This window comes from Arachis hypogaea, chromosome 13 (assembly GCF_003086295.3).
Source record: "Arachis hypogaea cultivar Tifrunner chromosome 13, arahy.Tifrunner.gnm2.J5K5, whole genome shotgun sequence".
In the NCBI taxonomy this organism is placed as follows: domain Eukaryota; kingdom Viridiplantae; phylum Streptophyta; class Magnoliopsida; order Fabales; family Fabaceae; genus Arachis; species Arachis hypogaea.
Genome location: NC_092048.1, coordinates 3,166,220 through 3,454,577, shown reverse-complemented (window position 1 = coordinate 3,454,577; position 288,358 = coordinate 3,166,220). Strand labels below are relative to the sequence as shown.

At 30.7% G+C, this 288,358-nt stretch overlaps 23 protein-coding genes, 1 long non-coding RNA gene and 5 pseudogenes across 59 annotated transcripts; 8 read left to right on the top strand and 21 right to left on the bottom strand.

The window, feature by feature from the left end:
* The first annotated feature begins 17,671 nt into the window (after positions 1 to 17,671).
* On the top strand, positions 17,672 to 24,282 carry LOC112736504 (homeobox-leucine zipper protein REVOLUTA-like; annotated as a pseudogene).
* Positions 24,283 to 24,914: 632 nt separating this feature from the next.
* On the bottom strand, positions 24,915 to 28,147 carry LOC112736503 (CASP-like protein 5A2). Of its 3 annotated transcripts, none has more exons than XM_025786001.3 (4): positions 27,893 to 28,147; positions 27,199 to 27,544; positions 26,187 to 26,319; positions 24,915 to 25,500 (listed from the first exon to the last, which is right to left on the bottom strand). In XM_025786001.3, the coding sequence occupies exons 2-4, from the start codon at positions 27,459 to 27,461 to the stop codon at positions 25,309 to 25,311; spliced, it is 588 nt and encodes a 195-aa protein (XP_025641786.1). In that variant the 5' UTR covers positions 27,462 to 27,544; positions 27,893 to 28,147; the 3' UTR covers positions 24,915 to 25,308. The 3 variants fall into 3 exon arrangements, with proteins under 3 accessions (XP_025641786.1, XP_025641788.1, XP_025641787.1); XM_025786003.3 differs by having other exon boundaries at positions 27,199 to 27,587; positions 27,893 to 28,094; XM_025786002.3 differs by having other exon boundaries at positions 27,199 to 27,607; positions 27,893 to 28,073.
* Positions 28,148 to 29,366: 1,219 nt separating this feature from the next.
* On the bottom strand, positions 29,367 to 35,747 carry LOC112736501 (uncharacterized). Of its 5 annotated transcripts, none has more exons than XM_025785993.3 (10): positions 35,252 to 35,747; positions 34,552 to 34,611; positions 33,626 to 33,718; positions 31,372 to 31,475; positions 31,148 to 31,252; positions 30,986 to 31,056; positions 30,764 to 30,881; positions 30,590 to 30,662; positions 30,014 to 30,205; positions 29,367 to 29,843 (listed from the first exon to the last, which is right to left on the bottom strand). In XM_025785993.3, exons 4-10 carry the CDS (start codon positions 31,406 to 31,408, stop codon positions 29,600 to 29,602), a joined length of 840 nt encoding a protein of 279 aa, XP_025641778.1. In that variant the 5' UTR covers positions 31,409 to 31,475; positions 33,626 to 33,718; positions 34,552 to 34,611; positions 35,252 to 35,747; the 3' UTR covers positions 29,367 to 29,599. The 5 variants fall into 5 exon arrangements, with proteins under 5 accessions (XP_025641778.1, XP_025641780.1, XP_025641781.1 ...); XM_025785995.3 differs by having other exon boundaries at positions 31,381 to 31,475; XM_025785996.3 differs by lacking the exons at positions 33,626 to 33,718; positions 34,552 to 34,611; positions 35,252 to 35,747 and adding an exon at positions 31,716 to 32,783 and having other exon boundaries at positions 31,381 to 31,475.
* A 7,542-nt stretch (positions 35,748 to 43,289) lies between these two features.
* Positions 43,290 to 52,247, top strand: LOC112736500 (uncharacterized). Of its 2 annotated transcripts, XR_011870160.1 has the most exons (20): positions 43,290 to 43,742; positions 44,682 to 44,785; positions 45,022 to 45,108; positions 45,211 to 45,286; positions 45,386 to 45,460; positions 45,569 to 45,622; positions 45,854 to 45,913; positions 45,996 to 46,112; positions 46,654 to 46,748; positions 46,824 to 47,032; positions 47,431 to 47,528; positions 47,996 to 48,099; positions 48,207 to 48,372; positions 48,633 to 48,755; positions 49,389 to 49,471; positions 49,743 to 49,884; positions 50,009 to 50,038; positions 50,371 to 50,441; positions 50,829 to 50,917; positions 51,211 to 52,247. XR_011870160.1 is itself a non-coding variant. In XM_025785991.3 (19 exons), the coding sequence occupies exons 1-19, from the start codon at positions 43,704 to 43,706 to the stop codon at positions 51,998 to 52,000; spliced, it is 2,523 nt and encodes an 840-aa protein (XP_025641776.1). In that variant the 5' UTR covers positions 43,290 to 43,703; the 3' UTR covers positions 52,001 to 52,247. The 2 variants fall into 2 exon arrangements, 1 of the variants encoding a protein (XP_025641776.1); XM_025785991.3 differs by lacking the exon at positions 50,829 to 50,917.
* A 7,208-nt stretch (positions 52,248 to 59,455) lies between these two features.
* On the bottom strand, positions 59,456 to 63,386 carry LOC112736499 (auxin response factor 10). Its single transcript, XM_025785990.3, has 5 exons — positions 62,592 to 63,386; positions 61,263 to 62,393; positions 60,131 to 60,981; positions 59,984 to 60,049; positions 59,456 to 59,769 (listed from the first exon to the last, which is right to left on the bottom strand). The coding sequence occupies exons 2-5, from the start codon at positions 62,370 to 62,372 to the stop codon at positions 59,688 to 59,690; spliced, it is 2,109 nt and encodes a 702-aa protein (XP_025641775.1). The 5' UTR covers positions 62,373 to 62,393; positions 62,592 to 63,386; the 3' UTR covers positions 59,456 to 59,687.
* A 10,535-nt stretch (positions 63,387 to 73,921) lies between these two features.
* LOC112736498 (GATA transcription factor 11) lies at positions 73,922 to 77,606 on the bottom strand. Of its 4 annotated transcripts, none has more exons than XM_072211031.1 (5): positions 77,401 to 77,606; positions 76,644 to 76,913; positions 74,991 to 75,243; positions 74,600 to 74,882; positions 73,922 to 74,359 (listed from the first exon to the last, which is right to left on the bottom strand). In XM_072211031.1, the coding sequence occupies exons 2-5, from the start codon at positions 76,884 to 76,886 to the stop codon at positions 74,344 to 74,346; spliced, it is 795 nt and encodes a 264-aa protein (XP_072067132.1). In that variant the 5' UTR covers positions 76,887 to 76,913; positions 77,401 to 77,606; the 3' UTR covers positions 73,922 to 74,343. The 4 variants fall into 4 exon arrangements, with proteins under 4 accessions (XP_072067132.1, XP_025641774.1, XP_025641773.1 ...); XM_025785989.2 differs by having other exon boundaries at positions 77,324 to 77,603; XM_025785988.3 differs by having other exon boundaries at positions 74,600 to 75,243.
* Positions 77,607 to 81,162: 3,556 nt separating this feature from the next.
* LOC112736496 (uncharacterized) lies at positions 81,163 to 86,490 on the bottom strand. Of its 7 annotated transcripts, XM_072211029.1 has the most exons (7): positions 86,076 to 86,446; positions 85,819 to 85,925; positions 85,469 to 85,621; positions 84,499 to 84,696; positions 82,650 to 82,794; positions 82,129 to 82,288; positions 81,163 to 81,702 (listed from the first exon to the last, which is right to left on the bottom strand). In XM_072211029.1, the coding sequence occupies exons 5-7, from the start codon at positions 82,785 to 82,787 to the stop codon at positions 81,509 to 81,511; spliced, it is 492 nt and encodes a 163-aa protein (XP_072067130.1). In that variant the 5' UTR covers positions 82,788 to 82,794; positions 84,499 to 84,696; positions 85,469 to 85,621; positions 85,819 to 85,925; positions 86,076 to 86,446; the 3' UTR covers positions 81,163 to 81,508. The 7 variants fall into 7 exon arrangements, with proteins under 7 accessions (XP_072067130.1, XP_025641765.1, XP_025641771.1 ...); XM_025785980.3 differs by lacking the exon at positions 85,469 to 85,621; XM_025785986.3 differs by lacking the exons at positions 85,469 to 85,621; positions 85,819 to 85,925 and having other exon boundaries at positions 86,076 to 86,469.
* A 1,454-nt stretch (positions 86,491 to 87,944) lies between these two features.
* On the bottom strand, positions 87,945 to 95,139 carry LOC112736495 (protein ENHANCED DISEASE RESISTANCE 2). 2 transcript variants are annotated; one of them, XM_072211027.1, is made up of 21 exons: positions 94,564 to 95,113; positions 94,411 to 94,464; positions 93,782 to 93,847; positions 93,624 to 93,685; positions 93,386 to 93,492; positions 93,240 to 93,286; positions 92,865 to 92,965; positions 92,497 to 92,592; positions 92,315 to 92,379; positions 92,157 to 92,228; positions 91,732 to 91,878; positions 91,263 to 91,570; positions 90,963 to 91,026; positions 90,700 to 90,875; positions 90,378 to 90,479; positions 90,217 to 90,267; positions 89,990 to 90,133; positions 89,747 to 89,842; positions 89,413 to 89,514; positions 89,113 to 89,216; positions 87,945 to 88,209 (listed from the first exon to the last, which is right to left on the bottom strand). In XM_072211027.1, exons 1-20 carry the CDS (start codon positions 94,843 to 94,845, stop codon positions 89,124 to 89,126), a joined length of 2,235 nt encoding a protein of 744 aa, XP_072067128.1. In that variant the 5' UTR covers positions 94,846 to 95,113; the 3' UTR covers positions 87,945 to 88,209; positions 89,113 to 89,123. The 2 variants fall into 2 exon arrangements, with proteins under 2 accessions (XP_072067128.1, XP_025641762.1); XM_025785977.3 differs by lacking the exon at positions 87,945 to 88,209 and having other exon boundaries at positions 88,868 to 89,216; positions 94,564 to 95,139.
* Positions 95,140 to 104,013: 8,874 nt separating this feature from the next.
* Positions 104,014 to 108,816, bottom strand: LOC112736494 (UDP-xylose transporter 1). The gene is made up of 8 exons (XM_025785976.3): positions 108,565 to 108,816; positions 107,827 to 107,955; positions 107,311 to 107,495; positions 106,799 to 106,866; positions 106,546 to 106,678; positions 105,911 to 106,072; positions 104,914 to 105,190; positions 104,014 to 104,602 (listed from the first exon to the last, which is right to left on the bottom strand). The coding sequence occupies exons 2-8, from the start codon at positions 107,948 to 107,950 to the stop codon at positions 104,511 to 104,513; spliced, it is 1,041 nt and encodes a 346-aa protein (XP_025641761.1). The 5' UTR covers positions 107,951 to 107,955; positions 108,565 to 108,816; the 3' UTR covers positions 104,014 to 104,510.
* Positions 108,817 to 109,953: 1,137 nt separating this feature from the next.
* On the bottom strand, positions 109,954 to 114,154 carry LOC112736493 (uncharacterized). Of its 2 annotated transcripts, none has more exons than XM_029291879.2 (15): positions 113,891 to 114,149; positions 113,430 to 113,547; positions 113,162 to 113,273; positions 112,894 to 113,043; positions 112,673 to 112,777; positions 112,318 to 112,401; positions 112,112 to 112,227; positions 111,731 to 111,832; positions 111,535 to 111,648; positions 111,393 to 111,449; positions 111,237 to 111,303; positions 111,090 to 111,143; positions 110,916 to 110,990; positions 110,735 to 110,770; positions 109,954 to 110,590 (listed from the first exon to the last, which is right to left on the bottom strand). In XM_029291879.2, exons 2-15 carry the CDS (start codon positions 113,438 to 113,440, stop codon positions 110,489 to 110,491), a joined length of 1,185 nt encoding a protein of 394 aa, XP_029147712.2. In that variant the 5' UTR covers positions 113,441 to 113,547; positions 113,891 to 114,149; the 3' UTR covers positions 109,954 to 110,488. The 2 variants fall into 2 exon arrangements, 1 of the variants encoding a protein (XP_029147712.2); XR_011870159.1 differs by having other exon boundaries at positions 110,491 to 110,590; positions 111,082 to 111,143; positions 113,891 to 114,154.
* Positions 114,155 to 117,084: 2,930 nt separating this feature from the next.
* Positions 117,085 to 122,286, bottom strand: LOC112736492 (uncharacterized; annotated as a pseudogene).
* An 11,109-nt stretch (positions 122,287 to 133,395) lies between these two features.
* LOC112736487 (uncharacterized) lies at positions 133,396 to 134,425 on the top strand. The gene is made up of 3 exons (XM_025785970.2): positions 133,396 to 133,736; positions 133,801 to 133,956; positions 134,046 to 134,425. The coding sequence occupies exons 1-3, from the start codon at positions 133,662 to 133,664 to the stop codon at positions 134,217 to 134,219; spliced, it is 405 nt and encodes a 134-aa protein (XP_025641755.1). The 5' UTR covers positions 133,396 to 133,661; the 3' UTR covers positions 134,220 to 134,425.
* Positions 134,426 to 135,037: 612 nt separating this feature from the next.
* Positions 135,038 to 137,634, top strand: LOC112736491 (uncharacterized). The gene is made up of 7 exons (XM_072213030.1): positions 135,038 to 135,945; positions 136,042 to 136,128; positions 136,211 to 136,415; positions 136,520 to 136,643; positions 136,991 to 137,082; positions 137,190 to 137,271; positions 137,354 to 137,634. Exons 1-2 carry the CDS (start codon positions 135,526 to 135,528, stop codon positions 136,057 to 136,059), a joined length of 438 nt encoding a protein of 145 aa, XP_072069131.1. The 5' UTR covers positions 135,038 to 135,525; the 3' UTR covers positions 136,060 to 136,128; positions 136,211 to 136,415; positions 136,520 to 136,643; positions 136,991 to 137,082; positions 137,190 to 137,271; positions 137,354 to 137,634.
* A 3,174-nt stretch (positions 137,635 to 140,808) lies between these two features.
* LOC112736488 (cytokinin riboside 5'-monophosphate phosphoribohydrolase LOG1-like) lies at positions 140,809 to 142,566 on the bottom strand. Its single transcript, XM_025785972.2, has 4 exons — positions 142,411 to 142,566; positions 141,935 to 142,005; positions 141,648 to 141,791; positions 140,809 to 141,168 (listed from the first exon to the last, which is right to left on the bottom strand). Exons 1-4 carry the CDS (start codon positions 142,466 to 142,468, stop codon positions 141,073 to 141,075), a joined length of 369 nt encoding a protein of 122 aa, XP_025641757.1. The 5' UTR covers positions 142,469 to 142,566; the 3' UTR covers positions 140,809 to 141,072.
* An 8,477-nt stretch (positions 142,567 to 151,043) lies between these two features.
* Positions 151,044 to 154,530, top strand: LOC112736490 (uncharacterized). Of its 5 annotated transcripts, XM_072213028.1 has the most exons (9): positions 151,227 to 151,449; positions 151,523 to 151,654; positions 151,739 to 151,878; positions 152,943 to 153,029; positions 153,113 to 153,319; positions 153,424 to 153,547; positions 153,895 to 153,986; positions 154,094 to 154,175; positions 154,258 to 154,530. In XM_072213028.1, coding segments are annotated over exons 1-4 (348 nt in total). In that variant the 5' UTR covers positions 151,227 to 151,374; the 3' UTR covers positions 152,944 to 153,029; positions 153,113 to 153,319; positions 153,424 to 153,547; positions 153,895 to 153,986; positions 154,094 to 154,175; positions 154,258 to 154,530. The 5 variants fall into 5 exon arrangements, with proteins under 5 accessions (XP_072069126.1, XP_072069128.1, XP_072069129.1 ...); XM_072213027.1 differs by having other exon boundaries at positions 151,061 to 151,449; positions 151,739 to 153,029; XM_072213029.1 differs by lacking the exon at positions 151,739 to 151,878.
* A 1,520-nt stretch (positions 154,531 to 156,050) lies between these two features.
* Positions 156,051 to 162,693, bottom strand: LOC112736485 (cytokinin riboside 5'-monophosphate phosphoribohydrolase LOG1). Its single transcript, XM_025785968.2, has 7 exons — positions 161,985 to 162,693; positions 161,067 to 161,164; positions 160,900 to 160,930; positions 157,656 to 157,755; positions 157,158 to 157,228; positions 156,871 to 157,014; positions 156,051 to 156,401 (listed from the first exon to the last, which is right to left on the bottom strand). Exons 1-7 carry the CDS (start codon positions 162,144 to 162,146, stop codon positions 156,306 to 156,308), a joined length of 702 nt encoding a protein of 233 aa, XP_025641753.1. The 5' UTR covers positions 162,147 to 162,693; the 3' UTR covers positions 156,051 to 156,305.
* Positions 162,694 to 174,472: 11,779 nt separating this feature from the next.
* Positions 174,473 to 178,759, bottom strand: LOC112736484 (protein CNGC15b-like; annotated as a pseudogene).
* A 2,916-nt stretch (positions 178,760 to 181,675) lies between these two features.
* On the bottom strand, positions 181,676 to 184,978 carry LOC112736483 (exosome complex component RRP41-like). Of its 2 annotated transcripts, XM_025785967.3 has the most exons (8): positions 184,702 to 184,978; positions 184,124 to 184,202; positions 183,894 to 183,996; positions 183,673 to 183,793; positions 182,875 to 182,963; positions 182,532 to 182,681; positions 182,260 to 182,352; positions 181,676 to 181,954 (listed from the first exon to the last, which is right to left on the bottom strand). In XM_025785967.3, the coding sequence occupies exons 1-7, from the start codon at positions 184,832 to 184,834 to the stop codon at positions 182,263 to 182,265; spliced, it is 765 nt and encodes a 254-aa protein (XP_025641752.1). In that variant the 5' UTR covers positions 184,835 to 184,978; the 3' UTR covers positions 181,676 to 181,954; positions 182,260 to 182,262. The 2 variants fall into 2 exon arrangements, with proteins under 2 accessions (XP_025641752.1, XP_025641751.1); XM_025785966.3 differs by lacking the exon at positions 181,676 to 181,954 and having other exon boundaries at positions 182,011 to 182,352.
* Positions 184,979 to 186,445: 1,467 nt separating this feature from the next.
* LOC112736482 (senescence-specific cysteine protease SAG39-like) lies at positions 186,446 to 188,687 on the bottom strand (annotated as a pseudogene).
* A 2,014-nt stretch (positions 188,688 to 190,701) lies between these two features.
* Positions 190,702 to 197,893, bottom strand: LOC112736481 (receptor-like serine/threonine-protein kinase NCRK). 12 transcript variants are annotated; one of them, XM_072211021.1, is made up of 12 exons: positions 195,960 to 196,145; positions 195,490 to 195,551; positions 194,899 to 194,951; positions 194,429 to 194,515; positions 194,187 to 194,297; positions 193,664 to 193,786; positions 192,964 to 193,242; positions 192,609 to 192,850; positions 192,224 to 192,520; positions 191,728 to 191,961; positions 191,323 to 191,553; positions 190,702 to 191,211 (listed from the first exon to the last, which is right to left on the bottom strand). In XM_072211021.1, exons 4-12 carry the CDS (start codon positions 194,496 to 194,498, stop codon positions 190,975 to 190,977), a joined length of 1,824 nt encoding a protein of 607 aa, XP_072067122.1. In that variant the 5' UTR covers positions 194,499 to 194,515; positions 194,899 to 194,951; positions 195,490 to 195,551; positions 195,960 to 196,145; the 3' UTR covers positions 190,702 to 190,974. The 12 variants fall into 12 exon arrangements, with proteins under 12 accessions (XP_072067122.1, XP_072067127.1, XP_025641745.1 ...); XM_072211026.1 differs by lacking the exons at positions 195,490 to 195,551; positions 195,960 to 196,145 and adding an exon at positions 197,585 to 197,893 and having other exon boundaries at positions 190,702 to 191,204; XM_025785960.3 differs by lacking the exons at positions 195,490 to 195,551; positions 195,960 to 196,145 and adding an exon at positions 197,585 to 197,760.
* Positions 197,894 to 198,709: 816 nt separating this feature from the next.
* On the bottom strand, positions 198,710 to 203,725 carry LOC112736480 (E3 ubiquitin-protein ligase WAV3). Its single transcript, XM_025785958.3, has 2 exons — positions 203,044 to 203,725; positions 198,710 to 201,029 (listed from the first exon to the last, which is right to left on the bottom strand). Exons 1-2 carry the CDS (start codon positions 203,260 to 203,262, stop codon positions 199,107 to 199,109), a joined length of 2,142 nt encoding a protein of 713 aa, XP_025641743.1. The 5' UTR covers positions 203,263 to 203,725; the 3' UTR covers positions 198,710 to 199,106.
* Positions 203,726 to 206,887: 3,162 nt separating this feature from the next.
* Positions 206,888 to 210,097, top strand: LOC112736479 (uncharacterized). The gene is made up of 2 exons (XR_003168762.3): positions 206,888 to 207,563; positions 209,566 to 210,097. It is a non-coding gene; the product is annotated as an uncharacterized lncRNA (long non-coding RNA).
* A 12,359-nt stretch (positions 210,098 to 222,456) lies between these two features.
* LOC112736478 (uncharacterized) lies at positions 222,457 to 231,985 on the bottom strand. The gene is made up of 8 exons (XM_025785956.3): positions 231,108 to 231,985; positions 229,777 to 230,398; positions 228,503 to 228,612; positions 227,828 to 227,934; positions 226,908 to 227,012; positions 224,185 to 226,572; positions 223,821 to 224,028; positions 222,457 to 223,325 (listed from the first exon to the last, which is right to left on the bottom strand). Exons 1-8 carry the CDS (start codon positions 231,505 to 231,507, stop codon positions 222,682 to 222,684), a joined length of 4,584 nt encoding a protein of 1,527 aa, XP_025641741.1. The 5' UTR covers positions 231,508 to 231,985; the 3' UTR covers positions 222,457 to 222,681.
* A 494-nt stretch (positions 231,986 to 232,479) lies between these two features.
* On the bottom strand, positions 232,480 to 233,677 carry LOC112735704 (ultraviolet-B receptor UVR8-like; annotated as a pseudogene).
* A 1,662-nt stretch (positions 233,678 to 235,339) lies between these two features.
* Positions 235,340 to 240,176, top strand: LOC112736156 (lysM domain receptor-like kinase 4; the record flags this gene model as incomplete). Its single annotated transcript, XM_072213409.1, has 2 exons — positions 235,340 to 235,850; positions 238,561 to 240,176. Coding segments are annotated over 2 exons (2,016 nt in total), but the record flags the coding sequence as incomplete, so codon positions are not given.
* Positions 240,177 to 241,141: 965 nt separating this feature from the next.
* On the top strand, positions 241,142 to 248,320 carry LOC112736477 (carbamoyl phosphate synthase arginine-specific large chain, chloroplastic). 2 transcript variants are annotated; one of them, XM_025785955.2, is made up of 5 exons: positions 241,142 to 242,661; positions 243,064 to 243,756; positions 244,102 to 245,668; positions 247,255 to 247,457; positions 247,633 to 248,320. In XM_025785955.2, exons 1-3 carry the CDS (start codon positions 241,327 to 241,329, stop codon positions 245,605 to 245,607), a joined length of 3,534 nt encoding a protein of 1,177 aa, XP_025641740.1. In that variant the 5' UTR covers positions 241,142 to 241,326; the 3' UTR covers positions 245,608 to 245,668; positions 247,255 to 247,457; positions 247,633 to 248,320. The 2 variants fall into 2 exon arrangements, with proteins under 2 accessions (XP_025641740.1, XP_025641739.1); XM_025785954.2 differs by having other exon boundaries at positions 247,252 to 247,457.
* Positions 248,321 to 248,782: 462 nt separating this feature from the next.
* LOC112735703 (alpha carbonic anhydrase 7) lies at positions 248,783 to 253,093 on the bottom strand. Its single transcript, XM_025785222.2, has 7 exons — positions 252,964 to 253,093; positions 252,018 to 252,232; positions 251,069 to 251,175; positions 250,694 to 250,802; positions 249,748 to 249,918; positions 249,199 to 249,252; positions 248,783 to 249,033 (listed from the first exon to the last, which is right to left on the bottom strand). The coding sequence occupies exons 1-7, from the start codon at positions 253,052 to 253,054 to the stop codon at positions 248,959 to 248,961; spliced, it is 822 nt and encodes a 273-aa protein (XP_025641007.1). The 5' UTR covers positions 253,055 to 253,093; the 3' UTR covers positions 248,783 to 248,958.
* Positions 253,094 to 260,965: 7,872 nt separating this feature from the next.
* LOC112735702 (alpha carbonic anhydrase 7) lies at positions 260,966 to 265,158 on the bottom strand. The gene is made up of 7 exons (XM_025785220.2): positions 265,022 to 265,158; positions 264,441 to 264,658; positions 263,361 to 263,467; positions 262,549 to 262,657; positions 261,943 to 262,113; positions 261,524 to 261,577; positions 260,966 to 261,257 (listed from the first exon to the last, which is right to left on the bottom strand). Exons 1-7 carry the CDS (start codon positions 265,107 to 265,109, stop codon positions 261,183 to 261,185), a joined length of 822 nt encoding a protein of 273 aa, XP_025641005.1. The 5' UTR covers positions 265,110 to 265,158; the 3' UTR covers positions 260,966 to 261,182.
* A 3,015-nt stretch (positions 265,159 to 268,173) lies between these two features.
* On the bottom strand, positions 268,174 to 272,270 carry LOC112735701 (alpha carbonic anhydrase 7). The gene is made up of 7 exons (XM_025785219.3): positions 272,143 to 272,270; positions 271,530 to 271,747; positions 270,176 to 270,282; positions 269,692 to 269,797; positions 269,422 to 269,601; positions 268,605 to 268,658; positions 268,174 to 268,406 (listed from the first exon to the last, which is right to left on the bottom strand). The coding sequence occupies exons 1-7, from the start codon at positions 272,228 to 272,230 to the stop codon at positions 268,329 to 268,331; spliced, it is 831 nt and encodes a 276-aa protein (XP_025641004.1). The 5' UTR covers positions 272,231 to 272,270; the 3' UTR covers positions 268,174 to 268,328.
* Positions 272,271 to 288,358: the final 16,088 nt, after the last annotated feature.

Genomic DNA, 288,358 nt, shown 5'->3' with positions numbered 1-288,358 from the left:
TCAATAAAAAATAAAAAATTCTTCTCCTGACACACTTGGACACACCTAAATACCATTACGTGTCAGCATGTCCGGTCTTATTCTTAATATATATTTTTAAAATAAATTTAGATATAGTATATATTATTATTTATTAAAATAAAAAATATTTTAAATACCTGATATAATTAAAATAAGACATTAAAAATAATTTAAAAAATTAATTTATATTTTAATATCACATTACGGTTTATCTAAAAAATATTTTATATTTTATATGTATGCGTGTCCCTGTGTCATATAAGATTTTAAAATTCACGTGTCAACGTGTCCCGTATCGTGTCATGTCCCGTGTCTGTGTCAGTATCCGTGCATCATAGTTTATACATATATAATTTTTTTAACAATACTTAAAATCAGTTTCTAAAAAATTTTAATCGAATGATTTAATTTTCAATAAATTTTAATGATATTATCACATCAAATTTTAATAAAAAAATTAAACAAGTCAGATTCTATTATTATTTAATAAAAATATAACAATTATTTTTTTAAGAATATTGATTCTTTTATATAAATGAATAATTTATATAAAAATAAATATTTAGAATAAATTTAATAATTAAAATTTGTTAAAAACTAAATTATTCTGCCAAAATTTTTTAGCGGTTGATTTTGAATTTTTTATTTTTCAAACATTCTGGTCATATATTATATATATCTTCTGTACCTATATACAATGTATGGCATTGGTGATGGATGATAATTATTATGAGTCAGTAGTCCTGAGTTTTCCATAAATATAACTATCAGAAACTGCAACAATATGCCACAATTGAATGCAGAGTTAACCAAAACCGTATAACTTGTTATTCTTATTCATTTATTATTATTATTGATTCACAACAGTTTTATTTATTATTTTATCTGTCTGTACTGTGTTACACTATACACCACCTATCTTATATTTTTCCTTTCACCATTATAGTACTAATTACCCAGTCAAATTGCCTAAGCTTATATTAACCAAATTAGAATTTATAATAATAATTCCTCTCCTTCTTAATTATATTTGGACACCCTACTAAGTGGGCCATATTAGAATCTAAGCAAACCAATGAAATTGGTTGAATAAGGGACATATATAATTAACCAACCTCATTCACAAGTTACATTTACTTTTTTTTTTTTCCTCCTTTTTATTATTGGTTACTATAAAATACTAAGTTAGCCATCATGATTCACATGAAAATTTTAACTTGTTGTATAAAAAGTTTCAAAGAAGTTAAAGTTTAGTAATTATTAATTAACATAAGTGGCTTGTACGAAGCTGTTATCCCACTTTGCATATTTAACAAGTTTATAGAAAATGATGGGAAGAAGCCATTGCTACCAAGTACCAAGAGATGATATCATTTTGCATTGCTTATGGAATGAACCAACATTTATGTTTTGTTCTATCATTTTTTTTCAAAAAAAAATGTTGATTTTTAATATGATGTTGGTGCAGCACTAATAATATGTGATTAGTATTTTGATCTTCAAAATTTTTTGAATAGATTTAATGTTATTTTACTATTAAATTTGATTCGATTAATTAACGAAAAAATTTACTTGATAGGTCAATTTTATATATGTACTGAAATTGAACGTCATGTTGATTCTTAAATATACTAATTGTTCATTTTAAATTTAACTGTGGGTCAACATTGAATTCGTTTAAAATTTTTTCGAACTAAAATAAGACATTGGAAATATTAGAGACCAAATTAGGATTTGACTCAAATGTTTGGGATGAAAATAATACTTTACCCTTCCTGAAATAATAACTACAAAAGTTAAATATTTTTCATGATAAAATAATATATATAATTAAAGCACAAGGTAATATATTTAAAAACTTAATTATAACAAATTTAAATTAAAGTTATAAAATTCACTTAGACACAACATGGCCTGGTAAGAAAATTAAGATAGGGTTTGGTGGAGAGATAGAGACAGAAAGACTAAGATTGAGAGACAGAGATTGAAATAAATTTTAGTATTCTGTTTGGTGTAAAGTGAGAGACAGAAATTAAAACAATAATGAAACTCTAATTTAATTTATACAAAGGGTAAAATTAGAATTAATTAATTAAAATGAGGATATTTTAGGTATAAAATGTTATTAAAATTTTAATCTCCATCTTTAAAAATTTTAGTCTCCTATGTCTTTACTTTTTGGAGGTACTGAAATACTGAAATTTTAGAAACAGAGACAAAAATTTTAGTACCAATTTCTAAACCAACAAACATGATACTGAGTCTCAATCTTTCAATCTCTGTATCTGTACCTCAAAACAAACGCTACGCGAAGGGTGTTAATTTAGTAATAAAATTTCTGAATGACAACGTCCACCATGGCAGGTATGAGGACAAAGTATAGACAAAACTGTCCATGTATCCCTCCAATTTAAATCATGCCATTTTATTTGGACATTTATTGTATATAATATAACGTTATTCCATATATAATTTTCCCAATAATAATAATAATAAATACAAACACATAAAAATAGGCATTTTATATTATAGAAAAATTATTTGCATTTTTATAAAATTTTTAAAATAATACATTATTTTACAAAATATTTTTTACTAATACTAAAAATTGTAGTTAATATGTGAAAATTAAATTAAATCCATATACGGCAATAAAGAAAACGGTGGTGGGGAAAGACAAGAAGTTTTCAGATACTATTAAAAAAATGCAGAAAGAGATAAGAGGAAAAAACAAAGGCATACAGTGCCATCTTATGGTGCTGCATTCTTGAGGTTTAAATTTCTTACCAAAGCATGCATAGTGAAAATTTGTGATGAGTAATGGGGTCCCTTTTCACCTCTTTATCATAGGAGAAAATGATTAGATTCTTAATTAGATCAAGTAGTTAATACAATATCAATTAGTTTGCTTGTTTTAGAGTGTGATCTTCGAATGGAGGTAGCCATAAAAAATGGAGTATTTTATTATTGATTATTAATTAATATAAGAGTTTCATTTTGTAAAAAATTGTACACAATTATTTAGAAAAATTCATGTGTTTAGATAGTATTTTAGATAATAAATTTAAAAATTAGTCATTTTTATTAATTAATAATACACATATAAATATTTATGTAAAATTCTTTATATTATTATTATATGAAAATTAAATTATTCTTATAAAAATAAGCTACTTATTAGATGTTACAAATAAATTGCACCTAATCATAATAGTTAGAATTTTGATTTTATTTTGTTATAAATCTGTTGATATTATAATTTTAAATAAGTCAACTAATTTTAAAAAAATTATACTAATTAAATAATTTAACGATTTAAATCTTATATTTTATATTAAAAAGAGAGAGAAAAATATTGGGCTAATTTTTTTTACATGAAAGAAGATTGTGTGTAATTCATCATTATAGATAATTAGTGTGTTTTTTTAAGATAGATTAATTTTATTTTTTTTAATTTTAAGTAACAAATCTGACTCTCAGATTTAGAGAAGTATAAAAATCTGAGAGTCAGATTTCATAGCATTACAAATCTAAAGGTGTATATTAAAAAAATTAAAAATAAAAAAATTTAAATCTAACCCTCAGATTTATATTTAAAAAAAAAATAAAACTACAAATCTGACTCTCAAATCTGTGACATCAAAAAAAAATTAAAACCTATAAAATTGTTCCTCAAATTTGTAACCATCTACAAAAAAAAAACATACCCACTCTCCACATTATTTAAAAACATCGCGACAATTTCAATAATAAAAATAAAAAGTGAAAATGTTGTGGTGGTGCCCTCCATTAAAAAACCAAGTGCCATATTTTTGCTTAGGTAACACCCTTAACCACCAAGACTCTTGCAGTGCCATCTTTATCCATTTATGGCTTAATCTTTATGGGTGAAAAGAATAGAGAAGCATGGCAATGTGAAATGATGTCAAAAATAAAAATAAACCAAAAAAAAAAAAAGGGGGTCCGATAATGACAATAAACAAGTGTGGCAAACAAGCAAAGGTTATTGAGAGTAAAAAAGTAGAGACATAAAACATGAGATTTATCAACTTGGTAAGTATTTTCATTTTTTGGTATGTAGTCTTAAATTTTAATTTTAATTTCTCATAATAGAAGCAAAAGTTAGCTAAGACTTTTATCATTTTTGTATGACCTCATCTAGATAAATTAAACTAAATGAGTTTAGTTTAATACATAATTACCTAATTATATTCAATTTTTTTAGTAGTTTTTTTATAAAAAAATGTAAATTTTTACTAATACAATGATATGTAATTAAATATATACGTTAACTTGTATTAATAATTAGATTTATGTATTTAGATCATTTTTATAAAGTAAATTTAGAAACTAATTATTTTGTTGATATTATAATATACAATTAAATATTTGTGTAAAATCTTTTTATACTTGAAAATTAAATTATTTCTTTAGATTTTTAGTATATCCAAATTAAATTAGTCATTTTTTACAACAAAATTTAGATACTAGTTTTACTTTTTTTTTTTTTTTTAAGGATAGAAAGATTTCACTGTTTGTCAAAGTTGCTGACTTATGTGGGCCTAAGTCTCCACTTCAACGACACCAACCCCTCAAAGCAAGGTCCACCTCAGCATACTATTGATTTACGCAACAAACCATTTTTTTTTATTTTTCTTTTTCTTAATTTGAGGGATATTTATGGAGCCGGCCCAGACATGAAGGGCCCACATGATTGGACCTTAGATGGGCCCCAAAGGGTATGTTTGAAGGGGAGGCACAGGCACACCCACTAGGGTTAAATATTCCCTTCCTATGAGAAAAGCAATCGTAATTAAATTAGGTTGGTCTAATAGTTAATTAATTAGTTTATTTAAGTTATTAAGTATTGGGAGTTTGAATGAATAAATTACTATTTGTATTTATGAAAGATATAAACGCTAACAAATGTATCTATATAAGAATAAAACGACAATTGTATCTACGGAAGATAGCTTTCGTGTGCCAAGAATATTCTAACGGACCAATTGTGTAACCAACGTCCGGGTACTCTTGGCACACGAAAGCCATCTTCCGTAGTTATAATTGTCGTTTTATTCTTATATGAATACATTTATCAGCATCTGTATCTTTTATGGGTACAAATGGTAATTTATTCGAATTTGAATTCTGTCTTATTTATGTAATAATATATTAGGCAATAACAAATCCTTAAATAAAGTTTAGATGTGCAACAGATTAGTCTTTGATCTATCAGACTGGAGGATATAGTTTAGATCTGCGACAGATTAGTCTTTGACACGTGAAATTGGAGGATACAGTAAAAAAAAAAAAGCAATGGTGCTTAAAGGGCAAAATTGTAAAAACGTAGATGGGAACCATCCACCCATTTGGAAAAAGAAGAAAGAAGAAACAATATCAACTAAAATCATAAAGAAAAAAAAAATAGAAAAATAAAGATGGAACAATTAGAGAAGGGAGAGGGGGACAAAGTGGAAGGATGTTAATCCCATCATTGTAAAGTTTAGAAAAGAAAAAAATATTCCCATTTGACTTTTTTATATCTCATCATACACCATTGATTGTACTAGTACTATATATGTTTGGGGAAAATAATAATAATTTCTAATTTACATATTAATATTTGTGTGTTACTATGCTTTTATTTGATATGTTTCTTCTATAAGTTGACTAAAAAAATCATTAAACTTGTCTTCAAACATGACTTTGTCAATAAGTCATACTTAAAAAAAAAAAAAACTTGATTTGCAATGGAGTTTCTCTTATTTGCTGTGTAAAAAAATAAGATATTATATTATGAGTTTTCTTTTCTTCAGCTGTTTAATTGTTAATATATATTTTGAAAAAGAATTCTTTTTATTTAATATTATTACATTATTTTGTTGATCTAATTTTATCTCCACTCACAATTGATATCATAGTTTTTTATCTCTAAAATTTGTGATTTTTAAAAATATTTTTAATATTTATTTTGATTTAATTTTATTCTGAATATTTTTTATTTATGTTAAAATTACTACTAAAAATTAACTCAATTTAGACAGAATTAAAAATATCCATTTTTTATTTTGAAATTTGTTATTCATTAAGGTATCCTAACATTTTTTTTCTTTCCATTTTTAATAATTAAACCTAAAGCACTTAATTGAAAGATGTAAGCATCTATCACTTTGACCAGCCTATGTTATTTTCTCACCTAAGATATGTTCTAATCTAACCTATATATAGTTTCCTAAATCTCTAAATTTGGGTCAAATTTTATAGTCTATTAGAATTTAAAAAAAAAATCAACTTAAGTTTATCGAATAATAAATTTATTCGTCTACTTAAAAAAATATTTAAAATTTAAATTTTATCATATATACAATAATTTATTAATTAATAATAAATTATTAAATAAAATTTAGATCTGCCATGTATTAATTATTTATCTATTGAGTATATTTGTGAGCTGAAAGTGGTTCCTATAATGATGAAAATATAGTAATGCTTCCTTTTTCACTTTCACACAGAAAAAAGATCAAAGAGAAAGAATTTGAGGAAGAGAAGGATTGTTTGTTGTCTCTGAAATGAAACTGATTGCACCCAAATAATGCCGACAACACAATGGAAGCATGAAATCCCTTTTTTACAATGTTGTTGTTGTTGCATTTTTCTTTTTTTCTTTTTCACCTTTTTCTTCCCTATTTTTTCCACATGGGGATTTGCCATTGGCATGCTTGTAGTGGAATGAAACGTAAAGTCATATTGAGAAGATTTTTGGGAGGCTGATTTTTTTTTTCTCTCTCTCTTATTTCAAACATGGTGTATCTTGAATTGATCCTAAAGTTGTTTTTATCTTCCATGATCAAATAATGCAAACAAAGATCTTGACCATTTAACTAAGTTGGGTGATAGGCGCTTCAAATGTTCGTGATATTGATATGAAGAGTTTCAGTATTATTTAGAATATATTAGTTTATATTTTTAGAATGTTTTAATTTAATTTGATATATTTTGATTTTGTTTATTTAATTATGAACTTTAAGATTTTATTTGTTTTAACCTAATAAGAGGTTATAAATACCTCTTTAGTTATTGTAGTCGTAGTATAAAATGATTTAGAAGTTTAAAATTTTTCTTTTTGGTTTTGTGATGAAACCATGATGTGGACAATTGAGGTTGAGGAGTCCCTCTCTTGTTGCATTGAAAATTGGATAGAAGGTTGAGGAGTCTCTTTGATTCAATTTCCAAACTATGACGTTGACAATTTAGGTTGAGGAGTCCTTTTTGTTGCGTCAAGAAATTAGGTAGAGAGTATAGTAATTCTTTCTGTATTCAATTTCAATCTATCCTTTTTGTTTCTATTTCAATTTTAATGTATTTTTTTTATTCAGTTTAAATCCTTATCTTTTTGTTTATCTTTTATTTCTTTATTATTGGGTTGGTCTAGTAGTTAGCTCACTAATCCGCTTAAGCAAGTATCGGGGTTTGAATTTCATCTTGTAACTTGTACATGCAATAACCTGTTGTCCAATAACAAACCCTTAAATGGAGGCGAATTAGTACATGTCTTTTTGGAGTGAGAAATATCATGGAAAACAAAAAAAAAAGATCTTGACTATTTTAGATGTACTTTTATTCCTGTTATATTATTTGTAGGTTAAAATTTAAATGTAATTAATTTTATATGAAGTTAAAAACTAAAAGTCGTCAGATGACAATTTAATCAAACCTGTCAAATTGTTTGACCGCTGCACCGGAATTTCTACTTTATTTTTTATACTCTTCCTTTAATTTGTATAAGTAAATAATGTACTCTTGTTTTCTTTTTTCTTTTTGTCAAATTTTGTGAGTCTTTTACATATCTAAGCATTTTCTTCTTTTATGAAATAAAAAAGCACTAACTATTTTAGTTTCAACAATGATATGTAGACTTACAATTTTAGGGTTATGAGATATAAACATTATAATCATTAATAGCTCAAATTATAGTAGTGTTAATATCATTTTCTTGTTTTTTCTTATAAAAAAAAAACGTATTATTATTGTTTTATTTGTTAAATTTTTTGGACGGATATTTTATCTTGTTTTTATTTGTGTTTTACATGCTTAGCTTTTTTTTTTCCCTCCCAAAAAAAAAAGTGATACATGTTTAGCTACATAGATATATCATTTGTGTTTCTAGAATTTTGTCAAATTCAAATCCCTTTTGGCTTTCATATTTGTTATTTTGTGTTAGCATATAAAGCTTTTATAATATATGGTCTAAATTCTTCATCCACTGCCATTTTGTCTTGTACATATGTTCACAAGATTGTAAGTTGATTTTACACTTCACCTATAATGGTAGGGCCTTTAATTTATATAGTTTATAAAAAAATAGTGCCCTTTGACCTTTTTTTACATTGTAAAACAAGAATTTGGATTTTAATGTATATGGGATATTAATTATCAAGGGAAAATTACGGAAAGAATCATTATCAAAGACTAATTAATAAAAGATCCAATTACATCGTCATTATTAAAACAGACTGATTTAAAACATTATTCTACACTTACACATATAATAATACTATTAATCATTCTCTTATTAATTTTTTTATGATTGTTTTTAATTAAAAAAAGTCATTTATTTTGCTCTTTTCAGCATGAGTTTATTCAACTTTTTTTGTCTCTAATACAAGTTTAATTTTTTTATTTTTTACATAAAATACATTACTTATGAGAACCAATTACCATAAATGATACTAGTAATAACCATAACCTTAATGCAACTAATGGCAATACCACCAAACACTAAGACAATATTACGGAGAAAATTCATATGCAATTAATTTTACGTGAAATTGATAACTGAAAGTTATTAGATGAAAATTTATTTAAATCAATTAAATTATTTAAACGTTTTTAACTATTAACTTTATTTAAAATTAACTGTACCTGAATTTTTATTCAAAATAATTTGTTATAAGAAAAATTGTTATTAGACTCTCCAAATTAGGTCATCATAGTATAAGTTTAATTTAACGATTAGTAATATCTTTTTTTGTCTCTCAATTAAATTCTTTGGATCCTCTATTTTTAAATATTGATGGCTAAATTACAATAAAAATTGTTGGAATGTCTCATTAAAAAAATTAATATATTTGTATGGCTAGTATTATTAACGTTAAAGGGATAATACTCAATATATTATTACATTAATAAAAAAGATTAAAAAAATTCAGGGTTATTGAATTTAGGAAATTAGGATTTTAAAACTTTTGAATTATAATTTTTATTTATTTTTTCTAACATTTTTAGTGCCAAAGATTGATTAAGGATATTATGTCTATTTAGAAACTCTTTGGTCTTTTTTTAAAATTTTATTTAAATATGTTATTTATAATAATTTTAATATAATTAATCTTTTTTAATAATTAGTTTTTGTTAATAGTCCTTAAAATTAATTTTTCCTATTATCAATTTCTGCATGAACAACAAATATACATCATTAGTATATTAAAGTTTATTTGAAATTTTTTATAAATAATTTAACATACTACAGGACAAGCAGAGATTAGTGACGGTTTAATTGTCGAATTGCGGCGGTTTTAAACCGCCGCTAAATAGGTTGCCGGCGGGTTTGGTGGGTTCGACACAAAAACAGATCGATTGAGCGTCGGAAGACTAATTTGGAGATGAATCGCAACAATCCACCCTTAGTTGCTGCGTTTTGTGAAACCGCAGGAAGTTCGACGCTGGCATCCGCCGCATCTGTTGTAGTGTACATATGTGTAGGTTTATCTAACAACTCAGTTTTAACTTGGAAAAAGAACTTGTTTAGCTATATAATACCTAGACTAATTAAGGATATGTTTAGTAGGGGTGCTCATGTATCGGATTCGATCTACATATATGCGATATTTATTCGAATCCGATTCGAAAATTACGGATATGGATATGATCTGCAAGACTATCGGATCGAATCCGCACATTAATAGGATTGGATTGCGGATTTTATGTAAGTATCCGTCATCCGCAAAAATAAATAAATATTTTTTTATGTTTTATTTCAACTAATAATTATTATATATGTTGTATTATTTTATTTTTATTATTTAAGAAAAATATATTTAATATTATTTTAAAAGTAAACATGTTTAAAAGATTTAAAAGAGTAGAAAAAGAGATTTTATTGATTTTTTAAATAAAAATAAGCTTTTAAAAAGTATTTTTATGTTTTGCGTATATATCCGATATTCGATCCGATCCGATAATTTTAGTGCAGATCGGATCGAGATTTTGGCCATATCCGATCCGATCCATGTTCAACCCTAATGTTTGGTTTGTGTTTTATTTTTTATTTTTAAAATGTTTAAAAAAAAAGAAAGCAAAAAAAGCTTTTTATTTTCTTTTTTCCTTTATAAAATTCTAAAAAATCAAATAAAAAATAAAAACCAAATGCATTCTTATATATTAAAGAAAATGAAGATCAATTGAGGATCACATTTTGAAATGGATGCATATTTAATTAAATGAGGCTGCCCAAAATATAAAATCATTCTGTCAAAAAGATTCATTTCGACCACAAGTGTTAAAGTGGAAAATTCTTTTTGTTATCTTTGGTCATTGCTTGTGATGCAATAATAGAAAAAGTTGGATTAATTATTTTGTATAATGGGGAACCAACAAGTTATAAATATTGTTAAATTAATTACAACCATATATTATATGATGTGAGTATGAGTAATGGGACTTATGGGAAGCACGTGACACTACTTTTTGCGCATGCCAAAAGCACTCCAAACATGGAAAAATGGCACCTCATAAATATTTATATATATCCTTTGGGTTTTTATTTATTTGATATTATTTTATTATATGCATTTTTTTTTCGGGGATATTCACCTATTCTATTTGGTTCTAGATTTTTTTTTAAGATTTAACCGACGAATCTAATGTGCACCGAAAATGTGGTCCTTGCCCGAGTAATAATAGAAAAAATTAAATACTCCATCGAGGATAATATTAAATGATTTAGATTAAAATTAGATACAATTGAAAAATAATTTAAAATCCAATTACCGAAAATTATATTTTTTTATTCCCAAACCAAATGATATTAAAAAGGTAATGTTAGGTAGAAAAAAAAAAACAGTCGAAATTTTTTTTATTTAGTATTTATTAATTGTCGTAACAATTGATGAATCATAAAGAAAGTTATGACTGTTTTTTGCTAATATTTTTTTGTTACCAAACATTTTTTTATTGAAAATTGATTAAATATTGGTTAATTTAATTCGTGGAAATTAATTAATTATGAAGTTTAAGGAGAAGAATAAGTTTCGAATTAATTAAACTCCATATGAGTATATTAAAGCCATTTAAACTTTGTAACATTAATGTTGGGGATCAATAATTATTCAACCGAATTACCATTTTTTTAACTTAGAAATTTTCAAATATTTTTTGTTACACGAAGATAATGTTTCTCTTAAAATATTTATGATTAGATATTCTTATTTATTAGCCTACTTAGTTCATAATATTATCATACATAGTTTATCCATTACTCCATCTATTTCAAAATAATAATAATAATAATAATAATAATAATAATAATAATAATAATAATAATAATAATAGAACATTTCTAGTTATACTCTTCACATAATTTTAAGTAAAATAAATTATTTCAAAAGAAAAATGATCCTAATATACATTAATTGACATAATAAATTGTCCTTTAAATATAAATATTTAAAAAATTACATCTTCAATTTTTTATTTTATTTTAAAACCTAATAAAGTGACATGTTATTTTTATATATATTAACTTTGATATAATTCGTATACAACTAATTGTTCTCTAATCTTTTTAAAGAGAAAAACTCAAAACACCCCCTAACAATTATCTCAAAAGATAACGAGATCTTTGACAAAAAAAAAAAATTCCACCCAACCCCTGACAATTACCTCGAAAGGACAACGAGGTCTTTGTGCTAAAAAAAGTCAATGTTATTTTTTTTAGCACAGGAGCTAATCAGTCCAAAAAAAAGATCAGGGGCCGGATTGAGTTTTTTTTTTTTTTCTTAGGAGTCTCGTTGTCCTTTCGAGATAATTGTCAGGAGTCGAATGAGATATTCACTCATCTTTAAATGGGATGAGTTTATACTTTGATTTTAAGTTTTTAACAGAATAAGAAGAATAAATACTCATAAAAGTAATCCAACGCTTAAGTTAATACATGAATAATGAATTCTTTTTAAGAAATAATCTTAAATAAGTTTTTTTCTTTTTATTTTAAGTTTATTTTTCTATAAGTCTCGTATATGTTACTAATTGTTATTAGTTATAATCTTACTAATAATAAAAAAAATGTTTAAAAATGATTATTTGATATCAATATTAATTTTTTATCTGTAATATTTATAGGAGTAAACTATCATTTCTATCCATAAAAGTTGAAAACGCTGACATATCTATCCATAAAAAATTGATTTCGCAAGCAAAATTATCCAAACTCTAAATAATTACATAAAATCCACAAACTATCCTTGGTGAGTCTCATCCTCTTCATCTTCATCTAAACCGTGAACCCCATTGTTGCAGCACCCTCCCCTTTCCGCACTCTCTCTCTCTTCCTTCTACTCTATCTTCTTTAATCGTCCATCTCTTTCTCTCCTCCCTCTTCGCACTTTTCTCCTTCCTCTTCTTTTTCTATTGATGTTTCTCTCATCTCTGTCGTTCTTCTCTCTCTTTTGTGTATTAATGGTGGTTCTTCCTTTTGCTGTTGCGAGCTCCATCTCCTCCTCCCCTCCTCTTTTTCTTCTTCTTCTTCGGGAGGTTTTTGGCTTCAGGAAGTAGCAATTTTGAGTCCTCTATTTTCTGCAACCACAACTTCTTCAACGTTGAGTTCTTTCCTTTTTCAAATGTCGTATCTTCGTCTTCTTTTCTCGGCGTCGCTGCTCTCTTCTCCTCCTAGCGATGCGGTTTCGTCATCTCCTCCCAGCGTCGCCAATATCGAATTAATGTTCTGTGTTATTTGTAACGAAAATAGTGATATTTAATATGAGAAATTGACAATTTTTGGCGAAGGTTCTAAGAAATTATGATTTTATTTTGAATCTATGCATGTTCTATTATTCAATTTGATATGAGTTTGTTCTTTTTTTGTAATTTTGAAGAGGATAATAGTTGGGCTACGTTGATATTCAAGAGATGAGTGAGGAAAAGCGAGTGAGAGAGAGAGGGAGAAAGAGAGAGTAGGAAGGAAGATGATGCTACGACAGTAGTGGTTTAGGTGCTGTAAATAGTGAGTGAGGATGGATGCGTGCGTGAGAGAAGAGAAAGGGGTAGTTTGGGGATTTTATGTAATTATTTAGGGTTTGAGTAATTTTACTTGCAAAATCAATTTTTTATGAGTACAAATGGTAATTTTTATCTTCTATGAATAGATATATCAGCGTTTTTAATTTTTATGAGTAAAAATAATAGTTTACTCTATTTATAGTAGAATTATAATGTATAACCAAACTATATCGAATATATTACTTATTATGAATTAGAGCACAGTATAATTTTTTTTCCTTTTCCAATTTGGAAGTGGAGACATGGTCCCTCATATTTTGGATTTTGAAGTTGTCACAACCTTATCAGAAGAATCTCGACACTGCCATATCTATTCTCTGAAGAACTTTCTATTCTTTTGTTTTATTTCCTCAACTAAGAAACTAATATATGCCATTGATCATAACTACGTTGATTTGACTCTACAGTTTACAGATTTGACATCAATTTTAAATGCAAATTAAATTAAAAAACAATAATATATTGTACAATAATCCCCATTCACTCCAAAGTAATATAGTAATAGTTTGAAATATAATTATAAAATAATAATACTGTAAAATAATCAATTAATTATTATTGATTTTTGTAATTTTTATATATGTGAGTTCTGTTAATTATTTTAATTTAAATATGATTAAATTTTTATTTTTTATTTTACCAACTTCTTTACAAAAGAGCTTAATCGATAATAATAAAATAACATCTAATCACATTTCCAATCTTCTACGACCATTTGATGTCTAAATTCTACAAAGATTAATAAATATCAACATATCTTGTGATGAAAAAGTATTTTGTTCATGTTTTCACCTACTATTCAAACGTTAGTTTGAGGCTTATAATTTTAAAAATATTGTTAGGTTTCGTGCGGTCATATTAGCTTTTTTTTTTACGACGATTTACGTAATTAATAAAAAATATAATTATTTTTGTTAATATAACATTATGTGATTGATATATGTGTAAAATAAATTTACACTAATAATATATCAAAATTAAATTCTTATATATATATTTTTAAACACAATTATATTTCTCACTTTCTATACAATAAAATATCTAGATATGCATATTTTTTTAATCTAGTTGTTACTATTGGTTTTATGACCAAATTATCTATTGCTACTTTTGATTAATTATACTAACTGTCATGCTTATTATTTTAATTTGTCTTAATTAAGTTATCTTTAACATTCTTTTTATTTTTGGTGACTGTTATCTTTAACATTCTGAATTCCATAAAAAGTTAATTCTAAATAATTTATGATTTATTTTATTAATTTAGGATTATTATGTCTTATTTTAGTTTATTACAAATAAATGAATTTGATTTATTAAAAATTAAGTTTAATTATTGTAACATTTAATATTCTACGATTAATTTTAATTGCGACGTGCACATAAAAAGAAATATAAAATTCATTTAATATCGTCTTATGACTTATGCATGAGAATTCATTAAAAGAAAATGTTACATAATCTAATTCTATCATAAGATTTTTACTAAATGGAGCTGAAAACTCAAAGCTGAAATCATTAATTAAAGAACTAAAATATTTATTAATTTGATTGGTTACATGATTATATATAAAAGAAAAATGAAGATTATGTTCCACAAAACTACAGCTCCATGTATTTAGCTAACTCCAATCCATTGGGTTTAATTTTAGAATAAAGTTTTACATTTAAACAAAATCTTTATCTAAGTCTATCTAAATTGTTGTAATAATTTTTTAAATTATGGGCTAATTTTTTTTCTCATTCTTCTCCTTCTCGTATTTCTTCTTCTTCTTCTTCCGAATTTGCACATATTTTTCTTCTTTCATTCTTCTTCTCCTCTCTCTCTTCTCCTCTTTTTTTTTTCTTATTCGTCTTCCAACAAATTTGCACACGCAGGTTTTTCTTCTTTCTTTCTTTTTCTCCTTCTCTTAGAGATTATCAATTCAATTCAATTCAATTCAAAACAATTCAATTCAATTCATAATGAACCGAACATATTATTAAGGTGAAACAATTGTATAGTACTAAATAAACAGAATATTATCTATTATATAAAATCAAATTCAAAAACAGTTTTCTGCATAATGAACCGAACATGTTATTAAAGTGAAACAATTGTATAGTACTAAATAAACGGAACATTATCCATTATATAAAATCAAATTCAAAATACCTGCGTCTACAATTTAGAGATTATCAATTCAATTTAATTCAATTCAACTCAATTTAGAACATGTGCGTCAATTCAATTCAATTCAATTCAATTCAATTCATAATAAACCGAACATGATATTAAGGTGAAACAATTGTATAGTACTAAATGAACAGAACATTATCCATTATATAAAATCAAATTCAAAATAGCTTTCTGCATAATGAACCGAACACGTTATTAAGGTAAAATAATTGTATAGTACTAAATGAACGGAACATTATCCATTATATAAAATCAAATTCAAAACAGGTTTCTGCATAATGAACCGATCACGTTATTGAGGTGAAACAATTGTATAGTACAAAATGAACGGAACATTATCTATTATACAAAATCAACTTCAAAACACATGTGTCTACAATTTAGAGATTATCAATTCAATTCATAACACCTACGTCCGTTGAATTCAATTCAATTCAATTTAACAATTGTATTCAATTCAATTCGATTGAAAAAATAATATATTAGCAAAATATTGGTGATGGCGATAACGAAAGAGGAGAAGAATAAGAAGAAGAGGAGGGGGAGGAGAAGCAGAAAAAGAAACTGCGTGCGCGAAGAAAAAGGAAGAGGAGGAAAAGGAAGAGGCATGCTTGAATTTGAAAGAAGAGGACGTATACGTATATTTGAAAGAAGAAATGCGTGTAATAATGCTATTTTAATGAGAGTAATTTTTATAAGTGTTAGACCTACTTGGATAAACTTAAGTGAAAAAATACTTAGATGTGCAGCAATCTTGTTGATTTTATTATTTGTATTTGATTTAAACATGTTAAACATAACTTTTCCATTTTTTTCATTTAAATAGGAAAAGTAAAATAATTTTGAAAAAGTCAATTAGTTATAACTCAAATGATATAGTCTTTCCATACTCATCTAAGAGATTGCGGGTTCGAGTCTTTTTATCTTTGGTAAAAAAAAATCTTGAATAAGTGAGTGCTAAGAAAATATATTCATTGATGGGTTTTTTGGGCAAATATATTTGCTTTGTATTCAAACAATCAATTTTTAAGAATATTTTTAGATCAACTATATAAAACAAATGGAATTGATTCTAAAAGAAAAAAAAAAGGTTTTAACCTTTTTAAAATAAATTTAAATGAAATAAATTTTGATCAAAATCAATTTTCATTTTTTTTAAAAATTGAAATAGGGCGTAAGGCCCAACCAAATAAAACTAAACAATTAAATGAAAGAGGGAAATTTAGGTGAGTCATAAAAAAGGAATAAAAGTTTGAGGAATATAAAAATGAGTCAATTATTGCATAAATTTGGAAAAAGGTTTACTAAACATACGATGTGTTAAATCCAAAACCTATATAATTATTTGTTTACTATATTAACAACTAAAAATACTATTATACATAAAAAAAAATCATCAAGCCAATTATATATTTATATATAGTTATACATATTACAAAATATTTAAAATATAATTAAAGTTTTAAAAATCAAATCAATAGAATTAGATATTCAAAGTTTTAGAAATTCAATGAAAATTAAACTAGATATAATAAAATAAAATAATATATTTACATATAAAATATATAATTTTTTAAAAAATAACATTTTTTATATTTTATTATTTTAAATTAATTAATTATTATAAGATCGTATTGGTTTGTTAAATAATTTATTAATTATTTTTTAATTATTTAACTGATTTATTGTCAAACTGATTTTTTATTTGAACCGTACGGGTTTAATAACCAATTTTTAATTTTAATATTCTCAAAACCACAAGTAAAATAAACAAACCTATAATAAATTAATAATCAAATTTATTTATAATAATATAATAAATCTTAAAAAAAAAATCACATATATATTTTTATATTCAATAATTAATTAATAACTTATTATATATATATAAAATATAATTGATTAAACATAAATTGTAAAATTACTTTTTATGATCAGTTTATTTTAAAATTACTTATTATTTCACAATAAGTAAAAAAAAAAAGGAAAAAATTTGTGTAGAGAGTTTGGTGGATTGTAAAGACTAAAAAGAGTGTAGAGTGTAGAGAGGGGACAAGAGAGTGGGGCGTGAAAACAGTGGGACCCATAAACGTCATTTCAAAGGATGGACAGGGACAAGGACGTAAATGCGCCGAAAATATTTATAATAAAAAAAAACACAACACACTCGATTTTCGTGTCTTTCTCTCTCTCTATTTTCTTCTTCTTCTTCTTCCATTTTCCTTCCATCTCAATTTTCCCGGAAAATCCTCCCACCATGACTAGGGTTTCTCCACTCCCTCCTCCTCCTTCTTAACTGTAACAAACAAACAAACAAAAAACTCGCTTTCTCTCTCTCCCTCTCTCTCTGAGACGAGAAACAAACAGGGACAAGAACAAGAATACACAGACACACACAAACGACAACATTGGTTTCCCCGAACTCACACCTCTCTATTCCTTCCTTCTCCATCAAGCTCCATTTCTTATTCTCTCACTCTCTCACTCACTCACTTTCTCTCTTCTTCCTTCCTTTTCCCCCTTTTTTATTCTTTCACACTTCATCCTCTTCTAAAGTGTGTTCAACGTTCAAACTCAATCTTGAAATTTTCCTAAAGTTCCCATTTTGTTCCTTCTATGGATTCCTCATTCACACTCACCTTTGAACAAAACAATAAAAATCCTTAGAGCTTATCAGGACCGGTGTCTTGCCTCTCACACCTCACTAAAAATCATTTTTTTTTTCTTTATGTATGGTTTTTGGTAGTTAGTAGTGTGAAAACCAAAAGGGAACAAGGTTTTGTTTCCTCTTTCAGCTGGTATACATAGTCTGATTTACCTCTTAGGAAATTTGGAACCATTCCCTGAAGAAATAAACTAATTTTTTTTCCTTTTTTTGTTTTTGTTTTCTTTTCTGAAGTTTCTTTTTCTTCTTCTTTGTGCTTAACCAAACAAGTTTTTCTATGCCAGAGCCCATACTTCACTGTCACCAAGGGTCCTGTTCTTGTTTTGGCTAGAACTTTGGGTTTTCCTTTTCAACTTCTTTGATTGTGATTTGGACTTGTGTCCTTTGGGATAATAGTAAGGAGGAATCATGGCTATGGCTGTGGCTCATCACAGAGAGAGTAGCAGCAGTGGTAGCATTGATAAGCACCTTGATTCTGGGAAATATGTGAGGTACACTGCTGAACAGGTTGAAGCTCTTGAAAGGGTCTATGCTGAGTGTCCAAAACCAAGTTCCCTCAGGAGGCAACAACTGATCCGAGAGTGCCCCATTCTTTCTAACATTGAACCAAAGCAAATCAAGGTTTGGTTCCAGAATAGAAGGTTTGCCTCAAACTTTTAGTTTAAACATCTCAATTATTATTATTATTATTTTTTTTTTTTGGGTTGATCGGGGTGTTGTCATCTAACAATCTTAATTTTGTTGTATTTTTGGCTTCAAAGATTGCAACTTTTTGGTTATGTGAATTGTGGGGTGTTATTGAAATGGAATCATAATGGTGCAGGTGTAGGGAGAAGCAGAGAAAAGAAGCTTCACGGCTTCAAACTGTGAACCGGAAGCTTACAGCAATGAACAAGTTGTTAATGGAAGAAAATGATCGGTTGCAGAAACAAGTGTCACAGCTTGTGTGTGAGAATGGTTACATGAGGCAGCAATTGCAAACTGTAAGTATATATGAACACACGTGCCTGTGTGATTAGCAATTTGTCACCTAATTTTCAAAAGAAATTATAACACTCAAAATGTATTTTTTAATGCACTACTATATATGTGCCATGGTTTAGATTGAATTAAGTTTTGTTTTTTATATCAACATGTGATGAGAATATAATCAATATATATAGAGTAATTTTATGTTTTGGTCTTTTGAAGGGTTATTTAAGTAATTTTTGTCCTTAAACACTGCAGACATCAGCTGCAACTACTGATGCTAGTTGTGATTCGGTGGTTACTACTCCTCAGCATTCCATGAGAGATGCTAACAACCCTGCTGGGTAAATTTGGAGCTATTCGCTGAACTTTCTGCTTTTTATATGTACATATACGATGAAGCTTTATCTGATTCTTTCTTTAATTGTTGAGATGTTTGCAGACTCCTATCAATTGCAGAGGAGACTTTGACAGAGTTCCTATCCAAGGCTACGGGGACTGCTGTCGATTGGGTCCAGATGCCTGGGATGAAGGTTGCTGTTCTTTATTTTTTGTTAACTTTTTTTGGTGATCCTAGAAGTGAAATTAATAAATGAGTTAATAATTATTGTATTTGGGGAGATCAGTATTGAGATTTTCTTACGATCATGTTAAAAGTTTAATCTGCTAAACTTACGGATTTCGCTTCTTTTTTTTTTCTTTGTCGAAAAATATTGCCAGCCTGGTCCGGATTCGGTTGGGATCTTTGCCATTTCACAAAGTTGCAGTGGAGTGGCAGCTCGAGCCTGCGGTCTTGTTAGTTTAGAACCTACAAAGGTAGTGTATCGTCTTGTAAATAAGTGAGTATGATTTGTGATTATTCTTCCATTTCTTTGTATGCAAGTTAAACTCTGCATTCTATTCGAGTTTTGAATTTCTAAGTCCCTAAATTTTTAATAGATTGCGGAGATCCTGAAAGATCGTCCATCTTGGTTTCGGGAGTGTCGGAGCCTAGAGGTTTTCACGATGTTCCCTGCGGGTAATGGAGGGACCATTGAACTTGTGTACACACAGGTGAGAATTCACATACAACATTTGACAATTCTTTTTGTTTATTACTCTCGAGTAAAATTTGAAATTTTTTTTTCAGACATATGCTCCAACGACACTGGCTCCTGCCCGGGATTTCTGGACTCTGAGATACACTACAAGCCTGGAAAATGGCAGTCTTGTGGTGAGTTTGCGTTGGACTTACGATAAAACTGTGACTCTCACTTTTAAAGTTCTGCTTTGAAGTGAGACGATGCTTTCATTATTTTGCACTTAATCCATCTGATTCCACTTTTGAAGGTTTGTGAGAGGTCTCTATCTGGTTCTGGGAGTGGCCCTAATGCAGCTGCTGCTGCTCAGTTTGTAAGGGCTGAAATGCTTCCTAGCGGCTATTTGATTCGACCATGTGAAGGTGGAGGGTCAATTATTCACATTGTAGACCACCTAAATCTTGAGGTTTGACCGACTGCTTTACAATTTGGCATCTGTTTTTCATTTCTTCTTTCATACATTAACCTGTTTGTTGTTTTCTTCCAGGCCTGGAGTGTGCCAGAAGTGTTGCGACCACTTTACGAATCATCAAAAGTGGTGGCCCAAAAAAGACAATTGCAGTAAGTTTATCATAGTTAATCTGTTAAATAATGTGTGTAAATTATCATTGACTAGTGTCATAATTGTGAATAATGTCCAAATCTGAACTGCAAATCTTTTTGATGATTTCGTCTGGTATGAGTAAATAATATGGGGAAAATAGATGTTAGACTGTGCGAAGACATAATCTGGAAGTTGTAAGGTTCTGTCTTTATGACATACAGATTGAATATCTCCGTATATTTCCCTCGTTTCCTCTTGTTCATCTATTCATGTCTTTAAGCTGTTGTTAGGGAACATACTTTCATGTCATTCCGTATTTTAGAAGATAGTTATTAATTGATGGTTCTTGTGATAGGCACTTAGATATATAAGGCAAATAGCCCAGGAAACAAGTGGTGAAGTGGTATATGGATTGGGTCGGCAGCCTGCTGTTCTTCGAACATTCAGCCAAAGATTGAGCAGGTAGGCAAATAGCATGAATCACTGTTTCTTTGAAACTTATTTCAATCTCCAATTCCATTGTGTTTATTTTGCATCATTCTCTCCTATACGATGTACTCATCCTTGGCTGAAATTGAAATCTCACACCTACAGAGGCTTCAATGATGCTGTGAATGGATTCAATGATGACGGATGGACTGTACTAAACTGTGATGGTGCTGAGGATGTAATTATTGCAGTTAATTCAACCAAGAATTTGAGCGGCACTTCTAATCCTGCTAGTTCCCTTACATTTCTTGGAGGAATTCTCTGTGCAAAAGCTTCTATGTTGCTCCAAGTGAGTCTGAAAATCCAATTGCCTGAAATTCTCTGCAAAAGCTTCTCCTTGCCGGGATATTACTATTAGTCTTTTGTGCATGACATGGAAAAGTGAAACTGGCTTTTGAAAAGTTTGATATCGAATATGATCATCGAGGGGAAAGACATTCTTTGATAAAATGTGAACATGGTGATTTGAAATGGATGAAGAGTTCCTTAATATACATTGAATTGTTTTCTGACAAGTCTTTTATATTACTTTGTTTTCAGAACGTTCCTCCTGCTGTTTTGGTTCGCTTTCTCAGGGAGCACCGCTCAGAGTGGGCTGATTTCAATGTTGATGCTTATGCTGCTGCATCACTGAAAGCTGGCTCCTATGCTTATCCAGGAATGAGGCCTACAAGATTCACTGGCAGTCAAATAATCATGCCACTTGGCCATACAATTGAACATGAAGAGGTAATTTGCTTTTTTCATTCCCGGCTACTTGCCACACAATGTCTTTCCTTTTCGGGCCGATAATGATTTGTACTTTCAAGCAAAATCGCCAACAAGGTTTCATTTTTATTCCAGATGCTGGAAGTTATTCGGCTTGAAGGCCACTCTCTTGCCCAAGAAGATGCTTTTGCTTCTAGGGACATTCATCTCTTACAGGTAATGCGTTCGACTCTTGTTGAAGTTGGAAGTTATTCTAATGCAATTCTTTTTAGCTATGCAATGTCAGGTTAAATGCAAGTATAATTTTTTCAGTACGGCATTGCTATTATTTTTTTCAATGATGTGATTGTCTGATCAAATGTCTCTGAAGTGTTAAGATTTTCAATTTATTCTTACGAAGATATACTTCATGCTGATGTTTCTTTTGGCCTTATTTTTTCAGATATGCAGTGGAATTGATGAGAATGCTGTGGGGGCTTGTTCTGAGCTTATATTTGCTCCAATCGATGAAATGTTCCCTGATGATGCTCCATTGGTACCATCTGGCTTCCGCATCATCCCATTGGATTCAAAACCAGTTGAGTATTGATTCTTTTGCATCATCCCTTCTATTTTTTTTTTTCACTGTTGCTGATATCGGTCTATGAACCCTGTATGTTACCATGTTTCAGGGCGATAAAAAGGATGCAACGACTTCTAACAGGACCCTTGACTTGACATCTGGTCTTGAAGTTGGCCCGCCGACTACTCAGGGTGCAGGAGATGCATCATCAAGTCAAAACACCCGATCAGTGTTGACCATCGCGTTCCAGTTTCCTTTTGACAGCAATTTGCAAGATAATGTTGCTGTCATGGCACGACAATATGTCCGTAGTGTGATTTCTTCTGTCCAAAGGGTTGCTATGGCTATATCTCCTGGAATGAACCCTAACGTTGGGTCCAAACTATCTCCTGGTTCTCCAGAAGCCCTTACACTAGCTCACTGGATCTGCCAGAGTTATAGGTAAGTTCATATTTTTGTTAAATGATTATAGGATTAGACCCATTGAAGCATTATAGTTGGTATTTCTTTTTGGGAAAAAGGCCTAATAGTAATGTCTCTTCCCAATAACAGTTACTATTTAGGGTCTGACTTGCTGAGATCAGATTCTCTTGTTGGCGACTCGATGTTGAAGAGTTTGTGGCATCATCAGGATGCCATTTTGTGCTGCTCACTGAAGGTATGTATGGTTTTGGTTTCGGTTTTTGTAAGTTTTTCTGATGGCCCTTAAAATGCATACCATGCGACAATTATGTGATATTCTTTTGTGCGACAATTATGTGATATTCTTTTGTGCATTGCAGTCGCTGCCAGTGTTCATCTTTGCGAATCAAGCTGGCCTTGACATGTTGGAAACAACCCTAGTGGCTTTACAAGACATCACATTGGATAAAATTTTTGACGAATCCGGTCGCAAGGCATTGTGTGCAGACTTTGCCAAGTTAATGCAGCAGGTAATTTCCAAATTGAACCAAGTCTAGAATGAATGCATTTGGTTTGCGTTTTCATTTTCCATATGTTTTGTAGGGTTTTAAGAAAATAGAGAAAACAGTGAAAATAATAAAAAACCGATTTTTGTTTTCACAGCCTGTTTTCTCTTTTAATTTCCGAAATTTTGAAAACAGAAAACACTTGAAATGAAAAGCAAACTAAATGCACCCTAAGATTTTATTTTTGTCGTTTAGTTTTTTCTTCGCAAATCTTGAGAATATAATATTTGGAAAATAGAAAACAAAAGATGGAAACTATGTTGTTTCACATTGTTATTGCATTTTCTTGTTGCAAACTACACTTCCCTATTCAAAAAATGGTGAATTTGTGTGTTCTTGTATCAGGGTTATGCTTATCTACCAGCTGGAATATGCATGTCAACAATGGGGAGGCATGTTTCATATGAACAAGCCATAGCATGGAAAGTGCTTGCTGCAGAAGACAACACTGTTCATTGCTTAGCTTTCTCTTTTATAAATTGGTCATTTGTATGATAATGGATCCAATTTGGTGTTTCCCACTTTGAACATTAAAAAAGAATTGAAAGGGGCAAATATGGAAGTTCCAAATTTTTGTTCATATACTGTAACTCACAGGATCAAGTTTGCATTTAATTCGATTTCATTTATTTCTTATTGTAGTGCAGAGACCAAATTATGTTGTAAATTTTCTTTAGTGCTTTTCTGATAGTTTAAGGAGTTTCATGTTTTTCTGACAACTTAGTATTATAATTCATGCTGATGACTACTAATGTTAGTATCATATGTTTTTGTGACCAACCACTTACCCCCCCCCCCCCTCTTTTTTTTTTAATTTTCAAATAGATTATTTTTTTGGGTAGGGGAATAAACTTTTTCAAGGTAAAAAAGGTTACAGAATATAAAATTTAGAGACAGAATATTATTGACAAATATTATTTTGAAAGTAACTTATATTTATAGGTAACTTTTTGTTTGGAGGTTTAGGGAGTTAGAAAAATTTGGATTATCTTTGCAATAAGTTTACCATATAAAAAGTATTTTTCTCAAATATATTATATATGATAAGCTAGATACAATATTTGATAATCCCCTTTAATTCAAACATAAACATAAACTATCAGAACTTATTTTTCATAAAAAATTAAATAGTTATTGAGAATAATTTTAATTCTATAGTTCTCCTAAAGCACAAGCACTATGCTAAAATAAGAACAGAGTTGGTTACAAGAAACGCCACTAATACTACTAGATGATTAATGTTATTAAGAGTGCTTAATCATTCGTTATTCACAGCACTAATCATGTTAGTGTTAGATTCCATATAATCCCATCAAACATAAAATTATCTCAAGAAATTTCTTGATATTATTTTCTTTGCCCCATTATTTTGCAAGATTTGAACTTGAAACCATCTTTAGAGGATAAATTTTTAATCATTTAAACCAACCAAGCATTGATACAAATTTCAATACAAAAGAAACCACCCTATGAACAAGTTAACATTGAACCTCTGGTTTGGTCAATGAGATTTACATGCAACCATTGCATACTAACAAAATACCAATCTTAAAAACATTTGGGGTAAGGTTAACACATGATGGCAACACTCATTTTTACGAGTTGCAAAAGTTTCTGTATTTTTCTGTGTGTATCATTGTTAAGACCGTGTTTGGTAGCTCGGAGAATACGAAATACAGATATAGAGACACAGCTTTGTATATCTGTCTCTAACTCGAAACAATATCGTGCATCTCTCTATCGCTGTATTTATTTCTTACTCAGTTACCAAACGCGGCCTTATGTAATTTTACCGGGATGCCAAGGACCAGAAGTTGAGTAGGAAAGAAGGAACTGTTGTAAACCAAGAAATGAAGGCCATGCCGGTAGCAGTTTCGAACTGAACACAGTGGTTTTGTCCACAGCTTCCAAGGTCATTATCTATGAGCACGGTTATCCCCGCTGATGCGCAAGCCGCAGCAAATGTAAGTGTTGATGTGACCTGCATGCATGTAAAGACACAACAACAAACAAGTCCTGTGAAATTAACAGCACTGCAGCATTTTCATTTTTCAGCAGGGGGTAAAAAAAAACATTGCATAAGCCAAAACTAAATGCTCCATGTGTCTAACATCATGTTTAGTAAAGACTAAAGACAATAGTAGTTGACTGAGCTTTTCAGTTACAATTCCTCAGTGATTGCAGTTAAAATAAATGAAAGTTGACCAGCGTTATTTGAACACGACATGTGATATTTGTACTTCTACCTTTTGCACCAAGCCAACACGCACGCCCCTCTCTATCGTTGAGATAAGTCCAATATCTCATCTAACGATGGAGGAGTTTGTGTTGTTGACTAATTGTATGCGATAAAATGAGTACACAAAATATTTCTCTTTGAACATATTGATAAGAAGTGTGGTGTACATCAATAGAAAGTTCAAGTGAATGGTATTGGTTTGCTTTCTCATTTTCACTGTTTTCTGTTTCTAGGATTAAATAGGAGATGAAAACAGAAAACAAAATTTTATTATTTTCTCTTATTCCTTCATAAAATTTTTAAAACAGAAAATAAAAATGCAAACCAAATGCACCCAAAAATTGCTTGGAAGGTGTGACAATTATTTTGCACTACAGAATTTTAACATTATTATTATTGAGGCTAGCGATTTACTATAGAGATCTTACCCCATCACCAATGGTAAATAAACTGACAACTCGGTTGTTCTGCAAAGACCTCCTTACTAAAAGGGCGTATAGGTCGATAATAGCCAATGAAAGGCTCCACAAGCACTGCAAGCCCGCAGCTGCAACAAGGTAACTGATGCAAAGAGAAGAAAAGGGATATTACTAAATTGGATAGCATTTCATGAACAACAAAAGAGAATGGACAACAATGGAATTTTATTAAGCATGGACAACAATTCTGTTATTTGTTGAGTGCACTAACTTAATACACAACAGAAGTAGAATCTGTAACAAATTAACCAAGCCATCTTAGCAAAATAACCGGTTTTCAAACCCACGACATGCTAAAGGTTAATACTTAATAAATCTTAGTAGAGTCAAACGGATTACATTCTATGAAATGCAAAACTCTGAATCTAATTTGTCTGTAATGGAATAAAATTTTCAACATGAACAGAATCCATCATGCATAGGGGAACCCTAAACTGCAATTGTATGATAATTTCGCAAGCATAATTCATTGGAAGCTTGTGTTTATTGCAAGCAGGATTTCATATGAACCATGCATCCTCCATCATTATCACACTTGTTGATATAGCTATATATACAAATGAACAAGAAGAATGACTCACTAATTGATTAGGCTTAAGCTGCAAAATTCTCCCTCAGAATCAAATAATGCAATCTAGATCCACTAATGGCATTATTTATCATACACATGTAGCAGATGCTTTGACAAAAAAAAAAAAAAAAAAAAAAAACTACCCAACCAATGTTTTTGCAAAAGAAAATGACAAAAAAAAGCTGACATTTCAAGTATCCAATAGACACAATCACACAAGTCACTGAATTGTACATACTCTAAGATCCAAAACTTCATAATTTGACCAAACCTTTCACTCCAACATAGGCTTTTTAACCGTCACAGATTCACAATCACAAACAACATTTACTAAAAAGAATAAAGGGGAAAAATCACATTCATAATAGTAGTCCAAATTTGATTGATTACCAGAAGGCAGTTACAGAAGGGAAATCACTAGTAGACGCCATGATGGCAAGCGCAGCCGCAGCGAAAATAAACTGAGAGACACGCAGACATAGGCCACCGGATGTGCCTGGCATGCCTTGAATATCCTTCATCCTCACCCTTGGAGGAGGGTTAATGTTGTTATTGTTGTTGTTGTTGTTGTTGTTGTTGTTTTGATCACCGCCGCCGCCTTCAGTAGTTGGAACTTCATCAATTGGGTGAACCGAAGCATGGCTCACACTCATTTCTTCTCCAAAACACACTTCAATTCATAATCATGCCTCTATCATCAATACCATCCAAATTCACTTCCTTTTCCTCACCAAATCTGATGATGACATTCATAGAAACATCATCAATTCCCCATTTACCTTCACATGAATGATATGATCTAATCACACAATCAGAGACTCACATGAACAAATAAATCAAAAGAAAAAGCAACCAAAAAAAAAGGTGATTTTATTAGAAAATTTCCATTTTTTAACCTTGTTTGATTAATTCATTGAATGCCCTTTAATTCATTTCCATGAAAGACTACAACTTTAACCTCAAAATCAGCCAAGAACACCACATGAATCAGATCAGTTTCATTGATTCCTTCATTAAATAAAAAAAAAAAACAAAAAACAAAAAAAAAAACAAAAAAGAGGGGAAATTAGAGAAAAAGACATACCCAGAATCAGAATTGCAGAAACATGGAAACTGAAGAGTGGATTTTTCAGGTTTGGTGAGCTGATGAAAGAGCAGTTGTTGAATAAATTTTACTTCTTTGGGAGGGTGTGTTTGGTGCACGCGTCAACACTGAAGACTTGTCATTGTTCCTCTGATTTGGCGTACCAGCTGCTCCAAAATAATAAATAATTACAAGCTTAATCAGGTTTTTCCTTTCTTAATTTTTATCATTTTATTTATTTAATATTTTTTCAGAAATGGTGAAATTGATCTCTCTATCGCCATTTTACCAACAAATTAACTTTAAAAAATACTTATATTTTGAATTATAAATGTAAAATTAATTTATGTTAAAAAAGGATAATAATATCTAAATTAATATTACTAATCCTTAATTCATGTATCATTGATGAAAAAAATAAATGGAAAACAATATATTTCAAATCGTTAATTACAATATTATAAATGACTAAATGTTTGATTAACCATTTATTATTTTTAAACTCTTAAAAGTACAAAAAATTATTAATTACATGATAATTTATTTTTATAATATGGTCAACATATAACTATTCAATAAAGGAAATACAAATATAATCAATTTGGATTGATCCAATGTTATTTTTTTTCATTTGCTTAAGTATTAGTATTATACAAATAATAATTAGAGCAATTAAATAATATTACTGTATTTTTAATATATTTGTATTACTCATGATATATGTAATTACTAAAATTTATCTACTAATCTGTTTGAATATATATAAATTACATAGTTTGTAATATAAGGGTTTTAAATTTGATATTTACTTTCGTTAATAATTTTGTTGAAAAATTTGAATTAATTACATATGTTTTTGGTACCAATAAAACAAAGCAAAGCAAACAAAATTAATACCAATTTTCTTTTATTTTTATCAATATAAAAAATAAAAGGATAACTGATTTTGATATATATATTGTTTTTTAATAAATTAATTTTACTAAATACATATTTATCACAAAAATCCACATTTTTCTTTCACTAAATCTACGTCTTAAAATTACTAGTATAATTGGGGCATTTTTTAATTTATTCATTATAATTTAACTAACTTAAAAATCATCCATGCAATATAAAAAAATATAGTAAAAAATCATTGCAGCTACAAAAATGGCAGATTTTCCCTGGTTTTTAAAGAACCACTTTATACTTTCTCCACGTAGACAAATCCTCCTTTTATTCTGGTAGTAAAGTTATTTGTAGAAAAACAAGACTATGAAATAGAGTAATTAATGAAGTATTATTTGAACGATATTTTATGGCAACAACTAATAAATACTGAATTTGAATGATGATCCCTCACATCATCCCACCTATGCATAATCAAACCTATGATGTTATGTTTTTAAAGATAGAATTTTTAAGAGACTAAAAATAGTAAAAGGAATTCTCCCAACACCACAACATATCATGAAAATAGGAGTTTTCTACCTTAACAAAAAAGTAAGCATTCTATATTGAAGAAGAATCATTATAACCATCTTGTATAACCAAACAACTCTTGTATTCATCTTGTACCATACGATGATGTTATGTATACAAGATGAAATAATTGCTTTATATGACCCCACCTATACAAGACTACATGGAATCATGGCCTAGCTAGTAGCATCAAAGATGAAAATTTGTTTCTCTATTGTCCTAAATGGATCTCATTACTAACATTTACATAGGACCCCAACAAGATAAGTACATGACTTCTCTTAATGATTCCTCTGACTGCTTAGCTTTTTGGGACCTCTTGAGTACTGTAATGGAGCCCATAGCAGAGGAAGAAGAAGGAAACTGTGAAAACAATCTAACATGGCTCTTCACATGTTGTTGAACATTTATGAGAACATAGTTCCACCTACACACTCCTTGGTCCTTCAAAGCCTCCACAACTCCAAGGCTTTCTAGCTGAGCTACTCTGTATTAATTCCTCTCTCAAATATTGAACAAGTGATGAATAACTATGTATTTTGATTCATGAAGTAGCACAAGGTTGATGTTATCTATCTATATAAGGAAGTTTTGTGGTGCCAAAGAAGTTTGTAGCATCACTGAATTACTATTACTGACACCAAAAGTAATAACAACCTGGAAGCAACGAATTTTGCTATGTTCTCACAACTTGAATGCCATTCCTGGTCTGTGAAGTAATTGACAATGGCTTGCATGCAATCATTCAAAAGCACTAATAAACCTTGAAACTGGCGATCTAGGAATAGACGTATAATGCTTTCAATGAGTTCTTCAGCTTCTACAACAGAAAATGCTGGTTGTTTACTCCTGCAGGGAGAATAAAAAGGCGTAAGTTAACATTGTCACACCACTAAACAAGGATGTCAAATCATAAATCATGTCCTAAAATCATTTGTCTAACTTTTGAATCATGAATCATAACACACACTGCCATTCAAAAACACATCAATGAAAAAGCCTAAAATAACAAGGATTTACGCCTTAAATATGTAATATACTCAAGTTACAAATAAACACTTAATCACGAATCACTATGGTACAATAGACATTAGTGATGGTCAATAAACTATGATGACCCAAAAATCATTAGTAAACACTTAATTCGGGAATTCTTTAAGTGTGCCAGAGGTAATAAAGTAACAGAAAACCAATTCACATAATTGTCTAAGTAGATTCACTGTTGTGGCTTACCGCATTAGACAACAAGCAGTGACAAATTTGAGCCAGGCTCGAATATTTTGGGGTGGTTCTCCAGTGTCAGAATCTAGGAGACAAGTAGATTTTCTTAAAAGGACGGCAATAAATTTATGTAGCAATGTCTTTGCTGTTCCACTTGAAATTCTGAAAATATCTCAACATGGTTACCTAAATTTTTGGGTTCACCACTGGATGAAAATTCAAAAAGAAACCCAGAAGTGTCAAGAGCTCTTCTCAAATCTGAGTACTCAGGAAACCAACCAATTTTGACAGGCAATTGATCAACCTAAAAATATGATGCTATATTAAATACTAAAGTATCAATTGAAAATATATTTAATCAAAACATGCTCGGTCATAATTGTTACCACTACCAACATCTATCATTACCAAAAGGAAACATAACAAACATGTATTTACAGAGGATGAGTTTCGGAGCTCTTCATTTGATGAATATAACACTGAACGAACAAACAAAAATAGATGAGTGACAATCTTACTGCTATGCTTAAAGCTGGTAACAACATAACATGAGACTAAACTTTCACCCACTTGTGTTGAAGGACCAAATGGCTACTGGTTTTTCTATATGGCCACAGAGGAATGCTAATTTTGTAAGCCAACCATTGATGAGCAATCCTTGAAGAAAGTTATCACCTGAAACAATGCAGCATCTTGACATAATCTTGTAGAAGTTGGTATTTTGCAATTCAAAAAGGAAATGGTCTATGTTTTGACCAAAAGAGCCAAAAATACTGAATGAACAAATAAAATACCATAGCAACCTTTCTCTGCTGCTAATTCCAAGCTCATTGTTCAAAAATGACTGCAGAAGGTTGCAACTTCCAAGCTCAGGAAATTCCAGTGGCGGAAAGGCTTTCTGCATCTCATGAAATGAAAATTAAAAGAATTCAAATTCACTAATACTAATTAGTTCAAGTGAAAATGAAAAGAAAATGGTAATTAACGAAAAAGCAAAAATTTATGCATTGGTAACTCATTATGATGGAAGAAAAATTGCATCACAGCTTCGATAAAAACTAAAGATGCGGTATGGCAGGAAATTTTTGCATGTACAGCCAATTCAAGCCCTAAAAAAGACGGGGAGAAAGAAAATTACCTTTGGCATTTTAAGTATGTCATTGATTCCCCACTTTAGCTGAAAGCCTATTCCCAAAAATCTGATGCCAACAACGAACTAATACAAAACAGACGGAGAAGGAGAAGAGAGTAGACGTAACACAACAATCGTATAGGAGAGGAGAAGAGCACGTTACTTTGGTGAGAGCAAGAGAAGAAGGGTAATCCAGAGTCGCAGAGAGTGACAGATAACCTCACCTCACCTCTAATCACTCATTCCCTCCCACCTTCTTCCATTAATGGATTCTTCTCCATCCAAGAAGCATTTCCATTCATTTTACAATCACCATCACCACCAAAGATGGCTTCTCAATGCCTATCACAAGAACATGTGATACGTGCTCGAATAATCGTTCGGCATTAGTATCACAATTCATGAACCAGCCAAGACCAATAAATCGGTCAGCAGCTGCTACAACTGAAGCGTCAAATGATGTTGATGTCATTGCAAGATTCATCATAGGAGATGGTGATGAACATGCAGAGGTGGAACTTGTGGTGGACACTGGAAATGAGATTCTGTGGAATCTCAATAAATCCCCTCAAGGGCGCTTAACGTGCAAGAACTCAAGCAGTCTTTTCTGCTATGACCCACGGTGTAACAGCCTAGGAACTCATTGCAGATTATGCACTCTGGCAAGCGTCTATTGCAGGTTTCGAGAAGAGTATGGAGGAAGCTTACATACGGAAGGCTTTCTTGTCCGCGACAAGATTCTGCTCAGAACACTACGAAGTCCTTTCCTGGATCTAGGAGAAATCACCTTTGGTTGCAACTATCTCGCTAGGCGACGATCAGACCAAAGGAATCATTGGGTTGAGTCGAGGTTCCCTCTCCTTAATCCAACAACTAGGCATACTGAAATTCTCACATTGCATTCCTCAGCCAGGGAAGACGGGTGCCTTGAGATACCAAAGAGAAAGGTGTGATGAAACCCTCCTCTGTGATCGTGTGAACCAAATTTTAAGGTACTCTTTCCCTACATGAGAAATGCAGTGTGAGAATTTCACTGTACCAATTGTTGGATTAAGGAGAGAGGACCTCAACTCAACCCAATTATTCCTTTGGTGTGATCTCGCTTGCAACCAAAGATGATTTCTCCTAGATCTAGGAGAGTACTCCTAGTATTCTAACCAGAATCTTGTTGCCGACAAGAAAATCTTCCGTGACTAAGCCTCCTTCATATCCTTGTCCTGCAATAGGCGCTTGCAAGAGTGCAAAATTTGCGGCGAATTCCTAGACTGTTACACCGAGGCTCATGGCAGTAAAAAGTTTCTTGAGTTTTGCACATTAAAGCGCCCTTGAGGGGATTTATTGAGACTCACAGAATCTCACTTCCAGTGTCCACCACAACTTCCACTTCTGCAAGTTCAACACCATCTCCTATGGTGAATCTTGCAATGACATCAAGATGTTCTTTATTTGTCACTTCAATTGTAATGGCTACTGGCTCCTTGGTGGGTGGTTCATGAATTGTGATACCAATACCGAATGATTGTTCAAGCATGTATCACAGATTCTAGTGATAGGTATTGAGAAGCCAACTTTAGTGGTGGTGGTGGTGATTGTAAAATGAATGGAAATGATAACGGAGACAATCAGAAAAGACGCTATGAACAATATAAACGTCAGAAAAGACGCTGTGAACAATATAAAGTTCCAAAAAAGACAATTCTTCTTTTTTCTTTGTCGAGCACTTTTTTTGGTTATATACGAGAGGGAGAACCTAACTACTATCTCTCGATTACCCTTCTCACTCTCGCTTTCACGGATTCTACTCTCTTCTCCTTCTCCGCCTGTTGTGCACTTAAATCTGCTTTGTATTAGTTCGTACACAAATAATATTTAATTCATAACAAAAATTGCACTTCGAACAGAACACAAATGCTTACTTATTAGTTACTTTTCCGTCACTCTTATCTCAAGATGTAATGTGCTTCATTCCATTGTTTATTGACTTTTGAACCACAACGGGTTCTGGGGATCTGAAAGAGAAAAAGTTCATGTTATATAATCATATGACTAAATTGAGGCAAAGAAATCCCAAGCAGTTTTGTAATACATCTGTAGGAGTGACATGCAAATACATCTATACAAATGATGCTCAAATAAATCACCAATGCATGAATGCCTGAAACCAAACTTGTAATGCTGCTAGTAAGGGTGTTCGCGGTGCGGTTTGGTTCGGTTTTTTAGAGAAAAGTCATCCGATCCAATAGTTTAATTAAACTGCGGTTCGGTTTTTTTTCTCAAGACCATCCGAACCAAACCAAACCAATTAAAATCGGTTTGGTTTGGTTCGGTTTGTTCGGTTTTTTCAATCAACTCAAAGAAAAGCATGCCATACTATTTCACAAAATTTTAACATTAAAATCATCTAACACAAATACGCAATAACTAACAAAAATCTTGATTCAATGAAATTCAACGACAAAAGAAATTAAAATAAATGAAACTCAGAATCACAATTTCACAAACATGTCAAGGAATTCCTAAATGTAGTAAAACAAATGAACTAACTCTATTAAATGACACAAAATAACACAAGACTAACAGAAGTGTCATTGCATTATGCAAGAAAATAACACATCTAAAGGTATATTACAAACAATAAAATTCTTCCTTTCTATTTTTAATACCATTATATCAATATATTTAAAATGTTTAAGACATCTTTCATAGTACAAAGAACTTCATAACTTGCAATTGAAATGCACTTTCTCACAAAAAATGCAGGCAATACATAAATACATTGTGCCCACCTAGTTCTCTTGAAACTAAAAGCAGCAACCAAGACATGTGTAGAAAGACCAATTACCTTAGACAATTGCACCTTCTGTTCATCAATTATATTGATTCCAAGTTCTCTTCTTGTATCCTGCCAAAGACCAATACCAGATAATGAACAACAAATACTAGGAATCAACAACAATGAACAAATAATTAAAAAACAGAAGCAGAAACACAACAAAATAAAAAATTACTAGCATTCAGCAACAATGAACAAATAATGAACAACAATGAACAAATAGATTGAACAGAAATTGAATACAAATAAATCACAAAATCAACTCAAAAAAAGCAAAAATAAATTAAACCCAACAGCTCAGAATCACATAATCAGAATTATTAATAAATTAAATCACAAAACAACTCAAAACAAACAACTCAAATTAACAAAATCATTAAACAAGCACAGTAATCATTAGTATTATTAACAAAATTTCAAAACAAGCAAAATAAGTGCAGAAAACTAAAAATCAATTCAGAATCACATAATCACATAATCAGAATCACAGAATCACAGAACTTGAACTAAAGCAAATTTGAACCCAGCAAGTCAGAAGCACAGAATCAGAGTTATTAACAAGAAATTAACAAAACCCTAAACAAATCCAGCAACTCAGAATCATAGAAATTATAATTAACAAAATCAAACCCTAACTATTTCATAATTATAAACCCAATATGTCTAATTGCTTCAGAATTCAGATACATAGAAGGAGAGAAAATCAAACCTGAAGTCAAGTGGATGGGACAGAGGAAGAGCACTGGAAGAAGGCCAACCGGTGGCTGCTGTGTTGTGGGTGGCCAGGCCAGAAACGCAGCAGTACTGCTATGGGTGGCCACAAACGGTGCTGCGGCGGGCCAGATCGGTCCTGTTGGTGGCGCTGGGGTGCCGCTGGATGGTGCTGGACTGCTGGGTGGTGTAGTGTCTACGACCGCGAGGGTGGTGCTGGCTGGGGCTGGATGGTGCTGTCCGCGAGGAGGGGCTGGGAAGAAAGGTCCGGTGGCGCTGGGAGAAAGGCTTCGACGGCGCTATGAGGTGGTGGGAGGAAGGGGTTCGCCGGCTGGGGAGGTGCTGCAAGAAGATGGGTTCGCCGCCGGCCTTGGGTTTCTTCGAGTGAGACTTAGAGTGAGTGCAGAGAGTGAAATTGAGAGAGTGAGAGTAGAGAGCGGCTAGGTTTACGTTTGGGGGTGGGGGGTTAGGTTAGGTCACGTTAATTGGGGGTTGGGGGGTTTGGTTCTTAGGGTTTTGTATAATATCGGTTCGATTCGGTTTGATTTTTATTGTTAGAACCGAAAATCGAATCGAACTGCAATAAAAATAGTAAATGCTTTTTTTTATTTTTTCGATTTTTAATTTGTTCGGTTTTTAATTTTTCGGTTCGATTGATCAATTTAGTTCGGTCTGGATCAATTTTAAACACCCCTACTTACTAGTATAAAAACAATCAGAATAAGGACACATTATAAGCTCGCTGCTAATTATTATACAGAAAAAAAATGTTCGGTGAATTCCCACGATGGCCTTACAGAATATTATTGACAAATATTATTTTAAAAACAACTTATATTTATAGGTAACTTTTTGTTTGGAGGTTTAATAATTTTACCATATAAGTATTTTTCGAAAATATATGATCAGCTAGATACATTATTTGATAATCCCTTTTAATCCAAACATAAACATAAACTATCAGAACTTATTTTTCTTTAAAAAAATAGTTATTGAGAATAATTTTAATTCTACAGTTTTCCTAAAGCACAAGCACTATTGCTAAAATGAGAAGAATAGAGTTGGTAGTGATGGTGGAATCAGTGGGCATGAAAGTAAAATCATTTTTAACCTTCTATAAGGACAAATGTCAGTGACCAAGAGACAAGAAATACACGATAAAAGTTCTCAATTCTTTCAACTTAATCATTTCCCATCACATGTAAAGTTAATCTTGATTGGAAATGAATTTGTCTGAATGAAAAAGCCATAATAAAGAATAAAGATAAAAATGAAACAAAAAAGCTTATAAGTTACTTACAAAAAACGCCACTAATACTACTATCAGATCGAATTGGATCAGATCTGCACACTAATCGGATCGAATTGTGGATTTTGTGTAAATATTCGCATATCTATTCCGCATATCACAAAAATAAAGAAATAAATAAATAAATATTCTTTTTATATTTTATTTCAACTAATAATTATCATATATCTTGTATTATTTTAATTTATTATTTAAGAAATGTATGTTTAATATTATTTTAAAAGTAAACATATTTAAAAAAAGCCAATGAATAATAGTTCAAATGGCATAGTCTCCCCATACTCAATTAAGAGGTTGCGGGTTCGAGTCTCCTATCTTTGGTTTAAAAAAAAAAAAACATATTTAAAAAAATAGAAAAAATAAATTTTATTGATATTTTTTAATAAAAAATAAAATTTTAAAAATATTTTTGTATTTTGCAGATATATCCGACATCCGATCCGGATTAGATCCTAGCTTAAAAATTGTGGATATTGGATCCGATCCGCGTTCACCCTACATGTAATTATTAATTTATAAAAAAACCAATCATAATCTAAACAAATAGAAGAAAGACCACTGAGAGGAAAAAAAATTGAGACGTACGGAAGTGTTCCATCGGCGACGAGCACGGTTCCAGCGGCGAGCACGACCCCAGCGGCAACAAGCGGGACCCCAGCCGCGACAAGCACGACCCAGCGGCGACGAGCACAGTTCCAGCAGAAATGAGCTCGGGAGTAGCGCGACAAACACGAGACCAATGGTGAACGAGATTAAGATTGACGCCAGGGAGCAAACGAGGGACAAGCATTCTACATCGGCGACAAACGGATGTAACGACAGTGAGAGTAGAGGTTGAGAGTGAGTGGGTGAACATGACACAGGCTGGGTTTCGAGGGAAGGGAAAAAAATTAGAGTTAAATTTGGGTCTGTAGCTTTGTAAAATCAGGAAAATTTACATTTTTAACCAAGTGGGCCATGTCCACCCGTGTTTGGCAATTTTTTATTTTTTTTGGACAAGATATTTTGGATACGAGAGATATGTGTGTCCCACGAGTGTATATGTGTGTCGTGTGTCAAACGAGTGTATACGTGTGTCGTGTCGAAAATATAAATTATTTATTATTTTTAAATTTTTTTTAACCAAAGATAGAGAGATTCGAATCCACAATTTCTTAAATGTGTATGGAAAGACTATATCATTTGAGCTATAATTTATTGGCTATTGTTTTTAAACTCTTAAAAGTAAAAAAAAAAGTATTAATTACATGATATTTATAGCTAATTTAGATGAATCGAATGCTTTTTTTTTATCTATTTAAGTATTAGTGGTTTTAATTCTATTTTGTGTATGTTATAATTTATTGACCAACAACAAATTTTTAAATGAAATTTAAATTTGTAATAAATTAATCTTTAACTTATAAAATTAAAAATATACTATAAAAAATTTAAAAATAAAAAATACAAATATTTAATTAGATAATATCATATATTAAAATTTATTAAGATTATATATGAGAATTTTGTAATAATAAAAATATTTAGTTAGATGTTAACCGAAAAAGTTACACACTAATACTTACTAAACAAAATTCGAATAAAAAGGACAACCTTTTGTACGAATGAAAATTTTGAAAATTAGTATATTATAATAAAAATGTTATGCATAAATAAAATATTAATTACTATATATATGTATATAAATGTGCTTTTATTTATATATATTTTTATCTAATTTTTATAAATAATAATAATAATAAATTTAGTTAATATATATTTTAAAAATATATGATAATATTATTATCAATAAAATTTTTTTAATATTTTTTTATAAAAATAAAATAAATATATTAAAATTTTAATTTTTTATTTTTAATAAATTTTTTAATTTGTAATATTAATATATGTCTTTACACAATTATACAAGTTAGCTAAACCCTATTAATAATGTGAATTAAGCAACTCTAGAATGATACGCGCTGCTCCATTGGCGTGCTGTCACTTTCTTTCTTGTCCTTCATCCCCATAATGTTCCCTTACATTTCGTGTCGGTAGTTTTGTCTGTCACTAAATTTGATTTTTTTACTAATAATGACAATGAAAATGATTTATTCATTAAATATAAAATTAAATATGAGCTTATAAAATGCTCACATGGATGATGGATCTACTAAATAAAAAAACACTTTTATTCTTTTAATTTAACTAGCTAGTGTTTTATAACAATTAAACAAACATCAACAAAAGTAATTACAACTAATGAATTTAACTACCATAACTATTTTACTACTCCCCCGTGAAGCTTGGAAAAATAAATGAGGAGTAGGTATGCGATGGCTTTCCTATGGTGGCTGATGACGAAATTTCTAATTAATTTTAAAAAGTATCTTTATAAATATTTTAAAAAAGTTTATATTTTTTTAAATAAAAATAATATTTTTAATTTACCATGAGATAATTATTTTTTAAAAGATACAAGTAATTTTTTCAACAAAGTTTATCAAACTTATGCTAAGGCAATAATCTCAGCATGGATTCTTTTGACTTTCAAAGTGTTATCACATATTAATGTTCTTTTTATTCTCGTAGTATAGTAAATAAAGTTATTTGTAGAAAAACAAGACTGTGAAATAAGGTAATTAATGAAGTATTATTTTATGGCAACAACTAATAAATAACGAATTTGAATAAACAATTATCCAAAACTAATAAGAGACTAAAAATAGTAAAAGAATTCTCAAGAGAAAAAAATTGAACTTTATTTAAGAGTCTGCCTCTAGTCAATAGGTCGCTGTATGCACAAGGTGATTTAACAGTCTGCCGCTAATTATTGGGTTGCTGCATGTACAAGGTGAGATTCGAATCCCCATGCCAGCACTTACTTAAGTGGACAAGTGAGCTGACCACTCGACCAACTCAAATTTACAATAACTTAAAGTTGATAAACCATGACGAGAGGTGAGAACACCGCAGCTGGTAATTCTATTTATTTCCCTTGTAATCATTTGCAATAACTTGAAGTTGATAAATCATGATGGGAAGTGAAAGCACTACAATTGATAGTTTAATTTATTACCCTTCTAATGGATACTGGATAAGGACATAAAATCGCAGCAGAAGTTTGCAGGTACTAGAATAGTATGATTGTGCATGTCGTTCTGTTCTGCAATCGTTTGGAACGGGTTTAAATCTAAACAAACAGTTCTTTAGATGTTTTAATTATAATGTTAGTTATGAAATTATTTTAATTAATGTTACATGTACACTAAAATCAGTCACTAAAGTCAGCTACTAATATAAAATACATATTAAAATATAAATACACGTTGAAAATAAATTAAACTACATATGTATTGATACACAAATATATTAGTGACTGATTTTAATATACAAATAGCATTTTTGAATTATTTTTATGTTCGCTTTCTTTGTTCTTCTCTGTTTTGCTATATTAATTTGCTGCCGAAGTCCTAATACATACAAGCTGTGCCATTTTTTCAAATATCTAAAGTTGCTATGGTAACTCATAAACCTAAGATATATATATAGTTTCAGGAGTGGAATTAGGTTGAATTTTAAAAAGAGGCCAAAAATTATTTTGCAATAGAAAAAAAATATAATAAAATTTTAAAGGAGTTAAACTAAAATTTGTATACAATTTATAAAAAAAATTAAAATTTAAAAGGCCATTATTCTTCTTTAATTACATGAGGTTTCGACTTGTGTAATTTTGTTCTATCTTTTTAGGAGTTAAAATTAAAATTTACTCTAATATTTGTAAAGCATATGTTGTTACCTAAGTAGTTTGTTTGCTGATTTCAATTTTAATTTGGCGTACTTAGATGAAATCTTATCTTATACATGACTTAAATCTGGGGATGGTTTTATTCAAACAAGTAGAGCAAAATGTAATGTAGCCATGTTTTGTTCCATGTTTTACCTTTCTTTTGTGCCACCCGTAGGTAAATATAATAACTTCAATATATACTATCTTGTCTTTTCTTTAAATAATTTCTCATAAGAATATATATGATTTGGCAGAGTAAATAAGAATAAAAAGAATAATAGTAGATGGAAAGGTCATGCAAAAGATCTTTCTTTAAAAAATATTAATGAAAACAAAAGGGTTAGACTATTTTTAGAAGAAAAATACAATAGAGATCACTAATAATATGAGTGAATTATTAGGATTATAAAGGATAAAATGTTAAATTGAATTATAAAATCAATTTTGTCACGTCATTTAATTGTTGTAGTATTTAATGTGGTAGGTTAGATTGTGTTTGGTTGAAGGATAAATGAGACATTGACGTAGATATATAAACACAAATTATTAGTATATATGTATTATATTTGGTAAAATATTGAATAATACAAAATTTTAAAAAAAATTGTATTGTTCTTCATAATAATTTTTTTTTTTAAACAACAAAAGAAGATGAATTTAGATTTGAAAAGAAAAAGGAGAATGAAAAAAGAAAACACAGGATGAGAAAGAAAAGAGGAGAGAAGAGCATGAAGGAAAAACCGGAGGGAAGGAGCAAGAAAGCACAGCGCCAATGGTGAGAGGGAAGAAGGGAGGGAGCAAGAAAAGGCAATGCTGATGGTGAGAGGGAAGGAGATAGAGAATGAAAAAAAAAAAAGGATAAAAAAAAAAGATAAAATTGTAAAAATGATATATATCTCAATTTTATAGTTTGTGTCTAAATTTATTAGGTTCCGTTTGTTTGATATCCGTATCTTATCAAGACATAGACATGGTGAGATATATCTATTGTTTGATTTGTGAGACACAAAATTAAGAAGAACACGTTTACACACAAATATACACAAAATACATGTATTTCATGTCTCAGTAAAATGGTGAGACACAAGATGCAATAGCATACAAGATGCAATAGCATTTTAAGTTTTCAACCCTTATCAAGATAATTTTATATCCATTATTACACTTTGAGAAGCAATGAGAAATTATTAACTTTGTAACTAATTCACTTTCATGGTACCAAGAACTCATCATATGCTCTGTGGAAAGTAACAAAAAAATATTGATATGAATTTAGAGAAAGAGAGTGGCACCTCCGAAATATTTCGACGGTAATGAATAAAACCAAATATCAACATACGACACTTTCTATCAATGAGCAATGCTCTGTGAATATCGCTGACTAAATGGGCCTGCAAACACACACCCAACAATTAAGAGGATGAAGAGGAAGAAGAAGAAGAAAAAGAAGGAGAACGAGAATGAGGAGGAGAACCACACAGAGATGCGTCCAGAGAAGATCCACCCAACGACGAAGAAGGAGGAGACCAAAAAAGAGATTTTTGGGGAAAGGGGTGAGGGGGAGAAACCCTCCCAATTTGGGTTCCTGAAGTAGGCTTTTTTTGTAATTATTTAATTTTTAATTTAAATTATAAGAAGAAAGTAGTCTTTTATTAATTATGTAGTGTCTTGTTCTTTAATAACAAACACAATATTAGACACTATCTTAATGTCATGTCTATTATATCCAAACATTATACACAAATACAAATATTTTGGATTTGGATCCTCTAAAGTTTGAATTTTACTTTAGAGAGTAAAGTGTGATCTCTCACCATTAATTTCATAGATGGGACCAATAATAAATATGAAAGATCCTCTAAAGTTTGAATTTCACTTTAGAGAGTAAAGTGTGATCTCTCACCATTGATTTCATAGATGGGACCAATAATAAATATGAAAGAGAAACTATTCAAGGGTATAAGATCACACTTTACTCTCTAAAGTGAAATTCAAACTTTAGAGGATCCAAATCCAAATATTTTATGTTTATGTCTCAAGTGTCTATGTCTTAATGTCTATATCTTAATATATACACAAACCAAACACAACCTTAGAGATACACTAAATACATGTTATCTATGTCAATACGTGTACTATCGTGTCTTTTTTTTTTTTTTTACCAAAGATATGAGACTCGAACCCGCAACCTCTTAATTGAGTACGGGGAGATTATGCCATTTGAGCTATTACTCATTGGCTACTATCGTGTCTTTTAAAAAACAAGAGAAATGCTATTTGTACACTAAAATTAGTCATTAAAATCAGTCACTAATGTATTTGTGTATAAATATATGTATAATTTAATTTATTTTTAATATGTATTTATATTCCAATATGCATTTTACTAATTTTAGTGTACATGTAGCATAACCCAAAAAATAATTATCAAACAATGAACGTGTGTCACCGTATTTATGTTCTTAGTGGGCACCATGTCTCAATTGCATATAAATTTTTGTTTTCTATTTGTTGATTTTTTTAAATTTTTTTTGGGTGACTTTCTATTTGTTGATTTAGTGTGTAAAGAGATCCAGGGATTAATATAATTGTATATACAAAATAAAATTTGAACTCTTAATATTTATTTAAACAAATTAATGAATTAATCAATAAATTAATTCAAATTATTAATTTTTTTATTTTTTAGATATTTAATTTAATACTATATATATATTATGTATAATTATATTATTTATACAAAAAAATCAATCTAAAAAAAATATACTAAAATATAAAATATATTTTTAAAATAAATTAAATAATATATATTTACATAAAATATATAATATATAATAACTAATTTAACAACTGAGTGTGTTGTCAGAAAAATTTAAATTTTTTAAATTTTAAATTTTATTTTAAAGGATAAAATATGATTTATTATTATTTATTTTATAGATTGGACAAAAAAAATATAAGAAAAAAATATTTAATAAAAAAGTTTTAGTTTATGTAAAAATCTAAAATTCAGAGGAAAAGTTCTTGTCAAAATCTTTGATTATGTATTGCATGTATGGAACCATGGATGGAATCCGTGATGAAGATTGAGTTTGTGGTGGAAGAAGTAGGGAGTAAAGTAGACGGTGGTGCACCAGAGTGCCCCCCCTCTCTTCATCTCTTGTCCCTTCCATTACCGTAGCTTACCCAAACCCATTACTACCACCTACTTTACTACCATTATTTCTCTCTCTCTCTCTCTCTCTACATCACACCCTCGCATCTCTTCGATCTCACTTTCAAATTAGGGTTTACGCCTTCTTCCCTTCCCATTCTATGCTCTCTACCTAGATTCACGGATCCCTCTTCTTCTGCGCTTTCTCTCTCCCCTCAATGTTCTGGAAGCTCGCTACTATCTCTGCCTCCTCTCCTGTTAGTTTTCCTTTCTTCTCTCTCTTTTTCACTATTTTTTTTTAATATTTTACTTCAATAGCTGAATTGTGCTGCATTTGAGCTTGTTTTCTCGTGCTTAAACTCTGCTTAGTTTGTTAATTTGATAGCTTGTTTCTTCGTGTTGATATTAGTGTAATGATTTTTCATTGAGGTTTGTCAATTGTAATTGTAATTGTAGTGTAATTGCTAATTATACCATAGCTCATGTAGAACAGTAGAACTGTAGAAGTGCCCTGCTCTGTTAGGAAAGAGGGCCTTGCTTACAAGCAATTCACGCTCCCTCGCTAATTTTTCAGTTAGTATTTTATGTAATTATTGATTGCTGCTTTTTTTTTTTTTTAAAGTTTTTAGATTAATTTTGATGTTATGTCAGTGTAAAAATGTTTTTATACTGCTGGGTGATTAGTCCAACACTTCTTTGCTGATAAAATAAAATATGGTTGGATGTCTCTATAAAATTCTTACATGTATAACGCATCAAATTTAAATCACTTTCTTTTTACTATACTTCTTAGTGGGCCCTGCCCTTTTTCCGGGCGTAAAATGGAAGTGATTTCGGCGTTACATACCGGGAAATGGGAAGCCTTGTAGCTTTACTTTAAGTAAAGACATTCAAATTGTTGCAAATTTCTGTAAAAGGAAAGACAAAAGTAATCACAGAAATAAATATTTGGATTTTTCCGGTTTATATGTTCTATGGACTGTTGTTCGATGGAAGTTTGCAGCAACCGGCTTTAGTTTTCTCGATTATCTCCTTTCTTTACATTCTCCATAATGACACAACTTTACAGTCAAGTCTTTGTAACTTAATGCCTTGCAATTAATATAGAACACTTTGACACCGTTTTGATTTACGATCAAATTCTCGAAAGTTTTGCTTACTCAATTCTCTTGTTTTCTATCACTGGTGCCTGACAGGTGGAGGCAATACTAGACAAGGAGAATTTTACTTTGGAAGAGCTTCTGGATGAAGAAGAAATAATCCAAGAATGCAAGGCCTTAAACAGTCGTCTTATAAACTTGTACATTCCTGACTCCGAAGTCTGGTCAACTCGAATTAGTGGAGTTTTTACTGCCATAAGATTTATTTTTGGCTCATGTTTATCTTGGCTTTCAATAGAGTCCAAAAGTTTATATCAGTGTTAATAGGAAGCTTGTATAGTTAATTACATGAAGTGCAGGCTGAATATGCAATTGATCTAACAAACGTAATAAATAACTATTTTCTTATGTGTGCGTGTTTATTTATCTATTTCAGTCTGAGAGATAGAGCTCAGGTTGAGCAATTGCTTCGCTACATTACTGAAGAACCACCAGAGGATGCTGAAAACAAACGGGTTTTCAAGTATGCAGCTATATGAGTAAATTTGTTTCAAAATAACTCTTTTAGCAATTTAACTTTCTTGTTTCCCCCATGTTAGCATCTGACAATTGGTTTCTAATTTAGGTTTCCATTCATTGCCTGTGAGATCTTTACATGTGAAATTGATGTCATTTTGAAGACCTTGGTGGATGAAGAAGAGGTTATATTGCAGTTCATAATGCAATTTGATTCTTTCTTAGAAATTGCATTGTAATGCTTTGCTTGTATATATTTCCACTTATCATTCCCGATATTGCAGCTCATGGACTTATTATTCTCCTTTTTGGAACCTGATCGTCCTCATAGTACTTTACTGGCTGGGTACTTTAGTAAGGTATATGTTTGACAATGTTGAAACTGTTGTTTGTACGACATTTTAACATTAACTGTATGGTTGTATACAAACAACTTGCTCAATGCTAATTCCCACGCCATTCTACAGGTTGTTGTTTGCCTAATGACTAGGAAGACAGTGCCTCTTATGAATTATGTTCAAGTAAGTAAACTGATTGACTTTTGTAGTAGACCTTGCTAGTTTAATTTTTTGATAATATTCAACTTTTTTAGGAGACCACAAATCATTAGTGGGAATAAAAGTCCTTTTTCTTGTTATTTTGTATTAGCACCTTTTCTGAAGCAACTTTTGGACTGTACACACCGCATAAGCTGTGTGGTATGTGGTCTCCTTATGAAATAATCTTCTCATGCATCAACATAATCTTTGCAGGCTCATCAGCATGTTTTTCGCCAACTGGTTGATTTGATAGGAATTACATCCATTATGGAGGTGAACTTCTACCTAGTAGTTATAATGAAGTGAGATCATGCAAATTTGTTAGAATGAATTCTGAGATAAGTTCTTTGCACAGGTTTTGGTTCGATTAGTAGGTTCTGATGACCATGCATATCCCAATTTCATAAATGTGGTGCAATGGTTGGCTGAAAGCAACCTGCTGGAGATGATTGTTGATAAATTAAGTCCATCTGTAAGAGAAGCATCTATATTATGTTTATAGTCCTTAAAAGCGGGATTTTTGACCAGCGATATGTTCTGTATTCACCTATCTCTGCCAAACATTGTAATTTCCCCCTTGTTCCATAGGAGGGTATTTAATTCATATTTTGGTCTTAAACTTACCCAAGCCCTTCTGCTCTGCCCATTTTAATTGATTCCAGGCTTTCTCCTTGATCTTGAAGCCACACTCATGAATTGAATTTAGGCTTCTTAGGTTGAGCCTTGAGTGCTGGGCACTGGCTAGGTGAAGGAATTTGTCTACTCAGCAACACAATTTTGTTAGTGATGCTTTTACTACTAATGCTTGGTCGTAGTGTTTTGTATTTTCCACATAGACTTACATAAATAGATCTTCGGGCTAGAAGCAGAACAAAGACTGGAAGAAAATGAACCCTTCTTGGAAACTGATATATCCCGTTTAATTTTAATTAGGTGTTCAAATTATATAGGCTCTTACTTTGTTGTCTTTGGTTTTACATTATCTTACAACTTTTTTCTTTTCTTGGAACCAGAGTCCTCCTGAAGTTCATGCCAATGTAGCTGAAACATTATGTACAATAACTAGAATTGCATCTTCTACTTTAGCAGTCAAACTTTCAAGTCCAAGGTTTGAATTGCAAGTTTTTACCTTTTCTTTAAATATATAACAAAAAATTCATTTAACTTTTTTAATACTGTGCAGTTTTGTCACAAAAATTTTGGATTATGCATTGGAAGATTCACAATCAAAGTCCAGCCTTATCTACTCACTCTCAGTGTGTATTTCTTTGTTGGATCCCAAAAGATCAGTTGTGTCATTTCCACTATTTCATTCGTTCAGAAGTCAAAACATGTATGAGCCGCCAATTCCTATAAACCCGGATACTATTGGCGCTATGCTCCCTAAACTTGGTAAGCATTGTCAATTTGACATGGGGACAAGCATTTTATATGTTTGATATTAGAGTTTTCCATTTAAAGAATATATATTTAAATTTGCAGGATATTACATCATCATTGCTATAATTAGGGTTTGATAGGTGCTAACTTGAGGCCTCTAATTTTAAATCACTGGAGAGCTGTATTCTTTTACCACTTAGAAGTAACTGGATTAATTGTTTTTTGCCTGTTGAAATTGAATCAATAATTATACTAGAAGAAAGGTTTTGGAAAATTGCCAATGAAATGGACTTCATCAATAATTTAACTTCTATTTTTATTCATAAATGAGTTTTACCCTTCTTTCCCCTGTTTGATAAACATTTGTTTGAGCAGCCTCGTGACATCATTAATATGTATCTTTTTGACAGGTGACTTGCTTGTGATTTTGAATGTGTCATCTGATCAGAAGGTATTGCCTACAACATATGGTGTATTGAGACCTCCACTTGGGAAGCATCGATTAAAGGTTAGTTGTTGATGTATGGGTGTCACCATCTCCTTCAAATAGTTTTAGTGTGTTTATCAATTGAGGCCGAATTTTTGTATACTGTGCACTTGGAAATGGGTGGAAATGTGTTAGGCTAGTCCAAGTTTTAGCTTAAACAAGATTGACCAGCATTTCAGATATGCAGCCCAAGCTTGGGCCTATTACCTGACATAGACTATTTTGTAAAGTGTTGTTTTCCAACTAAAGAAGTCTAGCTTTGCTCAAAAGCTTAATTTTAGTGCTTAGTTGATAATAATGCTTCTAAATGATTTAAATAATTATGACAACAACAACAAGGCTGGGTTAGGCTAGGCCAAAAGCCGAATGGGCTTACGTGGCATATGTCAACCTCTACATGAAAAATGCTTATATTAATGGTTTTCCAAATGTTGCCTTCAAATATGTTTTATTGTCTGACCAAGCTTTATTATTTTTTTTTGGGCCAGATTGTGGAGTTTATTGCTGTACTTCTGAAAACTGGAAATGATGTGGCAGAAAAAGAGCTGGTCAAATCAGGAACCATTCAACGAGTTATTAATCTTTTCTTTGAGTAAGAAACTCCTTTTCAATTTGGAAGAATTAGTTGTCTTAAGAAACCTTGATCTATTCTGTTTAAATATTCTTATATCTTTTGTGATGCATTTTCTATGAATACAGGTACCCATACAATAATGCATTACACCATCAAGTAGAAAGTACCATATTATCATGTTTGGAGAGCAAAACTGATGCTATTACTGATCATCTTCTTCGAGAGTGTGATTTAATTGGAAGGTTTCTACAAGCAGACAAACAACGTATTCTGTCTGCTGAAAGCAATCTGGTACATGGATGCTTCAACTCATAGATAAGATAACATGTAACTTTTCAGATGTTTTAATTATTGAGTCACATTACTTTAGAACCTTTTTCTAAGTAAGAATTCAGTTATCTTGATTTTCTTTGTGTACTATCGAATTAAAAGGAATAGAAAGATGCACATGGGCTCAAGTGATATCTCCTATATACGGAAAATTATACATCTTAATAATTTTGATTAGTCTATACGAATGCCTTTCAACTAAACCATGTGTGATCTTTCAGCCAACAGTACCTGCCGCAGGAAAACGAGCACCACGGGCAGGAAATATTGGACATATTACTAGAATTGTCAATAAGCTTGTTCACTTGGCACATAACCGAGGCCAACTGCTGACATTTCTTCAGGTTAGTTGCTAGTAACTTGCTTCCATATACAAGGTTCTTGGTTTTTCTACTTGTATACATGTTTCAACGATCTGTGATACTGCCCTGAATGCATGCCCTTGAAAAAATTTCTTAAAAACTCAACATTGAAGTTTTGGTGTCTCATTAACAGTCTTTCATGGAAATAGAAAATTTAATTTGGCATGGAGGATACAAGTCTTTGATGTGCCTTACTTTACAATTGTTATTGATTTTGCATAGAAAATGTGTTTTGACTAATTGGTATACTCTGTTTCTTTATATTACATATGATATTAAATATAATAATAGTAGGTTCCTAAATCCAACCTATGTGAAACAAGAACCAATAGCCGAGGTATCTGTAACGTACACTTGATTTAAATGTGCTTAATTCTAACAAAAGTTACTTGAGCTACAATTACATCAACTTAAGTAGACTTAAGACTCCAGTGCAAGGTCCTTTCTTTAAATACTGCTGATGTTTTGTTTGTGCTCCTCTTTGTGACGTGAAATTTCTTCTCCTAGGACTTCCTTATCTGATTTTCCCGTGTTCAAAACCATGGGGTTGAACTTAATAAAATTAATGTTGGATGGACTTTATTAATACCAGTTTCATTTGTTTAACATCTGCAGCAAAACAGTGAGTGGAATGAGTGGCAAACTACAGCTCTTCAGGAGCGTAACATGGTTGAGAATGTTCACCGTTGGGCTTGTGGGTAAGCTCTGATCTCAAGAATCAGCCCTAAATGTGTAGTGAAAGTGTTGTTGGGAGGATGAAGATGCTCTTGTTTATAAGATGCTCATAGTTTGGGTGCTAATTCTGGTTGTAGTAACATAAGGCGCTGGCCATGTATTTTAATGGGCAGTCCTTTAACACAGCCAGAGATTACCTCCAGCTGTAGGGATTATGTGTATGATAGTAAAATATTGGAGTGGAATCTGAGTCCCTTGACATTTTGATTGAGCTTCTTTTTTTTTTACGTGCAGACGACCAACTGCATTGCAAGATAAGATGAGGGATAGTGATGATGATGACCTTCATGACAGAGACTATGACGTTGCAGCTCTAGCAAATAATTTGAGCGAGACTTTAAGATACAAAATATATGGAAATGATGATAATGAAGAGGTTTGTACATACTGGCCACCACTTGTTCTCTCCCTGCTTATAGTTTTTTGTTTTTGCCAGGTTTGTCTTTTGTGTAGTTACTGCAGCCTAAATGCTGGACTCACTTTGATGATCTTGGTTGCAGGAACGAGGAAATCTTGATCGGGATGATGAGGTAATAGTTCTATTTATAATAGTAACTGAAGTTATTTTATTTGGTTTTCAGGGGATTTGAGAACCACTTTTTGCTATTTATTCTGATCTCATTTGGAATCTGGGCAACACACCTGTGCTCAATCTGGCCCTTCCATTTATAGAGTTGTGAAACAAAAGTTGATGTGTGGTGCCTCTAATTTTTAGTTTTACTTTTTGAGCATTAGTCACCTGACGTCTCTGGTGCCTGTTATCACTGACTGTTACTTTGTGGTATACATCAAGCAAAACATATAGCAATCTTTTAGTCCTTGTTAACAATTAGATAATAAAGTTCTCTTGTATCAAATGCAGGATGTTTACTTTGATGATGATTCTGCTGAAGTAGTCATATCATCCCTTAGACTAGGTGATGATCAAGGGAGGTGAGAATTTTCTGTCAACTAGCTACCTCGAGGAACCTGATTCTGTGGATTTTTCAAGCAGTGTGTTTTTATTTCCATTCAAATTAATGTTCATACAGTCATACATATGCTGATCTCAACCTTCGCAATGAATAACAGACCTGTTATGCTCCCCATACATATATACATTCATATATGTGTGTGTTGTTTTGCATAATTATGTATTGTCCTGTTACTATGGCCGGCATACATATTTATAGGTTGTCCAGTATGCTTCATCTTTCATTTTCCAAGTGGTATGCATTCTTCATGTCTATCTATCTTCTGTGCATTGTACTGGATTTACATGGTTGGATTAACTTCTTTATGCTTTTATATCGGTATTGTGCCTTGATTTGTGGTTACCAGCTCTTGAAACAAAGAAAAAGTTGGTTAGGATACCTTTCCTCATGATTGATGCATTACTACTAAAATTGCCAGCCGACCTAGGATGTCAGGTGTTTTTCTTTCATTATTCTTCTAAATGTTAGAATCATGATAGAGTCATATCATGTCAAAGAGTATCAAATATGATCTCTTAAGAGTAGCATTTATATTTATCCTTATTACTATTAGGGTTTTACTATTGTTATAAATAGATGATAGTATTCCTCTCATGACATCACATAAGAGTAATATATTCTCTCTCATTTGCCAGGTTACTATTTGATCTATTATTTTCCTGGTTAATCATGGATTTTAACAAGGTATTTGAGTAAACATTCTTTTTTTTTTTTTTCTTTTAATGCAGTAATCTGTTTACAAACTCAAACTGGTTTGCTTTCCAAGATGATCAAATTGGCAATGCACCTGGGGCCACATCATCCTCGGAGATGATGGATAAGGTAAAACTGAATGAAGCTGCTAATGGTGGTAGCAACAGTAGTGACGATGAGGTAGTTGTTGGAGTAGATGAATTGACAGACAGCAAAAATACTAGTATTGCAGCCAACTCAAGGACAAACTTCTTTAGTGGTTTAGCTGGTAGCAATGCCATGAATGGGGATGTTTTAGACTTCGAAAGTGTGAAAGCAAGCGGTTCAAACGATATGGAATTCTTCAGGTTTGATGCACCTGAGAATGAAGACTTATTTGGAGACAGGCCTTTACCTGATTGGGTGGGATGGGGAGAACCTGCCTCAAGCACAAACCCCTTTGTGGATCATGACGAGTCGGATGGTTCTACTAAGCCTCAAGTAGGCAGCCCTAATGCAAGTTCTCCTACAAAAGGCGAATCAAGCCCATCAAATGGATCACCATCAAGTAGAGATTCTGGGGAGGGGGGTAGTCCAAAACCAGTCGTGGTACCCTCTCTATTTGAAGAGGATGTTGAATTTGTAGGTGTAGAATTAGAAGGTACTGAAAAGGCAATGGAACAGGCTCTTAAAGAAGGGATAGTTGGGGAAGCAGGACCTTTGAAAAGGAAGATAGTCCCAAAAGTGCCAGAGAAGGAAAGTTCTGAAGAAGGCAATCCTGGTATGAAGGAATTCAATGATGCAAATTACTGGAGGGTTGACCAAGAAGTTGCTGTTCTTGAGTGATGCACATTGCACTTTGTGTATCTTGCTTTCCATTGTTTGTATGAAAAAGAATTGGACCAACAGAATCGGATGCAGCCCCATTCTCAGTTCTCAAAGGCCCAAGTCACAAATTGATGTACAGTATATTTTTGTTTCACTTGTTGTCTATGTTGTTTTTGCTTATCGGATATTTTAAGCTTGTTTATTATTTACAGTTTTGCTTCTAAAGGAATTCGTGCATTAATTGAATATTTATTCTTGCCATAAACTTTGCTTCTCTTCGAAGTTGAAGTTAATTTGCCTTAGTTACTTGTGTTGCTGTAACCAAGCGTGATGGATAGGGTGCTTACTCCTAGTACCATAAGTATATATATATATATATATATATATATAAACAAGGATTGGGAGAAGTTTGATGTAAAACTATTGCACAGTTTTTTTCTAAAATGTTGTCTCATGTATTTGGTCTATTATTTATGCAAGTTGAACCAACTTTGTTTTTTGTCAGTACTAATTGTCAACATACTATAATACTATTGGAGATTTTAATACCGGTAGAAAATTTTTCTTTGAAGTTTTTATCAATTGTAATTTTCCAATTAATTCCACACCCCGACTGAAAGCTATTTCCAATAATTCAGCAATTCCAGGAGAAACAACACACTTCATTTTCTTTAAACTTGAAAATTAAGTTGCGTTACCATATGTCAATGGTGCTAATGGCAACACCTTTGACTAAGAAAACTTCAATAATTTTTTTTAACTGTTTGATTAAACAGGCAATGGGTGAGTGATAATTATGGTGTCTGGATTATGATATCATTCCGCACTCAGATTCTTCACGTCACTTCACTTGGAAGATAATAAATTAATAATTATGCCAAGATTGCCATAATGTTCCACTATAATTGCTCTATAGTATAGAGGTAAAAAAAAAACTAGAAATCACCTCATTTATCCCCATTTGGTAACTTCTTGAATAGTTTTTCACATTTAAGTAGTAGATCATAATTTCTTACTTTTTAATTTTGCTACACCTTAGAGTAGTGGTTATAGTAGAAATAAAAGGACGTATAGTTATTTATCAAAATTATCCTTATTTTTGCTCTCTAAGTAAATATACATGTGGTGTAAAACAGTGACAACCATTGTTAAACTTAAGTAAATGTTTATAAGTGTGAAAATAGACTATATACTCGAACCTAATAAATCTAAGCTAAAAACTAGTTTATAAGTGATAGTAATATTTTAAACCTTATTATTATAAGCAAAAGCTTATTATTTTTTAACTATAATAATTTTATTAATTTGACTTTAAATATCAAATATTAAATAATATGAACAGTTATTTCATATCTATTTTGTAATTATATTACTTAAAAATAACATGTTTTCACATATTTCAGACATAATTGATTACCTTAATATTACTTTTCAATATCCAAATATACATTAATTGTCACATAATTGATTATTTTAAAAAATAATTATATAAAAAAGTTATTTAAATAAATGTAATTTTTGAACATTCCAAATACACTTTGAATCTCATTATTATTTCATTAATTTAATAATATTAATATTGAATTTATACAGCATGTGCAATAGCACTTTCCACGTAACAGGAGTAGATGCATATGCACAGCTATATGTATCCCAGAATTTATTAAATTCTGAATTTTGTTTCACTAATTATATGTATGGAATATTAGTAATAACAGAGAAAGTAAAAAGGTTATTAGTCCTTAATTAGGCAAGCACATTGGGGTGAAAAGCACAGTGGTTGGTGAGGGTAATGAAGTGGAATCTTAGCATATCTATGTCTGATCTCTTGTGAAGAAGCAACATCTTCTTTCATTCAATTATTACATCAGTCCCCACTCCTATAACCCTATATCACCTCACCACCACACCCAAACCAAATTTGCCAACTAATTATTAACATTGCTTCACCGTCAAAATCACATGTATATATATATATAATTTAATTTTGATATACTTTTAAAGAGTTTTAAATAATTGTTTAATTAAATCAACTTGGGTTAGTCGAGTGGTCAGCTCACTCGTCCACTTAAGCAAGTGTCGGGGGTTCGAATTTCGCCTTGTGCATGCAGCAATCCATTGGCCAGCGACAGACCCTTAAATGGAGCTCAGATCCGCGACGGATTAATCCTTAACCTGTCGGGTTGGGGGATACCGTGGGAAACCAAAAAAAAATAATAATAATAATTGTTTGATTAGATTTATGTGTTTAGATAATTTTTGAAGTAATAAATTTAAAAATTAATTATTTTTATTAGAGTTTAGCTAACATGTGTTCTAAAAGCACATTATACATTTATCATGAATAGAAAAATCTAAATGTTTTTATTTAATAAAATATAAAATAAATATATTAAAAACTTAAATTTTATATTTTTAACAAAAAAATTTAATTTATAAAATTAACATGTGTTTTTAGAACATAAAATAGATATTTTGTCGATATAACAATACATAATTAATTATTTGTATAAAACTCTTATATAATAATAGTATGAAAAAGGATGGGAAAGTAAAATTTTAGTTAACTAATATTAATTAATTTTTTATTTTAAATTCTAAACATTTTTATCTTTTAAAAAGACTTTAAAATTTAAGATTTATAATTTAATCCGGGCATTTAATTTTTCTAGTGCTTGAAGCCAATATGATTAATTAATAGTATCATATCTTTTGGTTGAACTTGACCTGAATGTTGAAAAATTGATTAAAAATTATTCAGCAAATCTCAAAATGGCATAAAAATGGATAAAATAAAAAATAAAAAATAAAAATAAGGGCGTTACCATCAAAACGGCGACAGAGTTGGAGAGGTGTTGCTGCTGCACGTGCATTTAGAACAGTCAAATTTAGATTTGTACTTCAACTCCTCCTTAATCAACCTTAAATTTTATAATGTTTTATGTTTGGATCCACAATATATATGAATCCATATAATTTTTACTTTTTAATTTTATTCATCATCTCATCCAATAACAAATTATTTTACTTTATCTTTTGAAAACTGAAACATATATAGAATATCCAAATTCTTATTAGCAATCGATAATATATTAGTATATTACTACTAATAAATATTTTAACCAAAAACTTGTAACAATTTCTCCTGAATAAATTAATGTTAATGTCTTTGGAAAGATGTACATATTGGTCTGGTCCAGTCCCACGTGTGGTGAGGACTTTTGTAATTATAATAAGAAGAGTGATAATGAGGTGGTTTTGGTTTTGGATAATTGGATGGGTTTAATTAATTTAGGTGCATTGAAAAGGAACCTGTCTATGCTTAGTGTATAACGCCTCTCACATCACATTCATATATATATATTTTTTTCCTTTTTATCAATATCTCTCAATTCCACATATCAAAGATTGATTTATAGATCAAAACTCTTTTAAAAATTTATTATTAACCAATAAATGATTGCATACACAAAATTAGATTCAAAATTTTTAATAGAAATGTTTAAATTTAAACCGATTTAAATTAAACCGCTTATTTAATCCAATCTAAACCGAAAACCGATTAAAACTACACTAATTCATATTTGATTGGATTCTACTTTTTGTAAATCGCTAGATCGGATCGGATTTCGGATCTACTTTTCATAACCGATCCAATCCAATCCAAATCACACAATGTGTTATAATATTATTATTTTATTATTATATTTACAATTATACTTATAACATGTTCAATTGTTTATACATTTTTATATTATTCATGTATTATTATTATTTAATAAATATTTTATGTTCAAAATATTATTTATTTATTTATTTTAACTAACCTATAATTTTATTTCTATTGTTATGTTATCGTTGGCTTTTTTAATATATTGTTGAGACTTGTTATGTCATTGTTGATTATTTAAAATTTGATGTTGAGACTTGTTATATATATTTAATTTTTTTAATTTATAAAACCGCAAATCCAATCCAATCCAAACCGTTTGAAATTGGATTGGATCGGATCGGATCGGATTTTTTTAAAAGTATCCAATCCAAACCGCACTGCAATTAAAATTAGTGTTCAGATCGAATAAATTTTTGACTCAAAACCGATCCAAACCACACCGCGAACATCCCTAATTCTCAACACTTATTTAAGTAGATTAATAAACTAATTACTAAACCAATTAAAAACTAATAACACATATTAATTAAACATGTATTATTAAAATTAATAATTGATTTTTTTAATAAAAAATATACAATATTAAAGTTTTTAATATTTATATATATTTATTAAAAAATTAAAATCTTTCATTAATAATAATATTAATACGTGCCTTAAAATACATGTTAGATAAACCTTTTATTTTAAAGATATATTAATGTTGTTAATTAAAAAATTTGTATAAAAAATATAAAATATAATTTTTTTTAAATTTATTTATTGTTTATTTGTTTCGCAGAAGTTGAATTCCAATTAGAAACAAAATTGAGTGAAGCCACCCTACCAATGCAATGCAATAGAGTGAGACCAAACCCTCAAATTGCTGAGACATTTAATAGCCACAATTAGTATTCGTGTTTTCTGGACCTCAAATCTAACGCCCTCAAAGTTAGATATAAAATACTAATCCTCTCTCCATGTCATAATAGTAGTAGTAATATATTTCTTTTCAAAAAATTTATACTATTTTAGGTTCAAATAATTAAGTTTTTGGTTTTTATAAACTATTTTTCTTTAGTTTTCCATTTAATAATATTAAAAAATATCTAATCTCTATCATTAGTTTATTTCATTAAGTGATGTTGCCACGTGTTAAATTGTATATTTTTTTATTTGAATTTTTATAGGATCATTTAGTTAATTATTAGAAAGTAATGCAAAAAATTGAAACAAAAGTTGATCTTTAAACTTTTTGTTTCAAATTCTTTTGTCTATTAAATAAAAAAAGAAAAATATTTTCACTTAGTATAAAGTCACCAAATTCTAAAAATAATAGAGTCTAGCTTTTTGATCAAATTTACCGAAAAAATTACATTAAGATCTTACTTTAATTTGTTTAATATTCAATTTTTTGTCACATTTTATTATTTTAATATTCTAAAAATATTTATCTCAACATCTAAATCATTTGAAAGCATTTTCCATAGTTTAGTCCTCTCATTCCTATGAATTGATCATTTAGATAGGTAGCGTTTTTTCTGAGATATTGAGACAGAGACTGAATATTATATTTGTTGGTTACTAAAATTTTTGTCTCTCTCCCTAAAATTTTAGTATTTCAGTAGACGCAGTGGACTAAAATTTTTAGAGATAGAGACTAAAATTTTAATAATATTTTATATTTAAAATATCCTCATTTCAATTAATTAATTCCAATTTTACCCTTTGTACAAATTAAATTAGAATTTCATTCTTATTTCAATTTCTGTCTCCCACTTTACACCAAACAGAATATTAAGATTTATTTCAATTTCTGTCTCTTAGACTCTGTCTCTCCGTCTCTGTCTTTCCGTCTCTGTCTCTCCACCAAACGCTACCTTATATTATATGATCTATAATCTACAAACTCTCTCTCTCTTCCTGGTTCTGTGTTTCATGCATTTGGTAGGACCATAAATGGTAAAAAATGTCATTTACTAATAGTAAATTATTTCAGAAAGCCTCTGCAAATATTCAACTGTTTTTCTTCCATAGAGGATGCAGAAATTGTTTCCTATTCATTAAGCAATCTTATATATTTATAGAGGGAAAAAAAATTAAAACAGAAATTTGAAAATCAAAAGAAGTAATAAGAAATATTGAAAATCATAGTACACCTGCCATTAAATAAATGTGAATCTTTAATTATGAAAGAAGAAGTTGCTACCATTCCTTAAAGCCAACTAACACAAGGATGGAAACTTAACATCTACACTATTGTAAAATGAAAAAAAAAAAAAATTATAAAAGTTTTTAAGAATCAAATCATATGTTCACTCTTTAATTAGTATATATAATGGAGTATATAATAATTGCATGTTATAAGTGTATAATAACAACAATAAAGACAGGCTTTTAAAGACTATACCATATATCAAAATTAAATAAAAAGAACTAGGGTACTTCTAGTCTAGGGCATGTTCTTTTTAAATTTTTTCTCTCATAAGGGCCTACATATAATCTAGGATTATAACTGTTGAAATAGCTCTTTCTAGCACAAAGATGCTTCTACTAGTTGCTAGCATTTTGTTTTAAATTAAATATTTTAGAAAAAAGGACAAATCGATACATGATTTTTTAGTCTGCAGATATTTAAGTTATTGAGAATTTAAAAATACATTTAAGTTTCTGACCTTTTCAAAATTTGGACATATCGATCATTGAGTTTAATTTGTCCAATTTTAAAAACTCTCTCACATGTGCAACCATATCAACCAGGTCAGTATAACGGGAGTCACGTTTAATTTTTCCGTTGAATCTGACAGACCAAATGAACACAAAAAATCAATATGTCCAAATTTTAAAAAAGTCAACGACTTAAATATATTTTTATATTCTCAAAAATTTAAATATTTATAAATCAAAAGTCAAAAATCTATTTGTCCTTTTCTCAATATTTTATTAGGCCAATGTCAAAGAATTAACTGTTGATGTAGAGCGTAATATATACTCTCATCCATTTCTAAGAAGGTAGTACGGGATTATGTAAATATTGTTAAAATTAAAAAATATATATTTTTATATTTTAATAATATTTTTAAAAGATATTGTTAAATAATAAAAATATATTATTTTAATTATAATAATATTTTTTAAAAATGTTATTATTATAATTATTATAATATAAATATACTAAAATACTCTTTTGGAATACATGTGATTGTATTATTATTGTTCGTAAATAAATTTAGAAAGTCAACAAATTATCTTGAACATAATGTAATAGCATAAGTTAATTTTACAAGAGTTATCTTCCTACTAGAATTATAATTTGCATTTTACAAGAGTTATTAATGTCTAGTTCCATTCAGATAAAAAAAAAAAACATGGCAATGTATGTAGCATGTACAAGTATTAAGGAATGATATATATCATTTGATAAATAATAATAAGAAACCCAATTTTATTAAATATTAGTCAATTATTTTTATTGTAAAATTATCTTTTTAACTTTTTTTTGAAGATTTAAAATTTAAAATTAAAAATTTCAAAAAATTAATTGGTATTGACTAAAAAATTAATTTTCTAATAATAATAATAATAATAATAATAATAATAAATGAGCTAACATCATCATATGCTAATTTCTAAAGAAAGCTACACATGAAAGTGTTATTAAATGGCAGACATTACCACAAGCTCACATGACCCCTCTAATTCTATGCATGCCCCACACAACATTAAATAATCATTATGGTCATGTACTACACATACTACTCACTTCTGATCTGGATACACTTAAGCCATTATCATAATTTCACAAATAATAAAAAAACAAATAGGGTCCAAATATTTGGTTAATATATAACCATAACCATATAGTTACAATAGTAATAATCATTGACCATGATGCTAGCTTGCATAGTTGCATCATTATTATTTGTACACTTGATAGAACAACATACCAACTTTAAATTTATATATATAAGAAAAAGATATTTAGTTCTTTTTCAAATTCAAGTCACTTTAACTTCTCAAAAATACAAATATATCTTAAGTCTTATTAATTTTTTAAACAAATATGCTAAGAGGACCAGTTTTGTTTGATGCATCAATTCCATGTTCACCACTGCGACTCCCTGTAATCCATGCCCTGCCATAAAGATTTAGATTAAGAAAAAATTTACATCAAAATTTTGGGATATTTCCTTTAAAAATGTAACTTTTTCCACTTCATGATAGATTATATTATTAGTATTTAATTTTCTCAAATAATATACTAACAAGAACAAAGAAAATATTCAATTTCAGTCCTTATCACTTCGATTCGCATTAGTAATAAATTTGAGCAGAACTTTCTCTGTTACCTTCTAATATTTTTGCTGCTTGAATCCATAAGAATTGTCAATCTTTTTGCTGTCTTCATGAATTCACTACATTGAGATGAAAAATTGATTCAATGTATATATAAGAACATTTTTGGACTAAAACCATGAATGGTAATAGTGTTATACCTGAAGGGTTCTTCTCCAATTTTCTTAACAGCACTTGTTTCGTCGCGGTAAAGAACATGGTTGAAGATCTCAGATCGTTCCATATCAAACATGTTGGCCAGTTTTCTATAGAGTTCTTCATATGAACCAAGGCTTGATAGGTCTAAGGTTCTTCCTACATCTTCTGATTCCAAGAAAACCTTGCAATGGCTAGTTTCCAAGCCGATTTGCCACGAAAACTCGGCAGCATTAGAAGCTTTTCCTGGTGGAATGTGCTGTGAAACTGCAAATTTAGCTTCACCTAAGAAGCACTTCTCTTTGATCTTAGTCTCGTCCGGCGAGTCTTTTCCGGTTCGAGAGATTTGTTGCTCAGTGAGAATAGGCTGACCAAAAAGCAAAAACTGGTGTGTCTTAACATTGTTATCAGAATTCTCCAGACTCTTGTTGGATTTTCCCATGGTGAGCAAGCATGATAAGCTCTCTTTGCTCTTATCATGGTTGGTCATGTCGCGGTTATGAACATCGAGCCGATGGATACTAGTTGGAAGCAGCCCCAACTGCAGTTTATTGCTGAGGTGGAAATCTGAAAGAGATATTCCGATTTGAGCATGCCTGGTTCCCTGTATGCTTGCGGGAGCGTTTTCAGATAAACAATACATGGGGCTATTCGGCCCGATATAATTGCCCGGAAACGTTGGTAACGATGTGAACTGAATGTCCTGAGGGAAGTCTGGGTGCTGAGGAAACCTCAACTTCTTCCTTGGTGGAGAGAATGGCGAGATATTGATGATTGGCATGTTTGATACCAATTCAACCAACCATGGACTAACTCTCTTCACATTTTGTAGCAAATCAGGCTCATCCCAAGTAACCTGCAGGTGAAATAGGAAGACTAATCAAGAAATTCTCTATGGTGTGTGAATTCAATGTTCGAGATATAACCATTCATGTGCTTAAGTTTTTGGAAGGAATGATTTCATGACATGGTATCAGTGGTTTCAATGTGTTTTATGCAATATCTATCACTTGGGAACCTAAAAGGTTTGACTCTATCCAAGTACTCCATTTCAAACATATATATACATTCACATTTTAGAACCAACATTGAGAAAGAACAATAGATCTCCAAAGACACATGAGAGAGTTAAGTTACCTGAAGAATTCGCCAAGGCGAATTCGGCCAGCGGATAGGATCAGCAACCTGAACGGAAGCAACAGTCCCCATGAACCAGCTGATCCTAGAAGAATCCTCAGTCTCAAAGGGCATCTTGAACCTCATGCCAGAACACCATTGGATCCTCATTGCATCACTCACAGAAGAAGCCTTAATGCAGAACTCAGGAGTGCTTGCCCTTGGAGAATACACAACCTCAAATGCTTGGTTCCTTGCAGCCATTGACACAGCTTCCACAACATCTTCAGCTCTCACCCTTGAAGAAGAAGAAGAAGAAGAATAAGAACACCTTCCGTTACTATTCCTTAAAAGCTTGTTGTTCTCCTCTCTCAAGAACATTGACAATGCTCCATAAGGCCCTCCATTACTATTACCATTACCAGAAGAAGCTGAACTCCACAAAGATGAACCCTCACAACCACCACCAATTCCAATTCCAATTCCCCTTTTTGCCCTCCTAATCCCAACACAAAGATCACCATTTTCAGCCCTCAGAAACACCACAGAATCACCAGCTACAAGCTTCTTCTGATTAACAAAAGTGCTCCAACCAGTTGTAAGCAAGTGCCTCCTTGGTGTACCTCTATATATATGCCTAAACTTCCATAGCTCACCATGAACATCCTTTGCCACCACCGTCTGAACCGGCGGCTCCGCCGAGTAATCGAGCCGGGGGAAGATGGTTTCTGCACAGTAACGAGGGACTGAGAAACCCCCACCATTGTTAGCATCAGATTGGGTCAAAGTCTTTGCAAAAGATGCAGGCTTTTCTTGATTCTCCACAACAACTTCACCCTCCAAGGTGTTGTCGTTTTGATCAAGCTCTGAACTTTTCAGTGGAACAAGCTTTATCTTTGCGAAAACTTCATCTGTTTCAGGGTCAGCCATGAATCTCACTGTTGCAACCCTGCAAGGGATGAGTGGTGGAACCCTCAAAGAAGGAGTTGAGAGATCAATGGCGGTTTGAGCGTGTTCTGCATGCCCTTGTGGAAAGTAGAAAACTTTCGAGTTCACTTGAGGCATCTGAACCATGGAACCTGCACACGCATGCCATAGCTGCGGATCCAAGCTCTTCTCACCTTCCTTCATTTCTCTTCTTCGCTGCAAACTCTGTTAAAACCAAAAACAAAGTTTGATCAAACAGTGTTGGTGAATGGTGAGTGAATAATGTTTCTGATTTTGTGATCCAAAATGGAATTTTCACTTTTGAACAGAGAAACAAGTGAAGCGAAGAAAACACTCAAACAGAGCATGGTAAGTATCTGAAAACAGAGTCTTTATTATTATTTGTTGTGGGTGGGTTAATACCTTAAAATGTGGCGAAAAAACTGTGTCTGTTTGCTTCCACCGTTTGCACCCAACAAAAGAAAGATAACAACTTTGACGCAAGGTGTCTCTATAAATCACGTTGTTCCCATGCGCGCCATTGACACGTTGTTGATGATGAAATGAACAAGAACAAAAGAAGGAGAAGAAGCAGAAACAGAGAGCGGTTCAGAAGAGACAAGACACTCAACAGTTTTAAAAACACTGTTTTTTTTCCTTTCAATTCTAAGGGAAGATGGAAAATAAACTAAGCCCAATGGTTTTCTTCTGGTTCACTCAACCAAAAAGTTGAAAAAGTTTTGCACTTTGCAGAATCTCAGAACAGAAGAAAACAAAACAAAAAAAAAAGGAAGAGCTTTTGAGAGTTGAAAGCAGAGAAAATCTGAGTCAAAATAATGGAATCGTGTCTTCTTCTGAAGGGTATCACAAGACCTTCATATTCATTCATTCATTCATTCATTCATCTGAATTCTTGAGATCCCAAAGAAAGAGAGAGAGAGAGAAAGGAACAAGTTTTTGGTTGTTCTCTCTCACACACGCGACAGAAACTATTAACAAAATAAGTAACCAAGCCAAACAATGAGCTCAGACAGAACTTAATTGTTTTAAATAAATAAATAATTAATTAAATATATATAATTATGAGCATATGATATTGTAAAGATGCAAGTTATTAACATTACGTGATGATATCATGTCAGAAAATATCACGATTCTTTTGGTACAAGAGCAGTGCTAGTGTTGCTACCTACCTCATAGCTGAATCAACTATACTTCAAGGACCATTAATAATTTAATATATATATATATATATATTTAATAAATAAAATTGAGGGTAAAAAACCCAATTAAGCCAAGGGCTGAGCAAAATTACCCATATCCGCCAAATCAAATAATGATACAACATTTCACCAGAACACATTTTTATATAATTCGAAACAATAGGTTTCGAACTAGATATACACGTAATTCGAATTGAGTGAATTCGAAATACTCCCAAACACTAAAACCATGTAATTCGAATCAATTAGTAACGAATTAAGCGCGAAAAAAATCAACTAATTCGAGTGAACTTAATTCGAATTATGAGAGAGAAGTTCGAATCTTATTAACTCGAATTACCAGGAGAAGGACAAGTGAGAGGAGTTCGAATCTAATCGATTCGAATTATGTGCATTTGGCTACTCTAAGTAATTCGAATTGATTCGTTTCGAATTACAATGAACTCGCCTATATAAGGAGTTCGAACCAAGTTCATTCGAATCACTTTCTCATTCTCATACCCCACCAAATCCCAGAGAAAACGACCAACATTCGGGCCGAGATTCACCGGATCGGCATATTCAGGCGATGGGGGACGATCTGGGGAGGCTTTACCGTCTGGATGGAGTTGCTCATATCGCCGGGGTGATCAACGACGAGGTTAGTGGTATCTGATGTTGCGCTGTTCATAGTGTTTTATGTTATGATAGTGGTTTTATGATAGTGGTTTATGTTATGGTGGGTTTATGATAGTGGTTTTATGATAGTGGTTTTTGTTAACGGTTTAGGATGGTGGAGACTTGACTTCCCAGATGCCCTTACGTTGCCGGAGACTCAACCGAATCAACCATGTGCACCCATTCCCAAACTCTGAACACTTTCCCACGTACCTTCGATAGTCAGACTCAACTACCTTGTACTGTACCCCTCGGCGGATGCTGTACGTCTTCACACTCAACAGCGCCTCATCTTTGTCCTGAAATTGTTGACCAACCTGGAACTCTGTCATACCGGCGGACCCTTCTGTATCCCTGGCGCCAAATCCAGCAAGCTGCCCAGGATAATCATCCTGTCTCATGGCTTCCAGGTCCAAAGATGAAAAATGGGGTGGATACTGCTGTGTGCCAGAACTAGATCCACCAGTAGCCCTTATCGGATCGCCCGCTCCAACATCATTGCCGCTTTCATCGGCGATAAGATCCCGCTCGACATCATCGTCATCTGCATCATCAAACAATCCCTCTCCCACTCCAGCCGGTGTAGGACACCGTACGTCGGTCGGAAGATGTTCCCCATATCCAACCTCGTCTCCAACATTGCCGCTGAGATCAACAGCAAACGATGGGGAGGCGGCAAGTTGGACCGCTGGCTCATACACTGGAATGGAGGAGGAAGCAACCGCAGGTCTCGAGCTTGAACCGGCCACCGTGGCTATAGTGTTGGCATTGCGGTTCGACCCACCCGAGTTTGATACCACGTCAACCAACTTTGCCAACAGTTCTGGTGTCCTCACCTCGGGAAACTGCCTACGAGAAAGAAACATGACCTGCAAGTCCTCGTCACTCCCGATGGTGAAACAATCATACTTCACCGTATCATGGAGAACCGTGGTTGGAATGCGATAGAAAAACTTCTTAACCCTTTTCACTCCTTCCAGACCAAGCTTGACAAACACGGAGCTAACGAGAGCATCGTAGCTGGTCGAGGGACTCACGACAATACATAGAGGATCCTTATCAGTGAACTTCACGCCAGGGCGAGTTTTTCTCTTAATCGATCCTCTATGGTGTACTAGCACTAGAAAACTATCCTCACTAGCCATCACACCTCTTTGTTCACAGCTCCACGAGTTCGCTGCATATATATAGAGCTCCACTCCACACTAAATCGAATCAACTTGATGCGCACCATATATATATAATTCGAATCCAATCAATTCGAATTACCAAGGAGTTATAATTCGAATCAATAACTCGAAAAATGTACTTCCACACAATTTCTTACTAATTCGAATTAATATCATTCGATTTACCATTACCTAGTTCGAATCTTATTGATTCGAATTACGTGAGATTCTGCATGCATAATTCGTTACTAATTGATTCGAATTACATGGTTTTAGTGTTTGGGAGTATTTCGAATTCACTCAATTCGAATTACGTGTATATCTAGTTCGAAACTTATTGTTTCGAATTATATAAAAATGTGTTCTGGTGGAATGATGTATCAATATTTGATTTGGCGGATATGAGTAATTTTGCTCAGCCCTTGGCTCAATTGGGTTTTTTATAGTAAAAATTATAAAATGGGCAAATCACTTATTTAAACCAAAGGGATAAAAATTACATGAATCAGCCAAGTTAAAAATTAGTTCATAAATCTATCAGTCTACATTTCTATATAGTTCGAATCAGTTTAATTCGAACTTTATTTTCATATAATTTGAATTAACTACACAAGCACACACCTACTAATTCAAATCAACCTGATTTAAATTACACCACACTAATTCGAATAAGTGATTTGAATTACATACACATACGTACACATAGTAATTCGAATTGGACTAATTAAATTTAGTCAAATTTATTAAATTATTTAGTTCTCAAAATTCAACCGATAAATTAATTTAGTTCTCTAATTTTAAGAAGGGCTAATTAAATTTCTTAAATTGATAATTTGACTCAAAACTCCTAAGAAGTTATTGGAGTTCAACAATCTTGTAAAATTAATTAGGGCATTGATTAATAATAGATAAATTACTAAAAAAATGTTTAAAATTTTATATTACTTACAAAAATAACTTAAAAATATAACAAAAATAAAATAGTTTTAAAGCTTTTCATCATAATTTTATATGAACAAAGAAAACAAAATAGTAGTGCGTTACTATCACTGTAAATAGTTACTTAATAATGATTTGACACTTTTCATAATTTTATTCGTTAAAGAAAAACCATCTTTATAATTAACAGAACAAGACAACAAAAAGTATGAGTTGATTGTGAAATTCTTAACTATACAATGATTCTTTGTTTTTATTGAGAACAGATAGCAGTGTTTCATAATTTCATTTAATTTGCTACCAAGCAAAGTGGGTTGGGGAATATATTGTCAAGAAATAACAATTTTTGAAGCTAATTATTCATGAAATTGTAACATGAATGCCACCGCATGCTTTTTCCCACCTAATGTATTTTTTCTCTTTTTATGGAATTATTCCTTTTTCCTTATTATTAAATGGAAATATTCCTTTCTCAAAGGGAATAATTGATTAAAATATAGCACCTCACCAATATAGCACCATGTTGGTAGAATTTATTCATAATATATTTTACCTGATTAATTTTAAAATAACTATTTATATAGCTTCTATACAACAATGACTAAATTTGTTTTTAAGGTAGCGTTGTTTTAAGGAACTGGGACAGAGATTAAAAAACTGAGACTCAGTATTATATTTATTGGTTTAGAGACTAGTACTAAAATTTTTATTTCTGTTTTTAAAATTTTAGAATTTTAGTACTTCTAAAAAGTGGGGACACAAGAGATTGAAATTTTTAGAGATAGAGACTGAAACTTTAATAACATTTTATACCTAAAATACCCTCATTTCAATTAATTAATTCTAATTTTACCTTTTGTACAAATTAAATTAGAACTTCATTCTTGTTTCAATTTCTTTCTCCCACTTTACACCAAACAAAATATTGAAATTTATTTCGGTTTCTGTCTCTCAATATAAGTCTTTCAATCTTTGTCTCTCTATCAAATACTACCTAAGAGTTATGTAACTTATTGTATTCTCTTAACCAAAAAATAAAATGTAAAGGCTATTTAAAATTATTTTTTATATTTTATTTAGTAATAAATAAAATAATGTAAATTCTATTCTAAAGAAAAAGGAAATGGTAAGTTAGTACTGGTTAATTAATTGAGTTTGATGACATAACAAATGGAAATTAAAGCAAAGCATAATCTGACAAAAGATAATAGTAGGCAGTCACAAAAAGTTTGAAAGAATATTATTATTATTATTATTATTATTATTATTATTATTATTATTTTAAAATTTTCTGATGAGAATCTTCTGATGCCTCGCTAATGCATGCAAAAAAGTTCATCAATAATCAAATAGAGTCAGCATTGCTCTAAGTACGTACAACACATCAATGGTGATGAAGAATTAGGTGACGAGTCAGACACTGCCACCTTTTTTTATATATCTACTCGGAGTCATTGGTACTGTACTTAAAGTTTCGTGTTTAATTTTTTAAAAAGGTCAAAAACAAATATTTAATATTTAAAAAAATAAACTATTTAAAAGATATTTAAAAATTTATATTACTGATAAAAAAATTTAAAAATATGATAAAAATAATTAAATATAAAATATATATTTAAAAAATTTAAATTTTGATACAAATTTTTATAATTATTATTATAAAAATAAATCTTTTTATCCTTAAATTTGGTAATTTTATATAAAATAAATTAATAATAAAAATAAAAATATTAAAAAAGTTATTTTTAAAAATTATAATTTATATTTTTTTAAAAGATTTTTTATTTAAAAATAGATATTTTTAATATAATAAATAAATAAATATTTTTATATTTTTATACTCAAATATAATTATTATTAGATAAAAAAATTATATGAAATATTTCAAACATAAAACTACTTTTTTTTTTAAATTCATAAAAATTCATCTGAATAATAAGAAATAAGAAAGAAATTAATTTATACCATAGAATAAATAAGAAATTTTCTATGGTATAATATAACAGGGCAGGAAAATAGTTGAAATATATGTGAAATTAAAATATATATGCAATATCTCTTACAAAAAATTAAATGTACAAAACTAAATTATTGGTGTTCATCATGTTAACACTACTTCATTAACTTAAAAGAATTGAGAAACAATAAAATCTAAACCTTTTAATCATATAAAATTTGATATATTCTTATGTCATAAATTATATACTCTCTAAAAAGTAGAAATGCAGAAATGATTTATATAAGGAAAGGTATAGTAGAATTGTTGGATAATAATTAATAAACATTATTATATGGTTATTGACTTGGACATAGAACATGCATGGAGACAATTTAGAGACGAAAATTGAATGATGGAAACACATGGAGAGCAAAGAATGAATGTAGAGAAGAAAAATGTATAACACAAGGTAGATAGATATATAAATAGATAGAATTGAAATTTAATGAGATTGAAGAACCAAGCTTACTAATCTTATATATCTCCTCATCAAAGGTCATACTCATAAACTTAACAAATGCCCCATTTTGCCGTCCCACATTTGACTATACATTAGTACTATATACTTTGCTGTAATTCAAAAATAAAAACAAAATTAAAAGGAAAACACTAATGTATTATTCATTCATGACAATGCCTACATTAATAGTAATCGGTTGGGATTTTTATATATATTTTAGTCCATCAATTGAAGCTAATTAAAGCAAAAATTTAAGCTACAATTCTAGTATATTTTGATGGGTTATGAATTAGGTTTTGCTAACTCTATTTTTTTTATATAGAGTAAAGTATTGTTTTTGTTCCTAATATTTAAAGTTATTTTTAATGTTTCAATTGTCTTATTTAAGTCCCAAACATTTTAAAATTGACTCAATATTGTCCTGCTGTTAGGGATCCGTTAACAGAATTAACGGCGGGACAAAATTGAGACGATTTTGAAACGTTAGGGACTTAAATAGGACGAAAATGTTGGGGACAAAAATGATACATAGAAATAAATTTTAATTTTATCCTTCAATAATATCAATTTTTTACTATACATAGTATTCAATTTTTTTTAATCACATCTAAGTAAATTACACTTAATCATATTACTTTCATTTTAAATAAATTATTTTTTTTATAATTTTACTCTTAAAAATTTTAGTTATCATGAAATGTTTGTAGAATGACTAGTATATAAACTTGCAGAAAAAAAATATATATACAATAAAATATAAATTATACTTTTTGTCTCTAATGTATCAAAATTTTTTAAAATTATAAAAAAATAAATTTATTTAAAATGAAAGTAATGTGATTAAGTTAATTTATTTAGATATAATTGAAAAATAATTGAATACTATGTACAGTGAAAAATTAATATTATTGAAAGTTAAAATTAAATTAAAATTTATTTTTATGTATCGTTTTTGTTCCTAACGTTTTCATCCTATTTAAGTCCCTAACATTTCAAAATCGTCTCAATTTTGTCCCGCCATCAATTCTGTTAACGAATCCCTAACAGCAGGACAACATTGAGTCAATTTTAAAACGCTAAGGGCTTAAATGGAACGATTGAAACATTAGGGACAACTTTAAGATTTACCCCAAACGTCAAGGACAAAAACTATATTTTACTCTTCTATATATTATAGTAAATTTCACTATCTTACGAATATAATAAGGGGAAAAAAGAGGAGTCAATTAACTTACTTTTACTATTAAAAAACATTTTCAATAATTTAGTTTCAATAATTAATAATCAATACTAAATTATATTTTACTTACTTGAATATCATTATATTCAATAATAATAATAATAATAATTATATTCAAAATTTTTAGATTGTTGATGTATTAAAATTTAACTCTAAATAAAATTATCAATAAAAATAACATAAAACGGAGGCTTTTTTTTCTTCTATATATAAAACCAAATACAAGTTTAAATAAGTTTGAAGAAAACTACTCGTGATTGTGATATATTGAATTCTACGAGAAGATTTATTAATTAGGTGTATGCACTTTAATTTAATTAACGTGGACTATCGTATGCTATTTACATGAATTTTGGTTAGCATTGAATGAAGAATTATACTTACTTTGTATTATTGGCCATGATATTGGGGTAGCATCGGAAATTAAAATGAGCAACAAATAAATGTTTCTAATTAATGGCAAGTTTGGGTGATTAGGGTCCCCAAAAATTGACAAATCAACTCAACTTTCGCTCTTTGTTGGGATTTCGTTTTCTTTTGCTACATGTGTTTTGTTATTTTTTTTTTTTTAAATCTCGACAACTGAACTTATACTATAAATTTATATTTGTTGTCACGTTTTTAATTAAGTCATATATACGTATTAATAGATTATGTATGTCTAAGCATAACATTAATCAAGTAGGAAAACTTATATCAAAGGGAATAATGAGGAAGCTAATAATGATTATTTGATTACTCTCTTGTTGAATAGAAGCCACGACAAACAATAATAATGAGGAAGGTGATGATTACATGGATCAAGTGGTGGATCGAGTTGGCGAGGCATCTAATCAAATACATAAAGGACCACGTACTTAAAACACTAAATAGGACTTATTATTAGCAATTCTCAATTGGTCCATTGCACTATACTACTTAATTACCTACTTAATTTCATCTATTATGGTTCCATCTCTACCACACAGTTGCAATGTTGAGTCAGCAGCATATGCTATGTTGCTACCCAATTCATCTCTTATGTTTATCGATTCGGTTTATCTAGTGAATTACTAGTCCGAGTTAAGTAAGTGTTGGAGTTTAAATTTCGTATTGAGTATGCAATAAATCTATTAGGTAGTGTTTGGTGGAGAGACAGTAACAGAAAGACTGAGATTGAGAGATAGAGACTAAGATAGCTTTTGGTGGAGAGACAGAGACAGAAAGATTGAGACTGAGAGACAGAGATTGAAATAAATCTCAGTATTCTGTTTGGTGTAAAATGGGAGACAGAAATTGAAACAAGAATGAAATTCTAATTTAATTTGTACAAAAGGTAAAATTGGAATTAATTAATTGAAATGAAGGTATTTTAGGTATAAATTGTTATTAAAATTTCAGTCTCCATCTTTAAAAATTTTAGTCCCTTGTGTCTCCACTTTTTGGAGGTACTGAAATACTGAAATTTTAGAGACTGAGACAGAAATTTTAGTACCAGTCTCTGAATCAACAAACATCATACTGAATTCCAGTCTCTCAGTCTCTGTCTCAGTACTTCAAAACAAACGCTACCTAAGAGACAGATATTGAAATAAATCTCAGTATTCTGTTTGGTACAAAATGGGAGACAGAAATTGAAACAAGAATGAAACTCTAATTTAATTTACACAAAGGATAAAATTGGAATTAATTAATTGAATTGAGGGTATTTTAGATATAAAATGTTATTAAAGTTTCAGTCTCCATTTCTAAAAATCTTAGTATCTTGTGTCCCTATTTTTTGGAGGTACTGAAATACTGAAATTTTAGAGACAGAGATAGAAATTTTAGTATCAGTTTCTAAATCAACAAACATGATACTGAGTCTCAGTACCTCAAAACAAACGCTATCTTAATAACCAATAATAAACCTTTAAATAGAATTTTAATTCGCGATGAAATTAGTCGTTGACTTACTAGGTTTGGAGGATATTGAAGGAAAAAAAAACTAGGTACATATATAGCTTTATTTTTTTCTTTATTTGCATAATACAAGTTGGTTTAAGGCTTCAATAACATGTGTTCACATACTAGAAGCAATAGGTATCCACCCTGGTCCAATGTAATCAGATCAATTCAAACTTCAAAATACGAGGTCGATTTTGTTTGGGATTAACTTGCTCCCCACCTTATATGCCATATAATTATACATTTATTTATACGTATAATTTTTTTTTTCAACTTGTTTAATTTTTATTTGAAATCAATTATATTAAGTATATACAAAAAATTAATCATTAATTTAATTATTTATAAGAAAATATATAAAATAATATAAATAAATAATAATTAATTTAGTGATTGATTTTTTTATTGTAGATCTAACATTTTTATATTTCAAATTATGTAATAAAGTTCAAGACATATTCGAATATGTCCCAACTCTACCCAACCCACTGGCTAAGAAGTGTAATAAGTCAAACATTGACGAGGAAAATTGTGTTAGGATTAATGCACGTGCTTTCATTTTTCAATTCTATTCACATGTTATGTAATAATCAGCTAGAGACCTTAGACCTTAGGGGCTTAGAGCATATATGTTTATATGTACATAGTTGTAGGCATTAGGAGTAGTGTGGTACATGCATGGTCATCATTGAAACTAAAATTAGCATAACAATAAGTAGGGTGTTCATGGCCCGGATCGGATTTAAATAGATTCGGACTCGATCTTAAAAGGAAAGCTAAAAGTGATCCGAAATAAATCGGGTTAAATCGGATCGATCTGATATAAAATTAGTATATATAAATTTATAAATTTTATATATTAAAATAGTAAAATTTTATTTTTAAAAATTAAATTTAACAAATGTTATATTCTATTTATATCAAAATAAATTATTTTTAAACACATAATATCATATAATATAAAAAATATTAATTTAAATATAAAGATATAATATAATATTATTAATTTCACTCTAAAATATATATTTTTATTGTAAAAAATAACTTTTGAGTTAAACCTGGTGACCTAAAATATAATTCGACTCCGATCCAAAAATAACATAGATAAAAATAACAAACTCAAATCCGATAAAATATGTCTCGGATCCAGATCAAATTTTAGGTCCAGCCAAATCTTAAACACCCGAACAATAAGATTATTCAGTTTACAAGTTGAGAAAATAACATAAGAAGAACCCTAAATTAAGAGAAAGTAGTATTAGTAACATACACATTTTTTTTTTTAAATTAGAAGTGAAATTTAAATCTACGATCTCTAAATGAATATAAAAAAATTATGACATTTGAACTATAATTGATTAACTAGTAACTTGCACATGATGTACATAATAGTTAGGAGCATGTCATTAGAAAAAGGCAACAGAGTCAACAAATTAATTAAGCTTTGCTTTAATGGTAGCCTATGAGATATTATATGATGAGGGCATGTTTGTGGTCATACTAATAATTATACTATCTACCCCCACACTCAAATTTTCTATCAAACAGCTATTTATTGATGCTTAAAAAGCACTTATTAGCATAATAATAGTAATAAAAATAAAATTTATATCTTCAATATATTGCAAAATATTATTAAAAAAAACTTTTTTCTAATATTATTAGAATTGAGATTGAACAAATCTAAATGTCTAACTTAACTTCAAAAACTAGTTTATGGGATGATGAATGTCTTATAAATTATTAAAATCTTATCCTTGAGATATATAATATGGAACTTGTAATCTTTCTTCACACCGAATAATCATCTGAAACGTGAATATTTATAAGTAGGTAACCTAACAACATTGAATGAAATAGTAGTTAACTCATTAGTCCGCTTAAGTAAATGTTTGAAGTTTGAATCTTGCCTTGTGCATGCAGCAATCCATTGGCCAACGACAAACTCTTAAATGGAGTTCCAATTTGCGACGGACTGCCTGAAGTTCTAATCTTAAATTTTAAACTTCATACTCGACTATGACTTTTTCCTTGCTTGTCATGAGAGTTCCTAATACAATTTTGTATTGTATTTTCTATTTTTTGGAAGATGTTTTGTATTGTATGTTAAAGTTAGATAAAATTCTTCTCGAAAGGGAAATGAGAAAAATTCAGAGGCAGATTCTCTATAGAAAACCACATGCAAAATTCCAACTCTCATGAAGAAATTACTACCAAGAATACAAAACATGTTAATCTTTCACCTCACATGGATCTAAAATGGACATAACATAATATACTGAAAATGAAGCTGTAAAAGTAGAGGCACCATTCAGGACTACAGGTCAAAAAGCTATGCATGTTGTCCTTTCTACACACTTGATCTGAGTTCTTCATGTCCTTTTACTTGCAGCATTCAATTTCAAGGATTCTTTATCCACTAATCCAATTTCACCTCATTGCTTCACCTGCTGTTACTTGATCCGTACTTAGAACTATGCTTGACTGGTTCGCCGGCTTCGCCTCCTCCGCGGCGAAATGTACTCAAACACCACCTTCATTCTATTCTCTCCCTCTTAAATCTCACAACACTTTGTCCCTGAATGGCAATTTACCAGCATGAAGTAAAAAAACCAGTGATAGTGTGTTAATACATACTACCTTTAATCCTACCAATGAATTTTTACATATAAACAAATGATACTAAGCAATGTAAGATAAAGAAAAAGAAAGCAAATAAACAAGATGGATCCTGTTTAAGACTACTGTTTCTTCCTCAACAAATTCCAACATAATATTAGCTAAGAAGGATTTTTAGGGAAGGTGTCATGATGATTACAACATAGAAGAACCCTTAAGAGTCTCTGTCGCAGTTCGGCTCCTCATTTCGATGACCTTCCTGTGAGAGTTCGAGTGCAATGATGGTACAAACGTAGGGCTAGCTGCAGGCCGGTATTCAGGGAAGAGCCGGCCGGACCTATACCGAACCCCACAAGCATTGCAAAGTGTCTTTGGACCCATGGGTCCTTCTCTCCACTGCGGCGTAGATGTCACCTCACAATGCATGCATTTTCGGTGGGTAACTGATCCTTGCAATGCAGATCCCTTCTTCTCAGTATGATCTGAAAGCAAAGGTAGATCCTTACTCCTCTGCTTCTTTTTGAGACTGCTTATTAATTTACCATCAGCTTGTGTTTGTAAATTTGATTCAGATAAATCATTTGCCTCACCTTTTGGGGAGTTAGAGACGAATGGAACAGATAATAGCAAGCTGAAGCTTGAGAGAGGCCGGCGTTTGCCTCGAGGACGCTTTACCGGGATGACAGGTAGATCAAAGTTGGAGTTCTCGACCGAGGAGGAACTACTGCTTTCAAAGACAGACACAGGGCTGTAGGTTTGGAACTTGGGCACCCTTTTCCCATTAAAAGAGACATTCTGGTTCCGAATAGTATTGCCGTATGTAGGTCGAGCAGGATCGGCCACCTGTATTATTACAGAAAACACATCAATGCCACAAATTGGATGTAATAATTATAGATATGTTTACATGAGGTGGAAAATGGAAATATAGCAATCCACATAGATTCTTCCAACAATCACATCTTTACTCCTCCGAGCTAATCACACATGAAATTAATGCTTCCTGCTTTAAATTGCGTATATACGCATGCCGACAATATGTGTAAGCACTTATCAAACTAAAGCATGTAAAAGACACCTCACTAGATGCAAATTTTCCAGGGTTTGAATTGGAGGGAAATGCTACATGCTACTCATCATTACTGTACTTCCATGCCAAACACAAGTACATCCATCTACTTTTTACTTATTCATGGAAGAAAACTTTACATCTTCTGTTCCATGCATAACATCTATTTATGATGCATATAGCTAGAACACTTCTAACTTTTAGGTATGGCACCTCAAACTCTCACTTCTTGAGACAAGACTCTTCCAAAACATGGAATGGGTACAATTGTAAACATGAAACAAAGATTTCCATGGCAGGTGGCAACAACTACAATTCAAAACAATAAACATGTGACAAAATCTTTAAGTTGTTAACATACTACAAAAGTACAAATTAAGCATTTGCAACAAGTTCAAGTATTAAACTTTTTTTAAATAGAAACACACATTAGCATCTTAAGCATGTCAATTCAAGGTAAATCAGAGTACCATTGTAGAGTGTAGACCAAAGTTATTCAAAATAAATAAATAAATCTTCTCTTTTATCCACAAGTTTGTTTCTACATCTTTCTCCAACAAAGTCAGAGGACTCTTCAACAAAGGGGCAAGTCAATGAAAGTAAATTTTGAAATAAAGCCCTCTCTTTTGGGAATCACAAAGTCAGAGGACTCCTTTTTTGTGTTTTAATATCCTCTGTCACCTTACTTGCTCATGTTTTAGACTTGAATTACCAGTATTTCTTTTCAATCTGACAGTTCTTGAACAACATCATCGTAGTAATTCGCATTTGCTGCTAAAAATCCAACTAATAGAATTATGTAGTTGTCTAAAACTCTAAACTGATATGTCGACATTTGAGACTTAGCTGTTCGATTATGAAAGTTACATTCATTCAAAAGTAATGATCCTATCAGATGAAACAGCCATTGCAAGTAACTGAACTTGAAAAACAGGATCAAATTAAAAAGAAGGCCTTGTGAAAAGGGAACGAAATATCACACTACTTGAAACAACTAAGCATTAGCATCCTTCAATGTTGATATTATAATCATGTCGCTTCAGCTTCACACGATAGAATTATATGTATGTAACTAATTCATGTATTAGAAACCGGACAAGTAAATTTTAGTTTTCTCCTACATGATTGTGAGAGGAAAAAGACATCTATTCAGAGTAACTGAGCAAATACTCACAGGAGTAGAGATACTCCTCCCAAGTTTCGGATTCTCATTCTCAGTTTTATCACTCAGTCCGGATGGTGATACCGAAAACACACCAAGAGATGGCTCTTCAAGTTGTTTAAACTGAGCACCCCAATCCTCCTCCACAGCATCATCTTCCACATCTTCTATTGGGAAATCAAAAAACCCCACCACATCAAAAGCTTCATCCGATACCCCATTCAAATTGTTGTCCAAAAACCAACAATCCTTCATATTAGCAATATATACTTGAACTATATCCTGTGTTTGAAATTAAAATTAACAAAATCCTCAGTAATTAAGTATTAAATTATAAAAATAAATATGAAAAAAATGTGCAATTCCCTAGTCACAATGAGAGTATGTGGAATGCAACATAGGCATACCCACAAAGCAAAAAGCTTTCAGCTACACACACCCTCTATCCTTATCTACTAAATGTTAATGGAAAAGTGAAACAAAACCCAAGAGTATAACATTATATTGAACTAGCAAGACACTATCAACAAACAATCCAAGAAGCCTAACATTGTATTGAGCTATCAGTACAATACATACATACCTCTCTCTTTGGGGAAAAAATATGCAAAATAAACATACCCAGATAAGAAAATGAACATAAAAAAGCAAAATAAATATGAAAAATGAAGAGGGGGCCAAAAAGTTAAGACCTTTGGGGTTCAGAGAGTAAAGTGGGTGGTGCAAGTGCAAGTGCAAAAAAGGAACTTGAACATTTGCAGACACTCACAGAGGATGATGAAGTTGCTGGAACTCAACCAAGGTGAGATTTTTTTTCTTTTTTTCACTCCGAATCTTTCTTTGTCTGAATACTTTCTTTTAAAAATGGAAAATTTGCAACATGCGGCGGCGCTACCATGCGGAAGCCCTCATCCTGTTCTTGGAATGTGTCTGTAGTGATATCTCTGAGCTGTCCGAAAGTCTTTAGTTTTCAACTGCGTTTATATAAAATTAAATTAAAATAAATAATTAAAACATTTTAAAAAAATTAGAGCTTGCTTCAATTGTTTCCTATTCCCATGTGATATGTCTCTACTTTTCTGTCATTTTCATGGTGTATATATATATTTTTTATTCTTAAAATTAGATTTAAACTGCGCCGTGCAAAAAGAAGTACAAAAATCAAAATTGTAATCTTGTGGTAGAAAATAAAATAATTTAAAAATGTCTAGTCAAGTGTTTCTATAAAATTATTTAGTCCAATTTTAAAATTTTATTTATTTTCTCTAAATAAAAGTCGTTTATTATTTATAAAATTTATTTAGTCCAATTTTAAAAAATATATTAATAAATGTAATCTTGCTCAAATTCTATAGCATTTTTAGTATAAGAAAACTCAAATGATGACAATTAAAAATGAAATTTATCCTTTTTTTTTTTAACTTCATTCATTTATGAACATATAAGAAATTTTCGGTTTTTATACGATGTTTTTAGTCTTTACACCCATAAATATAATTAGTATTCAAACTTCATTATAAAAAATCTTTTAAATGAGTATGATATATTGCTTATTTGAATGATATTATGATTATTACTTCCATATATAACCAGATATGGCAAGGTGGTTCTATGGATAAATTAGAATGATATACTGTGTTTGTTTAGAAGTCATTATTTTGATAAAAAAAAGATTTTTTTTTTAATAAAAAATGATTTTATTTTTATTTTTTAGCGTGTTTGACAAATTTCGAGTAGTAAAAGTAAAAGTACTAGAAAAATCAGAAAAACATCTTTTTTGAGAAGCTGTAATTTACATCTTTTTTTAAAAGATCTTTTTTCTTTAAAAAAAAGATGTTTTTTATGTAATAAATAAACAAAAAGTACTTTTATATTGTTATATCCAAACATAATTGATAGATAAAAATATCTTTTTGCATAAAATACCCTAACATAAAATTACTTTTATTTTTCCATAAGATCTTTTAAAAAAAGATAACTAAAAAAAATATCTTTTTAGAAACTCAACCAAACAAGCCCATTATCTATTCGAATTATTCAAGACTATTAATTCCTTATATGACTATACACGGAAAACAATTTTATAAAAACTAATTAGAATTATAAAATTTATTTTCCAAATAGTTAGTTGCAATATAATGATATGAAATTGACTATAAACTAAAATGTATGAAATAAAAACAAATATAAGACATCAAATATATTAGAATTTAAAATCTTGATATAAATTAACATTTTTCATGATATTCTTTTATATATAATTTAATGTGAGAAATTAAGAGATTGATGATAAGTTAATTATATAAATATTAATTTCTATTACATTATAAAAATAGTTATGTAAATAGATTGCTAGAACTTAAACTAAGTCTATCAATTACCAATAACTAAGTTGCTAAAAAATTATAAAATTTTTAATATGATAATTTATATTCAAGTGTCTAAAAGAAGGTCAGATTGAATTTATCAGTATTGATAAAAATAAAAAAAATATAAGTTTAACAAGTTAAAATTGGTAAAATTGCAAAAAGGATAATTAAAGTTTGTAGCTAGAGTTTATCACAATTATGTCATATGTTGGCATATTTATAAAGCAGTAAAATAAGTTACTATCTTGCTATGCTAGAACCTTGTAGAGATATGAGTTGGAGTTGTTAAAAATAACTTAGGGATTAAAAAATTAATATATTCAATTATATAAATAAATAGAATAAATTATCATTTGTATTCATGAAAGATACAAATCCTGACAAATGTATCCATATAAGAATAAAACAACAATTGTACCACGGAAGATAGCTTCCGTGTGCCAAGAATACCCTAACGGACCAATTGTGTAACCAACGTCCGGGTACTTTTGGCACACAGAAGCCATCTTCCGTAGTTATAATTGTCATTTTATTTTTATATGGGTATATTTGTCAGCATCTGTATCTTTTATAGGTACAAATGATAATTTATTCAAATAAATATTATAATAGTATCATTCAAGTGAAATTTATGAGTAATATGAAACTATATTAAGAGTTTTTACTTTTCTTTTTATTAAGCGAGCTAATCGAAAGTAAAAATATATATGTATTATTATTATTGTTTTAACTTTTCTTTTAGTATATTATTATGTTATTGTTGGAAGAACATTATATTGAATTATATTAAATTATTGTTGAAGTATTTATTTGAGTGAATGATCCATGATAAATTAATTATGAGTATGATACTTACATATATGCTCTTTCCTATCTCGTTAGTATTGAATATTGATATGACATTTAGGTATCATTAACTTATTATAATATTATTTTAATCTTTTTTTATATATTATAATAAAATGTAATGGTGTCTTTTACCGTTTGTATATTTTACATGACAGGTTTTAGGCCATAAATAATTATGGACGGATCTGAAGATTTGATCATTTGAAAGAATAATTATAAATGACGAATACTTGAATTATTGTATCTGATTTCTGAATTCTTAGGAAAATATTAATAATCAATCGGGCAACAACTGTTAATTGGGGTCAGATATTTGATGAGGGACCGGAGAGAATGGTTGACATTAGCACGACTAAGAAATGGTCAATTTTATTATTACTTTCCAAATTTTAAGTACCATTTTAATTTTAAATTAAGTATTACAAATTTATAGCTAATTTTATTAGATATTATCTATGATGCACAGACACTGATACGGACACGACATGACATGGGATATACCAATACGCGAATTTTAAAAATTTTATAAGACACAAAATACGCATACATATAAAATATAAAATATTTTTTAGATAAAACAAAATGATATTTTGATATTTTATTTTAATAAATAATAATATATACTATTTCTAAATTTATTTTAAAAATACATGTTAAGAATAATATTGGACCTGCCGGCAAGTGATGGTATTTAGGTGTATCTAAACGTATCCGAAAATTTTTTTTTATTAAGACATGGTTGAACACAGCAACGCGTGTCGAACGAATGTCGATGAATGTCGTATCCAAAATATGTCCGCATGTTGAACACTCACACACAAAACTCAGCAAAGTCTCAATACTTCATACCATATTATACATTATTTGTTTGATACATTGGTAGATATAAGGCATGGATGCGCCAAAAACAGTATACAATTATTACACAAAAAATTTTTTCATAATGTATTGAGTAAATTGAATTGAAATTTTTCTATAACTTAATATTAATGTGATCAATTTTTTATGTACATAGTATCCCATCAATAAAAATATATCAATATCATTTTAGTTTTCCATTAAAATCCTTTCTCCTTATTATTGAGGTAATGATTAGTCGATTTAAGTGTAGTTAAATTTGCCTCTATAAAGCTAAAAAACTAAACATACATTAAAATCAATTTCTTATGAATTCATATTATTTCAAAAATTTTACACTATTTGTCCAATTAAATATCAGTTATATGATTTTTGATATAGTGGATAATCAAAATACTAATGTAATAATACATCTATAAAATCAACCTCAGAGTATACAACTGATAGCAAGATTATTTTGGTAGGAGTGTACTGTAGAATATGAAGGGTATAAGTGTCCAATCAAGCATTTCACTATTTTGGAATGCTCAATTATATCTGTTCAGTACAATGTACTTTGTACATCAAAACCTTTAGTTCAAGATAAAGTTGGCAACTTCTGCAAAGTTGTGTTTAAATAAGAGTGAAAAATAGCATTGCTTGATACAAGAAATTTACTATACTTGAGGTGGTCAAAAAATTCTATGCGTAAACAAACTCATTATGACTTGATACATGATAGAGGTCAATGACGTGGTTTGATCTATGTAGTCGACCAAGCTTTGTTGTTGTTGATGCTGCTGCTGCTCGACACAAGAAATTTCAAGTTGATTTTTTGGGCACATCAGCATCTTCTTGACTTTTGGAATCTTCTTTCTTTTCCATTACTTGTTGAACACCTTCTTGGTAACCTACTATGAAGCTTTTAAGAGCATCTCTGTATGCAGAAGCTCTGGTCATGTACACGCGCTGCAAGGCAGGTCTGAGAGTCTCCATTCCACCTCTGGCGGCTACAGCTGAATGTTTTCCAGTAAAAGATCCATGTGTTTTGTGAAAATCACCATCTCAAACTCATTCTTCAAATCAATGGCAGAAAGCTACCGAAAACAGCAGTTTCAAATTTGCACAAATAGCAAGAACAGAGAGTTCTAATGCTGAATCAATGGCAAGGGATGGCTCACTCAGCAGCATCATTGATTACTATAACTAATCTCTCTTGGTATATTATTAGGCTTCTAAGCTCTATGTAGTTTACCTTTCTGCGATAACTCATTAATTTACAAGAAGAGATAATATATATATATAGTATAAATAATTCACTCAATCACACATTTACACAAGCTAGAAACTAGTATGTAACTGTAATCTTAGTTTTGGAAAGCTATCAGATTCCAAACAAGATAATGATGTTAATATAAACTTGGGAAAGAAAGAGATGGTACCAAGATCCTCCAGTGTTGAAGGCTCTCTTCCTTTAGCAGGTTTCTTTTCATCATTGGGTTCTTCGATCATTTCATCCTTCTTATAATGTGCTGGCCGAAGATCAGGACCAATGTCGCGAACCCAGCTTGCGGCATAAAGCCTAGCAGCTCTCTTTAAAACCTGAAGATTGAATGTTACAGTGCAACTAGTAAGTTACCAACGGCCAAGTTTCACCAGTTCAATTAACTCTAGTCTATAGTATGGTTCTCCAAAATTGCATCTTTGTCTACTCAAAACATTAATAACATTAACTAAAAGGAAAAATCATGAGCCCACTGCATGATTAAAAAACAATGTACCGAATTGAGATAAATGCAAAAGGTTTCCACAAGTGTACCACGGAATCACGTGTTTCAGTGGTTTCAGTCAATGATCTCAGTCATAAAATATATATATATTTGAAATCAATGGCTAAAACCATTGGAATACCTGATTCCATGATACACTTGAAAGTTTCCAACAGTAATATAAACAAAATTACCCAAATACGCTGGTCCCAGGTCAATTTGCGACGCTTTTTAATGTTAGGAGGGTCAGGCAAAGACGATGGGAAAGCAATCTCTTTGAGATCATAGCGTATGTAATCATAGATTTTCCTACAAACAACCCTCGCTTTCATCTTGCATCTGCAAATCGAAGAATGGAGTTCACACTACACATGAGAAGAAATTGAATAAAATTTTGACTGAAATTCTTATGTTTGAAATAAATTAGCATGTATGTAATTGAATTCAATAACAATGTTTAGAATATCTGCAAAAATGAATTGAATCCATCATTAACAATTAACAATATCAATGAGAGACACAGGCCAACTCCTATTGCATACAAGCTAAATAACCTGCAAATGGAAACTGAAACAACAAGAACGTTTGACTATTATTGCATAATTAAAATCCTAAATTTAGAATCTAATTAATAAATCAGGCAATCATGTTTATCTAAAATTTAAAAACCTAAATCAAGTAATTATTATTACAGAAAATTAAAAAGATGACGGCACAGGAACCAGGGGCGAGCAGATGAATCTGCGAACGAGAAACCACGAGTCCATGACGAGACGCGCGCCGAAATGTGTGAGCAGAGCTGCTTCTGCTTGTGTGTGAACTGTGAAGTGTGTTTTGTGCAAGAATGAGGCACTAACACAGTGAGAGGAATAAAAACTACGTCGTTTTCTGTTTTTGTTTCTTTATTTTTTATAACTTAATATTAGCGTGATCTTTTTTTTTTAATATATCAATTTTATTTTAGTTTAGATCCTTTCTCCTTATTGTGGCTCATTTTTTGGATAAAACCATAGTTATCAGAACCGAACCGGTAATCAACCCGGTCATATGACTGAGTCACCGGTTCAACTGATGGGTCACTGATTCACCAACCGGTCATAATTAAAAAATATAAAATTATATAAATAAAATTAAAATAATGTCTTAAAATTTAAAATGCAAGTCTTTACAAACATTAATAATCTAATATCAATTTTTAAACATAACTAATTTGTCACAATATATGCACATCATAGTGATTTTTTCTTATTTTTCCACAATTTGTTTATAATGACCCCAAACAGGATCAGTCTTCCCTCTATTATTGTAAACTCTTTTAGTGGTAAGATCAGGAGTTGCTGATGATGCTTGTTCTTGAGATGGTGGTGTTTCTCATGGTGTTTGAGATGAAGACATTTTTAAAATTCTAGCAAAAGAAATAAAAGATTTTCAGCAACCAATTTGTTTACCTAAGTGAGTTTTAAGCATCACAGTAACAACCACCAAAGTATTCAATTCAAACATTATCCAGCAACAAAATTCAAGTATTCAACTCGAACATTATCCAGCAACAACAAAATTCAGCAAGTATTCAACTCAGTCTCAAACATTATCCAGCAAGAAAAAATTTATCTCAGGTTATCCAGCAAAGTATTCAACTCAAACGCTATCCACTTATCCAGCAACAAAAAGATTATCTCAGGTTCAGCAACAACTCTAAACTCTAAAGATTAACCAGATTCAATAACAATTCTAACTCAAATTTTCTCAAGTTCAAGTTCAAGTGTTCAACAACTCTAAAATCAAATACAACAGCAACATTAACCAGATTCAATAACAATTCTAAGTTTCTAACTCAAATTTTCTCAAGTTCAACAACTCTAAAACCAAATACAACAGCAACAATAACCAGACCCAATAACAATTCTAAGTTTCTAACTCAAATTCTCCCCAGTTCAATAACTCTAAAACCAAATACAACAGCAACAAGCCAACAACCACCAGATTCAACAACAATTCTAGTGAAAGAACAGAGTAGAAAACTTGAACTTGAAGGGAGCTCACCTGATTGACTGGTCAGAACACCGCGACTGGCGCGACACAAGATGACGACTGACGATGACCACCACCCGAGGGAGCAGTTGCTGCTTGACTGGTTCCGTCTGCTTCTGCCGCCGACGAACCGAACGCAGGGGCACGGCACCACGACGACGACCAAGGTGAGGGGACGAGGTGAGAGACTGAGAGCGCGACGAAGTGAGGCTGTGAGAGACAGAGAGTGATGACTATCGAGGTAAGGGGAGAGGCCGTAAGCCAGTGAGTGAGGGACTACTGACTACTGAGTGCCGAGCTCGAGAGATGGAGAGAGGCAGAGAGCATAGAGAGGGTTCCACTCAGTCTCAGATTTGGGCAATAGGGTTTCATTGAAAGGGAAGGGGGGAGGGGGAAATAGATTTTCTAAATTTTTTTAACAATTGAAGGAGTAAAGTGTGATCTCCCATTATTAATTTTATAAATGGGACTAAAAATAAATATGAAAGAGAGAGCAATAAAAAATTAGAGATCATATTTACAAGGATCCATTTCCAAAAGGGGCGTTTGAAACAACGTCGTTTAGGCAAGGTTGCGAGAACCGAACCGGTCAATGAACCGATCAAGTGACTGGTTCAATGGTTCAATGGTCTAACCGGGGTCGGACTGGGATCGAACCGGTTTAATTAAATATACATTAAAATTATTAAATATTTCAATTCAATATTTTTAAACTAATTTTAATTCAATTACAAATTTCAAATATAAGAAAAATTCAATTCTATTCAATTACAAAATATAATCGTAACACAACAAAGTTCAATTCAATTACAAATTCCTAAATTAGCCGAATATAAGACCGCCAAATTATATAATCATATTTTTTTGGAATTCTAATCAATTAGTTTAATCAACATGTTCTCATTTCAGAATCCAAACTAATCTAAAACACATCAACAACAAAAGTAATTGAATGAGCTCGAAGAGTGTGAGACAGAGTTACCTAAAATTAAATTCAGAACCAATTCAACATTCAGCAAATTGAATTCAGAATCCATACTCAGAATCACATCAACATTCAACAAATTAAATAATCCAATTTCAAATTCTGAATACAGAATCAGCTCAGAGAGCTCGAAGGGTGAGACAGAGTTACCTAAAATGAAATTCAGAAACAATTCAACATTCAGCAAATTGAATTCAGAATCCATACTCAGAATCACATCAACATTCAACAAATTAAATAATCCAATTTCAAATTCAGAATACAGAATCAGCTCAGCATCTTCAAAAATTGGAAAAGAGATGAACGACGATGACAAAATGAGCTCGGAGAGTGTGACACAGAGTTACCTATTGACTCCACCAAATTGCTGGCATTCCATAAGCCCTATTCTATTGAATTATAAGTATAGTTTACCGTGACAGGGCGCAAATAGCTTGTCTTCAATTCAATAATCCTAGCAGGTTTGGTTTAACATTCAACAAATCAAACAAATAATCCAGTTTCAAACTCAGAACAGAGACTCAGCTCAGAATCTTCAAAATTAGTTGGAAAAAAGATGAATGGCGAAGACAGAATGAGCTTGGAGAGTGTGAGACAGAGTTACCTAAAATCAGAGGAGAAGAGAAGGGGCGACAGCCAAAACGGCGAGGGAGCAGCAACGACCCACGGCGAGGAGTGGAGCAACGACGACCCACGGCGAGGAGTGGAGCAACGACGACCCACGGCGAGGAGTGGAGCAACAATGACCCACGGCGAGGAGCGAAGAAGCAGCGACGGCGAGAGAGCTCGAAGAGGGACCTTGAGCTTGGACAAAGACAAAGAGAGAGATAGAGAGAGAGAGCGCTTGAAGACGACAACCACGGTCTGTCCCGCCGGCGGCCAAGGAGAGGAGATCAATGATGGAGAAGGTGGTGGCTAGGGCTTCTAGTGGGTGTTTGCTGTGGTAGGGTTCAATTTGGGATTTTGGTGAAGAGTGAGAGAGAAGGGAGAGGGGGTCCGTTTTGCTTCTGAGTCTGGGCTTTTCCTTTTTTTTCTTTTTTTTTTTTTTAAAGGATCAAAACGACGCCGTTTTTACTCTTAATAGAAAACCGGCTCTCTAAAAAACCGGTCTGGTTCACCAGTTAACCACCAGTTTGACCGATTTTTTACCCTTTTTGCAGGCCAATTTTACATATCAACCGGATCGGCCAGATGATCGGTTTTTGGTTAATCCGGTCGACCGGCCAATCCGATCCGGTTTTCAGAACCTTACGTTTAGATATTAGAAAAAAAATAAATAAATAAACGTGATCCGAATTGAGTCAAATTAACCGGTCGAATCAACATATCAGTGCAAATCGGGTTCGACCAGCCCAATGTGCAGTCGGTTCAACAAGTTGTTCAGTTTGACTAGGTGACTGAGTGACTGGGTTTCCAGTCGAACCGACCAGGATCGAGCCAGGTTTGATAACTATGGGTAAACCACCTCTACAAGCCAAAGAGAGATGAATATTACGGAAATCCCTCAAATCAAAATTTGTTACGTGTATGTCCCAGAGCATATTTTTATATAAATCGAATTGATTCAATTCGATTTAGGCATACAAGTAGTAAATCGAATTGATCAAATTCAAATTATTAGGGATAAAGGTAAATCAACCTTGATAAATTAGGCTCCAATATTGAAAAAAAAAAGGTTCCCTTATTAAAAAAAGTTCCCATAAACACGGTTTTTTAACCATTTTCGTGGGTTACACCAATTAGACTCCAATATTAAAAAAAAGTTCCTTTATTATTGTGGATAAAGATTAGTCCATTTTAAGTGTAGTTATATATCCATTTTCCTCTATAAAGCTAGAATATTAAATATACATTAAAATTAATTTCTTATAAATTCATATAATTCTAAAAGTTTTACACATCTAATTACATATTGTCTTATATGATTTTTGATATAGTGAATAATCAAAATACTAATGTAATAATACATCTATAAAACAAACCTCATAGTGTATACAATTGATAGCAAGGTTCATCAACGATTTAATGGACATTTTGATAAGAGTGTAGAATATAAAGAGTAGAAATAAGGGCTCAATCTATTGTTCTGAATTTCCTTTATAATCATATACTTGTATGTGTAGAAATGGTTGGTACAAAAATACCATCATGATAATAACAGTTCATATGGTTGCACCGAAATGTCTAAATGGTTAAAATAAAGAGAGAGCCCCCTACCAAGACTTAAGAATGATGTATTCAATGAAATACTCATACTTAGTGTATAAAATATATATTAATAATTATGTATTTATATATAAATATATATTATTTAACTCATATTTAATGTATAATTTATATTTTAATATATATTTTATACATTTAAAAATTTGTTGAGAATATATATATGTGCTTTGCTTTTATTTAAGTTTTAATCAAGAAGAATAATGTTAATATGTTTTGCAGTGTATGTAAAAGAATTCAGTAAAAATTCATAATAAAACATTAGGTGGATTATTATTGCATTGTAGTCAGTCGTGTCAAATAAAATTTGACATTTTGATCATGTAAAATAGAATGTAACTCATTCCATAAGATGTAGACATAAATATGAGTATTTAATATATGAAATATATATAGTTGCATTGAAAGCAATTTAAATAAAAAATAATATAATAATGAATCGAGGTTGAATTGAAAGATGGGTCCTACCTTGTTGGCTTGTTGCAAATTTGTTCTTCTGCTCTCTTTGCTTTTGTCTTACAGTAAAAAAAAAAAAAAGTGTAAATCACTAAATCGAATACATTTCATTCAATTTACTTGGTGATACAAAACCAAGTAAATCAAATTTACTTGTCAATTTATTATGAAAGTTTCATCTCTCTCACTAAATCAAATTTGATTGTTTCGATTTAGTATAAAGTGTAAATCGAATTCAATTGAATCAATTTATGTATATTGATATAATTCGACTTAACTAAATTCGATTTACATATAATTATTTAGGATAGACATGTAACCAATTTGAATTTAGAACATCTATGTAATTTTGATCTTCAAACAATTTATTGAAGTGAATTACCCTAGTTTATTGGAATAATCTTTAAAGTTATGTCTACCTCAAAAATAAGGAATTTCTTATAGTTTTGTTTGCCAAACAAAACAATGTGGGGGATTTGTGTTATTCAAGGAGCATGCCCCTACATACAATCGTTATATATATATATATATATAATGTACTGTGCATAATTGGAATATGTCCATGTGCGTCATGTTAACTTAGAGTCAATGACTGAAATGAGTGTGGCTGCATGTAGTAGTGTCTCTGAAAATTGAAATCGCTCTATCTTGTACCACCTTTAAGTAGTTTATGACTATGAATTGGATACATTCTTCTTAAGTAAGACAACTTAGGGGTAAAAATGGAATAATATTTTTATGTATGAGCTTCATGTGTGATTTACATTACTAACGAAAACTAAGGAAGATATGCAATTGTTTTGAAAGATTAGTACCAAACATCATCACAAACTGCTTTGATTGAATAAAATAATGGCTTTTGGAATTCAATTAAAGGAATTGGAGCCACCAAAGAACTCTCCTTGTTTCAATTTATATACAACATGGCATCCTCCTTCATAAGACCAAAGGTACTTAAATACCTCATTGAAAATCAAGGCTTCAAAGAAACTGATTTGGAAGCATCTAGATGGTTAAGGCGACATGTCCCTAAAAGGAACTCCGGAAGCTCTTCCGGCGTATTCCCCTTAACAACACATAAAAGACAGTAGTCAATATCGTATTCTGAGCCGACATATCATCCATCCACCATTGGCCAGGTGTAGGTCCTTGCCAATCGTGAACGAATGGTATGTTGACAATACATAAATACATTCAATAACACTCTTCTAGAGGAAATGGTGACAATTCAAAATAAAAAGGAACATGATTGTTATTTATACCTGTATTAGAAAGGCCATTTCAATAACTAGATGATTGAGGTATCCAAGGACAAGACTTACAACACCTCTTGCAACAGTTGACGATCCAATATCAACCCCAAGCTGAAAATAGATGTCATCATTTCAACATCAGCATTCTTTCAAATCATTGTAAGATGATTGAGAGTTTAACATGTGATGCATGCATACCACAAAAGTTCCAATCATTCACTTCCTTTCAACTTATTTTAAGGTTTTCTTCATGGACCACATAAATGCAAAGAAAGAGAGAACCTTTTAATACTCTAAATATTTATCTTCATTCCATTGGTCTAATTATTAGTTCAAAATTTACCTCCAAATAGTTCTTCCCTTGGAAATAGTTAATTTCCAATGCTTGACCAATTAAGCATGCCTTCTTTCCCACACTTTGTTTTACTATCCATGAACCCTGAAACATGATTTGTGACACATTCAACATTTCAAATAACGCGCAAAGGAGAAGAAAACATAAGTTTGGCTGTGGATGAAAATTATAACCACTGGGGATCAGAGATTCTAATATATATATATAGAACCAGCGATGACTTCTACCAACCTTGGATATGTATGGTATGAGTTTAAATCTTGAATTTCGGTAGGTATCATCACTCTTGATAAAACTCTCAAGCAAAGGGGTATCTTCCACAGGTGTAGTCATCATGTAATATAGTGCTAGGTTATATGTAGTTGCACCTGGAACCTGGTCCGTATAAACAATCAAATTAGTGTTAATTATGTCAAGTTTTAAGTAAGAACAACATAAACAGATGAATATTAACCAACCTGAATGTTTACAATGAAGAAGAACTCGGGCCCACCCCTTGCTGCATATTTCTGTATCATCAGTTGATTTTTCTCAGTCAATATGTTAATCATAAGTTGAAAATGCATTGCCTGAATATTATCAACATTTGGAACCGAAAATCATTAGAAAAATAACGGACCTGCACAATGCTCTCTGGTCGGCCACCAAGATCATCTTCTCTTTTATCAGATCTCAGCCAGTCTGCAGCAACCATTTGCATCAAGGTTCCCTTTGCCTTAACCTAGTAATTGATTACCCCCATAAAGGAATAAATTTGTACAAACAAATATAAGCCATAACTGACTGGCACATGAAATGATACAAATGCACTAAAAGAATGGAATAAAACAGAACATTCATAAGCAGCAGTGGATCCTTTTTGAATGACATAATTAAAGTACCTTTTTTTCCCTTTTTGTCCCTATATTTATCTAAGTGAAATGAACATTTTTCACGTATACCTTCTGGCGGTCTTCGAGGTAATTTGCCCCACGAATCAGGAAAGTGGAAGGATCTGCTTCTGCCCAGCTGCAAGGTAATGTACAAGAGGAATCTTTTGGAAGAGTTGATCCATAGGAGCATAAGGTACTTTCTTCTCTGACCATTTCGTGTAAGTCCACATAACCCTTCTTCTGAACTGCATTGTATGGTGCCTAATATTGTTAGCTATAGAAGAATAAAATCATGGATAATCTTGATATGTCATACATATTATATTAATCACCTGCAAGATCATGCAATTTTTTCACAAAATTAGCAGCTGTTGACAACTTAGGTTGACGGAAGTCCTGAAACAATCAAATTCACAGGAGAAAAATGCCAAGTTTAGCGTAGTTTTCCAACTAAAAGTACAAGACAAGTGCACTACATGCATTATAAGGGTTATAGACTTATAGCTAAAATATGCCAGAGGACAGCATGACTTGAGAGTGTTGGTGAATATACTTATTGCAAGCATCTGATGAGTCATAAAGAGGTGATAACATGCTAAATTTCTAGACTATAATATCAAACAGCTTTTTACCGGAGACTTCTTGTGACTACAATCAGGCATCCATCCATTTTCCGACTCGTCACTGTCTGATGGTTCTGGAACATCAAAAAACTCATCATCAGCATCATTTAGGCTAACAAGGGTTGCATGCTCTGATTGTGTTTGATCTACTACTCCATCTGAGATATGTTGGGCATTCTCATCTACTGCCTGCCTTTGGCTATCAGAGTTGACATCTCCTTCCTTCAAACTAAGCCCGATGCTTCTTGTCAACTCTCCAGATGAACTATCAGATGAACGACAATTCCCACGTCTAGCTTTAAATAACTCCCGCAATGCTATAAGAACATGCAAAATATAGATAGTCGTAATCTTTGACTGTAATATAATACTGTCTAACAACATAAAAAATACATGTTGGCAAATGGCATATAACATTCATGTCATTAATATAAAGTTATCAATAGAAAAGAATTTAAAAAAAATAATAAGAGATTACCAGCAACTCTCTCAAGCATACGAATGGTCATGGAATGTGTTGATGAAGGCTTAAGATAGGATTTCCAGAACTTCCAATCAATGGCAAGCATATGTTTTACGACTGATTGTTTTCCATTGCTCACTGGTGATATAACATAACCTCCACCTACAAAAGAACGCATGTGGTCACCATCATAACTTTTTTTAGTTAGCTGTCTTTCTAGCAAAACGTAGGCACCAATGAACAATGACACTGACATACATAGAGAAACATTCAAGAATAAGTGAACTATTTTAGTTTAGAAGAAGACCAAGACCAAGGAACGTCATAATTTCAAGTAGTAACATTAAGCAATATGCCTAATTTATCTAGAGATACAGTGCAGAAAAAGCTGATAGCATGAGCTAGAAATGTTCATATTCTAAAGTTTAAGCATACATTACTTTTAAGCCATGCCCGTACACAGCCTTTCTGTGGCCGACACTTCTTGTGATACACAGAATGGTAAAGAATAACTGTGTCAAGAAAAACCAAATGTAGTTAGTTTCAATAGAATCTGTGTGTATTTTCAGCCAGTTTCTTCTATATATGACTCTATTACCATAGGTTCCATCATCTTCTCTCCTCCAATAACGCTGCAACAAGAAATCTCTTGGTTTTGATCCCCTGTAAAGCAGGACATGCAATGTTTAAACTTCTGCTAGGAAAGACAGGTACGATATAATGCCTTGAAACAAGTAGTGATACATAATCAGCATTCAAGGCTTCATGTTTGAATCTTACCAAGGCAACCAATCCCTATACAGCTCTTTGTGAATGATGTCAGTGTGACCATCTACGTGCTCAACCACACTGCCTTTGTAGAAACAGAAATCCCATCTGCGAGTCAATAAATAATAGGCATAGAAACAAACTCAATAATACCATAATGCAAATGGCAACAGTAATCGTGGCTTATAAAATTACACTTTTTAAAAGGCTCTGACCTATCCGATTACAATTCTTATTTGAAGACAATGAATCTTTATTTAATGTTGTGGCCTAGATTTTCAAACAAAGCATCCAATAAGAAGATATGTGCTTCCTAAAGGAAAATGAGAACAACATAAAAAGTCTACTATAAGAATGCCATGTGAACTTAATGGACTTACGCTGATCTTGAAGGACCAAGTGACATAAGAGTCTGGAAAATGGCTTCGGAACTTCCATCAACCACACCAACAGCCATTATTGCAGGGTGATCATCCCACTTCTGATGATGTGACCATATGCAAAAAATTCAAATTCAACCATAAATATTGTTTGAATGATATAAAAGGAATCTCACAGGGATAGAACGTCAGCAGAGAGGGTTCTCATTAGAATATCACATGCTTATTATGTCAATGAATCAGCAGCGAAGCAAGCTCAAATTCATCACACAGAACCAATCATGAATTAATCATTGATTACTATAGGGTTAACATTTCATCCGTATTTTTCTATCTTCTGAACACTATATTTTTTTGAACAGAAATCCTACCAACCTTCCCACGTGAATCCCTTTCTTTTGCTTCCTTGAATAGTCGCAATCCTACATTACATTTACACCCACAAAAAATGTATGTGCAGATTTTAGATCTTTAGAAAGAAACAATTTTCTTTTTGAAACAGAACAGACTTAAATCCTTACCATTTTGGCAACCAAAGATTGTCCAAGATGAAGGAGCAATGACATCAGATGAACCAATCGTCCAATCTACAGAGCCAGAGTGAGTCGTATTGGACAACCCACATAATCTGCAAGCATAGCATGAGAAAAATTATCAAGGGCATGGAGGAAACAGCACTAGTGATCTTTAATCAGACAAATTAAAAACTTTCATTCATAAAGAACAATGCATGGTAGATGAAAATTTAAGCTGCTAGACCTAAATGAGTGCCATCTTCTCTTAGAACTAGCTACAACATTATCTCGTGTACGAGGAGCACCCTGCACAGTGAACACACAGTTCATAGCAACAGTTTCTTCGTTGAATATGAAATAAAACTAAAACACCCTAAAAATCCATTCAAGTTGTAGGCATACCTTTAAAGAAGATTCTTGAATGGAGTGAATCCACCTTGCTGCTTCTTCAGGACAGCTTGCTCCTAACTATAATCAATTGTTAACATTCACACTTCATAATTTTACATTGTACCAAACTCTCAAATAATAAAAATGCCAGTAATAGCAAAAAGGCCTCAAGTTTCTTAAGCATGATAACTAGTTAAAAACCACCAGAGCAGCTCTTTATCATGGGCTTGACTTGTACCTACTGCTACTAGTCTACTACCTACAACATAATTCGTACAATAGTGATGTGAGTATATCTATGGTTACACACATATTTTTTATCCAAAAAAAAAAAAAAAACAATCCATCATACTAAGTATAGCTAATTGGATTGAACAATGTCATTGTGACTGATCATAACTAAATCAATAGATAAAAATGCTTTTCAGTGGATGAGGTTCACTCTTCTTATTGGACTAATCCCCAATTTAACTTTTAGTTTTTGCATTCTTTAGACCTACCCAGGAATCAGCTAATATGGCTGCCTAACATCGAAGATCTTGGCATCCACTCAACCAACCCAATGCTTGTGGATCCACCTGATCTAGATAGTTCTAAAAAAAATGAATGAAAAGAAAGTGATGAAAATGTGAAGAAGTCACCTTTAGTTGATTGCTGTGATTGGAAGTGCTGTAAAGGGTGAACATGAAAAACACCTGAAGGAAGAAAAATAAAAATTGGTGAAAACAATGAAGGATGATGAAAAATGAGATCAGAGTAAAAAAATTATGATAATGATAAGAAAAGGAAGTTACTTTTCTGTTAATGGTTTCTCTGCCATTATCAAGGACCCGAATGGTGGAGTCAAGAACAGCACTTCTGAGAGGAAGAAGGTGGTGGTGGTTGTTGTTGTTGCGAGAAAGTGAAGGAGGGTACTTGTAACTTCGAAGATGGTGACCCTTTAGCACGAAGTAGCGCTTTCTCGAGAACTGAAGCCCCAAACGGTTGGATTGTATGAGGTATAACCACCCTTCCATTATCATTGGTTTTGTTCCACCATCACCAACACTTGCAGTTGCAGTTTCTCTGCTACCCATTTTGTCGAACACCTTGAGTTCAAGAAGAGAAAACAATTGCACCAACACCAACCACCACCTTAAAATTTCGTAGGTGGTTGTGTTTTGTGTTGAAGGTGGAGGGATTTATGTAACTACTAACGTTTGAAGGTACATTGGAATCGCAGAAGAGAACAATGCATGGAGTCAATCAATCATATGTACTTGGTTCTCTCTCGTCATATAAATAAACAAATAAATAAAAATTAAGGAATCAGATGCAAAAAAAAAAAAATGTAAAGTAACAACTAGTAATTTCAATGTCTAATTAACTCTTTCAAATAAAATCACTCTTAGATCTTCTATAATAGCAAATGATAAATGTATTTCTAATAATTTATTATGTAAAACTTAAAATAGAGAGCAATTGAAAATGATAATATAAAAATTTGGAAGATTTTTTTTAAATAGCATTATTTTTATGTTCATATGATAATAATAGAATACATATTTTAAATAATAAAATATATGAATAATTTTATTTTATTTTGTATTATTTATTGACAAAAAAGACATAATATATTTCTTTTTTTATTTTACCAAAGATAGGAGACTCGAACCCGCAACCTCTTAATTGAGTATGGAGACTATACTATTTGAGCTATAATATATTTCCTATTTGTTATTATAAAAGATTTCATTGATATTTTTTTTAAAAAAAAATTAATTAGTCAAAAGTTAAAATTTTTTAAAAATAAATTGTCACTTTACTCAAAAATATAACATTTAGATATTAAGGTATCTAATATAAAATATATTTTATTAAAGATAAAGTGAGAAATAAATCCTTAAAAATTTATATTTGGGACCGATTAATCTATAAAAAAAATGGAGGCCACTCAGATAAACACGCTTAAAACGTCTTTTTTTAAAGATGTCTTTATGTTGTGTTTTAATTGGTTTTGGTATAATTTATTCGGTGTTCCTCATCACATATTATTAAATTTCTCAAAAGATTTTCTTTCCAAAAATAATAAAAAACATTTAATTTGGACTAAAACAAAAAAGGTAATAGATTAACTATTAGATTTTTTTTAAAAGATTATTTACATAAAAAAATATATCACATTCATCAAAATATATATATATATATATATAAAAGCTCTTAAAAAATTTTATAAATAAAAAATAATTAATTTTTATTCGTATAATATATAAAATAATTACTATATTATTATTATATTATAGATTAAAATTTACTAATTTAAATTTTGTTTTTATTTTTAATATAAGCATTAGAAATATATAATTTTTTTATAACAAGATATATTGTAATAAAATATATATAATATCAATTAGTTTTTAAAAAATTCTGAAAAGATGGTTTTTTCTAATAAAGTGTTATTAAAAAATTAACATTATAAAAACTAATTTCAACCAATATGATATAATATGATATAATAGGTTATTAAATATATTTAATACAAAACACATTGAATATAAATTTTTATTGAGTTTAAATTTTAAATAATTTTTAATTAAATTTCGAATATTTTTATTTTAAAGAGTTAGAATATTTTAACATCATTTTTTTCGTATCTTTTTAATTGAGTCTTTGATTTTTTAAATTATAAACCTTATTTATAATTAAGAGTAATGTTTTAACACCACCAATTAGTCACACATATAAAAATACAAGAACAATTCTATTGTCATAATTATAATCTAACTTTATAAGTAATACAATACAATGAAACTATATATAAGTAATATAACTAAATTTTATCTACATCTATAGTCACATTTCATAAATAATATAATTAAATTATATTTATGTTTATAATTAAAATATGAATAAAAATACAAAAAAGTATCAGGATGGTTAATTTTTTTCATTCATAATTTTTTATTATTTTTGTTGTGAAAAATTTAATTATTTTAATAATTAATTATTTTTTAAAAAAAGATAATTGAATAACACAAAAAAGTCTTATTAAGAGTAATTTATTTATATATGATTAAAAAATAATTGAATAATTATATACGGTAAAAAATTAATATTATTAAAAAATAAAAATAAAATTTATTTTAAAATTAAAAATAAAGTTTATTTAAAAATAAAATTAAAAATCATGGTTTTTTTTTTCTTTTTTCCAAAATTTATCTACGAGTAATTCTATAAATATTTTATGATGAATAAACATATTAAACTCGTACTAAAATTTATTCTAATAAAATTTATTTTTATTCTACTAAACGTTAAATAAATTATTGAAAAGAATTTTGTTTCCTCCATTAGAGAAGAATGATAAACTTCCATACTTCTATTATGTTATGGCAATAATTTGGCCTGTTATTTTTTAATGTACATAATAATAATAATAATAATAATAATAATAATAATAATAATAATAATAATAATAATAAACAAGTATATCACAGTAAAAAAGAAAGCACGTCACCAAATAATTTATCATCTGAATTATATATGAATCAAATTGATAATATGAGAGCTAACACTACAAAAATCGACAACAAAGTTAGAGACTTACAAAACCTTTCTTAAGATCATAGAAAAAAAAAACGTTTATATTTGTGTGATATACAAAGCAATTATCATATTATTATTATTATTATTATTATTATTATTATTATTATTATTATTATTATTATTATTATTATTATTATTATTATTATGAGCAAAAAAAGTCCAACGGTATGTTTTAAAGTAAAATTTTTTTTTAATATTTGATTAAATGTTCTTGTATTTAGTACTTTTTTTTTTTTTGCACTTCCTCTTAGTTAAAAATATAATCATTATAATTTTTTAGTTATTATTGCTAGGGGTGTTTACAGATGGGATATGGCTAAAATTTCGATCCAATCCGCACTAAACTCATTAGATCAAATTCGATATTCGCACTTTTTATGCTTGGATCAGATATCAAATATATCCATAAAATAAAAAATATAAAAAAATTTATTTTTATAAAAAAAAGTCAATAATTTTTTTTGTTTACTTTTTTAAACATATTTACTTCTATCTGATTAGAGTGTGGATCCGATTCGATCCAATCCGATCATCTTACAGATCAGATCATATTCTCAAATTACAGATCAGATACGGATAAATACGGTGGATTTATATGGATATGATCTAATCTATGAACACCCCTAACTATTACTATAGGTTCATTATTGCAAAAGAATGTTTCTTTTATTATAAACTATTATTAGATTTTAATTACCATTAAAACAACTGAATGGTCAACTTAATTACCATTATTATATCCATAGTTGTAAAAATCGAACTGGATAGGTTGGTTCGACCAGAAAACTAATGAACCGGACTAGAACTGGATTATAGTCCAGTTCAGTTTACTCTTTGGACCGTTTAAAGAATAAAATCGGTGTGAACTGGTAAGAACCGGTGCAAACCGGTCTAACCAAACTGGTCTGCTTGAAAAAAATTTTAAAATGTCTCCACAAGATCTCGAACCAAGAACCTTGGAGCAAAAGTAACCTCTACTTGCCACTTAGCTATTGCACTTCTAAGTACTATATTTGACAAATACTAATTATATAGTATACATAAATATCTAATTTAATTTAATTTTTGTTTTTTCTATTTTTAAAATTAATTATATTTTAATTATATACCATTATTAATATAAATATAAATTTCACTAAAAATTTATTAATTTACTTGATCTATTTTATTGCTAGTATTGTGATTAAGGTTATTTGTTTTGATGTTAGTGTTAAAATCTACTGATATTATAGTTAGATGATAGGCTTTGTGAATTAATTATTTTTTTATTATGTCAAAATAAGATACTATTGTAGTATTAAAATTTTATGATTTTTTTTATATTAGTTATTTTTAGAAGTTGAGACTTGATTCTTCATAAAATGTTAGTGAAGGTATGTATTTCAAATTTTAATTTTAAGTTTTTAACTATTTTATATTTTATATTTACGTGAGACTAGTTTTATCGGTTCAACCAGTGATTTATCAGTTGAACCAATAAACCAGTGAACCAGTAGCTTGATCGGTTCGATCACTGGTTTAGTTCTAACAATTATATTTCAATCTAATTTCAAAAATTTCGATTTACTCAATTTAATAGTTATGACTCACAATTGGTTCCTAATCAAGCAACAACAAATTATGTCTCCCAATTGGTTCCTAATCAGTTCTAACAATTATGTCTCCCAACTTAATAGTTATGACTCACATTGGTTCCTAATCTCATTTTTGTCACTGTCTCACAAAATCGTTAACGACATGCTGAAATGGACTAACGACTGCTACATTATACATTCTAGCGACTATTTGATGTGACAATTGAAATTTTTTTACCTTATTTTTTATTTTTAACTAAACACTTAAAACCCTAATATGAGTCACGGATACCTAAGTTAAAAAATCAAACTAAGTAAATTGAAACTTTAAAAATCAGATTAAAGCTCGAATATAACTTCAAAACAGAACTTTAACTTATGTAGTGCTTAATTTAAATGAAAATCAAATAAATAAAAATTCAACATAATTTTTATCAATGTTTTTAAATTCGAAATTTCTATACCAAAATTAACTAGGATTTTTCTTTAAATTAAAAATTTAATGAAATAGTGACTTTAATTATCTTAACCAATGTCCTAATTAATTGCTTTTATGTCTTAAAAAAACCGTATATGAGAAGAAAATAATTAATTTGTCTACTTTAATAAATAGTTATTTTACTAAAATGAGAAACTATTTTTTTAAAATTTTTAAGAACTAATTAATATTATATATATTTTGTTACACTACATTTAATTATAAAAATTTTATTTATGTCTAATACTTATATTAAAAATAAAATAAAATTAAATTAGTGAATCTTAATCTATAATATAATAATAATATAGTAATTATTTTATATATTGTACGAATATAAATTAATTATTTTTTTTATTTATAAAAATTTTTAAACGCCTGAGCTTGTTATATATATATATATATATGTGATATATTTTTTATGTAAATAATCTTTTAAAAAAATCTAATAGTTAATCTATTACTTTTTTTGTTTTAGTCCAAATTAAATATTTTTTAGTGTTTTTGGAAAGAAAATCTTTTGAGAAATTTAATAATATGTGATGAGGAACACGGAATAAATTATACAGAAACCAATTAAAACACAATATAAAAACATCTTTAAAAAAAGACGTTTTAGGCATGTTTATCTGAGTGGCTTCCAAAAAAAATATCTATAAAGTCTTTTAAAATGACAAATATAGACACATTAGTTTAAATTAAAACCTTTTCCTCTAACATAAGAGTTAATTTGAAGGTTGTGGATCTACAAATAAAAAACTTTATTAGTATTTTATTTACTTTAACGATTCATTTGTCCGAAGCATAAATTTTTATAAATTTATTTGTCGTTTTACTCTTTTATTAAAAAAATTTAAGAATTAAAGTTTTTAATATTTTATAATTTATATATTAAAAACAAATAAGTTTAAATGTTTATAAAAAATATTATATTTATATAAAAATAAGTATATTAAATTAACTATTATATATTTATGTATAAATATATGTATTATTTTATTTATTTTAATGTGTATATTTTATATAAATAATTGATTTAGTAGTTGATTTCTTATGTATACGTAAAATTGTTGAATATTTCATTTTAAATGATCATAACAATATTGTTAAGAAAATTGTTAGGAAAAAAAAAATGAAGTTATTAATATAGAATTTAGTTAAGTTATCTGGTTTGTGCTTTGGGAGTGTAACTCATTTGGATGTTGTATATGTATATATACTCACAAGTCACAACCACCATTGCTTCCTAAGCAATACAAATACATAACTACGTGAAAAATTATTTTAAGGACTTAATTAAGTTTGTAGTAATAATGCATAAAATGTTGACTTTATGTACCAAATAATAAAATACTTCGGAAGCAAGACATCGATCACAACCTTCAACTTTCTACCTTTATTATTTGTAGTACTATTTTTTAATTAATTCATATCAACGCGTATTCTTCTGCTTTTCTTTCTTTTTTATTTTTTTGGTCCTTTACAATTTAGTATATTATTATATCTATCAAAGAAAGAAAAGAAGAAAAAGGTGTGGAATGAGTCATGAAGTCATAATAGAGTGATTAATACTCTGATTATGATTAGTTTTGTATTTAGTGAGTGGAATATGTAGATAACGACTTCATTTGCATTAGGAGTCACATCATTGTGTGATCACAAATACATGGGAATTTCTTTTTTTTTTTTTGGATATTTCTTGTTATTTTGATTTTTATAATAAAATATGAACCTTCATTTTGATATCACATAAGATTAGATAATCGTATAAAAAATTATTAATAATTTATATTATTAGTACATTTAAATTAAATCTATTAAAATTTAAAATAGAAGAAATAAGCAAAAGTGTATTATAATTTTATTGAAAAAATGGGATTTTGTAATTATATATTGCTATTTTGATTTTTGATACAAACAAATAACAACAACAACAAAATCTTGTCTCACTAGGTGGGATCGGATACATGAATCAAACGATGTCATTGAGCTCTATTATGTATCATATTAATAGAAATACTGTTTACATGTAGATCTCGTTTGACCACCTCATGGATTGTCTTCAAAGGTCTTCCTCTGCCTTTCACCCATTATCCATCTTCCATCTCATCCACCTTTCTGACTAGGTGTTCTGTCGGTCTTTTTCTCACATATCCGAACCACCTGAGACGCAATTCTACCACCTTTTCCACAATAGATGCTACTCCAACTTTCTCTCTCTTATATCTTCATTCCTTATTTTATCCAATCGTGTATAACCACCCATCCATCTCAATATCTTCATCTTTGCCACACTTAGCTTATGTTCGTGCCCCCTTTGACCGCCCAACACTCTGTACCATAAAGCATAGCCGGTCTGATAGCAGTGCGATAAAATTTACCTTTAAGTTTCAAATGCACTTTTTTGTCACATATAAAACCAAATGCACTCCGCCATTTAGACCAACCTGCTTAGAACCTATGATTTACATCCTATTCAATATCTTCATTATCCTGTATGATGCACTCAAGATACTTAAAACTCTTAACTTTTCGTATGATGTTATCTCCAATCTTCACCTTTATATTAGGGTTTTTCCTTCGCATGCCGAACTTATATTCCATATATTCCATCTTACTGCGGCTTATGCGCAGACCATACACTTCTAGAGCTTCTCTCCGTAACTACAACTTCTTATTTAGATCTTCTCTTGACTCTCCCATAAGGACGATATCATTGGCAAAAAGTATGCACCATGATACAGGCTTTTGGATATGCTCTGTGAGTACTTTCAAGACTAATGTGAAAATGTATGGATTTAAGGATGATCCCTGGTGTAATCCTATACTGATAGGAAATTCCTCTGTCACACCACCCTGAGTCTTCACACTAGTTGTAGCCCCATCATATATATGCGATCCTTATTCTCTTATTTTCTAAAACATTCCATAAGACCTCCATTGGCACTTTATCATACGCTTTTTCCAAATCAATAAACATCATATGTAGATCCTTTTTATTACTATGATGATACCTCTCTATAATTCTTTTTAACAGGTATATAGCTTCAGTGGTGGATCTGTCTAGCATAAAACCAAATTGGTTCTCTGTTACTTGTGTCTCTTGTCTCAACCTCCGTTTTATCACTATTTTCCATAATTTCATGGTATGGCTCATGAACTTGATCCCTCTATAGTTTTCGCAACTTTATATATTCCCTTTATTCTTGTAGATAGGTATCAAGGTGTTCTTTCTCCACTCATCTGGCATCTTCTTAGACCTTAAAATCTCATTAAAAAACTTGGTTAACCAACTGACGTCTTTCTCTCTAAAGCCCTTCTAAACTTCAATCGGAATATTATCGGGTCCTACTACCCTACCATTTTTCATCCGCTTTAGAGCCTCTTTTATTTCGAAGTCTCGAATCTTTCGATAATAATCAAAATTTTGATTTTCTTCTCTCATACATAACCCACCAAGACTCAAAAATCCTTGATTTTTGATATGCATTTTTTTTTTTTCTATTTATAAAGGCAGAGATTCTTAATAGATTATTGATCAAGCTAATTTATTTAGCTAAAGGGCATTATTCTACATGTCTGCCAAATGATATTGTTGCATAATAATAGAGCACAACTAAGAGAAAAATTAAAGAATAAGAATGTCATAATAATGGATAAAATAAATTCTCATGACATGATAGCTGGCATATTCTAATTGGCAAGTTGACCATACCCAAATTAAATCATACGAAGAAGGATAGTATCAAATAGTAGCGTGGTATATTAATTATCATCAAGCCATTTGATCAAGGTAGTAATAGTACTTTAATTTGAAGTTTAATTGAGCATAATACAATATTTATTTTATTCCTTAAGAGAATAATATTAAATTATACTACAAAGTTCCTCAGAAGATAAGGGGCTGTTTAATTTGCATCTCAATTTTGGTTGCATACAAAGTTAAGTTGGTTTAGTAGTTAGCTCATTAGTCCATCGTGAAAAGTAAAAAAAAGTTTGTTTTATAATCTCAAACTAAATAGCTTTTCAATAATTTTTTTAAGTAAATTAAAAAACAGAGAATAATGGGAAAATTGGTGTACAATGGAAAATTGATTTTGAATGGTCTTAATAGTTGTGACAATTTAGGTTTAGTTGAGATTTAACACTCTACAATTTAGTTTATTTTTTCATTCTATTAAGAGTAAATTATTGTTTTTATATATAAAAATTAAAAATATTAATAAATTTATCTATAAATAAAATTAATATTTAAATTCATTTGGATACATTTATAATACAGGGATCATCTTTTATTAATATAGAAATAGTTTTGTCATTTATAAGTATTTTGGATTTTTATGGATAAAAATTATAACTTATTCTGCTGTGAGAGGAACCTTTCATGTCTAAATTGATAAATACTCAATCATATGAAGTATTTCTCCATAAACAATGCATGGAAATATAAACTAAATAAAACAATAGCATGTGCAAATCCATCCTCTCCTTTTTTTTTTATTTGTTGAAAATGCAAAATTGTATATCTATCTGTGGCTAAGGTATTGAGAATAATGAATAGTATAGAAGCACAATAATTGGAGTAACTCTAAACTTTAAACTTTCCATTAAAATAAGATAACAATTTCATTCATAGTTTAATACTACTTTGGGTGTGTTATATATAACATATACATTATTAATAAGAGTAATTCAGTGAGCTACACTAAAGTTACAAAGCAAGGTTTGTTTTCAGGCACTAATAGATTGAGGACTGAAATTTAATATTGGGTTTTGTAATTAGATATATTGTAATTAAAATTTTAGTTTCGAGACACAAAATTTTAGTTCCTTTAGTACCTCTAAAAAGTAGGAATATAGGAGACTAAAATTTTTAGAGATAAAGATTAAAGTTTTAATAATATTTTTTTTTAAAATATTCTAATTTAACTTTTCAATTTTTAAATTTATTTTTTAATCTCCATATTTATCTTAAACTAAATATAATACTAAGATAAGCTTTAATCTTTATCTTTTAGTCTCTGTCTCTCAACCTTAAATTTTCAATCTTAATCTCAGTCTTCGTTCCAAACACAACCTAAAAGAGCATGTTTCTTCTTAATTTTTATACAACAGAGTCTTTGCTTATTGATTTCAGGGGCTCATTATTCTCTTTTTGTTCGTTTAATAAAAGTGCTGATCGTCTTTGCCTTTTACCTGTAAAGAATAATGTAATAAATAAACAAATTATTACAAACATCATGAACATATATATAAAAAAGAATTTACATTAATAAAAATTATATTAACTGAATTTAATCTAGCTAGCTATTTCATATCACAAAGAGGTATATAGATAATATATTTGTTGTAAAATCAGATATAGATGGGTAATTATGAAAACATTAATTTTTTTAATTCTATTTTTTTTCTCATCTTTTAAAACACTTACCAAACACAATAATAAACAATAAGGAGATCATAATTAAAAAAAAAAAAGAAAGTGAAGAAAGAAAAGAGAGTGTGACCTGAGATGGCAATGGAGGATCCATTGATTGATTGTTTGTTTGTATTGTCTTGAATGCAGAAATAAGAGTACAAGGCCATACCAAAAATGGCAACAAGAATGCCAATGATGTTTCTAAAAGTGAAAGGGTCCTTTAATATTAAGTAGCCAACTCCAAGAACAAGGCAAGTCTTGAGATGCCCTAGAACTTGATAGGTTACTGGTGATGTTTTTCCAATCACTAGAAATGTGCTGAAGTTTACTGATACAGCTATTATACAAGATAATACTATGAATACCTGAAAAAAAAAGAAATTAATTAGGTCAAATATCCCCAAAAATTTGATTCAACATAAGTTTAATCGAAATTCAATCGGATATAATAAAATAATATATTTTTATATAAAAAAAAATTTCAAAAAAATTTGTTTTTTCAACAGCTCTCTTAATAAAATCCGAACCAATTTAATCAGTTTATCATTTTTTAATGCATTTTTGTAATTAATATTGTTGTTTGAATTGAATTGATTTATGGTTGATTTTGGATTGAATTGACCGGTTCAATCTAATTTTCAGAATCTTATCGAGAATGATTTAAGTAATAGGTGTGAATATTAGTTAGGTGTTAGTAGTATATAATAAAATTTTGAGAAAAGGACAAATAGGTCCCTGACTTTTTGTCCCGCGGATATTTTCGTCCCTGACAATTGAAAAATACTTTTAAATCCCTGACCTTCACAAAACTTAGACGGATCAGTCCCTGGCGGAGACATTTGGACGGATCAGTCCCTGACGGAGGCATTTGGACGGAGGGACTGATCCGTCCAAGTTTTGTGAAGGTCAGGAATTTAAAAGTATTTTTCAATGGTCAGGGACGAAAATGTCTGTATGACAAAAGGTCAGGGACCTATTTGTCCTTTTCTCTAAAATTTTAATTAACATTAACAATAATACATTCAAATTGAATTTTGCATAAGACATAGAGGGATTAAGGGTTGGTATTTGATATTATTAGTTACCAAGAGCATAGGAGTGTAATTGAAGGCAAAGACATTTTTGTTGACAAGCATTTGATCCACAAGAGGGCCTGTTAGAAATAGAATTGCTGCTTGAAATGGAGCAGATTGGTAGAGAAGCTGAGTGGAAGACACATTAAGCTTCTTCTGTATGGTGCTGGTAAGCTGAATTCAAAACTAAGTTAAGAAATAAAAACAATAAGGCTAATTTAATAATTAGGTTTAATTATTCTATTAGTTCCAATAATTTTATTAAATTTTTAATTAAGTTTTTATTTTTTTTTTCTTTTCAATTTAGTTTATACAATGCTTTTAATTTTGTAATTAAATTATTTTTGATGTAAAAATTATTAGAATTAATTGAATATTTCTTTTCAAATTGAATGTATATTTAATTAAGAACTTAATTAGATGTTTGATCACATATTTTTTAGAAGAAATATTCTATTAATTTTAATATTTTTGACATGAAAATGACTTAATTATAAAATTGAAAGCAGTGTATAGATCCAATTTAAAAAACAAAAATATAAAAATCTAATTATAAATTTGATGAAAGTATAAAAACTAAAAGAATAATTAAATCTACTAAATATAATAATCTATTAGTGAATATTTATTAATTAACAAAAGGATACAATTTGGCTAACACATGTTGTTATGATAGCTAGAACTGAAATTATTGTTCCAAGAAAATTGAGCTGAAGGTCTGTGATTGAAGCAATGCCAACTCCCAAAAGTAAAAGGGAGAGAGAGAATTTTATTTTTAGGCTGCACATAATTAGCAAAACAATTTTTAGTTACATAATAATATATAATATATAGTAGACATTGTTCTCTTTCTGTTCAATTTCACTGTTATGTTTCAAACACTTTACACAAATTTGTTACCTGAACTCCTTTTTGAGAAAAACGGTTTCCAGCAATACTGTGAATGGTATAATTGCAAGTTTTGTCATCTGAAAAAAAAAAAAAAAAGAAAAATAGGGTAAATAATATTGTAGTGTCTCATCGTTTTTTTTTTTAATTTGATCCAACAGTTATTGTTATTATTTTTTATTTTTTATTTTTACCACACATTGACTTTAATTATGATTCAAAATTAATTTTTATTCCACATTTTTTTCCTTTCTTGAATACAATGGGCCCATTTTTTGGACCTTGTTAACAACTTTATTGTTTATTATTTTCTCCTTTGGGTCAGCAAAATGTTTGGGTCTAAAAAATTTTTGGGCCTATATATAAGTAAAAGTTAACTACCTTAATATCTTGGGCCTAAAATTCTACTACATGAAGAAATATATATAAAACACCATGACCCAAGTCCAAAAAAGATACCATGACAAAAAAAGGAAGTACATATAAAACATATGTTAATTACTTAATTAAGATAATTAATTAACCTGGTAGAATCCAATGGAATTGAAGCCAAGGCTCAAGTTGAGGAATCCAACGGAGACACCATTTAGAATGCCAAAAAGTATGACTGTCTTCATGTCAATGGGTTTGGCCTCAAAGAATTTAAGTCTTTTAGCAGCATAAAGTGTGCCAAATGTAACAATCATATGCCAACTTGTAAGAGTTGTAGCTGCTCCCAAAAAAAATAATTAGTCAAAAAATCATATTAGAAATAAAATTATTAACATTGCATATATTTTATAGGAAATATTTTAAGTGCATCGGGAGTATTGGTGCTCCAATTATTTTAACCGTTGATCTGAATTATAAAAAATATATATAATATATATTAATTAAAATTAACGGTTAAAACAACTGGTGCACCGATACTTCCCGTTGCACTGAAAATGTTTCCTATTTTATAATACACATCAAATATTTGTGTAAAATAACTTTATACTGACCGTGCATATAAATTAAATATTATTATATGCAGAATAAAATTATATATATTTAGTTACCAAATGGAAAGCCAAGGCTGCTCATCAAAGCTTTGTTGCAAATGACAATGGAGACTGAGGAAGCCACTGAAAGAAAAAGTGCACCAATCACACCTAATTGAAAGCTTGATGATATCTCTCCCATATTTGCTGCAAAAATGATCAAAGGGATAATATTATATATAAATTATGAAGAATATATATCTTGCTAAATCTAAACTAATTCAGGGTGCAAATTAAAGATATTAGTTAATTGTCTAATTTTGAGGAAAAGAAGAAGATAGACTTCTTTTGAAGTGTGTCATTTGGAAAATCTAGAAAAGGGGGAAAAAAAAGGCACATAATTGAAATAATACACCTTGATGAAAAAGGGAAAAAATATTTATTGTTGATATATGTATATTAAGTTATTTTTACGATAATAATAATAATAAAAAAAAACAATTTCAAGTCTCAGGACATCCTCAACTTAAACTTCAACGCATTTAAAAGAAGAAAGAAAAAAAAAAAGGGGGTGGGGTTGTTAAAATAACTCGTCATTTTTTGTAATCAACAAGAAATTAATCAAAACCTACTGCGATTAGTTGTATTCATAAGGAAATAATTAAAAGCTACATGATCCTTCAAGTACTACTTGCAAAGATGTAGCCCGGAAAATAATCACAAAGTACAAATTAAATAAACATTATCCATAATCATATAGAACTAATAATCAATTAAACTTGTTATATATGATGAGATATCAATCATGTCACTTACCTTGTATATCTGAAGAATGTAGATAAATTGATATAATTAATAATTTGCAACAAAGTTGTTCTCAGCAGCAAGAGATAGATACAGAATTTTTTTTATGTTAATGTCTTTGGCTTGTTGTGGAATAATGGCAGCTTCTTCCTCTGCCTTTTATATAAATAAAAAAAAAAAATTGTTTGTTGAGTTTCAATGTTTTTTGGTTTGGTTTTCTGGATTGGGGTGTATGTCTGGTAACTCAATTGCAACTTAATTAACCAAAGTTGACGGTCATTTTGAAACAAAAGAAACAACGCATATATAACAATAATATAATCTTATCTTTTATGATAAATATGGACATCAATATCATTGTCCGGATTACTTTTTCCTTGTTAGTTATTAATTATTATATTTCTTTTGGATAGATCACACTACTCAATTACTTATCTCTCTAGAGATTAAGTTATACAGTTGGGATTTCTTAATTTGCTATTTTTGTACTAATTTACTTAAAGAAAATGTTTACTAATGTCATGTTTATATAGAATAGGCTAATATTATATTTAATAAAATATATAATGGTACTAAGTGTAATATCATAAAAAATTTCAGAAGAAATTAATTTGTGTATATATTTTTATAAGGAAATAATTAAAAAGGTGATATATGTAATGTCCCGTTTTCCTCAACATATATCTTTTAATTAACGCTAAAATTAAAGCAACAAGTAGTAAAACATACATACAAGAGATAAACAGCTGGGAAGTTCATATCAAGAGGGTGTTTTAAAGTCCATTTAGGTATGCACCAACTTCTATATTCACCAATTCATCATTTATATACCAAAGACCTTTGTTTTTTTAATCCCAATAAGTAGCTTTCATAAAATCGTATAGTAATCAAGTCTTGGTTCATAAGGATGAAAGGTGTGGGAAACCAACATTTAGTTTTAGGCCAGTTGTATATATCTGCCTTTTTAAACAAGACTCTCCAACCCAATTTCAATAGAAACTTAAAGCTCATTCATAATTCTCCAAATGAGACTTCCATTTTGGCTCCCCCCCCCCCCTCTCTTCCTTATTGGACTCTATGTACTTCTTTCAAATGCAAATTTTGAAACATTTTGTGAGGTGAATTTTTTACATCAACATTATGCTGATATGATTCTTCAATTTTATTAAAGTGATTTCAGGATCAAATTTGTCATTCATGGGACCTTTATATGCCGTGTTTTGTATGATACTATAATTTACGTAGTGGATTTTGCGGATTTATTATTCGATTTTAAATTGGAGATTGGTTTTAATAATTAAATAATCGGATAAAAAAATGTCAAAATTTAAATATTATAAAAATAAAAAACTTTGTTAATTACACAAATTTGGACGTAAAGTAAAAGATGTAATTATTTTACAAGAGAATACCATTAACCATTTGTAGAGAGGAATATCAAATTCAAAGCTATATAATTATTGGCTAAGAAAAAAAGGTATCTTTGGCGTCTATAATGCTATGTAAGTGTAATGAATCTCGACAAAATGATAATGAAAATGTATAAGTCATGATGCTTGCATTACAGCCTCCAAAAATTACATATCCATATGATCACAGCCTCAGCTAAATGTAGTTCTTCTTACTTATTCACTACTTTTTCAGATAAGGCACATGCAGATCAAGATTATCAAAATTAAAGCCTGCAAACTATTTTTCCAGCAAGATTCCAAAATCGCTGCAGAATTCTGGCAGCATATATTTATAGTTAGAGGTAATAAATAAGCTTGAATATGTTCTTTCCTTTCATATATATCTACACTTGTATGCGCATTGTAAAGATACCTTGCACCCGAAGGAAGGAAGGAAGGAACCAGAACTCAACAAAATATGCCGAGTATATAAATCAATACTCAATGACAGGGAGAAGGAACAGGGCATTGCATATATATGTTGTTTAACCCTTCATATTACGTTTTAGTCCTTTAAGGTATGTTAAATCAGCATTTGTGAGGCGAACTTGGAATTCGGCCCACTCATTTTTGCATCTTGTTTTGACCTGAAATTTACAATGCCAAAGCATAATATAAACTCTATGTTGGGGGAAAATTTTGGAAGAACACTGTGTTAAAGTAATTGAAAGCATATGATTGAACACAAAGAATGATATGAGGGACATCATTTACATGTGAAATACACATACCGCATCATATGGAGCTCTTCCCTCGTCAGTTTCTCCCTGAAAATTTTATTGATATACATATACCTCAGAAGAGTTATTATTTTCAAAATTTTATAGAAAATGACACATAATGAACTGTTATGGTAAGTATAGTATCTTCAAAGGAAAGTTCCAAATATTTTGCAAGTTGGTCATGACTAACCTGGTTCCCAAGGGAAGGAATTCCTTGATGAATAATCCATTGTGAATCAACTACACCAATTTTCTGATGTGCAGGCTGCCAAAACCAAACAAAGATTAAAGTTTTCAGGTTTGCAAGGAACTTAAGATAGCTTTCATGTCCTGATAGAACAAATATGGAGAAGGACCTGCTGACCTCTGCACATCTTCTGAGATTGAAATCCAATCCCCATCCATGCACTAAATCATTCTACAAAACATTTGTGGCAAGTCCATCAAAGCCAATAGAATGTTTGAACATATCAGGAATTCAAGAAAAATCATGTTGAAAATAATAATATACCTGAATCATATACCAGACGCAACGCCATGCTTTCCGAGAAAAGACCGGAGCCATAATTTCCACAAATCTAAAAAGAACAAGAGAAACTCTAGGAAGATGGCACAGCTATCAGTTATAAGTTAAAATAACACTTTGAATCAAGGAGGGAAAGCATACCCAGCACAAGGAGGCAAATGTGCATCACTACAACGGCCTGGCTTCTCTTCTGTTGACCTTTTCACCAATAAATGCATAAAGTTGTCTTAATAATACATGTGAAAGCATGATAATAAAAAGCAATGCAACAGCAAAGAAATACTTGTGAACTTCTGTGTCTTCAGTTCTCTTTGTCATCTCCCATACCAATCCATCATAGGGCTCAAGACCAGGTTGAGATATCTCCAAACCATGTTTTATGACCAATTCAATGTATCTGGTAAACAAGAATTCAGTTAAAAAGACACTGCATTTAATGACAAATATGAGCTGAATAAACAGATAGGCAAGACAATTACTCGTCTGCATTGAAATTTTCCAGTCCAAGATCTTCGTCCCAAATAAAAATATATTCATATGATGCAACAATATCAGGATGCAAAAACCGTTTAGCATACCACCTGCATAATTAACTACGTAAGTTCCAGATTGTAACAACTGGGGGAATATTAACTATTAAGTTCAATACTCCTAATATCATTATCAATACAATATTATTTCCTTTTTTTTTTGCTGACATAAGAAGAAATATTATTAGATGATAAACAGTTAGATGAATTCCTCCAGTTAAATGAAAACATAATGCTTGTTGCCTGCAACAAAGCATAAAAAAACCCTGTAAATTGCCAACCATAAGCCAGTGAGGATTAAAAGAGGGATAGGAGAAAAATGAAAGTTACCATTTTGTTTGTTTCCTTGCACTAACATGGATGACATTCTTTGACCACTCAAAGTGATCCCACTCACTAGTCCGTCCATCATAATGAAATAGCAAAATTGCAAAATCATCAGAAAACTACAGAACAATATGAAAGTCAGCACTCTGATCTGAAGATAACATGGAAGGGACAATAAATTAAAAAAAATTGTGAGTTCATCTTGTAACCTTTTTTACTGCAGCGTCAATATTATCTTTCTGATCATAACCGACCGTGAATGTTACTAAATACCTTGGCCTTTTCTTCAGATCCTGCAAAATTAAAGGGTCATAGACTCATAGTGAGGTTCATGAACAAGACATCTAACTAAGCATGCATAAGAGTTGCATACAGACACATTTGTTTTGTATATCATGTGGAAAGCATATTGAAGAATGAAAGAAACATTGTCGATATGGCAACACATGCAAATGCACAATTTCAACTTTTGATAGTCCAAATTCTGATGAAATTAAAGTTAATAACTAAAATCCATGCACATTTTCAAGTCCTTCCACATTAAGTAACTTTTACATGTCATACCTCACTAGGTTGACCCCATAATCTGCGTAAATGAAAATCAGATTGCGGTGCAATAATTCCCGGGGGCAAAGATTGGGCTCCAATAGGATTTGTTGGAATATATAACTGCAAGATTAACAGTTTTGAATTATACTTGATTATTTTCAACTATGTTGATAACCAGCATTTCAGCAAATTCATATCCAACTGTCTAAAGCACAAGCATGACAATAATTAATTACGTTTGGCAATCTCATTGACCCAAGGGCTTCAATACGCTGGGTTCCAGAATAGTCAGTAATAGCTTGAACATTGTCTACATCAGCAGCATATCTTTCTATTTCTTCTATAGATACACCAAAGGAATGTCGACGGCTTGAAGACATGCTAACCTACAAGTTTAATAAGAAAAAAAGAAAATATTAAAAAAGAATGTTCAATTATGGCTAATTTTTGGAACATTGAGAAATTAATTAGGTGGCAAATATAATACACTCTACAGTATAATACCTTATTCAAACGCAAGGATGGAATTGACATTCCAAGACAAAATCCAAAGGCAGCTGCCATAATTACCTTGATAATAGACCTGGCTCTACCATCATTATTTGACCTTTTATTGCTGCAAAAATAATTAGCTAACTAAAACTCAATCATTTCTGTTAACTGCAACAAAATTAATATTAACAAAGTTTAATATAAACATTTAATCATACACGATCATATATATACTCATTAAAAAAAAATGAGTAGTCGTTTAAAAAAATACATCATATACCTGCGATACATTATTCCAGAAGAATCTAAGAGTCTCCAACACAATCAATCAAATGAAGAGATTTATCACCCGAGAAAGGTTGAAATCCTTGAGCAATCTCTGAAGCAAATATATCATCCTTCAACAACCAAAAGTGTAACCTCTACGTATAAGTCACAAAAAGAATATATGATACGTATAAATTAAAGTTATTATCTCCATATATACGTCTGAATCTCTCAGTTCAAATCATGCGAATATAAACTACGCATGGAACACGTAAAATAGCTTAGCTATCGCTTAGCACAAATTAAACAAAGCAGTTAAAAATTGAAATCGAAACACGTTAAATTGCATTGCATTATATTCCTGATCTGCATTGTAGAACATTATAATATAATTTTAGCGACGAAAAAATATTCATTCGCATTGAACTTTGATGTGACATAATTAACTGAGAATAGATAGGTAGATTAACTTACAGGTTGTTAGAGAAGAAGCGGCGGAGAAAAAAGATCGTGGTGAATGGAGGCATGAAAGATCGATCAGAAGAAGAAGAAGGAATGGAGAGAGAGGTAGGGGTTTAGGTTTGGTGGATCGAATGCAGAGAGCGAAGGGACTCATACGCCATTGTCAACGTAGCTCTGTTTGCTGGCTCAGACTGAAACTGAAACTCTAACTGAATTTGAGCTAGCTTATTTATACAATGACGAAACTACCCTCCATCTTCGATTTGCAATTAGCAGTTTTACTCTTTGGATTTTTCAGTGAGATAAAAATAAATTAAAAAAAATGAAAAAAATATGTGTTAGAAACTTAGAAACATGTATGGCAAAATCAAGTTGATTGAGGGATTTCAGCCGTCCATTTAAGTCAATAAAGATAATTCGAATTTTATCTTAAAATACCATAGTTTATTTTTAATTATAATTTTTTGGAAAAATGCTATTTGCACACCAAAATTAACCACTAAAATCAGTCACCAATGTATTTATGTATAAATATATGTGTAGTTTAATTTATTTTTAATATGTATTTATATTCTAACATGTATTTTATACTGGTGGCTAACTTTAGTAGCTAATTTTAGTGTGCACGTAGTATAACTCAAATTTTTATAAAAAAAATTATACGTGTATTTTCATTGATTTATAAATACTAGAATTTTAAATATAGCTATTTTTATATAAAGTTAATATTTAATAATTAAAAGTTATTGAATAATAATTTAATTAAATATATCAAATCAAATATTTTTAACTATTAATTTCTTATCAAAAATAAAAACTACTACAAATAAGTTTTTACCTTTATACATTGGCTAACTTTATAGTAACTAGAATAAAATTCGCGCATCACGGGCAATAAATTAACGATAGTATATAATAAATATTAAAAATTGTTATATTTTGTAAAATTAAATTAAATATGTGTAAATTAAAGTTAAATTTAAACGATGTTTTATTTAGAATAATTTGTAGTATAAACAATTTGGATGTTGAAATTATACAAAATAACATTTTTATTTGGTGGTTTGATTTTTGTATTTATTTTAGTTGATGGACTTAGTCTTCTTATGTGGCGTTCGTCCTCCTTTTTCTTTATTGGTTGTTGTTGTTAGAGTTATTGTTTTCTTCTTTCTGGATAGGTGCTTGTGAAGGCATGTTCTTTATGAATTGTTGAATTATATGCATTTTCTATTGTGTTGTTTGTTCCATCTTTGCATGTATATTCTTCTTTCAAAGATGTGTCTTGAATTTGTATGGTTTTCTTTCTTCTTAATCTCTTGATGTGCATATAGTTTTTCAATGACATCTACAATAAAAAGAACAAAAAATGTGTAGAAATTTTTTTTTGAATAATTGAAATAGTATAAAGTGAAATTACCTGTTAATATTTTTCTTTGACCCACTCTGTCAGACAATATCTCAAGTTATGCAAATTCAAAATAGTGTTGGAGAATGTTTAAAACTAGATCTTTAATTTCTTTCACAACAATTGTGAGTAAAAAATTTGCCTTCATTGTACCTTTAATTGGTCTATACAAATTATTTACATCTTCTATTTTCAAATTTTTTTTATAGCATAGACTTTTTTTTCTTATAACAAATGTTTCAATTTGTTCATCATATTTTTTTTCACAATTACATGAAGAGGTATTTCCTGCGGTGTTAGTAAATCATAATTAATAATTAGTTAAAAAATGATTACATTTATTTTTTAAGCTATTAGAAAAAGAACAATGAATAGCATATTGAAAAAAAGTATAATTTCAACGATATTAAAATACAATTATATATAAAGTATTATAAAATAATATAAAAAGTATAAAAAGCAAAAATAATTAAAGTAATTTTTTTGTAAATTTAATTTAAAAATACAATAAATATGTTTGTTTTGTACCTTTTCATCTAATATAATCATTTCTAAGTAAAGAGGCTTCTCTTCATTTGTGGATGTTAATATTTTTCAGAGACTAATCTCGCGAACTTTGATAGTTTGTTTGGTGATATTGTCCAAAGAATGATGTGTAGTTTGGAAATAAATTTTTTGTGCTAAATTTGATGTTATTTGAAGGAATAGTGATAAGAGACTTATATATATAACTAGTTCAAATAATATGGAATTTGAATATTTGTAACGTAAAATTTATTATGATTAATAATATTATTATGACATTTGTAACATGGATGTTTATTATATTTAATGAGTTATTTATAAAAATTAATAAATTAATTATTAGATTATAAATTTATTGTATTGTTTATAACCGTAAAAATAATTAATATAGGGATAGGATTCAATGTCTTTGTATGTTACAAATTTGGTTAGACATTATTAATTTTTAATTATTGTCATTGGTAATTTTGCACCTTAATTTGTATATATTTTTATTACTTGTATATTTTGTGTGTGTGTATATATATATATATATATATATATATATATATATATATATATATATATATATATATATATATATATATATATATATATATGGAAAAGTCTAGGAGGCCAGTAATTTTTGTGTTTTGTGGCCAGCACTTAACCATTAAAAGAAAAGTAAGTGATCTCTCACCATTGAATATAATCTCACACCATTAAAAAGACTATTGATGGCCAATTAATGGTTACAAAATACAAAAATTGTTGGTCCCCTAGCACTCCTCATATATATATATATATTTGCTGATTTAGAAATAATAGTTAATTTGGCAAAAATTGAGTGGTCAATTCTAAAATTTTGTTAAGTAAACGATAATACTAATATGACATTAGTAGAAAGAAAAAAGATGTCTTCAAAATAATATGAATAAATTTATCTATTTACTTTTATATATTAAGAATAGATTACTCTTAGTGTGATTGCATGATGACTACGAAGTAATTTAAAATTTAATACTATATTATAGGAAATAAATTTATCCATATTTAATGGTAAACTGTGTCACTTGCCCTTTGGCTTCATTCTTCTTTATAATAGTCTTAGTTATCTTATTACCTTATACTGACAAACTTGTCTCATTATTATTCTACTTAACCCAACAACTTTGATATCAACTAGCAAAGTACATGATAATTACGTAATTAGTGGATAAAATTGTCTAAACCAAAAAGATGTTCGTGTTACATGAACTATATTATTAAATTTGACGTGGATTATTGATGATATGCAGGGAGAGAATAATCTTAGTACTAATAATTAAAATGTATAACCAATAATTTAATTACAATTGTTTCACTATGGGAACGATCACCTTGTGACACAGCAAAATCGCTGACCAAATTTCCCACTTAATTTAAAATATAACAAAAACAATGCAAAAAAATAAATAAAAATTAAACCAATGAGAACAATGAAGAGAGATTATATTGTTGTGTTCCGTCAGAATTTGGAGCAGCGTTGTGGTAGACCAGTATCTTGATCCACAGCTACAACCTCAGAAACATTGTTACACCTTAGAACATCTTGACCCAACTTAGCACCAGCAGCTTTAAGACCCTTTAAAGAAACAGGTTGATTGAATAGGTTCAATGATGGTAATCTTGAAGCTGGTGGCATCTTCAAACTAGGTAGCAATTCTCTAAAATCTTGACTCATTAATGGAACCTCAAAGTCTTGTTTGTTATGTTTGACAACATTGTCCTTAGCACTAATGTGTGCACCTGGCTCCATGTGATTGGTTGAGAAGCTAGCTTGGTTAGGGAAATTAGGGTAAAGACTAACATACCCTCTAAGGTACATCATGTCAATTAGGAATTTTTTCCATGATGCTTGCCACCCATTTGTTCTTGACCTTGGGATTTGAACCGGGTTTGTTTTAGCATCCTCAGTGAACCTCATGTTCATGTAAACATAGAATTCTCTCCAATGTTTAGGGAAGAACACTGCCCCCAAGAACAAGGTAATTGGTGTAGGTAAGGTGTGTTTGGATGAATGTTTTTGAAGAATTCAGTGGCATTCCATTTGGGCCTTTCTTTAACAACCTCAACAAGCCTTGGTGTGTAGAGTGAAATTGAGGACAATTCAGGGAGAGAAACTTGTGGATCATAGTGGTATGCTAATAATGCATATTTGATCCAAAGGTAGTAGTATGGGGAAACTTCAATGTCATCTTCAAGTAAAAGCCCAAAGTCATCATCATTGGATGGGTACCAACTCTCACTAACTGCCCTAATGAGCCCACCTTGGATGATCCTCCTTCTTAGAGTTTTGGGCCCATGAGGCCACTCAAATGAGCCCACTAGCTTTATTGTTGCCTCATCTACCTTGCTATCCATGTTGAAGGTTATGGGAATTTCATCACCAAGATAGTATGCATTGCTTAGAGATTTGAGGAGCCTTGTTAGTGAAGTTACTCTATTTTGGGTGATGATGTTGATAGAAAGTCTCATCTTGTTCCAATCTGCAACATAAAATTATGTTAAAAGCAAAGAAACTCAAAGATAAGACCACAAACTCAAGTGGATAGTCAAGGTAACGTTTGTTTTGAGGTATTGAGACAGAGACTGAGAGACTAAAATTTAGTATCGTGTTTGTTAGTTCAGAGATTGGTACTAAAATTTCTGTCTCTATCTCTAAAATTTCAGTATTTCAGCCAAAAAGTAGGGACACAGGAGACTGAAAATTTTAGAGATGAATACTGAAACTTTAATAACATTTTATACCTAAAATATTTTCATTTCAATTAATTAATTTCAATTTTACCCTTTGTGCAAATTAAATTAGAGTTTCATTCTTGTTTCAATTCCTGTCTCCCATTTTGCACCAAACAGAATACTGAGATTTATTTCAATCCCTTAGCGTTTGGTAGAGAGACAGAGACTGAAAGAGAGACAGAGACTAAGAGACAGAGACTGAAATAAATTTCAATATTCTGTTTGGTGCAAAGTGAGAGACATAAATTGAAATAAGAATAAAACTCTAATTTAATTTGTACAAAGGATAAAATTGGAATTAATTAATTGAAATGAGAGTATTTTAAGTATAAAATGTTATTAAAATTTTAGTCTCCGTCTCTAAAAATTTCAGTCTCCTGTGTCCCTACTTTTTGGAGGTACTGAAATACTGAAATTTTAGTACCAGTCTCTGAGCCAACAAACGTGATACTGTGTCTTAGTCTCTCAATCTCTGTCCCAATACCTCAAAACAAACGCTAGTGAGTCTTTCCATCTCTGTCTCTCCACCAACTATCTAACAGATTTGACTAAATTATCATCTAGCAATCTTTCCGTCTCTGTCTCTCCACAAACGCTATCTAACAGATTTGACTAAATTATCATCTACCGAACATTAACATAATTCTTACTTGGCAATGCAGTTGAACGGAGATCAGACATCCAAAGCACTTTTGTGACAGAAGCTCTGGGCAACAACACTAAAGTAGTAGCATTAGAAGTGCTCTCTGATGCCATCTTGAGAGCCTTCCTCACATGAGGATCAATGTCATCCACTGTGATCACAACACTAGGATTATGAATCTTGATCAAACCTTTCATGCTAGAATACACTGCCTGTATCACCGGCACCTCTGAATCCGAGACCCCGGAAATGGCCTCTATTCCCAAGTCAAAGATCTTGAACCTCCTCTCCTTGCACACCAACAATGGCCACTTCAATGCCCTTGCAGCATCCTCGCACGGGCAAAATTTCCCACCCGAGACCACAATGTAGGCCTTTTTACCCACTGTAGACCTATTCAAAGAAAGATACACGTTAAAATCAGTCGTCAAAATTAGTTACTATATTTTTATGTATAAATATATACTTATTTTTAAAATAAATTTTGTATTTTAAGGTGTATTCTGCACCTGAACTTGTCAAGAAGTGGTTGAAGTGCTTTAACATGGTCAAGTGTGTGAGCGTAGAAGAGGGCGTCAATGTTTTGAGGGTACATTGCTGCCCATTGTGTAACATAGCCTGTGGAAAGTGCTTTCCACCATTGATCATCTCTAACTTGAACTATGTCCTTGAATATCACTGTGGTTTCTGATACATAGGCTAGCCTATGTTCACTGTCACCCCATGTTTCCTTGTCATTAGGGTCAACTGGGACAACAAATGACCCTGCATTCTGGTACTTTTGAAGCTGATAGCTGCAATTCAATAACAATGTTAGAAATAAGAGACTAAACTGGAGAAATGATTTGTATATTATTGAAGGTATTCCAGTTGTCTGTAATAACTAATAATACAATATAGAGTATTTATAGGTGCTAAGAAAATCGAAATAATAAAGACGTAATATCTTATAATAAATATTCAGATATGCTAAATAATGCTAATTAATCATAATTGATCCTAATTATATTCTAACAAACAAAATAAGAAGGTCAATTTTGATATGAATATTTCTAGTATTCTGTTTCCTAGTGGATAATATTGCAACAGAAGCACACATTCTTAATCAAGTCAAGAGATTAAGAAGAAGTCTCAGATTCAATGGACAATTTTTTTGAAGGCAAAAATGTTGTAATTGTGAGGGTCAAATTGTAATAAGACACTAGTATTAGTTTGGTAGATAACTAACAAAAAGTCTATCTTGAATTTGACTAACATATTGTATTGTGTACTACAACTTGTAGTATGTAGTGTTTTTGAACCTAATGGCAACAACAACTAATTGAACACTACCAGATATTGTTTAGCACAGTCAACTTGATGCTTGTTTGACTTTGACTTATTTGTTCAACTTGTTCTAATTTTTTCACCTATATTCTCATTGTACCAATAAAATAGAATTAAATTATTCACAGAATTTTGCAGGGAAATGAAAGGGTTACCAACCTCAAATGCAGATCTTCACCAGTGGAGAAAGTAAAAGGAGTCTCAATGAAGAGGGTCTTAACAAGTTGAGCAGAGAGAAACCAAGAGCTAGAAAGAAAATCAACCTGCAGAATCTTATCAACAGTGATATCATAAGCAGGATCAGGCAAATACAACCCTGCTTCTTTAGACCTAAACTTTCTATAACTTGGAAATGTAAAATCTTTCTGCCTAAATGGCAAAATCCTCCCAATACTTCCCAACACTGAGTTCTTGTACTTCTCAGTCCCAGCAACATGTGCTAGAATCTCAAGCATTTTCTTCCCTGGAATCATGTCATCATCAACAATGTATACAAGATCAGATTCTGTTTGTAGTGCCATTTGGAACCTTCCATAGTACTTGAAATCATAGCTTGAGCTTATGAAGCTGATCCTTGAATCATTGTAGCTTTCAACAATTCTCTTCAAGGAAACTTCATTTGGGCTACCAAATGATAGCACCCAAGCATGGTGAAAAGGGAGAGTTTGTTGTAGCAATGAATCAATCTGTGCACAAAGTGTCTTTCTCTTGAAATGGTTCAACAAAACTGTGATCTTTGGTTTCCGGTTACTACTTCCCTTTATGTCCCACTTGGATTTCATTGCCATTAACTGAGGTAATGTCTCAGTTCCAATGCTTCTGCTTTGAAACTCCAAAACCTCATCATACAGCTCCCTCTTCAGCTTCATCATTTGAACATCATTGGACTTCTTCTGCATGAAATCAATCTTCTCATACTCACAAACTTGTGATTGGTTCAAAGGTTGTTCTTGTTGATGAGGAGGAACAAGAATGTTCATATTATGATTATTACTATTATCTTCTCTTATGAGAGAAGAAGCAGCTTCTTGGTAGTGTCCAACAACATGGGGTGTGATCATGTATTGCTTCCATTGGTTTGCAATTCTTGTGGCCCATGTGAAATCTGGCTTTGATGTTCTTAGATCAATGGAAGGTCCCATGTAATATAATAAGAATGTTGCATAAACTGCAAAGAAGAATTGGAGACATGTTAGTGCTGTCACCAACTTTGCTGGTGCACCACTCCTTTGGGATTTCATCACTTTGTTGTTCTTTGATCCTACATAGTCTTGGATCACCATCCCTTCTGTCGAATTTCGCCCGAAACCCATGTCGAAAATCGAACTCCTAGATTCAATATCACACCTACACAGAAAATAAAACCAAAGTTAAAGACTAATTCAGTTTCTATTCTCTGTTTATAAGAATAAAACTAAAAAAACATACTCTTAGATACTATTTTCTATAGTTGAGTCTAGAGAAAATGTTGTGATGAGGAAGATTTGGTGATGGAGATAGAAGAATAAGGTTTGTGTGAGTTTTATTATATATTAGAGTGGGGAGAAGTTAAGGAAAAAGGTGATGAAAATTGCAGCAATGGTCACATGGGATAGGTGTATCTATATAGTGTATGCATGGTGCTTAAGAAATTTATAAGTGTAGCAAAACTAATTAAAGTGTTGCCTTCATTCATTACACATATACATATACACTACTTTGTATTATTTTTCTTCCTTAAGACACCATTATTGTAAAGCCATTTTTGGTGCCGTGGAAAAGGCTCACCCCTGCGTTTTTGGCACTACATACCTCCATGGTATGGTAATTAATTCATCATCCTACATTCTTTTTTCTTCTTCAAAAAGAAATCAAATTCCTCTACCTATATTACTTTTTTTTTTAATAAAAATATATATTTGTGACTTCAATTTTAATGCATTATCGAGATAAATATATTTTATATATCACTTTAATTTTGATGTACTAATAGTATAAATTATCTAATTAAATTTATGTACACGATGTGATGTTTGCGTAAAATTTACTTAACGATAATTAATTAAATATTCGTGTAAAAAAAATAAAAAATTATACTAAAAATATGTGAAAAACATACTTTTTGCTACACACCTCTCTTAAAAAAAAAGACAAATAGGTCATTGGCATTTTGCTCCGCAGACATTTTTTTCTCTGACCATTGAAAAATATTTTTAAGTTTTTGACTTTCATAAAATTTGGACGGATCAGTCCCTGACAGAGGCATTTGGACGGAGGGACTGATCTGTCCAAGTTTTGTGAAGGTTAAGGACTTAAAAATATTTTTCAACGGTCAGGGACAAAAATGTCTGCAGGACAAAAGGTTTGGGACCTATTTGTCATTTTCTAAAAAAAATTTACATAATCATATATAAGCATTTTGATGTTTAGATTATTCTAGAGAAACCTAATAATTCATAAAACAAATACATAAAAAAAAAACATGATTTAAGGGCAAATGGTCAAAGTTAAAGTTCAACTTCTAACAAGATTAATAATATCATCACCTTGCTTAAAATGAGAACTATACGTAAACAAGCATGGAATATATAAGATATATAAATATGAAAACAAAATTTAAGGCGCAAAGAAACATGAGAAAGAACATGGGGTGTTAGAATGAAAGGCATGCATGTATGTATGTATACGTACATTTAATCAAATCAATGGCTTGAATACAAAGATATATATGTAAACAAACACTTTTTTTCTTTTCTTCTTCAGCAAAATATGCAATTGGAGACCTAATAAAGCTAGACCCTTCTTATATATATAGATTCAAGCACAATCAACGGGTGAGACCTAAAAGAAACTAGATAGACCAAAGAAACATTATTATAATATATGATTGACTTTTTATGTGTATGAATAAGAGGATACGTAAATTGAAACTTAGAAGAGAAAAAACTTTAATTTAATTTATTTGATAATGGTTCATTGCCGAACTTAGGCGGGTTCGACGCAACAATCTCATGGTTTTGGTTGGTTCTCTTACACATGACTGACATGAGAGAATTCAAATGAATATTTGGTAACTTTGGCTACAAACAAAGGTTTTCAAATAATAATGGGAACATGCCATGCTCTATATTTGTATCAAATTAATAGGTTTTTTAATTTTTCAATTCTTAGGTTTGCATTTCCATTTTTTTTTTTTTTCTCTTTTTCTGGTGAGTTGCCATTGAAGTTTGCCGATGAAGATTGATTGAGATTGAACATGAGATTTTTTAGATATTTATAGGCTGATAGGTTTAATTATTCTGTAAATTTTTTTATAATTTTATTAAATTTTTAATTAAATCTTATTAAAAATTTATAATTAAATCTTTGTATTGGATAAAAATTTGCAATTATATATTCGTTCTAAATTCTAACTTTTCTTGTTAAAATATTTATTATTTGTGTGTTTGATGTAAGATAAATTATTAAATATTTTAAATTATTGTATTTTTTGAAAATAATAACAAATAAACTTTTATCTAATATAAAAATTAAATTATAAATTTTTAAACTATAAAATCTTAATAATTAAAAATTTTAACAAAATTATAAAGACTGATAGAATAAAAATTTAATTTTAATGGGTGCATTTTTTTTGTGACTAAACAGAAAAGAAAGAAAAAATTAATATAACTGCACACTTCGTCAGTGCAACTTTTCAACCAACATCTATTAGAATTGCGAATGATATAACCAAAATCAGTATAGCTAAAAGGAGCAAAATAACTAGCATCACAATTCAATTTAATAGAATGAACTGGAGGTGGAACCCAATGCAAACAAAGCGAAGGAGAAGATAAAGATTGATACATAGCAAAAATAGTGTGAAACTCCCTTACTGAACTACGAATCAAACTCACCACTTTATTAGCACTCCAAGAGTCATCTATATATAAATAAGTAATGATTCCTGCTTCTCCAAATCCACTTGATGGTCGAAAAAAAAAAAAAACATCTCTACTCCTTGCACCTTTGTAGAGCCAATCACATAAATCTGAATTATCTGAATACAAGCTTAAAAGGTTCCAGACCTCCTTGGCACTAGGACATTCCCAAAGACAATGAAAAATAGATTCAGAATCATTCTATAACACCGATAACATGTGCTAGATAAAACTAAGCCATGATCCAAATTTTTAAGGATGCATTTAATTATATATAACATTATATCAATAAAAATAATTATTTTTAATATTGGTTATAGAAATAATCATTTAAAAAATAAATATAATTAAATAATTATATAAAATATTTTATATAATCAATACATGTACAAATTAAACCATATACATGGAGGAATAATGAGCTTAGGGAAAAAATATATAGATTTACGCTGTTTTGATTAAGCAATAATTAAGATGAAACTTCTATGGTTTTTATTTATTTATTTTGGGGTAACGGAAGAGTATCGATTACTTTAATTGACCGTGTTAATTACGTGAAAATACATGGAATGAATGGTTGTGAAGTTTATAATGTTAATGTAAAATATTTTATAACACATGTATCAGTTAATTTTTATTACTTTTTAGGTTTATCCATTAATAATTTTACTATAGCAAAGGATGCTTGACACGTGCAAAGCCGCCTATGGTCGTGAAGTTCTCCTAATTAATTAAACATTTTAATTTTTAAACAAGTCAATGTCGGTATACATACATTAATCTCCTATTAATAACACTACTTGTGCAAGGTTTTGACTTTTGAGTCTTCAAATCCAAATATAGTATAAAGTATTTATGACATCTATTAGTATTTCTCTTAACTTGAGCTTAATCTTGGATTATTTGATACATTTTCATGTCATATCATCATATTTATTTAAAGAATTGAATTAGAGAATTAACTTTTTTTTTAGTTAATTTCTTAAAATTATCTTAATTTTAAATCATACATTCTCTTAAAAATTGATTAATATTAATTAAACTTAATTTTTTTTATTAGTTATTTTTTTCTACTTAGTCTTACTTAAAAGGAAGGGAAAAGAAAAAAACATTTCTCAAGTCCTACTCATAACATGGAGTTGGGTATGATTTGACCACGCAAGAGGGGAGAAGGGTGAGGTGGAAACCACATAAGGCAACTTTTTTGCTCTTTTATTTAGGTTTATTTTTATGATATCTTCTAATTTGATAAATTAAAAACTAATTCGTGATAGATTAAATCTTTATTTAAGGATTTGTTATTGGCCAATAAATTATTACATGTAAAAGACGAGATTCGAATCATCCACACTAAATCTTAAGCGAATTAGTAAATTAATCACTAAATCAACTCAACTTAGTTTTTGATCTTTTTAATTTAGATGCTTTGTATAATGCTTAAATTTTATACGTAAAATTCAAAAAAAAAATAAATCTTATTTTTTAATATGTACTTTAAAATAATTTAAACACATAAATTATAGACACCAAAAAATTTTTCTTTAATTTATTAGTAGGACTTTGAATAATCCTTTATTCTTTCTTGCCATAGTCTTCTTTCTACCACGTGCCAATCAATAAATCTTTCATTGCATTTATTTATATTATTAATTTAATTATAATTATATTATATGTATATCAAAATAAAATATTAATATAAAATATATATTAAAAATAAATTAAATTATATATATATTTATAAATAAATATATAATAATAAATTTAATGACAAATTTTTTATATGCATATAATATTTTTTATTAATTAACTATCTTAATTCTTAATTATTATATTGTTTTTTATTCTACGAGTATATGCCACTCAGAGTTTGTTAACCAACTTGGTCGGTTGGTCCACCTCAATATTCATGGGACGACAATGTCGAATTTTTGTTCTTAAATGAATGAATACCAATTCCATCTTTTCCAAAAATAGTGTACTTTTACCTAATTAAAAAAACTTCAATTTGAATAATAAAAATATGTACATTAAACGCCACCGATATATAAAATGGAGGGTCCAAAATGGATAGAAAGCAATAATAATAATGGATTGCAAACTAAAATGGAGGGTCCAAAATGGAAACTGAAAAAAGAAGAACCAGAATTCAAATTTAAAAGGGTATTAAGAGTTATAAGTTGACAACTAATTAGGATTACACTCAGTTCTTTAACACTTACACTAATAACTAATAAGCAAGAAAAAATGCAAATTAAAAGGAGCACAAAGGAATCCAGGCTTGAGGGAAAATTTGTCGTAACAACAACAAAAATAATGATTAATAGTTTCACTTAGTTTTAAGCCATTAGTTAATTACACTAACAACATTGTTTCTACCACTTTTTTGCATCATCATCATCATCTAATTAATCAGCTTCTCAGCTTAGCTTACTCTTTCATGTTGTGGGGAATATTCCTACAATCATGATCATCATGTCACCAAATCTTATATATTAGTTGCTAGTTAATTAATTGAGGCCAATCATGCATGTACCATGTTGAAATCTAGAAGATTCTATATTTTCCAAAAAGTGATTTTATAATTTTATTTTTTAATTATATATATATACATTAGAAATATAACTAATATTCTCTGACTTCAGCATCATATTTATATGGTATCTGGTATATGTTAATATTGTATTTTATAAAATATAAGAATTGGATTGGTTAATGATCTGAGGTTAATCATAATTCTTTTTGATGACCTATGATAATGATGACCTCTGCAGTATATGTTCTGATGGAGGGGATCTTTTGTGTTGCCATGGATGCTCAAGAGCATTTCACATTGGTGAAGTCCCAGTAACTTATTATTTTCCATATTGTGTATAAATTGATTTTTTTGTAATATACTTGTAGGTTGAGTGCATGTTTTGGTCTTTTGTTATTTATGTCTAGGAACTAGTCGACAACGCAGTTTTATTTATGTTTATAGAAGAATTTTTTCCGGCTGAACACAGAATTAATTGTCATGTGCTTTATTCAAATAATATGTGATCTCACCCTTAATATTTGCTTAAGGAAAAGTCTAGGGGCCAGTAACTTTGTTAAATTCTGGCGAGCATGTAACCAGCAAAAAAAAATGAACCATTTGATGAAATCACACCAATCTCACACCATTAAAACTATCATTAATGGCTATTTGATAACTACAAATCACAAAAGTTGCTGGCCCTCTAGCATTCCTCTTTGCTTAATTCGATATTGCAGATTGTGTTCCTCTCCCCTCTATTCCAACTGGTACTCAGTATTGTAAATACTGTCAGAACTTAATAAGTATATCGAACAGGAATTGAAGTTGCTGTATGTTTTTTATAGTGATTCAGAGTTTACTTTCCTGCTTAAAGTTAGTGGTAAAAATTTCAAGCTTCACTATGGTGGTAAATCATACGTAAATTTTTAGCTTATTTTTTCTGCTTAACTTTGATTTGAAGTCTAGAAAAATATATCACATCTATAATTCTGCTATGGAGCAATAATAAATTTATGAGCAATGCGAGGGATCAGCAACTTTTGTGATTGGTAGCTATCAAATAGCCATCAATAATGATTTAATGGTGTGAGATTGATGTGAGATTTCATCTAATATTCACCTTTCTCTGTTGATTACATACATGCTGACCAAAATTTAATAAAATTGCTAACTCCCTAGATTTTTACTAAATTTATTATGAAGTAATTACCATATATAATTGCTATTTTTAACAATCTTTTTACATTGGAAAAACTTATATAAATCTACGCCAATTTTGTCATTTGGAAATTTTCAAAGTATGAAGTGCCATCTTTTTTATCATAGTATGTGACATGTGAAAAAGTTAATTTGCACCTAAAATCACATTGACATTTGAAACCAGTCGAAATTTGATATTAAAAATTTTATTTATTTAAAGTTACATATTAAATAATATTATAAAAGTTAGAATATATAATTATTTAAATTTAATATATATTTTATTTTATTAATTAAGTACTTTTTAATAAGTACTCTTGAAGTACTCTAGTATATATAAATGGTTATATATATGCATGATAATAAAGGAGGTCATTCATATATTTTAAAAAATTAATATTTATAATCTTTCTATGCTAAAGTACTTGTGTGGTAGTTCAGTAGTTATTTTAACACATTAAAAAATTATTTGTCAAACTGATCAGTAACTGATCTACTAACATTAGACTGATCATTTTTTAGGCTTAAAAGAAAATTCTTCTGACAACATCCGACTTCGTAATTTGTCATTTGGAAATTACCAGAGACTAAAATGCCATCTTCTTTATGCCATCTTCTTTAGTTTTCTCAGTGAATGCTAGGCATATCATACTCTGCCCCATGTGAAAAAGTTGATGTGCACCTAAAATCACGGTGACATTTGCAACAAACCAAAATTTGATATTAAGAATTTTACTTATTTAAGATTATATATTAAATAATATTATAAGAATTATAATATATAATTATTTAAATTTAATATGTATTTGATTTTGTTAATTAGGTACTCTTTATGTATTATTTAGGTACTCTAGTGTATATAAATTGTTAGAGTATTTTATTTTAAATAATTTTAAAATTAAGTCGAAAATTTGTATTTATTACCACCTACTTGGTTTAGAATTTTTTTTAATGGTTTATTTGGAGTTAGTTTATTTGAATGGTTATAATCTTTAATTTTTTATGTATTTTGATTACTATGAGTTTGAATTTTGGTTTAGGTCTTAGTATTTGATCATATTTGAATTTTGAATTATGATTTGAAGCAAATTTAATTATAATTTGAAGCAAATGTCTATTTATCTATTTTTATTATATAAAAGTTGATACAAATTTATTATATATAGAATAAGTTTATTTGCAGGAAGATATATTTGCATAATGTTGAATTTGAAAAATCAATCCATACGATGAACAAACATTATAATTGTTGGATTAACCATTTTGGTCCAAAGAACAAATAATTAAAGTCTACACACTGTGGTCCATCGTGATTAAGCCAAGTCCAGTCACAAGTCCATGAATCAAATATAAAGAAATAAAGAAAGAGCCCAAAATCTTTCAAGTCTCGTACAGTTACCTATTTCCATACCTCAAAAAACTTGAATCCCAAATTTAATTCACTTTAATCCTACCTAACTTCCAATGAAAATCAAAAGTCCTCTCTTCTCTCTTCTCTATCTTTCAATTTGGTCACGTCTTCTTCCAACAAGAAGGAAATAAAGAAAAAGAAAGTGCAGTAGCTATGATAATTTGAAGAACAAAAAACTTGTTTCTAAATCCAAGTAAGAATAAATGACTATAACCAAGAAGCTAGTCATTCTACGGTCAGAATATATCATAAAGTTTCTTTTTCTTTTGTGCTTCACCAAGGAACCAAGGAGAAATCTGCCGAGCACCAAGAACAGAACAAACAACAATGAAGAAAACGAAGTTAACTATGGTCAGGAGTTCATCAACGTTCAGAAATAAAACTTGGAACCAAAGCAAGGTAAAGAATGAGAGAAAATTGGTAAGTTCATGTAATAGATTCAGATTTCTCACGAAGCCGTTGCAAGTTCTGTGAAGGAGAAAAAGACAGTATGGATCTTGAACTAGCTTCCCTCTTTTATAATAAAGGTGAATGGCCAATAGTTGAAGGTAAGAGAGTAGAATAGAGCACATGGTTCGGTTCTCATAGCAACCTAAGCTGGTTGAGTTTTTCTCCTTCATGGTTTTCATGTTGTATTTATTTTTCTCAATTTAATCTGTTTGAGTCTCATTGAAAAAGGCAAACATGGTGAAGTTTGTAAGAAAAAACCAATAAGAAGTAAAAGACAGTGAGTTAAAATAGGAGAAAAAGTTATAAAATGTCTCAAATTTTTTTTGTACATCTTTCTGTTTTGTGTCATGATCCTGTGGAGATTCTTTTCCAAGTTGGATTAGCACTTTGTTGTTGAAAGTTAGGTTGACTGGTTGAGTCCTAGTCAAATTTAAATTGGGTTAGAATTTGGATTTGTTTCAGATAGGATTGGATAGATTTTAGGAAAAATATTGGTGTATGTAATCTGTTGAAAAAGTTAGTAAAATTTTATTATTATTGTGATGGAAACTGGATGTAAGTTACATTGCACTAAGTAATACATCTGGGTGTTACTCCTTCTTCTCTACTTCATTTCTGTTTCTGTTATACAGGAGACAAAAATAAAGTGTCTCTCAACTTCATACGAGACAAAAATAAAAATATCTCTTAATTTTAAAAAAAAAACAAAAAAAGATAATATTCTAAAAAAGGAGGCTAAGATTTAACTCCCTCCTCTTAGTCCCTAATAACCATCACATGATATAATCAAATTCAAAGTTTTTGAAAAAACTATAAGATACAAGCTTGTACATTTTCCTAGTCCTTCACCTCTCCTATCATGGCTAGTTGCCATCACAGGAAGCTCTGTGGTAGCTTCTGCAACCATAACCAAGAGAAGGAGACTTCCACTCAGTAATCATGAAGAAAGTTTTGAAGAAGGAAAAAACTATGGGTCTTCTGAATTTTGATAAACCATAGCTTTTTATGTGAAGATTTTGGTGTTTTCAAAGGTGATGAAACTTTGTTACCTTTTGTTATAATCTCACTGGGATAGTGGGATGAAAAAAGAAGTGGTTGTATTGATTTTTATAATGAAAAATGAAAAAAGAAAAAAAAGTTTGTGTTTTTCTTTCTCCATTTCTTCATCAATCTTATTTTGCCATTGTAACACACATACTTTTCAAAATTCGTATCGCATGTACATTGTTAGACCTCTACACCTGTACATGAAATTTGAAATCTACATGGTAGCAAAACTCGTATATATTGTTTACTATCATAGCCCCTTGAAATCAATAGGTAGTACATAAACATTTGTATTTATCATTTAGGTTGAGTTTTAAAATGGATAGATAGCAATAATAATAATGGATTGCAAACTAAAATTGAGGGGTCCAAAATAGAAACTGAAAAAAAAAAAAAAAAAAAACAGAATTCAAATTGAACAGAGTATTAAGAGTTATGAGTTGACAACTAATTAAGATTACAGTCAGTTTTGTAACACTTACACTAATAACCAAACAAAAAAAATACAAATTAAAGGATAGAATCCAGGCTTGAGGGAAAATTTGTCATAACAACAACAACAACAATTAATAGTTTCACTTAGCTTTAAGCCATTAATTAATTACACTAACAACACTGTCTACCACTTCTTGCATCATCATCGTCATCTAATTAATCACCTTGAGATTTCACAATTTGAGGTGTATGATCCTACTTGCTCAGCTTCCCAGCTTAACTTAGATGCAACTCTTTCATGTTGTGGGGAATATTCCTACAATTATGATCATCATGTCACCAAATCTTATATATTAATTATACGGTTCCGCTACGTTACCAACAGCATATCTACCAACTTCTGCCAATTCTTATTTATAATTGTGTTTCATGGAAGTGTGTTCGTGGATGTGTCTAATAAAAATATCTTTTTTATAACTGTGTTTAATAGAAGTGTCTTTATAGATATATTTTCTAAATGTGTCTCTTTATATATGTATTTAAAATATATTAATTATTAGACACATCCACGAACACATTTCCATGAAACACAATTATAAATAAGAGTTGGCAGAAGTTGACAGATAATATGTTGGTACCCTATACTTTTCTTTAATTATATTGCTAGTTAATTGAGGCCAATCATGCATGTATTATGTAGAAATCTACAAGATTCTATTTTTCAAAAAAAGAGATTTTTCCCATTTTGTGGAATATGTTTGAAGAAACCTGTTGCAAAGCGAAACCAGTATTAATTAAGTTGATCAAGTGATACGTAAGTTTGTTTCATTTTTATTGTATCTCGTGTTCAAATATTAGAAATGGAAACAACATAGTGTACACACATTTTTCAAACTAAGTTAATCATATTTCTCGTAATAATTAATACGTAGATATTGAAACAAACATATATAATGAGCTATATATGTAGTTCAGTATTATTGCTGGCTTGCTGCTTTCTAACATTGTTTGTGAGGGGATTTATTGTCAAAGTTCGTAAGAACATATGTGATGGTTTAGCAAGAGATATTTAACCTTTTTTTTTAAACCTTAAGAAAGAAATTAACAATTTAGGAGATTTTTCGATTAATATATGGCTTAAAGAATCTAATTAATATATATTCTAAAAATATAAATTAAAATTATTAAGTTTTATTTTGTATAAAAGTAAAAATTTGATAATTTTTATAAATGTGAGACAATTCTCATATTTTGAGTTAGTTTTTTGTCTAAATTAAAATCCACTTAATTAAAAAATATCAAATATTTTTATCAAGTAAAATATAATTATTCTTTTTATGATTATATGATATTTATTAATATTATTTTTTTTAATAAATAAATATAGTATATAATAATATGATAATATAAACTAATTAGTTAGTTATTAAAATTAAAAATAATTACTTTAATATAAACATAAAATTAAAAAATTTGTATTATGAAAAAATAAAATTTTATATAATTATTTAATAATAATTGAATTATAATTTGTTGAGATTTGATTATTCAAAATTTTTTTTATTATTTTATATTTTTTATTTACGATAAAATCAAATCAATAAGTTTAATTAGTGATTCATCAATTGAAATAATGAACCAATAAATCAATAATTTTACCGATTTTATTAGAGTTCTAACTACTATATATGGTTTCATGTTTTAGGCTGGTTGAGCAATTTTAAATAATCTTATTTGTGAAATATTTTTTTATATTATAGAAAATATCTTTTTAAAGATAAAAATTACATCTTCTGAAAATTTTTTTTTTTTGGACAGAGATCTGGGTCATCGGACCAGCCCAGGCCAAAACAAAGAGCCCTGTCCTCAAAACGACCCGGTACCCACTCAGTTGCACTAGAGAAACGGCTGAATTTTACACGTTCTGAAGCATCTTCTTCATTGCTGCACCGGCGTGGGAACCAGAATTCTGAGCGGTGGTGGCGCCTTGTGGACGGCTCGCTGTCGGAGACTAAGTTTTTTCGAGCCTCCAGTATAACTATAAGAGAGTAATAAAGAGTAGAAAGACGTTGATAGGATACGAGCCCAAAAATCCATTGTTAACCTAGCTCTACTATAATTAAAAAAAAAAAAAAAAAAGAAACCTAGCTTTACTCTCATCAAAATGGCATCGGAGGAAGACAAGGCGCTGCCTCTCGTGAATACTGATGACGACCCGGACTCCCACATGATTAATAAGGTAAGCTTCTACGATGAATAATTTTTTTTGTTTCAATTCGATTATGGTGGTGTGTGAATTGAAGATGGCAACGGTGGAGTCTGAGATTTCTGAGAAAGAGAAAGAGGAGATACGCCTACTTTATGAGAGAGCAGAAAGAAAGGGGCCCGCCATCAGCTACTTTCGCCGTCGTCGAAAACCAGCGCAGAAACAACAACGAGGACTCTTTGAACCAAATAAGGTAAGCTTATACGATGAATAGTTTTTCTTTCAATTTGATTACGGTGCTGTTAATTGATTAGCCCTAACATGTAACCTAATCTTGATGAGATTTCTGAGAAAGGGAAAGATGAAATTCTCTACCCTCCTGGTCGAGAAGCAGACCTTGCATTAAATGTGCAGAAACTACGATCAGAACTTATTCACCTCGGCCTATTTGATGAGGAAGCCCCAAGAAGAACACTCCAAAGGAGAAGCCTCCTACATAAGGACCAACAGCAATAGTGTGAATTCATTCCTGAAATAGCTTTCCATTTGTTTCATACCGTAGAGTCCTAGATCAATTACATCCAAACTATTTTCTCTAGCTAGTTTATTATTTTTAGTTCTGGATTATCATCATATAACAAGGCTCATGATTCTGTGGTCCAGGAACCTTTGGACCACTTAATGGTCAAGTAGAAAACATGTTTTTGGAGTTTTTTTACCAATTGCTACGTAGTCCTTGAACTAATTTTAATTACAAATCAACCCCATATATTTTATTTAATTATAAAAATAATTTTTTATTTTATAAATTATTATTTTATCAATTATCTATTATATCAATTATCTATTAGAATGAAGAGGTTATATCATTTTTTTTCAATCACCATGATCAGGATCTTATTATCTTCTTGCACCAATATCAATGTATTAACATAAGAACAATTTTTATCACTTAACTTAAATCATTGATCCTGTAGTTTGGTCTAGTTTGGACGAAGAAAATGTATTTCTACTAGTATTAATTAAATCCGTGATACTACATGATGAAATTAAAGCCATGGACGAACGTAACGAGATCAAAGTTAATTTTTTAATCAATTGAAATTATTAGGATGAATGGAGGATATAATTGGTTGTTATTTTTGTATTTGATTGTTAATAAATATAATAGATAATTGATAAAATAATAATTTATAAAATAAAAAATTATTTTTATAATTAAATAAAATATATGGGGTTAATTTGTAATTAAAATTAGTTCAAGGACTACGTAGTAATTGATAAAAAAAACTCCAAAAACATGTTTTCTACTTGGACCACTAAGTGGTCCAAAGGTTCCTGGACCACTAAGTGGTCCAAAGGTTCCTGGACCACCGAATCCCGTGCCATATAACAATACAGAGTTATTATGTATTGCTGCTGTGTGGATTCAAATTTACTCACAATATTATATACTATATAATAAAGTGCATTATTTCCGTAAGATAACTATATCAAAACGAAAAACGAAAAACAGGATTGTTCACCTCTCAAAAGAACAGGCTTAATTTGATTTTCGGCCAAAAAGAGCTTGCTGTTAGAGAATGATTTTGTGTTTTGGGACTTACCTTCCCGCCCGAAATTATAGCATTTTGAATGATGATGAAAAATGGACTACCTTATCCTGTATGGTTTATATCTAAGTTTTTCTTCTCCGGGCTTGAAGCCCCGTATTAGTACCCCAAAAAAAAAAATACAAATTTGGATGTTAATACCAACAAAATATTTATAGATTTGGATGTTGTATGATGAGAAAGTTACAAAAGCTTAGAAGTTAGAAACAATGTTCTATTCTGAAACGGAGAAGGTTGGTTGTGAAGGCGAGGTGAAGGAGGGTGGTGAGGTATGTTGTTCTAAGGAAGATGGTGTTGTTGGTGGGGCAACACCGGTTTCAATTACAGGTGATGGTGGTAGTTTGAAGTGTTCTGTTGTTTCTATGGAGAAGCCATTTAGGAGGTTTACTAGGTCTCTACTAAAGAGAAAGTTGGAAGATGATGTTAGTGGTGCAAAGGTTGGGAATGATAAGGTAAATAACAATGCCGAAACTGTTGAAGTTGGTGGTGATGTCAAGCAGGAAATTGAAGATGGTGCATTGGTTGCTGTGTGCAAGGCTAGTACTAAGAGGTGCCCAACAAGTCTGAAGGAGCTTCTAGCCACAGGGATTCTTGAGGGTGTGGCAGTGAATTATGCTCACAGTGTGAAGGTGTTGGCTGATTTTCCTTCTTATCGCATAGGCTCTCTTTTGAGATATGAGTATTGCTGTTGAAAATGCGAGTGTCTGAATTTGAGAAATTTGCAGGCAAGCAAGGCTGGATAAGCAGGGCTTCGGGGAGTGATTAATGGTGATGGGATTGTGTGCAATTGTGAAGATTGCCATGGTGTTGAGGCAAGTAAAATGAAGATACACTTTATGTTACTGTATGGTCTAAAATATTGTGCGTCAGTTCCTTTGTTTTTTGTGGAACTAGGTTGTGACGCCCACCTTGTTTAAGCTTCATGCTAGTCGTTTAAACAAGTGCCCCCCCGAGTATATATACCATGAGAATGGGAGTACTCTTCGTGATGTCATGAATGCATGTTTGGATGTACCATTAGAAACCTTGGAAGTTGTCCAAAAAGTCATTGGAGGAGGCTTCACCATAAAGAAATCTACCTTTTGTTTTAACTGCAGAGGTTTGAGATTCACTTGTTTGATTTCCTGTACTTTGTTGACGTGCTTGCAAGCTTATTCCAGTCAGGCTAACAAGTAACACTATTTTATCATTGTACATTTGAAGATGCCAATGTTGTGTCGAGACTATTCTGCAATTCATGCATGGAGTCGAAGGAATGCCCTCCTAACCTCCCCACTCAAACAACCGACACCAGCAATTGCAATGTTTCACTTGCAGTTCAATCCAGGTACTAGTTGTTTGCTTGATGATCATAATTAGTATATCATGGAATACTATAACAATTCAAGAAAGAAAAGCATGACATTTGTTGGATAGCAAGGCATTTTTTTTAAGTCATTGTTATATGTAATATAGGTAAGGCCATCGTCAGAATTTACCGAGCATTTCTTTTCTGTATACTAGCCGGATGACAAGTTTGGTTTCAGGCATTCATACATTGGTGATTTATTTGAGTATCATTTGTATAAATGTATTTGCATGTCACTCCTACAGACGTATTACAAAACTGATTGGAATTTCTTTGCCTCAATGTAGTCATATGATTATATAACATGAACTTTTTTACCATTGCAGATCCCAGGAACCCATTGTGGTTCAAAGTCAATAAACAATGGAATGAAGCACAGCACATCTCGTGATAAGAGTGATGGAAAAGTAACTAAGAAGTAAGCATTTGTGTTCTGTTGGAAAGTGCAATTTTTGTGTATGAATTAAATATTATTTTTATTTGTTTCAACATGTATTTTTCTCTCTTATACGTGAATTTTGAAAGGGATCTACGCTTGCATAAGTTGATCTTTGAAGCAGATGTGTTGCCAGATGGAACAGAAGTAGCATACTATGTTCACGGAAAGGTTGCATTGATAGTGACTCGTCTTTATTTTCCTATTTTTATAAATTATTGTTCTTCTGAATGTGCTTTTCTTGTGTTGGCAGCGACTATTGGATGGTTACAAGCGGGGTTTTGGAATAGTTTGTAGCTGCTGTGACAAAGAGTTACTTCTTCTTATGTAGTGTAATTGTCCTATATATTTGGTTTCAACTAGACATTTGACACTTCCTTTTGAAATACAAAATAAAAATGAATGAGCAGATTAGCCCCTCCCAGTTTGAAGCTCCTGCCGGTTGGGCATCACGTAGGAAACCATTAGTTCTGTTGTTCAAACTCTATTATTGGATTAAGTTATTATCTCCATGCATTTGGCTTTACATTACAAGGCTTGTCGGTATTCATTGCCTCTTTTCATTCGGCCAAAAAGAGCTTGCTGTTATTTATAATTTAGGTAGCAATATATATATATATTGAAATCAATAGGTAGTACATATATTTAATTTCGGCCAAAAACAGGGTTAATATATATATATATATATATATATATATATATATATATATATATATATATATATATATATATATATATATATATACTACAACAACAACAACAAAGCCTTGTCCCACTAAGTGGGGTCGGTTACATGAATCAAACGACGCCATTGTGCTTTGTCATGTATCTTGTCTACAAAGAGGCCGTTTACATGTAGATCTCGTTTGACCACCTCATGGATGGTCTTCTTAGGTCTTCTTCTGCCTTTCGCCCTTTGTCCATCTTCCATCTCATCCACTCTCCTGACTGGATGTTCTATCGGTCTTCTTCTCACATGTCCAAACCACTTGAGACGCGATTCAACCATCTTTTCCACAATGGGTGCTACTCCAACTCTCTCCCTTATATATTCATTCCTTATTTTATCCAATTGTGTATGATCACTCATCCATCTCAACATCTTCATCTCTGCCACACTCAGCTTATGTTCGTGTTCCCCTTTAGCCGCCCAACACTCCGTACCATACAGCATAGCCGGTCTTATAGCGGTGCGATAGAATTTACCTTTAAGTTTTAAAGGTACTTTTTTGTCGCATATAAAACCAGATGCACTCTGCTATTTTGACCAACCTGCTTGGATCCTATGATTTACATCCTGTTTAATCTCTTCATTATCCTGTATGATGCACCCAAGATACTTAAAATTTTTAACTTTTCGCAGGATGTTTTCTCCAATCTTCACCTCTATATTGGGGTTTTCCCTTCTCAGACTGAACTTACATTCCATATATTTCGTCTTGCTACGGCTTATGCGCAGACCATACACTTCTAGAGCTTCTTTCCATAACTCCAACTTCTTATTTAGGTCTTCCCTTGACTCTCCCATAAGGACGATATCATCGGCAAAAAGCATGCACCATGACACAGGCTCTTGGATGTGCTCTGTGAGTACTTCCAAGACTAATGTGAAAAGGTATGGACTTAAGGATGATCCCTGGTGTAATCCTATACCAATAGGGAATTCCTCTGTCACACCACCTTGAGTCTTCACACTAGTTGTGGTCCCATCATACATGTCTTTAATTGCCCGAATATATGCGATCTTTACTCTCCTCTTTTCTAAAACCTTCCATAAGACATCCCTTGGTACCATATCATACGCTTTTTCCAAATCAATAATCACCATATGTAGATTCCTTTTATTACTACGATACCTCTCCATCATCCTTCTTAATAGGTATATCGCTTCAGTGGTAGATCTGCCTGGCATAAATCCAAATTGGTTCTCTGTTACTTGTGTCTCTTTTCTCAACCTCCGTTCTATCACCCTTTCCCATAACTTCATAGTATGACTCATAAGCTTAATCCCTCTATAGTTTCCGCAACTTTGTATATCCCCCTTATTCTTGTAGATAGGTACCAAGGTGTTCTTTCTCCACTCATCAGGCATCTTCTTTGACCTTAAAATTTCATTAAAAAGCATGGTTAACCAGTTGATGCCTTTTTCTCCAAGACCCTTCCAAACCTCAATCGGGATATTATCAGGTCCTACTGCCCTACCATTTTTCATCTGCTTTAGAGCCTCTTTTACCTCGAAGTCTCGAATCCTTCGATAGTAGTCAAAGTTTTGATCTTCTTCCCTTGTGCATAATCGACCAAGGCTCGGAAGAGTCTTCTGTCCCTCATTAAATAACTCGTAGAAGTAGCTCTTCCACCTTTCATTAATCTTCTCCTCTTGAGTCAATACCTCTCCATCCTTATCCTTTATGCACTTAACCTGATCCAAATCTCTCGTTCTTCTTTTCCGGCTCTTTGCGATTCTATATATACATTTTTCTCCTTCTTTCGTGCCAAAGACTGGTAGAGACCCTCATATGCTCTTGTTCTTGCTTCACTTACAGCCACTTTTGTCTCTTTCTTAGCCGCCTTATATTTTTCCCAATTATCTGCATTGCGGCATAAAGACCACTCTTTAAAGCATTCCCTTTTTGTCTTTATCTTTTCTTGTATACTCGCATTCCACCACCAGGACTCCTTGTCTCTTGGTCCTATTCTTTTAGATTCACCAAAACTTTCTTTTGCTGTTCTTCTAATAACTTCTGCCATCTCCCTCCACATCTCTTCCGCGCTTCCATTCCCATCCCACTTTGCCTCTTCTCCTACCCGTCTTAGGAAGCTTCTTTGTTCCTCATCTTTCATCCGCCACCACCTCGTCCTTGGGTTCTTCGTATGATGTCATTTCCTCAATTTTTGCTCAACGCGAAAATCCATGATGAGCACCCTATGTTGTGTTGTCAAACTCTCTCCCGGGATAATTTTACAGTTAATGCAAAATTTCCGGTCGACTCTCCTCAACAAGAAGAAGTCGATTTGAGAGCTTGTCATGCCACTCTTATAGGTTATAAGATATTCGTCTCTCTTTTTAAAACATGTATTTGCGATGAAAAGATCAAAGGTTGAGGAAGAGTCCAAAATAGTTTTACCCTCGGCATTGATCACCCCGAAACCATGGCCTCCGTGAATACTCCCATATCCAGTCACTTCTCTCCCAACATGGCCATTTAAATCTCCTCCTAAGAAAATCTTATCTCCCAAAGGTATGCCTTGAACCAAACTCTCTAGATCCTCCCAAAACCTTATCTTGTGTTGTTCGTCCGAACCCACTTGCGGTGCATAGGCGCTAATCACATAGAAAGCACCTCCCTCCACCACAAGTTTGATAGAGATGATCCGATCTCCCACCCTCTTGACATCCACTACGTCCTTCTTCCACTGCTTATCCACAATTATTCCAACCCTGTCTTTCTTCCACTACTTATCCACAATTATTCCAACCCCATTCCAACCCCACAAAAAAAATATATATATATATATATATATATATATATATATATATATATATATATATTGTTTACCACCATATCTTGAAATCAATAGGTAGTACATATACATTTGTATTTATAATTTAGGTTGAGTTTTAAATTAGATAGATAGCAATAATGATAATGGATTGCAAACTAAAATTGAGGGGTCCAAAATAGCAACTGAAAAAAAAAAAGAAAAGAATTCAAATTGAACAGAGTATTAAGAGTTATGAGTTGACAACTAATTAAAATTACAGTCAGTTTTGTAACACTTACACTAATAACCAAGGAAAAATGCAAATTAAAGGATAGAATCCAGGCTTGAGGGGAAATTAGTCATAACAACAACAACAAATCAACAATAATTAATAGTTTCACTTAGCTTTAAGCCATTAATTAATTACACTAACAACACTGTCTCCCACTTCTCGCATCATCACCATCATCATCGTCATCATCTAATTAGTCACCTTGAGATGTCACAATTTGAGGTGTATGATCCTACTTGCTCAGCTTCCCAGCTTAACTTAGATGCAACTCTTTCATGTTGTGGGGAATATTCCTACAATTATGACCATTATGTCACCAAATCTTATATATTAATTACTAGTTAATTGAGGCCAATCATGCATGTATTATGTAGAAATCTACAAGATTCTATTTTTCAAAAAAAAAAAAAAAATTTTAATTATATATATATATATTAAAAATATAACTATTTGTGTATCTCTTTTTATCGACTTAAACTTTTAGATTTAGTAATTTTATAAATTTTATGAAATGATATCCAAATTTTTATGATTTAAAGGTTTAGAATTTGCCGGTGTTATATATATTTCCAAAAGAAAGAAATTTCAGTATAAAATAAATAACAAAAGAAAGAATTCTATACAAAATATACGTAGAGTAAAAAGAATCTTTTATAAAAAAACATGTTAAAAATATAATTATTTATATATATATTTTTTATATTAATTTAAGTTTTTATGACAAATAATTTGCTCGAAGACAATTTATATTATATATTACTATATAACTAACCTCCATCTTTTTGACAAGCTCTTTTGGTGAAGGGGCAGATACGATTATGTGGCGAGCTTTGGGGCTAATGAAGCCTTCTTCCACAGCTTTGTCAATGAAAGACAATAACGAATTGTAGTATCCATCTACATTCAGCAACCCCACCTTGCAATAATTAAATAATGTTACAAAAATTATTATATTTTTCCTCAATAAAACAAGTAATATATAAATAAGAATAATAAGCTAGGGATACATTAAACAAGTACAATAATTCTTTAATTTAAAACTTTCAATTTAGTTCTTACTGGTTTGTCATGGATTCCAAGCTGAGCCCATGTTATGACCTCAAGAAGCTCCTCAAGAGTTCCATAGCCACCTTCATGCACATAAAAACAAATATAAAATTCGAGTTTGAAGTTGATGGTTTTTTTTTTTTTTTGAAGTTGGTGGTTTAATACAACAAAAAAGTAGAAAACTTGGGCCCTAGTTTTTTTCTTAACTTGGGCCTGTATAAGAGGGACATGGCCCATTTTCCTTTTATTTTATTTACGTCATGATATAGTATAACTGGATGATATTTCAATTTTTGCCCAATAAATAAATAAATAAATAATATATAATTTTGAATGTCATATTTTTTTTAACATATATATCTACAAACTTTATTTAAGGCTTTATTATTAATTAATAAATTATATATATATAAAATAAAATTTTAACTTTCGATACTTATTTAAACAAACGAGTGAATTGATAGTTGGACATCCTAATTGGTACCAACCTGGTAAAGCAATGAAGGCATCAGAATGCTTAGCCATCTCTGCCTTTCTTTGATGCATGCCTGCCACTGCTTTTACTTCCCCCACTGTCTCTCCAGTAATCTTGAGGGAGAAAAAAATATATCAACTAAGTGAACCCAAATTATTACTGAAATATTTGGAAAGAGCTTTTTATCATGTTGGAGAAATAAAAGGCTACATTATACAAATATTCTCTGACTTCAGCATCGTATTTATATGGTATCTAGTATATGTTAATATTGTATTTTATAATATAAGAATTCGACTGGTCTTATTACTAAGATAGTAATAAAAATTAACTAATAATTAACTCATAAATAATTAAGATAGGATAGGATAGGGATCTAATAATGAGATTACTGTAATAAATAATAGATTTATTTAGGGTAAAGTACTAAATTGGTCCTTTACGTTTGGACGTAATTCTGTTTTAGTCTTTAAGGTTTAAAGTGTCCTATTTGAATTCAAAAAAATTTCATTTAGTTTTAATTTAGTCCCACGGTGAGGTCAAAGTTAAATAATTAACTAAATGTCCTACATGACAGCAGTACAAGAACAAGGTATCTGGAGAATAAATACAAGCTTCAGAGGCACAAAATCAACTATGGATGCATCAATATATTTATTTATCATTCTCCTTAGTTCTATAGAAAATATTTCATTTAAATTATAAAAAATGATAAATAAAAGTATTGATACATCACGATTGATTTTGTGCCTCTGAAATTTGTACTTATTCTCCAAATTATCGATCTTGTTCTTGTACTGTTGTCATGTAGGACATTTTGTTAATTATTTAACTTTGACCTCACAGTGGGATTACATTGAATCTAAATGAAACTTTTTTGGATTCAAATAGTACACTTTAAACTTTAAGGACCAAAACAGAATTATGTCCAAACTTAAGGGACTAATTTAGTACTTTATCCGATCTATTTATTATGTGATGGTAATACCGAAGAATATAATTGAATAAGATAAATAAATTTATATTTTGTTTTGTTAAATTTACCTTTTTTTCTTTAACGAAATCCAACAATAAAACAAATTTTTGAAAATTTAATCAATAAAATTTCATATATTTAAAAATTAAGAAATAATAAATCTAAAAATTTATGTTCACTAATTTAATTTTTTATTCAAACTTATACATAACAAATATCATCATGTAACATAAAATTTAGAAAACTAATGTATATATATGATGTAATTTACCCTAAATTAAATGGATGAGATGTCATATATATTATGAATGCAACCTAATTAAAAAAAACTTCAATTTGAATAATACAAATATGTACATTAAACGCCATCGATATATATATAAAATGGAGGGTCCAAAATGGATAGAAAGCAATAATAATAATGGATTGCAAACTAAAATGGAAGGTCCAAAATGGAAACTGAAAAAAGAAGAACCAGAATTCAAATTTAAAAGAGTATTTAAGAGTTATGAGTTGACAACTAATTAGGATTACAGTCAGTTCTTTAACACTTACACTAATAACTAATAAGCAAGAAAAAATGCAAATTAAAAGGAGCACAAAGGAATCCAGGCTTGAGGGAAAATTTGTCGTAACAACAACAAAAATAATAATTAATAGTTTCACTTAGTTTTAAGCCATTAGTTAATTACACTAACAACATTGTTTCTACCACTTTTTTGCATCATCATCATCATCATCTAATTAATCACCTTGAGATGTCACAATTTGAGGTGTATGATCCTACTTGCTCAGCTTCTCAGCTTAGCTTACTCTTTCATGTTGTGGGGAATATTCCTACAATCATGATTATCATGTCACCAAATATTATATATTAGTTGCTAGTTAATTAATTGAGGCCAATCATGCATGTACCATGTTGAAATCTAGAAGATTCTATTTTCCAAAAAGTAATTTTATAATTTTATTTTTAATTATATATATACATTAGAAATATAACTAATATTCTCTGACTTCAGCATCATATTTATATGGTATCTGGTATATGTTAATATTGTATTTTATAAAATATAAGAATTGGATTGGTTAATGATTTGAGATTAATCATAATTCTTTTTGATGACCTCTGCAGTATATGTTCTGATGGAGGGGATCTTTTGTGTTGCCATGGATGCTCAAGAGCATTTCACATTGGTGAAGTCCCAGTAACTTATTATTTTCCATATTGTGTATAAATTGATTCTTTTGTAATATACTTGTAGGTTGAGTGTATGTTTTGGTCTTTTGTTATTTATGTCTAGGAACTAGTCGACAACGCAGTTCTATTTATGTTTATAGAAAAATTCTTTTCGGCTGAACACAGAATTAATTGTCATGTCCTTTATTCAAATAATATGTTTCTGCTTTGTGATCTCACCCATAATATTTGCTTAACGAAAAGTCTAGGGGCCAGCAACTTTGTTAAATTCTGGCGAGCATGTAATCAGCAAAGAAAAGTGAACCATTTGATGAAATCACACCAATCTCACACCGTTAAAACCATCATTAATGACTATTTAATGACTACAAATCACAAAAGTTGTTGGCTCCTAGCATTCCTCTTTGCTTAATTCAATATTGCAGATTGTGTTCCTCTCCCCTCTATTCCAATTGGTATTGTAAATACTGTCAGAACTTAATAAGTATATCTAACAGGAATTGAAGTTGCTGTATGTTTCTCTTATAGTGATTCAGAGTTTACTTTCCTGCTTAAAGTTAGTGGTAAAAATATCAAGTTTCACTATGGTGGTAAATCATACGTAAATTTTTAGCTTACTTTTTCTGCTTAACTTTGATTTGAAGTCTAGAAAAATATATCACTATCTATAATTCTGCTATTGAGCAATAATAAATTTATGAGCAATGTTAGGGACCAGCAACTTTTGTGATTGGTAGCCATCAAATAGCTATCAATGATAATTTAATGGTGTGAGATTGATGTGAGATTTCATCTAATGACTCACCTTTCTCTGCTGGTTATATATATGCTAGCCAAAATTCAATAAAATTGCTGCCCCTAAACTTTTCCTAAATTTATTATGAAGTAATTACTATACATAATTGCTATTTTTAACAGTCTTTTTACATTGAAAAAACTTATATAAATCTACGCCAATTTTGTCATTTGGAAATTTTCAAAGAATGAAGTGCCATCTTTTTTATCATAATATGTGGCATGTGAAAAACTTGATTTACACCTAAAATCACATTGACATTTGAAACCAGTCGAAATTTGATATTAAAAATTTTATTTATTTAAGGTTACATATTAAATAATATTATAAAAGTTAAAATATATAATTATTTAAATTTAATATATATTTTATTTTATTAATTAAGTACTTTTTAATAAGTACTCTTAAAGTACTCTAGTGTATATAAATGGTTATATATATACATGATAATAAAGGAGGTCATTCATATATTCTAAAAAATTAATATTTATAATCTTTCTATGCTAAAGTACTTGTGTGTAGTTCAGTAGTTATTTTAACGCATTAAAAAATTATTTGTCAAACTGATCAGTAACTGATCTACTAACATTAGACTGAGCATTTTTTAGGCTTAAAAGAAAATTCTTCTGATCTGATAACATCCGACTTCGTAATTTGTCATTTGGAAATTACCAGAGACTGAAATGTTATCTTCTTTATACCATCTTCTTTAGTTTTTTCAGTGAATGCTAGGCATATCATACTCTGCCACATGTGAAAAAGTTGATGTGCACCTAAAATCACGGTGACATTTGGAACAAACCAAAATTTGATATTAAGAATTTTACTTATTTAAGGTTATATATTAAATAATATTATAAAAATTATAATATGTAATTATTTAAATTTAGTATGTATTTGATTTTGTTAATTAGGTACTCTTTATGTATTCTTTAGGTACTCTAGTATAAATTGTTAGAGTATTTTATTCTAAATAATTTTAAAATTAAATAAAAAATTTGCATTTATTACCACCTACTTGGTTTAGAATTTTTTTTAATGGTTTATTTGGAGTTAGTTTATGTTAATGGTTATAATCTTTAATTTTCTATGTATTTGATTAGTATGAGTTCGAATTTTGGTTTAGGTCTTAGTATTTGATCATATTTGGATTTTGAATTATGATTTGAAGCAAATTTAATTATAATTTGAAGCAAATGTCTATCTATCTATTTTTATTATATAAAAGTTGATACAAATTTATTATATATAGAATCAGTTTATTTGCAAAAAGATATATTTGCATAATGTTGAATTTGAAAAATCAATCCATATGATGAACAAACATTATAATTATTGGTTTAACTATCTTGGTCCAAAGAACAAATAATTAAAGCCCACACACTGTGGTCCATTATGATTAAGCCAAGTCCAATCACAAGTCCATGAATCAAATATAAAGAAATAAAAAAAAAGAGACGAAAATCTTTCAAGTCTCAGTTACCTATTTCCATACCTCAAAAAACTTGAATCCCAAATTTAATTCACTTTAATCCTACCTAGCTTCCAATGAAAATCAAAAGTCCTCTCTTCTCTCTCCTCTATCTTTCAATTTGGTCACGTCTTCTTCCAACAAGAAGGAAATAAAGAAAAAGAAAGTGCAGTAGCTATGATAGTTTGAAGAACAAAAAGCTGTTTCTAAATCCAAGTAAAAAGAAATGACTATAACCAAAAAGCTAGTCATTCTACGGTAAGAATATATCATAAAATTTTTTTTTTCTTTTGTGCTTCACCAAGGAACCAAGGAGAAATCTGTCGAACACCAAGAACAGAACAAACAACAATGAAGAAAACGAAATTAACTATGGTCAGGAGCTCATCAATGTTCAGAAATAAAACTTGGAGCCAAAGTAAGGCTCCACGGTCAAGATTGAAGGAACTTAAAAAAAAAGGATGAGAGAAAATGGGTAATTTCATGCAACAGATTCGGATTTCTCTCTCCTCACTGACGTGCAAGTTCTGTGAAGGAGAAAAAGACAGTATGGATCTTGAACTAGCTTCCCTCTTTTATAATAAAGGTGAACGGTCAAGAGTTGAAGGTAAGAGAGTAGAATAGAGCACATGGTTCGGTTCTCATAGCAACCTAAGCTGGTTGAGTTTTTCTCCTTCATGGTTTTCATGTTGTATTTATTTTTCTCAATGTAATCTGTTTGAGTCTCATTGAAAAAGGCAAACATGGTGAGGTTTGTAAGAAAAAATCAATGAGAAGTAAAAGACAGTGAGTTAAACTAGGAGAAAAAGTTATAAAATGTCTCAGAATTTTTTTTGTACATCTTTCTGTTTTGTGTCATGATCCTATGGAGATTCTTTTCCAAGTTGGATTAGCACTTTGTTGTTGAAAGTTAGGTTGAGTAGGGGTATCCATGGATCGGATCGTATCCGCAGATCCGCGGTAAATATCCGCATCCGATCTGCAAATTGATCGGATCGGATCTGATCCGCACCCTTTGCGGATCGGATCGCGGATATCTGCTCTACATCCGCGTATCCGATCCACGGATCCGCAGATCTGCATTATAATAATTTAAAAATAAATAAATATATATATATATGTTTGGTATTATATTTACTTATTTGTATGTTTTAGTTAGTAATTATTATTCATATATTGTATTATTTTATTTTTGTTATTTAGAGAGAATTTGATTAAAAATATTTTAGAAATAAATAAGTTTAAAAGTATAAAAAAAATATTTTTATCGAATTTTTTTACATAGAAATATGATTAAAAAGAGAAGGTTTAATTATGCGGATATATCCGATATCCGATCCGCAAATGTGCGGATCGGATCGGATCGGATCCGCCACTAAAAAGTGCGGATATCATATCCGATCCGATGAAAATTGTGCGGATCGGATCGAATTTTCGGCCATATCCGATCCGATCCGCGGACACCCCTAAGGTTGAGTCCTAGTCAAATTTAAATTAGGTTAGAATCTGGATTTGTTTCAGATAGGATTGGATAGATTTTAAGGAAAATACTGGTGTATGTAATCTGTTGAAAAAGTTTGTAAAATTTTATTATTATTGTGATGGAAACTGCATGTAAGTTACATTGCACTAAGTAATACATCTGGGTGTTACTCCTTCTTCTCTACTTCATTTCTGTTTCTGTTATACAGAAGACAAAAATAAAGTGTCTCTCAATTTCATACGAAACAAAAATAAAAATATCTCTTAATTTAAAAAAAAAAACAAAAAAAGATAATATTCTAAAAAATGAGGTTAAGATTCAACTCCCTCCTCTTAACCCCTAATAACCATCACATGATATAATCAAATTCAAAGTTTTTGAAAAAACTATAAGATACAAGCTTGTACATTTTCCTAGTCCTTCACCTCTCCTATCATGGCTAGTTGCCATCACAGGAAGTTCTGTGGTAGCTTCTGCAACCATAACCAAGAGAAGGAGACTTCCACTCAATGATCATGAAGAAAGTTTTGAAGTAGGAAAAACTATGGGTCTTCTGAATTTTGATAAACCATAGCTTTTTATGTGAAGATTTTGGTGTTTTCAAAGGTGATGAAACTTTGTTACCTTTTGTTATAATCTCATTGGGATAGTGGGATGAAAAAAGAAGTGGTTGTATTGATTTTTATAATGAAAAAAGAAAAAAGAAAAAAAAAAGTTTGTGTTTTTCTTTCTCCGTTTTTTCATCAATCTTATTTTGTCATTGTAACACACATACTTTTCAAAATTCGTGTGGCATGTACATTGTTAGACCTCTATACCTGTACATAGAATTTGAAATCTACATGATAGCAAAATTCATAATTAGCCTTATTTAACATTCATTAATTGTCACAACAATTAATGAATGCTAAATAAGACAAATTCTAACTGTATTTGGCATTACCCCTCATATATATTGTTTACTACTATAGCCTCTTGAAGTCAATAGGTAGTACATAAACATTTGTATTTATAATTTAGGTTGAGTTTTAAAATGGATAGATAGCAATAATAATAATGGATTGCAAACTAAAATTGAGGGGTCCAAAATAGCAACTAAAAAAAAAAAAAAAACAGAATTCAAATTGAACAGAGTATTAAGAGTTATGAGTTGACAACTAATTAAGATTACAGTCAGTTTTGTACCACTTACACTAATAACAAAAAAAATGCAAATTAAAGGATAGAATCCAGGCTTGAGGGAAAAATTGTCATAACAACAACAACAATAATTAATAGTTTCACTTAGCTTTAAGCCATTAATTAATTACACTAACAACACTGTCTACCACTTCTTGCATCATCATCATTATCATCTAATTAATCACCTTGAGATGTCACAATTTGAGGTGTATGATCCTACTTGCTCAGCTTCCCAGCTTAACTTAGATGCAACTCTTTCATGTTGTGGGGAATATTCCTACAATTATGATCATCATGTCACCAAATCTTATATATTAATTGCTAGTTAATTGAGGCCAATCATGCATGTATTATGTAGAAATCTACAAGATTCTATTTTTCAAAAAACAAAATTAGTTTTATATATAAATATATAACTATTTTTTTTTTGTGGCTAAATATATAACTATTTGTGTATCCCTTCTATCAACCTAAACTTTTGGAATTAGTAATTTATTAAATTTCATGAAATGATGTCAAAATTTCTGAGTTAAGGGTTTAGAATTTGATGTTATTATATATATTTCTAAAAGAAAGAAATTTTAGTATGAAAAAACAAACATGTTATTGGGAACAATAGGGCCCCCTGTCCTAATCTTCCATCTTCCAAAGAAATTAAAGAACGCATATTAATTAATTGTCACAACAGAAGACATGTTCATTTATTAACATAGTTTTTGAGGGGATTTATTGTCAAAGTTCGTAAGAACATATGTGATGGTTTAGCAAGAGATATTTAACCTTTTTTTTTTGAAAATTTAAGAAAGAAATTAACAATTTAGGAGATTTTTCGATTAATATATGGCTTAAAAAATCTAATTAATATATATTCTAAAAATATAAATTAAAATAATTAAGTTTTATTTTGTATAAAAGTAAAAATTTGATAATTTTTATAAATGTGAGACAATTCTCATATTTTGAGTTAATTTTTTGTCTAAGTTAAAATCCACTTAATTAGAAAAGATCAAATACTTTTATTAAGTACAATATAATTATTTTTTTATGATTATATGATATTTATTAATATTATTTTTTTAATAAATAAATATAATATATAATAATATGATAATATAAACTAATTAGTTAGTTATTAAAATTATAAATAATTACTTTAATATAAACATATAATTAAAAAATTTGTATTATGAAAAAAATAAAATTTTATATAATTATTTAATAATAATTAAATTATAATTTGTTGAGATTTAATTATTTAAAAGTTTTTTTTATTATTTTATATTTTTTATTTACAATAGCATCGAGTCAATAAATTTAATTAGTGATTCACCAATTAAATTAATGAACCAATAAATCAATAATTTTACCAATTTTATTAGAGTTCTAACTACTATGATTTCATGTTTTAGGCTGGTTGAGCAATTTTAAATAATCTTATTTGATTTGAAATATTTTTTATATTATAGAAAATATCTTTTTAAAGATAAAAATTACATCTTCTTAAAAAATTTATAACTATTTTTTTTTTTGGTCAGGTTCCAGGCTAACAGAAAGCCCAGACCACAGAAAACCGGAAACCCCAACCCTATGCACGACCCGGTTTTGGACCCGGCGCTGGATGCATCCTCCTTCCCCAAACTGCAGCTGCTGCTCCTATCTTCACGCCGTTCGTTCCCTGTATCTACTCGCCGGAGCTTTCACTTGGGTCTTCAACATCGTCACTACTATTGGGTCTTCATCATCGTCACTACTACTCTGTCCAACGCTAGTAGAAAGACGTTTATAGGATACGAGCCCAAAAATCCATTTGTTAACCTAGCTCTACTATAATTAAAAAAAAAAAAAAGAAACCTAGCTTTACTCTCATCAAAATGGCATCGGAGGAAGACAAGGCGCTGCCTCTCGTGAATACTGATGACGAGCCGGACTCCCACATGATTAATAAGGTAAGCTTCTACGATGAAATGATGAATAATTTTTTTTTGTTTGAATTTGATTATGGTGCTGTGTGAATTGAAGATGGCAACGGTGGAGTCTGAGATTTCTGAGAAAGAGAAAGAGGAGATACGCCTACTTTATGAGAGAGCAGAAAGAAGAAGGGGGCCCGCCATCAGCTACTTTCCCCGTCGTTCCAACAACCCTCCAAATAAGGTAAGCTTATACTTTCAATTTGATTACGGTGGTGTTAATTGATTAGCCCTAACATGTAACCTAATCTTGATGGCATCGGTGGAGTCTCCTGGTCGAGAAGCAGACCTTGCATTAAATGTGCAGAAACTACGATCAGAACTGATTCACCTCGGCCTATTTGATGAGGAAGCCCCAAGAAGAACATTCCAAAGGAGAAGCCTCCTACATAAGGACCAACAGCAATAGTGTGAATTCATTCCTGAAATAGCTTTCCATTTGTTTCATACCATAGAGTCCTAGATCAATTACATTCAAACTATTTTCTCTAGCTAGTTTATTATTTTTAGTTATGGATTATCATCATATAACAATACATGCTTATTATATTGCTGCTCTCTGGATTCAAATTTACTCACAATATTATATACTATATAATAAAGTGCATTATTTCCGTAAGATAACTATATCAAAACGAAAAACGAAAAACAGGATTGTTCACCTCTCAAAAGAACAGGCTTAATTTGATTTTCGGCCAAAAAGAGCTTGCTGTTAGAGAATGATTTTGTGTTTTGGGACTTACCTTCCCGCCCGGAATTATAGCATTTTGAATGATGATGAAAAATGGACTACCTTATCCTATATAGTTTATATCTAAGTTTTTCTTCTCCGGGCTTGAAGCCCCGTATTAGTACCAAAAAAAAAAAATATACAAATTTGGATGTTAATACCAACAAAATATTTATAGATTTGGATGTTGTATGATGAGAAAGTTACAAAAGCTTAGAAGTTAGAAACAATGTTCTATTCTGAAACGGAGAAGGTTGGTTGTGAAGGCGAGGTGAAGGAGGGTGGTGAGGTATGTTGTTCTAAGGAAGATGGTGTTGGTGGGGCAACACCGGTTTCAATTACAGGTGATGGTGGTAGTTTGAAGTGTTCTGTTGTTTCTATGGAGAAGCCATTTTGGAGGTTTACTAGGTCTCTACTAAAGAGAAAGTTGGAAGATGATGTTAGTGGCGCAAAGGTTGGGAATGATAAGGTAAATAACAATGCCGAAGCTGTTGAAGTTGGTGATGATGTCAAGCAGGAAATTGAAGATGGTGCATTGGTTGCTGTGTCCAAGGCTAGTACTAAGAGGTGCCCAACAAGTCTGAAGGAGCTTCTAGCCACAGGGATTCTTGAGGGTGTGGCAGTGAATTATGCTCACAGTGTGAAGGCGTTGGCTGATTTTCCTTCTTATCGCATAGGCTCTCTTTTGAGATATGAGTATTGCTGTTGAAAATGCGAGTGTCTGAATTTGAGAAATTTGCAGGCAAGCAAGGCTGGATAAGCAGGGCTTCGGGGAGTGATTAATGGTGATGGGATTGTGTGCAATTGTGAAGATTGCCATGGTGTTGAGGTAAGTAAAAATGAAGATACACTTTATGTTACTGTATAGTCTAAAATATTGTGTGTCAGTTCCTTTGTTTTTTGTGGAACTAGGTTGTGACTCCCACCTTGTTTAAGCTTCATGCTAGTCGTTTAAACAAGTGCCCCCCGAGTATATATACCTTGAGAATGGGAGTACTCTTCGTGATGTCATGAATGCATGTTTGGATGTACCATTAGAAACCTTGGAAGAAGTTGTCCAAAAAGTCATTGGAGGAGGCTTCACCATAAAGAAATCTACCTTTTGTTTTAACTGCAGAGGTTTGAGATTCACTTGTTTGATTTCCTGTACTTTGTTGACGTGCTTGCAAGCTTATTCCAGTCAGGCTAACAAGTAACACTATTTTATCATTGTACATTTGAAGATGCCAATGTTGTGTCGAGACTATTCTGCAATTCATGCATGGAGTCGAAGGAATGCCCTCCTAACCTCCCCACTCAAACAACCGACACCAGCAATTGCAATGTTTCACTTGCAGTTCAATCCAGGTACTAGTTGTTTGCTTGATGATCATAATTAGTATATCATGGAATACTATAACAATTCAAGAAAGAAAAGCATGACATTTGTTGGATAGCAAGGCATTTTTTTTAAGTCATTGTTATATGTAATATAGGTAAGGCCATCGTCAGAATTTACCGAGCATTTCTTTTCTGTATACTAGCCGGATGACAAGTTTGGTTTCAGGCATTCATACATTGGTGATTTATTTGAGTATCATTTGTATAAATGTATTTGCATGTCACTCCTACAGACGTATTACAAAACTGATTGGAATTTCTTTGCCTCAATGTAGTCATATGATTATATAACATGAACTTTTTTACCATTGCAGATCCCAGGAACCCATTGTGGTTCAAAGTCAATAAACAATGGAATGAAGCACAGCACATCTCGTGATAAGAGTGATGGAAAAGTAACTAAGAAGTAAGCATTTGTGTTCTGTTGGAAAGTGCAATTTTTGTGTATGAATTAAATATTATTTTTATTTGTTTCAACATGTATTTTTCTCTCTTATACGTGAATTTTGAAAGGGATCTACGCTTGCATAAGTTGATCTTTGAAGCAGATGTGTTGCCAGATGGAACAGAAGTAGCATACTATGTTCACGGAAAGGTTGCATTGATAGTGACTCGTCTTTATTTTCCTATTTTTATAAATTATTGTTCTTCTGAATGTGCTTTTCTTGTGTTGGCAGCGACTATTGGATGGTTACAAGCGGGGTTTTGGAATAGTTTGTAGCTGCTGTGACAAAGAGTTACTTCTTCTTATGTAGTGTAATTGTCCTATATATTTGGTTTCAACTAGACATTTGACACTTCCTTTTGAAATACAAAATAAAAATGAATGAGCAGATTAGCCCCTCCCAGTTTGAAGCTCCTGCCGGTTGGGCATCACGTAGGAAACCATTAGTTCTGTTGTTCAAACTCTATTATTGGATTAAGTTATTATCTCCATGCATTTGGCTTTACATTACAAGGCTTGTCGGTATTCATTGCCTCTTTTCATTCGGCCAAAAAGAGCTTGCTGTTATTTATAATTTAGGTAGCAATATATATATATTGAATCTATAGTAATATATTTTTTCACAGGTTAATATATGTATTATTTTTTTTACCAATTTTGAAATAATAGTAGTACATTACATTGTTTTATAATTTATTGAGTTTTATTATAGATAGCATTATAATGATTCAAACTAATTATAAATGAATGAAAAAAAAATAAATGAAAGATATTAAAAGTTGACAATGATTAAAATTACAGTCAGTTTTGTAAATTACATAATAAAGAAAAAAATGCAAATTAAAATAGAATCCAGTTGAGGAAATTAGTCATAACAAAACAATAAATCAACAATAATTAATAGTTTCATTACTTTAAGCATTATTATTACAGTAAAAATTTACATTTTGATATCATATATCATTAATTATATTGAAGTCAATTTGATGTATGATCTACTTGTCAATTAACTTAGATAACTTTCATGTGTAATATTTACAATTAGAATCATGTACTTTATATATTAATTTTATTAATAAGCAATCATATTATTATGTAAATTCGTTCTATTTGAAAAAAAATGAATTTTAATTTTATATAATATATAATATTTTGTATTTTTTTATCATTAAATTTTAATTAGTAATTTAATAAATTTTATGAAATGATATCAAATTTTTTTTATTAAAGTTTAGAATTTGACGTTGTTATATATATTTCAAAAGAAAAAATTTCAGTATAAGATAATAACAAAGAAAAATTCTATACAAATATACGTAAAAAAAAAGAATCTTCTATAAAAAAAACATGTTAAAATATAATTATTTATATATTTTTTATATTAATTTAAGTTTTTATGACAAATAATTTCTCGAAGACATTTATATTATATATTATATATAATAACCTCCATCTTTTTGACAAGTCTTTTGTGAAGGCAATAGATTATGTCAGCTTTGGCTAATGAAGTTCTTCACAGCTTTTCAATGAAAGACAATAACGAATTGTAGTATCATCTACATTAGCAACCACTTGCAATAATTAAATAATGTTACAAAAATTATTATATTTTCCTCAATAAACAATAATATATAAATAAGAATAATAACTAGGATACATTAAACAAGTACAATATTCTAATTTGTTTCTTTTTCTATGTTGTCATATCAATCAGTTATGAATAAGAATACTCAATTATGCCTTATCACATAAAAAAAATAATTGATTTAATTTTTTTTTTTTTTTATTTTATCTAAATATAATTATTTTTTTTCATTAACTTATTAATATTAATTTTATATGAGACATATTTTTTTATTTAATTACCTATTTATATAACTTGAAATAATGGACATAATAATAAAAACATATAATTATAATTATATATTTAAATATTTAATCAATATATAATTTATTTATTTTAATTAATAGATAAGATAATGTATTTGAACTAAAATTAGCAACTGAAAAAAAAAAAAAACAGAATTCAAATTGAACAGAGTATAAGAGTTGTGAGTGACAACTGATTAAAATTACAGTCAGTTTTGTAACACTTACACTAATAACCAAGAAAAAAAATGCAAATTAAAGGATAGAATCCAGGCTTGAGGGAAAATTAGTCATAACAACAACAACAAATCAACAATAATTAATAGTTTCACTTAGCTTTAAGCCATTAATTAATTACAGTAACAACACTGTCTACCACTTCTTGCATCATCATCATCATCATCTAATTAATCACCTTGAGATGTCACAATTTGAGGTGTATGATCCTACTTGCTCAGCTTCCCAGCTTAACTTAGATGCAACTCTTTCATGTTGTGGGGAATATTCCTACAATTACGACCATCATGTCACCAAATCTTATATATTAATTTCTAGTTAATTGAAGCCAATCATGCATGTATTATGTAGAAATCTACAAGATTCTATTTTGCAAAAAAAAAATGAATTTTTAATTTTATATATATATATATAACTATTTGTGTATTTCTTTTTATCGACTTAAACTTTTAGATTTAGTAATTTAATAAATTTTATGAAATGATATCCAAATTTTTTTTATTTAAAGGTTTAGAATTTGACGTTGTTATATATATTTCCAAAAGAAAGAAATTTCAGTATAAGATAAATAACAAAAGAAAGAATTCTATACAAAATATACGTAAAACAAAAAGAATCTTCTATAAAAAAAACATGTTAAAAATATAATTATTTATATATTTTTTTATATTAATTTAAGTTTTTATGACAAATAATTTGCTCGAAGACAATTTATATTATATATTACTATATAACTAACCTCCATCTTTTTGACAAGCTCTTTTGGTGAAGGGGCAGATACGATTATGTGGCGAGCTTTGGGGCTAATGAAGCCTTCTTCCACAGCTTTGTCAATGAAAGACAATAACGAATTGTAGTATCCATCTACATTCAGCAACCCCACCTTGCAATAATTAAATAATGTTACAAAAATTATTATATTTTTCCTCAATAAAACAAGTAATATATAAATAAGAATAATAAGCTAGGGATACATTAAACAAGTACAATAATTCTTGAATTTAAAAGTTTCAATTTAGTTCTTACTGGTTTGTCATGGATTCCAAGCTGAGCCCAGGTTATGACCTCAAGAAGCTCCTCAAGAGTTCCATAGCCACCTTCATGCACATAAAAACAAATATAAAATTCGAGTTTGAAGTTGGTGGGTTTTTTTTTTTTTGAAGTTGGTGGTTTAATACAACAAAAAAGTGGAAAACTTGGGCCCTAATTTTTTTCTTAACTTGGGCCCTAGTTTTTTCTTAACTTGGGCCTGTATAAGAGGGACATGGCCCATTTTCCTTTTATTTAATTTACGTCATGATATAGTATAACTGGATGATATTTCAATTTTTGCCCAATAAATAAATAAATAAATAATATATAATCTTGAATGTCATATTTTTTTCTTAACATATATCTACAAATTTCATTTAAGGCTTTATTATTAATCAATATATTATATATATATAAAATAAAATTTTAACTTTTGATATTTATTTAAACGAACGAGTAAATTGATCATTCGATATCCGAATTCGTACCAACCTGGTAAAGCAATGAAGGCATCAGAATGCTTAGCCATCTCTGCCTTTCTTTGATGCATGCCTGCCACTGCTTTTACTTCCCCCACTGTCTCTCCAGTAATCTTGAGGGAGAAAAAAATATATCAACTAAGTGAACCCAAATTATTACTAAAATATTTGGAAAGAGCTTTTTATCACGTTGGAGAAATAAAAGGCTACATTATACAAATATTCTCTGACTTCAGCATCGTATTTATATGGTATCTAGTATATGTTAATATTGTATTTTATAAAATATAAGAATTCGACTGGTCTTATTACTAAGATAGTAATAAAAATAAATTAATAATTAACTCATAAATAATTAAGGTAGGATAGGATAGGAATCTAATAATGAGATTATTGTAGTAAATAATAGATTTATTTAGGGTAAAGTACTAAATTAGTCCTTTAAGATTTAAAGTGTCCTATTTGAATTTAAAAAAGTTTCATTTAGTTTTAATTTAATCTCATCGTGAGGTCAAAGTTAAATAATTAACTAAATGTCCTACATGACAGCAGTACAAGAACAAGGTCGATAATCTGGAGAATAAATACAAGCTTCAGAAGCATAAAATCAACTGTGGATGCATCAATACATTTATTTATTATTCTCTTTAGTTTTATAGAAAATATTTCATTTAAATTATAAAAAATGATAAATAAAAGTATTGATACATCCACGATTGATTTTGTGCCTCTGGAACTTTTACTTATTCCCCATATTATCGATTTTGTTCTTGTACTGCTGTTATGTAGGACATTTCGTTAATTATTTAACTTTGACCTCACGGTGGAACTACATTGAAGCTAAATAAAACTTTTTTGGATTCAAATAGTACACTTTAAACTTTAAGGACCAAAACAGGATTATGTCCAAACGTAGGAGACTAATTTAATACTTTACCCGATCTATTTATTATGTGATGGTAATACCGAAGAATATAATTGAATAAGATAAATAAATTTATATTTTGTTTTGTTAAATTTACCTTTTTTTCTTTAACGAAATCCAACAATAAAACAAATTTTTGAAAATTTAATCAATAAAATTTCATATATTTAAAAATTAAGAAATAATAAATCTAAAATTTATGTTCACTAATTTAATTATTTATTCAAACTTATACATAACAAATATCATCATGTAACATAAAATTTAGAAAACTAATGTATATATATATGATGTAATTTACCCTAAATTAAATGGATGAGATGTCATATATATTATGAATGCAACCTATAACACAACTTTTCTTTTGTATTTTTTCTTTTTTTGGATGATTGTACCAAGAATTTGTGGCATGTGTGAGAATGAGCATTTGCAAGAATGCATGGATAGGAATGGTGGATGAGTAATGATGAGTGGTCCAGAAAGTGGGTTCAATTGGAAATCATATACATAACAACAAAATCATTGTTTTTTCTTGGGAAAAGAAATAAAAGAACAAGAAAACCCCAATTGGTAATTGTTTTATTACCTATGATACACGGACACTGACACGGATACGGGACACGACACGACACGGGACACGTCGACACGCGAATTTTAAAATCTTACATGATACGAGGACACGTATACATATTAAATATAAAGTATTTTTTAGATAAACCGTAATGATATTTTAATATTTTATTGATATTAAAATATAAATTAATTTTTTAAATTATTTTTAATATCTTATTTTAATTATATCAAGTATTTAAAATATTTTTTATTTTAATAAATAATAATATATACTATATGTAACTTTATTTTAAGAATATATATTAAGAATAAGACTGGACACGCTGACACGTAATGGTATTTAGGTGTGTCCAAATGTGTTCAGAGAAGAATTTTTATTTTTTATTGAGACACGGTTTGAACACAGCAGACACACGTGTCGGACGAGTGTCGGTGAGTGCCGTGTTCGAAATGTGTCCAACACGCAGACACGGCAACTATAGAGGTACATAAACACTAAATTATAATTGAAATATATAACATTTTTATTTTATCTATATTAATATTTTCACATTAAAAAAAACATTTATCGATGAATATTATATGGATGATGATAAGGATATGGTGGATCAAATAAAACAAGGCATAGGCATAAAAGAGAATCTAAAGAAGGGTATATGGAAGATGGGAAGAAGGGCCAAAATTGTTCAGAAGGGAAATGACCCCAGATTGCCAGGTGTATTGATTGTTAAGTCTATAAAGCATAAAGAGGTCCTTTAAAATGTGAAATAAAATGCTATAAATTAAATACTAATCTAGGATTATCAAATAAGCTAGTCTGATTTGTCTAAATTTATAGATTATACGGGTTAATTTATTTATTTTTTTCTGTAGGTTTTAATATTTAGGTTTAATTCGTTTATGATCAGTCCGATGTATTATACTATAAGATTTAAGTATTATTAAATTATTTATGGTCATATTCAATATATATGTCTGATTTATTGAAAAAAATAGATTACTAAAATTGGTTAATAACTATTTTAGAATTAATACAATTAATACTAAATTAAAAAAATAAACAATACATAACTCATTATTTTTTTATTAGTCAAATTATTATAATTTAAATTAATTTTAATAAAATAACTTAAAATTTTAATTTTAATTTTATTAGATGAATGACATAAGTAATTATACTTGTTTAACCTATTTTACAATCTTACACCAAAATCCTACTTGAAAATACATGGGAAAAAAAAAAAACTAGATAAGAGGGACAAAGTGCAAAATCCATAGACAAACAGGGATAACAAAAGTGAGGTTGGAATTGAAAAGAGGAACCAGCATGGTTGGGAAAATAATAATAAAAAATTAATATTGTGGTAGAGGAAGGAAAAGTGAAATAAGTGAGATAGTTCTCTCTGTCTCTTTGGTTTGTTTGTTTTCTTTTTAAGGTAAATTATACTTCTTGAGTTTTTGTTTCTAAAGTTTGACAAAAATTTAAAAAATATTTTTAAGTTTTATTTTGTGTTAATTTTGTTCCAAAAGTTTATATTGGTTTTAAATTTTTTGAAAATTTAGCCGTCGATAATATATTTGATACAAATCGAAAATTTTTGGGACAAAATTGAAACAAAATAAAACTTAGAGGCATTTTTAAAATTTTTATCAAATTTCAGAGATAAAAAATATACTTTATTTTTTTTTTTTTTTTATATTTTTTTACTTGCAATGATGATTTGATGAAATATGAATCCAAAACAATCTTTAACATTACCTCTCTTGGCATGAGTGTCTTGGGAATAACTCTGCAGAAGACAATATCATGACAAAAAAAAAAAATTAATTCATATTATTATAACAACATATATTCAACATATATATACATAATCCTAATGCAAATTTATAATAAATTAAAAAAAAAAATAAAGAAATAATTCTTACCCAATAACATGGCGACCTCCATCATAAACAGCCTGAGAAACCAATCCCATCAAGCCAATGCTGCCTCCTCCATAAACCAAATCAATATTTCTTGACACCTTTTTTAAGATAACCAAACAGAACCCAGAAAGCTGGTGAATAATTAATATTTATATATGTATATAACAATATATTAACTATATTATAATAGCCTTTCACACTTTATATATTCTCCTCTATCACCAACTACACTATACTATAATTTTATGAAGGTGTGAAACACATGATGAGTAGTTTCGTGATATAATTATTTACATGTTTTTTATTTTTATTAAATTAAACTTTTAATTAAAATGAGTAGTTTCGTGATACGATATTCATGTAAAATAAACTAAAAAAAAATTATACACAATTATATTTTAATATATACTTTTTCTTATCAACTTAAAATTTTTTAAAATACATAGGTTCATAACATTAACATGAAATATTATGTAGATGAAATGTGGATGAAAAATGATGGATGAAGGAACGAAGAAACTTATCAACGGACACCAAGAAAAGGTTGAACCAAACCAAGAATACAAAAAAAAATATAAAAAGAATATATAAAAACATAATTAAAAGGGAATTCAATTTGACACTTCTGAAATATTGCATGTAAATACTCAATTCCCAAGAAAAGAAGACATCAAAAGAAAAGAGTATATTATATTTTAGAAAGAATTTCAAGTATACCGAGAATACTGTGTTTTAACCGTTGATTTATCCGAATTATGAAAAATATATATAATATATATTAATTAAAATTAATGGTTAAAATAATTGGAATACCGGTGTTCCTCGATACACTTGAAAATTTTCTTATATTTTATTACAATATAAATATAATACAATAATAATAATAATAAAATTTATTTAATTAATTTAATTAATTACCAGTTCTTTGCCAAGGTCAATAGCAGCATCCTTATAGCTACTCTTGTTCCCAGGGCTACTACCACAAAACACACATACCCTCTTGAACCTTGATTCTTCTTCTTCTTCTTCTTCTTCTTCTAGTTGTTGTTCTTGTTCTTCTTTTTCTTCTCTCTTCATCATCTCACACTTGATTCTCTTGCCTTCTTACTTTGCATATATTATAATATATATACTATATATGTTGAAGTAGTAGTAGTAGTAGTAGTGTTTCATTTCATATGATGAGGCTATATATGTAAGAAGGGTATGTAATAAGGGGTGTATCCTATTGTGGAACATAACATAACATAAGATAAACCATATTAATTATATGTTAATCACATCATCATGACCAGAATAGGGTTGTGTGTAGAGAGAAGAGAAAGAGAAGAAGCATTTGATCCATACATAAACGTGTGTTTGTTTTTTACTTTACCTATGGACTATGGTCCCCTATACCATAAAAAGAAATTAATACAATTTAAATAAAAAAGGCACTAGTTTCCGTGGTCCTATGTATTTCAAGATGACAATAACATCATTATTATGCGTTTTTGTTGAATTGGGAACACAAACATGAATGCTGTCCTGTGATCTCTCTCTCTCTCTCTCTCTCTCTCTCTCTCTCTCTCTACATATTTATTAGTTTATTTTTTATTATATGTTTAATAAATTGAAAGATTATAGTGGATTCAAGTTTGTTCTGTATTTGTGTAAATTTGTGTAATTTTTTTTCTTTTTATTTATCTTATGAAGTCATAAGAATTTTAATATTATATTATGATATTATTTTAAAACAAATTTAAATCGATAAAAAAGAAATATTGAATATAATCATATCTCTAATACTAGTGTAAAACTTCAATTTTATTATTGATTATTATTATTTAGATACTTAAATCAATACGTTAATTATAAATGAAATTCAACAAGAATAGAGTTGAGATTATCCAAAAGCAAATTTCTTATCAAGCTAATAATCTCAATCAAGTGAGAACATAGTAACATATACACGCACCCAAACATTTTGTCCTTTTATTGTTGTTCTATGAATTAAATTATGAATATCTTTTTAGAAGGTAAAGAAAGTAACTAGAACACACTAAAACGGTAAGCGTAAAATCTGAGATTTTAGGTGTAGTAATATATAGGGTTAAATACGATTTTAGTTCCTAACGTAAATGTCAAAAATTTATTTTGTTTTTTATCTTTTTTTTTTTTCGCTACAAAATGGTCCCGAATATTTTAGTTTGTTTTAAAATTATTCTTTTTATAAAATTTTTTATTTTTATTACAAATTATTCCTAACTAAAAAAATTATAAAATAAAATAAAAAAGAAAAAAGAAAGAAAGGAAACCAGGAAGGGAAAAGAAAGAGAAGGGGGAGGGTGAAAAAGAGCGGGGGAAAGAGAGTCGGGGGGAAGGTAGCGCCGCCGCCGTCGTTGCTGCTTTGTCGCCGTTTTCGTCATAATTTGCAGCGTCGCCACCACTGCCGCAGTCTTTTCCACGCGATCCGCCACTACCACCACATCTCTCCTCCTCTCGCGATTCGCAGTTTATCGTCGTAGCCCCTTCTACTTTCACCACTGCCGCAGCTCTTTTTTCTTTAATTTTTTGTTTTTGTTTTTGTTTTTGGTTTTGCTTTTGTTGTTGCTTTGATTTCATTATCCATTGTTGTTGTTGGTGTTGTTCTTCTAGTTATTGTTATTTCATTGTTGTTGTTTCATTGTTTTTGTTTTCTACTTTTGTATTCTGCTTCTGTTTTTGCATTTTGAAAAAGATGGGGGAAAAATATTTTCATTCGAAAGACGATTTTTAAATAAACTGAAACCTTTGAAATCATTTTCTAACGAAAAAAATTAAAAACGAAATAAATTTTCAATCCCTACATTAGAGACAAAAATCGTACTTAACCATAATATACAATATATACTATATAGTCCTTTTTGACACCCACATAGGAATTCAGACATATAATATACATTGATCGTCATAGAGTTGGGACCTGCTTTCTTATTTAAAATTATTCCTTTTCTCTTATTGCAGTTATTTTAAACTGTTAATATGGTTTTCAATACTAGTAATTAAGACTACATACAAAAACTAGTTGAAAGTCTTACAAATTTGGACCTACTAGAATTTGGGTTTAATTATTACATTGATTACTATAATTTTATTAAATTTATAATTAATTTTTTATATTTTTAAATTAGATTTTTATATTGTTTTTAATTTTGTAATTAAATTTTTTTAGTATAAATAATATTAAAATTAATTGAATATTTTTTCACAAATTGAATGTATTCATAATTAAAAACTTAATTAAATATTTGATTACATATTTTTTAAAAAAATATTCTGTTAATTACAAAATTAAAAATAATATAAAAATTTAACTAAAAAAATATAAAAATCTAATTACAAATTTGATAAAACTATAAAGACTAAAAGAATAATTAAACTTAGAATTTCCAACATAGGGTATAATAATATAAAGAATTTTTGTGATGATCTCGTGGAACCCATTTTTTTTTTCTTTTTGTTGAAATCTAAATTCAGGTTGAGAGAAAAATGTACTTTAAAAAAAATGTATATGAACAAAATTATTCTATTATGCAAAGTAAAAACATTTTTTTTAATTTATCAAATATATATTTACAGAACTGTTCATAAATATAATTAATTTTATTTTGATTATGCATCATTGTAATTAAAAAGTAATAATGGACCAATATATGTATTAGCAATTAATAATCTCATCATGAAGGAAACCCTTTAGCAAATGAAAGCACATGGTTCTTGCTTTGACTCTGCCATTTCTATTATTGTGTGTGAGTAGTGTTGGAATCTTCATATCATATGGGTTGACTTTCAAACAAAACATGTCCAACTTTATCACATTGGATTCATTTTTGATATCCAACAAAACATGTCCACTCACCAAATCCAATCATTCTTCCTCTCCGACTCTCTTAAAGAGCTAGGGGTGAGAACGGATAGTGGGTATTTAATTATCCGTCTGAATTTGAACTGAATTAATTAAATTGATTCTGAAATCAACGGGTAATTGAGTCCAACCTGAATCAAATTGATAGTCTTTGTTAGTGATTGGTTCAAATATCGGTTCTGGAAATGTAGAATCTGAATCAATCCGCGAATCCGATCATATATTAATTAAATAAAAAACTAAAAAATATATATGATTTTTCATTAGACAATGATTATTCACTATTAATATGTTTGGATTTTAATGAGTTTAATTTTTAATATATTTGATATTTAACATGTTTGGATTATTTCTATTGTTACATATTTATTGTACTTATTGAATTTTTAAGATAAAAATTTGTTTTTTTTTTTATGAATTTCAAAGTCATCGGGTATCCAATTATCCGAACTGAACCAATCCGTTCTTAATCGGTTTGGTTTGGTTCGGGTACATATACAAAAAAATACAAATCCGAACCAAACCGAACCAATTATATTTTGATCAATTCGGTTCTAATTTTACTATAAACCTGAATCAAACCGATCCATACTCATCCCTATTAAAGACCCCTGCATCAAAAACAATAAATAAAAAAAGGGTTAGATTCGTGTATTTTTATTTATTAATTTAAATTTTTTTAGATAAATTTAAAAATTTAAAAAGAGTACCTTGATTAAAAATTTTATTTTTCAAAGCCTATAAAATCTGCCCTGATCATTTTTTTAATTTACTCATCATGCATTCCTACCATTGATATCTTTATTTGTTGTTCATTTCGATATGAAAGAACCCTAATTTCCTCTTGTCTTATATGTTTAGCTGAAAATGAATCAAGATCCCTAGCTAGCTACTCTAAATTAATAGTAATTAATAATATACAAATATGAAAAACTTGGGTAAAATTAAATACATGTGTTAGTATATTGATCAATGAAGAGTGATGTTTTTTATTAGATGCGGGGAATATATATAATCCATTATGGGTCTTGTTTTATAAATTTAACTTTTTTGGATAACAAAATTTTATAATATGATATAAGAGTTTTTACTATTAAAAGTTTAGAGTTTGATATTTATTATTGTAAAAAAAATTAATATATATAATACAAATTAAAAAGAAAAAAAAAAGAAAAAAAACTATTCATCACAATCATACTTTAATTATAAAAGAGAAAAATTTTTAAGTATATCGATACATTAGTATTTTTTTTTTATAATTAAGATCAATAATTAAAAATTACTGAAACATAAATGTACTAGTACACTTGAAAAATTTTCTACAAAAAGAAGCTATTTTATGATAAGACTTAGGGTCCGTTTGGGAAACTTTAGAAGTAACTTTTTTTAACTTTTGACTTATGAAAAGTAGTAGTATTAATGTCTGGTGCAATTTTCAAAACCAAATTGCAACTTTCTAAGAAGCTATTTTGGAGCTTATAGAGAAGTTAAAAAAAATGCCTTCTCTCATAATACTTCTACTTTTCATCACATTTTTATAAAATAAGCACTTTTAGAGTTAAAAATTCAAACACAAAATAACTTATTTATAAATTACTTTTAACAGACTCATTTATTATTTAAGTTATTTTATCAAAAAGAACTTAATTAAGTTGGTTATCCAAACTGGACCGGGAGTGGATCCTCTCCAGTGAATAAAAAACTGGATGGTGTTAAGTGTTTAATCTAACCATTTACCACATTCTTTCTCTTATTTATTTCTGGTCCCACTATTAAAATCAAAGGTGAAAGATTGCACTATATTTTGTCAAGTGTTGAAAAAACTGGAAAGGATCCATTTCCAAGTGGACCTTAGTTAACTTCTCTCATCCAGCAATCATTTTTGTGAGAAAATTATGGGTTGTGGTCACATTCCTATAGTCTTTATTGCACGTATGGGACCATCCCTAACACCAATAAAAGTAATAGACCTTGGCCTAAAATTGGTTTGTTTCAAAATTAATTGAGAGAAACAAAAATGTTATGGGTGTTGAAAGGCAAAAAGGGTGATGGCCTCATTATCCTAGTGTTCTTTAATTTATTTATCTTTATTTATTGAATATTTACCGCATATATTAATAATTTTTTATATAAGATAGCATTTCCCATATTTATAATTAAATAATGTTTGGTCCAGCAATCACAAGAATATAACAATTAATTTAAACAATTTTAATATAATATTCTTGTAAAATTTTTTAGATTATTAATTAATTATAATGTTCCTTCATATATGTATTTTTTAAGAGAATTTTCCCATATATAAAAATAAACTATATTCTAAAAAACAATGTAGTAAACTGTATCCGAATAGTTATTTTTAAGTCTAAAATAGAGCAATGTTATATATATGACCAATAAAATTTATTATTTTTGGTTAATACTTAAATAAAAAATAATTTTTTTATATTAAATTTTAAATTTTAAATTTTAATTTTTAAATTATAATAATATAAAAATAAAGTTGATCCAAAATATTAGCTAACATTGATAACAAATATTGACCTCTTAATTAGCATTTTTCTTGAAATGAATTAAGAATTTATTGTGAGAAGACAATATTTTTATTTGGATAGATAATTTTTTTTTATATCTCATCAACTTAATTATATATTTATAGATATATAGTTTTTTTAAGGATAAAGTATACTTTTTGTCCTTAAAGTTTGATAAAAATTTCAAAAATATCCTTAAATTTTATTTTATTTCAACTTTGTCCCAAAAGTTTTCGATTTGTAGAAAATATACCATCGACGGTTAAATTTTCAAAAAATTTAAAACCAATCTAATAATAATGTATGAAAATTATGCTTGATTTGCTTGTGTTGAGGGTTGTTCTTATGAAATTGTTATTGAATCGGTCTTAATTTTTTTGAAAAATTAGCCGTCAGTGGTATATTTGATACAAATAAAAAATTAAAATAAAATAAAATTTAAGGATATTTTATTTTTGTCAAATTTTAAGGACAAAAAATATATATTTTTTTTTAAAAACACCATACTGATATATGGCATGTGCTCTTGATGGAAATAAAACAAAAGAAGCTTCTTACTATTAGAATGTACATAATTTCTTATCTTTGTAAGAAACCAGTCAAACTATATTAAATCAATTAGAAATGACTGAAATGATGAGATTAATAATGGTGGCCATCTCTGATGAGATAAGATGTTTGGCATTATATATATGTTGGGTAGACAAATAGCTATCAAATCTCACCTTTATCCTTTGTTGGGGGAAAGCATCACAACATTTTTTTATTAAATAAACATGTCCATTGAATGAAAAGTGGTCGTAGTTTAATGTTCTAGGTTTCTTAAATATACTTCTCATCATCATCATCAAACTAAAATTAATTATTAATTGACTATAAAGCAACAAAAACTACCCAAGCTTGATGTTGGTACAGAAATCATTAGTCAAATATGATGGATTGCATAAATAATAATATATATATTTTTATGTTTATCTATATGTATATACACCTAAAGTTTCTTAGGCGGGGGGAAGGAGTATTATTACCGGCCACTTCGTTGCTCTTTGCCATGTTTGTTGGAGTTTCATCATCTACTTGCAATTATAAATAAATAATGAGTTTTGTTAGGTAGATAATGAAAAATGTGAATAATGGGTTGTATTTTGGATCTATTAAATATTTAATTTTATTTTTATTTTTTATTTTTTTTACCTAATTTTATCCCCTTTTAACCTAAATCTTTTTTCATTGCAGCTATCCCATCGACCCTATTTTAGCATGTAGTCATTGTCGTCGGCAACGAAGCTTCCCATCACCGTCCTCACCCGCCATCACTAACTCCGTGAGGAGAATTGCTATTCCGTCCTCATCCTGACGCTGCATCACTATCCCCTTGTCAACAATGCGCTGTAGCATTTCATCCTTAATCATTACGCGTCGCTGCTCTTTTCACTAATCAGTCGAGGAGAATTGCAGTTTTTCCGTTGTTCGAACGCTGCACCACTGCCGCTGTGTTATCGCTGCGTAGTCGCGTCTTCTTCCAATCCTTTATACAGTGCTGCTCTGCCCATTTCGAAGCCCACGAAGTGATGTCGCACCGTCATTGAATCAAAGGCCTTGTTCTGCCGTTGCTCTAACGCTGCACTTCTGCCCTTGTTTTCATGCTGCTGTGTCATGTCTTTGCCACTTTGCTTTGTTTACCTAAATGGTATGACCTAAATAAACATCCACATCTTAGTGAAAAGAACTATCCACATACATAGTAAAATGAACATCCTGCGAAATATGTGCATACAAGATCAAGTAAAATACCAATGGTATACCTAAATATATAGACATCCACTTTAGAATAAAAAGAATCATATGCATACATAGTAAAATGAATATCCAACTTAGTTGATAAAAAACAAGTAATAAGACAGCAGCTATAGGAATTGGGGTCGCAATACAGTAGCAGCGATGGCACAGAATTACGAGAGAGCAGTTGCAACAAAAAAAAATGATTCAAAGTTATGATTAAACCTAATTAATTCAAATTTTGATTTTTAAAATTAAAATTATTTTTTTTCTAAACCTATTGTTTAGGTTGTTTAAAAAAAAGTTTATTCTTTCTCATAAATAATTGAGTTACACAACTAAATAGTGGGAATCCTACTTAGCTTAGATAATAATCATCCACTTATAAAAAAATTATCAACTTATTAAATACTTTTGGATTTAGTTGGCATATCTGACCCTAAAATTTTTACATAAATATTTAGTTCTATACATATAAGATCATCATATAAAAAAAATCTCATATATATATATATATATATCGTATTAATAAAAGTATAACAGTTCTAATAAGTCGCAAAATCAAGAATAAATCACTAGAAACTGTCGCTACTGTTGTAGTAAAATAGATAATTTATTAATTTTAATACTAAAATAATGACAACTATACTTCTAAATTATCGCCATCAAAGAGCAAGAGGAAGCCATCCAAATAAATTCATTGTGCAAAATAAATAATAGTAATAATAATTAGCATGCAATGAATTGAACACCAATATGACTACATTCCTAGCAGCTTCCTTTCATATACTGATTGTTACCACTCATCTTTATTTATTTGTTTATGCTTTTTTCATTAATTTTTGCGTATAAAAATTAAAAAGCTTCCACTATTTCCTTTTCCTATTACAATCACAAAAGTATATATGTTATTGCTTTCTTTACCATTTGCCTACACATCCAATAAGTTCTGAGATATGTCCTTTTGATGAGAGTAGTTTTTTTTTTAGAGAAAATGATAAATAGATCCTTAATTTTTTATCTCGCGGACATTTTTGTCCATGATTATTGAAAAATACTTTTAAGTCTCTGACCTTCACAAAATTTGGATGGATCAGTCCCTCTGTCTAAATGCCTCCGTCAGAGACTGATCCGTCCGAATACCCCCGTCATGAACTGTTCTGTCCAAATTTTGTAAAAGTCAGGAACTTAAAAATATTTTTCAATAGTCAGAGACAAAAATATCCGCAGAACAAAAAGCCAGGATCTATTTTTTGGGAGTGTGTTTATTACTATAGTACTATACACATCATCATTTCCATCCATCCATTAAGTGCACACCTTTTAATTTGTAAAATCCGATTACTCCATATTACCCTTGTACTAATAAATAATTAAGCCAAAACTTTTGTTTTTGTTAAAAAAATATTTAAGTAATTTTGCTCAAACGTGAATAAATCTATTTGAATAGCAACATTATTTATTTTTTATATAAATGCAAACATATAATTTTTAATTAATTATGTGTATATTAATTAAAAATTAACTATTATGTATAAAAATATATATTTGATATATCATAGATTTTTTTATTATAGTAATTAATAAGTTTTATTATAGTAATTTAAATTTATAATACTTGTTTTAACATACGAGTAATAAACTGATTATTTGCCTAAGCCAGGTCTATTATTATAGGTTTAAATAAATTAGGTTTTTTTTTTATTACCGAAGATAAAGAGATTCGAACTCGTGATGTTTTAAGTGAATATGGAGAGACTATGCTATTTAAGCTATAATTCGTTAACATATAAATAAATTAGTTATAATCTCAATTAAAAATAATGATAATAGTAACTAAGAGGATAACAAAGATAAAACCTAAAGTTAATACAAATCAAAATTCTGATTATCAATAATAATAATAATAATAAATTTAAACAATTGGATTAAACTGCAGTTGTGGTTGTGAGCTTCTAGGAAATTAAACCTGAGCCACCGACTTTCCATTTGTCCTGTTATTAAGGAATGTAAATGTGTGTCACATAATATAATAATTTGATGTTTAATTTTGCTTGGCTTAAGTCCCTTTCTGCAATTTCAACATAAAAGCAAAGATTCCATGGTCCAAAACATGGAGTTTAATTTTTGAGCAAGGAGAAGCAAAGATGAACACGCAATTCATGGGGGCTTCTTTCTATCTTCTTCTTGGGTCCTAACAAAACTTCCTTTTCCTTCTGCTTTCTTTGTCTCCAATAATATTTGCATATTCTTTCCAACTTCACCAAAATATTCCCCTTCCATTCCACTCATTCTTTCTCTCCATAATACGAATATTCCGTTGAATTACTGTATCTATATGTGAGACATATTTTAAATATAATATTTGTTGATATTTATCTGATATGCATATTTATTGTACTAAATTATATCTTAATAAAAAATAAAAAATTTTTTTTAAACAGATTTAAACATACTTAAATATCATTATGTATTAGTAAGAATTATTTTTAATATTTATTAAAATAAAAAATATTTTAAAAAATGTATATAATTAAAATAAAATATTAAAAAATAATTAAAAAATTAATTTATATTTTAATATTAATAAAATATTAAAATATTATTATGATTTATTTAAAAAATATTTTATATTTTATAAAAATCGGCAGGTTTTTACTAAAGAAAACAAATACATGCATGATGATATGCGTGCCACATTATCCCTCCTTTAATTTTGCTTTGTCAAATGAAAAGCAAATTAATAAATACACTTTATGATTTGACTATTGTTAATTTCATTCAAACTAAACCCCATGACTAATCATAACCCTGCATAATGAATGCACTAATTAAATCATAAAGCAACATTACTCTATTATTGATATGTATATGTTCCAATAACTAATAATAAGCGATGTCGGTTAAAATAAATAAAGCTTTCTCTTTATATAAACCATAGTTAGAATTGAATATATATATATGTATATGTTCTAATTAATATATGATGAAATGTGACAAATCACCACACCGTCCTTGGACGATTATAAAGGACTTTGATGTACACTTTCACATGCTGTTATGCGGATATATATGATTATCATCATAATTATTAACATCGATTTTCTTTTTTTGGATGTAGTTTTTGGACGAATAAACCTAGTTTTGTGTGGATTATTAATGCCCGAAAGTTGAAAATGATGCATGCGAACAAGTTATCATAGCCCAAAAAATCTTCAACTACTTGAAAGTTTTAATTTTTAGTGTCATGATGACGATAGCATTGCATTTTAATTAGATACTAAAATATGAGATGTTTGATTTATTATATATTTTTCTTTTGTGTTTTCTTTTTATATCATGGGATGTCTTTTTGATTAGGTTTACATCATTTGAATTGTAAGACTATATATAGAGTACGTAATGCAGCTTCTCACAATAGTTTATGTAATAGATTTTTATTAATATATATATCATTGATTCTACACGGTTAAATATAATAATTTATGTGTTTTTTTGTCTAATTGTTTAAAGGTGAAAACTCAGGTGAAGTCGACTTCACGTAAAGTTGATATCTGAGAGTCATTGGATGAAAATTTAATCAAATCAGTCAAATTATTTAACGGCTCTCAGGTATCAACTTCATGTGAATTCGACTTCACCTAAGTTTTCACCATAAATATTTGGATAAATGATTTTTTGACAGAGCAGAATCCTTGCTACCCATCTACCAAAAAAAAAAAAAAATTCTTGCTATTCTGAAAAGAAATAATTATATTTCATTATCATGCATGAGCAAACAAAAAGAAATTAAAGAAAAAAAAAAACTTATTTGCAATCATACTTCAGAAAAAGGTTCTCATGTAATGAGAGGACGAGATAGATATTTGTCAAAAAATTACTTGACCAAAAATTTAAGTTAATAACTAGATAGAAATACATAAATAATTATATATTTTTTATGCAATATTTTTTTCAAAAAATATATATTTAAATAGGTTCTTAAAAAATTTTGTATCAAATTTTTTTGTTCTCAAAAAATTTTATTATGTTGATATCTTTTAACTTTGAAAAAGTAAGACATATAAATTTTTTCATCACATTTTTAAAGATTAGTTGTCCAAATAAAAATAACATGTCTAATAAACTTATATGTCTTACTTTTATAAAGTTCAAAATTTTAATATAATAAAAAATTTTCAAAGACAAAAACATTCGATGAAAAATTTTTTAGAGACCTATTTGGCAAATTATGCAAAATAAAACCAAAATTATTAAAACAAAATGGCATAAATAATTTGGTCCAACATGACTAATATGCAATCTTAATACAAACTTACCAATAGTATATTGGTCAATTCTTAATGCTTCTCTACTTCAACAATTAAGGTTAAACAAGCCACTATAAGGATTTTGTATATAATTACATAAAATTAGCCATTAATATAAAAGATATATTAGAATATAAAATACATAAAATAAATTAAACAATACATATTTTTATATATAAATACATAATAGCTAATAAATTTTTGATACAATTAATATGAGAAATGCTCATTGTACATACATCTTAAGCACATATATAAACACTTTAATTAAGATAATTTGATAGAATGAGTCTTTTTAAAATACTAATTAAAAAGTAAACAAAAGTATCATTAGATTGTGAGATATTGCATGGATATCGACCACAAAATAATGAAGCTCACACTAATCCGTTAATTTGAGATTCAATTTGGGATTTTTCTTAAGAGGTATTGAGAAGGAATTAGAATGTAATAATATCGATTCATATAGATACAAAAAAAAAAGGTTCTCTATTGATTCAAACGCTATACCTATATATATATAATCTCTATTACTACATATAGTATATTACCAAGGAAATTTTCTTTATACTACTCCATATGATTATACAAGGTGATTAATAATGGCAATAACATGCAAAAATCTAAAAGTTACAATCATGAAAAGGTTAATTATTTTCTTCTTTTTATTTTATTTATTTTTTACATAAAGAGTTGATTGAAAGTTAAAAAGGTCCAAAGCTAATTAATTAATCACATTATTTGCATGGGAAAGTTATGTGCATATCTAGGGCAGGTTAATGAGAGCTGTAAATTATTGTGGGAATAACCTAATGACTTCATTCAACCTTTAATTTGGGGTCCAAATTTGTTTCCTTGTCTCTGAAATTGTCGATCTTTTTAAAATGCTCATTTATATTGTGCTAGAATTTTTTTTATTAAAGAATTAATACTTGCCTACAATCACTACAAGATTCTTACATAGGTTTTTCAAAACCTCCATGACCTGTTCTATTTTGGAGGGACCATACAATTTTTGTTATGCATTTATATTTGAGACCAATTTTTTTTTATATACTAAACGGGCTACACAACCAGCCCAACAAGGACCAATAAAAGCAACAAAAAAAAAAGAAAAAAAATTATGAATAAATAAATAATTAAAATAATTACACAATGATGAAGAGACTTGTAACAAAGATTCATCATCACTCATCAACAGAAAAGTCTGGTTCAGCTGGCTTCTGCAAAGAGCTTACTACTTCAGAATCTGCACCTGAATTTACATCCATACCCTTCCTATTGCTCCTTGTTGCATGTGTTTCAGCCTCATTTTCCTCTCTTGCCCTCAATTCAGCAGCTTCTTTTCTCTTCTTGAACCTTCTCCATGCAGCTTGTATGAAACATGCAGCCCAAGTTCTCCATTGGTGTGAGTGAATCCTGAATTTGTGCCTAAGTTGCTTGCTATGCAATCTTCTAAATTGTGATGCAACAAATTTCAAATCTTCTGCCATGAGTGCAAATGCTTCAACTTCTGATATGGCCTTAACTGTTCTTGTGGAACAAGGAAGTATTATCACACTTGGTTTTGGATCTAAGGCCCATGTTAGGAGTTCCTCGCCGCAGAAATCGCCAGGGCCGATCCGGCACAGTTGAAGAATCCGGTCCGGCCGCCATTGGTTGTGTAGGAATCAAGATTTCCTCTGATTATGAAGAGCATTTCGTTGACCGGATCGCCTTCTCGGACAAGATATGTGCTTTCTGTGCACAATGAAGGCTTTAGCCTTTCACATATTGCATCTAGCATCCTCTCATCCATTTGTTCAAACAATGGAACCTGTTTTCATCATGATTCAATGGTTAAGTGTTTAGTTTAGTGCTTTCGTTGCTCTAAGAGGAACAGAGGAGATTCTTGCATGAAAAAACATAACATTCATATGTCCAACATAATTTGATTGTGCTTAAAACTTTGTTCTCTAGACAAACTCTCTGAATATGAATAGTACAATTGTTTTTGCTAATGTAGCAATATATGATTGGACATTTGTGTAAAACTTTTCCATGGATTGAGGACTATCTTGCAAACAATTAAGTTTAAAAGTGTAACTAACTTACTCGTCGAACCAGCTCGATACAAAGGTGGCGCTTGATGTCTCTTCGAAGATCTAATGGAAGATCTTTGAGAAGGGCTTCTTCGTCCACTCCTCGAGTCGCCAGCCATTTATACTGATCGTATTTGCGCACGGATTGTCTTAGTTCTTGAGGAAGCTGTCTGTGATGCATCCATTGTTCTGTATCAGTTCTTTTGACCCTCCACTCTTCTAGCCTCACAGTTGTTGATTGAAGGTATGTCTACCAGAATTTCAGTTATATTTTGTTAGTACATATCAATTGAACAGAGTTAACTTATAGACTGGTGATTGGTGAAATATTATCTTACAATTCAATGTTGAAAACTAAAATTACATCAGTGAGTGTTGAATGAAGGAAAATGCAACAAGTACACATTAAGAAATATGTTTCTTGTAGTAATTTAAAGAATTATATTTTTATACTGAGAAAAAAAATTCTTAACTGTTATATGAATTGGTGGATATGTGTTATATTAAGCAGTTTAGGCCAATATGTAAAACTATTTAACGATTTTCAACTACCATTTTCTAGTAAAAGCATCTTCATATTAGTAATCACCATATTAATTACCTGCATATTACCAATGAGTAATGCAAAAAGAACCAATCCAAGGGTTGCAACCAGAATGGCAAACATTATTTCTCCAACAAAAGTGCTAGTGAGTAGATTTTGTCCTAAAGAACTGTTCCCAACAATCAGAAATGCAATTAGTCACTCATAAACACTTAGAAGAGTAAAACATTTCCCTCATTTTATCAATTTTGTTGATACATTCTTGGATCAATGTAACTAAATATGATATAATACAGACTAATTTGATAAGGATATAATAAGCATGAAGAAAATCATAATGCTAAAGGTGGACATTTGTGACACCTTACCTCAAATTCCTGAGACCCCACCAAAGACAATAGAAGTACTTCTTAAAGAATGGTGAGGTTGTAACTCTTGATGTGACTGCATCACCATATATGCCAAAGGGATAAAAGTGAGCTTCTGGTGAACATAACTTTGTGACATTACTTCCCTTAAACCATGAGTCCCTGAGTGGATTTTTAACCATGTTGCAGTCAAAGAAACTATATTTACAAGATGAATTTTTCATATCACAGACTCTCCTCCAGCATGCTTCTTGTCTTTCAATTGATAGAAGGTACCAGCAAGCTCCAAAAAACTTCAACCAAAAATAGGAAAACATTAGTGAAGTTTGAATGTTAACTTTATATATGTATTTTTCTTAATGCAATGCATCCATAGTTAGTTTCCTAAAAATGCATACATTATACTCTTTTGTTCTGTTTTATCCGTTATTCTGTTATGCTATGTGTACACAAAAAAGTTAGCTATCAAATCAGTTACTTGCATAGAATACATGCTAAAACACAAAATACATTAAAGTGAAACAACACATGTATTTATACACAACTGATTTCGTGGCTGATATTTTGTGTGCATGTAGCAATTTTGTTTCTCATATACTTACATGGCTAGCCAGCATGTAAAGCATAAGGTTATAAGCAGCACCAGCCCATGCTGTCTCTGTCACAACCCCAGTAGCCTTTACAATTTGGGATGAAAGTGGAAAAATCAGAAACAGCCTTGGTATATATTGAAAAATGATGATGAATCGAAGGACGTTTTTCGTATTCGCCATGGTTGAGCCTCCAAGATTGGGGATCACAATCCAGATCAGCACCTGAAAGGATATACTCAGCTATTTATAGAGATTCGAATTAATAGATTAAGTGAGAGAACACAAAAATGAATATCTCCTGTGACTTACTTGAGGAAGGGGTAACGCGGCAACAAAGTCTAGCCAGAAACCTTTGAAGAAGTACCTAGCTGCTATCTTTGCAGGGTCTATAACAAGCTCTCCTCTACCAAAAACACGCGAAGAAGGCGCAACATAAGCCGTGCGATACCTCATGATGATCTGAATCATGTAGAATAAATCTGCTATTGATCTGATAATAGTGAGGATCACTTCAAGTGTTGTTCCAATACCAATGCACACTTGATGTTGAACTAGTGGCAAGTAAAAGAATAGAGGGTCCACAAACAAAGAAACTAAACATGCTAACAAGAAAATCTTGTTCCATCTGTGAATGGTTTGTCCTCTTGGGTCTAAAATCCTTCTTCTTACTCTCTCATAGTCTTCTGAGAAAACTCTTGATAATACTCTGGCTTTCAAGAACTTCTTTGCTTTTCTTGCTTCTCTATTGTTGTGATCTTTATTGGAACTAAGTAGCTTAATTCCATTGTCACCATTAGCTGTTGGGATTTTGGCTAGTTCAGCATCATCTTGAAATCTAAAATGTGAGAATTTTGGAGTTTAAAATCACTATGTTTCAGTTCATGGAAGCATGCTATTGGAGTTGAAAATTATCATACAAGTTCCATAGCATCAAATTTCTCGAGCATATTTAATGCGTCCTCCAGAAACATTCACATCAACTTATTTTCATTTATAACATTTGAAGTTATTATACAAAAAATTCAAGAGCATATAAACATTTTTCATTATGAAAGAAGAAGATACACACCTCACACATCTTGTATTCCCAAACACCATTCTCATTTCCAAGTGACAAATTCTCTCAATCAAAGTTTCAATCCTGAAGAGCAATGAAGCAAAGGGATTAAACAAAAGTAGATATCAACATCTGAATCACTTAAATATTCAGATTTTTTCAAATCAAAATTGAATAAGTACCAAGTTTAGGCCACACAAATAGTAAAGCCAAAAAAAGAAAGTTTAGTTTCTTACAGAGGCATTCAATCAAGCACTAAAGGAGCACCAATTGAAGAAAGATATAATAATCCCAAGCATTTCACCAAAACTTGTTCCAAGTTCCACCCTCAAAAGCAATGCATGCAAACCAGACCCTTGTTCTTTATAAAAAGTTGATAGTTGTTACAATGTTACTATCATCTTGGAATCATGAAAATCCTATAACAAAAAACAAAACTGATCATATACAATTCTAAAAGGTTATTGATTCAGGAGAGTGTCATAAACTATAGACGGCAGCACAAAATGAAATGCAAATGCAAGTACATAAATAACAAGACAAATGAGTGATGATTAAAAGGAGTAATAATAAATAAAATAAAAAATAATTGTGAGTTTGACTTTGGTATGTGTGAGAAGCGTGTCAAATAATCAGAGCCAGAAAAGCTGGCCATAGTAAGGGCCATCATAGGGTGTGTCCTAATTCCAACTATATTATAAGCTGGCTGGACCCATAGAATCATATAGTATGGTCCTTAACCTAAGGAACAAGGATCATAGCGTGTTACATATCATCATGGTTATCCTAATATCATATCATATATTATAGAAAGAGTTTCAGTTATACCATACTCGTGTTTTAGTTGTTTTAACCGTTGATCTGGATTATAAAAAATATATATAATATAGAAAAATTTTCAAGTGTATCGTCATACGATCATACCGGTGTTTCAGTAATTTTTAACCGTTGATTTTAATTATAAAAAATATATATAATATATATAATTAAGATCAACGGTTAAAAATCACTGATATACCGATATATGTTAATTAAAATCAACCATTAAAACAACTGAAACACTGGTATTTCTAGTATACTTGATAACTTTTCTATGAATGATGCTAAAATGATTTGACTAGTAGGTTAGATAAGTTGCAAATGGAACCTTAACACGTGTCCTTTTCATGTGTCTGATTGCCAGTTTTGAAGCACTTAGAAGTTAGATCATACAATTGTTCATTGTTGGAATCATTATTTAGCAATTGTTTAAAAAAAAAAAAAAACATGTGGCCATAAACATATTAAAAGGACAATAATCCTAAAAGCAATGTCTTTCACCCAAAAAAGTTTAGTAGTTTAAAGTCAAAAGCTATTAGACTTGAGATGTTCCTAACTCTTTTAAAAGCAAAAAAGATATAAATTCAACACTTCAAAATAGTAGTAGTAATAACAAGTAATAAAAATAGAATGCATCATGAACAATGTTGTTGTGCTCTTTTCCGACGTTTTTGACTTAAATTATCTGAACAGAATGAAAGGTCAAAGGTTGTATTATAATACATCATTAAAAAACACTACATGAACTCCTTCCACATTCTATACGAGAAAAAAGCACAGAGTATTCTACACTTATTATTTGGATTTTAATTGTGAAATGTCATTAACCAACTTTAATCGATTGGTTAATTCATTCGTTTGCTTAAACAAGTGTAGATGGTTTTATTTTCAGTATTTTATGAAAAAAAAAAAACAAAAAATAAAAAATAAAAACGCTAAAAATAAAAATTCAAACCAAACACTAATTATTCCTAACTATTTTTTTTTTTCACTTTTAGGGTTTACCAAAGATTGAACTCGATCTTTCGGACATAGAGCATCAAACAAACCCAAAAAGAGGCTCTTGTTTATGGGAGGAGTGTTAGAGATATAACCATTAATGTTACCTTCTTCCATCAGTTTATCTCTAACAACACAAACTAACAAACATACGTTATACGTGAGATATAAATACATTATTCATATTATTGTTTAATTATGAAATTGTGCATAAATAATTTCCATGATAAAGAATCGAGATTCAATGATTGAATGATTTGAATCAATGCGAAATTATTTTTTATTTATTGAATAATATATTTACCACTAGTGCAATTTGATGGTGTAGAAATGGAAAGGGGTTGTGTTGGCTATAAATGAAGATGCGTGAGTGGTTGTTGTACGGACATGAAGTCATGGAACTTGTACAGATACAGAAGTACAGACTGTATCCAATTCCAATCCATGCTTTCATGCAATGCATTTCAGAATAGGGAGAAAATGAGTTCTGACTTCTGATGCACGTGTTTTGTGACCCACACATTGCATCAAATATTAGAATTTCAACATGTTCATTTCAGTTAGTACCAAGTTAGGTTTTTTTTTGGGTTGTTCAAAGTATAAACCCCAATATTTACTTAGGCGAATAAATGACTAGACCAACCTAAGTTGATTAATATCAAGTTAGTTAGTACCTCAAAATCAATACTCCGCAAGTAATCTTCGAAAAAGAACTAGCTGGCAGGATCAAAGTGCATTTGATGACATTTTAAGCCTAAATATGAAACTATATGAGATTATCTTTATTTGTTTGTTTGTTTATTTCTCGAGTTGATTCTTAGAGAAAATTTTAAGAGATAATACTCAATTTGGTCCCTGAATTTGCATATGAGTCTTAATTTAGTCCCTAAAGTTTTAATTGCCTTTATTTAGTCTCCAAACTTTGCGAACATGACTCATGTAGTCCTTGAAACAATTTTCAATGTATAGACGTTAATAGAATGCTATCATGGATAAGCGAACGCTACGCTAAACTTTGTAAAATAATGTCATTTTGGTTTTGACACTCAAATAACCCAAAAATAATATCATAAGTGGTGTTTATTGAAACTTTACCTAACAAAACAAGTGATGCGACATCATTTTTGAGTTATTTGAATGCAAAAACTAAAAATACATCATTTTACAAGTTTCAGTATGGGCATTTGATTATCTATTTCAACACTCCATTAACGTTTTTGAACTAAAAACCATCTTAAGGACTAATGTGAGACACGTTTATAAAATTTGAAGACTAAATAAAGGAAATTAAAATTTCAGGGACTAAATTAAGGCTCACGTGCAAGATCAAGAACCAAATTAAGTATTAACTCAAATTTTAATTATTCACCGAAAAAAAAAAAAAACTCAAATTTTAATTAGTAGCCAAACCCAATATTTTGGGTTGTGGTCTAATGCATTAGTAAAATATGCATTTTCATTTTTCAAAGAAGAAATGATATTTCCATCATTTCACATATGCTTTTTTTTTATAATTTAAAAAATATTATCTTCTTTTACCTTTTATTAATCACTTATAATATCAAAAGTGAAACATGTACAAAATAATTATACACAAAAATAATGCATATAATATTCTCCTCGTCAAAACAAACTAAAAAAACCACAACTCCAAAACTTCAATATTAGAGTTCATTACTATTTCAGAGTTGAGTTGAAAATCCAAAGGCTGCACGCATGCTCCAGAAAAAATAACACCAACTTCAAATTATATTTACATAAACCTAGCCAAAATCATTTTGCTCCACAAGATGTCATTCGTGGCGATGAGCTACATTAATTTGCACATCAAGGTAAAATGGCTATTGCAAACTTTGTTCCTTTAAGAATAGGAGTAGAACATAATCATCATCGTACTTCGTATCAACATACCATCCATCTGTCATTAAATGATATGTCATCCTCGAATATAATGATAGCTATGTTCAAGAGATATTTCTCCAAGAATTGTAGGAATAATCTTTTATATTTGACAAGCTCATAAGCACAAAACTGCAGGACATGCAAGGCATCTAATCCTACTTTCCCCCTTCAACCAAAAAATAATAATAATTCTCATACAACTTTAAGATTTGAAGGGAATCGCAGGAAAAAGAAGGGGGGGGGGGGGATAAAAAAAAGAAAGAAAAAACAAAACAATTTAACAGCACATCTTGTGACTTCTGTGCTAAAATTGGAACTCACATTCTATTCCTGAGAATCAGAAGCAGCTTCTTTCAAACATGACCTCATAATCTTTGCAAGCTTTGCACAAGCGTCAAGGCAAAGCTGCATTCCCTGCATGCAAGAAACTAGAATGTCACTGATAGTTCGTTCCTTGCATTTAATAAGTATGTTAATATAAGAGTTTCTCTCACTAGAGCCTAAACAGAACAGCAATGCATCAATCCTCAGAACAGGAAACCTTGGCATTTGCTAAGTATTTTTCTTGAGAACAATAACATAAATAGGCATACCTCGTCAATCTTTGGGGTGGACCATTCCCCAGTAAATGTAAGTTGAGTAATTTCATAGCGAGAAGGCATGCACGTAATCATCAAGCTTCCATCTTGGGAGTTTTCCTCCTCAAAAATAGGATCAATGACAAGATTCTTACTGAGACAGGACTGCAATCATTAAAAAAAAATAAAGAAACGTGTAATTTTTGGGGATCATCAAAAGTAAGTAGGAGATTGCAGAAGATCAAGTTTGATAGTAAATCAAAATTTCAAGACAAAGTTTATAATAAACACAGCTTAAGCACCAATGAAGCAGGTATAAACGCATTCAGAAGACTGCAAATGTGAGAAAGATTCATACCACAGAAACTGATGCAACGAGGTCATACATCATTATTCCAGCATCAGCCAGGGCAAGGCTAGCACATGATATGACAACTGGGAGATCACCTTCATAAATAAAATAATTTGATGATTCAAAACCGGCAAACAGAACATATTTTGTCCAATCATCTCAATTAAATTACATCTCTGACGCCTTCAAAGTTTAAAATAGGATCATTCATCACAATTTCTTATACATACAAATCAAAGGATTTATGCTTATGAAAGCTGCATCCCAAGAGACCAAGAACCTGTGTACAATAACAGATTGAGCCAGTAAATAACTAAATACTACTGTTTTATGCGTCCACGAGTTAAATGGTAATTGTATAAAACACAAGACATGGTAACCACATGCACACAGCAGTCTTAATTGAAGAAAACTTGCACTATATTAATCACTACGGAACACAGTATAGTAGGCATATGCCATCAATTCCCATATCTACTTAGAGTAATTAAGGCCTCACACAGAAGAGCTTCTGATTGAAAAATGTGTTTCAACTTAAGAAATGACATTTTTCCCCACACAAGTCACAAGGTGTTTCCACACTCAAAAGTGTGGGGCTAAGCTAATCCTTCTGAGGTATCTGACATATTTTGGACTCTGATAGTGAAGTCAAACCTTGGTTCTGAAAGAACAATTAACATGACTTCATTTTTATATTGCTTTTAGGTAACTTATATTTAGAAAATCATCATCCTTAATTTCTAACCATTGAATACAGCATCTCTTATCAAGTAAACAGAAATACATTATGAAATGAAAGCTTACTGCCGCCAGATTCCAGCACCAATGCAAAAACATCCACAGTTGTCTTGGGGAAAGATTCCAATATTATTGCACCCTCCAAAGCTTTATGAAGCATTGCAGTGTATTCTTTGTGGTCTGAACCCTAACTTTGTGAGATTTGAGATATTAAATGCTTAATAGAGCAATATATGAAACAAAGGGAAAAACAAATATAAGAAATTCTTATCATTTTTTTTAAATACCTGTCCACGAACTGGACTTGCAAACGTTGTATAGCTAACATTGCAATTTAAACGCCCTATATCACTGTACATCATTGCCTTCTTGCTCTCCCTAGGCCCGAATCTGAAGAGCAAAATGCAAATAATGAATCCATGTTAGGCGGAGGGGAAAAAAAACAAGAGCTGCGGAAAAACACACCACAGCAAGCTGACTTAGTAATTAACATAATCGAGTTAAGAGAATTACTCACACAGATACAATGATCTTGGTGTTTCCAAACTCCGCATAGGCTGATCCTGATGCAGCATTCACAGCACCAGTCCTGAAAACTGCAACATACAAGCATTTCCCATTAGGTGTATCAGCTACATTAATCTTTTGATGCCCTTGCATCCAATCATAAACAATGCTTCAAATGAGATATCACAAAGCAAGCAAAAGATTCCGAAGACGACATACATTATCAACTTTCAAATTTCCACAAACTAAGAAGTCTACATTGGCAGTTAAGTAGTTTACCATAAGCTCAAGTGAGTGCATCTCACATATTTATTTACAAATTGTTTCTGCTCCACTACCAGCACACACCATTCTTTATGATGATATAATGTTCACTTTAACCATACCATGATCAGCACTCCAATGATTCAACATAACACACAATACAATACAGTAAATACACCTTACAATTCATTAAACATTTTCAATTATACCTCATGAAGAAAAACAAAAGATTATTACAGAAACATGATTTCATAGACTAATATTTGAATTGAAACAATAATAATTAAAAAAGAATAAACGGAAATGGAAGGTGGGAGAGGTTACAAGCAGGTCTGCACTGGTGGAAGCCACGGCCATCAGGTCGGACCCAATCTTCTTGGAAAAGGGAAGTTTTCTTCTTCTGAGTGGTCGGAGACGGCGAGTACGTCGCCGGAGCGCTTCCGCCTTTGCCGGCCATTGTCCGTTTCCGCCGAACGGCGGTGACCAGTGCAGTGAAAAGCGAGAACACAAAAACACGAACACGCACACAAACTGTTTGTTGTTTTGTTTCTTTGATGTTAACTTTTCTTCTCTCACTCGCACTTGTCAAGGTTTCTCTCACTTCCACCTCCCTTATATCTGCCTTCTGAAACGCTGCGTTTTGACTTTTCAGTGTGTCTAAATATTGTAGATGGGCTTTTTGGCCAATTAAATGGGCTTTCCTCGATTCAATTTTATTGTAGGCCCAACTAGTCAGCTATTATTTTTAAGAATGTAATTAAATTCGATTTTAACCGACTTGAATTGATCGAGTTCTTAGATGGAGCTACGAGATATCCGCGATTTATACCAAGAAAAAATAGAGATCTTAATTTGTTGAACTAAAAAATATTGTAGACAACAAAAAAAATTAAATTCAGCTTGCTAACCAAAATAAATAAATAAATTCAGCTATTCGGTCCAAAGAAGAAAAAATAATTTCCGTTATATAATAATATACACAATTTTAAGATGGTAGATATCTCTCAATGAGTATTGTTTTACTAGTTTAAATAAGGTTTTTTCACGGTAAAATATTCATCTTTTGGTTTTGGTCCTTATAATTTTTTTATTATAAAATTTAAAAGTTGTTTATTTTTAGTTTTTTCAATTGCTCTACCTGATAAGCTAAAATATTAACGTGAATGATAAGACTTGTCGTATAAGTATTATTTGACATGGCATGTCAACACTTAACAGAATAAACTAATAAATGAAATTAAAATAGATAACTTTTAAATTTTACAGGAACCAAAACAAAAAATAAATATTTTATAAATTTCAAAAATTTATTTGAATTTTTTTTATCTCTAGTTGAACTTAAAATATTTTGTTAAGTAATTAAAGTAGTTATTACCTTAGCTTGATCAATTTTATGTTGGATATAACACACAATTATACCCATGAAATTAAAGTTGATCTACCCAAAAAATCATAAAAACACTTTATTGGATACAGAGTGGTAGTAAACCTATAAACCTACGATGCATATACACTGACACGGACACAGGACACAACACGACACAAGACATACCGACACGCGAATTTTAAAATTTTACATGACACAAGGACACGCATACATATAAAATATAAAGTATTTTTTAGATAAATCATAATTATATTTTGATATTTTATTGATATTAAAATATAAACTAAAATTTTTAATTATTTTTAATGTCTTATTTTAATTATATCAAGTATTTAAAATATTTTTTAATAAATAATAATATATGCTATATCTAAATTTATTTTAAAAATATATGTTAAGAATAAGACAGGACACGCTGACACGTGATGATATTTAAGTGTATCCAGTTGTGTCCGGAAAAGGATTTTTTATTTTTTATTAAGACATGGTTGGACACAGCAAATACGCATGTCAGATGAGTGTTGGTGAGTGTCGTGTCCGAAATGTGTCCGACACGCGGACACGGCAACTCAACGAAATTTCCGTGCTTCATAGCTATAAACCAATTTCTGTGTGGAAACCAAACATTTCTTATTAGATAAAAGATTAAACTACCATCATTTGATGCATGTACTCAATTGATTTTCAAAGGAAATATATAAACTGCACAATTTTCATTTACATATATAAAGATGTAACAAATTAAACATACACTTAGGTAGTTTAATTACAAGTATACATATATCATTTTTGTATATATAGTGGCTTAAATTTCACTATTACATAAAACAAGTAATAACAAGATGAACAGCTGCAGTTGACTTCACGTGAAGTTGATAGATGAGAGTCATTAGATGAAAATTTAGTCAAATCAGTCAAATCATCTAACTGCTTTCAATTATCAACTTCATGTAAAATCAACTGCACCTGAGTTTTCACCTAATAACAATTATGCAGTAGGGTAAGAAGCTTGCATTGCAATGCCACACAAACCTTGTTTAGCATCAATATCTCTTTGCATTCTAATGTAACCTTGTTCACCCCATGTCTCACCCCATGAATTCTTAACCAACCAATACTTAGTTCCATCATCACTAACTCCATAACCAACTGCAGTGACACCATGATCCAAACTAGTACCACAAGATCCAGTGAAAACACCACCTGAGTAAAACTGGAAACCAAAGTCACTAGCATCAATGGCAACGGAAACTGGTTGATTGGCAACACTTTTTAGAAGTGCACTTTCACTGTTGGCAGGTACATCTTCAAACCCTTTAATGCTGGCTGCATGGTTTGATTCTGCTTTTGTGTTGCATGTTCCATCAGATGCTGTGTATGGATAATTGGATTCTGTTGTGAGCCCTTTGTTTTGGATTATGAATTTGAATGCATTGTCCATTAGACCACCTTACAACCTTGGTCCACACCTTTTGTGTCACAATCAACAAGCTCTTGTTCTGATAAGGAGATTATTTCCCTGTTGTTAGTTTTGTGATTCCTTCTGTTGCTGCCACAGCAGAAAATGCCCAACAACATCCTACATTTATATATATAAATCAATGTTAATTAGATAATAAAGATTGAAAATTTATTAATGAGTTTAACTGTAAAGAGTTTTACATAATCATTCAATTAAATTTATGCGTTCGGATGATTTTTTTAATTAATGAGTTTAAAAATTAGTTAATGGGATTAGTTATTTGTGTAAAACTTTTATACACTTATATAGAAATTAAATTCTTGTAGGATAATTTGCACAAATTTAAGAAAAATGTTAGGTTAGTAGAATTTATTATTTTTAATCAACAAGTAATTATTAATGTTTAAAAATATGGAATGAAAATATATTGTTAAATTACTAAACTAAAAGAATTAAATTAATGGTTAAAAGTGATAGCCAAAACAATAAATTTTGATGCTCTGAGTATTTTTCCAAACTCAAAATATAGCGAAAAAGTGAACTATATATAATGACTTTAGGGAGACCTAAAGTGGTTAACTTTACTTTAAGTGTAGTATTTTTTTGTCACAATATTTTTCAATTTGACATAAGAAGCATTAATTTATTATGAATCTGAGTTTTATTTAAGAATTTGTTATTGGTAAATAAATTACTTCGTATATAAATTAAATTCAAACTCCCAACACTTACTTAATCGGATGAATAAATTAATCACCCAACTAACCTAAATTGATTAAGCATAATATTATTAATACTCATAAATATGCACATTATCATCTAATTATATAACAATTAAATATACGATATTTCTACTTATATATATGATATGTCAATATATATAATAAAATGGATCAACCCTAATATATAAATTAGTTAATATAATGAGTTTAATTAGTGAGTTTCAAAGAAGAAAAATTGAAAGACATACCACATTGGCCTTGGTCCTTAATAGGTGTGACAGCACCTTTCTGTCTCCAATCAATTGAAGGTGGAACAGCACTCACATTTTCATACCTAAATGTTGGTGTCTTTGTGATTGTGGAACACATGTGACCCTTGAACTTATTCCTACCCTTAAACTCATCATTTGTTAGATCAGCAAATTGATTAATACCAAGCTTGTAAGACTTGTTTCCATCACTATTGAAGGCCTCAATTCGTTCAACATTTTCTTTGAAAATTTTGAACCTTAATTCCTTTTCATTAGAGTCTTTATAGTATTTTCCATGTTGAACCATCCATTTTTCATGTCTCTCATGCATTATGGAATCTTCAAGAATCCTAGCATTGGCCTCTAAAGACAAGATTCCAAAAAGAACAACCAAAGCCAATGAAATGCATTGGAATATTTTGTTGGAATAAGCCATAGTTGAATATGGAAATTAAACAATGTGAATTGAAGAAGTAAATTGATGTGTTGGTTCCCAAGAACCAATGAGGTATTTATATGAATCATTATTTCATGTTCATGCAATATTATTATCAACGTAACGTACCTTAGAGGATTTCCTGATGAATAATACCGTAACGTATATAGTATAGACTTTATTTATTATTGTTATTATTATATAAAAATAAGAAATTAGTAGTTTTCAAAGTTGAACCTGCGTATAGGAATCTAACATTGTTAATTCTAGGAGAGGTATGCATTAATAATAGGTTTAATTACTCTATTGGTCTCTATAGTTTCGTGAAATTTTCAATTAGGTCTCTATACTTTTTTTTTCTTTTAATTAAGTTCTTGCACCAATTTTTTTTTAATTGGATTCCTACACTTTTTTTTTCTTTTATTTAGGTCCCTATACCAATTCTTTTTTTTTTAGTTGGGTCCCTATAAAATTAAGCCAATTACTACTAAGAGGGACTTAATTGAAAAAAAAATTAGTATAGGAACTTAATTAAAAAGAAAAAAAGTATAGGGACCTAATTGAAAATTTCACGAAATTATATGAACTAACAGTAATTAAACCTTAATAATAATCTTACTCAAAATGCTGAGGCAATTTATTTCAACATAGTTAACTATTATAGCCATATATGTATGTTCAATTTTTTTTTATTACCTTGGTGTAAATTATTACATATATTAATGTCTAATTATTTGTTCAAGACAACAATATTTAATGATTTATTATTTATTATTTTAAATAGAAAAAGTATAGATAACAAATAAGATTTTTGAACAATGTGTAAACAATGTGAATTAATAACATGCTGATAGGATAAGATGGAGGTATATATATATATATATGAGCTAATAATCTTAATTAATATTCTGTTGTTGAGACAAAATGAGGATCATTGTCATGGCTAAGTAACGTGGACGAAGAGAACAACATGTGAACAAAAGAACAATCTAACTCTCAATAGAAAAGGCACGTAGCTAGGTTTCTCATACATGCAAGTAGACAACACACGAAGATATTTCTATCAATAGATTAACTAAACAAATTAAATATAATAATAAGTTGGATGTCACTCTTTGATAAATATATATATATATATATATATATATATATATATTAATATACTATGTTTAATTTTTTATGTGTTTCTTCATATTATATTGTTTATATATATGTTCTCAATAATTGATATGAAATTTTATCCCTCACACTTATATCTTAATAAACGTAATATGATAAAGGTACATATTATAATATAATTTAGAATTTAATTTTGATGTATTGTCAGTGTAAAACAGTTTTTTTCGTGTATAGAATTATGTAATAATACATAGTAAAAATAACTATTTTTTATATTGATCGCGTGAATAGTTATCCAGAAAAAAATAGGTATAACTGAACAATTATGTAAAACATTCTATACTATCAGTACATTAAAATTAAACTCTTTAATTCAGCTCTCTGTTATTCATAATAATTATTGTGCTCATATTTTCAAATAATGACCCTTCTAATATGCATAAGTATATACATGAATGGCCAACGAGCTATAGTTTAAATGGCATAGTTTTTCCATACTCATTTAGAAGTTGCAGGTTCGTCTTCCTATTTTGGTAAAAAAAAAAGTATATACATGAATGAAATTTAATTATGCTTTATATGTTATATGTGCATGTATAGGACTGAACTTCAATTTTAATCAATAAAATTCTATTTAGAAAAAAAAGAAAAGAAAGAAATAAATCATTCCTTCCAATGTGTCTTACTTAATAAGCAGTCTTTTATGTCTATTTCTCTCTCAAATCAAATCAAATCAAAATATTAGGAAGAAAAAGACAGGGACATACCACTTGGATTAGAATCCACAATGGCTGGAACTCCTCCATTTAGGAATTTCATTCAAAGTAAACAAACCTCAATTAATAGTTTGATTTAATAATTAATGAGACTCTTATCCTTTCGTTTAAGTTAGAAAATTTCAATTCAACTACATCATAGGTTAGGAGATCAAACTGGGTACCAAAATATAATTGCAAATAATTTATTTCTATGATCAAAACCCTTTAATGTGTATCTAATCTGATTCTTTTTTTTCAAAGTAGAACCAGAATATCCTATATCACCCTATGTTTTTTCCTGTACAAAGATGCAAAAGAAATTTCTGTGCTCATCTAGCAACACCTATGTGTTCTTCCTTTATAATTTAAGTGAAATAAAAAATGGAGAACAACATATTCAGAAGCAAGACATGCACAATAACTTGTAGTACAAGCAACAAAAGTTGTATCAAGTAGTTGTCTTCATGAGAAATTGACATTTGCCATGCAAAATGATTCGTATCGCGGCTCAGTTAGGTCTACTATTTCCTCTTCTGACACGTGGCAACTCTCGGATTTTGATGTCAAGAGGGTCAAATTCTCTGTATGCTCAGCTGAATCTACATTAGCTTCTTTGTTTTTGTTCCCAACCCAGAATCTATGATCAGTGTCTTGTTGCAATGAATTATGAACTGGAGATCTTTCTGCTTCTACTGGTTCCTTTACATGTCACGAAAGCAAAAAATGTTAAGACTTACAAAATTAGAAACCTATTATAATGGAAACATTGCAACTAATAATAACTGAAGACATCATAATGAGTGTGTTCACCAGGAACAGGCTAGCTGGAATGTTTCTTCTTCGTCTCGATTTGTCAGGCGAAATACTTGAGAGAATTTGAACAACCTCACTCATAGATGGACGAGTTTCCGGATCCAGCAACAAACATTCCTTTGCTAAGTATGCCATAATCTGTACCTCTTCTTCCGGGAAGTCTCTTTTCAGTTGTGGATCGACCAACTCCAATATTACTCGCCTACTATCCTGTAAGCGGGGCGCAGCCTAAAACAGAAGATTATATCAAGCTGTATTAGTAATTAGGCCATTTTACTTGGTTGAATCTAATGACCAAAATAGAAACAAATTCATGGTGGAGTAGGTAAAAGTCAATAAGATCTTCCTCATAAAAAAACACTCTGAACTCAGGATAATGTTGTAAGGATTATCTTAGCATACCCAAATAACAAGGCTTTCTTCTTTGCCCGTAGTTTTATAGATTGGTTGCCGACCACTGATAAGCTCAAGGAGAACCACCCCAAAACTGAAAACATCCGATTCAAGAGAGGCTCGCCCAACAATAGCATACTCGGGTGCAAAATATCCAAATGTTCCCTGCATTCTAGCTGGAGAATTCGAACAGCTGGGGTGATCATCCGCTCGCACGTTCTTAGCCATACCAAGGTCAGTTATCTGCATGTTGTTTATTTGAAAGATTATAAGGTATGCTTATGATTGAAGTGAACAACCTATAGTATAACAGCTAACTTCAGTAGATTATCGCCATGCATGTCACAAGCCAAGCTCATTTAGATTCTTATGCATGTCTAGTTATATTATCAACTAAAAAAGTAATATTTAGTGCGGTTACAGTGTTGATAATTCTAGTTAAAATCACCAGCATGCATATCATAAGCCAACTTTGAGTAATTCCTAGTTTGCTATCCAATCATACCTTTGCTTGCCAATTTTCATCCAGAAGAATGTTTGTTGATTTGACATCTCTATGAAGAATTCTTGGAGCAGCCGCTTCATGGAGATATTCCAAGCCCCTTGCGGCTCCAATTGCGATTGTGACGCGTGTGGTCCAGTCGAGATTTTTTGCAGACACTCCATCTAACCAGTCCCTCAAATTCCCATTAGACATGTACTCGAATACTAGTAGCCTTTGAAAATGTCTCCCTTTTAATTCTGAGCAGTATCCAAGCAAAGGCACCAAATGGCAATGATGAAGTCTAGATAATAGTTCAATCTGCACTAAGGAAACCAAGTGATTATAATTACAGAAATAAGAAAGTTTGAAGTCTAAACTTATAAACACTGGAAAAATTAGGTATAACCTCTTTGAAAAATGCAGAGTCTGCTTCTGGCCCTCCTGGATCTTTTAGTCGCTTAACTGCCACGATACTACCATCTTTCAGACGACCGCGGTATACATAACTACTTCCACCTAGTCCAATTAGGTTGGAGCCTAGAAAGTTTTCAGTGGCATTTTCTAGTTCGGCAAAGGAAAATTGAATAATATTTCCATGAAAAGTTTCCCTCTGGATCCCAAACAAGAAAGAGGCTTTCTGAAAGCATCCTACATTAGAATAAAACATAAAATAAAAAACTGATTACGAATCATAAGTAAAGGAAAATTAACATAAGCACTTTTGAGTTCACATATAAACAGCAAGTTAAAAACAAACTTACCTGTCATATTACTAACAGGAGAATCAATAGCAAATTTTGTTTCTGCCACTGAAGAAGTCACTGTCCTGTGACTAATTAAGTTGGCAGTGCTACCACTACTTGTTTCCTTATCCGGTGAAAATATTGGTGATTGAATAGGACATCTGTCCCTTCGGTAGACATAGCATAGGACTGAGGTAAGAAATGCAATGGTCGTACAGACAACACATATTAGTAGAATAACTACAACAGTCTTGCTGGAGATGTGTTTCTTTGAACCTAGTGGCAAGCTGTTAGTTCCTGCAGAGTAAAAAGCCAATGATTTTTGTATCAGGAGGTACTAGATTATGTTATCAATATAATAATTACATTGAAAGGAGATAAAATTTCTATAAGAAAAACTTTGTTTTAGATTTCCAATAGAGTAATATTCTAAAAGCAAATCTTAGGGTGCGTTTAATTTGCATTTTCATTTTCTGTTTTCATTTTCAGTGTTTTCTGTTTTCTAGATTTTGTGAAGGAAAAAGTAAAAACCTGAAAACAATAAAATCTTGTTTTCTGTTTTCACATCCTGTTTTCACTTTTTCCTTCACAAAATCCAGAAAATAAAAAACACTGAAAATGAACACGCAAACCAAATGTACCCTTAGATTTCTCATTTCTGTGTAAAATAGTAGCTGTTTAGCATTAGTCCATATGAATCAGCTTAAGGAAAAGTTACCCCAGGTACAGTTGCAGGCACTGAAGCAATTATGGTTGTGGCCATTTGCTGATGCCACTCCCATTTGGGGGAATCCATTGGGATTACATAAGCATGTCCATATAGATGAAGTCTCTTCAGCATCTACATGGAAGGCAAAGAAGTTACCATATAATACAGAAACTTTGATTGCTGTTCTCACTGGAATCATCTACAATTTTGATTAAAAAGTTTTCATTTTGTTCTGTGTCAACGTCTAAACTCTAAACATGAATTATACATAAAAATGTTTGGAGGATCCAACTAGACCAACTACTTATATCTAATTAGTTTTTGTCACTGTTCATGTATTCTTTCTGAGTTACAATAAATATGAGTTGAAATTTACAATAAAAGCTCTTTTATGACTGCATATGAACTCTGGTTTCCAAGAAAATCTTACAAAACTACATCCACCAAACATAGACTATGACAAGCTCAAGCTCAATAGTCTATTGAAAGAAAAAACAGAGAAAAAACTGAGGGGGAAAAACCACCACCATACCCGAACGGCAATCACATGACTTAGAACAATTTGCAATAGAGTAGCTCTGGTTCCCTTGGAAAGCACATGTACATTTCCACTTGTTTAGGCCATAGGTATCAGAAGGCTCATCTGCCCAAAAAAAAAAAAAGGGTAAGCAATAAGATAGTAAGAAGGAGAATTATTTTGGATTTACAAATAACAGATGTTAAACATGTAAAAGATGGAAGAGACAATTATTTTAGTTAAGTTGTGAAGCCAACCAGAAAATGAGTGCTCAATCGAGAGCAAGACGAAGATGATAGCAAGAGCAACTCTGAGCTTGAGCTTCATTTATTCCAACCCATACACTACAAGAAAGGAAAAACGATTTAGTGCTATATAAATCATTGGGCAAGAATATTCGTCATGGTTATGAAACAAGCCACATATCTTACAAGATTTTCCAACACCAAAAAATAAAATAAAAAACAGCAAATGACAAGCAGAAATATGCTGCTACACTTTTCCCCATAAAGGGCTAAAGTGAACTTAAAGCATGTATATACAGTTGATACATCAAAGTGAATCTGAAGATTGTACCAATCCATAAAATTTTAATTGCAAAACCATCATCAGAAGCATATATATAAGAGGCCTAAAACATGAAACTTGAAGCAACTAATAAAACTTAATCATGAGTTGCATTTCTAAACTAAATGAAAAAGAATGAAAGTAGCATCAATTAGCTAACCTGCATTAAGAAGAGGCTAGAAGGTTTTGAGTTATCCAAGCTCCAATCATCATCTATGGAAACAAAATGGTAAAGTTAGCCACAAGATGAACTAATATCAACAATAAAAGCTGAAACTGCAATCCCATTTTTTCATTTTCTACCCTCATGTTGCAGCAAGGAAATGAATGCCAACAATTTCATAATTAATTAGGGGATAGGAAGTCTTCTTCTCTGAATTGAATTCTGTAGCCAGTGTATGCAAAAAAGGTAAAATGGGTAGGAGAACAAATACATGGTTGGCCAACAAAAGCAAACATCATAGTCAATGCTATATCCACCCTCATTACTAAGTATAGAAACAAAGATAAGGCAAGGAATAGTAGAAGAAAGTATACTGACATGAAAGATTGACAACATTGGCATTGAAAGCTTTTAGTAGAGTTAGACTAGTTAGTAGCCATAGAGGGGTTGGAATTTGGAAAAAGAAGCACTAAGAGTGGAAAGTGGCAAAGACACTCAAATCAATAAGTCCACAACTGATTTCTTTTGCATAAATATTCAATTGATAGAGAAAACTAGCACCGACAATATAGTTACATAGTTTCCAACCTACAATAATTCTTGCAACAATCTTGAGAATGAGGAGCTAGAGCAAGTAGTGGCTTGAAGCTCTTGTATTTGAGTTGAACCAGAATAGTTTGAGAGTGTGAAACAGAAAAGTCAAAGCAGCATAAAACAGCTATGATGAGCATATCATAAAGCAAAGAATAATTAATATGGCTTGGTAGGACAGAAAATTTCTTTTCCTTCAAATCATATATGCCATTCCTTGTTTAGGAAAGAACTATAGATCATTGAACTGAAACAAGCAAAAGAACAAACAGGTAATGTGCATTATTGGGTCATGTTCACCAACCTAAAGATTATATTATGGATAATTTAGAAACAAGCCATGGCAATAGATAAATAGATAAATGAGGATAGTGACCTCTTCAAATGAGTATATTCTATAAAAGCCACACAAAAAACACATAATAAATGAAGCTTATTACTAAAGAGAACAATATTTTATACACCACCTCTTTGAAAGTAACCCTTTGCTAAATTGAAAACAACCCTTCATCAACCTTCATTCCTAATACAAAAACAAACCAGCTCATACCTTAGCTGGTTTTCTTTTCTACTCAATTTCAGGGTCCATTTTTATATATACAAGAGTTAGTGAAATCATTGAGTCATGACAAAAACTCTTTCTCTTCTTTTGTAAAAGTTGAAAAAAAACCTTGGGACAATTATACTTCTTTTCATTAAGAAAAGCTATAGTAATAAATCATTGTCAAAGTCATAAACAACTTTAACTCAGAAAATAACAAAGTAGTAGTGAGTTCAAATTTGAAGTTATCCAAATTAGTACCATGTTTATTTTACTTACTTGAAAAGAATATATTATAATGATTTAGAATAAGGCAAAGTTGTGATTTGTCTTGTATTCAATGGGAAAAGAAACAAATTACACAAGTAGTTGTGGCAGATTTTATTTCTATCTAAATAATAAATAATAAATAATAATAACGGCTATATAGAAGATATGATTTTACTTAGCTTTAAAGACATTAAAGTGTGATTCAGAAGTATGCATATGTAAAGAAGAAAATTTTCAATGCAGCGAGTTGTCTTCATTTAATTTGTAGGGTCCATCAGTGACCTGCCACCCTTTCTCCAATTTGTTATTCCTTTTGGACCCCACTCGTGATTCAGAGCGTCTAGGTCTTTGATTTTTTATTTTTAAGATAAATAAATTTTTAATTAATTAAAAATATGCTTTATTTTTTAAAATGTAAGATTTTTAAGTTTTTAGATGATTAATTTATTTTTGTAAATTTTAGATAAAAAAATTTATATATTTAAATTAAAAAATTAAAAATTTATTTATCTTTTTTAATATGTTTTCATGTAAAAAAATATAAGAAAAAAAAAATCTAAAATAGCCTCTGATAATTATCTCGAAAGACAACGAGACTCTTGGAAAAAAAAACTTAATTCGGCCTCTAACAATTACTTCGAAAGGACAACGAAGCACATATACAAAAAAAAAGTTAATGTTATTTTTTTGGCACATGGACTAATCAGTCCAAAAAAAATAACAAGGGCAGATTGAATGTTTTTTTTTTGGTGACCTCGTTGTTTCGAGGTAATTATCAAGGCAGATATTCACTCAAAATATAATAAAATATGTATTAAAATAATTTAATTAAATATATCAAATTATTTAACAGATTTCATCTAGTCTCTTCAAACCATTTGAGGTTTGAATATCTGCAAATGACTTTGATGAAAACGTTAGAACTTCTTCTTTGTTCCCTTCTTTGACTAATACATATCTTTACACGTATTATAATGAATTTAATGTATTATTTCAGCTAAACTAAGAATTAAAAAGCATTGAACATTATTGAATACTGGAATATATAACAATAATTAATGGTAGTAGTACTTGTTAATCACAATGAATCACAATGGTTTGTTGTTAATCATGGAAAACACATACCCACTTAACAATTAATTATTATTAATAACCTTTGTGGGAATGGGAAGTGGGACACCAAACAAGAAATTAAACAAGAAAAATGTCACCTTGTTTTGGTACAACCATGGGTAGAACAATGCTACACAATAATAAAAATAATGAAACCTCTTTGCATACCTCATCAAACCTGGGTTTTTGTTGTATGTGTTGAAGAACAACCTAAGGCTTTCTTGTTATAAGATCTACTAACTCAAACTCATGTGTAATGTGTCTACTTCAAACTGAAACTAGCTAAACTATTGAAAAGGGTATATAAGAGTGAGTAAGAGGTTGAAGATGAAATTTCTGAGAATGGAGAGAGGATTATTGAAGAGGGTAGATTTTAGAGTGAATGAATTGAAGTAGTAAGCAGAGTGCTAAGGTGGCACATTATTCGGACTTCGTTACACACGTGCTCCTACCCTAGACTATAGACTATAGAGTCATGGACCATACATTTTTAATGAGTAAAGTATATATATTTTCACCCATGAGTTATAGCTCAAATGGCATAGTCTTCCCATTCTCAATTAAGAAGTTGTAGGTTCGAATTTTCTATTTTTGATAAAAAAAAAAAGAGTATATTTTTTTCTTAAAATTTGACAAAAATTTTAAAAATATTTTTAAGTTTTATTTTGTTTTAATTTTGTCCCAACATACTTTACCCATTTTAATTATAGGCTACTATTTACTTTCAACCTAATCTCTTTATTAATATAATGCACAAAATATAATTACACAAATTAATTTTAAAATAAAATTGAATTTAATGTAATTCACCAAAATAAAATTTAGAGCTAAAATACGTGGATGTAGAAGTTGAATCTGTCACTTCAATGTGCAAAAAATGTTTTTCGCATATTATAAAAAAAAATTTACATTCTGCAAAAAAAATTTTATTTTAGACATTACACCATAATTATATTCATGTACAAAATTTTCGGCCAATTTAATTACCATTTTATTTTAACCTTTAAAATTAGATAAAGAATAATTTTTTATGCACTCAGAGTAGAAGTATATGTGGATGATGATGATTGGTGAAGATGACGTTACAGAAGAAGGCCCTTATAACGAGGCATGCATGTTGCATGACTCTGCCATTATCGAATCTAGTACAAGGAAGATGATAGATCTGATTTTTTTTTTTTTTTTTTTTGAAAATCCAAACAGGAGAGTCAAAAAAGGGAAAAGTAAAAGAAAAATCTCAACTTATCAAAAGTATGAGAAGCATATTATATATTAAGATGATCATATATGATATGCATAAAGATGAAACTTGAATTAAAAAACAATAAGTTTATGTACATCACTCAGAATCACACTTGAAAATATTACCAAGAGTCCCTTTTTTTTCGCCATTCTCTGTATTAAGCCAACCCCCCCAATGAAATTTACACTTCTTTCTTTGTAACTGGCAAAATCAGGAGTTTTCTCCACCAAAAAACTCCTTCCTTTCTTTCCAATTATACTCCAACCATAAGCCAAAACTTATATAAGTATAAATAACGTTATATATAAGGTGAAGACTCAGATATAGTTGTCTTCATGTAAAGTTGATAGTTGAGAATCGTTATATATAATAAAAAGGGATATGTGAAGTGAAGAAAACAGGAAGAAAAACTCATATAATCTCCCTCCAGAAGTGGTGGTATGTTTATTAATGACCTCTTTGGCTCTGCCTCTCAGGAAATGACTTCGCCGGCCTTAGGACGCGCCGATGTTGGGTTGGCGCGCCCAAGATCATGGTCTGTGAACGTGTGACCATGTCGACCATGGACGGAGTCTGGTATGCTTGAACAAGGCTAGTACTATCTGTGGAATCGCCTCGTGCGGTTGCCCTTTGCCATGAATGTGAACTCAATCCTGAAAGAACATAAGCCCTTCCAGACTGCTCATAAACACGTTGAGTTGACATCCTTTCTTGCATCTCCTTTAGCTCGGCCGAAAGCGCGGCGCATAGCCGGTCCCCTGCTTTGGCAGAAACAGTCTCAGACAATGCCTTGTGGCAGCTATCAAGGACAGAAACTGCAGTGGACAGATTGCCACGTTCGGCTGCGATTCTAGCCTCGGCTATTGCCTCGGCTACTCGAAGCCTATTTCGCTGTCTGTCCACTTGTATTGATACTTCTTGTACTCCACCAGAATCAGATCTTTGAATCTTCACTTCAGAGTTTTCTTCCAAAAACACCATTTCTTTTGTGATGGGATCTCTATAAAGGCCCTTAACAAGCAACAATGACATCTCATGGCTTGACATGTCGGCCGGAACATTAACTGTCACCAGAAAGTCTCTTTCTTCGTCGGCATACAGATCTCCGACACTAATGGAAGCCATTCTAGCATTGCCTGACAAGGTTGTTTGATAACTTCCGGCTTTAACCGAATTCAGTTGAAGACTAGGATGAATGCAAGCAACTTCAACTTGTAATTCCTGCACCACAACACTCAAGAGACCTCCAATACATTGTGCAAATGCATCCTGAATCACATCCTCGGCTTCAATGAACGAAAATGTCCCGCCGGATATCTCAGAAATCGAATGCATCGAAGTAGAATCATGATCAGAACCAAAGCCAAAAGCATGCACTGGTATCTGCAATCCTGCTCCATTGTTCCGATGAATCGAATTCGGGACAAGTGACTGGTAATCTGCTCCAACACTAGGCCTGCTATTCACTGTGTAAGTATCCTGTCCATCAGAGAGTAGTATAATGCTGCAAACCGGATTCTTCGACCGGCATTCTGTGAATACCTTGGCACCTTTCCTTAAGCCTTCAGCAATGTTTGTCCCACCATTAGCAGACAGAGAATTCACAGCCTGTAATGCCTGTTGCCGTCCGGTATCAGTCATCAGCCGTAGAGGAAAGATCCGCCTTGCCGTGGAGGAGAAGGCAATGACAGAAAGACGGTCCGATGGACCGAGATTCTGTATGACAAAACCCATAGCTCGTTTTAGCAATGCAATTTTAGTGCCTCCCATGCTACCACTTACATCAAGAACTGTGACAAGATCAACAGAGGCACGAGAATTCGGAGTTGTTTCGCCGTTGGTTCCAACATTACTTTGTTTTGTAGCTGCCTGAGGAGCCTTGAGATGAATTAGTACGGCGAAATTATCATGGGAGGATGACATTGGAACAGATGAAACTTCAGGATATGTTTTTATCTCAATTCTGTTCATAATCTCATCATGATCAGCCTCATTCTTATGGCAGGTAACTGAATTTTGTTGATCCAAGGCTTCATCATCATCAAAGATAGCTGGTTCAGGAACATGATAGAGCGATGGAATCGGCCGAACCGAGTCCCCTTGTGGCGAAGGGATCCTCCTCATGACAGTTGTCCAAGCATCATCCCTTGCAGTTACCGGGTTGATTCGAGCCATGTCATGGTAGCCGTTAAAAGCAGGACTATGGAAAGGAATTTCTTTCCATTTTGCTCGGCAGACAGGACATATCTGGTTGCCATGTTTTACATTCGAAGTGATGCAATGGAAATGAAACGAGTGAGAACATTCGGCAGTAAAAATGGCATGGCCCTGCCCCGGCTTCATCGTGTTCAAGCATATTGCACAAGTTCCCTGCAGATACATAGATAAAAACGTCACGAAAGGAAAGCCTATTTGATGACCGGTGGCTACTCATATGAAGTTGTTTTCATACGAAGGTGATAGTTGAGAATCATTAGAGGATAATTTGGTCAAACATGTCAAATCATCTAACAGTTCTCACCTGTCGTCTTCACACAAACACAATTTCATGTGAGTGGTTACCCTTTTCACCACACATAGGATGCTACTATTAAAATTACTCATATTCAAGACCAAATAAAAATGTGAACCACATGTGTTATTATACATAAAATCTGCAGAACTATGAAACAAATAATACTGTTATAACTAAAAGATGTTGTTTCCAAGTTTTGGTTACTTGGGGACCTGGAATTCCAACAGAGAAGGAAACTATGGATTTCGCTTTTTCGGTCAAATGAAATACATGCTATGTGAAAAAAGAAACATGTCTTTGGTGCTCTGCTGAGAAAGAAATAGATTCAGACATCAACATCCCAAAAATGTGCATCAGAGCATTAAGAGCTAAGGCTTTAAATTCTGAATCTATCAGCTTTTGAAGAACTCTAGGATCTTTTCCAATTATCTAAACTAATCTTTGTCAGGAATGAAAAGAATCTTCATCCTCCCCATGGATATTTTATAATTTGATTGTGGTTTTAAATTAATCTCAAGTTCAAATCCAAGTATACTTGAAATTAGAACCTTGTGAAAAGGAAACCAAACTGGTATCAACATCTAAATAAGGTTTTGGTTATTGTAAATTTTGTGAAAATTCTGTTATGATATAGGTTCATAAAATTTCAAAAAAAAAAAAATGGTTTTAGTCTGTAAAACTTTATGATTATTTGGCTTCAAGACTCTCAAAATATTATCTTAGAGGACTTAAACCAAAAAAAATTATCATAATTTTTTAGGAACTCAAAAGAAACATTATTTTAAATAGGGCCAAGAAAAAAGAAAGAAAGAAAAGAAACAATTCAGGAACTTAAAATCAAATGTTTTCAAAAACATAAGGACAAAAATCAAAATTCAACCTAGTAATAATATTATTAAGTAATTTAATATAAATTTAGTGATGGAAAAGGTGGCAAAATATGCCTTCATGTATGGGGACCCCAATTCAGCCACCCATTAGCTAGTCAATAAAAAAAAAAGATAAAAAAAAAAAAAAAAATGATAAGTTCATGGAATCTGGGAATCTTAATAATGCTACAAAAAAGTAGTCATAGATAAATACACAGCATTAGCAAAGGTCACTATTAGAGTTAGAGAGTAGTGTATAAAACACTGGCCATTCTTCTGTTTTCTTCTGTCCCTATGCAGGTCCACTCACTACTCACTACTACTAAGACCACTGCATAAAAAGATGAAATTTGAATGCATAATAATAGTCCATCTTTTAGAGGATACCAATTAAGATGCTTAGTTTACCTAAAGCTTGAGTATTCCAAGACAAATCCCACAATCTTAATAGTAACAAAGACAAGACAAAAATAAGGTCAACCTTTTCTGTGGTCAAAGACTTTGAACACATCAAGAGTTAAAATATTAAATAAAATATTAAGATATGTAGTATAGAACAACAGCTATCACCAAATGGCTTTAAAAAAACGTAGTGTTAAGACAAATTTGCAACTATAACATTTGATTATTCCGAGGGGTTATTAAAAATATAGAAAGAAATGTCATCCATATACTAAGAGATATCAAACATGACTCATTCACTGTTTCATGATTTCTTTTCTTTATGGAATATATATTGAATTAGAACATTTTAAACCCTGCTAGACCAAATTGATCTCTAAAATACTTGGTGTTTATATGCATAAATAACTAAAAGAAATTAAAAAGGAACAAATGAATGAAAACAGTGGAAAGCTTTTAACCAGAATCTACCATGGAGATTCAGTAGTGAAGTCAAAGGAAAAGAACAATTTTCAACAAAGCAGAAAAGGAAGATAAATTATGAAACTTTCTTAGCTGAACATGTATAAATTCTAAAAGGGTAATGTAAATTGAAAACCTTTGGAGATTTTGGTAACCGGAGAGCAGAGGAAGAAGACGGCGTCGTTGGGGTGCTTGAAGAGTAGTATCCGCCGGAGGCCGGCGACACAACCGACGGCGAGGTAACGTCGGAAAATCTGGCGGCTGCAGCTGAAGGGGAGTCATCTAAATCTCTAGGAATGTGAACACAAGTGTTGAAGCCAAGAGCAAGCTTCATTTTTCTCCATTTGCTTCCCATTTTTCTTTTTTTCTTCTTTTTTTTTGGAACAAAAAGGGTTGACAATTAGATGATGAAAGAGTGACACAAAAAGCTGAAAAACTGAGAGATGAATGTGTGTGAGGGAAAGATTCCAACTTTGGTGTGCCCGTGAAGGAACATGATAGGATTTGACATGGGTCAGAATGAAGATGAACAAGAAAGAGAGAGAGAGGAAGAAAAGAGAAGTTTGGGTTTTTCTACTGTTTTGGCAGAGAGAGAGAGAGAGAGAGAGAGAGAGAGGGAGAGAGAGATGAGTGAGCGTTGAGGTCACAGATAAGAAGCAAGTTGCTTGCAGCAGCTTTGGCTTTGCTTTTTTGATGATGGAAATGGAATTCAATATTGTTGTGTTCTTCTGAAACTCTGTATTTAACAAAAAATTTATCAGCTTAAACACGGTTTAATGTTAAAATTCGTTTCTTGTGTGACTCAATTTGATTCCTTTGAAGTTTTTTTTTTTAATATATATTTCAAACCTATTAAGTGAAGGATTAATTTATGGTAAATATGAATTTTATTTAAAAATTTATTATTATTTAATTAATTATTGTATATATAAATAAAATTTAAATAATTAACATTTTATTTAAATTAGAAAATGAACTAATTATTTAATTAATTTAAATTAATTTTATTTTTTTATCATTGATGTACAGATAAAATATGCCATGAATTATATTTTTATATTAAAAATATTATTTGTATAAAAATTAATTATTAAAATTAATTATTGTATATTATATATAAATATATATAATTTAATTTATTTTTAATATATATTTTAATTTAATAACTAAATTTAATGACTAATTATAATGCGCGGTTAATTTTGTGGGATTAGTCATTGGCATGATAGAATAGGGGATACCTAGGGTCCGAAAACCATAATTGTCTAGAATATTATGTTTTAAATAGATTTTTTATACTCCATCATGTTAGGTCAAAACTACCCCTGGTGTTCTGCATTATTGCCTTCCATTCATGCGACTAATTAGTAATTATGGTCATTATGTTCATTTTAGTCTTTAGAAATTGCACCCCCAAAGTGTAACCGCCGCAACTTTATGACCTTTCCCGTTTACGTTTCAGCTCAACTAATCATTATCTCAATCAATAATGTTATTTAATCACAACTATAAGAATATCTTATTTAGATACATAATTTTGTCACTATTATTTGATAATATTATGAAAAAATTTTCAAGTGTACCGTCATACCGGTATTTCAGTTATTTTTAACCATTGATCTTAATTATAAAAAATATATATAATATATATAATTAAAATCAACGGTTAAAATTCACTGATACATCGTTATAACGGTATACTTAAAAATCTTCCAATATTATGATTCTTACTTATCTTTATTCATTTAACGTTTTTTACTTTTGATTTTTTTTAATGTACGAAATTAATTCTTTTAATTTAATATATAACAATATTAAAATCAAATAATATTAATATTAAAATTAATAGGAATGGATTGGTAAAAAAGGATTTTCAAGAGCGATAAGAATTTTAACATGACAATAATTAAAAGGAGTGTGTATTATAAAACAATAAAATAAAAAATGTAACTACAGCATCTCCTATTACCTGTATATTAAAAACAAAATACTTTACTTGAGGATAATATCAATTTCAGTTAATTTTAATTTATTGATGAATTTATTAACATACAGTTCAAAGACATTATTTTTTAATATAATCAAAATCAATATTATATTTAATTCTGAATATATAAATAATCTTATGTTATTACGTGATAATTTGCCCATCCTAAGAAGGATAAATGCATGCATTTGCCTTTCCATTTTCTTTGAAATTTCTCTTTCAACTCTAATATGTAACTTCTTTTCCTTTTCTCCAATTTAGAGGGGCATGCATCAATCATGAATAATGTCACATTACCATCAACGTTTTCAGGTCCCAGAGTTACTAAAATCATGCACCCTTGTTCACTAATATAAGCGTGAAGGACGTTCTTATACATGAGAATTTTTTGAAAAAAAAAAAAAATAATAATAAAAGAATAATACCAAATAAGTTCCAAAATTAGTGTTTGACAATTTGTTTTCAGAAAATAATTAGGTCTGAATTTCCAAGATTATTAATATATGTTATATAGATCTCAGTCAGTTGAATGTTAACACGACACTCTTTCTACGTGAAATGTAGTATTATGACATGTTAGGTAAACAACAGCGTCGACAAACATAGTCTAAATGGAAAACATGTACAAAAAACACATAGATAATAGATTTTCATCTTTTTTTTTTATTTTTTATATTTTTTTTTAATAAAATCTAATTTTATTAATAAATAAAAAAAAAAATAAATAAATCAATATTATATTTAATTCTGAATATATAAATAATCTTATGTTATTACGTGATAATTTGCCATCCTAAGAAGGATAAATGCATGCATTTGCTTTCATTTCTTTGAATTTCTCTTTCAACTCTAATATGTAACTTCTTTTCCTTTTCTCAATTTAGAGGCATGCATCAATCATGAATAATGTCACATTACCATCAACGTTTCAGGTCCAGAGTTACTAAAATCATGCACCCTTGTTCACTAATATAAGCGTGAAGGACGTTCTTATACATGAGAACTTTTTTGAAAAAAAAAAAAATTAATAATAATAAAAGAATAATACCCCAAATAAGTTCCCAAAGATTTAGTGGTTTGACAAATTTGTTTCTCAGAAAAATTAATTAGGTCTTGAATTTCCAAGATTATTAGATATATGTTATATAGATCCTCAAGTCAGGTTGAATTGGTTAACACGACACTCTCTTTCCTACGTGGAAGATGTAGGTATGTATGACATGTTAGGTAAAGCAACACGCGTCGCACTCAAGACACATTAGTCTTTGGACACATGGTTAAAACGACATCGTTTTGGGACAACACCAAACAACACCATTTTAAGGGGATAGATTTGTCTCTATCTTTGTTCCTGATTTTCAAAACTTCGATGTTCTAAAGTTAAATAGGTGCCCTAAAATTTTTGTTATAAATAAAAAAGGTTCCTGAATTTATAGTATATATGTCAAATTGATCCCCTCGAATTAAGCAAATAGAACGAGAATTAGAATGAAATCATGATAAAATTACCCAAAGTATGTTAAAGTATGAAGTTCCAAGCACATAAAATGACAAATCTCAAGTACAATTACAATCAAACAATTAAAATTCGTCAATATTCTCATTTAGCATCTTCTTCTTTTTGCAGAACTTTAATCTCTTTATCCCCATAAATTAGGTGAATACCAGATTCTAAATTAGTAGAAGTGGGATCATACTAATACATTGTCTTGTGGTCAACTAGTCATGATAACTCAAGTCCAAAAAAACTTTCTATAGGTCAAAGAAATAGATAAAGTTAATGTCCATTGGGAGAAATTTTTTGACTTTCTCTATTGATGTACACAAGAACTCCTTTGTTGTCTCTACAAAATTTTCAACACGGTAAAATACAGATACTATGTCTTCACTCATTTAAATACTAAAACATAAAATTATGTCACAAGTTAACCAAACAACTAACACAATACAACATCACAATAGAATAAAAATTCTAAACACTTGCATTGTTTTTGTTATTATCTAATACATATTTGTAACCATTTCACAACTCTCACTTAAGCTATACCTACAACATTCTGTCTTTGATCTATCCTAATATTACATGTACGTTCATCATGCTTCATTCTCTTTTTTTTTGGTACAATGACGGGACTAGCAAAAGCCCAAAAAGAATGACATCTTATATACAAATAGATCGGGGTAATGAAGCCCTTATATAATTCTCATGGATGATTCTAGCTAACTCTCGAGATGGTGTATCCCAAAACAAAAAACCATCACCAATTTCTAAATTTTTTCTAGCTAAATAGTCAGCACATCTATTAGCCTCTCTGTAAATTTGTACAAAAAATATTCTCTAGTCATTCTTTTTCAGTGCAACAATTCGTCTGACTAGAGAATTAGGATGTTTCTCCAGATTTCTTCCACTATTCAACAAATTAACAACAGCCGCCGAATTTCAGGTCTTCCATGACACCCCATAGCTCTGCCGTGAATGCTGTGCAGCTGCCAATCCTACAGGTAAATCCAGCAACCCATCTTCCGTCCTCATTTCTCACCAAACCGCCACAGCCAGCGCATCTCATGTTCCCCTGTGAAGACCCATCTGTGTTAAGCTTTACCCATCCTTCTGACGGTGGCACCCATCTGACGTGAATCTCCTGTTTCATCTTCAATCCTTCAATCAGGTAATTCCTTTCCAAAATTTGTTTAATTTCCTGAACTTGATTCATGATTTCAATATGAGGTTGGTGCGATCTTCTGTAGTTGTCATCATTAATTTCCTTATTTCTCCAATATCATATTCTCCAACAGGCTACCATGAAAATATCTTTCCAATCAAAATCCCTAGCTACTCTTTCATAGTTGCTGTGTCAAATTCAGCTTTACCCATTCCTCCCAGTTTAGGTTGAAAAAGGATTGAATTTTAGATGAATCTAAGAGTTGGACCCAAATTGTTGATACTTTCTGACAATCCTTTAACACATGTATGCAACTTTTCTGCATTCCATGGCAAGCATAACAGTCTCTGCTTCCCCCAAATATTTTTTATTTCCTCTCATTTATTAGAATTCTTCTATGGAGAGCGGTCCACATGAACACTTTAATTTTTTGTGTCCCTTTTCATTCCCATATCTACTTCCATATTGTTTTTTAGGATTTTGATCAATTGTTTAGGGCTTTATAAGTTGCTGCTATTGAGAAATCTCCATCCTCTGTGTGCTTTCATCCTCTCTTATCTCCCTCTTGATCTGGATTTGGTGGGTACATTGTTGTAATTTTTTGAACAATTACTTCTGGTAAATTGAGTCTAAATTGTTCTCTATCCCATTCTCCTGTCTTATTGGTCCAGTCCTTCACCATGCTATTGCTATTCATGTTTGGGTTGAGAGTATGATTTTTGAGAGCTCATTCTCCTAACACCCATTGATCCTTTCAGAAGTTGGTTCCGCAGCCATTTCCTATGTATTGTATTGAATTTTCTTGATAGATTGGCCATATTTTCACGAGTTCCTTCCAAAGCGTGGAATCAGAGCTTTTGCTTCTTATGTTGTTTTTCAATTATCCTCCCGGATAGTACTTCTGTTTTAGCACCTCAACCCATAGTTTCTCAGGTTCTCCTTCCATTTGCCAAAGGATTTTCATAAAAAATGCATCATTCATTGATGTGATTTTTCTGAAGCCCATACCCCCTTCGTGCTTAGGATGACATAGAGTTTTCCAACTAATTAAGTGCATTTTTCGATGCTTAGGTTCATCCCCCATACGAAGCTCCTCTGAAGCTTTTCAATTTTCTGACAAACTCCTTTAGGAACTCTATCGTGTTGCATTTGAAAGTTAAGAGCAGGACTAATGGATGCTTGAGCCAGCGTTAATCTTTCCGCAAGAGATAGACACTTACTCTTCCATTCCTTGAGTTTACTCTGAACCCTTTCCATAACATCTTTGAATTTTTCCTTGCCTCTTCTATTATTTGTAATTAGGGCTCCAAGGTATTTTTCCAAATTCTTTTGTTCTTGAATTCAGCTATGTCCATAATCCTCCTTTTTGAATTTATATTTGTGCTTTTTGAGAAGACAATTGAAAATTTGTCTTCGTTAATTTTCAATCCAGACGCCTTGCAAAATTTTACCAGCGTTTCCTTAACCCTTTACATTTGTTCTTGGCTGGCTTCTGTGAATAAAAGAACATCATCAGCAAAGTTCAAATGGGATATTTTCGGTCCCCTTCTACCTGCTACCATAGGTTTTCACTCTTCTAGATGCACCAACTCCTCTATTAGCTGAGATAGTTTGTCCTTACAAATACGAAAAGATATGGAGAAATGGGATCACCTTGTCTCACCCCTCTTTTTGGAATAAACTCCTCTGTCTTGTTTCTATTCCACAGCACATTATAGGATACTGAGTTAACGCATTGCATAATTATTTGGATCACTTTCTCTAGTAATTTAAACTCCTTAAGTCTAACTTTAATGAAGTCCCAGTTAAGCTTGTCATAAACCTTTTCGAAATCAATTTTTATAGCCATGAAACGTTTTTTTTCCTTTCACTCTCCTCATATTATTATGCATGAGCTCCTTTGCAATGATGATATTGTCTTGTATTTTTCTTTCTGGAATAAAACTTGATCGGTGCACCGCTATTCTATCACTGAGATGAAGTTTGATTCTGTCTACTATTATCTTAGTTAGCATCTTATAGGTCACATTACACAGTGCTATCGGTCGGAACTGGTTTATGGACTCTGGATGGTTAAGCTTTGAAACTAGCGCGATAAGAGTGGAATTGGCTTGCTTTATGATCTCCAGTTCATTCCAGCAAGTTTGGATAAAATCACACACTTTGTTCTTCATGATCCCCCAATTATTTTTATTGATAAGTGCCAAAAAGCCATCACTTCCTAGAGCCTTGAGAGATCTTATGTTGAACAAAGCTCTTCGAATTTCCATTTCCGTAGGAGTAGCTGCAAGCTTCCTGCAATCAGACGAACTAAAATTAGGGAGGTTGTAATGGTCTAATTCAAAAGGAACAACTCTTACCTCTTCTTGATAAAGGTTTTTGAAATGGCAAGTGATGTTCTTTTTCAATTCCTCCTCTTCTTCAATCTACTCCCCCTCTTGTCCTCTGAGTTTAAGAATTCTATTTTTTCCTCTTTTAACTATAGCTTTGGTGTGGTAGAACTTAGTGTTTCTATCTCCATCCATGATCCATTTCTATCATGCTTCATTTTTTATTGTCAATTTAATGCAACAAAAGTTAACTTAACTTATCTCGAACAATAATGGTGATATGCATAACACACCATCACCAAGCAGTTCCTGTACACACCGTCAAAACACCATTACAAACTTGGATAAATGTTAATGGGGTGAAGAATATGAAGGATTAGTTCGTAAAATCTAGGTGAGAATTTGGAATACTTGTAATTTTACAAGGATTTTTTTATATAAGGTACCCACTTAAATTCAAGGACCTTTTTGACTTATAACAAAAATTTTAGGGGACTTATTTGACTTTAAAACATCGAAATTTTGAGAATTAGGGAATAAAGGTGGGAACATATCTGTTCTCTCAAAACAGCGTCGTTTGGCATTGTTCCAAAATGACGTCGTTTTAGCCACGTGTCCAGGAACTAATGTATCTTGAGCGCGACATGTATTATTTTACCCGACACATCACACCTACAACCTCTATGTAAGAAAGAGAATATTGTGTTAACCAGTTCAAACAGTTTTGAAGACCTATATAATATATATCTAATAATCTTAGAATCTAAGATTTGTCTAGAAAATAAATCTGCCTATTTAGAGTATTACTCAAAAGAAAATATGTATTATTGATAAATAATCAATCATAAGTAGTAGTGATCTGTATATGTTAGGATTCATCTCTCAATACATATGCATATTTAAAATTGTGGCATTAATATTTTTTCTAATAAAAAATTTAAATAATTTTATTAAAATTTATATGAAAAAGTGACACTTGTCATTTGTGTCTTGAATAATGTATATCTTTTTCTATCCGAATATTTATTTATTTTACTTTAGCCAAATAATAATAATAATAATAATAATAATAATAATAATAATAATAATAATAAAAAAGTATTTTTTTAATATTTACAATTTTTTAAAAAATATTTTTAACATTTTATTTTATTCAATTTTATTTTTAACGAATTTAATTTTATTTTAAAATTATTACTGAACATTAATTTCATCTAAAATGTTAATTAAGAATAAAATAAAAAACATCAAATAATAATTTTGAAACAAATAAAAAATATTAGAAGATAATTTTGATGATACAATCGAAAATCTTAAGAGCAAACTTAAATAAAATTAAACATTAAAATATTTTTAAAAAATTATAAATTTTAAAAAAATATATATTTTACCATAATAATAATAATAATAATAATAATAATAATAATAATAAGAATTCTCTCAGGCTTTTACAAGATTATCATCTCATGGGAACTGGGAAGCATCAAATATTGCTAAATACTAATTAGCAATTATTTCTTAGCAGCTAATGCCTAATATTAATTCATGCTTTAGGAGTAATTATTGAATATCATCAACAACATAATTTTCGCCATTATGCATGTTAGAGTGGGGAAGGCACTCTTCATAATGTGTTCAAACTTCAAAGATAAACAAAACAAATAAATATATAATATAAGGGTCAATGGGTAATTACAGGATTTTTTTTCTTTCTTTTTTCTCAAATAAATTATTGCATGCAAATTTTTTAGTCTCCGCCTGAGTCAAAAAGCTCATCTATATTTAGCTGGCATCTAGATGCATGGATGGATCATTTAGGGCGACGCATAAAAAATTCCTCCCCTCCCAAAATAATTTTTAAATAATTATAATTGTGGGATAATATTTTTAATAATTAATTGTAATATAAAAAATAAAAAATTAATTTTTCCTCCTTTTGTTAAGACACGTCAAGTTTTAAAATTAAAATTATTTTTTAATTGATGAATTTTAACTTTTAAATAAAAAAGACACATAAATAGTTATATTCTTAACACATTTTTTATATAAGAATCTTAGATTTTCATGGTTAATTAACAAAGATCGGATTCGATTTTTATCTATGGCCATGTTTTACTAGTGTAACGTAAAAAGTGTGGCAAAAAATCTAACTAATTACCACTACTAAGAAAACGTGGCTAAAACAAATGTGGCATCACTAGGAACGGATTCAAGAGGAGTAAGCATAGATTTTGGTTCCCAATTTTTTAATTTTAAGTATATAAAGTTATTATATATTATATAATTTTATTTAAAAAATAAAATAAATAATTATTTTAGATAAATAATTAAATTATTAAATTCAAAAGCAAGTAATAATTCTTAAATTGAGAAAACATTATTGTTAATCATTTTAAATTAAATACATTTTCAAATTTTTAAACATTTAAATTTTTTTCTCTTTTTAAATATTTTTTCTCTTAATTTTTATATTTATTATCATATAAAAATATTTTAATATTTATAATAACTAAAAAAATCTTTATATATTATAGTATATACATGAAAATAAATTATTTTAAAATTTATTTATTTTTCTCATGACATTAAATTAATAACATATTAAGTAATTTCATTAAAATAATTATATTTTATATATTTTATTCATGAATATGTTTTAAATACATATAACAAAGTTATTAGAATAATTTATTTATATTATTTTATAATATATTTTTTATAATATAAAGTATAAAAATATAACTTATTGTCAAATACTCAACAAAGTAAACTAATAAAAAATAGATAATTTTTATATTTTACAGAATCCAAAATAAAAAAATTATAAGAACTAAGATAAATTTTTTATATAACAAACACTTATTAGTAATTTTTAATAAAAAAAATATTAATTATAATTATATATATTAATAATATAATATTTTAATTTTCGATCCCTCCTCCATCAAATTTCTTTATTATTCTTCCTGGACAACAAGACTTTTTTTTTAGTGGAATTAGACTTCTATGTTACAAAAATTTTAATATTATATCATAAAATTATTTGTTTAAAAAATTTAAGCTAATAAAAAAAGACTCATAAATGATTATACATCTAATAATATAAATAATTAATATATATTGACAATTTAATCTTCAAAATAAACCAATAATTTAACAAATTAATTAGCTTCTAACGGTTTTTTTTTTATCCTTTATAAAGTTTCTGAATAATCCATCCCTATCAGTATGATAAATAGAGGAAGAAAGTGAGGAAGACGAAGCATTATTAATTATAAGTGTATGTAACCCTAGAGGCTAGTAATAATAAGCGCAAGTCATTTTCTGTATTCGAACAAATCAACGTGTTTCTGTGGACTAAGTGCTTTCATCTTATCATTATCCCAATATCCAATTTTATTATTTTTAATTTCTTATTTTATTTTTGAAGGCTGCATTGTCATTTTCCTCTCACCGGGCATGGATAATTAATTCTATTTCTACACCTATTATTCGGCTTCATATTTTTTTAAAGGTGAAACTTAGGTGCCGTCGACTTCACGTGAAGTTAATAATTCAGAGTCGTTAGATGATTTGACTGATTTGACAAAATTTTCATCTAACAGCTCTCAACTATTAATTTTATATGAAGTCGATTGTACTTGAGTTTTTATCTTTCTTAAAATATTTATTAAATTTAAAGGTGAAAGAAAAAATAGAAGGAACGAATAAAGAATTTATAGATCATAATCTAATTAATAATTAATTATATATTGGGGGTTTAGAAATTTGTATACATTCAAGCTGAGTATACCAAAAACGTAATCATTTGCATTTCGTGAAGAAAAGGAGAATTGTTTCACTTTTTTTTTGTTTTAATAATTTATTTTATTGTTATTATTATTAGCTAATTGTTCTGTTGTATTTCAAATATTAAAATAATATATATATGTAGAAATGCAGTTCCAAAAGCAAACTTGAGCACCCCGTTTGCTAATCGGTGTTTTAGAAGGAAGAAGAAAAGAATAAAAGAGTAATTATTTATTTATTTTAGAGAGAATTATTAATTTAATTTTTTTTTTGAAATGATAATATAATTTTTTTACGGAATTTTTTTTATTTTGTTCTTTGTCTACTACTTTCGTGATATAATGTAGTATTTTATACATTTTTCTGTCAAGTTCGAACAAAAAATATTGAATTATCACATACGTACCTTTAACCAATTTAAATTTAGAAATAATAGAATTTTATCCATTTTTAATTTTCTATAATTCTATGTTAACACCTAATAATCACTTCAACAAGTAGACATGACATCTCAATTATGTAACTTGATATATCAACATTTTTTATTGGACTTGATAAAAAATCACATAGAAAAACCGCATTATATATATCACAAAAATAAAGAATAAGGATCAAAATAAACTATTTTTTCTCTAAAAAATTTAGTTGTCATTTAAAAAAAAATCAAAGACTAAATTGATAGTTCACTCTTTATTTTGCTTATGAAAAATGATAGAAAGCCATCAAATAAAATTTATTATTTTAAAACCATCAATTCAATTTTTTTAATTTAATTCTTTTAATTTAATTAATAATTTAATAATATATTTTATCTTATACTTTTAAATATTAATAACTAACTAATAATTAAAAACAATAAATTTTAATAGCTTTTTAATATTTTTCTTTTACTTATATTATCGACAAGCTAAGCAAAATTATTTATTCGATGCATGTGAGGTAACACGCCCTTGAGACATGCACACCTGACCGCAAGAATTGAAGTTATTTTTAGTATAAGTTTTAACTTATATTTTTTATAAAAAAATGTAATTAATAATTTTAATATGTATTTTAAAAATGTTACAAATATACAAAACAAATTATTAAATTTTTAGAATAGTCTTTAAAATTTATGTCATATATTAAATTTAGTTTCCGAACAAGATTTAAATTACACTATTGTTGTATTCGAAATTGAATTTATTTTGAGTATTGTAATGATTCTTCAAATTTTTTTTTACAAGAGAAATTATTATATTTTTAGAACGGTCTTTAAAATTTATGTCGTATACCGAATTTAATTTTTAGACAAGATTTAAATTGCACTAGTATTGTGTTCGAAATTGAGTTTTGAGCATTGTAGTAATTCTTCAATTCTCTTTTTGATAAAACAAATGATTAAATTTTTAGAATGGTCTTTAAAATTTATGTCATCATATACCGAATTTAGTTTCCAGATAAGATTTAAATTGCACTATTATTATATTTGAAATTAAATTTTGAGCATTGTAGTGATTGCACTATTGTTGTATTCGAAATTGAATTTTGAGCATGGTAGTGATTCTTCTCTTTTTTACAAAATAAATGATTAAATTTTTAGAATAGTCTTTAAAATTTGTCGTATACCGAATTTAGTTTTTGGACAAAATTTAAACTATACTTTTGTTGTATTCGAATTTGAATTTTGAACATTGTAGTGATTTTTCAAGAACATTGTAGATTTGTAGTGATTCTTCAATTCTCTTTTTGACAAAATAAATTATTAAATTTTTAGAATGGTCTTTAAAATTTTGTTGTGTACTGAATTCAGTTTCCGGACAATAAACTACAATAATATTGTTGTATTCGAAATTAAGTTTTGAGCATTATAATGATTTTTTTAATTCTCTCTTTGACAAAATAAATGATTAAATTTTTTAGAATGGTCTTTAAAATTTATCATATACTAAATTTAGTTTTCAGACAAAATTTAAATTATATTATTATTGTATTCGAAATTAAATTTTAAATATTGTAGTAATTTTTCAATTTTTTTAATAATATCTTAACAAATAGAATAATAAACTAAACTTTTTTGGCCACGCCGGATAATAATAAAATGATGTCATTTTAATAGTCGTGGATAATATTCCCAACTATGCATGCTTTTTATAATATCTTAATTATAGCTTTCTTTAATTAGAAGGAAGCGTATTGGACTCAACTATGCATGCTTTTTATTCATAGATGATGTTAAGAAGATTAAAAAAAATAGTCAGAATTTATATTATTTAATATTTATTTATTAGTTATTATAATAATTAATAAATATTAAATAAAATAAATTTTGATTATTTTAGTTAATTTTTTTTATTAAATATTTTTGTTGTTAATTATATATATAGTTAAAGTATACTATTACAATCCAATATTGTATATTTGTGAAAAATTAAAATGAAAATGGAAGTTACAAGAGAAGTTCAACAAATCTTATACTAATTATTATTAAGTCGTTGCTACCGTAGTTATGCCAAGTTGACATGAATTAATAGTTAATTACTATTAGAACAATTACTCACAAAGCCAACAATAAGAAAAGGTCCCAAGCAAAGCTTAGCTTTTAAATTATCCTAAGTAGCGTTTATTTATAGAGAGATTCAGTAATGTGTTTAGTAATTAGATATTTAAATAAGCTAAAATTTCAGTTATAAAATATATAATTTTAGCTCTTTTAATATTTTTAAAAAGTAGAGATATAAATAATTAAAATTTTTTAGAATAGAGACTAAAATTTTAATAATATTTTTTTTAAAATATTTTTATTTAATTTTTTAAATTTTAATTCTATCTTTTAATTTCTATATTATCTTAAACTAAATATAATATATATACTGAAACATAATTTAATTAAGTATATTTTAGATTAAATACAATACTAAAATTTAATTTAATTTCTATTTCTTAGTCTTTATTTTTAATTTCAATCTCCTTTCCAAACACAACTTTATATATATATGCACACTATTGGTTTAGGTGGTAAGGACTTATGAATGAAAAGTGGAAAAAAAAGAGTCAAACTTTATCATTAGAAGATCATATTTATATTATAGTTTTTATTTTTAATGTGAACTTAGCTCATAATTTATTAAAAATTTATTTAAATATTTAAGTCTGACTTATTTAAAACTCTGACCTAATCTAAAATTTTTTAATGAGTCTGTTCATAAATAAAAAATATAGTAGATAAATAATAAATAATAAAACTTTTAACTTAAAAATTTAGAATTTAAACTTTATTTATAACATTTTAACATATAACATATATACATGTAATTTTAAACAGGTTCAAGTCCTCAAAGTCTATATCATGTAATAATTAGAATTTATATATAATTTATAAGAAAAAAAAGTTTAAGTTTATAACGCTATTGCAAAGTTTATAATATTTAGAAGGTAGAAATTCAAGTGCAATTAATTTTACGTGAAATTGATAGATGAGAGTTGTTAGATAATTTAACTTATTTGACTAAATTTTTATCTAAAAACTTTCAACTATCAACTTCACCTAAAATTGACTGCACCTGAATTTTCACCGATTTAAAATCGCACGTAACCCCCCCCCCCCTAAAACAAAGGTACGGTGCAATTAAGCTATAATAAATTCATATATTATTGTTCTAAAAATTTTAATCTAACAATAATGAGTATTCATCCAACAACCCAGTCTATTTCTTATTATGAAGTGCTATATAAATAGTTAAATACATATATACACATACATACGTATATGCATACTTATATATGATTTGAAGAATCCCCACTACCATACGTAACGTATATACCGTAGATATATAAGTCTGTGCACAGTATATTATTGAAAAGTTTTTAAATGTACCTAAAATACTGGTATTTTAATAATTTTAATTGTTAATTTTAATTAATATACTTTAAATTAAAATTAATGATTCAAATTATTAGCTAGAATACCGATATATCTGATACCTAAAATTATATACATTTATATACTTTATTTAGTACTCTACGAGGGTATGTATGTATATACGTATTTGAAATATTTGGTCAAACTAATTAACTTGCCGTTGAGGCAAAGGCAGACAGTTATATATGCGCATCCACCTAGAGTCCACTGTCCACAAGCTCACTAAACTAAAAGGATTCTGAAATATGATAATACATTTAATTAATATGTGATTATGTGCATTTAAAATATTGAAAATTACTTAATCTTTATATAAATATAATTTTAATGTATTGTTCATATAAAAATATTTTCTTGATAATTAATCATATAAATTACTATTTTTTAAATTTAAATTAAATGATTGTATAAAGTTTTTTATATTATAAGTATATAAAACTTAAACTCTTTTTATATTTTACATAATTTTTAAATATTATTAAAATATAGATTCAAAAAAATATTTATTACACCGTATTTGGTCAAATGAATAAAGTTATGTTGGGGAACAAAGATGAGTGCTTTATAAAGCATAATGGGCACTCATGGTCCATGGACCATAGCCTATATTATTATACCAAAATAATCAAGGCTCATTCAACACCAATCACTATTACTCCCATCCATTTAAATCTATGTCCAACTATATATCTATCTATCTCTGCCACTGGCAAAGCTTATAGCCACTTGAATTTCATGATAATGAAATATAAATGGACCCAAACCCTAATATTTAGTTAGTTGTAGAAAGTAGAATCCCAACAAAATTTAATTATTGTCAATTTGTATAAAACCAGCTTCCCATATCAATGCAACCATCACAATATAATGCAATGAAACATATATATTAAAGCTATATATGTTTGTGTACATTCCTTTATTTTCATATCTCCTAATCTCTCAAGAGTAGCTAGGACCTATATATAGAAGAAGCCTACTCCAATATAACCCACGAAAAGGAATCTATATCCCTAACAAAATATTATAGAAAAGTTATCAGGTGTATCCAGAAATATTTGTCTTCTAGTTATTTTAATCGTTGATCTTAATTAATATATATTATATATATTTTTTATGATTTAGATCAACGGTTAAAATAACTGGAACACCGATATTCCCAATACACCTGATCACCTTCCTATGGAGTACAAATAATAAAGTTGTCTTTTAGAACCTTAAAATGATCAATTTAATTTTATAATAAACTTTCATTTCTTTCTTTTTTTTGAAAAAAAAAAAGTAAAACCCTAATTTAATATATATATATATATATATATATATATATATATATATATATATATATGAGGAATAAAATACTTTAATATTGTTAAATAGTGAATGACATATTTGCTTTCAGAAAACAAGTTATGTTCCATTAATTTTTTTAGATATTAACTAAATTTTGGTATAACACTCCGTTATTAGATTTAATGATATTATTTAAAATTTTGGAAGCAAGACAATATATTCTTTCAATTTGTATATTTAAATATTAAAAATACAATATATTTTTGCGAATTGTCCTACTTCTAAAATTTTAAAAAATACCATAAACTTTAATAACCGAGTATTACAATAAATTTTAGTTAATATCTAAAAAAGTTAGCCTGTTTCATATATATATAACTAGAAAAGAGTTTTAAGTGTATCGAAAACATCAATGTTCTAATTATTTTAACTGTTGATCTAAATTATAAAAAAAATATATAATATATATTAATTAAAATTAATAATTAAAACAATTGGAATATCGGTGTTCTTGATATACTTAAAATTTTTTCTATAACTAGAATCATATTGAAGTAACAAGTAATAGATAGATAGGATTTGGAATACTAACTACATTGATAGGGTAGTCATGTCAGGAATGAAAGAGAGGACAAATCTTCGTCTTTGTGAGCTCATTATCCTCAATATATATATAATTATAATTATAAATGTTGTTACATCATATATCTCTTTTTTTTTTTTGGTGACTCATATATCTCTTTTTTAATCATATGGAACTGTTCTACTTAATCATAATAAAAACACATCATCATCAGATAGTAATAGTAGTATATATTATATGTGATGAATTTTTGTTTTTAAGCTTTTGTTTATTTCTTATCAATTTTACTCATTATTTTGCGGGCTCAAATTGCGTATAGATTTCGTTACTCATGAGTTATGCTTATGCAATAATCAAAGGATTCGACCAAATTAAACTATTCACATTCAAATGTGATCTGTTCTAAAATTAGTAAGTCATCAGTGACATGTCATCATCGTGTGGAGCACCATGATTACTGAATAGGAAAAATTATGAATTTCGTTCATAAAATCAAATCCCATTCATAATTCAGTTTTAAATTCAATCATTATAAGTGAGTTACCCTTTAAATGTATAAAATTTATCCATTTCACCGTACTAAAAAAATACATAATAAAAAGATGGAAAAGTATAGAAAGACAATGAAAATACTAAACAATGTGAATAATAAATATGCTGGATGTTCAATTTAATAGGTATACAGATGATTATGTTGATTATTCTTAATTGAATGGTTATTCCTTTTGATTCGATTTACTCATGCACAGTTAACAATGACTGGATGTTCAATTTACTAGGTGTGCGAATAGTTATTCTAATGTTAAGGTTTAAGAAGTAATTTGGGATGAAGTGTTTTTTTTTTAATTTTATTGGGTCAATTCTAAAATCCATTATTAACATTATTTACAAAAATTATTGTCTATCTAACAAAATCGTAAAAATAGCTCGTTGAATCCTATATTATTTATAAAACCAATTTCAATAATTATAAAATCTATATGAGATACCGAAATATATATATATATTTTTAAATTACGTTGACTAAAAAATATAAAATGAGCATGAGGTAACAATTTCATATAAATTAGAACCAATTCATACCGGCTCATTTTTAAGAAGAGGGCTAAAAGGATATAAGTGCTCTGATATTTTTTTCCGTGAATATCTGAGTATAATCAGCAATTTTACCGCAAAATTAAAAAAAAATCCCATATAAAACTTATACAAAGTTTATTTTATATAATGAGAGAAGCTCTATTTTTTTTTATTAATGAAAATTTTAGGTCGATTTCGTTAATTTTCTTTGATTTTTATCCTTTTTTGAAAAAAAATAAGAAGTATTATTTTTCGAAGATATCTCTTTTTTATCACAGTTTTTGTCGTTTCTCAAATTAAATAAATGAATTTTTATTCTCCGTTTTCGAGTCATATATCCTCGTTTAACGCCGGTCATTGAATAAATGATATTTTGATGAATAACAATTCGATTTTTTTTCTTTTAGTTATTCTTTTTTCTTGTCAGTCTACTAATAACAAAAATGAATTCTTTCTTAGCAATTTTTAATTTCTAGTAGACCTTTCAGTAAGATTCGAACCTAAATACAAATTTGATCATCTGTTGGAGAAAAAAGAACAGTGGACTCTTTTAGGATTTTCAAAAAATTCTTTGATTTTTTCTAGAAGCAGATGATTATCATGTTCCATGAATAGTCGACACATTGAATATCTAGAGAGGCATTTAGGGAATCACTTTAATTCTATCTCTATTTGTTTGTTTAAAGAAATATGAAAAAGATTGAATCCATACAAGTTTTATAACTTATGTATGTATTATGATTTATGAGCACCTTGAGAAAAAAAAAAAAAGAAATCAAGGATGATTCTAGTTAATATGAGCGAATATTCCTTCAATAGATTTGAGAAAAACAAAAACATAAAAAGAAGAAAAAGAAAAGACATTCATTTTCATGGCTTGTCTGTTGACTTTCCACCAAAAGTATGGCAAATTTAATTTAGAGCTACGAAAAAAAGGGATTCAACACCAAAAGGAATCATGATGAGGTTGTTTTAGTACTTAAAATGCAAAAGGGATTGCCACTATATATGTATCTGAGGTTCTCAGTGTTCATGTTCACTTTTGCTTCTATTAAAGAGAATATAGCCATTCAACTATCTCTTTACAAAGGGCCCCTTCTTTGGGGGAAATACACAAGTGGAAACTAGAGCAATAACATAATTTTATGATTTAAGAGATATTAATTAATTAATTCGTAGTTCATTATACATGACCAGACAAACTTTTGTATTAACATAATAACTACAGAAACTACCGATCAAAAAATGAGGTCTTGTAATTTATTTTAGTACTTAATTTCTTTAATTCTTTTGTTGTTCCATAGTTGAGTTTGGTGGTGTGTGGAGACTAAATATCTACTAGAAAACAAGCATTTAAAAATACAGTTTAAAAGTATAAGTGTAGACTGTAGACTAAACCAACCAACCAAAATCATGTGATCATAACCTTTGACCATACAGCTGTTACATGTATATTGTTATCATGATTTTGTCTTGCTTTAATTTGATCTGGTGGATGCCATAATAGTGAAACAACTAGCTAGTGTGTTAGTTATAATGGACAATTTTGTTATATTTGACTTCAACATTTGCATCACCACGCATAATTTCTCATAGAGATGTCGAAAGAAAATATTAAAAAGGGAAGTATAAAAGAACACGATTACAAATCACACCTAGGTGTGTGTCTCCATCTACTTGTTTCATCTATTTGGTTTAAAAATGCCACTATCCCTAATGGCCCCCACTTGACCTGAACCTCCTTCTAAAAAGCCACTATTTGAGTTAAAAACCGCCATATTGTAGCACCATTCTGCCACTATTTTTTTCTGATTGTGTGGATAATAATATATCATGTTCTTAATCAATTTAGAGAAGTTTAGCTTATGAACCCAACTAACGAATCATGATCGCCAAAATAATAAAACAGTTAGCTCCAATAGTCAATACAGAGAAGACAAACAATTAACTGCATTACATATATTTACATTTTACATTACAAGAATATCCAGAAAAACACTACCGTGGCTCCAACAACATCATAATATCTGCCCTTCTAAACTCATGTCAGACCTCAGAAAGCCCCCTCTAGTAGGGGAAGAAAGGTTGCAATTTAATGTCCTAGGCCCTAGTGTTGGGGTAAAAAATTAAAAAAGGAATCAACGATGGAACTGATCATCATTCATCATCATCCGATAGACACACTACATCATCAGATGTAGCTTGAACGGATGCATTGGGTGGTGGTCTGTTACTGCCGCTGCCTAACCTTGCCATTAGGTCCAGCGAAGCCAATTGTGACAGACGAGGCAAAATATTTGGCGCATTCTTATCAGATTGATTGTTAGCAGATAAGTTAGGAGGGGGTAACCCACCTGAAGTCACAGGCGAAAGACCCCTATGAGGATCAGGCTGATGGTGCCTCGGCAACTGCAATGGTGGCTGGGAAGGAAGTGACACAGGATTTAAAGAAATGTTACCCAATGCAGGGTGAGTTGGCATCCCAGGTGGAACTGTACCTGTACCAGTACCAGAAGCAGGCACAGGTGTTGAAGGTCGATAAGGCTGCAGATGTGGTGCGGGAGCACGGATTTCTCCACTAGCTTCAAAATTTACTGAGGATGAAGGCATGGGATGGGGATGAGGTGATCTTGCAGGAACGCTGGAGAAAACTCCAGTTGTATTGTATGCGAGCCGCAGAGGTGGGGGGGCCACAGGGTGAGATCTGCCGATAGGACCACGGGAAGGCGAACCAACCTGAGGGGGCCGAGAAGCACATCGCTGTGTTATAAACTGAAGTAACTGCTGCGTAAAACTTGCATCTGACATTAAGACAGTTGTTAGAAAAAAACAAATACAAAGAGTGGCTCGGATAGCTGTAGATAACTAGAATATGAAAAAAGATTAGATAAATGTATCATAAACACGATCAGATACTGAAGCAAATAATTACATATGAAAAAAGCTATCATTTCCCTTGATACTGTAGATAACTAGAATATGAAAAAATGCTATCATTTCCCTTGATGTTACCGAAGTTTGAAGAAACATGGAAAAAAAGGAGCACAATGTTTTATCCCTGTTATTACTCTCCATATAAATCTAAATGCAATCAGTCATGCCTCTGCTTTTCCACAGCAAATATATTATTCTGCTATAAACTACTTCAGTGTATAAAGAGTATATAGACGGCTTGGAAATTACCACCATCACTACGGTCAGGATAATTGGAAGGAAAAGAAGATGGGTTTTCTAATCATATGCTCAGTCAGTAGTATGGAACATATTTTTTTTGGATATAAAGAAAACAAATATACCTTTCTGCATTCCTGATTTACCAGATGCGCTATGATTTTTAATCCTAAATGCCTCAGCCAAGGCTTGATTTAGAAGAACTGTTTTATAGTAAGTATCCAGCTCCATCTTTTGTTGCTGAAACACAACCTCGGCGTCAAGTAATTTAACTTCATACTTCCTGCGAAGTTCTGCCAATTCCTTCTCATAATCAGAATTCAACTGCAATCTCTGTTCCAACATTATAATAAAAACAGTTATTTATTTTGTTTTGTTTTCGTTTGTGTTTTTTTTTTTTTTTTGGTGTGTGGGAGGGGGGGGGGGGATGAAAAATGTAAATTAAGGTATAATAACATAATCAAATCAATATGTAAACCAGAAGCTAACCGCATCTTCATGATTCTTCATATTTTTCTCTCCAAGTCTCCGTATTCTGTCCAATTCATTTTTAAGTGGATCACGGCTTATAGGTGGAACAATCCCAGAAGCTGATGTGCCCGCAGTTTGAATGTGAAGATTATTGACCCCTGAGGATGTGGATAAGTTTCTTGAGTCTGAAGATTGTGCTCTCACTCCACCAGGTATAGATGAAACAAGGCCCAGATTCGAGGCTGTTTGCACATCTTGATGCGAGTGTGAAACAAGTTCCGAAGTAGAGGATTGCCGCCCTACAGCTTCATTTGAAACTTCACTTGATGACTCAAGATGATGGCTGTGGACAGTATCTCCATTAGTTTGCTGATGTTCGACTCCCGCTGCCAAAGGCAAGTGAGACAGATCCTGGTTGGAAGGAAGTAGCTCAACAGCAGGTAATTGCTGCACCTGCTCTTGAGGCTCAACAACCTGTGAAGAATTATTGGATTGATTATCTAGTACAATATCAACTGGACCAGACACCAAAGAGTTCTGCACTTCTCTCGCTCTATCAGTGTCTGGTAGGGACTGTACAGATGATGTTGGCTGCGATTGTTCCAGAGGCTCCGTGATATCAACAGGTCTAGATATTGCAGTCTCCTGGACCGAAGTGTTCTCTGTCATGGTTACCACTCCTTCCTGCTGGTCTGATGTGGTACTTGTATTGACTGTTTCTGTCAACTGACATTCAGCCACCTCATGGCTAGTTTCCGACACTTCTGCTGAAATTTGTCCATCAGGCATGCAGGGCAATATTGCATCAGGAATTTGTTGTGGTAAAGAGGGTGTGGTTGGAAGGGGAGTTGTATTGCTTTGACCGAAAGCTCCAACAGATGTTTGATTCAGGGGTGATGAAAGAATTTCCACAGACAGTTCCCTATCTGATACAACTATTGAGGCCTCTAAAGCAGTTTCGGGTACTTCAATTGTGATTTCTCCAGCAGGTATAGTTGATGATGAGAGTCCATCATGATTTTGTTTCTCTAACGAAGGTTGATTTAAGATAGTAATAGCATTACCATCAGTTACACATGGTCTATACAACTCTTCTAAATCCAAGACATTGACAACACCATCGGGTATTTGCTGCATGGATGAAGAGGGATTCACAGCAGTAATATTTTCTCGACAATGACTGTCACTGACAGTCCCGAGCATGTCCACATGTGCTTCTCCATCTGGGACACCTACTGTGGTGCCAGCAGCAATTCTCTCGTCAGTTAAACGTGAATTCTGAGACACAGCATTGTTTGAACCATTGCCATCAACAGCCTTGCAAGTTTGTGCAGATTTCTCAGAACTTTGCAAACACAATTCATTTAGACTATAGGCACAGTTTTGAGGTGATCTTAAATTCAAAGAGGCAATTCCTTCATCAGATGAAGGCAAATTTGGAGTCTCCACATTTATTGAAACATTGCTCTCATCAGCTACTGTAGCTTCCTTACAACTTACCATGCTAGTGGTAGGTAAACATGGGACATGCTCTGAAGATGATTGTGAATTCAAGGAAGGAGGAACTTCATCTTGATCATCATTCAGATTGTTGAATTTACACATAGAAAGAGCTGCCTCTCCATTGGGAACATCTGATGTTTCCTGATCACATATCTCTCCATTACGAGATTCACAACTAACTTTTTCACTCCCTTGTGCTTCATCTTCTGCGCTTGTGGCTCCACCAGAACATTGTTCTCTAGAATACCAAGGCTTAGAGAGAGTATCTGCTGGGAATGCAACGGAATTGTCAGGAGACTTAGATAATCCAACCTCGGATCCTGGCCTTGATATGGCTTCAACTATATTGGGTTTCTGCAATGATTTTAATTGTTTGGCCTCAAGATCCTTGAGACGAATTTCATGCTGCCGGTTTAATTCTCGTACTCTTTTTTCATACTCACTAGTGAAAAGCTTGAGTTTTTCGCTCCTCGTCACATCATTAGGAGAACAACATCGAATAGCTGCCCACTGGAGTTTAACCCTTCTCTCAAATTCAGTCTTCTCTTTCTCCATAGCTGCTTTAAGCTTTTGTTTTTCTTCCTGTAGCATCAGATGTATGTTCCCCTCCTGGTTTTCACACACTGGAATTTCTTTAGTACTTTCCGGAGTATCTTTGTTGGCTGAATCAACTACCGGTGCCACTTCACTATAGGAATAAACCCGGTTTGATGATTCAGGAGCTTTTGAAGAATCAATGATGCCACAAATGTGGGATAAAATCTCTTCTCTCAGTCCCAACAGCATTGAATAAATTTCATCCACCATTTCTTTTTTACAGGTGAAATTCAAATGCTGCTTTGCAAGCTTGATGGAAGCTTCAAAATCAAGTTTATGCTTTAGCAAAGAAGCAGCAGTCCAACACTGAAATTTTCAGTATAAAAATAAAGTTATATGTATCAATTACTATACAAAAAATTTGTTATATGTACTAACTGCAACCAACAGAGTAACACACACCTATAATTGAAAGATTTGGAAACCCTGAAAACTAAATGGGATTATTTGATATATTGCAAAAACAGAATACATTAGACACACTAGTTCTCTTTCTTATAAAGGACAATGAGTTATCACAGAAAACAAATGGGAAGCAGGAGACGAAGGAAAGAGAAATAAAAGCTGCAAAAAAAATGACCCTAAACTGAAAACCGTAAATTAAGAATGCAACAGAAGGAAACTCAAGATAATATACTGACCAAAGATAATTGAAAGGCCTGCAATATTGAGACTGGTTTTGTACAGATTTGACGATTGTTCAGAACATATTGAAGACAAGAATCAGCCATTTTCTTGACATTGTCCTGAATTAAAAAAATATGTCAAAGATACAGTTAATTCCAAACTAATAATCGACTGAAATAGACATATACAAGATCAACCTTTTTTCAAGTAGAATATCATGAAGCTAGTGAGTGATAGTGTACAACTTTGAAAGATCACTTCCAAAGTTTAATTTAAAAATAAAATTGATGACATAATTAATTTCTAAGGACAAATAAATGGGTCTAAAAAAATTATGTAAGTCTCAATCTACAATTAGATCCAAAACTTGACTATCTCACCACCATTTTTCTTTCATTTCTTGCACACAGAAGTCATCTACTACTATCTTCTGTCCAATTACAGTAATACGGAATTTCCTTCCTGCTAATATTAAAGCCCTTAATAGTTATTTCTTCTTCATCATTATTAACACTATGCAAAGCGCTGCAAGTTGAATAACAGCCAAAATAATAGATTCCTTCAAGAGCTTTCTTCAACATAGCAGGGATCCTGCCCTTCAACCTTAGACTTCAATATTCCAGTTCAATGAATAGAATTTATTTCTACATAACTAAGCGTCAAATCACATATTTCAGAATATTTTACAAAGTACGGTTTGTTTAGTAATATGTCTCAACATATGGAAAAATTCTACGTTATAAAACTGTTTTCATAGAATACTTCTACATTATAATATTACTTTAACTATCAACGTTTCTATAAAATATCTCAGAAATCACATTACACCAACAGCAAAACAGTGTGGTAAACAAACTGCAATCTTATCGGCGATAAAGGAGAGCTGCACAAACACAGCAAGCAAAAATTAACAGACAGAAAATGAGCTGCATACTGGTAAAAGAAGAAGTTCACAAAGCTTTGCTATCTCCGGCTGCAGTAGAAGTATTAAGCACCTCTGTTGTTTCCTTATATATTCAGCATCATTACCTTGAGATTTGCCTGCCATTTGATAAAGCAAATAGATAAGGTCAGAAATGCATTAACGAGGAATAATTACAGTATAGGCAAAGGTCACATTGAGAATGATACCCCCCTTCCCCCAACAAAAAAAAAGGCATCCCGCTGCAAAGCATCCTGCATTACACAAGTTCTGGGGAAGGACTGCACCCCAAAGGGTGTAATGCAGGCAGACTAATCTGATACAAGGATCAGTGGTTGGCTGATTCTAAAGCTTGAGTTCACGTGGAAACAACTCAACTGTTGTTCTAAAACTCCCTTAAATTTTTTCTTTAAAAAAAAAAAACAAAATGAAAAGCGCTTCACCTCGAAACAGTAAGGCAAGGTGGGTGCCTCTTGAAACATAGGTGGCAGATTTAACGAAAATGAGAGAAAGGGGGTGGAGAGAAGGAAAGGGAGAGGGAATTCAAGCAACTTAACACAACCAGTTGAACTAGAATAGAATCAAAAGCTATCATAGAAACCTCAAGCTACAATACTGATGCTATTTTGTCACCCTCATTAAACTATGAAGGTCATAAAATACTCACTAAAAATGGAGTGAACTAACCTTCCTTGTCTCGAGAAGATAGCTTTACACCATCAACTCCTGGAGAAAGCTGGTCAACGTTACTGATCAATTTCCTTTGATCGCTTTGCACATCTGATAAAGAGATCCGCCTAAAAATCCAGCTCAATGGTACTCAGACACAAGAAAAATTCAACTACCCAAGAACTATGTACACAGGCTACACATTTTCTTTTCACATACCACTTTATCAACATAATTTTAGTTCACCCAAAAGATTAATTTTATTTGCAAATTATCTTATGTATGATATCAAATGTGTTGTGCAGGGTGGGCCATCCCCTACAAGCAATACAATCTATAGATATAACTCAAGCTTCGGTTGTTTCTTATCAAAATCATACAAAGTAAATAAATATTCAGCTACATTGTAGTCACATCTCCATACCATGTGACACAATATTAAATAAATGCAGCTAAACTTTAAGATCAATCATTTATTAGATAATGAAAAACTTTAAGCTCCATCATTTTTGTTTCTAATTTCTTCATTTTGGTAACTAACATTCACACCGCCCAAAACCAACATGTACAATAGCAAGAACAAAACCTTTTGCTAAAAATTGAGTCAGCTACGCATGAACAATGTCTAAAGACAACCACTTAATCTAGACTTTCTTTATGGTTTTATCTATGATTTTTATTTTCCTACGATTACCTGTCTGGATGCCCTTCATCTGATCTACTGTTCCTCTTAAAGATTCTACAAATCTTCTCATACAATCTAACCATTTAATTCTACCATCTTTCTGAAATAAATGCAACTCCAACTTTCTCTCTAATGCATTCATTCCCAGTCATATCTTTCTCTGAACTAACATTCATCATAATTCTAAAATTATGGCTTAATATGGTCTTTGGTTCCTATATTTCCCTATATTCATTTTAGCCTATCACATTTTCAATGTGTTCATTTTAGTGTGTCAGATTTTTAACGGGTTCAATTTGGTTCCCCGATTTATGAATTATGTCAAATGTCTTACAGCATACATCCATGATCCATGTGGCTGGCCACACTAGGAGGAACAAAACTGAGCTGTTGATATAATTCCATCACGTAATCATGAATTTCGAACTGAGATAGAAAAGGCATTTCGGAGTAGGGGAATAAGAAAAGCTAGCCAAAGCCTTCCGATAATATACAAGCAAAGCTTTTCTACAAGAAAGAAGGAGACTCGAAGCTAATAACAACAGCACCACAAAGTTTATCAAAATTCTAATGTGAGAATAATTCAGGAATAGCAGTAGAAAATTACCTTATCCTTTTAGAGCATGGTCCATTGGTCCCTCCAGTACTACCACACAGCTTTGAAGGGTCAGCATCCACAGCCAAGTTGCAGTTTTCATCATCAACCGATGTAGCAGAAACATCTGAATGCATGTCCACCATGGTCCCCTTTCTCTTTGAGGGTATCAAATTTTCACCCCTATCATGGCTAACACGTTTCTGAATCAAACTTTCATTGAAAACAGAATTCCTTATCGGTGATGTCTCGTTCCCATTGCAATCAGAGTGATCACTTTGAGGCGCTGCACTAGATGCATTTTTTTCTGATAGTCCTTCTGGAGGCCCACTCAACCTAGACTGGGATCTCTTCGTATTCCTTGACACTGCTGTCTCTGGTGTCTCCTCTCCACGGCAATCAGACTGATTCGATTCAGATGCCAACCTAGCCTCATCAGTTGTAGCACCACATGGAGCCACATTATTTTCCAATAATAAGTCTTCCACAGGATCACTAAACCTAGACTCGGCTATCATCTCTTTTGCTTTGTCATCTCCAGATGGCACTACACTATCATTTTCCGTCTTGCTACCACTATCCTTATCACCTTCCTGAGTTGACTTATCCATCTTATTTGATTCCCCACAAAAATCTGACATCAAGATAAAAAATTAATTGAATATATATGCTATAACAATATATTAAAAACTGGGATGCTCACTTAGCAGTCAGCAGCATTCTTAATCATCTGAATTTTGATTAAGAAAATGATAAGCAAATAAAAATTGAAGCACTTAAACAGTAAATACAATACAATACAATACAATACAAGAGAGGCCATTATTTATCCGTTAAGGTATCCTTAAATCACTGTAATAACATAGATGGCTTATTTCAATCATACCATATAAGGCCGTGATGATACACAACAGAATTCCGATGGCTTGCATAAAGGAGGAACTGATCTGAAATAATTCATAACTACTACATTTACAAAATAACATTGCTTTTGTAAACTCAGGAAGGAAGACAAAAACAAACCCAAATCTAAGCAAAGGGCAACTAAGTTACAACCGTCATGGCATTGCCCTACAAAGAGTCCTGTGATAAATTTATTCCTTTAGTAACAGAAAGCAACCATCACTCATCACTTTAATCCTATAATGATTTTCTGGCAACAATTTCACTCGTCTAATATATGCAAATTAGCATCAATTTATTCCCTAAATCATCCAAAACGTTATTAAATGTGACACTCATAACCCATTCCAGAAATTATAGCAAAATTTCCTTAATTAATAGCTCAAAATTAGATTATTAATTAAGAATTAACACTACACAGGAAGTTACGTTGCATTTACCTCCTTTAGATTTTAACGAAGCCCGATATACACGCGCATGCAATCTCTTCTTGTTAACCTTAGAATCGCTTCCTGCACGTTCCTCTTTCTCACTACCTTCCTCCATCTCTTCTTCTTCTTCTTCTTGAGCTCTCAACCGCTTCACACACTTCCGTTTCTCCTCTGTAGAACAAGACCCAAAGCTCTTCGAATTGGAGCCTTTGGAAGGAGAACCAGAAGAGGAAAGCCTCCCAGATCTCCTCAAAGGAGTCGGCACTAGCGAGGCAGACTTCTCGACCTTCTTCAGATCGGAACTCCCTCTCGCTGGCGCCGGAGCAGCTGAAGACGGCGGCGGCGTCTTCTTCTCGAGACGCTCGGACCTCCGGTTCCTGGCGATTGGAGTTGTCGGAACGGTTTTCATGGACAATGTATCCCTAGTTGACCTCGGAAATGGAACCACGATCACCACGACCTCAACATTGAGCAACAAAAACTTAAACCTAATATTGTTTTTAGGAACAAAATTGGGGAATGCAGAAAATAATTCCGTGGGAAAAAAAAAGAGAGTAATAGTTGTTGAATTTTGCAGAAGATAGATAATCAAAGAGGAAAGAGTAGAAAGAGTAACACTAGTTCTTCAAATTTTCTAGCTTTTCTCTCTTTTTTCGCTTCTGACGGAAATGGCTGTGTTAAGGGGTGTTGGTGCCGGAGACAACGCTAAGAAGAAAATTCGCCGAAAAACGATTACTTGTAATTTTACTTTTTGACTTTTTGACTTTTTGAGAGTTTAGATTAATTTTGAATTTTTTATATACATGGTCAATGGTCATTCACTTTCTCTTCAAAGATGGAGTTGGACAAAGGGTGGTTGCTCACATAAATCACATGAAATTTTTTTTTTTTTTTTTATCTTCTTAGAATATTGATATATTATATCAAAATAATTTAACTAAATATATATATATATATATATATATTTTTGGTGACTTAACTAAATATATTAAATTATTTAATCATTTTTAATATTGATAAAAATAAAATTTTAAAGTCAAAAATATTTTTTAAATTTTATTGTATTTTAAAAAAATCCACAAAGATATATAATTTACTTTTAACAATTTTATTCTCATTCAAAAGGTGGTATTTAATATTTTATATTAGTAAAATAAAAATTAATTTATTATTCATTGGTTTTAAGTTAAATTTGGAGCTAGTTTTTATTATTCTTCAAACTCGGCAAAGCTAGTCAAGGAGCACATACTCTCAAACTTTATTAATGCGATATGTGATTTTATAAGAGTTAATACTCAAAATGATCTCTGAAATTTGATCTCTGACTTAACTTAGCTCTTAAAGTTTCAATTAACTCTAATTGTATCCTGAAATTTTGGCTCGTACCTCAATTTGGCCCTTCCATCGTTTTCCGTCATCAGAAGCTGATCTGGCAATTTTGATTGACACCTGATATCATAGTAGTTAAATGACGTGGCGAAATATTTGAAGGCATCCATTTAACTCCTCAAAATTTCAAATAAAACCTAGCAGCCCCAATTTTCCCAAATCGCAAGAGTCTCTCCAAGAGTTGAAAAGGAAGTTGGGGAGCAACCGCCAAGGTTCAGGTAGCTCGTTCGCATGGTAGCTGGGTCAAAAACGCATACCGTGACAGAGGTGGAAAAGTTCCTCGTTGGTGCTGTTGTGGGTTGGGTTGCGTCCTATTCTTCGATGGTCTGGGAACTCTTTGAGTAAATCTTCGATCGCTGGAGGCCACCGCACCTTGCTGGGGGTATAACAATCCAATTCGTTACCGGTTCCAAGAACTCTACATCGCCCCCTATCCCAAGACCACACATTATATCCATCCCGTGCAACAATAACAGTGTGTGCAGCTCCACATGCAACTTGAATCGGATCTGAAAACTTAGGTTGGTATGGAGCACACAGTTTACACAAGGGTGAGAGGGTATCACCAGAATCAGATGAACCACGACTAGCATCAGGGCATAAGCCAAGACCCTTCTCCATTCCCCATGACCACACATCCCCTGATGAGGAAACTACACTTGTATGAAACAAGCCGCAATCGATACCAATAATAGATATATCTTGCGGCAAGTCTTGAATAGGTGTAGGAAATAATGCGCTTTATGTTGTTCCATGCCTGAGTTGGTTATTATCCCAAGGCCAAAAGTCTAGCACTTGCTTTCCAACTCGGTAGATTTCTTTTTGCGAGTGAGCAAGGCAGTGTGAGCAACACCACATGCTATGTCATAAATTGTCCAAGGGGACTCCTCATCAAATGTTTTCACAACTTCTGGATGTGTCTTGTTCTCCCTATCCCCCAATCCTAACTGGCCATGGTTATTAAAACCCCAAGAGTAGCAAACCAAATCTTCACCATTGTTTGATTCTCCGGCACTAATCAATGCTACAATACGCTCATTTTCACATGCAACCTTGGCAACATTAAGGCAATGAAAGGCCAGTATTGGCATTGGAATGGAACTACCTACAAGAGAGAATTCACCTTTGCTTTTTTGTGGGCAGTTTTCCCACATCGATAGGGTGCCATGATTATCAATAGTCATAGACATCGTTCTTTTTGCTTTGACAACATGTATCTGCCAAAATTAAATGGGCAAAAAAATACATTAAGACATTCTCACGAAATTCATGTTTTTTATTGTACCTTAATTGATCCTTTTCCTTCTACTTCAGAGACACCAGTTTAAGAATCAAGTGAGTGCAACTTGGAAAACTTATAAACTCCACCAATAGAATTTTCATCAGGTGTGTCCTCTCCGATAGTGCCAAGTTGACTATCCATACTTAGTAGTCATGGTGCTACATATCTATATCAGCACAAAATTTGAAAGACATCCACATGATATTCACTCTTGCAAAAACAGGGTATATTAATTGATCCATTTTTGAAGGGAGAGAGACTGAATTCTTCTTCCCTTGTTAGCACTTATCAATGTTTACTTTGAGACTCAAAGGACATAAAAAAGGCAAAAATTGGATATATTTATTTATACCATTACACTTGCAATGCAATTAAGAAGATGCATAAAATTTGTTATATAGTCTCAAATATTTTTCTCTATATTAATTTCATATAGTTGATGTTTGCAACTATTACTGCTCAAAAAGTAGCCTTACATGTAGTTTTAAAATGCAGCCAATAATACAACAAGAGTCTGGCAACATATCATTAAAAGTCATTCTAATGTCTTAGCTGACATAACAATTTATCATATATTCCTTATTCCCTTATAAGCTTATAAAGAAAAAGGGTTCAATTGTTCCTCTTTTGATCAAATTAATTAAACATATGCTTAAAAAAGCCATATACTACTCTTAATGTATCAAAATTTGATTAGATGACGCTGCAAACAAGTTTACACTACTCTTAATGTATCAAAATTAATTAACTTCCAAAAAAATAATAAATAAAGAAAAATTGAGTAGGTGTGAAGAGTTACACTATTTCAGAACCTGTAAGAGCAAGATTATGATATGTACCAAAAGCAATAGCAATAATTTTGGGTGTGTCTGCTTCTCCTCCATTAGGGTAATAAAGTGGAAAAAAAATGAAAAACAAACCTCATGAAATAGAGCGAAAAAAATGAAAAACAAACCTTATGTAACATTTTGAAGATATGGTGATTCCCAGACAATTAGTCTTCACAATGGGGCAAAATAAGTAAGAAAAGCTTCAACCTTTAGTTACAGAAACACCCATAGTTCTTCTCTGAGAGTACGTATACCAGGAGAGGAGGAGGAAGAAGAAGGGCCAATTGGGAGTTTCATTTTAAGGTGGTTAACGTTTGGGTTTTGGTTTAACCCTGTTCTCATGTCACACGACGTCGTTTCTAACAATTTGGGCTCCAAGAATTAAACGACGTCGTTTGATAGTGTGAAGTGTCAACCAAAATTGCTAGGTCAGCTCTCCAGTGACGGAAAGCGATAGAAGAGCCAAATTGAGGCGTGGGTCAAAAATTCAAAGTACAATTAGAGTCAATTGAAACCTTAAAGACTAAATTGAGCCGGGTCAAATTTCAGAAGTCATTTTGAATATTAACTCGATTTTAGAAACAAAGAAATTAAAGTGTGGGGCCAATTCATACTTTACTAAATATTCAAAGGTGCATTAGTATCATGGTTCTGAAAACTGGACCGGATCGGTCCAATTGCGAACCGACAATATTAACGATCCGGTCAGATATATAAAACCGTTGATAAAAAACCGGTAAAAAACCATTGAACCGGCCGGTTTACACAAAAACGGGAGCTCCTTCGTTTCTTTCTCCCTTTCTCCCTTTCTTTCTTTCATTCAGAAGGAAATCACAGAAACTCAGCCAAACCACCGCCGCAAGGAGTGGCATACTGCCGCCGTCGGTCGCACTCAAAGTTCGCCGTCCGTCCGTCTATCTAGCTTCCCTCGTGCTCCAAGTCTTCAACCCCTGTTCGCTGTCACCGATCGCAGCTGCTTCCTCGAGCTCGGCGTCCGTCGTCTTTGTCTGCTCAGCCGCGCTTCCGCCGCCGTTTGTTTGCCGTTCACGTTCGCGTCTTCGTTCAGCCGTCATCTTCGTTCGCGTTCTTCGCCGTTCACGTTCTCTCGGCGTTCACCGTTCGCGATCGCTCGCAGTTCACCGTTCGAGTTCGCATTCGCGTTCGTCTGGAAGCCACGTTGCTCTGCTTCAAACTCTGCGACCAACCCGCGCGCTCCACCTAGCCGTCGAACTGCTCTCTTTTGTAGCCGTCGTGAGTTCCCTAAACCCGCCACCAGACAATACACTCAATACAACACCAATACTCTGCTTCAAACTCTGCAACTTCTGATTTCTATTACAATAAGTAACTATTTGATTTGGTAGTGGTTTGGATTTTTTTCCTAGACTGAATTAAAGTATACAAGAGTTATGTTCTCTTCTCTATCACATTGATATTAAGTTTTGAATTATCTTATTTCGTTTTAATTTTACTGCACTCAACATGTTTGATGAAATGCTTTAACCATATTTCTGGTTGGTTTTATAATTTCTAGCTTTTAGAAACTTAGTAAGTCGATTCCATGTGAAATTAGAATAATTGGATCTTAGTAATTAGGAAATTTTAGCTGCACAAATAGCATCTTTGCAGAAATCATATTAGCATGATGATTCCACTTGCATTAGTGTTCTTCTGGTAAGTTTTAACTGTTATTGTGAACTTGTTAATTTGCTAATTGTTCTGTTGTTCTTCTGTTATTTTTAATTATTTTTTTTGTTGTGATTTTCTGTTCTTGAACTTGTTAAGTTGATAATTTGCTAAATTGTTGGGCTGCTGTTGTTTTAATTTGCTAAATTGTTAGGTTGCTGCGATTTAATTGGTCGGATTTTCTATTTAGGTCTTGTTCTTGTTTATTTGCTAAATTGTTGTTGTGTATTTATTGTTGTCTGAGATTATTGCTGGATATTGGTGATCATTGATTTATTATATGCTTCATGTTTCCATTGTTTTCTTCTTCTGAAGGAAAAAAAAATTCTGTTTTCATTGTTCTGTTGATTGTTTGTTTTGTTTCAGAAATCAATTTTTTGTGATCAATACTCAAACTCTGAATTCTGTTCTGTTGGTTTTGCTGTGTGTTTCAGAATTTTTTTTTGTGATCAATGCTCAAACTCTGAATGTTGTTCTGCTGTTTTTGTTTTGTTTCAGAAATAAATTTTTTGTGATCAATGCTCGTACTCTAAATGTTGTTCTGTTTTGTTTTAAGGCTATGTTTGGAAGAGGTGATTGATTTCTGAGTGTTGTTTTGCTTTTGTTTTAAGGCTGTGTGTTGTGTTCAATTTTCATTTTATAGGAAATTTTTTGAGGTATATAAGAATTAAGAAGGAAGACTATTTCAACGGTATTACTCTGTTGATTCTGGTCTGCTACAAGCTTGAACATAGAATTGAAGAGAGAAACCCTTTATTATTTCATCATTGGCCTATTTTTGGCATTGCATATCATCGTAGTTTGTTTATTCATAGAACTAGTTGTTTATGATCCCCTTTTGAAGTAAAAAAACGCAGTAGAAGAGTGTTTAGAATCAGTTACTTTATTCATTGAATTTGTATAGAATCTAAATGTTTATTATAAAACGGTTTTTTCGGTTGAACCAATAAATCAGTAACTATAGTGGTTCAATGATCGGTCCGATTTTCAGAACCTTGATTTGTATAGAATATTATAAAATATAATATAAATGTAAGAAATGCAATACAATATCATAGAAAACCTTAAACAAATTAGTAAAATTTGGGTGTTTTTGCTTTCCCATATTTTAATGGAATCATTGATCATTCATTATTGATTGGGTTGATCACAATCCTCAACGTGTCCATTCTTTGGAGCTTATTGTATCTCATTGGTATGAAACAAATAGAAAGGTGTAAAGTACTAACCAACATTAGTACATTACTCTATTTATTATTTATTTAATATATGTAATATGTGCATCAATCGCTGTCTTCTGATGTGTCTCTGGTTTTCTGCCGGCTTCTTAAGAGTAACCAAATAATGCATTTGACTATATATGAATCCATGTTGACAAACTTAGAATACATTTTTTTATGGTTATTTGTCCTTTTTCTCCTTAGTGATATATAAATTATTTTTTTAACACTTAAAATAAATTTACAAATTAATCTTATTTACAATTTTTTTATTGACTGTTAAAAAATAGTCATGTAATATGTATACCGAAAAACTAATTACAAAATTAATTAAATATATAGAATATATATTTAAAATATATAAATATATAATAACTGATTTAGTAACTAATTTTTAGGATATATTTAGCATTTTTTATTTGAAAATATAATTTACATTGAACAAAATTTAGAATGTCAAAGGTGTATAATTAAAAATGCTGATCTCTAATAATGTCACCTTTTTTGGAATTTTGCTATAGAATCTACTCCTACTTAGTTTATGTGCATTGTTATGCACAAGACATAGCAAAATAATCACTTTGATGTTGGACCCATAATTCTCTTTCTTTTGTTCTTGCCTCCTTTTCATTCCTCCCTTTAATTTGCATTAGTTGACACCAAAATAATCATGATTCACCTTTGTTTTGTTTCCTTAATTAGCATTAGTGTATGTTATGCTCAACAATATTATGATCCTAATAGTTGTAATTTAAATGAAACAATCTCAGGATCAAGATACACTTGCAATTCAACAAATCATTCATGCAAAACATTCTTGGTTTACAAAGCCAACAAAAACTTTCAAACTATTTCAAATATCTCAGCATTGTTCCACATGCAAACTCATGATTTTCTTGAACTAAACAACCTCACATCTTCTTCTGATGTATTAGAAGAAGGTAAAGAGGTTCTTGTTCCTATTAACTGCTCATGCATTGGTCAATTTTACCAATTTAATAGTTTCACCTATAGAGTCACTCATAACACCACATTCTTTGATGTTGCATGCCAAGTGTTTGAAGGATTGCTGAGTCCAGTAACACTTTCTGAGGAAAATGTTCCACTTGGGAATAAACCAGATTCTGGTTTTGAAATTAAGATCCCTCTTAGATGTGCATGTGTTGATGATGTCATCAGTAGCATGATGAAGGTTAAGTACCTTGTCACATACCCTGTAGTTTTAGGTGATGATCCGGGAAAATTGACCAAGAAATTTGGTGTCTCAGGTGATGATTTCTATGCAGCTAATGGCTTGAGAGATTGGGCAACCATTTTCCCCAAAACATCTGTTTTGATTCCAATAAGGGACGTTCCAATCAAAATCTTTGATGTTCAAGATTCTCCTTCTTCACCTCCTGGTTTTCTTCCAACAACACCAGTGGTGGAGGCAGGAGAAACGACACAAGGTTCAGATTTATATATTGCAGGGCCTCTTGTAGGATTTGGTTTGCTCATAGCATTACTTGCAAGTGGATTATATGTTAAGAACTTGAAGAAATGGAAAAATGATGCTGTTGTCCCCTCCAGTGATTCAAACTCCACCAACCTGATATGCTCAACAACGGGAAGCTCTCCTATGTATATGGAAACCAGCAGAAGATGCTCCACGGCTTCATGGCTGACGCCGGATCTTCTTGCAGAAATTAAGTACTGCTTGGTTAACTACACCATAGAGGAGATTGAGAAGGCCACCAAGAATTTTAGTGAAGAAAACAAGATTGGTGATTTGGCCTATAAGGGATTACTCAATAATCTTGAGGAGGTGATGGTAAAGAGGATGAGGTTTGAAGACACAGGACAGGTAATTGATTTGCATTCTAAGATCAACCACTTTAACATTGTGGAATTGCTTGGTGTTTGTTATGGTAGTGAGAGCAAAGTTTCATCATCACCATCATGGTCTTATCTGGTTTTTGAATTGCCTAAAAATGGTTGCTTAAGGGAGTGTTTATCTGATCCATGCAATAATCTAAATTGGTACAAAAGGATACAAATTGCTTTTGATATTGCAACATGTCTTTACTATTTACATTGCTGTGCTTTCCCTTCATATGCTCACATGAATGTCAATAGCAGAAACATATTCATAACTTCAAAATGGAGGGGGAAACTAGCAGATGTTGGTAGAGCATTGGCTATAAAATCCACACCCCAAAAGAGAAATAATGATAGTATAGAACTTGTTAGAGGATGGGTGGCACCAGAATACCTCTTGAATAGGACAGTTTCTGAGAAAGTTGACATTTTTGCATTTGGGGTTGTGTTGCTTGAGTTGATCTCAGGAAGGGACAATTTTGATGAGAAAACAGCGAAAGATTCACTTGGATTTTTGTTGGGGGAAGCAAGTGAAGGTGGGTGTTTTGAAGGGTTGAGGAGTTTCATGGATCCTAATCTGAAGGATTATGATCTCCCAGAAGCTTTGTGTTTGTCTTTCTTGGCAAAGGATTGTGTTGCAGATGATCCAATGTATAGACCAACCATGGATGATATCATGAAAGTCCTTTCAAAAATGGTTTAATCAAAGAGCTAGAGCATAACAAGAAAAATCCGTGGTTAAGCTTTGTAATAATGATGAAACTTTATTGTAAAATGTAAAATATATTGTTCATAATGAGTATAAGTTTTCACATCTTCTTAGGCTTTTTTCTATTCTTGTTCATTATTAACATTGATACAGCTTTATCAGCTAATAATCATTACTTAATTCTGTAGAAGAACATCTCAATGCAAGATTAAGCATAAACCAAACAATTAAAGAAAAGTTTTTCTATTTCTTATACAACAATTGGCCTTCAGTTTTGTCACCAATCTTTGTCTTTGAAACACAAATGACTCATGTTTAACACTTAGTCATTGGAGGTATTAGAGAACTGCAGATTCCATTTTACATATTAGTGGTGGAAGAAGTGCAATCTCCAATTGTATTTGTATCACAGCAAGACATTAACCTCGTTAGTTTTTGAATTATTCTCTGTCACACACATTAACTTTGATGATGAGTTACTCTCTCTTGTTGATTAATCTTTTTTTTTAACTTAATAATTTATTTTTTCTTTTTGTGGCCATATGTCTGCCTTGTATTTATTAGTGAACTCATCATGGATAAATTAAATATTCCTTTAACTTAATTTTGTCTTCACTGAGACGGCATTAAGCTCCTAAATTGCTTTTGTCATCATATGTCAATCTTTTCCGAAATATGAAAAATTATTTTTATATGATCATATGTTATGAATAAATAAGAAAGAGTGTTATACGGTAATTCAATTTAATTTATATATTTAAATAACTTTTTTTATGTTGCATAGAAATAAAAATAAGAATACGAAAATATACACATAAATGGAAACTTAAATATAATGTAAACTGGGATATAAAAAAAAAACATTATTTAATTTTTTGATTTGAATATTCAATTTAAGTTTTTCCAGAGAAAGAAGAACATTCCAATGAGTTATATCTCAAATGGCATAGATTCTCCATACTCAATTAAGAGGTTGTGAGTTCGAGGCTCTTATCTTTGATAATTTGCCAATGAGGTATAGCTCAAATGACATAGTCTCTCCATATTCAATTAAGAGGTCGCGAATTCGAGTTTCCTATCTTTGATAAAAAAAAAAAAAAAAAAAAGAGTAATGGTTGGCTTCATCGCCCACTTCACCCTCTCCAAAACCTGTGTGTGAAAGAATAAAGAAAGGGTTGGCTTCATCGCACGCCACAACCGAAACCCTCGTTCTCTCTGCTAAAGTGCGCCTCCTTCCTCCGTCACTCGGAACCTAATGGGAATCGGACATTGCATTACTCACCTCGACAAACTCCCTCTCCCCTTCCTCACCCGTTCCCCTTCCTTCTCCTCCTCCTCTTCTCGCTTTAAACCTTTTGCACCAAAAGCAACCTTCCGGACCCGCTTCTTCCCCCTTCCCACAACCTATGGCAAAAGAAAATCAATTTTCTGTTCCAACGAACACCGCCACGTGTCTTCCACCGCTGCTGCAGCGGCTGTTGCTGCTCCTGTTCTCGCTGCTGACACTGCGACCAAGGTCGGGAAACGGACGGACATAAAAAAGATTCTGATCCTTGGAGCTGGACCAATCGTCATTGGTCAAGCATGCGAGTTTGATTACAGTGGAACGCAAGCATGCAAGGCTCTCAAAGAAGAAGGGTATGAAGTTATTCTAATAAACTCAAACCCTGCTACTATAATGACTGATCCTGATATGGCTGATAGGACCTATATTACCCCTATGACCCCTGAATTAGTTGAGCAGGTTCTCGAAGCGGAGCGCCCCGACGCTCTGCTTCCCACCATGGGTGGCCAAACCGCCCTCAACCTGGCTGTGGCTCTCTCTGAGAGCGGCGCCTTGGAGAAATACGGTGTGGAATTGATTGGGGCGAAGCTGGAGGCTATTAAGAAGGCCGAGGATAGGGATTTGTTTAAGCAGGCTATGAAGAAGATAGGGATTAAGACCCCGCCTTCCGGGATAGGAACCACCATTAGGGAGTGCATGGAAATTGCCGATGAGATTGGCGAGTTTCCGCTGATCGTTAGGCCTGCTTTTACGTTAGGTGGAACGGGTGGTGGGATTGCTTACAATAGGGAAGAGTTTGAGGAGATTTGCAAGGCTGGGGTTGCTGCTAGTTTGACCAGTCAGGTTTTGATTGAGAAGTCCTTGTTGGGGTGGAAGGAGTATGAGCTTGAGGTTATGAGGGATTTGGCTGACAATGTGGTTATTATATGTTCCATTGAGAATATTGATCCCATGGGAGTTCATACCGGTGACTCAATTACTGTTGCACCTGCACAGACTCTTACCGATAAGGAGTATCAGCGCCTTCGAGATTACTCCATTGCTATAATTAGAGAGATTGGAGTGGAATGTGGGGGATCCAATGTGCAGTTTGCTGTCAACTCTGTGAATGGTGAGGTGATGGTGATCGAGATGAATCCGAGAGTCTCAAGGTCCTCAGCCCTGGCATCGAAGGCTACCGGATTTCCAATAGCAAAAATGGCAGCAAAGTTGTCTATAGGCTATTCACTGGATCAAATTCCAAATGATATAACAAAAAAGACACCGGCTAGTTTTGAGCCCTCGATAGATTATGTGGTTACAAAGGTTAGTGACTCGATAATTTCATCGTGCATTTTCACTTTTGAATGTAGTTTGGTTGTTGAATATTTACAGCAGAACTAATGTAAATTATATTGTTGTTGATGACTTCTATTTTATTAGTTTCTTTAGCAGCATTATTACACCCCTTATATGCTTGTAGAAAAGTCTTGGTTGTTGATATTATATTTGAAGTCTTGAATCTTCTTGCCCTGTAGTTTATCTTAAAGTTTTGTTTGCATCAGCGCTGAAATCTGATAAACCAACATTTATGCTAGGTTATCAAATATTAGTATTATCTTGATGAATCATTGAGAATATCTATTTTGTTATATGTTTGATAATTTTTATTCAAACTTGTTTCTTAATCCCATATGTACTTTTCTCCCATGGCTATTTATATTTTAGATTCCTCGGTTTGCTTTTGAGAAGTTCCCTGGTTCAAAGCCAATATTGACAACGCAGATGAAGTCTGTTGGTGAGGCAATGGCTACAGGGAGAACCTTCCAAGAGTCCTTTCAAAAAGCTGTCCGCTCACTGGAACACGGATACCCTGGATGGGGTTGTTCGAAAGTGAAAGAGTTAGACTACGACTGGGAACAATTGAAGTATAGTCTTCGAGTTCCTAACCCTGAGCGCATCCATGCCATATATGCTGCAATGAAAAAAGGCATGAGCATTGATGAAATTTTCGAGTTGAGTTATATTGACAAATGGTTTCTTACTCAGCTCAAGGAGCTAGTTGATGTGGAAAGTTTCTTGATGTCCCACTATTTGTTTGATTTGACGAATGTTGATTTATATGAGGTTAAGAAAAGAGGGTTTAGTGATAAACAGATAGGATTTGCAACTAAATCTGCTGAAAAGGAAGTTCGGTGCAGGCGACTGTCCCTGGGTGTTACTCCAGCATATAAGCGAGTTGATACCTGTGCTGCAGAATTTGAAGCTAATACTCCTTATATGTATTCCTCTTATGATTTTGAGTGTGAGTCAGCTCCCACTAAAAGAAAGAAGGTTTTAATTTTGGGTGGCGGACCAAATAGAATTGGCCAAGGGATTGAGTTTGACTATTGTTGCTGTCATGCATCCTTTGCTCTTCAGGTGTGTTTTCTTCTATTTTATGTTGATTAGATTCCACATTTGAATATTCTTACTTTACTGGTTGCAAATTTGCGTCTCAGAAACCAAGTAAAGAGAAAATACATAACTCTTTTTTATCTCTCTGCTTGCTTTATTTTTTCTCTCTAAAAGTGAAACTGTAAACTTAAGGTGAGAGTAAAATTGATGAGTTGCACGAGTTAAGCCTTTGATCTTGATGGCACATTGAATTCAAATGTTACATTACATGACTTGTCTTTTGTCTTGGTATGTGTCCTGGCTTTCGGTTTGGCATATGCTTTTAAAATGATTAATCTTCCCGTATGCTGTCTCTCTCTATATTTGCAGGATGCAGGATATGAGACAATCATGGTGAATTCAAATCCTGAGACGGTCTCTACAGATTATGACACTAGTGATCGTCTATACTTTGAACCCTTGACTGTTGAAGATGTTTTGAACATTATTGACTTGGAAAGACCTGATGGTATCATTGTGCAATTTGGAGGTCAAACACCATTGAAATTGTCTCTCCCCATACAACAATACCTGGATGAACACAAGCCAGCATGTGCTAGTGGACTTGGTCATGTACGTATATGGGGAACATCCCCTGATTCCATAGATGCTGCTGAGGACAGAGAAAGGTTTAATGTGATACTCAATGAATTAAAGATTGAACAGCCAAAAGGAGGAATTGCCAGGAGTGAAAAAGATGCACTCGCCATTGCAGCAGAGATTGGATACCCAGTTGTTGTTCGCCCTTCCTATGTTCTGGGAGGTCGAGCAATGGAGATTGTTTATAGTGATGATAAACTTGTGACTTATCTTGAAACTGCTGTTGAGGTGGATCCAGAGCGCCCTGTATTAATTGACAAGTATTTATCTGATGCCATTGAGATTGACGTTGATGCACTGGCTGACTCACATGGCAATGTGGTCATTGGTGGGATAATGGAGCACATTGAACAGGCTGGGGTACATTCTGGTGACTCTGCCTGCTCTATTCCCACAAGAACTGTTCCATCTTCTTGCTTGGAGACAATCAGGTCATGGACTGAAAAATTGGCGAAACGATTGGAGGTCTGTGGGCTCATGAATTGTCAGTATGCAATTAATAATTCAGAGGAGGTATTTTTGCTTGAGGCCAACCCTCGAGCTTCTCGCACTGTTCCATTTGTATCAAAAGCAATAGGCCATCCGTTGGCTAAATATGCTTCCCTTGTCATGTCTGGAAAGTCTCTCTATGATCTACAGTTTACAAAAGAGGTCATTCCTAAATATGTGTCCGTTAAGGAAGCTGTTCTTCCCTTTTCGAAATTCGCAGGCTGTGATGTGCTTCTAAGTCCTGAGATGCGAAGTACTGGTGAGGTCATGGGTATTGACTCTTTGTATAATACTGCATTTGCTAAGGCTCAAATTGCGGCCGGTCAGAAGTTACCAACTTCTGGAATTGTGTTTCTTAGCTTAAATGATTTAACGAAGTGTCACCTTGAGAAGATTGCAAAGACCTTCGTCGAGGCTGGTTTTAAGATTGTTGCTACTTCTGGAACGGCTCATGCTCTTAAATCAGCTAATATCCAAGCTGAGAGAGTGCTGAAGATGCATGAAGGTAGGCCTCATGCTGGTGACATGATTGCCAATGGAGACATTCAGCTAATGGTGATAACGAGTTCTGGTGATGCACTTGATCGGATAGATGGTTTAGCTCTGAGAAGAATGGCTTTGGATTACAAGGTTCCTATTGTCACAACGGTTAACGGAGCTATAGCAACTGCTGAAGCAATAAAGAGTTTGAAGTCCAATTCTATCAAAATGATTGCTCTTCAGGACTTCATTGAGTGTAAACTGTAAAGAGTCAGAATAGTTTTGCAGCAGCCTCTTTCTCTCCTAAGTGGCTATGTGATAGATACTAGTAAGCTTCTATTTCCCTCTTAGTGAGAATAGTTTTTCCTGTTAGTATTTGTTAAATGAAAATTATCTTATAATTTGGTCGTTGTTCATATCTTGCTTTTTTTAATTTTAAATCCAATTAATAAACAATAATTGCTACTGGTGCATGTTTGCATGATATATTGGTTGATTGTGCAGTAACACTCTAATTCACATTGCATTTTGTCATCATTTATAATTTATCTTGCCACGGTTGCATGTAGAAGGGGTGATATCACATCTTAATTAATATGAAATTTAAGAACATTAGTATGGTCCTGAAAATTTTTTGATATTTTTTAAATTTATTCTCTAAATAAATATCGATATTTTTTAAACTTGTTCAGTAAAGGACTAGGAGAGGCATGTGAAAGGGACGTGGCATTTGCTACTGCCCTCGAAGATTTTGGGGGTGACCATAATGATCTTCATTTTGCTGCTTTAGTAGATAAACCTCATTCTTTCTCAACTAGAACTAAATATCTTTCTTTCTCTACTAAATTAAATTGTGATTCTTCAATATAATCAGGTCTAGAGAGGTTCACTTGGATATTGGTCTATGTTGTCTTGAATTTTTTTGAAGTTTTCAGTTCTACTCCAAGCCCGAGATAATCTGAACTTGCATATGAATTGTCTTAAAGAGTATTTATAATGCCAGATGCATGTACTATATTATGTAGAAATTAATGTAATTTTTTAATATCTATGAGAAATATGCTATTTGTTTCCATCTCTAAATGGAAGTGATTGCATTATCATGGCTTCAATTTTAAATCATTCCTTGCTGTGGACATATGGAGTTTATATATGAAAATTTTTTTCTTGAGAAATGCTGCTATAGTTACATCATTTTGTTTAGGATGCCATCTAATTAATATGTTTCCTTTTTCTGTTCATTATTTTTGTTTTTCTATTTGTTTGTTTTAAAAATATTATCGATGCTTAAAATTTTATAATGGCACAAATATGCATGTATATGATCAGAAACAGTATGTCTGATTTATATTGAAACTTTTGGCTTTGCATTACAAGAGTTACGTATCTCCTTCAGTTGAAACTACTTATTGGTTGTACTTTTCTCTTTGATCCATGAATCAAGAGTAGTTCATTTGCTCATTTTTGTTCTGAGACTTCTTACGATGCATCAGCTCATATGGTGAATCTTTTCATTCTATTTTTTTTTCTTTTTGTCCCTTCTCACATAATGTGTTGCCTTAAAAAATTTTCTGCCATATAAGCTGTGTTTTTCTATTGCATGCTCCTTCAAAGTGTTTTTTTCTCACGAATTTAAGTGTTAGTATATAAGCTGATTTTGATTTTCAACTTTAAAAATATTATGCTATTCATTTACTGTTATAATCCATGGTAACAGATAAACGAGGGAAAAATATTATGCTATTCATTTACATTAGAAATACACACTATATAAAGGATACTAACTGTCAAGAAACTAACACATTGTGGTAACTAATAAAGAAATTACTCACATCTATCTCCAATTAAGTAACTAATAATTTATTCTGATTGGTTGGTAATAAATGATCGGACTAATATTTTAATTTACAGCAGGGTAAGGATGCTCACAACACTGGGATTCATGTTGGCACCTTGAAATGAGAGCAGGGAGTGGATGAAGAAAACTGTCTCAGCATCAATGGCAGTGAAACTAATGCTACCGTTTCTAGAGCACTCACATAGAACTATGCATAAGCTTAAGTCTTTCTACTTTTGACAACTTTCACCCACTACAAATTTAGCATATTAAATTGACTGTAAGTTCGTTCTTTCTTTTTTCTTTTGGCCTTGAACCATCAATTCATTTAACCGATGTTATTTTAAAACAAAAAAAGCTTTGGAATAATATTATGTTCATCATATATCATATATTTGTATTCGTAATTAAGGAGTCAAATATTTCCCTTGACCAATATGGTTTTGGAATTTTAGGTCAAGTCTTGAGAAAGTTTCTGATCTAGATGCCTTGTTGATCACGGTTTAAGATGATCAAAGTCCAACCAAAAGTGGCTATGTGGAGTTTGCATTTCTTAAGAAGCAGATGCATGAGGATGAAAGACAGTAACTAATAATAAATGCACTCAATTTTCAAACTTAAGCCACATGGCACAAGTACAAGATGTTACCACAACTACTAGTAGTATGAGATCAATGATTCATACAACTAGTTTCCCTGTTCAGTTTCAATTTTGAACTAGTACAACAATATAGGTAATATTTATTTCAATTTACCAGATTTTCTTTTTAAAAAATGAAAGAATATCTGCACATTATTGAAGGTGTTAGTTGTCTATTATAATTCCTAGCTATAGTTATAACAATATAATTCAGATTAACGGTAGTATTGAAATTATAATGGCAGATGATAACTCTGCAAATCAAAATTGTGTCAAAAAGTAGTTAGAAGTTCTTAACTAATTCTGGCAACTTCTGTAGTATTGTGGTTACTTGCTCTAGTTGCGTATATAATGCGTCTTAGTCTAGTGTGTATTGTGATTAAGTTCTCTTCTGTATTCTAGTGTTAATTGATTAGGATTTTTTGTTCTCTGTCACTGCTACTACTACATTCTCTTTCTGATTCTTTAAGTTCATCTATGTTTATTTTTGCTGACTTTCTTCATCTCTGAGCAACCCTTAGCGTTTGGTAGAGAGACAGAAACTGAAAGACTAAGACTGAGAGACAGAGACTGAAATAAATCTCAGTATTCTGTTTGGTGTAAAGTGAAAGACAGAAATTGAAACAAAAATGAAGCTCTAATTTAATTTGTACAAAGGGTAAAATTAGAATTAATTAATTGAAATGAATGTATTTTAGGTATAAAATGTTTTTAAAGTTTCAGTCTCCATTTCTAAAAATTTTAGTCTCCTGTGTTCCCACTTTTTGGAGGTACTGAAATACTGAAATTTTGGGAACAGAGACAGAAATTTTAGTATCAATCTCAGAGTCAAGAAACATGATATTGAGTTTCTGTCTCCTAATTTCTGTCCCAATACTTCAAAACAAATGCTACCTTATAGAACTTTTTGTGGTGTAAGGGCTTCTGATTCCTTAATCCATGAATAATAATAATAATAATAATAATAATAATAATAATAATAATTTGGAAATGAGTTTCGCAATTCTTTATTGGAGTGTTACAGGGTACATATTTTGTATATAGTCAATGGAGACATTTATTTTCTTATATTTTTCCATGTAGTCTTATATAAGCATATAATGATGATGAATTGCGAGTGCCTCTATTGGAGTCTAATTAATTAATTATACTCTTTATTGAGCTGCACTTTGCGATTGTTTGTTGGTTGTATTGGTCTCGCATTGCCATCCGAAGCCTGCAACATATGTCCCAATTTCAAACATTATTCCAATTATTATTCTATCTTTTTCAACAAATTTTGGATTAAATTAAATTGTATTACATATATACCAAAAATTAGATGTATATTAAATCAACTATTTGATTATATCATCGTTTTAATTAAGAGCCGAAAACTTACATCAGCAACAGCTTTCCGAAGCAGTTTGATTTGATCCTCTCTAACGATTCTAACCTGAACAATTTTAGATCTCTATTAGTTAACTTTTTCTATTATGTATACATATATAAGTGACTGATTACATAAAATTAAAATATTCTCATCAATTGAAAATAATAGATAAAAATCATTAAATAATTTGATACATTCTATTAAATTATTTAATATGTTATTATTTTTACATAAAAATATTTTAAGATAAGTAATTACTGATGTCGAATATATAACATCGCATTAAAATTAATATAATTTTCAAATATCCTCACCTGAAATTATCCTTATATAAAAGAATCTATAGTAATTAATATGATTATGTTATGTATATATTAAATTCAAATATTAAAGTTAGCTATTAGTATAAAATATATGTATGCTGGAATATAAATATACATTAAAAATAAATTAAATTACACTTATATTTATATATAAATATATTAGTGTTAATTTTAGTAGTTGATTTTAGTGGACGAATAACATTTTTGTTAATAATAAGTTGGAAAATTGAATTACCCGTTTAAGGACGGTCCAAGTAACATTTTCGGTACAAGGAGGAGTAGTCAACGAACCCATGTATCTGTAGTATAAGTCTCTTTCTATGTTAATCACACTTGGATCAAATACACCCACTGATCTATTCGCTCCAACACTTAACCCAGAAAGTGCCTTCAAATCTTCCTCTAGCTACAAAATCATTTATTAGAATTTTAAAATACAATATATACCAAGAACTTTACCTTTATGCAACGTCAATATAAAAATAATTTTATACAAATAATAAATTGTGTACTATCACATCAATAAAAATAACTAATTTTTAAAATTATCTAAACATAAATTGAATGGCCACAGTTATATATATGGATCGAAATTAAACGCTATATAACAATACAATATTATGATATCCAAAGGTAAGTTCATATTGGCGACAAAAATAATGTCAAAAAATATAAATAATAAATAAATTTATAAAAAATAAAAAAATATGACAAAAATAATTAGATATTATATATATATATATTATAAAAAATGACGATTTTGATGCAATTTTTTGCAAATTCTTAGAAATATAAAATATTATCATTTTTAAAATTTGGTAATTTTATATCAAATGAATTTTTTTAAAAGATAATGTGAACTACCAACTTGGTTTGGAAAATAAAAAAAAAAATTAGAGATCCAATTTGCTATAAATTTTTGTGTGCACCTTCTAAATATTATTAAAATGTCATACAAAAATTTGGATTAAATGAATAAATCATTTGTTTAATGTAAGAGTTTTTCTTACTATTTATAAAAAATATAGTATTATTAATTATTTTTGTTACGTTTTAAATTATTCAAAAACTTATTTATTGTTTGTATTTTTAAAAATTATTTTTGTCAGTGATATAAACTTTCAGATATCATTTTGATAGTTACCCTAAATTAATCAATAAAAAAATTATTGTATCAATACCAATAGTGGGTCTGTTCTTGATCCAATCTTGAAAAGTATTCCAATCACTGCTGTAAGATTAGCTGTTGGAGTTTGATTCACATGCACCAGGTGTACCTCTAAATCCAGTCTGCAATAACAGTGTTACTAATAATTAATAAGTAATTTATGGGCAATATTTACTTTAACGAAACATATTATGGGATAATTTTTTTTCAGATGCATGATTGATGAACTCAATAAGAAATTAAGTATATGAAATAATAATCGAAGTATATGAACATATAACTAATTTATCAATCATGGAAGTTAGAAAGTATAATTAAATATAATAGTATTGGCAACCTATATGCATGCATGCATGTATGTATGTATGGCATGTATGTATATATGTACCTTCGTCCATTAATGGTGTGCTCAGATGGAATGTGCCAATGTAAATTGTCAAGTATATAACGAGTTCCATTGATTGTTAGAGAGCTTGTTGGATCAAGAAACAGCAACTAGTCAAACAAATAAAACAACCAATTAGTCGAAAAACAAAAATTTAAGGGAGTCAATTTTTATTTGCTTAATGATGTATGTATACATTGGAAATTAGATTATTTATCATACTTAACTCATTATAATAGACACGGATAATAACAACAGTTTTTTTTTTTTTTTTTTTTTTTTTAACACTTTGTGACAATTATAAACGGGTACAAAATCGATTTTCAATGGTTCTCCAACCGGCATCTTTTAGCGCACGGGAGTTAATTATTGCACCGATTTTTAAAAACTGCTGATATAACCGTCGCTATTTTATTATTGAACTACTAAAAATCTGAATTAGTCAAATAATAAACAAATTTATTTTATTTTTTATAGTTTTGAGTTCAAATTCCAAGATGCACCTTTAGAAACTAAATATTAAGGGCATTATAGTGGGGCATATATGTAATATATGTTGTCAAGTGATTTAATTGAATAACTTGCCTAAAAAATAATAAATAATATTATTTGTACACTAAATATTTTTTTTGTATAAAAATACAACTATTATTAATTATTTATATTTAAATTATTTTTTAATTAATAAAAAATTATTTGCTACACGACAAAAAAACGGAAATTAGCTGGTTTACTTTTTTTATTTTGCGACGGTTTAAAATAATCACAAAATAGACTACTAGCATTTTAAGAACCATCGTCGTCTTTTAAAACGCAAAAATTAAGATTTGCGACAGTTTTTGACAACTGTTGGTATAACCGTCACTAAATTACCGCCACAATCCCTCGGCATGCGTGTATTATAGTGTTAATTATTAAGAAAATTAAATACTCATATCAAAATCATATTTACCTCAATTTCATAAATATTTTTCTTAAGGGTGGCATTGGAGGGGTTGTAGTTCAAGTTAAGGGGTCCTAGTTTAGCCAGTTGAAGCCTCTTCTTATTCAAATCAATTGGTGATTGCATTCTTCCAGTTTTGCATGTTCTCCATTCTGGTTTTATGTTTCCCCAATGAGATGGTCCTCTGTCACTATTTTCATCATAATTATACTCGTCTTCATCCTCTGTAATTAATTAGTTAAATAGAAAAAAATAAATTAGCAATAATTATACACATCAAATGTATATCATATCCTTCTAACACTAGGTCATGAAAAATAAGCCTACATTTGGTTTACATTTCCATTTTTTTAGAATTTTATAAAAAAAATAATAAAAATAAAAAATATTTAAAATGATACAGAAAATAAAACTATAAACTAAACACACATCCTAATTAAAGGAGGAAATTAAAAATCATAAAAAATAAACTAAACATATATATGTATATATAAATCATGAACTCACAATTATTCAAATAATATATGGGGTAATTTACATATATGAAATAGTAAAATATATATTGTATTACAATTTGTTTGGTTTTACACAAAGACAAAAACAAAATTAAACTAAACAATTTGTATTACACAAAGACAAAAACAAAATTGAATAAATAAAAAAAATAATAAATTCATCTCATCGAATATATATTGTATTCTAGCATAAAGGTACATTTGATTTGTATTTTTATTTTCTATTTTTATTTTATATTTTAGTTTTTACTTTTAAAATTTTGTAAAAAAAAAATAAAAATGGTAAAAACAATAAAATTCAGTTTTTTTTTTTATTTTCTACTTTTTCTTTTTTTATCAAAATATTGAAAAAAAAAAACACAAAACAAACACACCCTAATTAAGAAAAGAAATTAATAATCATATAAAAAAATAAAGTATATATAGTCATTAGTACTTACCAAATAATTCTTGCGATCTAGCTGGGGAATATAGCAAAAGAAGTGCTGCAAATAAAATGCAAATGAAAAACTTAGATGAAAACTTTTCCATTTGAAGTACAATTTAATTTCTTTTTCCTCCTCTGATGAAAAGTTGTATGTGGCAATGATAAAGTTGTAACTATCTCATATTTATAGGCTGCTACAAGTTGTGAAATTTAAGTAAGAAAATTGGATTATTAATTAATTAAGGAGGTGCATGCTAAGTTTTCAAACAGGAGATAATAAGCCTTTGTTTTGACTAAAATGAAGATACTTTTGTTCATCATAATAATTTTCTAAACCCTAAACTCTAAAATTATATCAACCAATACATTTTGTTAATATGTTTGGTTTAATTAGGATAAGCATTTAATTTATGTATGGATCCCTTTTAGAACAAAATTGAGACACTCCGATCACTATTCATAATTAAATTAAAGCTCATTTTTTTTAATTAAAAATCTCAAATCTATTATTACCTAATTAATTAATTTAACAAAATTTACATAAACTTTTTCAGTTTGTATTATTTTTCTTTAAGTATGATGAGTATTTTTTTTTTGTCCAAATAAAAAAATATATTTTTCTTTTTATTATCCAATAGGTTAGTTTTTAAAGTTGAATTAGATCCAATCACTTAGTATCAATTATAATATAATATCAGAACATAATTCTTTAATTTAATATTGTTGAACCACTCACGTACAAATATTTATGTTCTAATTGATTATTTTTGAACATGAACGAGATGTATTATATATAAGTCTCACATCTTTCGAAAATAAAATTTATAAAAAATTTATAAAATGAGATATTTTTTAATTTATTCCATGAACTAATTTTTGAGATTAATTTAAACTCACTCAATCTCAATTTTAATAACTTTGGTATTCCTAGCTAAAATATTATTGATTAATAAAAAAAAACACTAACGAGCACAATAAAAATGAAGGAAGAAAAAAAAAACAAGTTGCATAGAATATTCTCTTATCAATATTGAAGACTGTACATTGATATTTGCCTTGTATTAATGACTTATAAATTATAATCATATTTCCCCTCCCTATGAAATAGCGGCTGCTAATTAATAATTTGTAACCCTAATAATCACTAAAATAGTAAAATCTAAGTACTTTGTAGTAGTCTCTACCTAAATATTAAGGCATGGTGAAAAACTAAATACTCTAATAAAAACTCTATTAAGCAATTTTTATGTGAAAATGTTCTTTTTTTTTATTATTGAATAGTTGATTGGCTTAATTTTATGTGTTATAAAAAATATTTTTTTTTTTTTAAAATCGTTATTTTCTTTCATAGATTATATACTTTTAAAATATGATTAAATAAATATTTTTATGAAAAAATATTTTTAATATTTTGCCTGTTAAATAACTATGATACCAAGAGAAAGGTGCATGTATACCATTTCAGTATTTTCTTGGTGGCTTCCACTTGTCAATGGCCTATTTAATTATGAAAGAAGAATTGAAGTATAAAAAAATTATTTTAATTAATTAATATGAGTTAAGTTTTATTATAAAATTATATTGTTAATTTTATTTTTGAAATAATTTAAAATTTAAAATAAAAAATAATTAAAAAATATAATATTAATGAAAAGATATTGACTCTCTAGCTAATTGAACTCGTTTTAAAATTATCTATAAATATGAACGAATATAAATATGTTTTAGATAAAATAAAGAATATATATAACATTATTTCTTGAAAACTAATTTATTATTAAAAATAAAAAACAAAAAAATAAAATATTAAAATTTAATTATAACTCTTGGATTTAAATTATTAATATAAAATATATTAAATAAAAAATTAAAATTGATTCCCTACACTATTAGTTTCGTCAATGTCATCGTTTTTCTTTGTACTCGTCACTATCATCGTAGCCATAGCTTCTTTCTACGAGGTCTCTAGCTTTCATAGATTCTTCTGTTTGGGTCTATTTGTTATTGGCTAATACAACCCTTCCTTCTTAGTTTGCTTCTTGCGTGTGTTATGAAAATGACTGAAATCAAAGGAGGTGTCAAAAACGACATGTAAAGCTTTACATGTAGCAACCACTCTTATGGAATGAATTCCGGCGCAAAATCTGTGTCTTGCGCCTCCAAAATAAGCTAGGCAAGAGGAGCAGCAACTAACAACTCAAAGAAGCAGCAACGAAAACATAGAGAAGAGCTGTACTATAATGATAATAGTGACGAAACTAGTAGTGAAAGAAATAACGTAGCACAAGAAAATATTTAAAAATTAGGGATTTAATTTTGATATCCAAATATAAGAGGAAAAGAAGAAATGATGATGTGAGAAAAAAATTCCACTTTTGATCAGAGAAAGAGAAAAAAAAAAGAAAAAAATAACAATTTTAATTTTAATTTTAATTTTGACTTTTAAAATTGGTTTAATCTTAATCATTCAATTTAATTCAATAATAATAATAATTATATTCTCACATTCTCATATAAATAATCTATTTTCACTTTATATATATATATATATATATATAACGTTCCTAGCTAGCTCCTCACTTAGCTTCTTTCTTTTTTTTGTGTACAATAATTTAGAAATGTGTTTTGTCATTTAATTTGCTTCATTTGCATTTCAATAATATTTATGTCATCCATGTTTTCAGGGTTATTTTTGTACTGTGTATATAGTATCCAAATATGTTACCAACATATACCTAAAAATAGATGAAACAAATCTATATATAATAGTATAATTTTAACATATAATTATTGGTTTAGTTATACGAGTTTAATATAAAGATTTTTACATACATGTTCATCTAATTAAACTCATATTTATATAACTTTTTAAGTAATAAATTTAAAAATTAATTAACTATTTTTATTAATATAATAATTAAATATTTGTATAAAAATTTTTTATCCTGATAATATATAGAAATTATAATTATAATTATAATTATAATTATAATTATGTTATTAAATTTTATTTTATCTTATAAGCTTTGATTTTGTGACTAAATAACTAGAATAATAATGAGGCCTGCGGTGATTGCAACACTACTATTATTATTATTGATGGTGGCAATTAAAATATGAATATGACTAAATAACTAGAATTAAAATTAATTTAATTAAATAAGTACTTCTCACTTAAGAAAGAACGCTTTAAAATAAACCTATAAATATGAATATGATATATCATCATTATCTTGCTTATTTTGATCGCACAAATCAATGAATCATCAAGCTGCAGTTAACTTCGCAAAAATGTAAAATCATTATCAATGTTAGTTTTTTTTTTTTTTTTTATACAGTATCCTCTAATATAGCAAACTAAAGATTAATCCATGGTGGATCGAAGTTCTATTTAAAAATTTGTTTGCTGTTGGCCAATAAATTATTTCATATATAAAATAAAATTTAAATTCTCAACACTTACTTAAATAAATTATTAAACTATCTACTAGATCAACCAACTTGATTCATTATGAATGTTAGTTGATTTTGGCAACATCACTCCTAATTCACCGCTATTATTGATTTAGTCCATTATGTTAGAATAACATTTATTGTATTTATTGTATTCATCATTATACAATTCAATGCATTATAATTGTTTTTTTAGTGTTTTTTCTCGAGTTTTAACATAATATTAGACTCGTTATTTTTTTTTTAAGGACGGGTTAGTTTTTTCTAGTAATTAAAATTGTTGTATTTTTCTTTTAAAAATATTTTTTTTATTTTATCTATTATTTTTGATATTTTTTTGTCTCATCGATTAGTCCATTTTTTTCTAATATTTTTTATTCTAACAAGCTAAAAAATACCATCGTTTACTTCTAGACGCGCCTCCGTGCTTCGTTTAGTTACAATTTGAGATAGTTATAACATTTTCATCCATCGACCATACCATCGTCTCTGTACTCTGTTGTGTCGTTCTCAATTAAAAGCAACCAACTCCATCAACCACACCATTGTTTACTTCTAGCCTTCTAATACTATTTATGGTAGGTAGATGTTACTTCGTAATCTTATGGTATATTTTAGCTTGAGTAAACCATTAATTTTGTACTTGAATTATTAGGAATGCTAAAACTCATAAGTAGTCTGTGACACGTGACATAAAACTCATCAGCAAATGGTTGGATTGTCAAACAAGTCACTTCGACTGTTTAGGTTCGGCCAGCTTAAACTCGTAATTTATTAGAGTTAGTTCGTTTAAACCTATTTTATTTACGGACTATAATTTTTTAGTTTGGACCATTTATGATCAATCTGATAAATTAAACAGATTAACTCATTAACTTTTTATTTTTTTAAAAAAATATTTTAATAAAAAATCACTTTAACAGAATTTTTATAAATTAGTGAGTCGGGTTTTTAATCGGATCAAATATAATATTTTCAAAAAAATGATCATTTATTTGGGAAATACAAAAAAAAAAAAATTGAAAAGATTACCCGTTTAATTCATAGACAGATTCGTTTAACTCAAAATTTTAACCAATATAATTTTAAAGATAAAATTCTATCTATTAAATAAATAAATAGACTGACTAGATAAATTTTCCTCATTTCGAAAACCCTAATAAGTGACGTAGAATCTGCCTTTGATTTTCCTTTTTGAAGATATATGAAAAAAGAAAATGTTTCATCATAATTTCTTCCAAGTTAACATGATAAATTTTTTCTCCTTTTCTATGGTGTTTCCCCACCAGCTAGTGATCACATTAGGTTAAGATAAAACATAAAAGTGATTACAGAAAAACACGGCTAAATCCAAAAGTTAAGCATTACCCTCTGGCTTTCATCCAAAGTAGTTAACCTTACCTACATTCGAATTACTTATTTGCCTTCAAGTGTTAACCGCACAATTTTTTATTTTTAAAATTTTCACATGATCAATATGATCTTGTAAGATTATAAAAGAGTGTCCTGAAATCACTTATTTAAACAATTTAAATTAATAAAAAATACATTTAAATAATTATATTTTTATAACTTTAAATAAATTTTAAATTTTATTATTTATTTTTGTAAAAAAATCAACAAAAATTGAACTATAAATCTCGTAATAATAAAATATCTAATATTATTATATTATAATATTCATACTTTGTCCTAAATTATAAAGCTAGGTCTAATAAAGACACAAGATCCACCTTAAAGGATGGTGTCTACTGGATATCCGATCTCTTTGAGAGGTCAGACATGATAAAATGGACGGGCTTGTACTTATCTAAATAAGTAACTGCCTCCTCAAATCTCTCATACTATCTCTATCTCATCTAGAAGATAAGATCTCAACAAACTCCTAAGATATAAGATAAGATAGAACTACCGGCATCAGGGAGGTCATCAAACTCTACCATAAATATACTGGCACCCCCAAGTATAACTCACGTTCTATTCCACTAAAAACCTGCTTAAAACCCTTGCTAATTTAAGTATTGGAGTCTCTTGCAGGTACCACCCCCCACCTCCTCACGAGGAACTCGAACAGGCGGTACTTCGGCACCAACAAGTCGGTCCCTACTACTAAAGGAGTCTGGATCTCACGTTCAGGCCCAAATCATCATTTCAGGTAACCCTCGGAATATTGACGCCGTTGTCGGGGTCCTGGAGCTCAACCTTTGATAATAGCGAATGATCAACAAAATAGTCAGACAACCACCCAACATGAATAGTATGCAAACATATTAAAAAGAGGCTATAATACAGTTTCTATGGATACCAGAAACTCCGTAAAAACTTCTAGCAATAGGCAGAGGATATCAAATAGGGATGATGATTCTGCTTCTATAGTTAAATTGGATTAAATATACCAGGACAGAGACGAGGATAATGCACTTGTAGACACCAACCATGGTAGATGGAAAGCTGCATATTCATCACCATCGTCAAAAAAAAAAAGGAGAAAGGAAGCTGGCTGTTAATTGGAAAGGATCCTACAAAATAGTAGAGGTTTTAGGTAAAAGTTACTACAAAGTGTCCGACCTCTAAGGACGAGAGCTTCCAAAGTCCTGGCACGCATGTAACCTAAGAAGGTACTACAGCTAAGCAGCGAACCTCGTGCAGAGGTGCACTCTTTTTTTCCGATCTCAAGGTTTTTAATGAGGCACCAACACGGGGATTAGGGACACTCAATCCCCTTGCACGCAGATTTCCATAAAGGAATTTTTTATTTTACTAATAAAAATTTCTATTTCTTTAATTCATATTTTTTCAAAAGTTTCCTACTTAAGACACATTAACTTAAGCTCGACAAAACGTAAAAAATTATTGTCCGACCTAAACTCGGTCGGCAAGATGAGCGATGAGGTACAAGTTAATGTAAGAAGTTATATAAACAACTTGTATGAAGCGATCTCAATGAGATCGGATAAAAAACGAGTCGTAAAAATAACTTGATAAAGGCCGATTAGTCGAAGTCGGACCTATGAAAGGAAACTCAACATCTGAAAAGACCTAGCTCTATTTTAAAGACAAAAAGGTTTTTTCGAAAAACAAAAGAGCGATTTGAGCACTATTTATAAGGGTTGCAAAGAACAAACGTTTAAATTTTCAAACAGGTCAAAATCCCGACCTCTATAAAAAAAAGCACCCGATGTCTAAGCAGAAGCCACCGAATGCTTGAATCCAACCTATATAAAGATCATGACTCAAGTAGGGGCACTGTTCATATTGGCCCAAATTATAAAATCAGGCCCAATAAAGACACAAGACCCACCTCAAAGGATGGCCTCTATTAGATACCCGACCTCTTTGAGAGGTCGGACACGACGAAAGGGACCGGCTTATAGTTATCTAAATAATTAACTACTTTTCCAAATCTCTCTTACTATCTCTATCTCATCTAGAAAATAAGGTCTCAACAAACTCCTAAAATATAAGATAAGATAGAACTACCACCACCAGGGAGGTCATCAAACTCTACTATAAATACACTGGCACCTCCAAGTATAACTCACGTTCTATTCTATTAAAAACATGTTTAAAGCCCTTGCTAACTTAAGTATCGGAGTCTCTTACAGGTACCACCCCCCACTTCCTCACGAGAAACTCGGACAGGCGACACCTCGACACCAATAAGTCAGTCGCCGCCACTAAAAAAATCTGGACCTCACGTTCAGACCCAAATCAGCATTTTAAGTAACCCTCAAAACACATAAATTATTTATTTTAAAAACTTAAATTAATAAAAAAAACACATCACTAATTATATCTTAAACAATAACATCCAAAAAATTAGTATCGACGTTACCCTTCAATTCATTCCCTTTAATTTGTTTATCAATTAAGCAAATCATTGTCCAGTGTGAGAATATAAAGGTTTTCCAATTGTCACGCGCTTGGCACGTGATGTTCCTCCTCATGATGTTGAATCTCTTCTTGTTGTGATGAAACCTTCAACTCCATGCCTTAGTTCCAAAGTTATTAATTAGTGAACTCATGAAAAAGTTAAATATTTCTTTAATTTCATTTTGTCTTTATGAGGACGGCGTTAAGCTCCTAAATTGCTTTTGTCCTAATCTGTTGTCAATCTATTCCAAAATATGCAAAATTAATTTTATGTAAATAATAAAGAATTTTTCATGATCATTTAATCAATTTTATATATTTTAATATTTTTTTAATAATTAAAAAAATATTTATTTATATTAATGTGATAAGATACAATTAATTATTTTATTTTTCACATTGTACATAATTGAATTCATAATGTATACGCCTAAATCCTCTCAAATTATATATATTGGATTTTTTTAAGATAGTTACGTGAACAAAATAATTATATAAATATAGACATATATAGCAAACATGTCGCAATCATATATTGTTAAACTGCATTGTGGTAGGTGATCCAAAAGTTGAACAATTATTTAATCACATTTAATTTCCTAGCTATAGTTATAATATATATAGTAATTTAGATTAACGGTAATATTGATATTATTAAGGCAGATGATAACTTTGCAAATCAAGATTCTGTTAAAAAGTAGTTAGAAGCTCTTAACTAACTCTGGCAGTTTTTGCAATTTGTGGATTTCTTCATCTCTAAGCAATCCTTATAAAACACTTATAAATATCTGATGAAGTTTGACATACATTCAAACTTAATATCCTGTCAAATTTAGAATATAGAATACACTGATAACAATAATAATAATACTTAAAAAAAATGGAAAAGAGTGTCACGATATTTAATTAATCACTAAAGTCTACATTGAACTGCACTGCCATTGAGCTTGGTTGTATTGGTCTCGCGTTGCCATCTGAATCCTGCAACATATATGTCCAAATTTCAAACATTATTCCAATTATTATTCTATTTCTTAAAAGAATTTTTGGATTGAATTTATGAGCATATATTGATTTAGTTGTAATATATATATATATACATATATATTTATATACTAAAAGTCAACTATTAAATCAATTATTCATATAAAATATATATTGGTGACTGATTTAATAACTAAATTTTGGTATATATATAATTTTTAATATTAATTATTATATTATTATTTTAAGAGCTGAAAACTTACATCATGAACAGCATCTCGAAACAAATTGATTTGTTCTCTTCTAACGCTTTTAATCTGAACAATTAGACATTCATTAGTTAATTTTCTATTATGTACACAAAAGTGACTAGTGACATAAAAATATTCATATAAAAATCAGAGTTAAAAATTGTTCAAAAACTTAATATATTTTACTAAATTAATAAATTTACTAAATTACTTAACATACTATTATATATCTTAACATAAAGATATTTTCAGATGAATAATTATGAACACTATTTAAACAATATATCCATTAAAACTAATATAATAATTTTAGAATATCCTGACATGAAATGATCCAACGACTCTCAAATATCAACTTCACATAAAGTCGACTTCACTTGAATTTTCACCATAAAACAAAGTTGTAGTAATAAGTTGGAAATTCGAATTACCCGTGTGAGGACGGTCCAAGTAACATTCTCGGTACAAGGAGGAGTAGTCAACGAACCCATGTATCTGTAATACAAGTTTGAGTCCATGTCAACCTCTCTTGGATCAAATACACTCACTGATCTATTGGCTCCAACACTTGACCCAGAAAGTGCCTTCAAATCCCCCTCTAGCTACAAAATTATTAATTACAATAATTTATTAGAATTTCAAGGTATAATGTATAAAAAGAATTTCAGTAATTAAAAGGGTTTTACACAAAACAATAACTCGTGTAATGTTATATTAATAAAAATAACTCATTTTTAGATGACCGTATTATATGTGTTAGAGAATCGTTAGAATCATTTTAAATTAGTTAGTATCGTTTATATTTATATAGTATATCTGTATATTAATTGTAGGATTTTATGCTTTTATTACTTTGATTCTTCTAACACTTATATATACCCCTTATACATTATATTTTTGAGTAGACTGAACAATATACAAAAATATTTTTTTTAATTTAGTCTCTTGTTTTTAACAATATGCATTAAAATTAAATTTTATGTAATACAAGCAGACAGATAAATTTAATCAATGCAAAGATTAATAAATTTTTGTACCAATGACAGTAATGGGTCTGATCTTAATCCAATCCTGTAAAGTATTCCAATCACTGCTATTTGATTAGTTGTGGGAGTTTGATGCACCAGGTGTACCTCTAGATCCAGTCTGAAATAATTATATATATAGATATTGCAATTCAGATAATTGATGAACTCATCGATAAGAAGTTAAATATATGAAATAATAATGGAATTATATAAACATGTAATTTATTTGTCAATCACGAAAGTATAAATTAATTAAATATAATAGTAAACTATAATAAACAGGTATGTATGACTGTATGTAGGGCCGTTAAAATTGGTCAAACTCATCGGGTTAGCCCATTTATCCATTTAAATGGATGGACTTTGCTTCTAAAATTAAGCCCGTTTAAATTTCGGGTTAAACGGACTGAATTCGATTAACACGAAAAAAATGACGGGTTAAACGGGTGCCGTTTAATTTTTTTTTACATTTTTTTAAAAAATAGCACTTTTAGTCTATATTTTCTTCAATCCGATCCAAAAATTTGACTCATCAACTAAAAAAATATTATTTTTTAAAGATTTTTGACTTAAAAGTAATATTTTTTGTCAAAATATTTTTTAAAAAATAAAATAAAAAAATAAACGGACTGACCCGTTTAACCCACGGACTGACCATAAACGGTCTGGGTTAAAAAATTATGGCTCGCGAATAAAGCGGGCATAAACGGTCCAGCCCATTTAACCCACGAGTTTAACGGGCCGGACCTAAATGGTCCGAACTAGCCCATTTGACATCTCTATATGTATGTATGTATGTATGTATGTATGTATGTATGTACCTTCGTCCATCAATGATGTGTTCAGACGGACTGTGCCAATGTAATTGTTTAAGGATATAACGACTTCCATTGATTTGTAGAGAGCTTGTTGGATCAAGAATCTCCAACTAGTCAAACAAATAAAACAACCAATTAGTTGAAAAACAAAAATTTAAGAGAGTCCATTTTTATATATTGTTAATTAGATTATTTATCATATTTAAATATTTGGTTATTTTACTACGAATATGAATTAGTCAAATGATAAACAAATTTATTTTATTTGTTTTAGTTCTGAGTTTAAACTTTAAGAGTTTATTATTAGTTAATAAATTATTATAAATACAAAATATATTATTTAAATTTTCAATACTTATTTAAGTTTATTTAAGTGGATAAGTAAATAAATTATTTAATCAACTAAAATTGTTTATTTCAAGATGCATCTTCTGAACCGTCAATGAGTTATAACTTAAATGGCATAATTTCCTCGTACTCACTTAAGAGTAGGGGTAGCAATATGTACCCTACCCACGGGTACCAAATCCGACCCCATCCGGTCGGGTAGGGTTGCCAACCCGATCTGCAGCGGGTAGGGTTGGGTGCGGGTAGAGTTTTCGTGCGGGTTGGGTAGGGTGCGGGTTGAGGCTCAACCCTATCCGACCAACCCGCACTCTATATATATGTATATATTATATATTTATATAAAAATATGTTTTCAGTGGATATTAAATTAAATACCTCTCACTAAATGTAAAATATTCTTAACCACTAAAAGAAAATCATTAATTGATAATTCAATATTCTTTTTTACATAAAAACTAGTTATATTTTAAATTATCATAAAGTTATATAATAAAATTGTATCTTTTTTAATCGGATACCCGCAGGTTAAGAGCGAGTAAGGTTAGGGTTAAAAAATTCTCAACCCACAAGTAGGGTTAGAGTTGGATCCAAACCCTACCCTACCCCTACCCATTGCCACCCCTACTTAAGAGGTCGCAAATTTGAATCTTCATATTTTTGGTATATAAAAAAAAAAGATGCATCTTCGGAACCAAATATTAAGAAAAAAATAATTAACATAATTAATTAGCTTACCTCAATATCATGACCCCTATTCTTAAGGATAGCATTGGAGGAATAGTAGTTCAAATTAAAGGGTCCTATTCTAGCCAGTTGAAGGCTTCTATAATTCAAATCAATTGGTGATTGCATTCTTCCAGTTTTGCACATCCTCCATTCTGCTTTTATGTCTCCCCAATGAGATGGTCCTCTATCACTATCTTCATCGTCGTAATTAAACTCGCTCTCATCCTCTGTAATTAATTATTAGTTAAATAGATAAAAACAAATTAGCACTATTTAAACACATCAAATATATATCATATCCTACCACTAGGTCATGAAAAATAAGCATACGTTTTGTTTATATTTTTATTTTTTTAATATTTTGTAAAAAGGAAAACATTGTAAAAAAATATTTTTTTTACAAAATTCTAAAAACAAAAATATTGAAAATAATATAAAGGCTAAAATCGTAAACCAAACACACTTTAATTAAGAGAAGAAAAAATCATTAAAAAAAACTGAACATATATATGTATATATAAATCTTGAACTCACAATTAATCAATTAATATATGCATGCATGTTAATTAATATAATAATTAAGTACTTACCAACTTCTTGGGACCTTGCTGGGGAAGATAGCAAAACAAATGCTGCAAATAAACTGCAAATGAAAACCTTGGCTGAAAACTTTTCCATTTGAACAACAATTTTTTTTTCTCCTTTTGATGATGTTGTTATGTGGCAATGATCAAGATGTAGCTATCTCATATTTATAGGGTGCTACATGTACAAGTTGTGAAAATTAAGTAAGAAAGTTGGATTAATTAATTAATAATAAGGAGGTTCTCATTTTTCAAACATGAGATAAGCGTTTGTTTTGGCTAAATGGAAGAAACTTTTGTTCATCACAATTTTCAATTTTCTAGAATTGTTTATGAACCAATATAATACTTGTTACATTTTATTTAATTTGTTAATATGTTTGGTTTAATTAGGATAATTATTTAATTTATATATGAATCCCGTTTAGAACAAAATTGAGAAGACATACACTCCGATCACTATTAAAAAATAACTCAAAGAAAATCAAATAAAGGTTTGATAATTAATACGCACCATATGTAAACCTTTGAATTTCAAATAATTATTAAACGACATATATATATAGCTTCTTAATTTAATTATTTGACCAGCGAAGCAATTGAAATAAAATAAGCTATATTAGTTTAAGGAGACCACTTCGATAAAGACACTTAAAATGTATTTTTTTAAAGACGTTTACATGTGTCATGATGTTATTGGATATTTTTATTAAATCGGTTAATAATTTATTTTTTAATAAATTAGAACAAAATCAATTTATTATAACAACAATAATAAACCCAATTGTCCGCATTATAATTATTAGACCTAATTTAATCCGATCGATTTATACAATCTAAACCGAATTATGTTTAAATTTTTGATAAAAAAAACAAATATATCCCTGATTTTAATTTAAAAAAAAAATCACGATTCAAAATTGATCGGTTCGACTAGATCTGATAACAATTGAATTTATTGTTATTGTTATAAAAAATTCGATTTTATTCTAATTTGTTAAAAAATTCAAAAATAACCCGTTCTCCAATAATAATGTGACACATAAATATCTTTATAAAAAAACATTTTACGCATCTTTATAGGAGCATCCTCCCTAATTTAATTCATCGTATTCCATGTTTTTCAAGACCATTACAGCAGAACAAAAAATCAAATTGGAAATCAACGAAATTCACATAAACATTTTACAGAATATTTTTCGTCTTTTTTTGTTATATTTTCTCTAATATCTAAAAATCACGAATTAATCCAGCGGTACCTCACAATTCTAAACCAACTTGACAATGGTGTTTTTCATTATTAGTTGAAATACAAGGTAACTAACCTTTGAATTATCCAACCAAATGTAAATTTTAATTTGTTAGAAGAACATTCAAGATATTATCAAAGTCTAAAAGCATAGTGTGAGATAAGAGTTAAATATATGAGAAGAAGAATATTATATGTGTTATTTTTGTGTACACTTTTTATATATTTTTATTGTTAATATTTAAAATAATTAATTAAAAGTAAAAAAATAAGTGTACACGTGAATTAAATATTCACAAAAAATTGTACAAATATTATTTCTTTTAAATAAATCAATTGATTGAACAATGAAATTAAACGTGCAAGGCTTTCATCCCATTCCCCAAAACTTTAGAAAAATCCAATTGGTTTTATTAGTAATTAATTAGTATTAATCTAAACGTACCACTCCATCTAAAGAACGATTCTAAATTTTGACTTTATTGTCCGTACGTACCGGCGTATTATTCTAGCTACTTGTCTCTTACGTAATTTGTTTGATAACTTTTTTTTTTTTTCTTTCACCATGAATTAATATTTATTCAAAATTCAATAATAATATATAGTTCATCATCGAGAGATACACAATATATTTCATGAAAATGATAGATAAATTATGAGAATAAAAGAGATATAGTTATTGTACTACAACAATATAGATTATTTTTTAGGATTACATGTGTCAAAAAAGAATTAAAATTTGTCAAAAAAATAAATTTTGACACTATTTTAACTATAAAAATATGTTAATAAAATTTTTTTCAAAAATAGTATTTTCAACATAAGTAATTGTAAAAAAAAACTTAAATCTTATTTTGATAAATATTGGCCGTAAAAAATAATTTGTTAAAAAAATTAGAGAATATATTTTCTATGATACTTATTAACCGTAAAAAATACTATTAATTTTGACACTTATTGACTATAAAAAATCTTAATAAAAATTTTTAACAAAGAATGAGATGAGATCTTGAAACTGAAGAATAAACTGAGATTTTGAAGATGAGTAATGAGTAATATAATTTCAAACTGAGAGCAGTGTAATGCTAAAATTGATGGAGCTCAACGAAGAAGAAGAATAGTGGAGTAAGTTGAAAATAAATGAGTGTCAAAATTAAGGAGTAATTTTTCACAGTCAAATTATTCATCAAAAAAATATAAAGAATTTGATATTTATGATATGATATTTATCAAAAATATATATTAATTTTTATACTTAATTATAACTGTTAAAAAAAATATTAAAATAGCTCTCTTTTCTTAGTGTGTCGAAGTCTAACCAACGATTTTTATAATTATGTTATGCACATAAATTGATATGTTGATATTGGTTACCAAAAATTGCAAAAACGAAGAGCAAAATAAAATAAAAAAGTTTACCAAAAATCTTAGAAAAAATACCATGAAATGCCACATGATCAGTTGCCAAGTAGAATTCACAAGTCAGCATTTGTGGTAGCTAGGTGATCTAAAAGTTGAACAAATATTTAATTATTATTATTATTATTATTATTAAAATTCAGCATTTATTCAGTCATTATAAAAATTATTATAATATTTTAAATTTTATTTTTAGTCAGCTTTTTTTAAATTTATTATTATTTAATTAATTTAAATACTTATTTTTACATATTAATTATTTAAAAAATATCTAGTTGTACTGATTAATTATTTCCATTTAATTTCCTAGCTATATATAGTTATTATAATAATTCAGATTAACGGTATAGTGACGATATCCGATGAAGTTTGACATACATACAAACTTAATTCTCTGTCAAATTTAGAATATCTATATATAGAACATTCAACATAATAATAATAATAATAATAATAATAATAATAATAATAATAATAATAATAATAATAATTTATCTGAAAAAGAGTTTCACAATTCTTTATTAGGGTGTAACCGTGTACATATTTTGTATATAGTTAGTGGAAATATATATTTTCCAATATTATTTCATGTAATCTTATGCATATATGATGAATTGCGAGTGGCTCTATCAGAGTTTAATTTTTTCAGTAAGGCGGATATTTATTGAACTGCACTTTGCGATTGTTTGTTGGTTGTATTGGTCTCGCATTCCCACCTGGACCCTGTAACATATGTCCAAATTCCAATAATTATTATTCTATTTTTTCAACAATTTTCTAATTCAATTTACAAGCATGTATTGATTTAGGTGTGCTATATATAAAAGTCAATTATTCGTATAAACTATATACTATAAATTTTGATGTTTATATAACATTTTCAATATTGATTATGAAATTATTTAGGAGTCGAAAACTTACATCATTAACGGCACGATCAAGCAAAAGGATTTGTTCACTTTTAACGCTTCTAGTCTGAACAATTACACCTCCATTAGTAAAACTTCTATTATATATACACACATACATAACTAACCATATAAAAATATCTTCAAGTAAAAGGAATAAGAATTTGAGATATTTAACTAAATTACTAAATATAATATATCATTTTTATATAAAGATATTTTTAAATGAGTAATTATCAACACTACTATATATATAAAATTCCATTAAAATTAATATAATTTTAATAGAACTAATAAAAATCAAATCAATAGAACTAAAAATTCAAAAGTTTGAAAATTCAACCGAAGATAAACCGGATATAATAACATAATATATTTATATATGAAATATATAATTAAAAAAAATATTTTGAACCAGTTAACGAATATAAATATAAGATTGATTTGGCCTATTTTTTAGTTTTCGATCCACTTCCCACCAAAACAATACTTAAAACTATATCTTATATAAAATAATTTATAGTAAGAATAAATTATCATTTGTACTTATAAAAGATACAGACATTGATAAATGTACTATATAAAAATAAAATAACAATTATAATCACAGAAGATATCTTAACAGACCAATTTTGTAACTAATATTTGAATACTTTTGGCACATAGAGGTCATATTCTGTGATTATAATTATCGTTTTATTTTTATATGGATATATTTTTTAACGTTTGTATCTTTTATGAGTATAAATAGTAATTTATTCTTTATAATAATAATAAATTAGTTAAAAATTTAAATCATTTTTTCAGTTTAGTCTCTTATTTTTAACGACCTGTTTAAGGACGGTCCAAATAACACCCTCGGTACAAGGAGGAGTAGTCAAGGAACCCATGTATCTGTAATACAATTTTGTGTCATTGCCAGTAATGTCAACCACCCTTGGATCAAATGCACCCACTGATACACTCGCTCCAGCACTTGATCCATTTAGTGCCTCCAAAGGTTCCCTTAGCTACAAAATTGTTAATCACAATTTATAATTTATAATTTAGAATTAACTACTAGGGACAAATAAATTTATTGAACACAAAAATTATTGTACCGATAACAATACTGGGTCTAATTCTGTTCCAATTTCGTAAAGTATTCCAATTACTGCTGTTTGATTATCTGAACTTCCATGCACCAAATGTAGCTCTAGATCGAATCTGCAACAATATACATTTAATTTTACTCATAAGTAATTATTGGAAATAATTAAGGTTCTAAAAGGTTCAATTGAGATTGACCAATTTTTTTTTTAATGTTTTTTTAACCGATTTATTGTTTATACGAGTCTATATATAGTGTGAAATTAAAGATTAACACAAAGAAGAAGAAAAATAAATGTGACGATGGAGTAACTTATGTATTAAGATCGGTGAAAACTCAGGTGAAGTCGACTTCACGTGAAGTTGATACTTGAGAGCTGTTAGATGAAAATTTAGTCAAATCATCTAACGGCTCTCAGGTATCAAATTCACGTGAAGTCGACTGCATTTGAGTTTTCACCATCAAGATTACGTATTTGGTATATATGTATGTACCTTTTTCCATTAATGGTGTGTTCAGATGGAATGTGCCAATGTATATTGTCAAGTGTATAAGAGGTTCCATTAATTTGTAGAGAGCTTGTTCGTTGAAGAATGTCCAACTACTCAAACAAATAAAACAACCAATTAGTTGAAAAAGAAAAATATTAATAAGTAGGGAGTCAAATTTTATTTTATTTGCTTAATGATTATTATATGGTGACATTATTATATGATCAAATTTTTTTAGTAATTATGTTCAACTAAATCGATCTAATAATTAAGGATTGCTAACAAAAAATTTTAGTTGAAGAAAAATTAAAAATAAAAGAAAAACATAAAAAAAAAAGAAAGATTTTATTAGACTTAATTATAAAAATAGTTTGTTCACTTAGTATTTTTTTTTATATACTATTTATCATGCTTGACTATTTGATTATTGAACTACAAATTCGAATTAGTAGTCAAATAATAAACAAAATTATTTTAATATTTTATAACGCTAAGTTTGAATTGAATTTCAAGATGCATTTTTGGAACTAAATAGTAAGACAAAAATAATAATAAATTACCTAAATTAAATAAATCACTTGGCAACATATAACATACATATATATCGTAAACCGAAATTGCTAACATTAATTTGTTCTTTTTCATTTATAAGTAGATCGTAAATGACGATGATTAATCTATAAATACGTTAGTTTAAATCGATTTAAATAATAAAATTGATATGACAAATAATATCATTAAATCGTAATAAATTATATCAATTTTACTATATAAATCGATCCAAAAAATATATATATTTGTAGCCTAATCGCTCATTAGTTTGTGAAAAAATACTTTTCATGTGTTATTAAGTCGTTGTATCCTCTAACGATCTAATAATGTTCTTCCTTACAAGTAATATGGACCTTATGATTCAGTGAAAACTCAGGTGAAGTCGGCTTCACGTGAAGAATCGTTAGATGAAAATTTAGTCAAATCAGTCAAATTATCTAACGGCTCTCAGATATCAACTTCACGTAAAGTCAACTGCACCTGAATTTACCTATAAGATGAGCGCTCTCTAACTCGTGGTTGGATACCACAAATTAGGTGCATTCTTCATTCTAGTAATTCGTTTTTGGTACAATAAAAAAGGACATATATATATATATATATAAAAGTAGATTCAATTTAGGGTATATGTGTCATATATATTATATATATCAAATAATTTATTTTAGTAATTTATGTTTATTTATATATCAAATACTTTTTCTTTGTATAAAAATAGAATTATTATTAGTTATTTATATTTAAATTATTTTTAATTAATAAAAAAATATTAATTATTAAAAGAATACATCAAAATGATATTTACCTGTATGGAATGACCCTTATTCTTAAGGGTATTATAATTGGAGGGATTGTAGTTCAAGTTAAGGGGTCCTAGTTTAGCTAGTTGAAGCCTCTTATCTTTCAAATCAATTGGTGATTGCATTCTTCCAGTATTGCATGTTCTCCATTCTGGTTTTATGTTTCCCCAATTAGATGGTCCTCTATCACTATTTTCATCGTAATTAAACTCGGTCTCATCCTCTGTAATTAATTAGTTAAATAAATAAAAACAAATTAACACTATTTAAACACATCAAATATATATCATATCCTAACACTAGGTCATGAAAAATAAGCGTACATTTGGTTTATATGTTTTCTTAAGATTTTATAATAAAAAAAAAATAATAAAAATAATAATTTTTTATTTTTATTTTATTTTTTATTTTATAAAAATTTAAAAACATAAAATATTAAAAAATACAAAAAATAAAATGTAAGGCCGGCAAACACATCCTCATTAGGAGAAGACATTAAAAATCATAAAAAAAAAAAATGAACATACATATATATATATATATATAGAAATCTTGAACTCACAATTAATCAATTAATATATGCATGCATGGTAATTAATATAATAATTAAGTACTTACCAACTTCTTGGGACCTTGCTGGGGAAGACAGCAAAACAAGTGCTGCAAATAGACTGCAAATGAAAACCTTCGCTGAAAACTTTTCCATTTGAAGAACAATTTTTTTTCTCTCCTTTGATGTGTTGTTATGTGGCAATGATCAAGATGTAGCTATCTCATATTTATAGGGTGCTACATAAAGTTGTGAAAATTAAGAAAGTTGGATTAATTAAATAATAATAAGGAGGCCCTCATTTTTCAAAGATGAGATAAGCGTTTGCTTTGACTAAATTGAAGAAACTTTTGTTAATCACAATTTCCAATTTACTAGAATTATATACGAACCAATACAAGACTTGTTACATTTCGTTAATATGTTAGGTTTACTAATGATAACTATTAAGTTTATTAAAAATGCTATTTATATATTAAAATCAGTCACTAAAATTAATTACTAATGTATTTATGTATAAATTAAATAATATATATGTAATTTAATTTATTTTTAATGTATATTTATATTTTAATATGTATTTTATATTGGTGACTAATTTTAATGACTAATTTTAGTATATATGTAAAGTAATCAAAATTTATATACATATGAATTTCATTTACAATGCGACAAAGAACTAACGAAAAACAAAAACATAAGAATTGAAATTGAATAAAAAAATAAATTAAAATTTAAAATAATAAATCAAAATTAAATAATTTTTTATCTTTTATTTAATTTTTTTATATAATAAAAAAATTCACTTAACTTTCACTTGTCTACACTAAAATTTAAGATAAATTAAAATTAAATAAAAAAATCACTCTACTTTTTATTTAATTTTTTTTATGCCACAAGAAAAAAATTTACTCAACAATTTTATTTATCCACACGTTAAAAAGATTTACTCAACAAGAATAAAATTGACACTCCGTTCCACACTATTGAAAATTAAATTAAAGCTCGGATTTTTTATTTATTTATAAAGCTCAAATATATTAATTAACTAGTTTATTAACGCAACAAACAAAAAAAATTGATCAAGGTATTTCTAAACTAGGTTTGGCTACCTAACTACATTATTATAAATACCTCATTTAATCTGTTTTCACACTATAGAAATTAAGAGTTTGATTTTTATAAATGGGTAAAGTATATTTTTTGTCCCTTAAGTTTGGCAAAAGTTTTAAAAATACCTCTAAGTTTTATTTTATTTCAATTTTGTCCCAAAAGTTTTCGATTTGCATCAAATATACCCTAAACGGCTAAATTTTCAAAAAATTTAAGAGTAATCTAACAATAATACATGAAAATTATGCTTGATTTGCTTGTATTGAGGGTTGTTCTTATGATATTGTTGTTGAATTGATCTTAAATTTTTTGAAAAATTAACTGTCAGGGATATATTTGATGCAAATCGAAAACTTTTGGAACAAAATTGAAACAAAATAAAACTTAGAGGTATTTTTGAAATTTTTGTCAAACTTCAGGGACAAAAAGTATACTTTACCCTTTATAAATTAATAGTGTAAAAAATTTTGCATAATTATTCAATTAAATACATACGTTTACATGATATTTTAAGTAATATATTTAAAAATATTTAATTTTACTAACGTAAGAATATAAAATTTATATCTATATAAAATTTTACTACACTATTATTAATACCTGAAAATAAATAAAACTCATTAATTAACCCAAGAAAAGGTTAAGCAACTTATAACATATATATAATAGGGATGCTTAGCTTTAACAAGTGAGGTTAATTTATCACCAATATCAGAACACATGAGGACAAAGTCTATGGCAGACTATAAAAAAAACTAACAAATAAACAAAAAAAAAAAATACTTAAATTATAGTGGTATTTACTTGCTTTAATTTCACTTTGGTGTTCCTAGCTAAAATATTTTTTATTAATAAAACAACCCAACACAATAAAAATGGAGAAAAAGGCAAAAAACCCAAATTTCAAGGAATATTCTCGCATCAATATTCAGACCAGCACTTTTTTTTTAAATTTAGCCAGCACTTAATCATTAAAAGAAAAGTGAGTGATTCTATATTATTGGATATAATCTCAAACCATTAAAAATACTATTAATAATCAATTGATAATTACAAAACACAAAATTTATTGGCCCTATCACTCCTTGTTACTAATAATGTTCCCTCCCTATGAATTGAAATAGCGGCTGCTAATAATTTCTAACCCTAATCACTAAAATAGTAAAATCTAAGTACTCTATATAGAGTGGTCTAATTTCTACCTAAATATTAAGAAAAAGATGCATGTATACCATTTTAGTATTTTTTAGAAAATTTAGATTCTCTAAATTTTGAATTTTATTTTAGAAAATAAAGTGTGATTTTTTATCATTTATTTTATAGATGGGACAAAAAAAAATATGAGAAAAAAATTATTTAAAGATAAAAAATCACACTTTACCCTCTAAAACAAAAATTCAAAATTTAGAAGATCAAAATTCTTTTCGAGGTGGCTTTCACATACCAATGGCCTATTTAATTGGAAAAGTACGAGTATAGAAAATTGATCTCTAATTAATTAATATTAATTAATTTTAATTAAAATTATTATACTTTAAATTTTTATTTTAAAATTTAAAATTTGTGGTTTTTAAATTTAGAATAAAAAGCCATTTTAAAAAATTAAATAATATTAAAATATCAAACTAATTAGATTTAGTCTATTTAATTCGAAATTTATACAAATTTAATTTTATAAATAAAATTTATTTATTTAAAGGAATAAATGAGTTGAACCAACGTTTTTAGTTCATTTTTAAGGGCACTACTACTTTTAACACTTTACCTTCAATTCCTTGGAGATATTAACGACCTCACAATGACTCTACATATCTGCTGTTTTTACTTTATAGATATATGTGGTAACTTAATTATTAATTAATAAATAAACTATATATGAATGATACTCCTTTTTAATACTATAAATTACATTCAGTGGACGACGAGGGTGAAAATGGCTGAGTATGTTCATGGATAAATTTTGAGTTATTTGGTGCTGAAAATATTGTCAAAATGTTAATCATTGACCTAAATACTTATGCATTAATAATACAAAAAATAAATGTATGACAAGAATTTATCTATATATGATCTAATAAATAAATAAAAAAAGCATGTAACTATTTATTCTTTATTTCGTTTATACATAATCTATTCCTTTAAAGTTATAATATTTTTTTTTTAAATTCACAAGTTAATTCAATTTATGTTTCCAATCATGAATTTCAATAGTACGTATTACATTTTTTTTAATCAACCCTTTCTGCTTTTCCATTTTCATGAGGGTAATCGTACATTAAATATTTTTTCAAATTATGGATTTTTAGTTTGGGGCAAAACACTCAATTAAGCCAAGGTCAGCAATTTTTTACGCAAATCCGCCAAACCAAATTTTGGTTCATAAATCAACCAATACACGTTTATATGTAGTTTGAACCAACTAAATTCGAATTCTATTTTCACATAATTCGAATCAGCATCTTGATTCGAATTATAAACAAGTAAACAACTGCACAAACACACTAATTCGAATCCACTTGATTCGAATTACTCACCAACACTCAATCCCAAGTAATTCGAAACAGGTTGATTCGAATTACACAATGTGTAGTTCGAATTAGGCTAGTTCGAATTGTTAAGGAGCAGAGGTGTATATATATGGTGTGAACGTGAATTGATCTCATTAGAGTGGGAAAATGGCTAGTGAGGAGAGTTTTGTAGTGTTGGTTCACCACAGAGGATCGATCAAGAGGAAAACACGATCCGGTGTGAAGTTCACAGATAAGGATCATCTCAGTATTTTCATGAGGCCTACGACGAGCTATGATGACCTCGTGAATTCTGTACTACGTAAACTACGTCTGGAAGGCGTGAAACGGGTTAAGAAGTTTTTCTATCGCATTCCAATCTCGGTGCTGCAAGAAATCGTAAAGTATGATTGTTTCACGATCGGGAGTGATGAGGACTTGCAGGTCATGTTTCATTGTCGCCGGCAGTTTCCCGAAGTTAGGACATCAGAACTGTTGGCGAAGTTGGTTGATGTGGTATCCAACTCGGGGATTTTGAATCGGAATACCCCCACTGTAGGCACGGTAGCTGGTTCTAGCTCCAGACCTGCTGGTGCATCTTCCTCTGTCCCTGTGTATGAACCTCCGGTCCAGCTTGTCGCCTCCCCTTCGTTCGCTGTTGATCTCAACGGTAGTGGAGCGGCGAGGTTGGAATAGGAAATTTTGTGCCGACCTCTCTACAGTGTGCTGCACCGGCTGGTGTTGGAGATGCATTGTTGGATGATGCACAGGATGATGATGTGGAGTCGGATATGATTGCTGATGACAGTGGCGTTGATATTGGAGCAAGTGAGCCTGCTGGGGCGGGAGGTGGTTCTAGCTCTGGCACACAGCAATATCCTCCGCACTTTTCATCTTTGGACTTTGATGCCATGAGGCAGGAGGGGGTTCCTGGGGAGCCTGCTGGATTTGGTGCTAGAGATGCCGAAGGGTCTGCAGGTTTGACAGAGTTTCAGGTTGGTCAGCAATTTCAGGATAAAGATGAGGCCGTGTTAAGTGTGAAGACGTATGACAAACCACTATTTCATGGTTTATCTTGTGCTCATTTGGGTGGTTTTTATCAGCTTTTCACCCACTTATTCATATGATTTGCATGGTTTTACACTTGCCTTCCTAATTATGTGCTTTGATTGAAAACATGCTTCTTTGTCCTTAAGTTCCCTATGTTTAAATCCTCTCTTATTACCATTAGATGCCTTGATATGTGTGTTAAGTGATTTCAGAGATTACAGGGCAGGAATGGCTCAGAGGATAGAAAGGAAGCATGCAAAAGTGGAAGGAATACAAGAAGTTGGAGAAACTGCTAAGCTGTCCAGCCTGACCTCTTCGCACTCAAACGGCTATAACTTTAGCTACAGAGGTCCAAATGACGTGGTTCCAGTTGTGTTGGAAAGCTAACGTCCGGGCTTCGATTTGATATATAATATGTCATAGTTTCCCTGATGCTAGACGACGCGATCGCATGCTCCATGCGGCCGCGTCGCAGTGACGAAAAATCAGCGTGTTTGAATTCGTAACCAGCGAATTCTGGGCTATTTCTGACCCAGTTTGCGGCCCAGAAAACACAGATTAGAGACTATAAAGTGGGGGGATGCATCCATTCATGAGGACAGGCTTTCACATTCACAATTTTAGGAGTAGATGTAGTTTTTAGAGAGAGAGGTTCTCTCCTCTCTCTTAGGATTAGGATTTAGGACTTCTCTTAGTTTTATGAGTGACTCTCAATCCCAGGTTCAATGTTCTTTTATTTCTTTTCTCAATTTTGTTTATGACTCTCTATGTTTAGATTGATTTTCTATTTAATATATTTTGAGGTATTTCAGACTTATGATTGCTTTCTTTTATTTATATAAATAATTTGGATTTTTCCCTTTTGGCTTTGGTTGAGTCATTGGTAACTCTTGAGTTATCAAACTCATTGTTGATTGAAAATTAGAATTCTTCAAGAATTACTTCGAGATCCAATAACTCTAACTTTTCCCAAGGAAAGACTGGGACTTGAGGATTCGAATTAATTCTTAGAGGTTAACAAAGTGGGAGAAAAATCCATTCTCATCACAATTGATAAGGATAACCAGGATAGGACTTCCAGTTCTTCTACCTTGCCAAGAGTTTATTTTACAGTTATTATTATTTTATTTTATTTGTCATTCAACATACTTTTTACCTTGATCCAAAACCCCAATTTACAACTCATAACCAATAATAAGAACACCTCCCTGCAATTCCTTGAGAAGACGACCCGAGGTTTGAATACTTCGGTTATCAATTTATTTAGGGGTTTGTTACTTGTGACAACCACAACATTTGTATGAAAGGACTTTTGAAGGTTTAGAAACTATACTTGCAACGAGGATTTATCCGCAAATTTCTAGACCACGCAAAAGTTACTCTCGTCAACGTACAGCATCCGACGCGGGGTACAGTACAAGGTGGTGGAGTCTGACTATCGCCGGTATGTTGGAAAGTATTTTGAGTTTGGGAATGGATGCACATGGTTGATTCGGCTTAGTCTCCGGCAGCGCAAGGGCCTTTGGGAGGTCAAACGGTACAACGGACCACATACGTGTCTCGCGACGTCCATCTCCAGTGACCACAGGAGTTTGGATTATCATGTGATCTCGGCATTCATCATGCCAATGGTTAGGGGTGATGCATCTGTCAGCATTAAGGTGCTCCTAAATGCCACGGCAGCACACTTTGGGTTTAGGCCAACGTACAGGCGGGTCTGGTTGGCAAAGCAGAAGGCCGTTGCCTACATCTATGGTTATTGGAATGAGTCGTACAACGAGCTACCTAGGTGGGTGTTAGGAGTTCAGTTGACGATGCCTGGTACTGTTGCAGTCCTTAGGACGAACCCTGTTCGAGTTGGGGGAGAGGTGGACGAGTCGCAAGCTTATTTTCACCGACTGTTCTGGACGTTTCCACCATGTATCGAGGCATTCCATCATTGCAAGCCGTTGGTGAGTATTGATGGCACCCATCTGTATGGCAAGTATGGGGGAACCTAGCTTGTCGCGATTGCACAGGACGGGAACTCCAACATTTTGCCTGTTGCATTCGCACTGGTTGAGGGTGAGAATGCCGAGTCCTGGTCCTTCTTTCTCTCCCATCTGCGTCAGCACGTGACCTCACAGCCGGGTCTGCTGGTTATATCAGACAGGCATAACGGCATCAAGGCGATGCTTGAGGCTCCAGACGGGGGATGGCTACCTCTCGCTGCCTACCGTGCATTCTGCATTCGATATGTGACAGCAAATTTTGCCCTGACCTTCAAGGGCAAGGACGCAAGGAGGCTTCTTGTGAATGCAACTTATGCTAAGACCGAGGTGGAGTTCGATTACTGGTTCGATATTCTGCGGTCCGAAGACCCTGCAATGTGTGAGTGGGAGAACCGGATTGAGTATTCATTGTGGACACAGCATCGGGATGAGGGTCGGAGATTTGGGCACATGACGACAAATATCTCCGAGTGTGTGAATTCAATCCTGAAGGGGGTCAGGAATCTCCCTGTGTGCTCGTTAGTGAAGGCAACTTACGGGAGGTTGGCTGAACTATTCGTCCGCAAGGGGAGAGAGGCTGAGGCCCAGCTAGGGACCGAACAACAATTCAGTCAACACTTGGGGAAGTGTATAGAGGCTAATATGAAGACGGCGAGGTGCTTCACGGTGACTTTGTACGACAGAGATAACTCGGAGTTCATCGTCTCGGAGACTACTCCTACTGGTTCGTTCTCACTTGGTAGCTACAGGGTCTCGCTTGCATATCAGACATGTGACTGCGGATACTTTCAGGAACTTCATTTCCCGTGTCCTCACGCCCTGGCATGCTGTGCCTATTCACGGCTAACTTGGCAGCCGTATGTCCACCAGGTGTATCGTCTTAGCTCCGTGTTCAATGTCTATCGGATAGGGTTCACACCTCCCATTCCCGAGGATTTCTGGCCACCATATGATGGGCTGACAGTGATACCGGACCCAACAAGAGGCGTGCAAGCGAGGGACGTCCCACGTCGACCCGGATACGGACTACCATGGACGACGCGGATCCGAACAGGCCGAAGATGTAACAGCCCAGACCACCCGCTAGCACGATATTGTCCGCTTTGGCACACAAGGCCTCACGGTTTTGCCTTTGACGATAGGGATGCTAGCCGAAGCCCCCCACACTCACTCGTCAAAACGCGTCATGCTAGGGAGAGGTATCCACACCCTTATAAGGCATTCTTCATTCCCCTCTCCAACCGATGTGGGCCTTACAATCCACCCCCCTAAGGGAGTCCAGCGCCCTCGCTGGCACATCGATCCGGGTTCTGGCTCTGATACCATCTGTAACAGCCCAGACCACCCGCTAGCACGATATTGTCCGCTTTGGCACACAAGGCCTCACGGTTTTGCCTTTGACGATAGGGATGCTAGCCGAAGCCCCCCACACTCACTCGTCAAAACGCGTCATGCTAGGGAGAGGTATCCACACCCTTATAAGGCATGCTTCGTTCCCCTCCCCAACCGATGTGGGCCTTACAATTATCTGTAACAGCCCAGACCACCCGCTAGCACGATATTGTCCGCTTTGGCACACAAGGCCTCACGGTTTTGCCTTTGACGATAGGGATGCTAGCCGAAGCCCCCCACACTCACTCGTCAAAATGCGTCATGCTAGGGAGAGGTATCCACACCCTTATAAGGCATGCTTCGTTCCCCTCCCCAACCGATGTGGGCCTTACAATCCACCCCCCTAAGGGAGTCCAGCGCCCTCGCTGGCACATCGATCCGGGTTCTGGCTCTGATACCATCTGTAACAGCCCAGACCACCCGCTAGCACGATATTGTCCGCTTTGGCACACAAGGCCTCACGGTTTTGCCTTTGACGATAGGGATGCTAGCCGAAGCCCCCCACACTCACTCGTCAAAACGCGTCATGCTAGGGAGAGGTATCCACACCCTTGTAAGGCATGCTTCGTTCCCCTCCCCAACCGATGTGGGCCTTACAATCCACCCCCTAAGGGAGCCCAGCGCCCTCACTGGCACATCGATCCGGGTTCTGGCTCTGATACCATCTGTAACAGCCCAGACCACCCGCTAGCACGATATTGTCCGCTTTGGCACACAAGGCCTCACGGTTTTGCCTTTGACGATAGGGATGCTAGCCGAAGCCCCCCACACTCACTCGTCAAAACGCGTCATGCTAGGGAGAGGTATCCACACCCTTATAAGGCATGCTTCGTTCCCCTCCCCAACCGATGTGGGCCTTACAATCCACCCCCCTAAGGGAGTCCAGTGCCCTCGCTGGCACATCGATCCGGGTTCTGGCTCTGATACCATCTGTAACAGCCCAGACCACCCGCTAGCACGATATTGTCCGCTTTGGCACACAAGGCCTCACGGTTTTGCCTTTGACGATAGGGATGCTAGCCGAAGCCCCCCACACTCACTCGTCAAAACGCGTCATGCTAGGGAGAGGTATCCACACCCTTATATGGCATGCTTCGTTCCCCTCCCCAACCGATGTGGGCCTTACAGAAGAGATGTGGCCTCTGTCGGCAACCAGGACACACACGTCGGAGTTGCCCACAGGTCGGAGGACCAAGTCACACGGGGGGTACATGAGTAGGTGTGTTGTTAGCTTTATTGTTATGTTGATTTCACTTTTGTATTTAGAGTCCACTCTTTTAGGGTTTGTAACTTGAAGTTGTTAAGCGAAAAAATTTGTTAAACTCAATGTGATGTACTTTGCGTTGGTTATTAATTAATCAATGTGTTCCGTTTCTGAACTGATAATTTAACATATCCGACAAATACGTAAAGCGATAATGTAATCTTCAAAGTCCAATTGACACATGATAACCAACATATATAAATAACTTCAATAAACAATGTACACCAATTTTGAAAGTAACGGATACACGAGAAAGCAATAAGGTACCTAACATAGATAACAGAATACAACTCGGATCGTACACATACGTAACTTACATAAACAAAGGAAGCTAAAATACAATACTGATCATACAAATAAGTCATACACCAAGACCAAATCATCTAAATAGGTGCGAACTGGTGAAGCAACGATGGGGAACCTGTGTCCTCTGGCCTCTCTGGACGAATGGCTCTTCATCCTCGATGTCATCCTCATCATCATCCTGGTCTGCATGTGCAGGTGGCCTAGGCTGGACTGGCAAGGTTCATGAGGAAGACCCTGAAGGAACCGACTCTCCGCCGACGGGTGCCCTAGATGGTCCGACAACTGAATGTGACCCAGCAGCATAGGCGGAAGGAGGGGTACCACCCAATGCAAAATAGTCAGGAGGAGGCACTGAAGGAAGCTCGTTCAGATCGACATCTAACGGTGCCTGTGTCCCCGTCATCTGACCCCATCGTCGTGCCGCATCATCCTCCTGCATAATGGCACTGATCTCATCTAGGAAGTGTGATCCGCCGAAATCCGCATCAAGACCATCACTGGCCAGCAAGTCCGAAAATAACATCCCCAGACTAACCCATGGCTGACTCTCCTGAAGTGTGTGGTCGTCATCGGGAACACCAACGAAGTAATCGTCGAGCGGCCCTGATCCAAGTCCAACGTCACCATGGGCCGAACCATCTCCCATACCCGACCCGTACCACTCTCCACCATGACCGCCATGATGGGACTAACACCCCGTACACCAGCATGGCCTCCAGCGTCTCTCCCACCGGGCCCGTGCTGATCACCGTGATTGTCCACCACAACATACGCTCTGCGTCGGCCTCCACGCCCTCGTCGTCTACCTCCATATTGTGATTCGAAATATGCCACATCACTTAGCTAAACATAAGCAGTTAGTATACTTACATCCCTGGCCTGTAATAGGTCTATCCTCAGTCTCCACATCTGCACTCGAGGTCCCTTTTCGCTACCGGAAGGATTGTGACTTGACCACCTGTAACTCACATCGGTGTTATAACAAAAGAAAAGTATGACAAAATAGTATAACATTATAAGTGGACAGGGAATTAAATAATTTAACTCGAAATAGAATACTCCAACAAAAGTACCTCGAGGCCAAGGGCCAGCTGAACGTATCATACCCAGCAGGTCTAAACCCAGGAAAGCGCCAAAAGATCCAAGACTGAAGTAACTGTAACGGGCCAGCTAACTTCACCACATGTTTGTTGGCCACTTGGCACATGCATCGGTACAACCACGCTAGTGCTGTGGAACTCCAGCTGTAGCCACCCATCTCCTCTAGCCTAGCCATGTACAGTAGCCATCTGATGTGAATACGATTGCCGGACTTGTCGACAAACAGCTGAGTGCCCAACAACATCATGATATAGGCACGAGCATAGCGCCTAACTATCTCGCCGTTGGCTCCCTCGGGACACTCTCTAAAAGTCTCTTGGAACCAGGTGCAGTTCACTGCAAACTTCTGAATTTGGTTCGCAGGAGGTAACACACCAAGCAACTCCTGGAACCACACCCAAGTCGGAGCGAATCTGGGTCGTTTTCTCTGAAATTTGGTGGGGTATGAGAATGGAAAAGTGATTCGAATGAGGTGGGTTCGAAGTTCGAACTTCTTTTATAGCCGAATCCAGTGTAATTCGAAACAACCCCATTCGAATTACTACTAGAGGAAAACATTGAGTAATTCGAATCAACCTGATTCGAACTACTTATGATTTCGTGCATAAGGGTAATTCGAATCACACTGATTCGAATTAAGCAAAGTGTAATTTAAATTAGGTTGATTCGAATTAGTGAGTGTGTGTAATTCAAATCAAGGTGATTCGAATTACATGTATTTTGAGTTCGAATTGACCTGGTTTGAACTACATAGAAATGTGATTTGGTTGATTCATGAACCAGTTTCCAGTTTGGCTGATTTCTGTAATATTCTGCTCCCATTGGCTTATCTATGTGATTTGCCCTTTAGTTTGTTTATGAAATCTTTTAACACTATAATAAATCCAACAGATAGTGACATATATTTTGTGACGGTTATGTTAGGAAATTATTTAATTTTTTAATTTATTTGTAGGTAATACATATATTAATTATAATCATAAATTATGCTATTTCAAATTAAATGACTTATATAATGATGATCTCATTTATTGTTTTAAATGCTAAATTGAATAAGTTATTATTACTTTTGATTTGGAATTAAATGAGAATAAAATCAGATATTATCTTTTAGATTTTAGATATATTATTTTTTTGACTTTAGATACTATTTTATTTGGGCTTTAGGGTTTAATGGGTGACATACTCAAACATAAATAGTTCGGTCTCCAATATACCAAAGTCGCCTTTGTTGCTCTTTCCCTATCAGAAGAGTCACAATTCAACCTCCTAAAATACAGAAGGCTTTGGTTGAGGAAGATCTAAAGAACCACAAAATTCAAACTCTTCCGATCATGGTTCATATTTATGAATTTAGGTACGCTTCCACATTCAAGTATTTTTTTTTAATGATTTAACATGGATAATTTTTGGGTTAATGAATTTTGAGAAAATTCCAACAAGTGGTATCAGAGCCATCTATGATTAAATCATTAAGAAATTATAAAAAAAATTTTAATTTAAGTTTATGAAATTAGATTCAAATATGTGCTACTTTTGGATTGTGTAGCACATATTAATAAAACTGAAAGAGTACATAAAGAGTGTATAAAAAATACATAAATAGTACATCAAAAACATACTTACTATAAAAATTTTTTGTATGCACCATAATTTAACTTGTGAATATGAATTCAATTTTTTTTTTAAGGAAAAAAAAGTTTTTCGTTTATCTTTTTTTTTTTCACTATTCCATATGGATTCATTCTTTTGGCAAATTCATTTTTTTTATATTTTGTGGATTGAATTATAATGATTGATTCTAATCTTAACGGATCAAAATTATTTTGGCACATGAATTTGTTGCACAGTTATAATCACATTTTTTTTTCTTTAAGGTCCGAAAAAGACGCCATTAAGATTTAATTCCTTTTGCGATTAATTTTTTTTTTAATTGTTACATGAGGAAACTATTAACAATTTGGATTATTATACCCACCTATTTATAAAGATTTGACTTTGGAATAAATTGATTGATTATGCTGTCAAAGTAGCCTCTTTTATGAAAATTGATTTATTTAAAAACATTAGGAATATGTTGATATGTAATTCATGAGAATATTGGTAAGCCCAAAGAAAGATTTATATTTGGCCGAATTACATACACATATTGATGGTAAATACATGTTTGGGTAGTTAATTAAGAATAAAGTAATATTTATTATTTATGCGGACAATAATCGGCCCAAAGAAGTTTATTGTTTGGCCAAATAATAAGCATTGCACACTTTTGGTTTATTTTCTATTAATTATGCGATTAATAATCGGCCCAAAGGAAGATTATTATTTAGCAAATTAATAGAAAATATATGCGATAATAAATAGGTTGCGAAGTTTAAGTTTCCATGTGAGCATTCAGTCGGTCCAAAGAAAGGCTTAATGTGTGACAGGAATTTTGACAATATTTGATTCCTGCAATGAGAGTATCACTTACAGTTAATTTTTCTATCCAAAGATTGAAAATTAATGTGGTTCTAGATATCTCAATATGAATTTTTTTTTCATTATTTAACTAATGTTTACTGCATATTTTTTTTCTAATAAAGAAACTATGCCTTCAGCTACCAATGTTTCTACACAAATTAGCAGTATTCCTATGCTGAATGGTTCAAACTTTAAGGTTTGGAAGGATACCATGAAAATTATCCACAGTTATATAGAACTGGATATAGTTCTTCGAGAGGAGAAACCCACTTCCATTCCAGAAAATCTCAATGAGGTTAAAATAGAGAAGTGAGAGATATCCAATCGAATGAGCATTATGATTATGAAGCACTTAATTCCTCAGAATAAAGATGCTGAACAGTTCCTGAAAGATAATAAAAAATTCTTTACTAAGAATGAAAAGGCGGAGGCAAGTAGCCTTTTGAGCAAACTTGTCTCCATGAGGTATAAAGATAAAAAGAACATAAGGGAGTACATTATGGAAATGTCTCATCTTGCTTCAAAATTGAAAGCACTAAAGTAAGAGTTATCTGAAGACTTACTCGTGTATTTTATTTTGATCTCCCTTCCTACACACTTTAGGCAATTCAAAGTGAGTTATAACACTCTGAAGGACACTTGGTCCTTAAATGAGCTTATATCTCACTGTGTGCAAGAAGAAGAGAGGCTACAGTATAATAAGAATGAAAATGCTCACACATGGCTTCATCTTCTCAATATAAAAGAAAGCGTGATACTACTGTGGATGTGCCTTCTCAGCAGAAAAAGGCTAAGAAACAGGATCAAGTTTCAACCTGTTTCTTCTGTAAGGTGGGACACATGAAGAAGGATTGTACCAAATATGCCACTTGGCGTGTAAAGAATGGTAAAATTCTTACTTTCATTTGTTCTGAGGCTAGTTTAAGTTATGTAGATATTGATACTTGGTGGGTAGATTCTGCTGCTACTACTCATGTAAGTGTTACTATGCAGGGTTGCCTGTAGAGCCGATCGCCAAGTGATGCTGAAAGATACATCTATGTGGCAGACGGCAATATAGCTGCAGTCGAAGTTATAGAAACCTTTAGATTATGGTCCACGAGTGAATTTTACTTGAATTTATTAGAGACATTTTATGTACCGTCATTTAGACGAAATTTGGTTTCTATTTTTTGTTTGGACAAATCAAGTTATTTTTGTTCGTTTGGAGACAATAAAGTCAGTCTCTTTTATAATTCGAATAATATTTGCTCTGGTCATTTGGTGGATAATCTATATAAGCTTGACTTAAATTCCTATAATAATGAAATACTGCAAACGGGTACAAAATAAAAACTAAATGAGAATTCGGCATCATTATGGCACAAACGCCTGGGCCACATCTCTAAACAGAGAATTCAGAGGCTTGTGTCGGATGAAATTCTTGGATCCCTAAATTTGGCGGACTTTAAAATCTACATTGAGTGCATAAAAGGAAAAAGGACAAACGAAAGAAAATTAGGTGCCGAGAGAGCTAAAGATGTCTTAGAACTGATACATACCGATATATGTGGCACATTTTCTACTGTCTCTTGGAATGGATAACGGTACTTTATTACATTCATAGATGATTAATCTCGTTACGGGTATCTATATTTAATTCATGAAAAAAATTTGGAGATCACTGAGTTCTTGATTCCAATTTTATGGCATATGGTTGCGAAACTTTATCACTGAGCTTCGTATAGTAGATGACATTGAAAGGCCATTAAAGATATTTTGTGACAATAAGTGATCAGCAGTACTATACTCCAACAACAATAAGAGCTTGACAAAATCGAAGCATACAGACATCAAGTTCTTAGTTATCAATGAGAAAGTTTAAGAAAAACAGATTTCCATAAGACATATAGGAACAAAGTATATGCTAGCAAACTCATTACCAAGGGATTGATCTCTAAAGTCTTTCATGAGCACACTGCTTGGATGAGTGTCAATATTTGTGATGTCTTGGTTTAGTGGGAGTTTATTTTATGCTATATGTCCAATGACAGATATTGAATTATTTTTCTGCAGAATTAAGTTGATGGTTTATTTCATGTTATCTGAAATGTTCATTTTGCAATATTTGTATTATTTTGTTTGATCTCAATAAAGTTTTAAAGTTAGATCAGCTGAAAATAGAGATGCATGAGATCACTTGGCATGCAATTTCCATATTACTGATCTATGTCGTTAAGTATATTAGGATGGTGATTGTCGTGGTTTAGTCACGACATTTAATGTGATAAAAGCTGCAGTGATTCCATATCTAATATATGAGACGGACCAGATTGTTAAAGTAATGAGAGAAATAGCATTCAGATGCGCGCATAAAGTTTATACGATGTGATTATGTCAAGAAAGAATATATGTATAGCCTAAGCGGGAGATTGTTAGGAAATTATTTAATTTTCTAATTTAGTTGTGAGCAATTCATATATTAATTATAATCACAAATTATGTTATTTCAAATTAAATGACTTATATAATGATGATCTCATTTATTGTTATAAATACTAAATTGAATAAGTCATTATTACTTTTGATTTGAAATTAAATGAGAATAAAACCAGATATTATCTTTTGTTTTTTACATAATTATCTTTTGGATTTTAGATATATTATCTTTTGGACTTTAGATACTATTTTATTTGGGTTTTAGGATTTAATGGGTGCTATGCTCAAATATAAATAGTGCCTTCAGAGTTTCGGACCCCAATATACCAAAGTCGCCTTTGTTACTCTTTTCCCCTCAGACGAGTCACAATTCAGCAACCTAGGAATACAGAAACCTTTGGTTGAGGAAGATCGAAAGAAGCACAAAATCCAAACTCTTCCGATCATGATTCATGTTTATGAATTGTACGCTTTCACATTTAATATTTTTTTTTTAATGATTTAACATAGATAATCTTTGGACCAAGAAAATTTCAACAAAGTTAAAAGAAATTGCTGTAAAAAAAAAGAAGATTGAATCACATGATGAATATTTTTAGGCAATATTTATTTACTTGTTTTAAAATCATAAATTAAATGTTAAGTCATCAATTATATATGCTGGTTAAATTTTATGCAT

Bases quoted from the DNA above. Each gene is read 5' to 3' on its own strand.
- LOC112736490 (XM_072213025.1), top strand. From the start codon at position 152,430: ATGTTCTATTCTGAAACGGAGAAGGTTGGTTGTGAAGGCGAGGTGAAG.
- LOC112736494 (XM_025785976.3), bottom strand. From the start codon at position 107,950: ATGGGAGAGATATCATCAAGCTTTCAATTAGGTGTGATTGGTGCACTT. The intron at 106,679-106,798 runs GTAACAAATTTG...AATTATGTGCAG, and splicing joins TTTCTCAAAAAGGAGTTCAG to CCTAAAAATAAAATTCTCTC. The intron at 106,073-106,545 runs GTATCCTTTTGT...TTTTGAATTCAG, and splicing joins CAACATGTGTTAGCCAAATT to CTTACCAGCACCATACAGAA.
- LOC112736491 (XM_072213030.1), top strand. From the start codon at position 135,526: ATGTTCTATTCTGAAACGGAGAAGGTTGGTTGTGAAGGCGAGGTGAAG.
- LOC112736478 (XM_025785956.3), bottom strand. From the start codon at position 231,507: ATGAAAACCGTTCCGACAACTCCAATCGCCAGGAACCGGAGGTCCGAG. The intron at 230,399-231,107 runs GTAAATGCAACG...TCTTGATGTCAG, and splicing joins TTCGTTAAAATCTAAAGGAG to ATTTTTGTGGGGAATCAAAT. The intron at 227,013-227,827 runs GTATGCAGCTCA...TTTTTAATTCAG, and splicing joins GTGAACTTCTTCTTTTACCA to GACAATGTCAAGAAAATGGC.
- LOC112736500 (XM_025785991.3), top strand. From the start codon at position 43,704: ATGTTCTGGAAGCTCGCTACTATCTCTGCCTCCTCTCCT. The intron at 45,623-45,853 runs GTAAGTAAACTG...TAATCTTTGCAG, and splicing joins CTCTTATGAATTATGTTCAA to GCTCATCAGCATGTTTTTCG. The intron at 49,885-50,008 runs GTTTGTACATAC...TCTTGGTTGCAG, and splicing joins GAAATGATGATAATGAAGAG to GAACGAGGAAATCTTGATCG.
- LOC112735702 (XM_025785220.2), bottom strand. From the start codon at position 265,109: ATGGAAAAGTTTTCAGCCAAGGTTTTCATTTGCAGTTTATTTGCAGCA. The intron at 264,659-265,021 runs GTAAGTACTTAA...AATTAATTACAG, and splicing joins AGCAAGGTCCCAAGAAGTTG to AGGATGAGAGCGAGTTTAAT. The intron at 261,258-261,523 runs GTAAGTTTTCAG...TATATGTTGCAG, and splicing joins TTCGAGATGCTGTTCATGAT to GATTCAGATGGCAACGCGAG.
- LOC112736485 (XM_025785968.2), bottom strand. From the start codon at position 162,146: ATGATGAAGAGAGAAGAAAAAGAAGAACAAGAACAACAACTAGAAGAA. The intron at 157,756-160,899 runs GTAATGTTAAAG...TTCTCCCTCAAG, and splicing joins AGACACTCATGCCAAGAGAG to ATTACTGGAGAGACAGTGGG. The intron at 157,015-157,157 runs GTAAGAACTAAA...AATTATTGCAAG, and splicing joins TTGGAATCCATGACAAACCA to GTGGGGTTGCTGAATGTAGA.
- LOC112736488 (XM_025785972.2), bottom strand. From the start codon at position 142,468: ATGCATCAAAGAAAGGCAGAGATGGCTAAGCATTCTGATGCCTTCATT. The intron at 141,792-141,934 runs GTAAGAACTAAA...AATTATTGCAAG, and splicing joins TTGGAATCCATGACAAACCA to GTGGGGTTGCTGAATGTAGA. The intron at 141,169-141,647 runs GTTAGTTATATA...TCATAATTGTAG, and splicing joins AGCTTGTCAAAAAGATGGAG to GAATATTCCCCACAACATGA.
- LOC112736498 (XM_025785988.3), bottom strand. From the start codon at position 76,886: ATGAAGGATTGTTGGTTTTTGGACAACAATTTGAATGGGGTATCGGAT. The intron at 75,244-76,643 runs GTGAGTATTTGC...GTAATAATACAG, and splicing joins GGAGGAGTATCTCTACTCCT to GTGGCCGATCCTGCTCGACC.
- LOC112735703 (XM_025785222.2), bottom strand. From the start codon at position 253,054: ATGGAAAAGTTTTCATCTAAGTTTTTCATTTGCATTTTATTTGCAGCA. The intron at 251,176-252,017 runs GTAAATATGATT...TTGTTTGACTAG, and splicing joins AAAATATTTATGAAATTGAG to TTGCTGTTTCTTGATCCAAC. The intron at 249,253-249,747 runs GTAATTCAATTT...AAAATTGTTCAG, and splicing joins CTTGGACCGTCCTTAAACGG to GTTAGAATCGTTAGAGAGGA.
- LOC112736499 (XM_025785990.3), bottom strand. From the start codon at position 62,372: ATGAAGGAAGGTGAGAAGAGCTTGGATCCGCAGCTATGGCATGCGTGT. The intron at 60,050-60,130 runs GTATAACACTAT...ATCTCAATGTAG, and splicing joins ATTGGAGAAGAACCCTTCAG to TGAATTCATGAAGACAGCAA. The intron at 59,770-59,983 runs GTAACAGAGAAA...TCTTTATGGCAG, and splicing joins AGCAGCAAAAATATTAGAAG to GGCATGGATTACAGGGAGTC.
- LOC112736477 (XM_025785955.2), top strand. From the start codon at position 241,327: ATGGGAATCGGACATTGCATTACTCACCTCGACAAACTCCCTCTCCCC. The intron at 242,662-243,063 runs GTTAGTGACTCG...TTTATATTTTAG, and splicing joins TAGATTATGTGGTTACAAAG to ATTCCTCGGTTTGCTTTTGA. The intron at 243,757-244,101 runs GTGTGTTTTCTT...CTATATTTGCAG, and splicing joins ATGCATCCTTTGCTCTTCAG to GATGCAGGATATGAGACAAT.
- LOC112736495 (XM_025785977.3), bottom strand. From the start codon at position 94,845: ATGGGTAGCAGAGAAACTGCAACTGCAAGTGTTGGTGATGGTGGAACA. The intron at 90,876-90,962 runs GTGATTAATATA...CATACAATGCAG, and splicing joins AAAATTGCATGATCTTGCAG to TTCAGAAGAAGGGTTATGTG. The intron at 89,217-89,412 runs GTATAAATAACA...TGTGTTGTTAAG, and splicing joins AAATGGCCTTTCTAATACAG to GGGAATACGCCGGAAGAGCT.
- LOC112736496 (XM_025785980.3), bottom strand. From the start codon at position 85,850: ATGGAATGCCAGCAATTTGGTGGAGTCAATAG. The intron at 82,795-84,498 runs GTGAGCTCCCTT...TTCGATTTGCAG, and splicing joins TGTTCTGACCAGTCAATCAG to ATGCAAGATGAAAGCGAGGG. The intron at 82,289-82,649 runs GTAATTTTGTTT...TTCAATCTTCAG, and splicing joins CCTGGGACCAGCGTATTTGG to GTTTTAAAGAGAGCTGCTAG.
- LOC112736483 (XM_025785967.3), bottom strand. From the start codon at position 184,834: ATGGCCGGCAAAGGCGGAAGCGCTCCGGCGACGTACTCGCCGTCTCCG. The intron at 182,682-182,874 runs GTATGAATCTTT...TAATGATTGCAG, and splicing joins TCGTTGCATCAGTTTCTGTG to TCCTGTCTCAGTAAGAATCT. The intron at 182,353-182,531 runs GTATGCCTATTT...TCTTGCATGCAG, and splicing joins CCACCCCAAAGATTGACGAG to GGAATGCAGCTTTGCCTTGA.
- LOC112736493 (XM_029291879.2), bottom strand. The intron at 112,402-112,672 runs GTATGACATGTA...TTAATTTTGCAG, and splicing joins TATGGGGTCAACCTAGTGAG to GATCTGAAGAAAAGGCCAAG. The intron at 111,144-111,236 runs GTATATTATTAT...AATGTTTTGTAG, and splicing joins GCGTCTGGTATATGATTCAG to AATGATTTAGTGCATGGATG.
- LOC112736503 (XM_025786001.3), bottom strand. From the start codon at position 27,461: ATGAGTGTGAGCCATGCTTCGGTTCACCCAATTGATGAAGTTCCAACT. The intron at 26,320-27,198 runs GTAATCAATCAA...TCTTTGCATCAG, and splicing joins CCTTCTGTAACTGCCTTCTG to TTACCTTGTTGCAGCTGCGG. The intron at 25,501-26,186 runs GTAAGATCTCTA...ACATGCATGCAG, and splicing joins TATTTACCATTGGTGATGGG to GTCACATCAACACTTACATT.
- LOC112736501 (XM_025785993.3), bottom strand. From the start codon at position 31,408: ATGAGCTTGGAATTAGCAGCAGAGAAAGGTTGCTATG. The intron at 31,253-31,371 runs GTATTTTATTTG...GCATTGTTTCAG, and splicing joins AGCAGAGAAAGGTTGCTATG to GTGATAACTTTCTTCAAGGA. The intron at 31,057-31,147 runs GTGGGTGAAAGT...TTGTTCGTTCAG, and splicing joins CATTTGGTCCTTCAACACAA to TGTTATATTCATCAAATGAA.
- LOC112735701 (XM_025785219.3), bottom strand. From the start codon at position 272,230: ATGGAAAAGTTTTCAGCGAAGGTTTTCATTTGCAGTCTATTTGCAGCA. The intron at 269,798-270,175 runs GTACATACATAT...ATATTGTTGCAG, and splicing joins CACACCATTAATGGAAAAAG to ATTCGATCTAGAGCTACATT. The intron at 268,407-268,604 runs GTAAGTTTTCGA...CATATGTTACAG, and splicing joins TTGATCGTGCCGTTAATGAT to GGTCCAGGTGGGAATGCGAG.
- LOC112736480 (XM_025785958.3), bottom strand. From the start codon at position 203,262: ATGGGAAGCAAATGGAGAAAAATGAAGCTTGCTCTTGGCTTCAACACT. The intron at 201,030-203,043 runs GTTTTCAATTTA...ATGTATCTGCAG, and splicing joins GGTTACCAAAATCTCCAAAG to GGAACTTGTGCAATATGCTT.
- LOC112736481 (XM_025785960.3), bottom strand. From the start codon at position 194,498: ATGAAGCTCAAGCTCAGAGTTGCTCTTGCTATCATCTTCGTCTTGCTC. The intron at 193,787-194,186 runs GTATGGTGGTGG...CCTTCCATGTAG, and splicing joins GTCATGTGATTGCCGTTCGG to ATGCTGAAGAGACTTCATCT. The intron at 191,554-191,727 runs GTATGCTAAGAT...CTTCTGTTTTAG, and splicing joins AAGAAAGCCTTGTTATTTGG to GCTGCGCCCCGCTTACAGGA.
- LOC112736487 (XM_025785970.2), top strand. From the start codon at position 133,662: ATGGCATCGGAGGAAGACAAGGCGCTGCCTCTCGTGAATACTGATGAC. The intron at 133,737-133,800 runs GTAAGCTTCTAC...TGTGAATTGAAG, and splicing joins ACTCCCACATGATTAATAAG to ATGGCAACGGTGGAGTCTGA. The intron at 133,957-134,045 runs GTAAGCTTATAC...AATCTTGATGAG, and splicing joins GACTCTTTGAACCAAATAAG to ATTTCTGAGAAAGGGAAAGA.